The sequence below is a fragment of the Bos javanicus genome, chromosome 10 (assembly GCF_032452875.1).
Source record: "Bos javanicus breed banteng chromosome 10, ARS-OSU_banteng_1.0, whole genome shotgun sequence".
NCBI lineage: Eukaryota > Metazoa > Chordata > Mammalia > Artiodactyla > Bovidae > Bos > Bos javanicus.
In genome coordinates this window covers 30,473,268-30,761,625 of record NC_083877.1, presented here as the reverse complement: position 1 = coordinate 30,761,625, position 288,358 = coordinate 30,473,268, and the positions used below count along the sequence as shown (strand labels likewise).

Sequence of the window (288,358 nt, the reverse complement as noted above, 5' to 3'; positions counted from 1 at the left end):
TCCAGTACACTTGCCTGGAAAATCCCATGGACAGAGGAGCCTGGAAGGCTGCAGTCCATGGGGTCGCTGCGGGTCGGACACGACTGAGCGACTTCACTTTCACTTTTCACTTTAATGCATGGGAGAAGGAAATAGCAACCCACTCCAGTGTTCTTGCCTGGAGAATCCCAGAGACGGGGGAGCCTGGTGGGCTGCTATCTCTGGGGTCTCACAGAGTCGGACACAACTGAAGTGACTTAGCAAAAAAGACAGCATATTAAAAAGCAGAGATATTACTTTGCCATCAAAGGTCCGTCTAGTCAAGGCTATGGTTTTTCCAGTGGTCACGTATGGATATGAGAGTTGGACTATAAAAAAAGCTGAGCACCGAAGAATTGATGCTTTTGACCTGTGGTGTTGGAGAAGACTCTTGAGAGTCCCCTGAACTACAAGGAGATCCAATCAGTCCATCCTAAGGGAGATCAGTCCTGGGTGTTCATTGGAAGCACTGATGTTGAAGTTGAAACTCCAATACTTTGGCCACCTCATGTGAAGAGCTGACCCATTCGAAAAGACCCTGATCCTGGGAAAGATTGAGGGCAGGAGGAGAAGGGGATGACAGAGGATGAGATGGTTGGATGGCATCACCGACTCAATGAACATGGGTTTGGGTGGACTCTGGGAGTTGGTGATGGACAGGGAGGCCTGGCGTGCTGCAGTTCATGGGGTCACAAAGAGTCGGACATGACTGAGTGACTGAACTGAACTGAACTGAACTGAACAATAAGAATCTGAAATCACAAAAATATTTATTTAAAAATTGAACATTCACATGCCATTCAACCAAGCCATTCCACTTCTAGGTATTTACCCAAGAGAAGAAAAAAAGCATATGTCTACACAGAGGCTTATACACAAATTTTCATCACAAATATATTTGTAACCCCTGAAAACTGAAAACAACCCAATATTCATCAACGGGTGAAGAAAGAAACAAATCCTGATGTAGCCATACAATAGAATACTTCTCAGTAATAAAATGAAATGAATTATTCATACTTGCAACAACATGGATTAATCTTAATATCATTATGTTTCGTGAAAGAAGCCAAAAGACACATTGTTGGATGAGTCAATCTACGTAAAATTCCAGATCTTTCAGACTAATCTATAATGACAAAAGGTAGGTTAATTAATGGTTGTCTGGGCCTGTGGTTGGGGAAAAAGATCAACTGCAAATGGCATGAGGAAATTTTGAAAGGCGACGGAGATGTTTTTGTCTTGATGGTGATGATAGTTTCATAAGTGTATAAATAAGTCAAAACTGATCAAGTTGTATACATTACATGTGTCATTTTGTTGTACTTCAGGTACACCTCAATAAATGGGTAGAAATAAATAACCAAAAGAGATATAAAAATAAAGAAAATAGTTCAATTTAAAATAGCCTTTAAAATATGAGATACAGAAAGGAAAAATTTGAAATATATTTAAGACTTTTATACTGAAAACTATAGAACATTATTAAGAGATATTAAAGATGTCTTCAGTTCAGTTCAGTCGCTCAGTCGTGTCCGACTCTTTGCGACCCCATGAATCACAGCACGCCAGGCCTCCCTGTCCACCACCAACTCCCAGAGTTCACTCAGACTCACGTCCATCAAGTCAGTGATGCCATCCAGCCATCTCATCCTCTGTCGTCCCCTTCTCCTCCTTCCCCCAATCCCTCCCAGCATCAGAGTCTTTTCCAATGAGTCAACTCTTCTCATGAGGTGGCCAAAGTACTGGAGTTTCAGCTTTAGCATCATTCCTTCCAAAGAAATCCCAGGGCTGATCTCCTTCAGAATGGACTGGTTGGATCTCCTTGCAGTCCAAGGGACTCTCAAGAGTCTTCTCCAACACCACAGTTCAAAAGCATCAATTCTTCGGCACTCAGCCTTCTTCACAGTCCAACTCTCACATCCATACATGACCACAGGAAAAACCATAGCCTTGACTAGACGAACCTTTGATGGCAAAGTAATGTCTCTGCTTTTTAATATGCTGTCTAGGTTGGTCATAACTTTCCTTCCAAGGAGTAAGCATCTTTTAATTTCAGATACATACTATACAGCACAATGAATTGAAATAATCAATATTATAAAATGTCAGTTTTCCCCAAATTAATCTATAGATTCAATGCAATTCCATTCAAATCCAATAGACTTTCTTTTCAGAAATTGATAAATTAACTCTAAAAAGTATTTGGAAGTATAAAGGACCAAGAATATCCACAAAAAAAAAAATGTTAAAAACAAAAAATTGTGAGATTTACATTACCTGATTTTAAGATTTATACCAAAAGCTACAATAATCAAGATATTGGTATAAAAATTAATATGCTAAGCTATGCTAAGTCACTTCAGTTGTGTCCAACTCTGTGTGACCCCATTGACGGCAGCCACCAGGCTCCCCCGTCCCTGGGATTCTCCAGGCAAGAACACTGGAGTGGGTTGCCATTTCCTTCTCCAATGCATGAAAGTGTATATATATATATAAATGGAACAAAAGTCAAGAAGTAGACCAATATATTGTAGTTTGTTGATATTTGATAAGAGTGACAAGGCAACTCAATGTAGAAAATTGATTTCCAAAGTGCTAGGACAATATTCACTAGTTAAAAAAAGACCACAACTCTGGACCTTTACCTCTCCATATAAATATTGATCCAAAATGAATCATAGACCCAAATTTAAAAGTGAAAATTATAAAACTTCTAGAAGAAAATTTTAGTCATCTTAGATCAAGCTGATACCTAAATGACTCAAAAATTATAGGCTATTAAAATTGGTAAATTATATTTTGTTAAAATTAAAAATTTCTCCTTCAAAAGACAGTGTTTAGAAATATAAAGGCAAGGTCATACCTTACTATAGAACTACAAATTTAGTATCTCAAAACCTGGGGTCCCAAAAGTCATTTTGAACCATGACTAATGAGAATTACTGCCTTAAATTCTAAAAAAAAAAAAAAAAGCTTGAGAATTTTATTATACCATATTCATGGCCTCCACCATGAACCAAAGAAGAACCATATGGGGAAATGAAAGACATATATTATATTTTCTCCATATCCTCACCAACATGTGTAATTTATGTTTTGTTTTGTTTTGTTTTGATAACAGCTATTCTGACAGGTGTGATGTGATGTCTCATTGTAGTTTTGATTTGCATTTCCCTCATCAGCAATGTTGAGCACCTTTTAATGTGCCTATTAGTCATCTGCACTTCCTCTTTGGCAAAATATCTATTCAGGTCTTCTTCCCAGTTTTTAATTGGGTTGTTTGGTTTTTTTGATGTTAAGTTGTATGAGCTATTAATATATTTTGGATAAAAACCCTTTGCTGATCATACAATTGGCAAATATCTTCTCCCATTCCATAGGCAGTGTTTTTTGTTTTGTTGAGGATTCTTTTTCTGTGCAAAAACTTTGAAGTTTAATCAGGTCCCATTTGTTTCTTTCCAGCTTTATTTCCTTTGCTTAAATGTTGTTGTTATATATATGTATATTTGTTGTTGTTGTTGTTGTTGTAGGAGAAGGCAATGGCACCCCACTCTAGTACTTTTGCCTGGAAAACCCCATGGACAGAGGAGCCTGATAGGCTGCAGTCCATGGGGTCGCTAAGAGTCTGACACGACTGAACGACTTCACTTTCAGTTTTCACTTTTCACTTTCATGCATTGGAGAAGGAGATGGCAACCCGCTCCAGTGTTTTTGCCTGGAGAATCCCAGGGACAAGGGAGCCTGGTGAGCTGCTGTCTATGTGGTCGCACACAGTCGGACACGACTGAAGTGACTTAGCGGTAGCAGCAGCAGTTGTTGTTGTTGTTCAATCACTTAGTCATGTCAGACTCATGGACTGCAGCACACCAGGCTTCCCTGTCCTTCACCATCTCCCAGAACTTGTTCAAACTCATATCCACTGAGTCAGTGATGCCATCCAACCATCTCGTCCACTGTCATCCCCTTCTCCTCCTGTTTTCAATCTTTCCAAGAAGCAGGGTCTTTTCTAATGAGTCAGTTCTTTGCATCAAGTGGCCAAAGTATTGGAGCTTCAGCTTCAGCATCAGTTCTTCCAATGAATATTCAGGATTGACTTCCTTTAGGATTGACTGGTTTGATCTCCTTTCAGTCCAAGGGACTCTCAAGAGTCACCTCTGACACCACAGTTCGAAAGCATTAGTTCTTCAGCACTCAGCTTTCTTTATGGTCCAACTCCCACATCCATACATGACTACTGGAAAAACCATAGCTTTGACTATACAGAACTTTGTTGGCAAAGTAATATCTCTGCTTTTTAATATGCTGTCTAGGTTTGTCACAGCTTTTCTTTCAAGGAGCAAGCATTTTTTTATTTCATGGCTGCAGTCACCAAATGCAGTGATTTTGGAGCCCAAGAAAAGAAAGTCTCTCACTATTTCCATTGTTTCCCCATCTGTTTGCCATGAAGTGATGGGACTGGATGCCATGATCTTTGTTTTTAGAATGCTGAGTTTTAAGCCAGTTTTTTCACTCTCCTCTTTAACTTTCATCAAGAGGCTCTTTAGTTCCTCTTTGCTTTCTGCCATAAGGGTGGTGTCATCTACATGTCTGTGGTTTTTGATATATATATATCATGTCAAAAGATGTTCTATGTTTATCTCTAAACGGTTTGTTTTCTGATCTTACATTTAGGCCTTTAATTCACTTTGAGTTTATTTTTGCATATGGAGTTAGAGAATGTTCTATTTTCATTCTTTTACATATAGCTGTACAGTTTCCCCAGAGCAACTTATTTCTCCATTTTACTTTCTTACCTCCTTTGTTGTAGACTCACTACAGTGTTGTAGACTCACTGACCGTAAGTGTATGGGTTTATTTCTGGGCTCTCTAATCTGTTCCATTGATCTATGGATCAGTTTTTGTGCAGTACCATACTGTTTTGATTACTGAAGCTTTGCAGTATAGTCTGAAGTCAGAGAGAATGATTCTTCCAGCTCTGTTCTTCTTTATCAAGATTGTTTTGTCCATCAGCATCTTCTGTATTTCCATAAAAATTTAAGGATTACCTGTTCTAGTTCTGTGAAAAATACCATTGGTATTTTGATAGGAATTGCACTAAATCTGTAGATTGCCTTGGGTGAAAGAAAATGAAAGTCTTAGTCATTCAGCTGTGTCCAACTCTTTGCAACCAGGGACTGTAGCCTCCCAGGCTCTTCTGTCCATGGAATTCTCCAGGCAAGAATACTGGAGTGGGTAGCAGTTCCCTTCTCCAGGGGTTCTTCCAAACCCAGGGCTGGTCAAACTCAGATCTCCTGAATTGCAGACAGTTTCTTTACTGTCTGAGTGACTGGGGAAGTCCAAAAAGTGAAAGCATCAGTAACGATATTAATTCTTCTAATCCAAGAACACTATATTTGTTTTCACTGATTTGTGTTGTTTTCAATTGCTTTCATCAGGGTCTTACAGTTTTCCAAATACAGGTCTTTCACCTCCTTAGACCCTCATACACTGTTGGTAGGAATACAAATTGCTGCAGCTACCAATCTGCTAGAAAAACAGTTTGGAGATTTCTCAATAAACTAAAAATAGAGCTACCATGTTATTGTTATTTAGTCACTACATTATGTCTGACTCTTTTGCAACCCCGTGGACTATAGCCTACCAAGCTCCTTTGTCCATGGGATTTCCCAGGCAAGAATACTGGAGTGTGTTGCCATTTCCTTCTCTGGGGGATCTTCCTGACCCAGGGATCGAACCTGTATCTCCTGCACTGCAGATGGATTCTTTATTCCTGAACCACCTGGGAAGCCTAATATGACCCAGTAATTCCACTCCTGCATATATATCCAAAAAAAAGCAAAAATACTAATTTGAAAAGATACATGTAACATAATGTTCAAAGAAGCATTATTTATAATTTCCAAAATATAGAAGCAACCTAAGTGTCCATTAGCAAATGAATGGATAAAGATGTACTATACATGTGTATATATACATATGTGTGTATGTGTGTGTGTTGTGTGTGTGTTAGTTGCTTAGTCGTGTCCGACTCTTTGCAACCCCATAGACCGCAGCCTACCAGGCCCCTCCGTCCATGGAATTCTCCAGGCAAGAACACTGGAGTAGGTTGCCATTTCCCTCCCCAAAAGAAACTACAGAAAGAAAATGAAGTCACTCAGTTGTGTCCAACTCTTTACGACCACATGGACTGTAGCCTATCATATATATATGCATGTGTGTTAAGTAGCTTTAGTCACATCTGACTCTTGGCAACCCTACTGACTGTATTCTGCCAGGCTCCTCTGTCCATGGGGATTCTTCAGGCAAGAATATTGGAGTGGGTTGCCATGCCCTCCTCCAGGAGATCTTCCCAACCCAGGGATAAAACCTGCCTCTCTTATACCTTCTGCATTGGCAGGCAGGTTCCTTACCACTAGTGCCACCAGGAAAGCCCAATACACACACACACACACACACACACACACACTGTGGAACACCACTCAGCCATTAAAAAGAACAAACATTTGCAGTAACATAGATGGACTTGGCGGGCATTAGGCTAAGTAAAATAAGTCAGTCAGAAAAAGACATATTGTATGATAACACTTTTATGCAAAATCTAAAAAATATAAAAAACTAGTAAATTTAACAGAAAAGAAATAGACTCACAAGAACAAACTAGTCATTACCAGTGTGGAGAGGGAAGAAGGAGGGGCAACATAGGGGTAGGGAACTAAGAAGTAAAACTATTATGTATAAAATAAACTACAAGGACATATTATACAGCACAAGGAATACAGCTAATATTTTATAACTGTAAGGAGTATAACCTTTAAAAAACTGTGAATCACTATGTTGTACACCTGAACCTTATACACATTGTACATCAAATAAACTTTAATTTTTAAAAGACATATTTTCCAAAGGAAATAAGGACATTAAACCTAGAGAAGGAAAGATTAAGGGATCAATTAATATTGGCCTGCAAGTACATGAATGATGTCTATGCAGTGATCTGGACACAGATGTAGTAAATTAAAAGAATGGGAAAATAAGTATGAAAATTTTAGGCTAAGAAAAGAAAATCTAATTTTTAATAGCCAGCTTCCAAATGAGGTTGTGAAATCTGAAATGCTCATTGTATAAATTATCACTCAGTAGGTAAAATAATCATAACCACAAGAAGATAATCTGGAGAATTTAAATTTTTCTTCAAGGGGACTAGACTCAAGGGGGCCATTGGAAGGTCACATAGCGACATCAAAGTCCATTTGCCACGAAGTGCCCATTCTTAAATTGGGTACCCAGAAAATCTCCACACAAACAATCTATGTCTTTCCATCCTTATGCTAAGTTATAAAATGCTAGTGTGATATTGAAAAACTACAATGCTAGAGTTTCCTCTTTGTTGGTCTACTTATAAACAAAGAGTAGTGAGTAAGACGGGAGATGAGGAAAAGTTGTTAAACTGGTTGAATTTATGTGTATCAGAAACAAGATTCCTCCAGGCAATAACAGTATATTTCATGTTTATCTGCTGTATCTGAATAATAGACTCTTTGTGACCCCATGGACTGTATAGTCCCTGGAATTCTCCAGGCCAGAATACTGGAGTGGGTAGCCTTTCCCTTCTCCAGGGGATCTTCCCAACCCAGGGATCGAACCCAGGTCTCCCGCATTGCAGGTGACTTCTTTACTAGCTGAGCCACAAGAGAAGCCCAGGAATACTGGAGTGGGTAGCCTATCCCTTCTCCAGGGGATCTTCTTGATCCAGGAATCGAACCGGGGTCTCCTGCATTGTAGGCAGATTCTTTACCAACTGAGCTATGAGGGAAGACCCTAATAATTTTCAGAGGGAGGGTAAAATCTAGTTAACAATCAACCCTAGAAACCAGTGAGATAGCATGAGTGAAATAGATGAGGGTTTGCACTTATTATATGTCCTAATTTCCCCCAGCTGAATGTTGAAAATCAGTATGTGTGCATCTGAAGGACTATCACAAAGCAGGCACTTTGAAAATAACTCTTTTGTTATTACAGAAGTAATGCATGCTCATTTTAGAAAATATAGTTAATCTACACACATGCACAAAGAAAATAAAAACTGTCATAGTTTCACCACTCAGCAATCATTACAATTAATACCTGGGTATCAACCATCTCTGTGCTGACCCATCCATAACACCAGAATGGAAGCAGGCAGCAAACAGTGCTTGCAATCTTGAGAAGTACATTCTTTCGGTAATATATGGATGCCTCTGCTGTTCCAGCTATTATGCAGGATGAGATTCAGTAAGCCTTAATTTAACACGTGGTTTAATTAAGGAATATAAGAGAAATATAGAAATATGAGTAGATTCCTGGCCCCAAAGAGTTCACTTACACCGAATACGTATGTTCAGAGTTTGGTAACCTGATTTATCTAATTACAACCAGCACAATTTAACGGTGTCTTTTTCCTCTTGATCACCTTGTATTCAAAACATAGGGATACCATTTTTAATGGCAGTGTCTTGCTTGTTCTTTATCCCCAATTCTCTCCTTTGGAAACTACAATTTCCCACTTAGTTGCAAAATGCACATTATCAGCAGAGATCAAAGGGTCAAAAGTTACAATCCTTACAGAAACTCAAGTTCGTTTCTACTTTTTCATGACTCTTTGTCCCTAAACTGTAGCAATAACTGTCTCATATTAAAAAAAAAAATACTATACAAACAGAAACTATTATCGTTGCTCATTCTTGCTGTCCTTTTTCCACAACCACAGGAAGCCAAATTACTAATTCTTTATTGGATTTGTCATTGGAAATGTTGCCAACATGGAATTAGAATGAGAAAACAATCGAGCTTCCAAATCCTTGAATTAGCTCTAATAATTAAGGCATCTTGTGGAGGGCTTCAATGACAGGATAAACTCATCTGTCCCTAGTGCAGGATCCATATCAATTATCCTGGGCATGGGGAGGCTGGTACACAACAAAAGGAATCAAAATACAGAGGCTGACAGTCTAGACAAAGCCTGACTCTGGTCAAAGGCAGCCTCTCCAAGTGTTATCTTTAAGCCAAGTGGTTTTAAATAAGTTTAAATACCAATAGGGGGTTAATTTGAGCCCAATTTGATTTTATTTCTGAATTAATGCTTTTAAAATCTGCTTTTATAATTTCTGCTTATCAAGGATTGCCCTTCTGGTATAAAAACTGAGCCAAGACTCAGTTATCAAATAGTATGAAGGGTTCTGTTAATTAGATAGTGTATCTGTGATGAGTTGTTGACACTGAGATGATGCGTGTTAAATAATTTTAAAATATTCTGCGGGGCACTAACTTGGTGGTTAAAGCATGGTTCTTCCATTTTTCAGACCCTGATTTGAGTCAAACTAGAAGTTCTTAGTAAAAATTAATGTGATGGTTGTAACACATTTCTTAAATGTAAAATAATTCATATCTCAAAATTATACATATGAAAGGATAAATCTTCTGGCACTCTTTATTAGGCTGCTCTAGACCATCCTAATTCAGCCTCTTTCACATGCTGGTTGGTCTTTAACTGCTCAGTACAGACTGCCAGGAAATTCATCATTACTGTTATTAAACACAATTCTCAGGATTTGCTCTTTTCATAGTGTTTCTTTTAAAAGCTTTTTTGGTGATTTTTCCTCTGGCTTCTCTTTCTACCTCCAAATCAGGCAACCCAGGAGAAATCTCAGAAACCGAAATATTTTTTCCCAGGTAGGTAAATTAAAGCTCAAGCTGTTAAGGTTTTTTTTTTTTTTTTTTTCTGTCTGTCAATTTCCTTTTTCTGGTTATTGTCTGTGACAGCAGAGGCCATGAACAATCCACAGGGAATGGCATGGAGCCTTAAAACAAGCTGGTAACTTTGTATTTTCCAGAGGGAAAATATTGGACACTAGTCTTTAACATCAGGAATGCTGTTAATTAATGAACCGATAATGGTAAAAAGCACAAATCACTGTTATCTATAGAGTTTCATTTTAAGTTCCACTTAAAATACTGAATTTTATTTACAACTTTGTTTCTTTTTATTATTGCTATTTTCTTTCCTCATTAATTCTCTAAGACACATGGTATACTAGAACATCTGTGTCTCATGGAATCTGGAGTCCTAAATCTTCCTTATCTTTAATTTAATTAATAGCAAGAATGTATTCAATCATTGTGTATGTGGCTCAGAAAAAGAGATGGCTCTCCTAAGGTACTGAAGCTCTCTGCAAGCAACTAACTTCACAGGAATGCTGAGTTCACACCCCAGGATTACCAATGACTCTGTGGCCTTGGGCAAGTTTACTCCTTCAGTTCAGTTCAGTCACTCAGTCATGTTCGATTCTTTGCGACCCCATGGACTGCAGCACCCAGGCTTCCCTGTCTATCACCAACTCCTGGAGCTTACTCAAACTTATGTCCATCAAGTTGGTGATGCCATCCAACCGTCTCATCCTCTGCTGTCCCCTTCTCGTCCTGCCTTCAATCTTCCCCAGCATCAGGATCTTTTCCACTGAGTCAGTTCTTCACATCAGGTGGCCAAAGTATTGGAGATTCAGCTTCAGCATCCGTCCTTCCAATGAATATTCAGGACTGATTTCCTTTAGGATGGATTGGTTGGATCTCTTTGCTGTCCAAAGGAATCTCAAGAGTCTTCTCCAGCACCACAGTTCAAAAGCATCAATTCTTCAGTGCTCAGCTTTCTTTATAGTCCAACTCTCACATCTGTACACAATTACTGGAAAAATCATAGCTTTGACTAGATGGACCTTTGTTGGTAAAGTAATGTCTCTGCTTTTTAATATGCTGTCTAGATTGGTCATAGCTTTTCTTCCAAGGAGCAAGCATCTTTTAATTTCATGGCTGTAGTCACCATCTGCACTGATTTTGGAGCCCCCCAAAATAAAGAGTCTCACTGTTTCCATTGTTTCCCCACCTATTTGCCATGAAGTTATGGCACCAGATGCCATGATCTTCGTTTTCTGAATGTTGAGTTTTAAGCCAGGTTTTTCACTCTCTTCTTTCACTTTCATCAAGAGGCTCTTTAGTTCTTCTTTGCATTCTGCCATAAGGGTGGTGTCCTCTGCATATCTGAGGTTATTGATATTTCTCCTAGCAATCTTTATTCCAGCTTGTGTTCTTCCAGCCCAGCATTTTACATGATGTAATCTGCATATGAGTTAAATAAGCAGGGTGAAAACATACAGCCTTGACGTGCTTCTTTCCCGATTTGGAACCAGTCTATTGTTCCAGGTCCAGTTCTAACTGTTGCTTCTTGACTTGCATACAGATTTCTCTTTACATACATACAACAGCATACAGTTGACTGCCTAGGCCTTGGTTTTTACATTTGTAAAATAAAGAGAATATCCACAAATACCCCTTCCAATTCTAATATTCTGATTCTTTCCATCAGAGGAGATTACTGTTGAGAAAGAATAAAAATGCAGCTCACATTAAAAAAAAAAAAAACAAAACTTGGCAAGCAGTCTTATTCAGCTACTCCAGAGCAGGTTTTAGAGAAAATTATCACAAAAGAAAGGAGAACGCTGGGCATCAAGTGTAAAAGGGAAAAACACTAGACAAAGGTGGGGGACTTGCTTCTAGTCACAACTGTACCGTTAACAACCAAGTAACGATGAACAAATTATGAAATTGAAACTTCAGAGGCCTCAAAATTGAAGCTCAAAATTGGGCTCAAAATTGAAGAGGTTTTATTTTATTATCTCTACTACCTTTCAGTACAAAAATTCTGTGATTCTGTACAAGGGCCCAAAAGTCATGGGGAAGAGTACTTGAAAATGTTCTAACAGTTACTGACAATGAATTCTCTTTTGATCCTGGTTGAAGTATGTTTTTCAAAAGCGTGCTGATCTAGATTGTCAACTCAGAAGGCAAACATTAGCTTGAGGACCCTAAGCAAAAGCTAAGGGTAACTTTCTGAAGCTATAACAATTCAGTTATCATAATGGTAATCTTCGTGCTAACTCTAGGAGCTAAGGATTACAAACAAAGGTGTTCTATGTATTTCTTTTATTCCTCTTTTTTATTTCTTCTGCCCACTTCTTTACCTAGAATATAGCTGAAGTAACAAGTAAAAATCAAGAAATGACTTAAAATGTAAGTCCTAGTGGTACATCTCAGGATATTTAGAACATGTGATGTGCTCGCTCTTTCTGCAAACCTTTCTAGACCCACTAGGGACTCTCCACAACACTGTATTTGGCAAGGCAGCTATCATACCTGCAAGTTTGCAATACACATCCCAGCCTTTCAGCAGGAGAAACAATCATCATTAATATTTTTCAAGTTCTAGTCTAGTTTAGAAATCTGAAAGAACCAAGTATCAAAGGGAAAAATGCCAAAATAAAGGTAGAATGAAGGATAATTTCCAGATTTTAATAATTTACTGAGTGAAAAATATGTAAGGTAATGGGATTTTTTTCCTCCCGAAACATAAAGTACTGGACATTGCTCAAGGTGAGATTATGAAGGCAGATGGTGTCATCATCCATTCCAGATAGTCGGTTCTGTTTTATTTTCTGATTGCCTCCTTGAAACCAAGCCCAATGCTTTCTCTTTTCCTTCAGGACATTGATGCTTCCCCTTAGGGTCTGGAACCTCCACTTTTCATAAGCCCTACTTAGGATAAGTAGCATCTTCCAAGAGCCCATGCTTTGCACTACAGTAAAGAAGAAAGATTCTGGTCCCAGTTTCTAATGAGCTTCATATGCCTCCTGAGCCAAATCCCTTTAACCAATTCTTACTCTCATGCCTAGGGAAAGAAAATATTTGAAGGAGTACATGGTTAACAGTTCAGATGCCACTGAAATATCCAATAGATTTATTAACAAAGAGTTTACTGATGTTCTAAGTAAGAGTGGTTTAATACTGAAATTATTATTATTAATATGAGGACCTCATCTCAGGGTTGACTCAGGCAATACAATATTCTGTTATGACTCCTAAATTCAGGTCAATAAGCATTTGTTGAGCATTAAGCATGCCCAAATTAGTTTAATAAATCCCCTGAGAGATTAAGATTAAAGTACAATTCTATTCTGAGGAAACTTGTAGTCTCAGAGGAAAGGTAAGAAATGAACATAAAAGTCCATGGGATAACTTCAAAAATAAACAAATGGACACCAAAAACATGAAAAGATGCTCAATATCATTAGCCATTTGGGAAATGCAAATCAGAACACTAAAGATGTTTGATCTAGGACTTAAGGACAGAATAGAGGAAGAATTGGAGAAGGCAATGGCACCCCACTCCAGTACTCTTGCCTGGAAAATCCCATGGACAGAGGAGCCTGGTAGGCTGCAGTCCATGGGGTTGCTAAGAGTCAGACACGACTGAGCGACTTCACTTTCACTTTTCACTTTCATGCATTGGAGAAGGAAATGGCAACCCACTCCAGTGTTCTTGCCTGGAGAATCCCAGGGACAGGGGAGCCTGGTGGGCTGTCATCTCTGGGGTCGCACAGAGTCGGACATGACTGAAACGACTTAGCAGCATCAGAGGAAGAATAGCAGTAGAAGCAGAGAGAACACTTTCAGTGGGGCAAGAAAAGCAGGAAAATGTAGGTCATGTGCAGAAAGTATCTGACAGCCCTGTTAAGCAGTCATAGGATAAGTAAAAGAGAGTAGTAAAAGAAAATATTGGGGCCCATGTAGTTTGGAAAATCAGGTGCTGTTCTTTCCTCCTACCAGGCACATTTCCTCTTGGCAAGGAGCTATGTGACAGGACATTCTCTGAAGAAGGTCTGAAACATAGATCTTTGAAACAATTCTCATTGTAAATATCTATATTGGAAGTTCCTTCTATGCTCTTCCTCCCCATATTTCTTTTTTATCTTGAATAGACTTAGGATAGACAAAGCATTTAATCATGAAAAGTTCTTGATGCAGTGAAGAAACAATAGTCTGTCTTCCCACATGGTCCTTTGCTAGGTATTGAATTCTTTAACATTGACAAGCAGTGACAGCCTTAATGTTGTACCTTTGTTAGTTACAAAACTCCAAACAGTCACAAGTTACCAGAGTGATTATTTTTCTTTCCATGATGTCAGAATATAGAAAGACCAAGCTATTGTAATTGGAAGCCATCTTCAGCCCTCCTACCTCATGAAAAGATCCCATAAGATACAAGGATGATCTTGAGGGCTGCCTCCTTTCCCCTCAGTTAAATTTAATATTCCTGAATCGTGTCCTCAGACGTGAACAGCATGCAATTTGATAGCATTACCCACAAAAGTGAGTGGCATAAGATGGTGGAGTAGAAGGACATGCTCTCATCTTCTCTTGTGAGAATTACAAAACTACAACTTGCTGCTGAACAACTGTCGACCGGAGAATGTTGGATCACACCAAAAAAAGATACCCCATGTCCAAGGGCAAAGGAGAAGCCCCAGCAAGATGGTAGGGGGGCAAAATCATGTTTATTTATTTATTTTAATTTTATTTTTAAATTTTACAATATTGCATTGGTTTTGCCAAATATTGAAATGAATCCACCACAAGTATACATGTGTTCCCCATCCTGAACCCTCCTCCCTCCTCCCTCCCCATACCATCCCTCTGGGTCATCCCAGTGCACCAGCCCCAAGCATCCAGTATCATGCATTGAATCTGGACGGGCGACTCATTTCATACATAATATTATACATGTTTCAATGTCATTCTCCCAGATCTTCCCACCCTCTCCCTCTCCCACAGAGTCCGTAAGACTGTTCTATACATCAGTGTCTCTTTTGCTGTCTCATATACAAGGTTATTGTTACCATCTTTCTAAATTCCATATATATGCGTTAGTATACTGTATTGGTGTTTTTCCTTCTGGCTTACTTCACTCTGTATAATAGGCTCCAGTTTCATCCACCTCATTAGAACTGATTCAAATGTATTCTTTTTAATGGCTGAGTAATACTCCATTGTGTATATGTACCACAGCTTTCTTATCCATTCATTTGCTGATGGACATCTAGGTTGCTTCCATGTCCTGGCTATTATAAACAGTGCTGCGATGAACATTGGGGTACACGTGTCTCTTTCAATTCTGGTTTCCTCAGTGTGTATGCCCAGCAGTGGGATTGCTGGATCATAAGGCAGTTCTATTTCCAGTTTTTTAAGGAATCTCCACACTGTTCTCCATAGTGGCTGTACAATAAAAATTTGCATAGAAACGAATGAAAATGAAAACACAACAACCCAAAACCTGTGGGACACGGTAAAAGCAGTCCTAAGGGGAAAGTTCATAGCAATACAGGCACACCTCAAGGAACAAGAAAAAAGTCAAATAAATAACCTAACTCTACACCTAAAGCAACTAGAAAAGGAAGAAATGAAGAACCCCAGGGTTAGTAGAAGGAAAGAAATCTTAAAAACCCTTTGGAAGGAAATAGCTATTATCTTCATTACATCTACCATAGTTTGATTTCAGGTCAAACAACAGGGAGGTAACATAGTGCCAACCACAACAGAAAATTGGATTAAAGATTTCCTGAGCATGACCCTGCCCATCAGAACAAGACTCAGTTTCTCCCTCAGTCAGTCTCTCCTTTCAGGAAGCTTCCATAAGCCTCTTATCCTTATCCAGCAGAGGGCAGACAGAATGAAAACCACAATCAGAAAACTAACCAAACTGATCACTTGTCTAACTCAATGAAACTAGGAGCCATGCCCTGTAGGCCACCCAAGATGGATGGGTCATGGAGGAGAGTTCAGACAAAATGTTGTCCACTGGAGAAGGGAATGGCAACCCACTTCAATATTCTTGCCTTGAGAACCCCATGAACAGCATGAAAAGGCAAAAAGATAGGACACTGAAAGATCCCCAGGTCAGTAGGTACCCAATATGCTACAGGAGATCAGAGGAAAAATAACTCCAGAAAGAATGAAGAGATGGAGTCAAATAAAATGCAATGCCCAGTTGTGGATGTGATTGGTGATGGAAGCAAACTCCAATGCTGTAAAGAGCAAAATTGCATAGGAACCTTGAATGTTAGGTCCACAAGTCAAGGCCAATTAAAAGTGGTCCCACAGGAGAGGGCAAGAGTGAACATTGATATTTTAGGAAACAGAGAACTAAAATAGCCTGGAATGAGTGAATTTAATTGAGATGACCATTATATCTACTACAGTGGGCAAGAATCCCTTAGAAGAAATGGAGTAGCCATCAGAGTAAACAAGAGTCCAAAATGTAGTACTTGCATGAGATCTCAAAAATGACAGAATGATCTCTGTCTGTTTCCAAGGCAAACCATTCAATATCACAGTAATCCAAGGCTATGCCCTGACCAGTAACACTGAAGAAGCTGAAGTTGAATGGTTCTATGAAGATCTACAAGACCTTCTAGAACTAACATCCAAAAAAGATGTCCTTCTTATTATAGGGGACTGGAATGCAAAAGTAGGAAGTCAAGAAACACCTGGAGTAACAGGCAAATTTGACCATGGAATACAAAACGAAGCAGGTCAAAGGCTAACACGGTTTCACCAAGAAAATGCACTGGTCATAACAAACACCCTTTTCCAAGAACACAAGAGAAGACTCTATACATGGACATCACCAGATGGTCAACAACAAAATCAGATTGATTACATTCTTTGCAGCCAAAGACAGAGAAGTTCTACACAGTTAGCAAAACAAGACCAGGAGCTGACTGTGGCTCAGATCATGAACTCCTTATTGCCAAATTCAGACTTAAATGGAAGAAAGTAGGGAAAACCACTAGACCATTTGGGTATGACCAAAATCGAATCCCTTATGATTATACAGTGGAAGTGAGAAATAGATTCAAGGGATTAGATCTGATAGAGTGCCTGAAGAACTATGGATGGAGGTTCACAACATTGTACAGGAGACAGGGATCAAGACATTCCCAAGAAAAAGAAATGAAAAAAGGCAAAATAGTTGTCTGAGGAGGCCTTACAAATAGCTGTGAAAAGAAGATACTGCTGCTGCTGCTACTGCTAAGTCACTTCAGTCGTGTCCGACTCTGTGCGACCCCATAGATGGCAGCCCACCAGGCTCTGCCATCCCTGGGATTTTCCAGGCAAGAACACTGGAGTGGGTTGCCATTTCCTTCTCCAATGCATGAAAGTGAAAAGTGAAAGTGAAGTCGCTCAGTTGTGTCCAACTCTTTGCGACCCCATGGACTGCAGCTTACCAGGTTCCTCTGTCCATGGGATTTTCCAGGCAAGAGTACTGGAGTGGGTTGCTATTGAAGAGTACATCATGAGACACGCTGGGCTGGAAGAATCACAAGCTGGAATCAAGATTGCCGGGAGAAATATCAATAACTTCAGATATGCAGATGACACCACCCGTATGGCAGAAAGTGAAGAGGAACTAAAAAGCCTCTTGATAAAAGTGAAAGTGGAGAGTGAAAAAGTTGGCTTAAAGCTCAACATTCAGAAAACTAAGATCATGGCATCTGGTCCCATCACTTCATGGCAAACAGATGGGGAAACAGTGGAAACAGTGGCTGACTTTATTTTTTGGGGTCCAAAATCACTGCAGATGGTGACTGCAGTCATGAAATTAAAAGACGCTTACTCCTTGGAAGGAAAGTTATGACCAACCTAGATAGCATATTCAAAAGCAGAGACATTACTTTGCCAACAAAGGTCCGTCTAGTCAAGGCTATGGTTTTTCCAGTGGTCATGTATGGATGTGAGAGTTGGACTGTGAAGAAGGCTGAGTGCCGAAGAATTGATGTTTTTGAACTGTGGTGTTGGAGAAGACTCTTGCGAGTCCCTTGGACTGCAAGGAGATCCAACCAGTCCATTCCAAAGGAGATCAGCCCCGGGATTTCTTTGGAAGGAATGATGCTAAAGCTGAAACTCCAGTACTTTGGCCACCTCATGCGAAGAGTTGACTCATTGGAAAAGACTCTGATGTTGGGAGGGATTGGGGGCAGGAGGAGAAGGTGACAACAGAGGATGAGATGGCTGGATGGCATCACTGACTCGATGGACATGAGTCTGTGTGAACTCTGGGAGTCAGTGATGGACAAGGAGGCCTGACATGCTGCGATTTATAGGGTCGCAAAGAGTCAGACATGACTGAGTGACTGAACTGAACTGAACTGAAATGATGGGCTTTTCAACTCTCTCCACAGGGAAAAAGAAACAGCATGAAACTTGTTATAATATTACCAGTTAGAAAGGTTAGGCTTAGAAATGTCCATAAATTCTCAGTATTAAGGAGCCAAATAAAGAGGAGACATCCTGACATCCAACCAAGTAATTTAAGTAGCATTCAGTCAGTCAGTTCAGTTGCTCAGTCGAGGAAAGTCCATATGGCACTAATTTTCTTCAACTCAATAACAAATACTTCCTTCATCATTTTAGCCTAAGAGTCTGGATTCTAGGCATATGTATACATTCCTCAGGAAGAAGACATTTTAAACTATTATCAATTATTTTCACATATTGAAAAAGAGATTTTGTATGAGTTGAAAGGAGCATAAGAACCCTGTTAATCAGGTTAGCTCTATCCTTTTAAGTCTCTGCTCCTAACCCAGCAAAGTTTTCTAAGCCCCACATAAAAGCAACACCACCAAAGATACTCTAGGTTTTCAGACCTGTATACTGAACCATTCACCTCAACAGCTAGTATATTTTCCTGTCCTCTGTCTTCTTTATTGTGTCTCAATGGTTGATGTCTCTGTCTTATCTTTCCTGTTGATGTTTTAATTATTTTCCAGCTTCCTCACCACCAAGAACGATGCCATTATTGCTCTTATTTTTCCTGCTATTGATCCTGATATTTCAAGAGTAAATTTCCAGAAAATATCCCCTAGGACATTAAAAAGTGAAGGAGATTATGAACAGTGAAGCACTCTGCTAGCCAGCTTCTCACCTGGGCAAAGGCCACCCCGCAAACAAGATCCAGATATAGGCACTTGAGTCGAGAGAGAAATAGTGCTCAGGAGGAAGACCTTGAAAACAACTTCATCTACTGTGCAATTTTGCATAGTTTTGTGGGGCTGTTATTAAGTTATCTACACAAGCAGATATTTAGACTCAATTAAACTTGGTCCCATTCCTCTCCATTGTCCTGGACTCAACAGTGGTATTTGTGGGAAATAATGAGAATAGAAAATTATCTTTCCCCTAATCTCTTCAATGGCAACCCACTCCAGTACTCTTGCCTGGAAAATCCCATGGACAGAGGAGCCTGGTAGGCTGTAGTCCATGGGGTCGCTGAGAGTCGGACACAACTGAGCGACTTCACTTTCACTTTTCACTTTCATGCATTGGAGAAGGAAATGGCAACCCACTCCAGTGTTCTTGCCTGGAGAATCCCAGGGACAGGGGAGCCTGGCAGGCTGCCGTCTATGGGGTCGCACAGAGTCAGACACGACTGAAGCAACTTAGCAGCAGCAGCAGCAATCTATTCCAACAGTTGTTAAATGTAAAATAGTTATATGCAAGACACTTTGTAAAGTGCTATTGTGTGTGCTCAGTTGCTCAGTTACGTCTGACTCTTTGCAACCCCATGGACAGTAGCATCCCACGCTCCTCTGTTCATGGGGTTCTCTAAGTAAGAATACTGGAGAGGTTTGCCATTTCCTTCTCCAGGGGATCTTCAGGACACAAGGATCAAACCTGCATCTCTTGAGTCTTCTACATTGGCAGGCAGATTCTTTACCACTAGTGCCACCTGGGAAGACCTAAACTGCTATTAGTGACCCCAAAATTAATAAACCATGTCCCTTCTGCTGTGTTGCAAGAAGGGAGGCTGTAATTTATATAAGTATAATGCAAAGAAGAAAAATAATTCTATGATAGAATCACAAAGAGATAGGAGGGAACGATTATATAAGATTGAAACAATCAGGAAGGTGCCTATGGAGAAAGAAGTTAAAACAGTTGACCCGTGATCCATTTCTTTCTCGATTACCATAGGGATATTTCTAGAAAAGGAAGACAGTGACTGAATCTAATGTTCTTTCAAATATAATTACTGGAATTCTGGGGAAATAGACTGATAATGTAGGATGTCCCTGGTTTAGGACTGTTTAGGAGGAACAAGCCTATAATCTATGGATTTATGATACATGGTCCCCTATAGAATGTGATTAAGCTATACAGCTCCCTGGACCCTGGAGCACGAGGTGGAGATGTTTCCTAACTTAAATGCTTTGAACTATGTGAGGTGACCTGCAGTCCTCATTAGAGACCTTGCCTATTATTCTGGGCTGGAGAGCACATCTACCAAAAAGGAGACATGGGGAATCTTATGGGATGTCCCAGGCTCCTCTCTGCTCTGCCTTTGGCTTTTGAGTGCTTACATTCTTGAAAATGGCTCAAAAGCTTGATAATGTATAAGAGGTATGATTTTTCATAAGAGCTATGAGTTTGGTCTGACATTCTGATCCTTGGTGTTAACTCAGTCTTCAAGGAAGAGGCAGAATCTGAAATGAGTTTAGAGAGATATTTAGGATTTTAAAAGGCAGAAATGAAGCAACTGATATTCCAAGCAGAGGGGAAAAAGCAGGTATTGTGAAAATAAAGCAGAATAACATAGGATCTATTCAGGTCACAATACACGTCCTAGTTTGGCTAGAATATATTCTATATCTAAGGGAACAGTCATGAATATAAAGCTTGAAAAATAAGTGGAGGTTTTTGAACTCTAGGTTGAGGACCTTATACTGAATTCTGTAGGATAAGAGGACCCATTAAAGTTTTTTTTTCTAATAGATATTATCACAGAAGAGCTTCAGTAGATTTTTTTCAGCAAAGTGCAGGTTGCTCTAGAACGTGAAGAAATTATCCAGAGATAAGCATGAAATGGCTTAGCTCAAAACTTCTCAAGTGAGGTCCATGAACTCAGTGGATCTTTCGGCACAATGTGAAGATCTTTTTGAGGATTTTGTTGTTATTATTTGCTTACTTGTTTTATCATTTAAAATATTGTATATTCACGAATTTTTTTTTGATTCATAAAATACTGCATGCCATGAAATAGCCTTTTCTTTTTTTATTGAAGTACAGTTGATTTACAGTACTTTGCCAATCTATGCTATACAGCAAAATGACTCAGTTTGACACATATACCCATTCTTTTCTAAACTATTCTTTTCCATTGTGGTTTATTCCAGGCAATTGGATATAGTTTCCTTGTGCCATACAGTTGGACCCTGTTGTTGTTTATCCATTCTAAATTTAATAGTTTGCATCTACCAACCCCAGATTCCCAGTCCATCCCTCTTCCTCCCCTTCTCCCCCTTGGGAACCACAAGTCTGATTGCTCTGTCTATGTGTCTGTTTCTGTTTTGTAGGTAGATTCATTTGTGTCATATTTTATATTCCATATATAAGTGATATCATATGGCATTTGCCTTTCTCATTCTGACTCACTTCATTTAGTATGATAATCTCTAGTTGCATCCCTGTTTCTGCAAATGGTGTTATTTGTTCTTTTTATGGCTAAATAGTATTCCATTGTACATATGTACCACATCTTCTTTATCCATTCATCTGTCAATGGACATTTAGGCTGTTTCCATGTTTTGACTATTTGACTACTATGAACATAGGAGTGCCTGTCTTTTTGAATTATAGTTTTGTCCAGGCACATGCCTAGCAGTGGGATCATATCATAATTTTACTTTTAGTTCTCTGAGGAACCTCCATACTTTTTTTGTAGTGGCTGTATCAATTGATATACCAACAGTGTAGGAGGATTCTCACTTCTCCATTAACAGTAATTTAAAAAGACAATTTAGGTTCAGCTAGATGACCATATTATAATTAAATATACCACAAGTTTCAGTGCTTATGCCTTCTTTCTGTTCATCATCATGTTAGCACTAATTAGAATTTAAATTGCTATGGACTAATAAGAAATAAAAAGTGAACTTCAAATGTAAATTTGTATTCATGCCAAAGGAAAGGCAAATTTTTTTAAACATTTGAATTAAAAAAAATGTTATGAGAGAACTGTTACCACAAAGTATCTAATAGTACATGTTGAACTCCAAAGAATTTGGATAAACATTTTTCTTTACCTTTCTAGACAACTCTCTCTACCCCTCTCTATTCTATTCTGTGCCCATAACCTTCATCAAGGGGTTCCCTTGCTTTCTGGTTTCTGATTGGGTTCAGTAAATGGGAGTTAGTAGCAGGAGGCTGAAGAATGAGAAGAGTAAGGTCAAGGTGTTCATTTCATTTGTTTTTTTAACTACAGAATATTTGCTTTACAATGTTGTTTGGTGTCTGCTGTACAGCAACACGAATTGGTCATATGACCAATATATATCAGTCATACGACTAATAAATGTATATGTGTATGTATATATATATATATATCCCCTCCCTCTTCAGTCTCCTTCCAACTCCCCCATCCCATCCCTCTAGGCTGTTACAGAGCACCAGGCTGGGTTCCTTGTACTATACAGCAGCTTCCCAGTAGCTATCTGTTTTTACACATGGTAGTGTATATGTGTTAATGCTACTTTCTCACTTTATCCCACCCTCTCCTTCTCCCATTGTGTACACAAGTCCATTCTCCACATCTGTGCCACCATTCCTTCCCCACAAATAGGTTCATCAGTACCATTTTTCTAGATTCCATATACATGCATTAATATATATTTGTTTTGTTAATATATATTTGTTTTTCTCTATCTGACTTACTTCACTCTGTATAACAGGCTCTAGGTTCATCTACCTCAGTTCAATTGATTCACATTTGTTCCTTTTTATGACTGAGTAATATTCCATTGTATACATATACCACAATTTTCAAGATATTTATGTTGATGGCTTCCTTCCCACTGGATTCCTGCAAATGGAATATATTCCTCTAATAAAGAGCACAGCTTCTCTACATTGTTCTATAACTGCAGCCACTCTCTCCAGGCTCTGATGATCACATCTTCATTTGCCTTTATAGTCTCACAGCATAATGGCTCTTCACTAGTAAAATATTCAACACTCTTCAGTTACTTCTGAGCCTGTCTACACCATTGTATATATTTCCTTTATTAAATTCTCTTCAACTACACCTAAAATAAATGCTTTTCATTTTCCACCATGATCCAACTGATACAATGAATCTCAATGGTCATTACTCTGTTCATATTACAAACATCAATTTGAATTCATCGAAACAACATCATCTGCCATATTAAAATAAATATATTACTCTGAATTTTATTGCTTTTATAGCTTTACTTAATTTATAAATTTACTTTTGTTATAGTTGTGTCTAAGCTCTAATAATAAGCATATATCTAGTTTTATGCTTGTATTTTAGGTAAATTAATAAATAACAATGTCAATCAACATTAAATGGGCCCTTGGATTTTTTTCTCCTTCAAAAGAAGATCATATATCATTCAAATATGAGATTCACTAGCTTAGCTTATTGTTTCTACCACAGCTTTCAAAATATCTCTAAAAAGCATCATAAAAGCTGTCAGAATGTGAAATGGCAAAGGTACATACAGAGAGCAAATGTATATACAGAAGGTCAAGAACTGCATAAAGTCCATTATGACACCAGAAGCCATAGCTGAGAACAACTGCACATTCTCTTACCACCACAGGGCTCTGAGAAGGCCTACATGAATTGCTTTCCCGTGAATTCAAATCTTTAAACTCCAGATTGGAGAAATGTATTTGAAATTTTCTTAGTCAAGCTAGTAAATGCGAGACTTGACACAACCCTCTACTACAAACATATAGTAACTTTGAAAAGGGGGAAAAAGGCATTAAAAAAAATAATCATCACTGTAAACCAAAATTCATAGAGATAAGCAGGGCTGAAGCTCCTGACTCACTGGGTATCAGGTCCACAAGAGATAGGGAGGAAGTAGTTCAGCTTCAGAAGCATGCTAAGTCGCTTCAGTCATGTCCGACTCTGTGTGACCCCATAGACGGCAGCCCACCAGGCTCCCCCGTCCCTGGGATTCTCCAGGCAAGAACACTGGAGTGGGTTGCCATTTCCTTCTCCAATGCAGGAAAGTGAAAAGTGAAAGTGAAGTCACTCAGTCGTGTCCGACTCTTAGTGACCCCATGGACTGCAGCTCACCAGCTCCTCCATCTGTGGGATTTTCCAGGCAAGAGTACTGGAGTGGGGTGCCATTGCCTTGGGCACTCCAGAAGAACAAGAGTCAGCTTTACAGCTTGTAGCCAGAGGTTAGAGAACGTATGGTGACTCCTGCCTGGGACAAAAGAAGGCCTCAGGTCTAAGGAATAGGGAATATAGACACCATCCTTCTAAGAAGAACTGAAACTTGCCTGCTGGCTTAGTGGATTAATCTTCAATATCTCAAATATCACAATAAGGTAGGAACTGTGAACCATCATTTTATAATCTACTTCTGGAATAAAGGCTAGGGAAGACAGTAAGCTGGCATGTGGTATATCAGTTAGGGCTAAGTTATGTTGTAGTAACAAATTAACCCAAATTTTTACCAGACTTAGATGACATGGAAAAAGTTTTATCCTATGTTCACATCACAGTCCAATTCAGGTCAGATGATTCTCCTCAAGAGCTGTCCTCCAGCAGTGACATGGAAATCTGGGATGATTGAATCTAGCATATCTGCCAATTCAGTGTTCTTCATACCCATCAATAAGATAGAAAACATGGCTATTCCACATATGCCCTTAACTGTTTTTGGACTAGAAATGATACATGTTACTTCCACTCACAGCCTATTTGTCAGAACTAATAACATATCCCCAAAGTAAATATTAAAAATGCTTTAAAATGTAGGATATTACATGAATATTTGCTAAGATGGATCCAAATGGATGAGACCTCAAATTTTCTAGAAAAGAAAGGGAGTAAGCCAAGAGAGAGAACAAACAACTTATTTAAAATAACTTTGCAAAGCAGTGTTTCCAAACTTACGAAGAAATTTACCAATAAGAAAAAAAATAAAGCAATTAGAACATGAAGTTGTTTCATAGGAAAGCAATTTCATAGAAAAGGCTGATGGACTTCAGAATAAATATAAATTGAATGCTTATAGAGATATGAGTTAATAACTTCTATTTAGAAATTACAAAAAAAGAAAGAAATTATTTATATCAAAAATGACCAATTAGAAATATTAGAAATATAGCCATTAAAATTAAAAATGCAATGGTTGTATTAAACTGAATTATATATAATTGAAGAGAGAATTAGTGACAGTAGGAAAAGAAGCAAGGAAACCACCCAGTATCCTAGAGACAGGAAGCTTTTTTAAATAGGAAGAGCAATTTTAAGAATGTAAGACAAATTGAGAAACTCTCAAATTTATCTAACAAGTCTCAGACAAATAAACTAGACACTATGAAAAAGAAGCAATATTTGAATAAATATTTGAAAGGAATTTTCCAGAATTGAAGAAAAACATGAAATAGGGCATGTAGCCAAAATAATAAGCCCACACCAAAAGCTATATTGAACTGTAAAATATCAAAAAATTTTAAAGCTATCTGAAAATCTACAAAGGAATGAAAATAGATTGATATGTTACCTAAGGCAATAGAAATCAGAAAACAATGGAACAACACCTTCAAAATGTTGAGGAAAAAAGACGTCAATTTAGACTTTTATATCTGTTCAAACTGTTACTTCAGAATGAGGGCAAAGTAAACACATCATCAGACCTACCGAGACTTAGAGTTTACCACACACAGATCCTCACCATAAACATCAATAAGGCCTGCATTTCAGCATAAACGAAAGACAACCCATAGGAATTCATGTGCCACAAAATGTGTGAGGAAAAAAATCAATAAAATTACAGTAAAGAAAAGTAACTATTGGCCATAGAAAAGTAACAATAACTAGTAATTTATGTTTGAAAGGTAAAAGTAAACATTTTAAATGCCATAACAAAAGGCAGAGAATGTCTAACAGTAATTAAAGAATGACTGAACTGAACTGAACTGAAGACCCTTATCATGGTTGCCTTCTGTTGCTCAGGATTTCAGTGTTAGAAAATACCAGGAACGTAAAAGGATTTAGGACTTATATATTCATGCCCATCTCCAAGTAGGTAGCTGTGGTTGTCCTTGATAAAATATGATGTTTTGTGTGGCTTGGTATATTCCCTCCATCCTATTTAAGTGTTGAAAGACAATACAGTCATAGGTTTCCCAATATTAGAGTCTTTTAAAATGTTATATAACAATCAAGATGAGTGATTGTATTTAAACTATAGATAGAAACTATGAATATTTTTGAGTTTGCAGGGAGGTGTTATATTTCTGACTTTTGATAGGGAAAAGTACATAGTATCTTTGCCCACTTCTCTCCATGCACCACAAGATTGCACACACACAGAGATTTATAATGGAATTTAACCTATGTTGCTAGATTTCTGTAACTTAAAAACACACACACATAAAATTGCATAAGGTTCTCCAATTGCTTCAGAATGGAATCTTACTTGAAATTTAACTTGCCATCCACGGGTGATAAAGATAAAAAGAATCTGACAGGTTTTTGCAACTAACTCCCTACTCTGAGTTAGCTTGCAAATGAAAAAAAAAAAAAATGTGTGGTCAGGAAAAATGGTAGATGCCATTCAATAGTCACCATTTTGAGCCTTAGTTACCATAATCGGTTGATTATGGTTGAATTTAATGATGGCTCATATCCAACTTTAAATATTTGGGTCTTTTTCTCTGGCTCAACTGGCTTTGGTAAAAAAGGAATGAAAATGTCAGGTTTTATGATTACATAATAGACATAAGCAGAATTTTATTGTAGAACAAGTTGTCATTATATAAAATTTTATAATAAGACCATTCTTTTATAAAGAAGTTCATTCAATGGAATAAGATTTGTTACACATTAAGTAATTTGATATAGTGACTATTTTTACTCTTGTTTTCTATCATCTCTTAAGCCCAAGTCATATGAAATGAATGGTCAGTTTCTTATGGCTCTTTGATCTGTGTCACAAAAAAATGCAAAAAGTAATAAATTATTGACTACATCAAAGGAATAGAGAATTCATGCAGTGACAATATAAAACATATGGGAATTGTGGTTCAAAGAAGACCATGACTTATGAAAGTTTGGAATTTCAGTACTGATATCTTGAAATAGGAAACAAAAAAATCTAATTTTAGCAGCTCTCTTTAGTAACATAGATTGGAACTAGATTTTCAAGAACCTGTATAATTAATCATTGTTCTCAGAGACATAGATGTGGCTTCCAGTAGTTCTCACTATTAAGTTCAACACCTTTTGAGAACCAAAATTCCTAACCATGTAGGAAGTGGGAAAATATCAGATTTCATTTACCATCAATCAACTCAAATCATTTTGACAAAATTGAGCTGCTTTTAGCCTTCTGCCTGCTACTTCTACACTTCTGAGGCTCAGTAATTGAAATATGAATGAGACTACCAGTATTCATCCCTAATCAATTAGCTACTAAATTGTTACTTGTTACTACAAGGTACAGAGGTGAGGAATATAATGCAAGTGAGGCTGAAACTAGGAGAGAGATCTGAGTACCAGTAGTTCAGCAAAGTTGTAACCAAGTATTATCACACCCACAAGTTTGCAGGAAGGAAAAATCAGACATTCAAATGTTGCACCAAATTAAAAGTGAGTGAGTGAAAGTTGCTCAGTAATGCCAGACTCTTTGCGACCCCATGGACTGTATAGAATTCTCCAGGCCAGAATACTTGCATGGGTAGACTTTCCCTTCTCCAGAGGATCTTCCCAACCCAGGGACTGAGCCCAGATTTCCCGCATATTCCATATTCTTTATCTTTCTGATAATATATAAAGAGATTGCAGGCTAGAAATAGACAAGAAATATAATAGAAAGTAAAATCTTTGCATATACATAAAATTTATACATATAAAATTAAATAGAAAACAAAACAGTTTGCAGTTAAATGCTAGATAGTAATAACATATATGACTGAGCCTACATACTTAAAAAAAAAAAGTCAAAGGTTCATTCACTTGGTTCATTTGAAGTTTATGTTTAAATATGCTATTTGGCTATTGTTTCTTGGGAGACAGTCATCAAGTATAGATCAGAATTACAATCAACAGACCCTTTAGCTCTTCTCTTTCCAGAGTCTAATTTATCACAGCAGCTACTATAGATTCATCTAGCATGTGATATTTTACATTTTACTGATTTTATTATATCCAATTACATGTCATTTTAAAGATAGTCTAAAAAACTGAACATTTGGTTCTAAATAAAGAATCAGCTTTCACTGCAAAATGTAACAACAATGGAGAGGCATGTTGATAATACTCAACAGTTTCACCTCTGAGACATGATTTTCTGTTGGTACATGATCAAAAGCAAAATAAGCTTACTGATATTAATACAGCCCATTTTTTAAACTCTGCCTTAAGCTATTTCAACCTCAAGCTTCCCACTTTCAAAGATGTTGGGTCTTAAGGGACATGTTGTATTTTAAACTACTATGTCAAATTGATTAATTTAAAAATATATCTATGATGCACATCTCAAGTAAAATCCATAAGAAAAAAAATGGACAGTTTTTGTTCAAATATAGATAAATAGCTCCACTAGAATAATATTTTGACTTAAATTCAAAAGCATCCCAAAGACTAGGTTTCCATGAGATTTTTCTAACTTTCAAAAGTTCATAAACAGGAATAATAAAAGACTTTCTCCTCCTTCTCTGTCAACTCTAAATAGTATTTTTATCTTTAGCCCTGAAGAATTGATTGATTTGAAATTGTACTATTGTCTTCTAATTCAAGAATAGATTCAAAATAGTAGTTTCCATATTATTTAATGTTAGGCAATACCTCTGCATTTTACTGACAAGACAGAGAGTTGTGCCCTTAGGCCCTTTAATTGCCTGTGAGTTAATAAGTACTCATAAGTAGATTTGAGAAGGAAGCACAGAATTCCTGCTGATTATCATGTGATTGCTAGCTAACCCTGGTAAAACATAAAACAAGTAATTAGAAGTCCCATCTCTCCATTGGCTCCATCATTCCAGATTTCTTCACTCAAAATCTCCTTTCTGTATCTATAATAGTGACAACTTTAACTCAGAAGTGACAAGTTTAACTGATCTTCTGTAGAGAAGATTTATACAAGACAAGTATTTGGAGAGAGAAAGGATTTTCAGCAGATAGAACTCTTTGGCAGTAACTCCGAAAATAAATTATCTATGTGATTGTGTTTAGATGCTTTAGGAATCCTTTCTGAAATATTTTGAATTATTGTCCTGATCTTTTTGAAAAACCATTTAATAATTCAATCAATAAATATCAATGTCATTAACTATATTTACCAGTAATAGAGCATCTTGTTTATTCCCCTGATTCTATAAGTTAACTACAAACTATCATTTAATGATAATTCCCTGTTTTTAAATGGTGCCAGAACTGTAATCTAAATAATCTTCTAAGTTCAAAGGAATGCCAGTAATTGTAGCCAGCATCATCTTCCCTATAAGGCCTGTAGAAAAGCACTCTTTCAACATAACCATAAAGATCACCTCCACCACCATCATCATCAATATAAGAGAAAGACTGGTTATGGGAAATGAGGCATGGCTTTTCTGGAAAGCGCAAGGGTTATAAATTTGAAAATCAAGGCTATTGCTTTCCCACAGAAGAATAAAGATGGCATACTTGTTGCCAAAATAGAGAGGGGAAGGTTCCAGGAGAATTGCTCTCAATGACTATCTAAACCTTATTTTAAAACTTCCAGGCTACTAGGCCAGCAGAATGTGTGATACTAAATATGGATAAAGGGCAAGAAGAAGATGGCATGTAAGAGAGGTCAGTGAAACAGTCTGCATTCCACTGTTAAATGTGTACTCAATTTCCTATGAAACACTGAGTAGGATGGCTGGCTTAAGCTGACTTGCTGATATCAACCCATCCACAATAAGGCTATCTAGACTGAAGCAACCTTGCAGCAGCAGCAGCAGCATTAACTAAGAGGATCCCAGCAGTAAGAGGCTATAAAAAGTGCGGCCTGTGAAAAGGGTTGACCAAGGAGGAAAAGATTAAAGCCATTCCAGGAGATACAGAGGGGCATTCCCAGGACCCTCCAATAAACCAAAGGAGAATGATGGCCAATCAGCATTAGATGGAGATTAACTTGTTAAAAAGAAACATGCACAAAGAAGCCATGTCCATCAAAATAGAAGTACAGAGAAAAGGGAAGGGAAATGAGTCATGTCTTGGTCATTTGGGGCTGCTCTAACAGAATACCATAGACTGGGTGGCTTAAACAACAAAAAATTATTTCTCATTGTTCTGATGGATGTGAAACACAACTTCAAGGTTGTTGGGTTCTGGTGAGGCCCTTTTTCCTGATTTACAGTTAGCTACCTTCTCATTGTATCCTTGTATGGAGCAGGTCTCTTTTCATAAGGGCACTAATCCCATTGTGAAGATTCAATCCTCATGACTTCATTTAAACCTGATTACCTTTCAAAGGCTCTACCTGCAAATACCGTAACAGTGGGGTTTGGGTTCCAACATATGAATTCTGGTGAAGCACAAACATGCAATCCATAGCAAGTCATCAATCTAACTGAAGATGGAGGGAAATGGGAAAACTTTTTTTTTTGAAATGGTTTTTCAAAACCATTTGAATTGAATGTGAGATTGAAATTGCAAAACACGATTGAGTTTTAAAAAACTAGGGAAACTGTCCTGATAACATAAAAGACTGTTAAGTCATAGAATTGGAAGTAGTACCTCAGCAAAAAAATAAAGAACTCAGCATAGTACAGAGTTATCAGAGAAATAAATCTAATTCACATTTATCCCAACAAGTTGACGCTTCTCACAAAACTCAATACATATTTTAAATTTTATCGTCTTAAAACAAATTTAAGAATAAATTTCTGAAAATCATACTAAATTAATATATTGATACTATTTTATAAATTTCTTATTAGGGCTTATGCTGCTGCTAAGTTGCTTCAGTCGTGTCCAACTCTGTGTGACCCCAGAGACGGCAGCCCACCAGGCTTCCCCATCCCTGGGATTCTCCAGACAAGAACACTGGAGTGGGTTGCCATTTCCTTTTCCAATGCAGGAAAGTGAAAAGTGAAAGTGAAGTCGCTCAGTCGTGTCAGACTCTAGCAACCCCATGGACTGCAGCTTACCAGGCTCCTCTGTCCATGGGATTTTCTAGGCAAAAGTACTGGAGTGGGGTGCCATTGCCTTCTCCAATTAGGGCTTAAACATATAGTTAAATATTTTACATAGCTATATACAGAGTGTAATTTAAATTTTGAATATTTTTTTATTTCATGTATCATATGCTAGCATAGTATAATCATCCATTTTAAGAGACATTTGATTCCACTGAACTGTTATTTTATAATTTGTAACTATTGTGCCTTTTTCATATTTGCTTCTAATTTTAGCTATTATAGAAAACATAGAAATTACTCTTCATTCATGTAGTTTTCAATATTTTATTGAATTATTTCTTAGGATCATTGGTCACAAAACTTCTCACAGCTTTTGATGTAATAAAATGTCCAAACTTGTTTCCAAAGTTTACACTACAGCCAGCAATAAACATAAATATTTGCTTCTCCACAATCTCATTAGTATAATATAATTTTTAAAGTTTTACTTAGTTTAATGATAAAATGGGCCTTTATTATTGTTTTAATCTGCATTTTCTGTATTCCTCCGAAAAAGAAGGTGAATATTTTCTCTGTTTCCTTATTTTACTTTCTCCTGAATAAGTTGCCTCAATAACTTTTGGTCATTTATCTACCTGGGATCTTGATGTCATTCTATGTATTTAAAAAGAGCTTTTTATAGGTTGAAAATATCAACTCTGTTCCACTTTAATTGCCAGCATCCACTGGATCATCATCAAGAGAGTTCCAGAAAAACATCTATTTCTGCTTTATTGACTATGCCAAAGCCTTGGACTGTGTGGATCATAATAAACTGTGGAAAATCCAGAAAGAGATGGGAATACCAGACCACCTGACCCGCCTCTTGAGAAATTTGTATGCAGGTCAGGAAGCAACAGTTAGAACTGGACATGGAATAACAGACTGGTTCCAAATAGGAAAAGGAGTATGTGAAGGCTGTATATTGTCACCCTGCTTATTTAACTTATATGCAGAGTACATCATGAGAAACACTGGACTGGAAGAAGCACAAGCTGGAATCAAGATTTCCGGGAGAAATATCAATAACCTGAGATATGCAGATGACACCACCCTTATGGCAGAAAGTGAAGAGGAACTCAAAAGCCTCTTGATGAAGGTGAAAGAGGAGAGTGAAAAAGTTGGCTTAAAACTCAACATTCAGAAAATGAAGATCATGGCATCTGGTCCCATCACTTCATGGGAAATAGATGGAGAAACAGTGTCAGACTTTATTTTTGGGGTCCAAAATCACTGCAGATGGTGACTGCAGCCATGAAATTAAAAGACGCTTACTCCTTGGAAGAAAAGTTATGACCAACCTAGATAGCATATTGAAAAGCAGAGACACTACTTTGCCAACAAAGGTCCGTCTAGTCAAGGCTATAGGAGAAGGCAATGGCACCCCACTCCAGTACTCTTGCCTGGAAAATCCCATGGACGGAAGAGCCTGGTAGGCTGCAGTCCATGGGGTGGCACAGAGTCGGACATGACTGAAGTGACTTAGCAGCAGCAGCAGCAGTCAAGGCTATGGTTTTTCCAGTAGTCATGTATGGATGTGAGAGTTGGACTGTGAAGAAAGCTGAGCGCCAAAGAATTGATGCTTTTGAACTATGGTGTTGAAGAAGACTCTTGAGCGTCCCTTGGACTGCAAGGAGATCCAACCAGTCCATTCTGAAGGAGATCAGCCCTGGGATTTCTTTGAAAGGAATGATGCTAAAGCTGAAACTCTAGTACTTTGGCCACCTCATGTGAAGAGTTGCCTCATTGGAAAAGACTCTGATGCTGGGAGGGATTGGGGACAGGAGGAGAAGGGGACAACAGAGGATGAGATGGCTGGATGGCATCACTGACTCAATGGACGTGAGTCTGAGTGAACTCCGGGAGTTGGTGATGGACAGGGAGGCCTGGTGTGCTGAGATTCATAGGGTCGCAAAGAGTCGAACACGACTGAGTGACTGAAATGAACTGTACTTAACTGAAACTTCTCTAGTAGTAACCCTCCCATATGGCACAAGTGTACATTTGAGCATGGCCACAAGCATCCCCTAACTCTAAAGAGAGTACCCTTGTATTTAATTATTTTTTCCTTCTAAATTATTCAAGACTTCATGCCATTTGGGAGGAAAGATTGTCATTAAGTATATGATCCTGACTCAAGTAATTTACATTCTATAAATTGGGGCTATTCCTGTGCCATTCCTGAGGGACAGGATTCTCTGAGACTGAGAGGCTTATTCTGAACAGCCAGGGACAATGTGCTCCATATGTGGGCAAAGAAATTCTCTAATGTTCCTTGTTCCTTGACAATTGTTGGAAAAGATCCATTTACATTTATTCTATACATCCTCATCCCACACTCCCAACCTAGGGCAGGAAGTTTTGGGCTATTATGCAGTTCAGCAGAAAGGAAGACCCTACACAGCCTCAGAAGGGCCTGCCTGGGAGATAATAGAACAGAGAAGAGAGGGTATCCTAGAGCAAATAACAGTAAAAACAGTGCCTCTTCAGATGTCTCTTGTCCACATATATCTAGAGCCCAGGTTCTGATTCTCTAAGGGCAAGGTCTTCTAGCAATGTGAGTAAAGAGAGGGTAATGTGCATTTCTGTGAAACCTTAGAATGAGAGTTTCTGCTTGTATTACTGCAGTAAAGGTCCCTCAGAGTCCTTCTTGTAAAATCAAGGAAGTTGTTCTGGGATCTGTAGCTATACTCCTTGAGCCTGCCTCCCATGCAGAAACAACACTGCTTCAGTAAGAAGTCAATGAATATTTTCCATAAGCTTTCTCCTTTGCCAAGAGCGTTAAGACTGAAGGCAAAAAAGGAAACTTATAGGAGCAAATGGGGAGGTGAGCAGTAAATACATGATAAGGCTATGCGGTTTGTAGGTGAAGACAAATTGTTTTGAAGACTATAAAGACTTTCTTGGTCCACATGCAATATCCATGAACACCTGCAACAACAGCTTACATTGTTTTAGTCATGAATCACTTATTCCTTCCCCTCTTTCTAGTTTTCTTAAATTTACAAAAGATTATCTTACATTATACCTTTCTGCCAAACATTGCCCTACATTATATTAATAAAAGACTTGGTGTGATATAAAAGTAATGAATCCAAGGAAAGGGCCAGAACCTTAAATAAAAATTTGAGCATCTCCAATGCCTAACAAGTATTAAATTGCTTATATTTCTATAAGCAAAGAGTCATAGAATTACATGTTTCATATAAGTCATCTGCTAAAGGAATTGTTTCATTGGCACATTGTCAAGTATTAAAGAGACATTATTATTACTCTTTTACCACTCTTGGTAAAGAAAAACAAAGTTCAATTCTTAGATAAGAAAGACAACTGCCCATAACAGATGACTACATATCTAAGGTTAAGAGTCCTGAATTCACAAATATGTCTCTTGGCTACTCTTTCTGAAATTAGAGATAGATTTTAAGGCAATTATCCCATTAAACCTAAAATATCCCACCAACAGGACAACATAAAAAATACTGTCAAACATTTACATTTGGGTACAAATTTCTTTATAATATTCCTTCTCTGAGAGCTACTTAGAGAAAATTATTTTGAAAGGAGAAAAAAAGAAGAAGTTGACCCAGATAAGAGAAGGCTCTAAGTTCAGGGCAATAGAAAGATTATTTTCTGTCCCCGAGGCCATAAATGCAGGATGAAATCCATCATGAAATCTTTACCTATTAAGCTATTTATGAAAACAACAAGGTCTGAATTAATTCAGTCATGAAAATGTCCACTAAAACTGTTTCCCCATAGAACTGCTTTAGTTTGAATTTACTTATATAAGTGTAAATCAAGAGGAACACTGCTCAGATTTTATGTTATGACAGTTAAACTAATTTCTTCACTTTAGTCCTTGGGCAGATACAGCCAGATATCTACCCAATATCTTTCCTCACTTCTGCTTTGTCTAATAAAACCCTGGCTTTTGGAGATGAAACAAATCATCTAGCTAAAATCATTTGCTATCCCAGACTGTGGATTTTTGAACTGTGGTGTTGGAGAAGACTCTTGAGAGTCCCTTGGACTGCAAGGAGATCAAACCAGTCAATCCTTAAGGAAATCAGTCCTGAATGTTCATTGAAAGGACTGATGCTGAAGCTGAAACTCCAATACTTTGACCATCTGATGCAAAGAACTGACTCATTAGAAAAGACCCTCTTGCTGGGAAAGATTGAAGGCAGGAGGAGAGGGGGTGACAGAGGATAAGATGGGAGGTTGGCATCACCAACCTGATAGACATGAGTTTGAGAAAGCTCCAGGAGTTGGTGATGGACAGGGAAGCCTGGCGTGCTGTAGTCCATAGGGTCACAAAGGTTGGACACAAATGAGCAACTGAACTGAACTGATCCCAGACTGCATGGTATCCTAATGATGTGGCACCTCCTACTCTAAGAAACGTAAGCAGACATCTGCTAGGATTGACGGGAAAGCAGTTGCTTCTCGGTGCTGTCACTATCCATTCCCAACTCCCCGTTCCCTCTGTCTTTCCATTTTGCCTGATGAAATATTAGCTTAAGACATGGCAGCAGGTATCTTTCTTGCAATCGTGGGATGCCAAGCTTGAGAGCAAGAGCCCACAAGTTATGTTTGGCAGGACAGAAAGATGGAAAGAATTGAAGTTCCTAGTAGCATTATTGAGCTACCACACCTACCTTGTTCTACCTACTCCAAAACTTGTTGCTGCAGAAGACAAAACCAGGTCTGTTAGGGCCACTGTGGGAGTTTTCTGATATTCGTAACCAAATACATCCCTGAAGACCCCTTTGACCCTGTTCTGGCCACAGACAAAGATCAGAACAGATATTAGTACACCCTTTATTAAAACTTGCTTAACGTCTTATCCTCTGGATTTCTGAGCATACATACATAGAGAAATAAACTCCACTGTGATAAACATACCACCTGTTCAAAGCTGTGTTATCTCTCTGACATGTCACTAAACCATAGATTTATTACCCGCATTTAACAATATGCATTGAATGTCTAGTTACTAGCAATACAATAGTGAGAAAAATACATAAAACTATTATTAGAGCATATATCTAGTTTCCATTAAAAATGTTTGCTAAAAAATGCTCATATATTAGAACAGTATTAATTGAATATTTCACTATTAAACTTGTTAGTCTAGTCTCATATAGAACTTAAATCATCCTTTCATATAGGCTTAACAATATAGTTTTCTATTTTTATTTATTATTAATTGAAGGATAATTCCTTTACAGAATTGTTTCAGTCAGTTTAGTCGCTCAGGTGTCTGACTCTTTGCGACCCCATGGACTGAAACACCCAGGCTTCCCTATCTATCACCAACTCCCAGAGTCTACTCAGACTCATGTCCATCGAGTCGGTAATGCCATCCAACCATCTCATCTTCTGTCATCCCCTTCTCCTCTCACCTTCAATCTTTCCCAGCATCACGGTCTTTTCAAATGAGTCAGTTCTTCGCAGCAGGTGGCTAAAGTATTGGAGTTTCAGCTTCAGCATCAGTCCTTCCAATGAATATTCAGGACTGATTTCCTTTAGGATGGACTGGTTGGATCTCCTTGCAGTCGAAGGGAATCTCAAGAGTCCTCTCCAACACCACAATTCAAAAGCATCAATTCTTCGGTGCTTATCTTTCTTTATAGTCCAACTTTCACATTCATATATGACTACCGGAAAAATTATAGCTTGACTAGATCGACCTTTGTTGGTAAAATAATATCTCTGCTTTTTAATATGCTGTCTAGGTTGGCCATAGCTTTTCTTCCAAGGAGCAAGCATATTTTAATTTCATGGCTGCAGTAACCATCTGCAGTGATTTTGGAGTCCCCCCCCCAATAAAGTCTGCCACTGTTTCCATTGTTTCCCCATCTTTTGCCATGAAGTGATGAGACTAGATGCCATGATCTTATTTTTCTGAATGTTTTGTTTTAAGCCAACTTTTTCACTCTCCTCTTTCACTTTCATCAAAAGGCTCTTTAGTTCTTCTTCACTTTCTGCCATAAGGGTGGTGTCATCTGCATATCTGAGGTTATTGATATTTCTCCCAGCAATCTTGATTCCAGCTTGTGCTTCCTCCAGCCCAGGATTTCTTATGATGTACACTGCATATAAGTTAAATAGCAGGGAGAAAATATGTAGCCTTGATGTACTCTTTTCCCTATTTGGAACCAGTCTGTTGTTCTACGTTCAGTTCTCTTGCTTCTTGACCTGCATACAGATTTATCAGGAGGCAGGTCAGGTGGTCTGGCATTCCCATCTCTTTCAGAATTTTCCACAGTTTGTTGTGGTCCACACAGTCAAAGGCTTTGGCATAGTCAATAAAGCAAAAGTAGATGTTTTTCTGGAGCTCTTGCTTTTTTGATGATCTAACGGATGTTGGCAATTTGATCTCTGGTTCCTCTGCCTTTCCTAAATCCAGCTTGAACATCTGAAAGTTCACAGTTCACATACTGTTGAAGTCTGGCTTGGAGAATTTTTAGCATTGCTTTGCTAGCATGTGAGATGAGTGCAATTGTGCATAGTTTGAACAGTCTTTGGCATTGCCTTTCTTTGGAACTAGAATGAAACTGACCTTTTCCAGTCCTGTGGACACTGCTGAGTTTTCCAGATTTGCTGGCATATTGAGTGCAGCATTTTCATAGGATCATCTTTTAGGATTTGAAATAGCTCAACTGGAATTCTATCACCTACACTTGACTTCACATTCCAGGATGTCTGGCTCTAGGTGAGTGATCATACCATCATGGTCATCTGGGTCATGAAGATCTTTTTTGTATAGTTCTTCTGTGTATTCTTGCCACCTCTTCTGAACATCTTCTGTTTCTGTTAGGTCCATACTTTTTCTGTCCTTTATTGTGCTCATCTTTGCATGAAATGTTCCCTTGGTATGTCTAATATTCTTGACGAGATCTCTAGTCTTTCCCAATATTTTTTTCCTCTATTTCTTTGCATTGATCAGTGAAGAAGTTTTCTTATCTCTCCTTGTTATTCTTTGGAACTCTTCATTCAAATGGGTATCTTTCCTTTTCTCCTTTGCTTTTCACTTCTCTTCTTTTCTCAGCTATTTGTAAGGCCTTGTCATTCAACCATTTTGCCCTTTTGCATTTCTTTTTCTTGGGGATGGTCTTGATTCCTACCTCCTGTACAATGTCACGAACCTCCATCCATAGTTCTTCAGGCACTCTATCAGATCTAATCCCTTGAATCTATTTGTCACTTCCACTGTATAATTGTAAGGCATTTGATTTAGGTCATTACCTCCACCATAGTTTGGCCTCAGGTCAAGCAACAAAATTCTTTGGTTTCTGACAGACACAAATAAGAATTATCCATAGGTATACATATATCCCCTCCCTCCCATCTCTCTCCCCATCCTACTCCTCTAGGTTGTTACAGAACCCCAGTTTGAATTCCCTGAGTCATACAGCAAATTCCCATCGGCTATCTATTTTTAAAGTAGAAAGTACTACTAATGCTGTACTGAAATTTAAAAGTAGGGTATCCATGAAGGCATGCTACAAATTAAAAACTTAAAAAAATAATCTTGTCTGAGAAAAGAACTTTAAACACCTAGGGTTTTACTTTTTCCCTTTCTTTGGTCTTTTCCCCTTTCATTGGTCTTAATTCTTGTATTAGTCTGAATAAGGTAGTAGGGTGGGTGGAAAACAACCTTTGTTGTTGCTCAATAAAGTATGTTTGTGTGTTAGATACTCTGAGGAATGTTTGGAAAAGCAATAGACTTGCAAAAGATTTAACCAGCTAGGCTCCCCAACTTGATGACAGCTAAAATTATCTACTCCAAACTGCCAGTCACACACTTCTTGAGACCAGACATTAGACTTTTCTTAGGTGGGGTTTCAGAAATATCTGATGTTTAGGGACTAGCATTCTTTGTGCATTTATATAGGGAGTGGTTTTTATTTTGCCATTTCCCCAGTGGACAGAGCATTCTTCGGCTGGTCCTGAGTGTTCCCCTGGCTCCATAATGCATGAGTCTCTTATGGATACAGCTGATTTGGGAAGAAGCACAATGTATAATAACCCAGTGTAAATTATAAGGAACTGGAGTGGAACCCAGGCATATTGTAAGTCATTCATGAATACAACTCAGAATGCTTAAGGCTGGATGCACTATATTTCCACCAGCCCAGCTCCCTGCTATGATTTAGATCTAACAGAATAAACATGTTGTTTGTCTTTCTACTGGCAATATGCTTATAATGAATTGTATGGCTTCCATGAGTGTACTAAGGATTGAATGAATTAATTTTCCTGTTTGGTGACACCAGCTTGTCCTATTCCAATGCAAAGTGTCAGTGATGTCAGAACTGTGCTTGATCATAAAATATGAATATGTGTACTCAGGTTTGAATATAGACCCATGAATTCTTTTTTATTAGATATTAAAAATGGGTGTGTATACACACACACGTCCTTATATACAAATATATTACTCATTCTTAGAATGGTCCATTCAAATCCAGTACATTAATACAGTCTATATATCCCTTTAATATCAATAACATATATTGATTTCAAAGGAAATTAACTTAAGGTAAACTATATATTCATTCTCTGAAACTTCTTGTCTGAAAGTCTAGAAACAAAAATGTTACCTGCATGACTTGATCAGGGAAAACACCTGAATAGCCATGCCTGTCCTGTGTTTTGATGTAGCATGAATCCAAATATATTCTTTAGACTATAATGATCTAGTTTTGACAAAAATTATTTTAAAATTTTAATTTTTCAATTTCCCAATGATATTATAAAAACATAATACTATGTTTAAAGGATTTTGCCATAAATCTAAAGGCAGGAGAGATATTAAAGATGTATGTGCCACGTTTTCCCAGTTTCCACACACATACACCTGAAGATCCACTCTGACTGGTAAGGCTATCTTTAAAAATTGCAGAGTTATATTTCAACAACAACAAAAAAAACTAAATTTAGTCAATCAAAAACTTACAGACATAAAATAAGGATCAGGGAAAAATTTAAGAATAATTTTAAACATCAAGATACAAAATAAAAGTTAAAGAAAATGAACATATTTCTCTAGTTAATTTAATTTTAATAGATTCATTGATGAATGGTCTTTTTTTCTGGCTTTAAAGAAGAAAAATATTAAATTTTGCTTTTATGACATTCAATATTGTGTCAAAATATACATGGCTGTATTTATTATCTTCCCTTCAAACACACACACATACACACACACATACCCACTGTCAAAATAAACCTGAGGAATACAGGTGCATGCATGAATGGTGTTCTGTTACACATTGTAACCACTTTAATATTGGTTCAGTTCAGTTCAGTGGCTCAGTCGCGTCCAATTCTTTTCGACCCCATGGACTGCAGCATGCCAGGTCTCCCTATTCATCACCAACACTCATAGTTTACTCAAACTCATGTCCATTGAGTCAGTGATGCCATCCAACCATTTCATCCTCTGTTGTCCCCTTCTCCTCCCGCCTTCAATCTTTCCAGGCATCAGAGTCTTTTCAAATGAGTCAACTGCTTGCAGCAGGTGGCCACAGTATTGGAGTTTCAGCTTCAGCATCAGTCCTTTAGATGAATATTCAGGACTGATTTCCTATAGGATGGACTGGTTGGATCTCCTTGCATTGCAAGGGACTCTCAAGAGTCTTATCCAATATCACAGTTCAAAGGCATCAGTTCTTCGGCTCTCAGCTTTCTTTGTAGTCCAACTCTCACATCCATACATGACTACATGGAAAACCATAGCTTTCACTAGACGGACCTTTGTTGGCAAAGTAATGTCTCTGCTTTTTAATATGCTGTCTAGTTTGGTCGTAACTTCTCTTCCAAGGAGTAAGCATCTTTTAATTTCATGGCTGCAGTCATCGTCTGCAGTGATTTTGGAGCCAAAGAAAACAAACTCTCTCACTGTTTGGCAATTTTATCTCTGGTTCCCCTGCCTTTTCTAAACTCAGCTTGAACATCTGGAAGTTCACGGTTCATATACTGTTGAAGCCTGGCTTGGAGAATTTTGAGCAATACTTTACTAGCATGTGACATGAGTGCAATTGTGCAGTAGTTTGAGCATTCTTTGGCATTGCCTTTCTTTGGTATTGAAATGAAAACTGACCTTTTCAAATCCTGTGGCCACTGCTGAGTTTTCCAAATTTGCTTGTATATTGAGTGCAGCACTTTCACAGCATCATCTTTTAAGATTTGAAATAGCTCAGCTGGAATGTCATCACTTCCACTAGCTTTGTTCGTAGTGATGCTTCCTAATGCCCACTTGACTTCACATTCTAGGATGTCTGGCTCTAGGTGAGTGACCACACCATCGTGGTTATCTGGGTCATGAAGATCTTTTTGGTATAACTCTTCTGTGTATCCTTGCCACCTCTTCCGAATATCTTCTGCTTCTGTTGGTCCATACCAACAGAATGGTCCATACCATTTCTGTCCTTTATCGTGCCCATCTTGGCATGAAATGTTCCCTTCGTATTCCAATTCTATCATTTTCCTCTATTTCTTTCCACCTATCATTGAGGAAGGCTTTCTTATCTCTCCTTGCTATTCTTTGGAACTCTGCATTCAAATGGGTATATAGTTTCTTCTCTCCTTTGTCTTTTGCTTTTCTTTTAACAGCTATTTGTAAGGCCTCCTCAGACAACCATTTCCCTTTTTGCATTTCTTTTCCTTTGGGATGGTCTTGATCCCTGACTCCTGTACAGTGTCACAAACCTCCGTCCATGGTTCTTCAGGCACTCTATCAGATCCAATCCCTTGAATCTATTTCTCACTTCCACTGTATAATCTTTAGGGATTTGATTTTGGTCATACCTGAATGGTCTAGTGGTTTTCCCTACTTTCTTCAATTTATGTCTGAATTTGGCAATAAGGATTTCATGGTCTGTGCCACAGTCAGCTCCTGGTCTTGTTTTACTGACTGTATAGAACTTCTCCATCTTTGGCTGCAAAGAATACAATCAATCTGATTTTGGTGTTGACCATCTGGTGATGTCCATGTGTCGTCTTCTCTTGTGTTGTTGGAAGAGGGTGTTTGTTATGACTGGTGTGTTCTCTTGGCATATATACTTATCCTAATATACATAAATACATATATATATATTTTATATATAACCTAATATAGCTTAGCCAGTCACAAAGGATGCATAAAAATGGGAAAGAGGTGGAACTCCTTTCTGTTTTTTCTAACAAATAAACAGAATCAGAGCATGAGCAATTAATAATTCTTAACCCAGAAGAAGAGGTCAAAGAGTGGGATGCTCTCCTGGGAGGTAAAATGTCAAATCTTAATCAAAGAACATAAATGCCACCATGTTCTCTAGGGAATATATGTTATCATTGCTATTGTCGAGTCTATTTGTATTATTGCAACTATTCCCATCACTTATTGACACGAGGTTTTTTAGCAAATTCTCTTGTAAGTGTTAAGTAGGTAGAATAGGGAAAAGGAGTCCAAAATGGCGGTGGCTAACAGACAAGAAAGGTCAAAGGAAGGTCAGAGGACCAGAGTGAAGACTTCAGGCAGAACAAACAGCACTCCTGGCTAAGCCCAATTTGCATAGGGCAGGTCCAGGTGGAGGAAAAACATAAAAGGAGGAGCCAAAGCGCTTTCTCACGGACTCTATCTCCTGTGTGCATGCGCGCTCTCTCTCTCTCTTTGTCTCTCTCTCTCTTTCTCTCTCTCTCTTTCTCCCTCCCCACGGACTCCTCCACTCTCTTCTCTTCGAGTCTTGGATTCTCCTGCTATCTTCTAAATAAAATGGAGCTGTAATACTGATTTACCTAAGAGCTGTAACACAGTTTGTCCAAGACCCGAGAGCTGTGAGGCGCCGAGGGCTTTAATGTCCGTTGCTCCAAATCTTTGTTTTGACGAGACAAAGAACCTAGGAACATGCACTCGCGTGACATAAGTATATGTTCAGATTAAATAAGTGTCTAGGATTATGAGTGGGGCTTGAAATAGTTTGAGCAAACCAAACTTTTACATATATGTTCTTGGTTCTGATAACAGATTAATCTTGTGAGATTTCAGAGTTTCTAGGTTCTCTTTGTTTCTCTTAACTTAATGTGAATATGTCTGAATAACAGGTCTGATACAACTCACCATAACACTCAGAATTGACATTTGCAAATAAAAATTACTTTTCAAGTCAAATTCAATGAAAAGATAATGATAAGAATTTGACAAATATTGCTGGTAAATTTTAGAAAATAGTAGCTTTTTATATTTGCAAATCATTTAAAGATTAACAACTTCATGATTAAGTTCTTAAGTCAGAAACTATCTCCAGTCCTTATAAAAGTTTGTTTATTAATTTACAATAGAAATGTCTTTGAAAGTTAATCAGAGGTAGTCAAAACCAAGACTTTACAATTGATTTAAAATCTACCACTGTGCATGGACTTTAAACTTTTATAGAGTTATTTTCTTCAATTTTTCTACTATATCTGTTAAAATTTCATCCCATGAAAATCCTCTAAAATGTGAGTGCCATTATTCTGCTGGGAGTGTGGCAACTCAAGTAGCAGTTTTGATATTCAAACTGCTGTTGGTGTTTTATCTTCTTTGTATTGCTTACCCCAAACAGGCCTGACAGCCACTTGCCTGGAGCTAGGTCAGGGCAGAGAAGCCTTCTGAGCAGGCTTGCAGAGGATGGTGCAAGCCCAATTGCAACCTTTCCTCTTAGCAATAAGTGAGCTTCCTCTGTGCCACTTCCACACTTTTAAATATTTGAGTCAGTAGGATCCCACAGGAGCCCAGAAATGTCTGACTCTTGCTTATTCTTTCCTCTCACATCTTTTCCTCCTCAGAACTAAGGGTGGGAGGTTGAGGGGGTGGGGGTTAGGTTTTGATACTGAGAAAGGCAAGTAAGGATTTTAAAACTTGGCATTTTTCAATGAACAATCAGATACTTTTTTCAGAAAGTTTCCTCTTAGCACTGTTCGTGATAATGTCAATGCTAAAAATAAAAATAAAAACCATTAATTGGTCGGTGCTACAGTCAGGAACTTCTAGACTTTCAAATTTAATTAATTTAAAAATTAATTAACAATAGAAAAAACTGGGAAACTGATATAGAGTGAAAACTTTTCATTTTCCTATGAAAGGTAATTTGAATAATTACTATCTTTTATCACCATTGTATTAAGAAAAGACAATTTGATATCAGTATAGTAGAAAGAATCCCTGAATAAGATGTGTTTTCCTGTTAAGTCAAATACATGTGACTAAATAAAATGCTTGATACTTTTTGTTTTTGTTTTTAATTTTGCCAGTCTAATAATATCATCACCCACTGACACCAACTGATACACAGCCAAGATATAAGCATATGCACAATGAGCAAAGAATGTAGTTAAGTTTTCTGTTAATCTTTTTGTATTATATTTTGTATCAGTGCTTTAGGACCTAGAAAGAATGTGACTAGATGGTTGCTTCTCAGAAACAGAATTTCAGTGATCTTCCAGATCTAACTGCCTTGAGCAGTAAGACCCAATTTCTAAATACCACACAACTTCCCTCAATGAAAGCTGTCAGCCTCCAGCTGTATATAGCAATATGGTCACCTTTCAAATTTATAGCCAACATTTGAGTTTTTAATAATTATCAGACACATTTACATGTTACCTCAGTTATGCTTATAGTTCAGTTAATCCTTTGTTGAACTTAGTAATACCATTATACAGATAAGGAAAACAAAACCAATACACAACTGCCCCAAATTCATACTGCTAGGAAGTATCAGAGTCGCCACTTGCTAAGATCTCCAAATTAAATGTTTTTTTTTATGCTTCACTGTGTAATTAGAGAGTATTTATTCTGTGGATCTATGGGGCCAGCCCTCTGATTAGTACTATAGAATTTGCCAGCTAGGTTGAGAATCTTAGGGCTGTCATGAGAAGAAAAAAGGGGTCCCTTGAGTTTCAGTTGCCCTCTTCTATTTACTATGAGAAGAGAGAACGAAAAATCTCTTTTAGTAAGAGTAACCCAACGTTGAACATTCATAAAACTAAGACCATGGCATCTGGTCCCATCACTTCGTGGCAAATAGATGGGGAAACAGTGGAAACAGTGGCTGACTGTATTTTTTGGGGCTCCAAAATCACTGCAGATGGTGACTGCAGCCATGAAATTAAAAGACGCTTACTCCTTGGAAGGAAAGTTATGACCAAACTAGACAGCATATTAAAAAGGAGAGACATTACTTTGCCAACAAAGTCCCATCTAGTCAAGGCTATGGTTTTTCCAATAGTCATGTATGGATGTGAGAGTTGGACTATAAAGAAAGCTGAATGCAGAAGAATTGATGCTTTTGAACTGTGGTATTGGAGAATCCCTTGGACTGCAAGGAGATCCAACCAGTCCATCCTAAAGGAGATCAGTCCTTGGTGTTCATTGGAAGGACTGATGTGGCAGCTGAAACTCCAGTACTTTGGCCACCTGATGCGAAGAGCTGACTCATTTGAAAAGACCCTGATGCTGGGAAAGATTGAGGGCCGGTGGAGCAGGGGACAACAGAGGATGAGATGGTTGGATGGCATCACTGACTCAATGGACATAAGTTTTGGTAAACCCCGGGAGTTGGTTATGGACAGGGAGGCCTGGCGTGCTGCAGTCCATGGGGTCACAAAGAGTTGGACACGACTGAGCGACTGAACTGAACTGAACTGAATCCAATGTGGTACATACCTAGGAATACAGGGCAAATCAGACAGATGCTCCCTCCAGACCCCTGTATATTGGTTCTGTACCTCTTGAATCCAGGCCTTAATGATGGCTCCCTCTTCCCAGTTTTGCATCATTTCCTGGTTAATTCTTTCAGTACTACCATGTGGTACCTACTGTATTATTAAATGAAATTATTATTTATTTTATGCTACTATATACATATTCATATGCTTAGATGATGTGCCTTAACTCTCCTCATCCTAGTACCAGACCTGTGTTCAAATCTCATTTCCTCTTGAGGACAGCATTATATTTTGAATGGTGCAGTCCTTTCAAGTAGAGACCTAGAAATTATTTATTGTTTCCATTTTAGTTTAAGTACCAAGAGTAGAAAAATGGTAAAATAAACATTTATCTCTAGTTGTATTATCTTACCTCTTGTTTTCATACTTTTTATTCTCTTTTATGTTACTCTCTTCTATACCTACACCCACCCCCAGCCCCAAAGAAACTAGCCCCTTAATACTTCCAACTAGATAAAACTGTGTAATCCTTTCCAGAAAATTTGTCTTCCTTCTGTGTCCATATCTCAGCTATATGTCACCTGGCACAGAAGTTGAGCTGATAAGTCAATTAGCACTAAAGTATGATGACCAGAAGAAGTAATTCATTACTCTGTTCATGGAATTATTAGATTATAACTGGGCATATTTGGAAACATAAAGTTTTAACCTATTCACTCAACTTTTATCCAAGCCCATGCACCGACCAGTAATGCTAAAGAAGCTGAAGCTGAATGGTTTTATGAAGACCTACAACATCTTCTAGAACTAACACCCAAAAAAGATGTCCTTTTCATTACAGGGGACTGGACTGCAAAGTAGGAAGTAAAGTGATACCTGGAGTAACAGGCAAATTTGGCCTTGGAGAAAAAACAAAGCAGGTCAAAGACTAACAGAGTTTTGCCAAGACAACACACTGGTCATAGCAAACATCCTCTTCCAACAACACAAGAGAAGACTCTACACATGGACATCACCAAATGGTCAACACCGAAATCAGATTGTTTATATTCTTTGCAGCCAAAGATGGAGAAGCCCTACACAGTCAGAAAAAAAAGACCAGGAGCTGACTGTGGCACAGACCATGAACTCTTTATTGCCAAATTCAGACTTAAACTGAATAAAGTGGGGAAAACCACTAGACCATTCAGGTATGACCTAAATCAAATCCCTTACAATTATACAGTGGAAGTGAGAAATAGCTTCAAGGGATTAGATCTGATAGATGGAGTGCCTGAAATTATGGATGGAGGCTCCTGACATGGTACAAGAGGCAGTGATTAAGACCATCACCAAGACAAAGAAATGCAAAAGGGCAAAATAGTTATCCTAGGAGGCATTACAAATAGCTGACAAAAGAAAAGACCCAAAAGGCAAAGGAGAAAAGGAAAGATATACTCGTTTGAATGCAGAGTTCCAAAGAATAACAAGGAGAGAAAAGGAAGCCTTCTTTAGTGATCCATGCAAAGAAATAGAGAAAAACAATAGAAAGGGGAAAGACTAGAGAGAAATCTCTTCAATAAAAATAGAGATACCAAGGGAACATTTCATGCAAAGATGGGCACAATAAAGGACAGAAATGGTATGAACCTAACAGAAGCAGAAGATATTAAGAAGAGGTGGTAACAATACACAGAACTATAGAAAAAAGATCTTCATGACCTAGATGACCATGATGATGTGATCACTCACCTAGAGTCAGACATCCTGGAATGCAAACTCAAGTGGGCCTTAGGAAGCATCACTATGAACAAAGCTAGTGGAGGTGATAGAACTCCAGTTGAGCTATTTCAAATCCTAAAAGATGATGCTATGAAAGTGCTGCACTCAATATGCCAGCAAATTTGAAAAACTCAGCAGTGGCCACAGGACTGGAAAAGATCAGTTTCATTCCAATCTCAAAGAAAGGCAATGCCAAAGACTGTTCAAACAACTGCACAACTGCATTCATCTCACATGCTAGTTAAGTAATCCTCAAAAGTCTTCAAGCCAGGCTTCAACAGTACGTAAAAGCATAAACTTCCAGATGTTCAAGTTTGACTTAGAAAAGGCAGAAGAACCAGAGGTCAAACTACCAATGCCCATTGGATCATCGAAAAAGCAAGAGAGTTCCAGAAAAACATCTACACTTCCTTTATTGACTATGCCAAAGCCTTTGACTGTGTGGAATACAACAAACTCTGAAAATTCTTAAAGAGATGGCAATACCAGACCTCCTGACCTGCCTCCTAAGAAATGTGTATGTAGGTCAAGAAACAAGAACACGGAACAACAGACCAGTTCCAAATCAGGAAAAGAGTATGTCAAGGCTGTATATTGTCACCCTGCTTATTTAACTTATATGCAGAGTAAATCATGCAAAATGCTGAGCTAGATGAAGCACAGGCTGGAATCAAGATTGCTGGGAGAAATGTCAATAACCTCAGTTATGCAGATGACACCACCCTTATGGCAGAAAGTGAAGAAGAACTAAAGAGCCTCTTGATGAACGTGAAAGAGGAGAGTGAAAAAGCTGGCTTAAAACTCAACATTCAGAAAACTAAGATCATGGCATCCGGTCCCATCACTTCATGGCAAATAGATGGGGAAAAGATGGAAACAGTGACAGACTTTATTTGGGGGGGCGGGGGTGGGGGGTGGGGGGTGGGAGGGCCGGGATCCAAAGTCACTGCAGATGGTAACTGCAGCCATGAAATTAAAAGCCGCTTGCTCCTTGGAAGAAAAGTTACGACCAACCTAGACAGCATATTAAAAAGCTGAGCCATTATTTTGCCAACAAAGATCCATCTAGTCAAAGTGATGGTTTTTCCAGTAGTCATGTATGGATGTGAGAGTTGGACTATAAGGAAAGCTGAGCATTGAAGAATTGATGCTTTTGAATTGTGGTATTAGAGAATACTCTTGAGATTCCCTTGGACTACAAAGAGATCCAACCAGTCCATCCTAAAGGACATCAGTCCTGAATATTCTTTGGAAGGACTGATGTTGAAGCTGAAACTCCAATACTCTGGCACCTGCTGCAAAGAACTGACTCATTTGAAAAGACCCTGATGCTGGGGAAGATTGAGGGCAGGAGGAGAAGAGGACGACACAGAATGAGATCGTTGGATGACATCACTGACTCTTTGAACATGAGTTTGAGTAAGCTGCAGGAGTTCAGATCGACAGGGAAGCCTGCCCTGCTGCAGTCCATGAGGTTGCATATAGTTGGACCCTACTGAGTGACTGAACTGAACTAAACTCAACTTTGAATTAATTTTTGAGTACACATTACAGTTCTGGCCTATTTCACCATTGTAAAGCTTTTTAATTCATTATACTCCACAATCCTTGTGTTTTGATATATATTGTTTAACAAACAGTTTAAGTAATATTTGGTTTCCTATTTTCTTACACATACACATCTTTTAAGCAAAGATTCTGGTCATGATGAAGTAACAAGGATATAACCTTACTGAACTGATATAATCCTAGCCAACAGCCAAGAAACTCACCTTTTTAAATAGTCTGTGTAGTCTTATCATTGTAGAGGGATAATTTTCTTTGATATATTAGAATACTGACTATAAAACACATGATTCTCCAATATTATCATCACATCACTAATGGTCCAGCAATATCAGCTTTAAAATCACTGGTAGAACACTCACTGTACACAGACTTGGTGCGAAGTTCTCAAAATATGAAACTAAATAATCCAAAGGCTCTGCCTTGATATTCCCAGGGTCTACTTTCTAATGTGGATACCCTTGGCTTTTGCATCCATATTTGCCTGGGTTGCTCATTTCCCTCACTTTTACTCTGTTCATTTCTTAACCAGCTAGAGCTCCCCTCAGGACAGCGCACTTAACACTTTATAATTTTTTATCCTAAGCACTGTGCATTCAGGTACTTTTTGCATAGGAGATAGTATGGTAGCTGCTCCCAGGGAGAAACTAAATAAGTAGGTAGCAGAAAGTGAGGTTAAAATCACTCACCTGAAGTGGACACTTCTCTGGATTTGAATCCCTGCTCTTCTACTTTTGAGCTAACTGACTTATGGCAAGTCTCTAACCTTTAAGCCTCACTTTTCTTATCTGAAAACAAAAATAGAGTAATTACTTCTTATTTTTTATGAGGATTAAATGATATAATGTATGTAAAGCATTTTTCACAATATTAGCACATAGGAAGTGCTTAAAATTTTCATTTATTATTATTATTACTACTGTTACTAAAGGGGAAGAGAAGAGAAATAGAAATATTAGGTTACTGAGACTTTTTAAAAAGGGATGTATTCTTATGGATCTTTAGCCAGAGAAGTATCAAGCGTGAGGAAATCATTGTTTTGAGAGTTAAAACAAAGGACCGCTAAAGGAAGATGGAAAAGAGGAGGAAAGACAAAAAGAGCAAGGAATGTGAAGTAACGGGGCAGAATAGCTTAAATAATGGACCATGGAATTTGATGTTTCTCTTTTCTAAGTAATTTTGGGTGTCTTTGTCTATAAGTTTAACAATAATAATATGCTTAAATTGGAATAAAATAAAATAATATGCTTAAAATGGAATAAAAATAGATATTGCTTGTTTTAGACAAAGGAAAGTGCTCAGAATTTATAGATTAGGTAGAGAGATTTTCCTTGTACTTGTTCAAATGAAAATAAGATTAATAATGAATCTAAATCAGGCCAAGCCTTCCAATTTTTGACTCCTGGAACTTATATCAATAATCTCTTCCAGCACTAGATTTGCAAGAAATCAAAATTTATTCTGTAATCTTGGAATTTGAAAACTGTATTAATTTCCTATTTTGCTACAATAAATTAATGCAAACCTAATTACTTCAAACAATATGATTTCATTATGTTTCAGCTTTGGAGGTTAGAGGTCTAAAAAGGGTCTCACTGTGTTAAAATCAAGGTATGGGCAGGGCCCAGAGACCTTTGCCTGTCTTAGCTCCTAGACTCTGTATGCATTCCTTGGATGATTGTCCCCTTTCATCTTCAAAACTAGTAATGGCAGTCAAGTCTTTCTCACAGTGATTCCTCTGACACTCTTCTGCCTCTCTCTTCAGTATCTCTGTATTTTCTTGTAATTAGATTACATTGGACCCACTGGTTAATCAAGGATAACCATTCCCTAGATTAAGGTAATCTGATAAGCAACCATAATCCCATCTGCAACCTTAATTCCTTTTTGCCATGTAAGGTAACATAGTCAAAGGTTTCAGGGATTGGATATGGTAATTTTTGAAGTGTCCTATTCTGGAGAAGGAAATGGCAACCCACTCCAGTATTCTTGCCTGAAGAATCCCATGGACAGAGGAACCTTGTGGACTATAGTCCACGGGGTCGCAAGAGTCAGACATGACTGAGTAACTTTCACTTCACTACTATTCTGCCAGTAAAAAAAAGGCTGGGTGGTGAAGAATTGATGCTTTTGAACTGTGATGTTAGAGAAGACTCTTGATAGTCCCTTGGAACTGCAGTCAATCCTAAAGGAATCAGTACTGAATATTCATTTTAAGGACTAATGCTGAAGCTGAAGCTCCAGTACTTTGGCCACCTGATGTGAAGAACTGACTCATTGGAAAAGACTCTGATGCTGGGGAAGATTGAAGGCAGGAGGAGAAGGGGGCGACAGAGGATGAAATGATTCAGTGGCATCATTGATTCAATGGACAAGAGTTTGAGCAAGCTCCAGGAGATGGTGAAGAACAGGGAAGTCTGGTGTGCTGCAGTCCATGAGGTCGCAAAGAGTCAGACATGACTGAACAACTAAACAACAGCAAATTCTGCTGACCATTAAGTGTGTACTGACTGCATTCTGCTTTAGCTTTTCATTCTTACAGAAATTAAATAGAATAGATCTGAATTTTAATATAAATTAAATATTATATATATATAAATTAATATATATGGGTAATTAATGCCATTCCTTTTCCTTTTTGTCATTCAGTCGTGTCTGACTCTTTGTGACCCCATGGACTGTAGCCCACCAGGCTCCTCCATCCATGGAATTTTCTAGGCAAGAGTACTGGAGTGGGTTGCCATTTTCTTCTCCAGGGGATCTTCCCGACCCAGGGATCAAACCCTGGTCTCCCGCATGGCGAGCAGACGCTCTACCGTCTAAGCCACCAGGGAAGCCCCATTAATACTCATTAATGCCATTAATGGAGGTTATTTCTGAAGTCCAGTTAGAAACAAATTCTTCTCATTTACTTAACAATTTGGGAAAACTGATTAACCTTTTTGTACAAACAACTCATTTCAAATGAGAATCATAATATCCACCTCATATTGTTGCTGTGAGAATTAAATGAGTTAATTAAAGAATTTAGGATAACAGAATCATCAGTCCATAAATTTAGTTGCTGCTATCATTATTAGCCAGTTTTATGATCTATAGACTCTCTTAAACATATATGTAGTTTTATACATTCATCAGTCATTATCAGTTGATCCATGATTTAGTTTGACCATTGATCCACCAGAATTTATTAAACATCTTTTGCAAAATGAACTGCATACTACACATAAAATAACAAAAATATCTCACTATTATATAGCATTTACATTTTCACCTTTTTATCTTATCTGATTCTACTTAGGTTCCTACCCTTAGGAAGTTCTAGCTGCCTTGAGAAAACAAGAGATTACATACAAATTTAGCCAAACATCCCAGACATAGCACTGAAGTTTTGCAACACTATGAATAGGCATTTGCACAGGCAGAGAGTTATTAAGAGTAAGTCTATGGATTAATGAGCACCACACTGGGGAATGATAGTGAACACCATCTCAGTCAAGGTTGGGCTCTTCTCTCATATACGGCTGTGAAGACTATACTCATTAGGTTAATGAGGTCCTAAAATTTCAAAAGAAAAAAAATATCAAAAAAGTAGGCAAAAAGGAAAACAACCTGTGGTGTGATGGCTGTAATACCCCCATGGGTTCCTCCACTAAACAGTTAAATCTACGCCACACATTTCCAGGTTCATGCTTCTTCCAAACAAGGAGAGGTAGAAAACCCAACAAAAATAATTTACATAAGATTTCTTAGGTGGTTACCTGAGAAAATTGTACAGGGCAAGCATTGGGTTTCTTTCCCCAGAGTTGGTATTCTGATATACCCTTTTGCTGTTTTGTATATTGATCTCTGATTCTGACAGTCACTTCATCCTTTAGAGGATAGAGTAGGGGGAGTTTGAGTAGCATTCCTCAAGATAAAGAGAAGACTAATAAAAAGATGGGTGGAATGGGAAATCCCCCAAAGAAACAGTAGATGAGGGCAGAAGATAAGAATTTCAGCCTGACTGTTTCATTCCTTCCACTCATCTCTTGAGTCTGGCTGCCCAGCTGAGCTTTGCTCCCAGGTGGATTTCTGGGAAGAGAAAGCCACCATTTGCTCACTTTACCCTGGGGCCACCCAGCTGCCAAGTGTCAGCTGAACAGAGGTGCATCAGAGGCCTGCAGTCAAAAGGCAGCAGGATGGCCAATTGCCATGAATTTCTGCAGGAAGTCTGGCAACTTGGCATCCTGCTGCTCTCCCCCTCCCCCAGGTTAATTGCTGAGAACCTCCAACATGAAAGCTGCTTACCCTACCAACTTCAGCTGCTGCCCTCCTTTCCCTATGCCACTTCAATTCCTACCTCCTTACACTCTGAAAGTAAAATGAAGTCACTCATACACCTGGCTCTACTTGTGAACCCACCTAAGCTCTAATATAACTGTTTCTTTTCCCTCTTACACACCCCCATGGGTAAAGGCAGCATTGCCACATCCCCCTTGGACCTGATTGCTAGGCAACACTCAGCCATGTGAATTTGTCACTTCTGTTTGGCGCAAATTTCAATTTCACCTCCAACTGTAACACTGCTCGATATATTTTAGATGCCACTGTGGTTGGACGGCATCCCAGGAAAGATGTGAAGTGCTACTGCCAGGAATGAATGATTGGCATTGGGTAAAGCAATTCTCTGAACTCAGCCTTGGCATACCATTAATTGTTAAGTCTGTTCAGCTACCACCAACCTCTTGTCAGAATCGTGTCTATTGTAAGCCTTTGCGACAAGAGTCCAAATGGTAGAGCTCTCTCCCTCTGTAAGATCTAAAGAACTATGTCGATAATGAAGCAGTGGATTTCTCAGCTCACAACATATTACTTCTTCCTACTTTCATCTATTGGCTACACTTTCATGTGCAAAGAAAAAATAGTTCCACGTTTGAATATTACTGAGCTAAGAGCTGCCAATTCAGGTTCTAGCCCTGAATAAAAGATTTACCTTCCCTCCTCTCTTTATCACAGTCTGCCTACCTTCATTCATGGTAACAATTAAATGCTGCTACAAGGAAACAAGTTATTAATGGGAAAAGATAAAATTAATGCTAAACATACTCTGGTGACAATAAATATATAATATTTGATATGTAAAATTTACATACTGACATTAAATCAGAAAACATGCAGCATGAAAACAATTATAATTTTTGAATAAACACATACCATCACTGGCAAGATATAATGCTGTAATTCCCAAAGACTCCATCCAATGCAGTGTGCCCAGTGTGTTTATATATATATGTGTGTGTATATATACTGAATACGTATATGTGTATATATATATATATATATATATATATATATATATATACTGAATATTATTTGCCCTTAATGACACATTCAATTGCCTAGCCACCTACATCCTTAAATACTATGCCATTGCTCTATTGACTCTTAGATGCTACAGTGTGGAAAGCTTTCATTTCTGTGCACTGTGCTAAATAAAGGTAAAAATAGTCAATCTGTTTTGATTCCCCTTCCACTGCCTCCAGCCACCAAATTTTCAATTGATTTTTTTCCCCCTCAAATCAAAACATCCTCAGAAAGGTTGGAAATATTTCCTTAGAATGAATCTAATTAAATAGAAGGAGTCAGTCAGTTATGAGTAAGAATGGTATTTCAGACTTTAAGTGTGGGCCCTGATTCATCAGAAACAAAAGGAGTTTTTGTAACAGTGTGAATGAACCTTGAAGTGTGCATGTTCTTTTAAGAAAGGCCAAGGGTGCAGTTCTATTTTCTTAGCTCTGCTTTCATATTTATGTGTCTCATTTCCAGCTCATTGCTGATGCCTCAGTTGCGCTATCCATCACCACTTTTATCCTCCTTGTTCCTCAAAAAGAACATAAAATCCTTTTTTATGTGGTGGTAATATTATTGCAAATAAAAGCAAATACCAAAATCTTTATTAGTCTGCCAAAATAATAAACTATTTAATAAAAGCATGCTGTAAAAATAAGGTCATTTGCATCACTCAAGTTACTTGCAGGAAATACAGAGAATTATTGGTCAAAAAAATACAAACTGACAGCAATTACTTCTGTTGTTCATCTAACCACACTATGCAATAGGGTTAAATTTTTGTTGATATTTTGCACATTTTCTGGGTTTAAAAGCTTTTACTATTACTTAAAACTGGTTGCACATTGGAAAATTAAAAAAAAAATCTAACTCTCACAAAATATTGATTTCCTCTTTGCAAAAAAGATTTTTGGTAAGGGAAAAGGACTAAGTAGACTGGTCTCTTTTTGACAGCTTTTTCACAAACGTGGAAGTTGACCTACTGATAATCTTCATATTCTAAGAGTTATTGCCTAAATATTTACCATTTTAATATCCAATATTGATTTTATTTGCTTTGGACTTGCGTCCACTGTTCAGCTGTATAATTTTTACCTCTTTGTATTCAGCTTTTGTCATTTCTGCATGCACACCAATATAAGATATTTTATTTGGGAAGGTTTAACAGTGAAAGTTAACAATAAATATACTATTTCTAAATAAATTCTAATGTTTGATCTTTTAGCCTATTGTATACATAAACCTATCAATTCTTACTCCCTTGCGATTTCCAACCTCCGCTGGCACATTTGTAAATATATTATTGATATGTATCTAACATAGTAAAATCAGTAGCATGGTAAGAATTAAAATGTAATTTGTATAGCCCTTCCACTGCCAAGAATAACTTGTATACCAATTCTTCTACATAAAAAGCAAACATGACAATTAAAAAAATATTATAAATCTTTTCAAAATTACATATTACTTATTTACATTACGTGTTCCATGATGACATTTAAGGTCAAGAAAAGCTCTACAAACTACAGTTATTACTATTTTATCTTTATACAGCCTTTTGTCTATGGTTGTTTTCTTTGGGTCACAAATTAACCATTGTTAGTTTTATTGACATCAGGTTAATGTAAGAAAATGAGGTACAATTTCTATACAATGTAAAGTTTCTGAAGGATAGATAATTCAACTAAGAAAATCTGGATTTTGAAATAACACTTTTAGAAGCAAAGAAAACCAATTAAATTCATGTACTGTGTGTTATGGCCTGAATTGTGTCCCAATTAAATTCAAATGTTGATGCCCTACTCTCCCAACCCTTATGCCTAAGAATGTGACTGTATAGGAAATAGGGCCTTTAGATCAGATCAGATCAGTCGCTCAGTCGTGTCTGACTCTTTGCGATCCCATGAATCACAGCACGCCAGGCCTCCCTGTCCATCACCAACTCCCGGAGTTCACTCAGACTCATGTTCGTCGAGTCAGTGATGCCATCCAGTCATCTCATCCTCTGCCGTCCCCTTCTCCTCTTGCCCCCAATCCCTCCCAGCATCAGAGTCTTTTCCAGTGAGTCAACTCTTCACATGAGGTGGTCAAAATACTGGAGTTTCAGCTTCAGCATCATTCCTTCCAAAGAAATCCCAGGGCTGATCTCCTTCAGAATGGACTGGCTGGATCTCCCTGCAGTCCAAGGGACTCTCAAGAGTCTTCTCCAACACCACAGTTCAAAAGCATCAATTCTTCGGCACTCAGCCTTCTTCACAGTCCAACTCTCACATCCGTTAATGACCACTGGAAAAACCACAGCCTTGACTAGACGAACCTTTGTTGGCAAAGTAATGTCTCTGCTTTTGAATATGCTATGTAGGTTGGTCATAACTTTCCTTCCAAGGAGTAAGCGTCTTTTAATTTCATGGCTGCAGTCACCATCTGCAGTGACTTTGGACCCCCAAAAATAAAGTCTGACACTGTTTCCACTGTTTCCCAATCTATTTCCCATGAAGTGATGGGACCAGATGTCATAATCTTCGTTTTCTGAATGTTGAGCTTTAAGCCAACTTTTTCACTCTCCACTTTCACTTTCATCAAGAGGCTTTTTAGTGCTTCTTCACTTTCTGCCATAAGGTTGGTGTCATCTGTATATCTGAGGTTATTGATATTTCTTCCGACAATCTTGATTCCAGCTTGTGTTTCTTCCAGTCCAGGGTTTCTCATGATGTACTCTGCATAGAAGTTAAATAAGCAGGGTAAAAATATACAGTCTTCCTATTTGGAACCAGTCTGTTGTTCCATGTCCAGTTCTAACTGTTGCTTCCTGACCTGCATACAGATATCTCAACAGGCAGATCAGGTGGTCTGGTATTCCCATCTCTTTCAGAATTTCCCACAGTTTATTTTGATCCACACAGTCAAAGGCTTTGGCATAGTCAACAAGCAGAAAGATGTTTTTCTGGAATTCTCTTGCTTTTTCAGTGATCCAGCGGATGTTGGCAACTTGATCTCTGGTTCCTCTGCTTTTTCTAAAACCAGCTTGAACATCTGGAAGTTCACAGTTCACATATTGCTGAAGCCTGGCTTGGAGAATTTTGAGCATTACTTTACTAGCCTGTGAGATGAGTGCAACTGTGCAGTAGTTTGAGAATTCTTTGGCATTGCCTTTCTTTGGGATTGGAATGAAAACTGACCTTTTCCAGTCCTGCGGCCACTGCTGAGTTTTCCAAATTTGCTGGCATATTGAGTGCAGCACTTTCACAGTATCATCTTTCAGGATTTGAAATAGCTCAACTGGAATTCCATCACCTCCACTAGCTTTGTTCATAGTGCTGCTTTCTAAGGCCCACTTGACTTCACATTCCAGGATGTCTGGCTCTTGGTCAGTGATCACACCATCATGATTATCTGGGTCGTGAAGATCTTTTTTGTACAGTTCTTCTGTGTATTCTTGCCATCTTTACTTAATATCTTCTGCTTCTGTTAGGTCCATACCATTTCTGTCCTTTATCGAGCCCATCTTTGCATGAAATGTTCCTTTGGTATCTCTGATTTTCTTGAAGAGATCTCTAGTCTTTCCCATTCTGTTGTTTTCCTCTATTTCTTTGCATTGATTGCTGAAGAAGGCTTTCTTATCTCTTTTTGCTATTCTTTGGAACTCTGCATTCAGATGTTTATATCTTTCATTTTCTCCTTTGCTTTTCACTTCTCTTCTTTCACAGCTATTTGTAAGGCCTCCCCAGACAGCCATTTTGCTTTTTTGCATTTCTTTTCCATGGGGATGGTCTTGATCCCTGTCTCCTGTACAATGTCACGAACCTCATTCCATAGTTCATCAGGCACTCTATCTATCAGATCTAGGCCCTTAAATCTATTTCTCACTTCCACTGTATAATCAGAAGGGATTTGATTTAGATCATACCTGAATGGTCCAGTGGTTTTCCCTACTTTCTTCAATTTCAGTCTGAATTTGGCAATAAGGAGTTCATAGTCTGAGCCACAGTCAGCTCCTGGTCTTGTTTTTGCTGACTGTATAGAGCTTCTCCATCTTTGGCTGCAAAGAATATAATCAATCTGATTTTGGTTTTGACCATTTGGTGATGTCCATGTATAGAGTTTTCTCTTGTGTTGTTGGAAGAGGGTGTTTGTTATGACCAGTGCATTTTCTTGGCAAAACTCTATTAGTCTTTGCCCTGCTTCATTCCGTATTCCAAGGCCAAATTTGCCTGTTACTCCAGGTGTTTCTTGACTTCCTACTTTTGATTTCCAGTCCCCTATAATGAAAAGGACATCTTTTTTTGGGTGTTAGTTCTAAAAGGTCTTATACGTCTTCATAGAACCGTTCAACTTCACCTTCTTCAGCGTTACTGGTTGGGGCATAGGCTTGGATTGCTGTGATATTGAATGGTTTGTCTTGGAAATGAACAGAGATCATTCTGTCATTTTTGAGATTGCATCCAAGTACTGCATTTCGGACTCTTTTGTTGACCATGATGGCTACTCCATTTCTTCTGAGGGATTCCTGCCCACAGTAGTAGATACAATGGTCATCTGAGTTAAATTCACCCATTCCAGTCCATTTCAGTTCGCTGATTCCTAAAATGTCAACATTCACTCTTGCCATCTCTTGTTTGACCACTTCCAATTTGCCTTGATTCATGGACCTGACATTCCAGGTTCATATGCAATATTGCCCTTTACAGCATCGGACCTTGCTTCTATCACCAGTCACATCCACAGCTGGGTATTGTTTTTGCTTTTGGCTCCATCCCTTCATTCTTTCTGGAGTTATTTCTCCACTGATCTCCAGTAGCATATTGGGCACCTACTTACCTGGGGAGTTTCTCTTTCAGTATCCTATCATTTTGCCTTTTCATACTGTTCATGGGGTTCCTAAGGCAAGAATACTGAAGTGGTTTGCCATTCTCTTCTCCAGTGGACCACATTCTGTCAGATCTCTCCACCATGACCTGCCCATCTTGGGTTGCCCCACGGGCATGGCTTAGTTTCATTGAGTTAGACAAGGCTGTGGTCCTAGTGTGATTAGATTGACTAGTGTTCTGTGAGTATGGTTTCAGTGTGTCTGCCCTCTGATGCCCTCTTGCAACACCTACCGTCTTACTTGGGTTTCTCTTACCTTGGGCATGGGGTAGATATCTCACGGTGAGGAGATACCCCTCGTCCAAGGTAAGGAGCATTGGCTGTGCTTTGCTGGAGCAGCCGTGAAGAGATAGGGCCTTTAAAGAAGTGGTAAAAATTAAATGAGATCATATGGGTGGATCCTAATCCAATCTGTCTGGTGTCCCAAGAAAAAGAAATTTGGATGTATGAACAGATACTAAGAGTATGAACGCACAGAGGGAAAATTGTAAGAAAAGGTAGCAAGAAGGCGCCATTTTCAAACTAAAGAGAGGCCTCAGAAGAAACCAACTCTGTCAGTGCCTAGATCCTGGACTTCCAGTTTCCATCAATCCAGTTCAGCCCAGTTCAGTTCAGTCACTCAGTCGTGTCTGACTCTTTGCGACCCCATGAATTGCAGCACGCCAGGCCTCCCTGTCCATCACCAACTCCCGGAGTTCACCCAAACCCATGTCCATCGAGTCGGTGATGCCATCCAGCCATCTCATCCTCTGTCGTCCCCTTCTCCTCCTGACCCCAATCCCTCCCAGCATCACAGTCTTTTCCAATGAGTCAGCTCTTCGCATGAGGTGGCCAAAGTACTAGAGTTTCAGCTTTAGCATCATTCCTTCCAAAGAACACCCAGGACTGATATCTTTTAGAATGGACTGCTTGGATCTCCTTGCAGTCCAAGGGACTCTCAAGAGTCTTCTCCAACACCACAGTTCAAAAGCATCAATTCTTTGGCGCTCAGCTTTCTTCACGGTCCAACTCTCACTTCCATACATGACTACTGGAAAAACCATAGCCTTGACTAGACGAACCTTTGTAATGTCTCTGCTTTTGAATATGTTATCTAGGTTGGTCATAACTTTCCTTCCAAGGAGTATGCGTCTTTTAATTTCATGGCTGCAGTCACCATCTGTAGTGATTTTGGAGCCCAGAAAAATAAAGTCTGACACTGTTTCCATTGTTTCCCTATCTATTTCCCATGAAGTGATGGGCCCAGATGCCATGATCTTCGTTTTCTGAATGTTAGCTTTAAGCCAACTTTTTCACTCTCCACTTTCACTTTCATCAAGAGGCTTTTTAGTTCCTCTTCACTTTCTGCCATAAGGGTGGTGTCATCTGTATATCTGAGGTTATTGATATTTCTCCCAGCAATCTTGATTCTGGGTTGTGCTTCTTCCAGCCCAGTGTTTCTCATGATGTACTCTGCATATAAGTTAAATAAGCAGGGTGACAATATACAGCCTTGACGTACTCCTTTTCCTGTTTGGAACCAGTCTGTTGTTCCATGTCCAGTTCTAACTGTTGCATCCTGTCCTGCATATAGGTTTCTCAAGAGGCAGGTGAGGTGGTCTGGTATTCCCATCTCTTGAAGAATTTTCCACAGTTTATTGTGATCTACACAGTCAAAGGCTTTGGCATAATCAATAAAGCAGAAATAGATGTTTTTCTGGAATTCTCTTGCTTTTTCGATGATCCAGTGGATGTTGGCAATTTGATCTCTGGTTCCTCTGCCTTTTCTAAAACCAGCTTGCACATCTGGAAGTTCACGGTTCATGTATTGCTGAAGCCTGGCTTGGAGAATTTTGAGCATTACTTTACTAGCGTGTGAGACGAGTGCAATTGTGCAGTAGTTTGAGAATTCTTTGGCATTACCTTTCTTTGGAATTGGAATGAAAACTGACCTTTTCCAGTCCTATGGCCACTGCTGAGTTTTCCAAATTTGCTGGCATATTGAGTGCAGCACTTTCACAGCATCATCTTTCAGGATTTGAAATAGCTCAACTGGAATTCCATCACCTCCACTAGCTTTGTTTGTAGTGCTGCTTTCTAAGGCCCACTTGACTTCACATTCCAGGATGTCTGGCTCTAGGTGAGTGGTCACACCATCGTGATTATCTTGGTTATGAAGATCTTTTTGTACAGTTCTTCTGTGTATTCTTGCCACCTCTTCTTAATATCTTCTGCTTTTATTAGGTCCATACCATTTCTGTCCTTTATCGAGCCCATCTTTGCATGATAGTGAGAAAATAAATGTCTGTTGTTTAAGCCACTCAGTGTGTGGAAATTTCTTATAGCAGCCCTAGACAATTAATACACTATCCTATATAAATAGAAAGTTTTAATGAAAGTCTATTTGCAACACCAAATCAAATACAATATTAGTTTTTGCCAACTCTTCCACCCAAATACATTAAAGATATATGATGCAACTAATTCTTTTCAATTCAGGCAAAAATCCAAACTGACACCCTAAGCTCTGTGTTGTCACAAAAACACCTGAAAATCTTGCTTCATATTTGAAATTTTTTCTGTCTCAAGAGTTCTTAACCTAGAGTTCATAAACCAAAGCCTCTTGATATTTCTTATATACCAGCTGTTGTGGGCTTTGCATACATTCATTGCCATAGGAAGAAATGTATCATCTCCAAAATAAGAACCATTTAAATCTTGGGGTATTGTTTCTATTTGACTAATCAGTAGGTAATAGAGATGTTCTCTGATGGGAAAAAACCCAATATGTGTGTTGTGTGCTTAGCTGTGTCCGACTCTTTAGACCCCATAGACCGTAGCCTGCCAGGCTCCTCTGTCCATGGGATTCTCCAGGCAAGAATACTTAAGTGGGTTGCCATTTCCTTCTCCAGGGGATCTTCCTGACCCAGGAATTGAACACGGGTCTCCTGCACTGCAGGCAGACTGTTTATCGACTGAGCTACAAAAACCTAATACTGTATATTTTAATTAACAGGGTTCGATGGATAATCATGTACCATCAAGTGAATGATCTGGCTGGTCCACAGTGAGATGCTTAATTTAGTGAATAAATCATGTACAAATTTTGTCAGAGGACCAGAAAAAGCATTTTTTTTCTGGTAACCAAACGTTTTCTAAGATAGCTCACTGGTTTGTAGCTTTCAGGCTCATAAGTATCACTTAAACTCAGATGGTAAAGAAGTCACCTGCAATGCAGGAGACCTGGGTTCGATTCCTGGGTTGGGAAGATCCCTTGGAGAAGGAACAGCTACCTAATCCAGTATCTTTGCCCTGAGAATTCTATAGACAGAGGAGCCTACAGGGCTACAATCCATGGGGTCGCAAAGAGTCGTACATGACTAAGTGACAACACACACACACACAAAAAACCATAGAAGAACATCTGCAAATTTTGTGGATTCTATTTTATGCCAAGAAGAGCACTGAGATTAAATTTCTGATCTGGGCCAAATACTGTGTCTTAGCCAGTGACACTGTAACTTATATTTTAACAAAAATCTGTTTTTAAAGGCATAGTAGTAATATTTATTGAGTGCTTACTTTGTGTCAGCCACAACTCTAAATATTTTAAATATATTGTATAGGTTAGCAGCAGAAAAACAAATCATGAGATGAGTTGTTATTTCTGTAAATGGGAAAACTGAGACACATAGAGTAAGATTAACAAACTTGCCCAAGGTTATAACTACTTCTTTAAATTATCCAGATTAAGTATCTTCATATATAAGGAAACTCCTTAAAATATCATGCGATTATTGCCCATGAAGTTACTCTAGAACATTATGCAGTTTATAGACTTGCAACTTCAATGTGTTCTTTGTATCAAAGTTATTTTCAGACAAACTTTAATTTCCTTGCTATAGTATTCGTACTTAGAATGGTTTCTAAACAATAAACCCACTAGTCTCTCATTTTTCCACCAGCAATGATAATCCTGATTTTATTTCGTGAATACCTTTCTTTCTTGTAAAGGTCACAAAGTTCAGGACAGGGTTACATAGTGAAAGAAAAAAAAAAAAGAGCTGTTTCTGTCACTGAAGAGACAGGAGATAGATGGCAGGCTTCAGCACAGGCTCAATTTCTGTTGTTAGAAAACTCATTAATTGTTCGCTTTCATTTTAAAGTCTTCTCTGAATGTGTTTTTTAAAACTTTTTTTCACATCTTTGTTTTCAATGGCCCCTTACAGGCTTACAGATGGAAATCTGTTTCCCTTATCCTTATAGGTAACTTATGTTGTTTTTCTTTGAAGCAGAGGAGGGGGTAGTGAATAAAAACAGCTCTGTCCTTTAAGATCTTTTTCACACATCCCTCAACTTTTGGAGCTTTCTCTAAACCTTAGCTATGTAATAGTGTGTGTGGGAAAAGATTCTTTTTAATTTTTTTTCCTGGAGTTTTAAAGAATTCATCTTAAATGATGGAAAAGTTGTAGAATTTGAAGACTCAGTGAAAAGTTAAGTTTGGTCCCAAACCCAATGGCAAAGATTGTTTTTTTAGATTGGTTTCAAGTTACCCCAATCTTGTTACTGTTGTGGTACTAGATTATTTCCTTGTAATAGTATCAGGTTATATAATTGTCCTGGTCCATTCAACTTAATGAAATAAAGTGACACTGATGGTGAGAGTTTTACACACCATACCATGTATAGAAGAATGGTTTTCAGTAGACTCTGGACTTTTAGCATCTCTTAACCCATGATACTATTCAGTTCAGTTCAGTTCAGTCGCTCAGTCATGTCTGACTCTTTGCGACCCCATGGACTGCAACACACCAGGCCTCCCTGTCCATCACCAGCTCTTGGAGTTTACTCAAACTCAAGTCCATTGAGTCGGTGATGCCATCCAACCATCTCATCCTCTGTTATCCCCTTCTCCCTCCTGCCTTCAATCTTTCCCAGCATCAGGGTATTTTCAGATGAGTCAGTTCTTCGCAGCAGGTGGCCAAAGTATTGGAGTTTCAGCTTCAGCATCAGTCCTTCCAATGAATATTCAGGACTGACTTCCTCTAGGATGTGCTGGTTGGATCTCCTTGCAGTCCAAGGGACTCTTAAGAGTCTTCTCCAACACCACAGTTCAAAAGCATCGATTCTTAGGCACTCAGCTTTCTTTATAGTCCAACTCTCAAATCTATACGTGACTATTGGATACTATGATACTATTAGTGGTTCCTTATATTTCTCTGTATTACAAACAAATAAATAAATATACCATGATAATATTATAAATAAGAAGTTGTATCTTAATGAAATGATAAACTAAATAGCTGTAGTTATTGAATTAAGTGAAACCTATAGAAAATGATTGATTTGATTTTTAAAACTATGGACAATACTAAGAGCAGATACTGAGAAAAGTAACTGTACAGTCGACAAAGTCATTAAATTTAGAAGTTAATTAATACATTGGTAGATATCCATGAAGTAATTAAAGAACAGACAGATATTGTACTTGTAGCTTTATTTCAGTGCAGGACAGCACTTATTTTAATATTAATAAATCTGGAGAATTATAGACATATATACACACATGAGAGAGGGGAAAAATCTAAAAGCATTGTTCTTATGACTCTAAATTTAGGGTTATCTGTAAAGCTTTTTAATTAAAAAGTTATTGAAGAAGAAACATCTGAAATAGAACAGGGGGGAGGTTCTTCAAGTGACTTAGCAGTTTGCAGTAGCATCAACTGTTGCAGTGAAAACAAAGATTTCTAATCTTAGAACTTGGCAGGTAAGTGAGTAACAGATTTTTCAATATAATGTTTTGATTTTTAAGAAATAAATGAATTTGTCACTTCTTACTTTTGCCTGTTTCACATTCAGTCACATATTTTGTTACCAACTTGGGAGGTTGATTACAAATATTTTTAGTTAAAAGAATTCTTGGTTTTCTATTAACTGAACTATTTCCTAAACCTTGCACCTCTTTGGGAATCTGTAAGTTAGCTCAAGTCTGAAAAAGTGAGTGTATCTTTGAATATGCTGATATTAAGATATATGTAGGTTTGTGCATGTCTGTGTTTGAAATGGAAGAGAAGACATAATTGAGAAGTCAAAGCTCTTAGTTTTAGTTTCTTTTTGAACATTATTGGTTTCTGTCACTTTATTAATATCTCTCAACTTTTTTTATTTTATTCATTGCAAATGTTGGGAAGAAGGTGCAGAGTTGTTTGAGATATTTTTACACCCTGCAGCACACCGTCTTAGGTTTCTTTAAGTGCAATGAATGTTGTATTAATGAGGACTGTTGTCAACACTATGCCCATAAAACTGCCAATTAAGAAAAGGTACTCCTAGAGATTTTGTTTTAAAAACAAATTAGCTAGGTAGTTGGGCTATATAAAAATACATCAAAAATAAATTTCTCACTAAGATGCTTTTGAGTTGACTGGGTTCTACCTTTAAATTTTACTCATCCTCATAGTCTCTACGTGAGCCTTGCAAATATTTCCTTATTCACTTATCCACTGCAAGTAACCAAGTGCGCCTCGTAGCAAAGATTATGAATTTCCTGTTCAAATATATGTCCCCTAAGGCTAGGACAGGTAGGGAAAATAATGAGAAAGTCAATTTTTGAAAGTTATTTACAAGGCAGCTATAACATACTTTACAGAAAGAAAACATATGGTCTCCAGAATTTGCCTTGTATTGACAGGTAAATTCTAGCCCAGAACACTAAGGCTATTTCTTACTATGGTGGCAAAATGATAGAAGCCAAAATCTCAAAGAATATGGTACCTTGCCTTGACAAACTAAATTATGAAAAATCCATATTTCCACAATATTACATCTTGCAGAATGAAGTTATACAACAGTAAATGCTTTTAATTGTCTTTCCTCTATGAGTTAGAGTTCTTTACTAATTGTATATTAATATTTAGAACACAGTACAGTATGTTGTATTTTATGACTAAAACTCTTAAATACTTTCAAACATCAGCTTAATTGTCCTTTATTAGCAACAAAAATTTAAACGTCTTTCATGACACATATGGCTAGAACAATCTTAATTGTTTAGAAATGGTATAAAAATAACCACACTTCAGGTTATTCCTATCTAGAATTGGTATGCATTTTGCCTTCATAAACTTGGTAATCTCCTGAAAAATATCTGTTTACACTATTGTAAATTTGTTGGCTTGTTAAAGTAAGTTTCTTTTTTTCTTCTCTATCAAAAGAAAAAAAATTATTTCTTTAAAATTGCCAGTTTTCATTCAGTCATTCAGCCAGTTCAGTTGCTCAGTCATGTGCGAAATCTTTACCATACTTTGGACTGCAGCACGCCAGGTCTCCTTGTCCATCACCAGCTCCCGGAGTTTACTCAAACTCATGACATTTGAGTCGGTGATGCCATCCAACCATCTCATCCTCTGTCATCCCCTTCTCCTCCGCCTTCAAACTTTCCCAGCATTAGGGTTTTTTCAAATGAGTCAGCTCTTCGCATCAGGTGGCCAAAGTATTGGAGTTTCAGCTTCAGCATCAGTCCTTCTACTAAATATTCAGGACTGATTTCTTTTAGGATGGACTGGTTGGATCTCCTGCAGTCCAAGGGACTCTCAAGAGTCTTCTCCAACATCACAGTTCAAAAGCATCAATTCTTCAGTGCTCAGCTTTCTTTATACTCCAACTCTCACATCCATACATGACTGGAAAAGCCAGAGCCTTGACTAGACAGACCTTCGTTCTCAAAGTAATGTCTCTGCTTTTTAATATGCTGTCTGTGTTGGTCATACTTTCCTTACAAGGAGTAAGCATCTTTTAATTCCATGGCTGTGGTCACCATCTGCAGTGATTTTTTTTAATTCCATGGCTGTGGTCACCATCTGAAGTGATTTTGGGGTCCAAAAATATAAAGTCTGACACTGTTTCCACTGTTTCCCCATCTATTTTCCCATGAAGTGATGGGACCAGATGCCATGATCTTCGTTTTCCAAATGTTGAGCTTTAAGCCAACTTTTTCACTCTCCTCTTTCACTTTCATCAAGAGGCTCTTTAGTTCTTCTTCACTTTCTGCCATAAGGGTGGTGTCATCTGCATATCTGAGGTTATTGATATTTCTCCCAGCAATCTTGATTCCAGCAGATGCTTCTTCCAGCCCAGTGTTTCTCATGATGTACTCTGCATAGAACTTAAATAAGCAGGGTAACAATATACAGCCATGACTTACTCCTTTTCTTATTTGGAACCAGTCTGTTGTTCCATGTCCAGTTCTAACTGTTGCTTCCTGACCTGCATACAGATTTCTCAACAGGCAGGTCAGGTGGTCTGGTATTCCCATCTCTTTCAGAATTTTCCACAGTTTATTGTGATCCACACAGTCAAAGGTTTTGGCATAGTCAATAAAGCAGAAATAGATGACTTTTTGGAACTCTCTTGCTTTTTCAATGATCCAGCAGATGTTGACAATTTGATCTCTGGTTCCTCTGCCTTTTCTAAAACCAGCTAGAACATCTGAAAGTTCATGGTTCATGTATTGTTGAAGCCTGGCTTGGAGAATTTTGAGCATTACTTTACTAACATGTGAGATGAGTATAATTGGGCAGTAGTTTGCGCATTCTTTGGCATTGCCTTTCTTTGGGATTGGAATGAAAACTGACCTTTTCCAGTCCTGTGGCCACTGCTGAGCTTTCTAAATTTGCTGGCATACTGAGTGCAGCACTTTCACAGCATCATCTTTTAGGATTTGAAATAGCTCAACTGGAATTCTATCACCTCCACTAGCTTTGTTTGTAGTGATGCTTTCTAAGGCCCACTTGACTTCACATTCCAGGATGTCTGGCTCTAGGTGAGTGATCACACCATAATGATTATCTGGGTTGTGAAGATCTTTTTGTACAGTTCTTCTGTGTATTCTTGCCACCTCTTCTTAATATCTTCTGCTTTTATTAGGTCCATACCATTTCTGTCCTTTATCGAGCCCATCTTTGCATGAAATGTTCCCTTGGTATCTGTAATTTTCTTGAAGAGATCTCTACTCTTTCCCATTCTATTGTTGTCCTCTATTTCTTTGCATTGATCACTGAGGAAGCCTTTCTTGTCTCTCCTTGCTATTCTTTGGAACTCTGCATTCAAATGGATATAATTTTACTTTTATCCTTTGCTTTTCGCTTCTCTACTTTTCACAGCTATTTGTAAGGCCTCCTCAGACAGCCATTTTGCCTTTTTGCATTTCATTTTCTTGGGGATGGTCTTGATCCCTGACTCTTGTACAATTTTACAAACTTCCATCCATAGTTCTTCAGGCACTCTGTCTATCAGATCTAGGCCCTTAAATCTATTTCTCACTTCCACTGTAAGGGATTTCATTTAGCCTGAATGGTCCAGTGGTTTTCCCTACTTTCTTCAATTTAAGCCCAAATTTGGCAATAAGGAGTTCATGATCTGAGCCACAGTCAGATTTCATTAGAAATCATTTTATTCTTTTCTCTGTTATAGTTTCAAACCAAACATAAGAAGCTTAATGTCTCTGTGTTAGTAAAGAATTTTCATATAACAATATATTTTTCTTTCTTTCATGTAGGCTCACTTATCTACCCATTCGCTCATGCCCTTAATCACCCAACAATGGTTAAATGTTTACCATGTTAGGCACTATGACTAAAAAACTAATAATACATAATGTCTTCCTTTGAGAAATGTATACTATTCAAGATTCTATTAGAGAAACAAAAGAATTTAATGAAAGAAACATTTATAGATGTGTGTGCAGAATTAAAGAATCAGCAATGGATGTTGAGGTATTTCAGGGACTGGAAATTGTGGGAAGCCTAAACCATTCCTAAGCCTGAAGAGGGAAGTGGAGGAACGGCATTATCACTACTTAGTGATATCTGGAGTTCAGACTCACTCAGGTGAGGTGAATTATGAGGCAGAATAATTTAGCCACTGCCAGAAACACAGCGTGAAGGCAAAAAAAAAAGGGGGGGGGGCAGGAAAAGAAATATTTCTACTGTATTTCTGCTTCTCTTTCCTTTTTTATTCTTCTGCCTGGATTTCCCATTGGCAAAACCCAATAGAAAGCCAAAGGATAAGAGCCTGAGTGATGCTGTCCAACTGACATCCATATCAGGGCAGAACAGGGGACAGAATGAATTGAGGGTCTGAGAGGCAGCCTTCAAGGTGGCTCCCAACAATCACCACCCCCTGGTATTCTTTCCTTTGTGTATCTTCCCCTTGAATCAAGGCTGGACATTGTTACACATTTCTAATGAATAGAATGTGACAAATGTTGAAAAGTCACTTCCATGATATGATTCCATCCTGGCTTCCATCATGGGCTTCCATATTAGGCATTTTCCCTTGCCCTCTCACTTCCTCATTCTATGGGAAGCCAGCTGCCCTACTGAGAGTCCACATGGGAAAAAAAAAAAAAAAAAGTCTCCAGTCTACCAAGGAATTGAGGCCCTCAGTCCAACAACCCTAAGGAACTGAATTCCGCCCATAGCCATGTGAATGACCTTGGAAGTAGATCTTTACCAAACAAGTCTTTGGATAGGCTTCAGCCCTCTGAGAGAACCTGAGTCAGAGTATCTAAATAATCCATATCTGGATTTCTGATCCACAAAAATTAGGAGCTAATAAAAGATTGTTGTTTTAAGATGCCAGGTTTGGGGAGTAATTTTTTACGTCACAGTAGATAATCAGTACATGGGAAGAGTGGGGAGAGAGCATAACTGCCTTATTTCACCATTTTTGCCTTATAGCATTAATTTTTGCCCCTCAATCACATGGGGAAACTCTTACCCCACATACAAAACTGACATCAGCTGTGCTATAAATATGGAGTGATTTCAGTTTCTTCACGCTCCTTCCTGAAATGTAAATTATAAATGACCTCCCATCAGAACATTTTTATATTCAATAGCAGCAAACAGGGGGAAATGAAAAGAAATTAACATAAAATATAGCCACTGTAATATCTGCTTTGGTAGCTGGGCATGAGATCTAAAATTAAATATATATTACTTTTTTCATATATTAATACTTTTCTGATTGAGGTTCTTTGCCTGGTTGGGTGAACTAAACCTTTATTTTTACAATTTAAAAATTCTTAGTGGTGATGACTTTATTGAGATTCCACAGTTTCCCATAGACTATTCTCATGGAAGAGTAAGAAGTTCCCCAGTGAAATCCTTGAGTTTCACACATGTTCTTCTTGCCTCTATTGTATCATTTTAACCCAATTTTCACATACAATTACTTTAGCAGTAAAGTAAGGTCTTTCTGTTGGTTCTTCAGTGGGAAAAGCCCCAAAATTGTCAAAGGATTGTCTCAGCTCTTAATTAAATGGAACAATGACTATATTTCCTGTCAAAAATTGTTCTACTTTGGAAATTAGGGTTTCTAAATCTTCTGAATACTTAGTTGAAATATGATATATAATACTGACAGAGGTAACTCCCACCTCCATTCTTTGGTTCCTTAATCTCTGAATTCTGGCTATAAAGAAAATGGCACTGTATATTGAACATCTAATGTTAGTTTAAGTCACATACTACATTCTATAGCATAGCAACCTAAACTTACCAGTAGTTTCTAAGTTGATGCTTCAGCTGATTAAAAAAAAATCTATTTTTCAAATATATTCAGAAACTATGGAAATGACCACAGGAAGACATTGTGTTATTGATGCCACTGTCAGATTAAATGAAGTCAAGACTTCATTCATCACTTGGTCTCTATAAGCCCATACTGGCCCATGATAGTGTTTTGTCTCCTACAGCCTGGCATTACCTCAGATTCACTATTAGGACTGAGGATTTCCCTATCCCAGTAAAAATCATTTGGTAAATGACAAGTTCGTCTGGAAAAGACATGGGTGCCATTTGTGGCCATATTTCAGGCTACATTCTTCCTCAAATGGACATGGCTTGTTCCCAAATTAAAGAACTTCAGATGTGTGAATTGGCTAAAGTCTGGGAATTGGGTATGAGACTAATTTTCACTATGACAACTTATACTGGTTTTATTTTATATTAGTCAAGAAACACCTTAGAAGATTGCCCACATATTTAATTGTCAGTGACCTGGTGATCAATTAGTCATTGACACACATCCATGCTGGTCAAAACACTCTGGTTACCACTCTGTAAACTGTGTTTAATAATATATTGTTATTAATAATAAATTATATTATTATTAATAATATAATTATTACTACTAATAAGACATTATTATTAATAAGGATACTAGAATAATGTGCCTGCCTTATTTCTGACAAGTTTGAGCAGCCACTTGGCCCTACTACTCAGGGAGTTCATTTTCATGGCAATATCTCTCATGTCAATCATCAGCTCTTAGGGATGCCAGCACAGAGGTTTTAAAGGTTGCTGCCCTTTCTTTAACCATTGCATTCTATTATGTTTTGAATGAAGTAGGTGACCTCCATGGAGGATAGGAGTTGGGGCTTCCCAGGTGGCTCAATGGTAAAGAAGCTGCCTGACAATTCAGGAGCTGCAGGAGGCACGAGTTTGATCCCTGGGTCAGGACAATCCTATAGAGGAGGAAATGGCAACCCACTCCAGTATTCTTGCTGAGTGGGCTATATATAGTCCATGAGGTTGCAAAGAGCTGGACATGACTGAGAAGGTGTAGACCACATTGAACATTTTAAATCTTTTCTGATATGCTCATTTCTTTAAGCCATTAAGCTTCCTTTTCTACATTATGTCAGTGTAGTTCTGAAATCTTAAACTCATTGACCACAGGCAATTGCTGAGTCCAGACTTTCATTTACCAGCAAACTGTTAGACTTACTCTCAATTTTTTCTGGCTAAAATACCAAAATCTCAAATTCTAATAGAGGCCACATTAAGCATACAGTTAGCACATTTCAATGATTCTTAAATTTTAACATGTACCAGAATCACCTGGATGATTTGTTAAAACAGATTTCCAGATCCCATGCTCAAGAGTTTCTGATTCATTAGGTCTAGGATGGGAGTCTAGGAAATACGCATTCCTATCAAGTTCTCAGGTGACACTAATGCTGGTTGGTCCAATGACCACATTTTGAGAACCACTGCCAATCAAATCTTATAATTCATTCACCTTGACCTAATCTCTTTAGTATTCAATCTAATTCATGTTCACCAGATTCTTGTTTATATAAATTGGCAAGATGATCTCTCAGAGCAGACCTTGCAATTTTCTCTCAAAGTTATGCTGAGATTTAATCTTATTATGGTTCTGGAGGCAATAAGGTAAAATTTGGTTCTAGGGCAGGAGTGTCTTGAGGATAATAGAAACATTTTTGAGAAGCAACTGCCCCAGCTGAAGTTATTAAAAAGTTTTTCTACAGGGAATGACTGGTTTCATCAGACAGTGGGAAAAAGCAGCTCTATTCTCAAGGCAGCATCAAAGGAATTTGAGTTTCTGAGTTCTCAGTCTCATCTATGCCTGTCCAAATGTCCTTATTTCAAACAATAGTTTTCACTTCTTCCTAATAAGTGCCTCTACCTTAGATAAGAAATGTGAATTCTTAACGTGTATCCTAGGTTGGGAAAATCTTGCTTAAAACTTCCATATACACCTTCTGATATTCTCTTCATGCTTTGGTTTGAGAGTTCAAATGCTAAGCTTAATTTTTTTTTTCTTTTTCATAAGCTTTACAACACAGAGATAGTCTCTCCCACAGTCTTTAATCATCATTGTTCCTGTGGTAATCAGATGCCACAACCATGTGACCTTCTAATGCCTTGCCCCAGCTGATCTCTACCCAATATCAATAACAGTAATAATCTGAGTAATTGCATATAACTGCATGTCATGAATTACATTTTCTGACTCACCTTCTTCACTTAATTATCTGCTAAATAAACTTGTTCAAAATGAATCACCTCATTTTTGCATACCAATATGAGGAACAGCGGCTGCGCTTTGCTGGAGCAGCCGTGAAGATATAACCCATGTCCAAGGTAAGAGAAACCCAAGTAAGATAGCAGGTGTTGCGAGAGGGCATCAGAGGGCAGACACACTGAAACCATATCACAGAAAACTAGCCAATCTGATCACATGGACCACAGCCTTGTCTAACTCAATGAAAATTAGCCATGCCCTGTGGGGCCACCCAAAACGGGAGGGTCATGGTGGAGAGGTCTGAAGAATGTGGTCCACTGGAGAAGGAATGGCAAACCACTTCAGTATTCTTGCCTTGGGAACCCCATGAACAGTATGAAAAGGCAAAATGATAGGATACAGAAAGGGGAACTCCCCGGGTCGGTAGGTGCCCAATATGCTACTGGAGACAAGTGGAGAAATAACTCCAGAAAGAATGAAGGGAGGGAGCCAAAGCAAAAACAATACCCAGCTGTGGATGTGACTGGTGATAGAAGCAAGGTCCGATGCTGTAAAGAGCAATATTGCATAGGAACCTGGAATGTCAGGTCCATGAATCAAGGCAAATTGGAAGTGGTCAAACAGGAGATGGCAAGAGTGAATGTTGACATTCTAGGAATCAGCGAACTAAAATGGAGTAGAATGGGTGAATTTAACTCCGATGACCATCATATCTACTACTGCGGGCAGGAATCCCTTAGAAGAAATGGAGTAGCCATCATGGTCAACAAAAGAGTCTGAAATGCAGTACTTGGATGCAATCTCAGAAACGACAAAATGATCTATGTTCGTTTCAAAGGCAAACCATTCAATATCACAGCAATCCAAGCCTATGCCCCAACCAGTAACACTGAAGAAGGTGAAGTTGAATGGTTCTATGAAGACCTACAAGACCTTTTAGAACTAACACCCAGAAAAGATGTCCTTTTCATTATAGGGGACTGGAAATCAAAAGTAGGAAGTCAAGAAACACCGGGAGTAGCAGGTAAATTTGGCCACGGAGTACGGAATGAAGCAAGGCAAAGGCTAATAGAATTTTGCCAAGTGAACACACTGGTCATAGCAAACACTTTCTTCCAACAACACAAAAGAAGACTCTATACATGGACATCACCAGATGGTCAACACTGAAATCAGATGGATTATATTCTTTGCAGCCAAAGATGGAGAAGCTCTATACAGTCAGCAAAAACAAGACCAGTAGCTGACTATGGCTCGGATCATTAACTCCTTATTGCCAATTTCAGACTTAAATTGAAGAAAGTAGGGAAAACCACTAGACCATTCAGGTATGACCTAAATCAAATCCCTTATGATTATACAATGTAAGTGAGAAATAGATCTAAGGGACTATATCTGATAGACAGAGTGCCTGATGAACTATGGACGGAGGTTTGTGACATTGTACAGGAGACAAGGATCAAGACCTTCCCCATGGAAAAGAAATGCAAAAAAGCAAAATGGCTGTCTGGGGAGACCTTACAAATAGCTGTGAAAAGAACAGAAGTGAAAAGCAAAGGAGAATAGGAAAGATATAAGCATCTGAATGCAGAGTTCCAAAGAATAGCAAAGAGAGACAAGAAAGCCTTCCTCAGCGATCAATTCAAAGAAATAGAGGAAAACAACAGAATGGTAGAGATCTCTTCAAGAAAATTAGAGATACCAAAGGAACATTTCATGCAAAGACAGGCTCGGTAAAGGACAGAAATGGTATGGACCTAACAGAAGCAGAAGATATTAAGAAGAGGTGGCAAGAATACACAGAAGAACTGTACAAAAAAGATCTTCACGACCCAGATAATCACGATGGTGTGATCACTCACCTAGAGCCAGACATCCTGGAATGTGAAGTCAAGTGGGCCTTAAAAGAATCACTACGAACAAAGCTAGTGGAGGTGATGGAATTCCAGTGGAGCTATTTCAAATCCTGAAAGATGATGCTGTGAAAGTGCTGCACTCAATATGCCAGCAAATTTGGAAAAAACTCAGCAGTGGCTGCAGGACTGGAAAAGGTCAGTTTTCATTCCAATCCCAAAGAAAGGCAATGCCAAAGAATGCTCAAACTACTGCACAGTTGCACTCATCTCACACGCTAGGAAAGTAATGCTCAAAATTCTCCAAGCCAGGCTTCAGCAATACGTGTCCGTGAACTTCCAGATGTTCAAGCTGGTTTTGGAAAAGGCAGAGGAACCAGAGGTCAAATTGCCAACATCTGCTGGATCATTGAAAAAGCAAGAGAGTTCCAGAAAAACATCCATTTCTGCTTTATTGACTATGCCAAAGCCTTTGACTGTGTGGATCACAATAAACTGCGGAAAATCCTGAAAGAGATGGGAATACCAGACCACCTCACCTGCCTCTTGAGAAACCTATATGCAGGTCAGGAAGCAACAGTTAGAACTGGACATGGAATAACAGACTGGTTCCAAACAGGAAAAAGAGTATGTTAAGGCTGTATATTGTCACCTTGCTTATTTAACTTATATGCAGAGTACATCATGAGAAATGCTGGGCTGGAAGAAGCACAAGCTGGAATCAAGATTGCCAGGAGAAATAGTAGCCTCAGATATGCAGATACCACCCTTATGGCAGAAAGTGAAGAGGAACTAAAAAGCCTCTTGATGAAAGTGAAAGAGGAGAGTGAAAAAGTTGGCTTAAAGCTCAACATTCAGAAAACTAAGATCATGGCATCTGGTCCTGTCACTTCTTGGGAAATAGATGGGAAACAGTGTCAGACTTTATTTTTGGGGCTCCAAAATCACTGCAGATGGTGATTACAGGCATGAAATTAAAAGACGCTTACTCCTTGGAAGGAAAGATACGACCAACCTAGATAACATATTCAAAAGCAGAGATATTACAAAGGTCCATCTAGTCAAGGCTATGGTTTTTCCAGTGGTCTTGTATGGATGTGAGAGTTGGACTGTGAAGAAAGCTGAGCGCAAAAGAATTGATGCTTTTGAACTGTGGTGTTGGAGAAGACTCTTGAGAGTCCCTTGGACTGCAAGGAGATCCAACCAGTCCATTCTGAAGGAGATCAGCCCTGGGATTTCTTTGGAAGGAATGATGCTAAGGCTGAAACTCCAGTACTTTGGCCACCTCATGCGAAGAGTTGACTCATTGGAAAAGACCCTGATGCTGGGAGGGATTGGGGGCAGGAGGAGAAGGGGACGACAGAGGACGAGATGGCTGGATGGCATCACCGACTCAATGAATGTGAGTTTAAGTGAACTCTGGGAGTTGGTGACGGACAGGGAGACATGGCGTGGTGTGATTCATGGGGTTGCAAAGAGTCGGACACGACTGAGCGACTGAACTGAACAACTGAACTGAACTGATGATCTCTTTCACAATTGCTTCCCCAATTACTTTACTTTTTAGTATCAAGAAATGCAGGCTAATCTTAGTATCCAGATTACTTTGGTTTAAAGTCTGTTATTCTTTCATCCATTAAATAACCTTAAGTATTTCCTGTGCACCAGGCAAACAAACAAATGGGAATCAGAAATAGAGCAACAAGGAGGTATTAAGGTTCTTCTGTTTGCCCTTCCAAATCCAACCCTTCATCCTTTTTTGCCTTCTCTGCCAACTCAGCCCCAAGGGGCTCTTCTCTGTTAATTGTATCCACATGCTTCCTTATCTTCTTCCTGTGGAATTCAGTCAGTGAGAGGCACTGGTAGGAGATGGCAAAACAGATAGAGAAGAGATCCGTGATCTCTTTTTCTTGGTGTACTATTATGATAATGACTGTATCCCTCTATCACTACAGCTCCTATCTAGTGACTGATTCCTGTCCCATCACTCCAGTATCTAAAAAGATCCAATGACACCATTTTTTCCCTTGCCTCTTTAGAGTTTGCTGCCCATACCAACTGGCAGGTTTATCTCCTCCCTTAGATAATTCAGTGGACTTCACATTTCAATAACCTCTAAAGTCTCAGTGATTTGTGACAACAAAGGTTTATTTCTCAATCATTCTAAGTATCCATCCTAAAACAGGTAGGGATTTTGTTTCAGAATTTACACTAGTAGAGCAATGATCACTCTGATTACCAGTCTCTTGGTAGAAGAAAAAGAACTATGCAGTGGATCTTAAAAGTTCTTGCCAGAAATGACTTCTGTCTCCTCTGTTCATTTATTTGGCCAAAACAAATCACATGATCTTTGGAAAGAGATCAGTGGTCTCTGGCCAAAGGACTTCATAGGGAAGAAAAATAGAATATTTGGTGAACAATAATAAAAACTATTTACATCTACCAGATGGGATCTTGCCAATGGATGGGAAATTGTCAATTGATGACTGAGAAGTCTTGGTAGGGTCTTAGGAAGCAAAAGTCTTTTCATAAGATACAAAGTTAAAGTTGAGTTTTTAACTTGGTCTAACAGATATAAGCAAAATGTTCCCATCTGTCCACATACTAGTATTCTGTACTAATCACATTAGAACATTTCAACTGATTGGATAACAATTATCGTGCATCTTAAAAGAGAGTAGAATTAAGGACGTATAAATTTCCTTTTGCCTAAGAGAGAAAAAGGAATCCGTGATGATTAAAAAGAAAGAAAATCCTATACACAAATCAGATAGGCTAATTATTTGTTCTTTATTAATTTATATCTGTACCTTTTATTTAAAAAAATAGGAGAGTTTAGAGAAAAATTCTTCATTTTAAAAAATATTTTAAAATATTAAATTAAATTAATATCTACTGTACTTTTTCAAATAATTTCTTATCTATAAAAAGTATTCATTTTTAATTTTTCCAAATCAGAACACATTCTCTCAAAATAATGATTATGTTAAAATTACGCTTGTATATAGATACCTAAAAATTAAATGTGGAAAATTTCAAATTAATGTCAGTAAAGAAATACAGAACATCTTGTTTAATTTCTAAAATTATAATACCAATTGTTTGATTAATAATTTAAAGTGTTCATTGCCTATTATTTATCAAAATCTCTCATTATTTTTATTATATTCATGCTTATATAGTAAATTTTGCTTGGTCAGAACTCCTACTTATATCATTTCTGTCATGTATTTTACTGTAGATAAATTAAATCATGTCAAGTATTTGTTCTCCTTCCTCAGAGCTGAGTAGTTCTCAAATATCATTTATTTCTTTGTGTGTGTGCACATGCTCAGATACAGATATGAGAAATGAAAAACAATATTAGGATCATGTACACACATAATCCAAAATACACATTGCTCAACACAATAAAAAATTAATCTATTGGGTTCTAGAAAAAGAGCAAAGCCAATGTATGTATATAGAAATTTATGAAATGAAAAGCTCAAAGAGAAAATGACCATAATTAAAATGTTGTTCAATCAAATTCTAACATATTACTATAGTTACATTGAAAATTTTCCAAGTTCAAATTCTCTTTTTATAAACTGTTTTTCTCTCAGTTATTCTTGCAAATTGCTCTACTTTAGAGAAATATAGGTTTTCCACTTAAACAAACTCATTTATTTAACTATTCCTCTTGCCACTGAGTCATCGTTCAGAATTTAGTTTGTTGGATTTTTAAATTTATCTAATTACTCAGAAATACACAGCTGGACATAGAAGGTTATTCATAAGCTTTTACCAGAGCCATGAGATATTGCTATGAATGATTACAGGCTATATATGTTCCATGATGAAAGAGAAGTGACAGATGGGCATGATGTTTATGACGCTTCCAATATTTTCAAAGCTGTGGTTGATCAGTTTCAAATGATTGATTTAGGGTCTAAGGCATTTATATGTTTGGATAATAATTTAGAGAAGTGAAAATAGTTGTAACAGTGAGCCTGATGTCATTACTTTTCAAGCTCATTTTACAGCAAAATTCTTGATGAAGAGAATCAGTGGTTGAATACATATTCTCTGCATTTCTTGAGAAGTGTTTTTTTCCAATGAGATTAAAAGGAAGACTTTTTCTTTCTTTTTTAATGGATTATTATTAAGCTCTAGAAATTCAGAATGTGTGAAAGTATAGGCTATTACTTTTGAAAAATTGCAGAGGTGACAGTTTTATGATTCTGAAACTTATAATGGCTTCAAAGTCAGGAAACCTGGGTTCTAGTTCCAGCTCTGTCATTATCACACTGTGTGGGCAAGCACTAATTATCTGATACATCTTTGTTGCTGTTTTTTCTTTAATAAAGTGAAAAGAAAATATTTTCTTCCTATTTCAAAGGTATATTATTAGGATACATGAAATAGGACTTGTTGAAGTATTTGGCATTTGTCAAAAGAAAGATGATCCACAAATCCTCATTATACAACACTATATATGTATTCCAGAAACATTTTCATAAATAAAAATGATGTATAGAATTATAAATAAGGAATCTAAAAAGAAACTTTTTGAATAGGGAATATTAAAAATATCAATTTGTCACTTTAAGTAACTCTAAGTTTCTTCTATGATGTAATTTTATAGATAAAATGTCTGACACTGGAGACTGAAATTAGATGTAGATGTTAGTCTTATTGGGGCTTCTGTCATAGCTTAGTTGGTAAAGAATCTGCCTGCAACGTGGGAGACCCAGGTTCAATCCCTGGGTTGGGAAGATCTCCTGGAGAAGAAAATGGCAACCCCTCCAGTATTCTTGCCTGGAGAATCCTATGGACAGAGGATCTTGGCAGGCCACAGTCCATGGGGTCTCAAGAGGCGGACACAACTCAGCAACTAAACCGCCACCACATTAGTCTTATTTACCTGGTGGCTCCGACGGTAAAGCGTCTGCCTACAGTACGGGAGACCCAGGTTCGATTCCTGGGTCGGGAAGATCCCCTGGAGAAGGAAATGGCAATCCACTCCAGCACTCTTGCCTGGAAAATCCCATGGACGGAGGGGCCTGATAGGCTACAGTCCATGGGGTCGCAAAGAGTCGGACACGACTGAGCAACTTCACTTTCACAATATATTGAATAAGTAGCAATGAATTTCAAAAAGAATTTCACTATCCATTTCTGACCTATTGAGATATCTTGAGAATAGAATCTATAAGACTTGATTGCAGTTTGTGGAAGGATAAGGGAGAAGGAGAAGTTAAGAATTACCATGGAGACCAAATTGTTGGAGGATTATGTCCTCAACTAACAACAAATTGGTAGAAGTGTGAGTTGGTGTAATGGCGTAGGAGTGTGACATGTTAAGACAGTGAACTTAGTTTTGAATGTGCTGTAGATGCAGGTGTCCAGCATCCTTAAACTAGTTGTATCCAGTCTTACTTTAGAGTAACTTCACCTAGCCACATTAGCTAGAATTTGTTCTGGTTCTCTTAAAAAAGACTTCATTCTTTACTATGCAGTTGTTAAAAAGAATGAGATATATCTATATATAATGGTACAAAATAATGCCATAGAAATATTTAGAAAAACAAAGTCACAACAGCGAATATAGTATGCTCCCCTTAGTGAAAAATATAAGTGATATATGTTTATACTCTCATAAACTCATTCTGGAAAGATACAGAACAGTGGGTAAAGTGTTGCCTCACAGGAAGGGATCTGGAGGACTGGAGGTCTGAGGAGGGAGAAAGACTAATTTTATTCCTTACTCTGAAATCTACATTGTCTGATATGTATACAGCCACCCTAGCTTTTTTTTGGAATAGTGTTTGCATAGCCCCTGAAGCTCAGATGTAAAGAATCTGCCTGTAATGCAGGAGACCTGGGTTTGATTCCTGGGTTGGGAAGACCCTCTGGAGAAGGGAATGGCAACCCACTCCAGTATTCTTGCCTGGAGAATCCCATGGACAGTAGAGGCTGGTGAGCTACAGTTCGTGGGGCCACAAAGAATCGGACACGACTGAACAACTAACACTACTGAGGCATAGTAAATATTTACATCTTATTTTACTTTTAACCTGTGGCTTCACATTTGGAGTTTCTTACGAACTTGATATAGTTGGGTCTTGCTTCCTTGTCTAATCTTTCTACTTGCATTTTATTTATTTTTTATTAAATTTATTTGTTTATTGAAGTATAGTTGATTTACAGTGTTGTGTTAGTTTTGGGTATACAGAGAAGTGATTTAGATTCCTTTCCATTATAGGTTATTACAGGATATTAAGTATAGTTCCCTGTGCTATGCAGTAGGTCCTTGTTGTTATCTCTTTTTTTTTTATTTTATTTTTAAACTTTACAATATTGTATTGGTTTTGCCAAATATCGAAATGAATCCGCCACAGGTATACATGTGTTCCCCATCCTGAACCCTCCTCCCTCCTCCCTCCCCATACCATCCCTCTGGGTCATCCCAGTGCACCAGCCCCAAGCATCCAGTATCGTGCATCGAACCTGGACTGGCGACTCATTTCATATATGATATTATACATATTTCAATGCCATTCTCCCAAATCATCCCACCCTCTCCCTCTGCCACAGAGCCAAAAGACTGTTCTATACATCAGTGTCTCTTTTGCTGTCTCGTATACAGGGTTATTGTTACCATCTTTCTAAATTCCATATATATGCATTAGTGTACTGTATTGGTGTTTTTCGTTCTGGCTTACTTCACTCTGTATAATAGGCTCCAGTTTCATCCACCTCATTAGAAATGATTCAAATGTATTCTTTTTAATGGCTGAGTAATACTCCATTGTGTATATGTACCACCACTTTCTTATTCATTCATCTGCTGATGGACATCTAGGTTGCTTCCATGTCCTGGCTATTATAAACAGTGCTGCAATGAACATTGGGGTACACGTGTCTCTTTCAATTCTGGTTTCCTCAGTGTGTATGCCCAGCAGTGGGATTGCTGGATCATATGGCAGTTCTATTTCCAGTTTTTTAAGGAATCTCCACACTGTTCTCCATAGTGGCTGTACTAGTTTGCATTCCCACCAACAGTGTAAGAGGGTTCCCTTTTCTCCACACCCTCTCCAGCATTTATTGCTTGTAGACTTTTGGATCGCAGCCATTCTGACTGGCGTGAAATGGCAGCTCATAGTGGTTTTGATTTGCATTTCTCTGATAATGAGTGATGTTGAGCATCTTTTCATGTGTTTGTTAGCCATCTGTATGTCTTCTTTGGAGAAATGTCTATTTAGTTCTTTGGCCTATTTTTTGATTGGGTCATTTATTTTTCTGGAATTGAGTTGTAGGAGTTGCTTGTATATTTTTGAGATTAGTTGTTTGTCAGTTGCTTCATTTGCTATTATTTTCTCCCATTCTGAAGGCTGTCTTTTCACCTTGCTTATAGTTTCCTTTGTTGTGCAGAAGCTTTTAAGTTTAATTAGGTCCCATTTGTTTATTTTTGCTTTTATTTCCAATATTCTGGGAGGTGGGTCATAGAGGATCCTGCTGTGATGTATGTCAGAGAGTGTTTTGCCTATGTTCTCCTCTAGGAGTTTTATAGTTTCTGGTCTTACGTTGAGATCTTTAATCCATTTTGAGTTTATTTTTGTGTATGGTGTTAGAAAGTGCTCTAGTTTCATTCTTTTACAAGTGGTTGACCAGTTTTCCCAGCACCAGTTGTTAAAGAGATTGTCTTTAATCCATTGTATATTCTTGCCTCCTTTGTCAAAGATAAGGTGTCCATATGTGCGTGGATTTATCTCTGGGCTTTCTATTTTGTTCCATTGATCTACTTGCATTTTAGATGTTTAAACATCAACATTTAATGTGATTATTGATATTATTGGATTTAAGTCTAACATCTTGATATGTGTTTTCTGTATCATTTTTCCCCCTTTTCTCTTTTTTTCTGCCTTCTTTTAGACTAATACAGTATTTTTATATGATTCCACCTTACCTCCTTTTTGGCTTTTTAGCTATAAATCTTTGCTTCATAATCTCTCAGTGTTTCCTTTAGGATTTACATGTGACAGCTACTGTGACTAGTGTGTGTGTGTGTGTGTGTGTGTGTGAAATTGCCTGGTGACCCAGATGGTAAAGAATTTGTCTGCAATGCTGGAAACCCAGTTTAATCGCTGGGTCAGGAAGATCCCCTGGAGAAGAGAATGGCAACCCCCTCCAGTATTCTTGCCTAGAGAATTCCATGGACAGAGGAGCCTGGTGGACTATAGTCCATGGGGTTGCAAAGAGTCAGACACAACTGAGTGACTAACACACGTACACACATGTATGCATATATATATGTGTGTATATATATATGTGTGTATATATATATGTGTGTATATATATATATATATATGTAATCCTAACCTCATAAGGTAAAAGTGAATATCCGTATTTTGCAGATGAAGGAAAAACATATTGTTGAAATTATAAATAAATGTCTCAGAGCAAGAATTAAAACCCAGGTTTGCCTGACTTTAAAACATACATTGTAATATTAGGAAAATAATGTAATAACTTTCAACCTTGATATAATCAGAATCCCATAAAAGAGACATAAACTAAAAACTGAATTGTTATTAAATTTTAAATTATTGAATATATATGTGAATATTATAAAAAGAATAGGGTCTAAACATAATGGATTGGCAGAATTTAGAACTAAATTCAAAATATGGTAATGTTATTGCTCTCTCTTTAAAGCTACTACAGTAGAACACAAGGAAGAAATTAGCTATCTGCAGAAGTAAACCTTACCCTTAAGGCAAAGTTTTAAAATATATTCCGATATTTTTAATGTGTAATGGAAATCTCCTTTCATATATTTATAAATGACTAGTGCCTAACTGAAATCAATATAGTATTTGAAAATAAAACTGCCACTAAAATGGTTTTAGAGGCAATGGCAACCCACTCCAGTACTCTTGCCTGGCAAATCCCATGGACGGAGGAGCCTGGTAGGCTGCAGTCCATGGGGTCGCTAGGAGTCGGATACAACTGAGTGACTTCACTTTCGCTTTTCACTTTCATGCATTGGAGAAGGAAATGGCAACCCACTCCAGTGTTCCTGCCTGGAGAATCCCAGGGACGGGGGAGCCTGGTGGGCCGCCGTCTGTGGGGTCGCACAGAGTCGGACACGACTGAAGCGACTTAGCAGCAGCAGTAGCAGCATATGGTTAAAAATGGAGGCAAGGGATTATAAGGGGGCTGCTGCTGCTGCTGCTGCTAAGTCGCTTCAGTCGTGTCCGACTCTGTGCGACTCCATAGACAGCAGCCCACCAGGCTCCCCGTCCCTGGGGTTCTCCAGGCAGGAACACTGGAGTGGGTTGCCATTTCCTTCTCCAATGCATGAAAGTGAAAAGCGAAAGTGAAGTCACTCAGTCGTGTCCTATTCTTAGCGACATTCCTAAAACATTTTTGATATAGAAATCCTAGAACTCCCGTTTTTTGGGAAAAAGAATAAGAGGAAAAGGAGGCCCCACCAATGGATGAAGATATTCCGGTCTCCTTCAAAGTTTAAATCTTATGGCACTTATATCCATGCGTGCTAAATCATTTCAGTCACGTCCGACTCGCAACCCGTGGACTGAAGCCTGCCAGGCTCATAGATCTATCTATCAATCTATCCATGTATTTTGAGAAAGGGACTTAATGGGATGATACCATTTATCAGATAATAAAAACTGACTCCATCCTTACCAATAACAGTTTTGTTAATTAAGATACCAATTGCATACAGTGAATATTACCAATCTTAAGTATACATTAAAATTTGTATATTAAGTGTACATTAACATTTGAATTCTGGTAATTGCATGTAATTGTATAACCACTTCTACTATCAAGGTGTAGAATACTTTCTTCACCCTAAAAAGTCTCCTTAAGGCCTTTTGTCCTTGATGAGCTTGTCTCATGCCTGACTCCAGGCAATACTGGTACCCTTTCTATTACTGGTAGCTTTGCCTTTTCTGCTAAGTCGTTCAGTCGTGTCCGACTCTGGGCGATCCCATAGACGGCAGCCTACCAGGCTCCCCCGTCCCTGGGATTGTCCAGGCAAGAACACTGGAGTGGGTTGCCATTTCCTTCGCCAACGCATGAAAGTGAAAAGTGAAAGTGAAGTCGCTCAGTCGTGCCCGACTCTTCTCGACCTCATGGACTGCAGCCTACCAGGCTCCTCCATCTATGGGATTTTCCAGGCAAAAGTACTGGAGTGGGGTGCCATGCACAAAATGTAGTCTTTTGTGCTTGGCTTCTTTCACTTTATTATGCTTTTAAAATTCACCCATGTTGCTGTGTATATTGCTGAACAGTATTCTATGGTATGAGTATAAAATTATTTATTCACTCATCAGGTGATGAAAATTTGGGTTGCTTTATGTTATTAGCTATTATAAACAATACTGTTATGAATATTCAAATACACATTTTAGACGGATATATATGTTCATTTCCCTTAAGTACATACAAGGAATAGAATCCCTGGATCATAAGGTAAAATATGTCCAATTTTATAAGGTTCTGCCAAACTGTTTTACAAAGAGGATATATCATTTTTGCATTCCTACTAACAATGCCCTAGAGTTTTAGTTGCTCCATATCCTTGTCAACACTTAGTATTTTTAGTCTTTATTATGTTAGCTATTTTAGTGGTATGTATTGGTATCTCAATGTGGTTGTAATTTGTTAGGCAATGTTTCAATGAAAGAGATGTATTTCCAAATTGCATTTTCCTATTGGCAATAAATCAACTGACTTACATATATTCTGATTTGTTAATAAGAAATCCATGAAGCTGTGTAGCTTCTATTAGTTGCCTAAAATCTGATCTATACTGCATGAATGATAAAGACTCTTTGAATCTATGAAACTAAAGACTAGGTCCTATACTTTTCTGTAATTTCATCAGAGTATTGCCTACCTGTGAGACCTAGCCTGAAGCAGTCAGATATCCTGCCTCCCTTCCTTCCTTCCTTCCAGTCTCCCAGTCATCCATTTTTCCAAATATCTACTCTATTTACAAAGATGTGTGTTAATTTTGGAAAATTAAAATGAAATATATATATAAGATAGTAAAAATAATCCATTCAGTTTTACCACCCAAAGACTACCACCATCAAAATGTTAATGAATTTTTCCAGATTTTTCTTTATGTAAAATAAAAATAGACTATGTTATTGCAATGAACTATTTAACTATTTAAATAAATTCTTAAAACAACTGTGTGGTAGATCATATTTTAACCCCATCTTACAGATAACAAAACTAAAGAAAAGAAGTTTTCAGTACTTTGTCTCAAATTACAAAGCTTAGTAACTGGTAGTATTGACATTCATATTGAGGGAGTTAGTTTGATTCCAGACTGCAAGTACTAGGTTGGTACAAAAGTAATTGTGGTTTTACATTGTTGAACTTTTCCATTTGATATTAGAATACATTCTTAAACAAGTGTGGTTATGTTATAAATCATTTTAATTCACATTTCTAGATTTAAGTCTTTTGGCTAATGATTACTTGCTGTTTATATTTATTTTAGACTATAGAAATGATATTAGAAAAAAGGAATTTCAAGCATTTTTTTTTAAATTCGAGTTCAAAATGGTTCATAACGCAGCAGAGATAACTTGCAACTGCTAGTGAATGTATAGTACAGTGGTGGTTCAAGAAGTTTGGACAAAGAGATGAGAGCCTTGAAGATGAGAAGCGTAGTGGCCAGCCATCAGAAGTTGACAACAACCAACTGAGCATTATCATTGAAGCTGATCCTCTTATAACTACACGAAAAGTTGCTGTAGAACTCAACTTCGGTCGACCATCCTATGGTCATTCAACATTTGAATCAAATCGGAAAGGCAAAAAAGCTCAATAAGTGGGTGTCTCATGTGCTGACCAAAAACCAAAAAAATCATCGATCTGAAGCATCATCTTCTCTTATTCTATGCAAGAACAATGAACCATTTCTTAATCTGATGAAAACCGGATTTTATGACTATCAGTGACAACCAGCTCAGTGGTTGGACCAAGAAAAAGCTCCAAAGCATTTCCCAAAGCCAAACTTGAACCAACAAAAGGTCATGATCATACTGTTTGGTGGTCTGCTGCTGGTCTGCTTCACTACAGCTTTCTGAATCCCAGTGAAACCATTATATCTGAGAAGTATGCTCAGCAAATTGATGAGATGCACTGAGAACAGCAACACCTGCAGCTAGGATTGGTCAACAAAATGTGTCTAATTCTTCTCCATGATAATGTGTGACCACATGTAGCATGACCAATGCTTCAAAAGTTAAACGAATTGGGCTATGAAGTTTTGCCTGATCCACCATATTCACCTGACCCCTTGTCAACCCACTACCATTTCTTCAAGTTTTTGCAGGGAAAACACTTCCACAACCAGCAGGAGGCAGAAAATGCTTGCCAAGAGTTTATCAAATCCCTAGGCACAGATTTTTATGCTACAGGAATAAGCAAGCTTATTTCTCATTGGCAAAATATGTGTTGATTATAACGGTTCCTGTTTTGATTAATAAAGATGTATCTAGTTTTAATGATTTAAAATTCACAGTCCAAAACCGCAATTACTTTTGTTACTTAACCATAATTCTACATTGTCTACCATATTTTTGCCTATGTGTGTGTGTGTGTGTATGTGTGTGTATTCTTTGTATGTCAACTCATGGTTATATTTACACAGTAATTTTATGTAACCAATACCTAAAATTTTATCACATTTTCTGTTATTCAATACTACAGATAACATTGCAAAGAACATTCTCTGTAGTATTACCCATTTATCCCCTTAAGATAATTCGTAGTGATGGGAATGCTTAGTCAGACTCTATGCACATTAAAGATTTATTATGTAGTCCCAAATTGCCTTCCAGAAAAGTTGTACTTACTTCTTCAGCAACTGAGCTTGAGATTTTCCCTTTCCCTATATTCCTGCCAGCATTGGTCTCTATCCTCACCAGTTTTTGCTTTTTCATAGTCTCTGCTAACCTGAAAGTTAACAAATAATATCACATGTTATTTTATTTCATTTGCTTGTTATTGGAGCTACACTGTTCGTCTTTTAAGATATACAATTAATGCATATGTATTCATCAAAAGTAGTGAAATAATAGACTGATATGAAGTGAAAGTAGGAGTCCCACCTCCCGTTTTTCTCATCAGAGGTATCATTTTAACAGTTTAATTTATAACTTTGTAGAGTTTTTAATATTCACTTATATATTTATGTATATATGTTTAATTTTCTTTTGATACAAATGAAAACATCTTCTGCAACTGGCTTTTTACACTTGAAAAGATATCTTAGAGAATTTTTCATTTTCCTTTAACTGTTACACATTATTTCACCATGTGGAGGCACATTAATTTATTAAACCAGCTCTGTTGATGAAATTTAGGTTAATTACATATATATGTATGTCAAAAATTATATAATAAGGATATACTATATACAAGGACTGTTCAATAAGTGAATAACAAATAAAAATATAAATTAATGAACAGAATAAATTAATATATAATATTATATGTAAGAATATAGTAATCTAAAAGTCCCTGTCCTGATGAGATTTCCATTTTTCTTCAGTGGACATTCTCATACATTTTTGCACATGTATGAGTGCAAAATATCTCTGTAGCTGTGTTAACATTTCAAATTTTTATACATAAACATATAACAGACCATCAATAAATACTAATTGAGCAAAAGAATAAATATTTTTCTCTAAAGTTAAATTATAAAATAAAAAATAAGAGATATGTTTTATTTGCTGTGCATAGTAATTACAATTTTAAAAATTAGTTTTCAACATTGAAGAAAGGAATTAACTAAAATGAAGATTTCTGTCATCTCCTGGAAAATTGGAAGGTCTGGTAACACTGGGTTCACATTTGCCCAGATAGCTACCACAAAGTGATGAGTGCCACAGTCTTCACCATTCCAAATTGTCTTATTCCAGGTTACTTCATTCATTTGTGTTACCTGTCTGGCTCCTATGGCTTCCGAATTTGCCGTTCTACCTTAGAACGGCTCAGATGGTAAAGAATCCACCTGCAATGCTGGAGAGCTGGTTTTGATCCCTGGGTCTGGAAGATACCCTGGAGAAGGGAATGGCAACCCATTCCAGTATTCTTGCCTGGAGAATCCCATGGACAGAGGAGCCCGGCGGGCTACAGTCCATGAGGTAGAGTCAGACATAACTAAGTGACTAAGCACAGCACAGCACATTGTGGAGTAAAGAAAAAAGATATCTAAAAGAGACAAAATGACTCTCAGGCATATAATATTTAACCATGACCTAATGCAATATATTAATTCATGTAATACAATCTGTGTCATTCAGAAAAAGGATTGCTCAGTTTGGAAGCACAGAAAAAGGAAATTCAGGAAGTGAATGATTGGCAATGTCCTTCCAGACATATTTGGGAAATACATTAGCCAAAATTTTAAGCTGGCCACTTCAGTGGCAGGTATAATACAGTGGTTAAGAACACAGACTTTAGAGCTCGACTCCCTGGGTTTGAATCTTGGTTTTGTCACTTATTAGCTCTAGAACTTAAGGCAGTGCTATGGACTGAATGTTTGCATCACCCCAAAATTCATACGTTGAAGCTGTAATCCCTTATATTATGGTGCTTGGGGGTGGGACCTTTTGGAGCTGACATTGAACTCTCGTGAATGGAAATGTCTCTCTCCACCATGTGAGGTTACAGACCAGGAACAGATCTATCATAAGAACCTGACCATGTTGGCACTCTGATCTCAGACTTCCCAGCTTCCAGAACTGAAAGAAATAGCTGTTATTTAAGTCAACTACTACTATAGTATTTTGCTAAAGCTGCTCAAACTGACTATAACAGCCAGGTAATTTAACTTCTTTGTGCTCAGTTTTCTCATCTGCAAATGGGAAAAACAATTTATCCTACATCATATGTTTGATGCTATGTTTAAATATCTCTATACCTAAAACACTTAGAAGAGTACCCGGTCCATAGAAGTTATCATTATTAATATAAATGCATCAGATACTCGTGTAGGATGCCCTTCAATTTACCTTCCAAATAATCACTCAATTACTTTTTTCCTAAACCTTCACCAAGGAACCTTCTGATGAGTCCCTGTATGAAGTGACTTCACAGAGATGCATTGACTTGAGATGTAAATCTGCACATACTCTCTGAGGAGTAACTACCTACAGAGTTTTTGATTTGAGCATCTGACTCTTTATCAATCAGTACATCATTTAGATGTGCTGCCAAGGAAGCAGAATTCAGTGACAGCTTGCAACTTCTGATTACCAGCAACAGTGTTTGGCTATGAGAGTTTCCCCTAAGTAAACTGGCAAGGAACTGAGATTTTTTTTAAGCCAATTTTCCATTCACCTATTTTGTTGGCTCTGCAAACTAATCCATAATCATTTATAATAGTTTGAGATTGTAGGAAGTGAGTTCACAATGGCTTTGAATGGTAAATCTTGGGCAAGTCATTTCAATATAGGATAAAAAGTATCAATTTAGACTATACTGATATAAAATCTATTAATTTGTTGACATTGACTGGGTTGCTCCTACCTTTACACTATCCATGTAGAACATTATGCATATAGGGTTCTGGCTAAGCCAACTTTTCTTGAAGTTTTGGCAAATTGTTGTTGTTTTAGTCACTATGTCTTACTCTTTTGAAACCCCATGGACCGTAGCCTACCAGCTCCCTGGATTTTCCAGGGAAGAATACTGGAGTGGGTGGCCATTTCCTTCTCCAGGGGATCTTCCCTATCCAGGGATCGAACCCATGTCTCCTGCATTGGCAGGTGGATGCTTTACCACTGAGCCACCTGGGAAGCCCTTTGGCAATCTGCTTATTGACAAATGGATTGTTATTGCAATGAGAATGTCTTTCCCCTCCCAAGTCAGAGAAAGCATTTTTTACATTGGGCTTTTATCTCCTGCTTTTGGAAATAAAAAGGAGGTCAGATTGCCCTTTTTGCATCTGCTATTTCTCAAGTGCCCTTTATTTAAAATAATCAATATGTCAAAATGGCATATTTTTGATTGACATGCTCTGAACTCCTTTGTCTTTGTAAGGTCCACCTATTCCTCTTATTTCTACCCATCACCCAAGTCTTTTTCTTTTTCTAGAATTTATCCTATGGATTCAACTCGTGGGACTCTTGCCATATGCATTACATAATTTGTTGCTTTAAAATATGCCCTCTTGTATTGTGAATATTTGTTTTATGCATTTGTCATATCTCTCCAACTACATTGCTCGCTCCTTAAATATTTGGCTCATTTAATAAGTGTCCACAATCACACAACTTTAAAACTGCATTTCAGATGCTGAAATTGGTATGCAGACTACCACTGCTCTAGTCACCCATACTGAGAGCAGTAGAGTTAATGAGAACATTATGGTGGTGGTGGGTTAGTCACTAAGTTGTGGCCAACCCTTTGTGACCCCATGGACTGACTGTAGCCTCCCAGGCTCCTCTGTCCATGGGATTTTCCAGGCAAAAATACTGGAGTTTCCATTTTCTTCCCTGGGGGATCATCCTGACCCAGGGATTGAATCAGTCTTCTGCTTGGCAGGTGAATTCTTTCCCACTGGCCACCTGGGAAGCTGAGAACATTACAGTATAATAAAATTGAATGCTTACTATACACTAGGTACAAGTTCCATATATACTTATTTATTTAATTCATAACAATTGGCATCATCCTTCATGGTTCTCTTCCTCTCACATTCCATGTTTAGCTCATGTGACTCTGTTACCTCTACCTTCAAAACAGAGCCAGAACCTTCCCACTTCTCATCCAAGTCAGTACCATCCTGATTCCAGGCCCCATCATTTCTCTCCAGGCTTACTGCAAAATCCTAATAGCTGTATTCTCAATATAGCCCAGTGTCATCCTTTTAATGTTTTAAGTCATACCTCTGTTCAAAATGCTGCAAAGACCACTCACTTCTTTAGTGTGAAAGACAAAGTCCTCAGTGGCCTACAAGAGCTTATGTCACTGGCAAAGCACACGAGATTCCATGAAAAAATAAGATGAAATCTAGGTGTCCAGGTCCAATTTCTTTTGTGTTTAGTTTCACTTACTATAGGGGATTCGTGTAGAGGTTTTGCCCCTAAAACATGGATTAGAGTTCTAGTGCAGAACTGCTACATCTGACACCCCAGCACTTAAGTGCTGAACAATACAATACCCTGAACAACACAATCGTGCCCCTTCCTGTTGACAAAAACCCCATAAGCAGCCCTGCCCATGGCCTGCTGAGGACAGTTTGTTCTTCTAGAACTCACACTTCTCCATTCTTTGACCGAAGGGTAAGGCAACCCACTCCAGTATTCTTGCCTGGGAAATCCCATGGACAGAGAAGCCTGGCAGGCTACAGTACCAGGGGTCACAAAGCGTAGGACATGACTGAGCGACTAAACAACAAAGCTCTGCTCCGCTTCTGAACAGAACCAGGCAGGAGGACCCTTGCTAGAGCCTAACTTGAAAGTGTTGCAGGAAGGGGGACCCCTTTCAGGGCCCGAAACTGGGCTCTTGTCTAACACTCGGAAATGAATTGTTCAAGGAGACACATGTGCTGACAAAGCAAGAGATTTTATTGGGGAAGGGGGCCCGGGCAGAGAGCAGTTAGGGTAAGGGAACCCAGGAGAACTGATTGTTCTGCAGTCTCGGGTTTTATCGTGACGGGGTTAGTTTCTGGGTTGTCTGTAGTCAATCATCTGACTCAGAGTCCTTCCTGGAGGTGCACACCTTGTTCAACCAAGATGGATGCCAGCAAGAAGGATTCTGGGGTGGTCGGACATGTGGTGTCTCCTTTTGACCTTTCCCGAACTCTTCCGGTTGATGGTGGCTTATTAGTTCTGTGATACTTATCAGGATCTCCTGCTGTAAAACAACTCATGCAAATGGTTACTATGGTACCTGGCCAGAGTGGGTGGTTTCAGTCAGTGTGCTTCCACTAACAAAAGTATTGATAATAGGAGTCAGGCTGGGACCTGGTACCCTTTGCTGCAGTGCTTACACCTGAACAAACATCTCTCCAGGAACAAAATACAAAGAAACTTTAAAGGACTAAAAATAAGTGCTTGCATGAGAAGTATACAAGATACAAAAAGACCAAAAAAATTCTAACTACCACTTCTGAAGAACTGGGAGCAAACACAAGGTGTTGGGAGGAAAAGAAAGAGGGTACTGCACATGCCTCCTGCACTTAACATCGCCAGTGTGCATGTATGCACACTGGTGGCCAAGTCATTTGCCATTTCCTACTCCAGGCAATCTTCCTGACTCAGAGATCAAACTCACATCACTTGTGTCTCCTGAAGTGGCAGGTGGATTCTTTACCACTGTGCCACATGGGAAGCCCCAACACTACTAAAGGAGTGGTGTGTGCATGCTAAATCACTTCAGTTGTGTGATGTGCGACTCTGCAATCCTATGGACTGTAGCTCACCTGCCTCCTCTGTCCATGGGATTCTCCAGGCAAGAATACTAGAGTGGGTTGCCAATTCCTCCTCCAGGGTATCTTCTGGACCTAGGGATCAAACCTGTCTCTCTTTATTCTTCTGCATTGGCAGGCAAGTCCTTTACCACTAGTGCCGCCTAGGAAGCCCCCTAAAGGAGTGGGCAAACCACCTAAGCCACCCAAACCACCCCTCCAATACGACTTCTGGACACACTGCTACCCTCACCTTATATAAGGAACCAACTCACTCCCTGCCTCCAGGAGTGAATAAGGCAAACTGTTACTTCTTTTCACTGTCCTCTGTTTGCCTGAATTTCTTGTCTGACCTCTTATCAATTTCTATTGATTAGGCAAGCCAAGAACACCGGCTGGTATCAATAATACGATACTTCTTCCTTCATCACTAGAAACTCCTTTCCCACTTTTCTGGGCTGCTTCAGCAACACTGGCTAGCCTTGTTTTTCCACAGACACATAATGCATCTAAAGTCTTGGCTCTAGTTTTTTTCTTCTGCGTGTGTGTGTGTGTGTGTGTCCATCAGTCGTGTGTGACTGTTCGCAACTCCATGGACTGTAGCCAGCCAGGCTTCTCTATCCATGGAATCCTCCAGGCAAGAATACTGGAGTGGTTACCATTGCCTTCTCCAGGGGATCTTCCCCACCCAAGGATTAAACCTGAGTCTCCTGCATTGCAGCAGAGTCCCTGTGCCACCAGCGAAGTTCTTCTTCTGCCTAGAGTATAACAAGTTACTTACACAGTTGACTTTTCTTCAAGTTGGCAACTTGTCTATCACCTTCTTCCTGATTCCTGTCAAGCTCTATTCTTTTTCACACAGCACTCCTTTTTTTAATATACTATGTAACTTTTTAGCTGCACATTGCCTGCTCTCCCCACCTCCACATACACTCCACAGGAGTAAAGTGGGACTTAAGCGATTTTTGTTTTATTCATGGATGCATCCCAAGTATTAGGGGAAACTGACCAAAATTATCCATGCTGGCCAGGCACCACAGTAACTTAGTTGCTTCCTGGTAAGGAACAAGGAACTAACAAGATGGAAGAATTCCAGAAAGTTCAAAAGGAGACACCATATGTCCTACCGACTTCCCAGAATCCTCTTCGCTGGAATCCATATTGGCTGAACAATGTGCATGCCACCAGGAAGGATCCTGAGTCAAGAGTGATTGGCCAAAATCTAGGAAACTAACTCCATCAACATAAGGCCTGAGATTGCAACCATGGTGGCAGAGCAGTCCTCCTGGGCTCCCTTACCCTTCTACTCTGCGCTCGGGCACCCCTTCCCAATAAACTCTCTTGCTTTGTCCATACCTGTGTCTCCTCAGACAGTTCATTTACAGCATTAGACAAGAGCTCATTCTCAGCTCTGGACAGGGGCCCCCTTCCTGAAACACAAGAGCCTGAAGCAGAGCCAGATACCCGAAAGGCATTCAATGAACACCTGGTGAAAAAGTTTAGAAGCTAGAATTTCCTTCTGCAAGGCTGCTGGTCTTTGGTGGTTGTTGCTGCTGCTAAGTCGCTTCAGTCGTGTCCGACTCTGTGCGACCCCATAGACGGCAGCCCACCAGGCTCCCCTGTCCCTGGGATTCTCCCGGCAAGAACACTGGAGTGGGTTGCCATTTCCTTCTCCAATGCATGAAACTGAAAAGTGAAAGTGAAGTTGCTCAGTCGTGTCCGACTCTTGGCAACCCCATGGACTGCAGCCTACCAGGCTCCTCCATCCATGGGATTTTCTAGGCAAAAGTACTGGAGTGGGGTGCCATCTGGTAATTAAGCCTTAATCGGCTTCCTAGCTTCTTTATTACAGAGTGACCAAACCACAGGGAGCCTAGCGGTCCTGGGAATAGCTCCAGAAGGAAGTTTGAGGTACTGAGGAGATCAAACCTAAAAAACTGAAGGGTTCGGTTCTTTTAGATGGGTGGCTGAGTTAGTAAAGACCAACGTACTCTCCCTTTATATGTCCACAGGTGTTTCGATTGGTAGCGTAAGTGACTTTGAACATTCTCCTACCCAAACAAATCCAGTGCCCCCGAGCCCAGCTCTGCGATGCGGGCCTTGACCTTCCCAGGCAGCTTCAGTGCCCTCACTTAGGTGGTTAGGCCGCGCCTAAACAGCGCTCTTTCCGGGGACGCGACATCCGTGAGTCACGGACTAGGCGCCAAGTGACGCGTGCTTCGCGCCCAGGTATCTCTCTGGCCGCCGCACGGGCGGCAGCGCCGGTTGCCTGACAGGCGGCGGAGCGAACAAGCGCTTGAGGCCCCGGACACGTCACGGCGGGGGCGGGGGCGACGGCGGCGACTTCCCGGCTCCCACCCGCGCTCGCCGCACGCACGCGCACTGCGCCCAGCATGAGGGTCGCAGCTCTGATCAGGTAACGCGGCGTCCACGCTGCCTTCCTCTTCCCTGTCAGCCTCTAGTCCTTTCCGACTGACCGGGCGGGAGCTGCCGCCGCCGCCGCCGCCGCCGATCGGGCGGTGCCGTGCAGGAGCCGCTGGTCGCGGGCTCGGCGGCTTCTCCTGGCCGCAGGAAGAGGCGGGGCCTTCGGGCTACAGCCTGCCGGGTCCTAGGTCCCGGGCTGGCACTCTTCCTGTCTGTCGGTCGCCGCCTCCCTGGTTGTCTGGGCTCCAGACCTGGGTTCAGATTGAATTTACATTTTAAACTGCTGATGCCTGGGACTCACGGCCAGAGCGTTTAGTTCGTCTGACCGGGACCTGGGTCGGATTCTCAAAAGCTGTAATGGGCTGTGGAGTTTGAGAGGCTGTACTTGACGCCACTTAGTGTCCCCTACCCTTTTCTTTTCGTTTTTTTCTCAGGATCCTATCTTTCTGCGGGTCCTCCGGCCCAGCCTGATTCCCTAGGTTGCAACCAGCCCCGCCCCCTCTCACAAAAGACCACCTTTCCCTCTTCTGCATCCCAGTAGTGACAGAACTGCTTCTGACAAGGATGTGCTTTACGTTGGTGTCAAGGATAGAGATGGAATTATCCTGTTTTATTGCTTTGGAGACTCATTGCGTTTATAAAAGTGACTTTATGGTAACATACTCCACATTCCAAAAAGAGTTTGAAATCTATAGTAACCCATCATGTTTAGGGGTCTATGACGACCAAAGGCTGGTCAGTTTAAATGGCTCCATACTCGTTCTGTGAATTGAAATAAAAGGGAACAAAATAACAACATGCAAAAGGAAATTTAAACTGAACGTTTGTTTTAATTGGATCGATGTAGAGTGAGTTGCATGCAACCATGCAACCTGGAAGATTTCATGAAAATCTTTGTTCAGTACCTTAGGAAATTAATACTGGCTGAAAACAGTGTGACCCATTAAGAACTCTGGATATAACACCTTTTACTTCAGTGCCATTGTTAAGATACTAAGACTATAGTGCCAAAATAATTATTTTTATACAGTGAATTTCTTCTGTAAACTGAATGATTAAGCTTTCACCATTATGAATGAAATTCAGTTGATATAGATCAGTAAGAATAAAAAGCAGTCCAGGAAATGAGTAATTCACATCCACATGCAGTTTATCAAAAGTTTAACCATTCAAGTAAGACACTTAACTACAGTCTCAGAAATGTTGGAGGGAAAGAGAGAAGAAAATTGGTATAATTTATTACACCAGTGTATGTATTTTTATAATAAAAAAGCTTATTACTTTTTAAAAGAAGCAATGTTGGAAAATTGTTGCTAAAATGTAAGATCTATATAAGTGTTGGAAGATATGCTTTAAGTTGGAGTACAGAACATAATATGTACATACAAATATCAGTGCGTGCGTGGTTAGTCACTTCAGTCGTGTCCGACTCTCTGAGACCCAATGGACCATGGCCCACCAGGCTCCTCTGTCCATGGGATTCTCCAGGCAAGAATACTGGAGTGGGTTGCCATTTCCTTCTCCAGTGATAAAGTGTGAAGTGAGTGAAGTGAAGTCGCTCAGTCGTGTCTGACTCTTTGCCACCCCATGGACTGTAACCTACCAGGCTCCCCTGTCCATGGGATTCTCCAGGCAAGAGTACTGGAGTGGGTTGCCATTTCTTTCTCCAATATAAATGTGAATGCATACATAATACATATATACAGTTGTATGCACATACACTTGAATGTATTTGGATTTGAATTTAATACTGTGAATCTACTTGTAATAAGTATGTTTAGTGTGTGTATGTGGGTGCACTAAGAGATGAGATATGTGTGTGCATTCTAGAGAATAAGAGAAACCAAGATTCTTACATATCTTTACACTGTGAAGAACATTATTTTCCTAATACACAAAAGTTTGAGTCATTTAATTTTACAGTTGAATGGCATCTCGAGGATTAGTTAGGCCATTCTCTAATTTTATAACAAAGCATATAAACCCAAGCACAATGAGTAACTTAGCTTAGTATTCCAGAATTGGGAACTAAAATTCTGATCTTCTATAGGATGTCTCCCCTAACATATGTTATGTATTTTGTAATGTTCTAAGAAGTGAGTATGGAAAAGGCAATGGCACTCTACTCCAGCACTCTTGCCTGGAAACTCCCATGGACTCAGGAGCCTGGTGGGCCGCAGTCCATGGGGTCGCTAAGAGTCAGACACGACTGAGCAACTTACTTTCACTTTTCACTTTCACGCATTGGAGAAGGAAATGGCAACCCACTCCAGTATTCTTGCCTGGAGAATCCCAGGGATGGGGGAGCCTGGTGGGCTGCCGTCTATGGGGTCGCCCAGAGTCGGACACGACTGAAGCGACTTAGTAGTAGTAGTAAGAAGTGAGTAAGGGACTCAGCCTTTTCCAAACTTAATTTGACCTTAAAAAGCTTATGTTCTTAGAGCATTTGTTGGACACTGTTGTCCCACAGGGGGCTTCCCATGTAGCTCAGCTGGTAAAGAATGCCTGCAATGCAGGAGATCCCCACTGGATTCCTAGTTTGGAAACATCTGCTGGAGAAAGGATCATCTACCCACTCTGGTATTCTTGGGCTTCCCTAGTGGCTCAGATGGTAAAGAATCTGACCGCAATGCAGGAGATCTGGATTTGATCCCTGGGTCGGGAAGATCCCCTGAAGAAGGGATAGGCTACCCACTCCAGTATTCTTGGGCTTCCATGGTGGCTCAGCTGGTAAAGAATCCACCCGCAATGTGGGAGACCTGGGTTTGATCCTTGGGTTGGGAAGATCCCCTGGAGAAGTGAATGGCTACCCACAGGGCACAATTTGGGAAATACTGTTTTAAAATCATATTTTAGATCTTAGCATATTTTAAAATAAAAGGCCAAGTTCTGATTTTGGATATATACCCTTTAATCTTTAATACTCTAAATATTCTAAAGAATTAGATCGTTGCATCCTGCAGAAATCCAACAGTGAGGTTCAATAGGAGAAGTTATACTTATGGGATATACAAGATATACATATGGGAATATCAGAATCTAAGGGATGAGAGTGTGATGTGTAACTTCACTTTGCCCTTTGCAATTTCCCTCCCCTGGAGAAGTTCAGGAATAACTATTGTTACTGATCAGAATATGGTTGTTGTCGTTTAGTTGCTAAGACACGTCTGACTCTTGCAACCCCATGGACTTAACCCACCAGGCCTCTATGTCCATGGGATTTCCCAGGCAAGAATAGTGGAATGGGTTGTCATTTCCTTCTCCAGTGGATCTTCCTGACCCAGAGATCAAACCAAGGCTCCTTCATTAGCAGGGGATTCTTTAACACTGCGCTACCTTGGAAGCCCTCAGAATGTGGTGAAAGTGAAAGTCACTCAGTCATGTCTGATTCTTTGCAACCCCATGGATTATACAGTCCATGGAATTCTCTAGGCCAGAATACTGGAGTGGGTAGCCGTTCCCTTCTGCAGGGAATCTTCCCAACCTAGGAATTGAACCAGGGTCTCCTGCATTGCAGGCCAATTCTTTACTAACTGAGCTATCAGGGAAGCTCTCAAAATGTGGTACAGGCTGACAAATGCTGGGAACTAAAAAGGCAAAAGGGCCAGCTTCTAGGATAATCAGTCTCTTAGTTTCTTTGCTTATGAATAAGTCTAAACATTGTATTTAAAACGACTGCCTGTAATGTGGGAGACCTGGGTTCAATCCCTGGGTTGGGACGATCCCCTGGAGAAGGAAATGGCAACTGACTCCAGTATACTTGCCTGGAAAATCCCATGGACAGAGGAGCTTGGTGGGCTACAGTCCACGGGGTTGCAAAGAGTTGGACACGACTGAGTGACTTAACTTTCTAACTTTCAGACATTGTCTGGGGGTACACTTGCAGATTTTAAGCAAAGATTAGAATGAACGGAAACAGGAATAAAACAAAGGAAGGGAGACAATGATTTTTAAAAAAGAAGAAACATGCATAGAGAGGAACAGTAGAGTATTTTACCAAAATAGTATAATGGTTGCAATTCAACCTTATTAAAGATGAACTAACACTGGTCTTATGATTTGCCTTAGGTAGATTTGCCTTAGGTAGATTTGGTACCAGAATTTAGAAGTCCCTGTCAATTTGTTTATTAGATTTATGACTCAGGCCTTATCCTGCCATCATATGTAGTGATGGTTGAAAGCTGAAGTATTTACAGTACTGATGTTTAACTTTATCAGTGTAATTCAGCATTTTGATTTCAACCTCTACAGAATTTGAACCCACCAAGTATGTCAGACTTTGTCATTTGACTGGATCTCAGATCTTTAATTTGATCCTTTAATTGGTGCTGGTGACCATCATTAGTATTCTCAAAGTGGGAAAGAACAGGTACTTTTTGTACTTTTTCATAGAAAATTTCATCTGAGAAGTGTATATAATGTGTTTAACTGGAATGTAAAATTAAATCATTTTTTTTTTTTGCAAAACACTTTATATATTAAAGCAAAACTGCTATCAAAAACCAAAGAGTTACCATTTTAGCATAATCTTTGTTATGATGGCATATAATTTCATAAGCCCTTGTGAGTAGCAACTTTAGATATTCAGATTCCTTTGATCAGTTGCATATGCTGTGGAAATTACACATTCTAATGCAAAATAAGTCCCTCATATTCTGAAGAGCTGAAAAAAATAATGTGTTCTATTTTGATGTGTAATCAGTCTATGTTTAATAACAGTCAGTAACCTGATATTTATTTGTCTCCTTATCTATTTATTTTTTTAGTGGTGGGAAGGACAGCTGTTATAATATGATGCAGTGCGTTGCTGCTGGGCATCAGATTGTTGCTTTAGCAAATCTAAGACCTGCAGAAAACCAAGGTAAGTGTATGCATATATTGGAAAGTTCTCTAAATGACTGAAACTCCAGCCTCATAATTGCATTCTCTTGTATGTAATATGCAAACAATTAATGGGAACTCATATCTTTAGCGCTGTTTAGATGCTACATTCTGTGCTTAGTGTTTTCAATTATGTAATATTTAATCCTCCTAAGAACTCCTAGAATGTTACTCCTAGGCAAAGATACTGAAGCTTCAAGTTTTTTTTGTCCAAGGTAAAATAGCTAGTACAAACTTGTAGAGCTGACACTTAAATCCTCTTACTTCAGAGTGCACTGTTGTTCCACTACGAAAATTTTCCAAGTGTTGTTGGCAATGCACAGGTAAATAACATACAATTCTTTGGAGCTTGGAAAGTAAGACATATATGAATAAATGATAATACATAACTTTCGTTATTAAAAGCATTCAGTTTAGTCATCTTAGATGTAAACTAAATGTGTGATACTTGAGAAATCCATTGAACAATACATTTCCACTTTTTATTCATCTATGGTAATAAGGACATCTACAAATAATCCACAGACCTTATTTTAGCTACTTTTTTCAGTTTTCCTCCAATGAAATTTCTCCATTTAGATGTTTTTGTTTTTTTTTTTCTCTGTGTCCATGTCGGTATCCAAGTTTCCTCTTTTAATATAGACACCAGACATATCTGGTGAAGGGCTCACTCTAATGACTTCATTTTAACTAATTACATCTTCAATGACTCTATTACCAAACAAGGTAACATTTTGAGGTATTAGATGTTAGGACTTTACCCCAAGAATTTGGGAATGACACAGTTCAACCAACAAAATCTTTTTTTCTTTTTAATTGAGATATAATTGATATATAATACTGTATTCATTTTATTTGTATAACAGTGATTATATATATGTATATAATATATAATCATTTCACTATATAGTGAAATGATTACCACAATAAGTTTACGTTACATCCATCACCACACTTAATTATATATATTTTTTCCCAGACTTTTAAATAAAAGAAAAATATTCATTGATTTGCTTTTCATACTCTTTTATTATACTCATGCAACCATAGATATTAACTGTTAAAATGTAACAGAGGGAGATTAAACTTGTCTAACTCTATTACTGCTTTTCTACTAAGATCTTTTTATCATCCCCTTTACTCAGCTTCTTTTAAGATTCCATGCTTTTGCTGTACTATTATTTTGGGATTAATTAAATGAGTATTATATACTAAAACACTAATAATTCCTGGCGTGAAGTAGGTCCCCAATAAATTTAGTTTAATCTGAGTGAGTGAGTAAAAGTGAGTGTTAGTTGCTTAGTTATGTCTGACTCTTTGCAATCCTTTGGATTGTAGCCCACCAGGCTCCTCTGTCCATGGAATTCTCCAGGCAAGAATACTGGAATGGGTAGCCATTACTTCTCCAGAGGATCTTCCTGATCCAGGGATTGAACCTGGGTTGTGAGCAGATTCTTTACCCTCTGAGCTACCAGGGAAGCCAGTTAAATCTGAATCTTGCACTAGATATTTTTCTTCCTTCCTTCCTTCGTTCCTTCTTCAGTGCTGCCAGCCTATTGAATCTTTATTTTTATATCATTTTAGAGTTATTTTCTATTTTTTTAATGCCCAAATAGATTGTTTGTAAACTTCTTGAGAGGAGAGGTCATATCTTCTATATTCCTTTAATTGTTCCTCAGCACTTGGGGCAATTCTGTGCCCATGATAGGCATTCACTCAAGGTTTATTGATTGGTGGATGAATAATGAACTAACTAGAATTAACCCTGCAAGGCAAGCAGTTATCTGAGTTTTCTTTCCTTCTCTGATTAAGAGCCAAATAATGCTTGAAGTGAAGTGGGAATATAAAGATTAGAAGTATTTTATAGGAGGAAGTAGAACAGGTCCTGTGAAGGTCCTGTGGAGGGTCAGGTGTAAACATACACTTTAGGATTTTGTATGGGTTTCTGAGGTGGGGAGATTTGGGAGAATGGCATTGAAACATGTATAATATCATGTATGAAACGAGTCGCCAGTCCAGGTTCGATGCACGATACTGGATGCTTGGGGCTGGTCCACTGGGATGACCCAGAGGGAGGGTATGGGGAGGGAGGAGGGTTCAGGATGGGGAACACAGGTATACCTGTGGCGGATTCATTTCGATATTTGGCAAAACGAATACAATATTGTAAAGTTTAAAAATAAAGTAAAATTTAAAAAAAATAGTAGCATTTTCAAAGTACTATGTTTAGAAAGTGACCTCCTATTTTGGACTTTAAATAATGAAGAGAAAATTCTTTAAGGGTGAGTGGGAACTATACTACAATTTCTATATTATAAAAGAAGAAGCAGAATTTCCTTGCAGGTTGTATTCCATGGACAGAGGAGCCTGGTGGGCTACAATCCAGGAAAGAATTTTCTTATCCTTTGTGGCCAGTCAGGCAAGTAAGTTTTTTAGGCTTTCTATCTTTAGAGGTGTTGGTATTTAAAAAGAAGATTGTTTATATAATACATACATGATGTAATTTCACTCCGTGGAATTTTTATCTTGTCTTCAACTTTTCTACATGAATAGTTATAGTTCCCTTGTACGGAATCACTGATGTACAGATTTTGACTTATAGTGTGTTTACATTGAAATACATTAGTTGAAAATATCCTGTCAAAAATTCATTTAATACACCCAACCTACTGGTCATGATAACTTAGCCTAGCCTACCTTAACTCTGCTTAGAACACTTACATTAGCCTACAGTAGGGCAAAATCATCTAACACAAAGCTTCTTTTATAATAAAATGTTGAATATCTTATGTAGTTTATTGAATTCTGTGGTGGGTAGAAGTGAAAAACAGAATGGTTCTTAAGTATATCAGTTGTTTGCTGTCTTGATCATGTGGTTGCTTGGGAGCTGTGGCTATCTACTGCTGCTGCCCGGTATCACAGAGAGAATGGACCATGTATCACTAGTCTGGGAAAAGATGACAATTCAAAATTTGAAGTACAATTTTTATTTAATGTGTATTGCTTTTGAACCACTATGAAGTTGAAAAATCCTGCTTTGAATCATCTTTATAATCTTCCTTGTGCTTAAGGTTCACTAGCAGGGTGGGTAAGATGACAGGCAAAGTATATCTTTAAATTATGCCTCTTAGTGGAAGGCTCCTCTGTCCATGGGATTCTCCAGGCAAGAATACTGGAGGTTGCCATTCCCTTCTCCAGAGGATCATCCCAACCCAAGGATCAAACCTGGTTCTCCTGCATTGCAGGCAGATTCTTTACCAGCTGAGCCACTAGGGAAACCCTAGAATATTGTTAGTGAGAAAGAATTTAGTAGTAAATGGAATTGGAATATTACAAACTAAAAGCTTGAGGAAATCAGCTGCACTCTCATGATAATGGAAGCAAATAGATGGCTATGGGTTGGTGGATGGAGAGAGTTTAGCTAATCTTGATTTAAAATCAACAGGATGTTGGTGATTATTGAATGATTCATTGACTGGCTTTTTTTCTCCCCCTAAACATGTAAAAGGAATCTTAACGAGGAATGACTGGTAGAGATGACTCCAGTATAAAGTTGGTTAAACTGAATCATAGCACTGAGTTTTCAATGGGTAGTCTGGAAAAGAGTTTATCCCCATAATGGGGATAAATGTGAACTTGTCATAAAATTCACAAAGCTATCTCTTTAAATTTGTAGTAGGAACTTTTGTGGCATGTTAATTGAGGTGCTTCAGACAACAGTGGAGCCTTTTGGTTTTATTTGATCTCATACTATTATTGTTATCTAGCTTCCATTAATAAAAGTTACGTTGTGGTTGGGACTAAATGGAGCCTTAAAGGAAAATTGTCGTTTAGGTTTTTGAATTCAGTAAAATGTTGTAATTATTTTGCTAACATCAGGAAGTTTCTGGCTGAGAAACTCAAAGTTATTTAAATATATTAATTCGCTTGTATTAATTGTCTTTAAAGCTAGTACATTTAAAGATCTAGTTTAAATTTGAGATGAAGGTAATCTAAGAGGCTTTTAAGTTACTTTGGCTATATCTCTCCTTCCTACTGAAACCAGGACTAGACAGATTTACAATAATAATATGAATACTTGGAAACCAATCTGTTGTATGAGCCAAAATCTGATAGCATACTGTGGCGATTTTGATTATTGAAGGCCCTTACAATATAATTTTTCATGCCTTTTGATAAAATTCTTTCACATTCAGTGGAAAGCTTAGATCTGCTCGGCATATATGCATATATACACATATACGCACAGATACACACATATATGTCAAACATTGTTTTGTAACTTTTTAAAAGCTTAAAAATGTTTTTTAACACCTTCCTTGTCATTATTATTGTACCATAGCATTTCTAGATATTGTGTTTACAACACAAATACCCTACAAAAATGTAAGTGTTATACAGATAAATTTGAGAGATAATTCATACACTCTCGCCTTGTTAGAGCATCTTAAAGCTGCTTAGCCTAGGAAGAATTGCAGTTAAAACACCTATTTAATATGGTTTATCCTCATTTTTTATATAAATTCATTTACCCACGGAATCCTTTATTTTTTCATGCAGTACCTAATAATATCTCATGGGATTTCTATTCTGCAGGACATACTTTAGAAAATACTCTTCTTCAAAATTATATTAATAGCTGCATAGTATTATGTGAATATACTATAATTTTAATCTATTGATATTATAAACAATGCTGTGATGACTATCTTTGCACATAATCTTTATGTATATTCATGATTCTGTTTTCTAAAAAATAGAGTAAAGAAATCAAAAAGCCTATTCCAGTATATTTCTAAGTTCATTTGTATCACTAAAAAGGTTCATGTGATTCATCTGTTTTGAATATTTTTGTTCCTATTGATATTTTTGGAATCAAGTTGTGTTGACTGCTCTCTAGGCAGTGAAACTCAGGTGGACTTTCAAACCCACTGTCTTTCATTCTGTTTGATTATTTCCCTTTATTTGTTGCAGTGGGGTCAGATGAACTGGATAGCTACATGTATCAGACAGTGGGTCATCATGCCATTGATTTGTATGCAGAAGCGATGGCTCTTCCCCTCTACCGCCGTACCATAAGGGGAAAGAGCGTGGATACGGGACCAGTGTACACCAAATGTGAAGGTGATGAGGTTGAAGATCTCTATGAGCTTTTGAAACTTGTTAAGGTATGCAGAGCGACTAATTACATTTACTGAGTTTAGTATGTAATTTAGTAAATTATATTTACTGAATTATTTATTAATAAATATTTTATAACTCCAAGCAGCCCAACTATTCTTTGAAAAGCTATTTTGTCTTTTCAGTTAGAAAACTGTTACTATGCCTTTATATTAAATATTATTTAAAAATAGAATTTTTGGTATAGTCTGGCACCGATAATTGTCAAATGATATTTACCCAAGTTTTCCTTAGGATTTTGGAGTTGATGAACTTTCAATCATGTTTTTAGCAAATATTTTTTTGAATGCCTTGTTATATATAGTTCTAGGCACCGGGGATAGGACAATGAACAGACAGAAAAAGTCTTGTTTTGTTGGAGCTTACTTTTCTGTAGGAGACAGGTCAGTAAGCAAACACATAAATTATATGCGTGGTGGTGAAGAGTTCTGTGTAGAAAGATGAAGCGGAGTCAAGGTGATGAAGAGTGATGGCAGTGAGTGGTCCAGAAAGACCTTTCTGCTTTGGTGAAATTTAAATAGACCTAAAGAGAGACTGAGCCTTACTTTAAGTTTGTGAAAGAGGTTTATAAATTAAATACTTAAGTTTCTGAATATAAGAGTTTGCAGCAATTGTGCATTCATTCTTAATTTCTCAGGATAGAAAATTGAGGAGAGAAAGTATGGGACTTATCTGTCTACTAGGTACTATACTTAGTAAATGTTAATTAATAGATATCCTTTTATATTAAGCAGTCATCTTTTTATTCTTATTATAGTCAACTATTTGAATACAGTTCAGTACTCTTAAATATGAATTTTATCCAGTCAACTACAGGCAATTCATATAAGGTGTAGCTAGTGAAATAGAGAATTTAAACCAAATATTTCCTTGATGTCTTAATATTTTTTTTACAAAGGAAAGAAAATTTCTGTCCCTTCTTGTACCAAGGGACATTGCATTTTATTTTCTCATTCTTTAGAGAAGTTTAGCTTTTCAGAAGTTATGTTATGAACCCCTGTCATGAAAAAATTTGCTAGTCCCAAATAGCTATTTTAGTGCTGTACTTCAGATTTGATGCTGATCAAAGCCTAATATTAATTAAGAATTTTGATTTTAAAAATATATGAAACTCTTCAATTCATTTCACTTTGAAACTGTCTCTTATTTTCTACGTCAATTCAGTTCAGTTTAGTTGCTCAGTGGTGTCTGACTCTTTGAGACCCCAGGGACTGCAACACGCCAGGCTTCCCTGTCCATCACTAACTCCCAGAGCTTGCTTAAACTCATGTCCATCGAGTTGATGATGCTATCCAACCATCTCATCCTCAGTCATCCCCTTCTCCTCCTGCCTTCAATCTTTTCCAGCATCAGAATCTTTTCCAGTGAGTCCATTCTTTGGATCAGGTGGCCAAAATATTGAAGCTTCAGCTTTAGCATTAGTCCTTCCAATGAATATTCAAGACTGATTTCCTTTAGGGTTGATTGGTTTGATTTCCTTGCAGTTCAAGGGACTCTCGAATCTTCTCCAACACAGAAAATTCTTATTTTTATTTACCCTTTAAAAAACAAAACTGATAGGGAAAGAATGGTTCTATAATTTACTATTTAGAAAAAAAAATTGCTGTTTGGATATGGGTAGCATAAAAGGTAAATACTTTTCAAAGGAAATCACAGGGACCTGATTTCTTCCTTTTGGGAATATACATGCTATCATCATGTCTAATTCTTTGTGACCCTATGGACTGTAGCCCACCAGGCTCCTCTGTCTATGCAATTTTCCAGGCAAGAATACTGGAGTGGGTTGCCATTTCCTCTTCCAAGGGATCTTCCCAACTCAGGGATAAAACCCACGTCTCCTGTGTCTCCTATGTTGGCAGGTGGATTTCTTACCACTGAACCAACTGGAAAGTCCTGTCAAACAACAGAGAAGGCATAAAAGAAATTTCACTTCTCTCCATGTGGACAACTAAGACTTTGACAGCGTTCACTTTGAGGTGTGAAATATTGAGTGCAAATTCTTCTTTCTCAAATTCTTCCTCAGGGTGCAAAGAAACTAGATATTAAGTTTGCAGCATAAACCAACATTACAAACTGGTAGGACTCTAAACTACAGGTAATTAGGTTGCTTAAAAACCACTGATAACTGATAACTTTGGAGAAACTGTGATAATAACACCCTTCCGAGAAAGGGAAAGATAATAAATTACTAATCAATTTAATTAAAAATGGGCTGATTAGTAGTAATTAAGAAGAAATTTCCCTTTTGATACATTCTGTCTTTGGAGAAATGGATGCTTTGCCATTATCTTTATAGTAACCGTCAGTTATGACATAAATTAATGCTAATGTTAAATCTTGACAACTTCTGCTTTGGAAGTTCATACATGATAATTATAACTATAGCTGAAAGAGATGTTATCAAGTTGTCTGGGACTAAATAGTTCCTTCTTTTCCTGTGCAAAAATATTAATTTTACTATAGGATATTTTAAGGACATAAATATCAGAAATATACTGCTTTTATGGAAGAGATTGTATAACCAGGCTTTAATAGTTAAATCCATTTATGAAACACTGGTGGAAAGATTCCAATAGAGGTCTTACATATTCTAATGAATAATTGAGTAATTATGGGAAAAAACGAGTTGAGAAGAGCTATAATTCTTCAAGTTCATCTTCACTTGTTCTAAGAAAAAGATGGAATTGCATTTTTTAATCCTTTGAATATTAATGAAGAATTGAAAGCATTTAGATTCATTTTCATTTTAAACATTTATTTATAACAGGTTGTAGTTTTGTGACTTTCACATGAATGTCAGACTTTTGTTTTTGTTAACTCTTTTTACCCCCAGATATTAGAGCTAATATTTGAATAGGAAATGTTTGTTTTTTACAAAGAGTTTAATTGACTAATTGCTTAAAAGAAGTAGGAAAGACTTGGAAGAATTTGCAGAATTAAAGATTCCTAACTATCAACATTTTGAAGAAGTCATGAAAGCTAATAGAAGTGGAATAAGCCTTCATGTCTTATGGATTGTCAGGTGATTATGACAGGTGTGTATATGTATATATCTCAAGCTGTTTGCAAAATATCTGGCTTTCATATAGCTAGTATTTTATTCTTTAAAATTTCTTTAATATTAAAATATCATTTGATTCTCATCTGGGTTAGTTTGGCATATAGATAACTTGTATTATTCTCTAAAAATATAGTAATTTTCAAATTCTGGGGTGTTTTTCTTTTAAGTCACATAAAGCAATGCAATAGTTCCTGTATGATATGTCTAAATACCATAACTCTATAGAGAATATATTTAAGGATCACTTATTCTTTCTTTCTCAACTGGAGCTGCTTCTTACTAGATCTGATATTGTCCCCTTTTTGGTTTATTCCCTGATTTCAATGGAATCCATCAATAAGAAATTTCCTTAGAGTAGTTACTTTCAAGTCCTTACAGTTTGCAAATGTTCTTATTCTACCCTCATATTTGATTAGTATGCTCATTAAATTTAATATTTTAGGATGAAGGTTACTTTTCCTCAGATCATTAAAGGCATTGTTCCATGGTCCTCTAGCATTTTGTGATGAGAAGGTTCATGCTAGTGTGATATTTGTTTCTTTTAGCTGACTCATTTTTCTTCTCTGTTGTCTTTTATGATTGTGTCTTTATGTTTGATGTAATGAAATGTCACAGCAGCACACTGGACGTTGAAAGTGGCTTCCCTGTATCCTTTCTACAGTTTTCTATTGAGGAGCAGCATACCTCTTTCCTTTTATCCTAATGATTGTTTAGGGATGGCATTAATCCATGGGAAAGCCAGTCACAGCATGGCATCTTGGCCCTAGCCATTAGGTCAGGGTTGGTTTTATTAAGTTGCATTGTACCACATAGGATGAAACGTAAGATGATGGACTGTTGGCAAAAGATAAGGTCTTTCTCCTGTGCAGAGCAATATATGGATGTGAGACCTAAAACTGCTACTGCTTTCTTTTTTGGATAGAGAAAGAGGAGAACCTGCTATCTAATCTGACACACAAAAAAATGGCAGAGCCAATAGAATTGCAGTGTGAGGATGGCTCTGCAAAACACCCTTCCATTATTTGATAATTGATTCCCTTTGACCTTCTTTATTCTCTTTTGCTTGTACTCTAATCGATCACACTTTAGACCTCCCAGTTTGAATTTTCATGTCTCTTGTCTCTTCTTACATATCTTCCCTCTCTATATCTTTTTGTTGTACATTCTGTGAGGTTGCCCTTTTAAACACCCTACTTTCTTGTTGAAATTTTATTTTAGCAATCAGGAACTTTACTTGTTTATTGACTGTTCCTTTTTAATAATAACCTCTTTTTACTTCTGTAGATATATTAATAACATCCTTATATCCATCTTAAAATACAGATTAGAGTCTTTAAACATTTCATTCTCTGAAATATTCGTGTATTCTTGGGGGTCTGTTTTCTCATGTTTTTTTCCCTTTCATGTTGAAGGCTTTTCTCAAATGTCTTGGTTACTTGTTCATATCTAAGAATAAGGCAAGAGGAAAGCTGAATAGATGCTTTGTTTTTGAGATTAGAGTTCTTCCAGCTTCACACTTCATCCTTGTTATACCTGGCTGGAGCTCAGGATAGTGTGGCCTTGTTTAGTTCCTTTCTTGGCTTTCTTCTCTCCTATACAAACTGTGGGTTACAACTTCCTCTGTTGATTTATCAGTCATTGTTCCTTCTGCTGCTGCTTTCTGACTCAAGAATCTAATTGAAATCCGTACTCCATTGATGTCTCCCCCCCCAGGTTTTCTTTGTTTTTTAGAGCTTATAACTTTGTTTTCATTTTAATGGAATGTCTCGATCCAGAAATCTGTGTTAATTTCATTCTAATGAAATTCATTTAATATTCTTCCCTAAGTTTAATATTCAGTTTCAATCTTCCTCTTCTAATCTTTGATACTTTTTTTCTTTCATGTTCCTTTTTGCATTAGGCATTTTATATTGGTATTAATTATGTTAAATATGATTTTAAATTACTTAGTGGATAGCTTTAATTTGAATGCAACAATAAATGCATAATTTTCTTTTTTCAATAGAGTATTTACTGTTGATAGACTTGTGAATAACTGATTTTTTAAAACTGGATTTTAATTTAATATTTTTAGAAAACATCGATTACTACTTTACTCTTTATATTGGTTAAAATTCTTTTTGATTACAAGGAGCAGAAAGTCATGTTCAAGCTCATTTAAATGAAAAGAGAATTTACTGATAATGACCTGAAGATAAGTTAGCTTTAAGTAGATTAGAAACAAGATACAAACTATGTGTGATTCATGGGGTCGCAAAGAGTCAGACACGACTGGGCGACTGATCTGATGTAATCAGAACACGCGCGTGTGCACACACACACACAGACACACCTGCTTTTAATCTCTTGCCTTTACCTTCTGTTGATTCTATTCTCAGTGTGGACCCCTGTAGTCAGAAGATGGCTTGTAATTACATCCTTTCTAGCTCATATATGTATATGTGTGTGTGTGTGTGTGTGCGCGCTCGTGTGCCCACACACTCAGTCATGTACAGCTCTGGGGATCTTCCTAACCCAGGGTTTGAACCTGGCATCTCTTGTGTCTTCTGCATTGGCAGATGGGTTCTTTACCACTGTGCTACCTGGGAAGTCCATACTTAGTAGGAAAAGTGGCAATCTCAAATTGCTGGAAGGAAAATAGAGTTATGGTTCATTGTCATTCAGTGGCTTCACCTGTATCATCCATGAACCCGTTGTTGGGAGAAGATGATTTTGTTTGATGCAACAGGTCTAGATCCTGTGCCAGTCCTGGAGCAAGAGACTGAGTCATGATTACTGAAACCACATTTACTGTGGTTCTAGCAGAAGAACAGGACCCAGTGCTGGAAGGGTAGGTCTCCAAATATAAAGCAAGCTGTTGCTGATAGTAGGCTAAACTGTGGTAGGGGGTTAAAGAATAACAATTTTCCTGAAAGTAAATAGGTTCCAACTGCTCACAAGCTTGAGAGCCATTCTTGATGGTTCTTCTTTCAGTATTTTCTTCCCTTTCTCCCCAGCCCTTCTTTTTTGCCTTCCTCCCTCCCTCTTTCTGTTCCTTCTTAGCTTCTTTAAAAAAAAATAGTTGATGATTAGAGCCACAACAGTGAGCTTATACTCTAGGACCTGTATATTTAGTTGCTCATGATAGGCATGATAAACTCAACAAGTTCAATACTTCCTCATTATCTTTTTGTGCAAATTTGCTCCCTTTTCTGTATTTCCCTCTTAGTTGGAAGCATTGTTATTTATCCCATTACTTGAGTGTAACCTGGGGCTTCACTACCAGACTTCCACTTTCAGTTCCCTCCCATCTCAACCACAATCCTTAGATCTTTAGGACCTTTTTATATTACTTCTGTTACCTCTGAAGTTGACCCTTTGACTTCATTTTGACCATAACTAGACTGTACAAGTCTTCTAACTGGTCCACTTGCCTTCAGTATTGCCTTGTGTACCTGCAAACCTTTGTACCACATTATTATCAGCTGATCTGTGAAAATGGGCTTCCCAATTTGTGCAGAGGTAAAGAATCTGCCTGCCAGTGAAGGAGACGTAAGAGATGCGGGTTCAATCCCTGGGGTGGGAAGGAACCCCTTGGAGGAGGAGCCTGATGAGCCCTAGTCTACAGGGTTTCAAAGAGCTGGACATGACTGAGTGACTGAGCATGCATGCATGATCTGTGTTAAGTACTTAAATACCCATGTTTAAGATAAAGCCCAAACAAATTAGCCTGGCAAAAAAGACTCCTTAGGAAAAGGCCTTTGCAGTCCCACCTGTTGCCTGATTCTGTTATTCTCACACAAGCTTCTGGGTCAAGTAATATTGAACAAATTAGGTTTCCAGGAGATTGCTTTTTTGTATCTGAGGATTTTGCCTATGCTTTTCTTTGCCTTTATCTCTTTGTTCTCCTGAACTCCTTCTTGCTTCACATCCTTCTGTGAAATACGCTCTGATTTACATTCCTTTATCTTGGCAGCTTGTCTATACCTCTACTGTACTTCTCAGTTCATTACTCGGATTGTTTATATGATTGCCTCTTGCTATACTATGAGACCCTCAAAGACAATCTAAGTGCTGTCCACTTTTATATCTCTTGTGTCCAGCTATGTTCCTGGCATATTCAGTTCAGTTCAGTTGCTCACTTGTGTCCGACTCTGCGACCCCATGAATCACAGCACGCCAGGCCTCCCTGTCATCACCAACTCCCTGAGTCTAGTCAAACTCATGTCCATCAAGTCGATGATGCCATCCAGCCATTTCATCCTCTGTTGTCCACTTCTCCTCCTGCCCCCAATCCCTTCCACAATCAGGGTATTTTCCAATGAGTCAACTCTTCACATGAGGTGGCCAAAGTAGTGGAGTTTCAGCTTTAGCATCAGTCCTTCCAATGAACACCCAGGACTGATCTCCTTTAGGATGGACTGGTTGGATCTCCTTGCAGTCCAAGGGACTCACAAGAGTCTTCTCCAACACCACAGTTCAAAAGCATCAATTCTTCGGCACTCAGCTTTCTTTACAGTTCAACTCTCACACCCATACGTGACCACTGGAAAAACCATAGTCTTGACTAGACGGACCTTTGTTGGCAAAGTAATATCTCTGCTTTTGAATATGCCATCTAGGTTGGTCATAACTTTCCTTCCAAGGAGTAAGCGTCTTTCAATTTCATGTCTACAGTCACCATCTGCAGTGATTTTGGAGCCCCAAAAAAATAAAGTCTGCCACTGTTTCCACTGTTTACCCATCTATTTCCCATGAAGTGGTGGGACTAGATGCCATGATCTTCGTTTTCTGAATGTTGAGCTTTAAGCCAACTTTTTCACTCTCCACTTTCACTTTCATCAAGAGGCTTTTTAGTTCCTCTTCACTTTCTGCCATAAGGGTGGTGTCATCTGCATATCTGAGGTTCTTGATATTTCTCCTGGCAATCTTGATTCCAGCTTGTGCTTCTTCCAGCCCAGCATTTCTCATGATGTACTCTGCATTTAAGTTAAATAAGCAGGGTGACAATATACAGTCTTCATGTACTCCTTTTCCTATTTGGAACCAGTCTGTTGTTCTATGTCCAGTTCTAACTGTTGCTTCCTGACCTGCATATAGGTTTCTCAAGAGGCAGGTCAAGTGGTTTGTTATTTCCATCTCTTTCAGAATTTTCCACAGTTTATTGTGATCCACACAGTCAAAGGCTTTGGCATAGTCAATAAAGCAGAAATAGATGTTTTTCTGGAACTCTCTTGCTTTTTTGATGATCCAGCGGAAGTTGGCGATTTGATCTCTGGTTCCTCTGCCTTTTTTAAAACCAGCCCGAACATCTGGAAGTTCACGGTTCACGTATTGCTGAAGCCTGGCTTGGGGAATGTTGAGCATTACTTTAGATGCCTTTTAAAGGATTGTTGAACAAATTAGTCTGAAATGTAACAGATTATTCTTTATATAATAATTTATCTAATGCAGGGGAAGTCACAACATTGTTTAAAAATATAATGTAAAACCATTGGCAATTTTATTTTTGTTTTTCATTTAGAAGCTTAAATAGAATGGACATGATAGTGAAACTTTTCAAAATAGGGTATCCTATTGATTTGGCAGAGTCACCATTTACCAAGAATAATTTCCAGCTGCCGAATATTTTATAAAAATGCTAAACGGATTCTTTTTCAAACTGATACATGTATCTTAGAAAACCTCCTTATTATGGTGGAAAATTACTTTGTGAATCTCTTTTCAGTTTGGATCTCAGGGGAAAAAACCCTAGATCATTGGATGGCTTAAGGCAAATCCAAAGAGTTTTGAGTGGGAAGAACATATAAGATGGCCTTAAGATTTGCAGCGAGGACCCATAGTGCTAATTAAACAGGCACATAGCACTGTACACATTGCTCCTGGATCTTAAGTATTGTACAGCTTGCCTCAAGCCCTGTCAGTTCCCAAGATGTGGACATTAAGCCTAGTCCCTTGGCATAAGAAATGCTTTGCTTGTATTGATTCTGGACTCCAAACAGGAAGATTTCGAATTAGCACAGACCAGTGTCATTTTGACTTCCAGGTGTGTCTGTATTGAGGCTGTGCCATCTCTGGCCCTTTTGATCTTAAAGTCAAGCATGCATGTGAAAGTACCCGATGGATGATCTGTCTGGAAATAAAATGTTAGGTTATACTTGTCAGTTATTACAGTGTGTAAACTTATCACAGGTCTACAGTCTTCATCTATAGATTTCCCTTAAAGCCTGAAAAACATGACCTCCTCATCCTAGCAAAGCTGTCATTCTGTCTCCTCACCCTTGAACTTAGTATCAGTGATTGTATGTGTACATTACACATGCACTTACATATTCTTTATCTTTTGCCTGATTCATTGCCTCTATAAATCCGCAAATTGACTTACTTTTATGTCCTTGTATTCCTTTCTTCTGTGAACCATAGATTTCTATCTTACCATTTACTCTATATATTTTAAAGTGTGTTGGGTATGTTTGACTTGTCTCTCAAATTTCTTTCTTTCATGCTTTTCAAACTCTGATGTTTGTGTCCTACTGACTTTTTTACTTTTTTTCTGACTATGCTACTGTTTATTTTTTACGAAATCCTTTGTTAATGTCTACTTCTGAAGTTGTCTAAGATGCTAATTGTATGTTTCTGTTCCACAGCCCATTATTTCATTTCTACACCTGTAGTTTACCACATCTTTGTTATCTTCTCTATTAAATAACCAAGAACACATTACAAAGATTTGTAAGTATAGATTATTTTATTCCTTTATTGTTGTCTTTACATTTTTTGTAACATAAGACTCTATTGGTGGTCTCACAACAAAACGATAGGTCGTGAATTGAACTTTTTATGTTGGCTTTCCCTTTTAAATAGGGAACATCTTCATTCAGCAATTTGTAGTGCCTAAACTGTAAAGTCAGGCTTCCCAGGTGTGCTAGCGGTAAAGAATCCATCTGCCAATGCAGGAGACATGAGTATTGTGGGTTTGATCCCTGCGTAAGGAAGATTCTCTGGAGTAGAGAATGGCACCCCACTTCAGTGTTCTGGTCTGGAAAATCCCATGGGCAGAGGAGCCTGGTGGGCTATAGTCCATGGGACTGCAGAGACCAGACGCAGCTGAGCAAGTGAGTACACACACATGCTACTACAAACCTCAAACTAACCGTAAAATCAATGATGATATCAATAGATATTTAGAGGGTTTTTTTAATTGATAGGAAATGATTTAATAGGGGCTTGTTTTATGACATGTGAGAATCAAAATATGTGTCAATTGACCTTGACTTTTCCTGTTAACTTTAACCTGTACTAATACTATTAATATTTAGAGATGTTTCTTATGTCTTTCATTTTGTCGTTGTTGTTCAGTCACTAAGTCATGTCCGACTGTGACCCCATGGACCGCAGGACGCCAGGTTCCCCCATCCTTCACTATCTCCCAGAGCTTAAATTCAAGTCTATTGAGTCAATGAGGCTATCTAACCATCTCATCCTTTGCCACCCTCTTCTCCTTTTACCTTCACTCGTCAAGTCTTTAATTTTGTAAACATTAATTGAATGCTTATAATATACCACTATCGTAAAGTAAAGAGATGTACAAGATCCTGATAATACACAGAAACAAAAAACTAATATAATGTAGAGTTGCCATTAGAGTGTGCCTTTAATGAGCTGTGGGGATTCAGAAAAGAAAAAAGTCCCCTGTGTTGGGAAGTCACTAGAGGCTTTCCAGGGGAAGTTACACTTGATATCCTTAAAGGTTGTTTCAATTTTGACAAACGCAGGCATGGAATATGCCTAAGAGAATGTTGCAGATTAAGAGCTTAGTTTAGCCACAGTCATGGAAGCAGGAAATCGTAAGATATATTAGGGAAATAGTAGTTCAGTTTGGAGAGGGAAATGGCAACCCACTCCAGTGTTCTTGCCTGGAGAATCCCAGCGATGGGGGAGCCTGGTGGGCTGCCGTCTATGGGGTCGCACAGAGTCGGACATGACTGAAGCGAGTTAGCAGCAGTTCAGTTTGGCTAACGCTCAATTTTAAGGAGTAGTGGGAATAAGTCTGGAAAGGTAGATTAAAGCTACCAAGAAGAGTGACTTACATTTTTGACCAAGTTCAGGCAGTGAAGAGACCCAAGGCAATATTTTCCAAACTGAATTTAATGGTCACATTTTTTTCCTTTAAGTGAAAGAACTGACAATAAAATAGAAAATATAAAAATCCATTGTACATAGTAAGGTTATTTATTATTTTGTGAAACATAAGTGTGTATGTGTGTGTGTGTATACACATGTGTGATGTGCATGCTAAGCTGTTAACATTTTAGATATATATATGTTTCTTACTGTTAAAAAGTTTTTGCGGTTAAACAAGTTTGAAAGCCACCACCTTGAAGGATTTTGCAAAAGAAATGACGTAGAAATGTATGGCTGAAGGAAGCTTCAAGGGCATTAGTTTGAACCACTAATAATGTTAAGAAGTGGGATGCTGTTGTTCAGTTGCTTAGCCACGTCTGACTGTTTGAGATCCCGTGGACTGGAGATGAGGGTTCAAATTGAAAACTCAGATACTTGGTTAGCTGAAAGGTTCTGAGCACATGAGCTGGGGGAATACAAGTGAGAGAGTTGAAGAGAGGACACTGAAGAGGTGGGTTGATAAGGTTTGATGGTAATATTGAAATAAAGAGGAATAAGGAGTCTATGTAAGGCCTTGGTAACTGACAGTTACATGGCTAATCTACTCAGCTTTCCCTGGGCATTGTTGATGATCAAAGTGAATTATGATAGCTGTCTATTACAAATATTGTGATCCTCAATTTGCAGCACCCTAACTTTGTCATCTCTTTAATCTGTATAGGATGGTATAGAAGATACTTCATATCAATCTGGGTTAATTTAATCAAGATTACCTCTTAATACATGTTAGTCTTGTTGGTCCTTTTACATTTTCTTCATAGAGTTGTATGTAGTACACAGCAACTGAAATATTCTATCCTATTCCGTGACTTTAAGTAAATAATAAAGTACCTACAGGGGAGTGCAATGTACAGTACTAATGCTTTTGACATAATACTAATGTATGTAGGTGGGATTCAAATTACCATGGTCTTTCTCCAGTCTTTCACACTCCATAATGTCTCCTGGAAACTCTTGCCAGGTTAGTTTTTTTAGAGCATAGATCCAGGCACATTTTTCTCTTCATCAAAAATCTTTACCACTGACCCCCAAGGTTCTCTGCAGTATTACTTCATCTTTTCTTTCACATTTTCCCAGTATTCCCCCACTTAGAACCTATGTTTGACCTGCACTAGACTGTTGTCAGGACTCTTTCTTCCCCACATAGTCCTTGTCTTTCCTGCCTAGTGCTATGTTTTATTCAGAAATAATTTTTCTTCTCCAATTCATTCTTTTACATGGCATCTCCTTGATACCTTCCTTGATATGCCCCCCTTGAGTATAATATCTTCTTCTCTGAAACTTTCATGTAACATTGTACTTCTCTTATAGTACTTAATCTATCTTAATATCCAGAGCTGCTGGCTTTGTTTTGTTGTGTGTTTTGTTTTCGTAGTGGGTTTTTGTTCAAAAGTTATAATTACTTCAAGGGGCAAGGATTGTATTTTGTTCTTTTTGATTTTTTATGAAACCCCACAACACTCCTTGGACTGTACAGGCATTAAGTTCAACTACTCTCTGGAATTCACTTTTTCTATCTGTAAAACTCCTTCTATCTTTTTTATTTGTTTTGAGAATAAATGAGAAAATATATGAGAGCCTCTTTAGGTTTCTAGAATAAAAGATGTTATATAATTTAGTTTTTTTAAAACCTGCCAATTTCGTGTCAGTCTCAGATTTTATTTCATCTTTATTCCCTAGCTTCCCAAATACTCTAGTAAAACTAAATCAAATCAATTTTTTTATTGCATACAAATTTCCATTAGTATATTAATATTAAGTAGTGGCTTCAAGTTGCCATTGAGATGAGTGTAATTCCTCTTGACTTTATTAGTATGTTAATGCAGAGAAGAAAAAGAGTGGTAATCGTTCAAATTGTGAAAGAGGTTTTAATGGGGGAAAATTTATATTATATATTGGACTGAATTTATTCTTCTACATTTGTTATCTATAATTTTTGGCCCTCCAGAGTTTTTTTTAAGACTCTTTTAGTCCAATAGTACAGTGTTCCAAAAGATGTGTAGAATTAATGTTTCCTGTCCAGTTTCCTACATAGGTAAACAGAGGCATGGATTGTTTCAAAAAAAGATAAAGAAGTAACCCAAAGATGACAAAGGTTCTTATTACTAGATGCTTTTTTTTTCCATTAAAAATTATTTTGGCATGTTCTTTTAGGGTTTAACTCTATGCTTATTTTTTTTAAGTTTTTTTTCATATTTTATTTATTTTTTTAAATATACATTTATTTTAATTGGAGGTTAATTACTTTGCAATATTGTATTGGTTTTGCCATACATCAACATGAATCCGCCATAGGTATACACGTGTTCCCCATCCCGAATCCCCTTCCCTCCTCCCTCCCCGTACCATCCCTCTATGCTTATTTTTAAAATTGAGTCAGTGTATTTTCTATTAACTCATTTGTAAAAAGCCTCAAGCAAAAACTTTAATTGAAAGTTACCTGAACTAAACTTAGAGGATTTTCAACTTTTGAGACAGTATGTGAAGAACTAAGAGATGTTAAAAATGGCTCTAAAACAAGGCAGAGGCATTAAAATGGAACTGTTATGCATACTCCTGTATATAAGAGTAGTTATCTTTCACTGCCAGTAGAATTATGCCACCGTTGCTCAGAGAATCTACAGTGCTGAAGCATGTGATCATTTTGTGTACTTGCACAGAGTAGGTGCTCAATGAGCAGTTGTTTAATTAGACTTACTGAACAAGCCTTGACAAAATTTAGCTAATATTGATCCTTATAGATTTCTATACAAATAGAGACAAATCAGAAGAGGCATTTCCCTTCTGTGCGCAAAATTCTTTGCTACCTATTATAAGATTTGTTCCAGGGCGATTGAAATGGTCAGTGGTCTCTTTTAAAACAAGTTCCCTTGTGGATTCCTTTCTGTGTAGTAATTTTGCAAGGTTACCAGAGAGGAGGAGGAGTCATTGTCACTTGGTACATACCCCATGGCCTTCCCTTTTGAGCCTTTCCACTCCTTTAATAATGTTTATTTGTCTCACAGTCATTTTTGTGACTTCCTTAAACCTCACACAAGTTTTACTGATTTTTACTGATCATATAGTTTGGACTTGATCACAGGAAGCTAATAAGAGTCAGTCTAGTGGAGTTCAGTGCAGGCTAACGTGATATTTTCAGACAGGATTTCTTAACCTAGAGGGGAGAAATATTTTTGAACCCTGAAATTTTTGTAAAGTTCTTTTGTAAATATAAATTTTTGTAACAAGAGGTCTAAATTTTTATTATAGTCCCAAAATGATCTGTTCTTTTTTTAAGGTTTAAGAACTACCATTTGAACCATCAATTTCAGAAAGCCTTGTAGCCTAGGCTACTTGGCTACTTGTAGTCATGATTACTCAAGTTAGGAATCTATTGGCCACTAAGCCTATAATATGCTATGTGCTATGAAGTCAGAAGGGGCTTCTGTGGCTTTCAAAAAGCAGAGGAAAGTAGCATGGAGTTAGTGTACCAGAGAGCAGATGTGAATGTCCAATATCTCTCAAGAAAGATATTAAGATCTCAAAGATAATAAGATCTCAAAGATAATCTGAATTTAATTCGGATGACTATTATATCTACTACCATGGGCAAGAATCCCTTAGAAGAAATGGAGTAGCCCTCAGTTCAGTTCAGTCGCTCAGTCATGTCCGACTCTTTGCAATCCCATGAATCGCAGCACGCCAGGCCTCCCTGTCCATCACAAACTCCCAGAGTTCACTCAGACTCATGTCCATCGAGTCAGTGATGCCATCCAGCCATCTCATCCTCTGTCGTCCCCTTCTCCTCCTGCCCCCAATCCCTCCCAGCATTAGAGTCTTTTGCAATGAGTCAACTCTTCGCATGAGGTGGCCAAAGTACTGGGGTTTCAGCTTTAGCATCCTTCCTTCCAAAGAAATCCCAGGGCTGATCTTCAGAATGGACTGGCTGGATCTCCTTGCAGTCCAAGGGACTCTCAAGAGTCTTCTCCAACACCACAGTTCAAAAGCATCAATTCTTCGGTGCTCAACTGTATTCACAGTCCAACTCTCACATCCATACATGACCACTGGAAAAACCATAGCCTTGACTAGACGGACCTTTGTTGGCAAAGTAATGTCTCTGCTTTTGAATATGCTATCTAGGTTGGTCATAACTTTTCTTCCAAGAAATAAGCATCTTTTAATTTCATGGCTGCAGTCACCATCTGCAGTGATTTTGGAGCCCCCAAAAATAAAGTCTGACACTGTTTCCACTTTTTCCCCATCTATTTCCCGTAAAGTGATGGGACAGATGCCATGATCTTCGTTTTCTGAATGTTGAGTTTTAAGCCAACTTTTTCACTGTCCTCTTTCACCTTCATCAAGAGGCTTTTTAGTTCCTCTTCATTTTCTGCCATAAGGGTGGTGTCATCTGCATATCTGAGGTTATTGATATTTCTCCAGGCAATCTTGATTCCCTAGTAGTCAACAAAAGAGTCCAAAATGCAGTATTTGGTTGCAATCTGAAAATGACAGAATGATCTCTGTTCATTTCCAAGGCAAACCATTCAGTATTATAGTAATCCAAGTCTATGCCCCAACCACTAATGCTGAAGAAGCTGAAGTTGAATGGTTTTATGAAGACCTAAAAGACCTTCTGGAACTAACATCAAAAAAAAAGATGTTCTTTTCATCATAGGGGACTGGAATGCAAAAATAGGAAGTCAAGAGATACCTGGAGTGACAGACAAGTTTGGCCTTGGAGTACAAAGCAAAGCAAGGCAAAAGCTAAAAGAGTTTTGCCAAGAGAACGCACTGATCATAGCAAACACCCTCTTCCAACAACACAAGAGAAGACTCTACACATGGACATCACCAGATGGTCCAAAATGAGATTGCTTATATTCTTTGCAGCCAAAGATGGAGAAGCTCTATACAGTCAGCAAAAAACAAGACTGGGAGGTGAAGCATTACTTCACCAACAAAGGTCCAGCTATGGTTTTTCCAATAGTTACATATGGATGCGAGAGTTGGACAGTAAAGAAAGCTGAGTGCCGAAGAATTCATGCTTTTGAACTGTGGCATTGGGGAAGACTCTTGAGAGTCCCTTGGACATCAAGGCGATCCAACCAGTCTCTAAAGGAAACCAGTCCTGAATATTCATTGAAAGGACTTACGCTTAGCTGAAGCTCCAGTAGTTTGGCCACCTGGTGGGAAAGACTGACTCATTTGAAAAGACCCTGATGCTGGGAAAGACTGAAGGCAGGAGGAGAGGGGGACAACAGAGAATGAGATGGTTGGATGGCAACACTGACTCAATGGACATGAGTTTGAGGAAGCTCTGGTAGTTGGTGATGGACAGGGAAGTGTGGTGTGCTGCGTTCTATGGGGTCACAGAGTCATACATGAGTGAATGACTGAACTGAACTGAAAGATAATAGAGTGAAAAATGCCATCTTGTAATTTCATGTAAGAAATGAAGATGACCAGAAAAGGACCAATAGGCTTGGGTCCTGTGTGTTTTCAGGATGGTTCTTAATAGGCCTTTGGATTTTCCGCTGAAGGAGAAAAGGACAAGGATACAAATGCAGTGTTCCTGATTTCCTCAAGTACAAGTTTCTTCTTCTGAATTTCTGTTGTGTTTAGTTACTGTTTTGGATAGTCATTACATTATGCTTTGTTTGCACCCTTATTTGCTTATAATTATATCTTCTTTGCTAGTTTATAATCTCTTGAAGGCATGACTTTCTGTTTTTCCATTTTGGATACTCTGCAGTGCTCATCATGGTGTCCTGTCCATAAGAAATACACAGAATTTTTCATTATATATTTTTCCTGAGGATGCTGTTGAAGATATTTCCCATATAATATATGCAATTTTATAACAATCCAAGGGTGAAATTTCTCTCACGACTTAGTCTTTATATCAGTTTGCCTCACTCCAACTATTAGTTTTTATTGTATGAACACTAAATCATGCAACTCATTTTAGTTTCCTGTCTATATTGATTATTAGTGCTGAACCATGCTTTTTTTTTTCAGTTATTTTTGTAACTATAATTGCTATTGTTTATGGAGGACTACCTGCCAGGCCCTGCCCTAATCTCTACATATTATATTTTAATTTATTTTTACCTCAGCCCTGTTTATTATCCCTGTTTTGCAGATAAGTCATTGAAATACAGGACAAATAACTTGTCCAAGGTTGTATAGCTAGAAAGTAGAACATGTACTTTTAATCTCTGTGTTCTGTTGTCTCCCAACAATACATATGTGTTAACTCATGCGGATATTACCATATAACAGTACATATGTAACACATATATAGACCAATAAGACATGTATGAATTAACAGTGAGACAGAGGGACAGATGTGATTTGACTAAGGAAAGGAAATTATTAAAACGTGGATTAAAATGATATATCTGTGATCTCATCTCATTTCAAAGTTTTCAGAATAGTTTTAGATTATTGCTACTCAAGTTTGGTCTAGGGGCTGGCACTAGTCCAAGAAGTGTTTTCCATTGGTTTAAGGTCAGCTATTTATAGAAATTGAAAATAAGTATTTAGAAACTTTTATAGTTATTTGAGAGTAATTTTATATTTATTGACCCTAATAATAATAATTTGGCCTTGTATCTTTTAAAACTTTTTTGGTAATTCATTTTAATTGTATTTTGCAAAAGTTGTAGTCTTTGAAAGTTTGCAATTTTTTTTTTTTTTCCCTTAAAGTTATCTTTAACACCGTTGGAGAAGCACTGGTCCTGTTGTTCAGTTGCTCAGTCATTTCCGACTCTTTGCAACCCCATGGACTGCAGCATGCAGGCTTCACTTCCCTGTCTTTCACTATCTTCCGGAGCTTGCTCAGACTCGTGTCCATTGAGTCGATGATGCCATCCAACAGTCTCACCCTCTGTCACCCCCTTCTCCTCCTGTCTTCAATTTTTCCCAGCATTAGGGTCTTTTCCAATGTGTTGTCTCTTCTCATCAGGTGGCCAAAGTATTGGCCAAAGTATTCAACTTCAGCATCAGTCCTTCCAGTGAATATTCAAGATTGATTTCCTTTAGGATGGACTGGTTGGATCTCCTTGCAGTCCAAGGGACTCTCAAGACTCTCTAGCACCACAGTTCAAAAGCATCAAGTTTTTAGGCTATTTGCCTGAAGAAGACAAGACATGATCTAGAGCTTGAAATTACATTCTAAACTAAACTTGACTGCAGATGAATTAGGAATTGGTATATTTGGCTGCTTTGTCAGTTTCTTGATCCTGTGAGAAAAGGCCTTAAATTGAATGGACTTTTTAGGGAAGAAGGACTTTTTTTTTTCCTTATTATTCTCAAGAATGACACATTTTAATTTAGTCCTTGATACAAGACAGTAGCACGAGGAACGTGTCTATCATTTATAGTCACAGCTTCCTTCCTTGACTTATCAAAGTAGCTAATAAGGTACTTTGAATTTTTTGTGTGTTCAAATGGTTTACTGGAATAACAGAAAAGAAAAAAGATAGCTGCAAGACATTGCAGATGATGCTGTGTTGGCATAATAGCGTTTACATTTATGGAAAGCAAAGATAGTTTCACTAAATTAATATTTGCAAAACCAATTCAGTTCCTAATTTTTCTTTTTAAGTGGATTGGGAAACCTTCTATAATATAATGTAAAATAATTACATACTCAGTTACTAATCCTAATAGAGTCTTTCAGTGTTCATACGATTACCATCTCCTCTTTAAAATAATCTCTTTTCGGTGATCCCCTAACGCAGCATTTGATGAGTTCTTTTCATCACTATTTTTTTGGATGTTTAAAAGTTGGCCTCCAGATAGAGAAATGGGCTGATGATATGAACAGGCATTTCATAGAGAAAGAAATTGAAGTAGCCAGTGTCAATCTCAGTAATCCCAAACTACAGCTATCACTTGGGTGTGTGAGTGTTCTAAGTTGCTTCAGTGGTGTCAGACTCTTTGTGACCCTCTGGCTGTAGCCTGCCAGCCTTCTCTTCCATGGGATTATCCCAGCATGAATGTTGAAATGGGTTGCCATGCCCTCCTCTAGGGGATCTTCCCAACCCGGGGATCAATCCCGTGTCTCTTATGTCTCTTGCATTGGCAAGTGGGTTCTTTACCATTGTCTCCACCTGGGAAGCCCATCCATCATTTGGGCAGGATTAAGAAATGATATTGGTTTTGGAGAAGTGAGTACTGTTATGTGCTGCATGTAGTCCTATAAGTTCGTTCAGCCTTTTTGAAGGTAATTTGGCAGAACTCATCAGAAAACAAAAAATACAGCATCTCTTTATCCAGCCCTTCCACTTTTGAGGATATATTAAGTTGACTCAAAGATTTAGAAATGACTGGCAAACTAAATTATGATTTATCCACACAATGGAATAATGTATAGATCAAAAATTAAGTTGCACAAATACATTTATATGTATTATGAAGAGAAGGAAATGGATTACCAAATACTCTTTTTGGTATAATTACATTTTTTAGAAGTATTTGTACAAATACATGCATAGAAAAAGATCTGAAAGATAAATTTTAAGTCTGTGGAAAGTATTAAGAGCATTTATATAATTTTTGCTCATTTGAATTTTTGATTCTTTCCTCTAATGAGTATGTATTGCTTTTGAAGCTTTTTTGTTGAAGATGTAGCCTCTATCTTAAAATGCACAGAATAGTATAGGAGTGAAGGATACCTGATAATCAACAGGATGTCCCCATTCCCCAGGTCCTATTCTGAAGGTTCACCAGGAGCCTGTTTTCTTTTACAGCTGGTTCTTGAAAGCTATGTGTGAGGGTTTTTTTTTTTTTTTTCCTTCTGTGACAAATGCCTATCATTTTCTAAACAAGAAAGCCAATGTCCCGGTTAGGTGTGTGGAGTTCTTTTCATTCATTTGCAGCGCTGTTGTGTTAATACTAAATAGGCAGAGACAGCCTGACTGGTGGTGCAGGATGGTGAGCCAGTCCTGGGGCTTTTTCTGGTTAGCCCAGAATCCTCTGATTGCCACGTTTTCCTAATTTCCCATTTCCAAGGCATTACTTGAATGACCTTTCTTGCTGAATATGATGCTCTGAATCTCCAAGATTTTCACATGCATTTGGAAGTGGGCAGCCAGGCGATTGTTTACAGGACTCCCAATGAACTGTGTGCTCACAGCAAGTTTGATAAACACACATTTCCTCCTTTTATCAGTGAGATTGCAGAATGTGAAGTATGAGTTTCCAGTTTTACTCATTCCCCTCAGCCCTTTTCCTGTTTAAAAACTTAGACATACTAATTGGATACCGATCTGTCCCTGTTTTTTATTTTGCTTACTGGTAGTTGACGGCTTATTCCACTACTTACCTAGGCAAGGCTTGGCAGTCCTTCAAAAATAAACTTTCCATGTATACGAGTTAAAGGAGATTCATCCCAAGGAATGTAATGTGAGCACTAATTAACAGTAATGACTGCTAATCACTTTGCTTTTTATACTCCTTTAGAAGCACTGCTATTATCCAATGTAGTTAAGTAAAATGCTTGTATATGAATCAAGAATGCTGCATCCTTTTAGCAGCTATTGCTCACAATCAAGCTTTGCATAAATTCAAGTTAAACAAAATTGATTTTAATATGCTACATTTCTTTTTATAATAGGAAACTAAAATATCTACTTAAGTATCCTTAATACTAAAGACAATACCTGTTTTCCTTTTTTACAATCATCCTTGTGGTAGTCGGAAAGCAATATCCCAATTTTTCTCACAGTTCACGACATTTCTTAGATTTCTTTGACATTGCATGTGGTATACTCTTCATAGTCACAGCTCCACTTTGATTGTATTGAATGCATTTTATCAGATCAGTGAAAAGCCATGGGCTTGTATTTAATTTTTCTGGTTTTGTACATTTACTTCCTAGAGATCGTACAGTTTCTTAAAATTATATGGCCCATTTGTATAAACTTAGTTCATAGGATTGTACATTCAGTGTTGATTAAAAAAGGTTGTTTTATTATGTTTAGTGTATTATTAGACTATTATAGAAGCTTTCTGTTTATTTACATGCACTCAGCATACCTATAAACTGCCTTGCCTCAGGAGGAGACTAAGCAAAACTCATAAATTAATAATTTAAGGGAGCAATACTCAAGTAGCATTTTGGTTAAGTTAATAAGTTAAAGCTTTAGAGTCAGTACTGGCCACTTTAATAATGCTTTACTTCTGACTTTTATTGGCAGAAAATAACTTGTTAAATTGGAGCTTTTGAAATCAAATTAAATCTAACATACCATCTGAAGCCCCTTCCCCTCTTTTTGATTTATAAGCAGGTTGACATATTATTAAAGAATTTTTAACACTTTCACAGTTCTGCACTTTGATTTCAGAGAAAGTGCTAATCTCTCTGGAATTTTGAGAATGACAAAATGAGCTGTATACAGTTTTTCTAGGGAATTTGGAATTCTTAATTTGAAGCCTTAGTTTTATTTTATTATTATTTTTATTTTTTTGGTTGCACTGTGTGACTTGTTGGATCTTAGTACCCTGACCAGGGATTGAACCTGGGCTCTTGGCTTTGGCAGTGAAAGCAAGGAGTCCTAACCACTGGACTGCCAGAGAATTCCAAGACCTTGGTTTTATGATACTTTTATTAATGCTGATTCATCCAACTTCTGATGTGCTGTTGTGACCTGATATGCATTAATGATTTCTCATTTTACATGTTATCTGTAGTTGCCTGGTCATGATGTTTTAATTCTTACAGCTAATGTTAGTATTTCTACAGAGGTTCAGCAATTCAGGACATTATTTTTAAATTACCAAAATAAAATAATTTGATTTCCCTTTCCCTTTTATACTATTCATATTGTCAAAAATTTTAATTTTTGGTGAATAAACAAGTGGAAAAGTTTAGGTGGTAGTATAATAAGAAGCTTTGTATTTTGTATACTAGTCTTATTGTAATACATTGCAAACATATGTATTTAAAGAGATCTTTGGCCCTGTACTTAATTGAATTTAGTTTCAAAGAATTATAACAGGGATGATGTGACAGGGCAGAAAATACTTGGAAGTTTAAGTGAATGTTGTCCATATGTAATTATAAGATTAGTGAATATTATTGTGTATAATATTTCTTCTATATGCCAGAACTGTTGCATAATAGCAACAAAATTCCCATCTCTGAGTAAAAACTTGTTTTTTCTATTTTTCTTGGAGTTTTTACATATAATAGAATTTCATTTTAAAAAGGTGAGGATTTCAATTTTTATCCTTTTGTTTGTTTGTTTTGTTTTTGCAGTGTGTTTACTTTCATGTGAGAGTGATTGATCTGTACCTATCATTTTTCCCAAAGAGGCGACAAATGAAACTGGCCTTTTAGACAAAAGTATGCAAACAGACTGCATTCTTTCTGTTGATAGAATTATGGAAGGATTGCATGAGGTGCCACATTCATTTTCCTATTGATTGTGAGGAGGACTCTGCAATGGGGTGCTGTTTCCATTGGATAAGGAGGTGCCATGATTAGTTACCTTTCTCATGAAAGCACTACAAAGGGAAATGCAAAATGTGTGCAATGTGGTGTTCTCAATTTGACAGTTGTTTTTGTTAAGTTTCTTGCCCCATTGAAGTCTAGCCTATTTTAGAAAAACATACATTTTGACCTTTTCCATTTTTTAGGCTTAGTAGATTTCCATGCATTTGACCCTTTAAAGAAATTACATATTGTAGACGTTTTTCTCGGATTCCGTTGTAGAGCTTCAAAGTTGATGCAACAGTGCCCTCTGTAGACTTCTAGTGAACAGTAGAGAAATGTAGATGATTTAGAATATTCAGGTAAGAAGCAGGATATTTAAATTTAATTTTTGCTCAGACAAGAGACTCCTTTTTCCTAAGCAGACATTCTTGTTTTTCACTAGTGGCTTTACCTTAACCTAAGGAAACAAAAAACCATTCTGAGTTTTCATTTAGAATTATTGGCTACCTCTTGTTGTTACTCAGTGGTAAATATCAAGTTTTATCAGACATTCATCAGAGTAATCTGAGATAGAAGGAACCTTACAAGCTGTACTATCTCTTCATGAAATATCTTTTTGAAGTTGAGTTCCAATAAGAGTATTTTAGAAAATAATATAGTTTCTTTCTACTCATTTCTTCTATTTAATTAGAGCCTGAGTGGGCTGCCTAGAACTTAACTTATACTAATTCCAGAATTGGGTTACCCAGGCTTTATACATGACATTATTTAAATTCAAGTTAAAGTAGTTACACGATGACTAAATTATTTTTCATTCATTAGCATTAATTTAAATTTTAGATTTTCCTTTCTCTTTTTTGGTTACCTATTTGATCCTATAGGTTGATAGCTAAATTTTTTGTTGTAAAACAACTTTACATGAAGCTGTTAAATGATAGTAAAAGAAGGCATCATATTTAGCTGTGATTAGAAGAGAAAAATTACATGTGCAAAGTTTAGCTTTTGAAAGTGTTTTAATTAAAAAAGCATGGACCCAAATCATAGCTTCTCCTATATTTACTATGTAATATTGAACACATTTCTTAACCTCTGAGCCTGCGTTCTCATCTGCCAAATGGGAGTGAAAATAGTTTATCTTTTGAGGGTTTTGTAAGAGGTGAGAGATAATGTATATTAATTGGACAAGGCATTGTATGTGCTCAGATGGTAGCCATAGTCCAAATATCCCAATGTGAAGGTAAGTGGTATTGTCTTACCTGGAGAAGTTTTAATATAAATCTAGAACACATTTAATGTACTATAGATTTCTTTAAAAATTCTGATCTCATAACTTCTGATGATTTATGTGAATCTGAAAGTTGGCATAGTATTCCTTGGTAATGTGGTCTGACAAAGTGAGATGTGCATTAACTTTCAATTCCCTGCAGACCTCATCCCCAAACTTCTTAAACAGGCCATGTTTATAAACTTTACTTTAGTAGACATTTACCCACAAACCGATATTGACAACATGAGAAAGCTGATGATAAATGAAACTCAAAAAAGGAATCTTTTATTTTTTCCATTCAGTGTATCTGGGAGCACTTAGGATACTTTTCATTACCTGTGCTCTTAGTGGTAGTGTAGAGCCCTTATTCTATTTTGTAATAAATGGCTTTTGCTCTCTTCACCCAACTACAAAAAAAGATGTGTAAAAATAGATGAAAGTGGAGCTTTTCTGGTTAAAATAGACTTGGGGGACTAAAAACTCTCCCCTTCTAAAGAACAAAGTTTAAAAATCACTTGGTACTGTACCATACACACACACACACACATACACACACCCTCCTTTTTTGGGCAAAAGCTTTATTATACTTTGGTTTGAATATAAAGCACTTAATTCTTTACCTGGCACATAAAAGGTGCTCAATTAATGTGTGCTGAATAAAAAAAGAATTTAGTATCAAGTCTTTTTTTTTTATTGATACATAAGATTCAAGATATATATATTAAAATACACAATTTTATGTAGGTACATGATATTACAGTAACTATTTCTCTGTGAACCACTTAAAATAAGCACACCTCCAGAGCAATTCATTAAAGTTAAATGGTAATTCTTTAAAGTCAAATTGTGATAACTACAAATAATAATCATAAATGAATTTTTAAAAATTCAAAACTTGTCTTCAAAATGATTAAAAGTGGTTATATTCCCCAGTGACAGATTTAGCTAAAGATTTGGGCATTTCAAATAACCTGATTATAAGCATAATCTTTCTCAAGGAGCTACTAGAGTGAATTTTCTTAACATTTTGTAAAGTACTGTTTTTCTTGTAAAGTTCTTATTTGTGCTTCACATTGATTTTGAATAACCTTAAATTTAATATTATAATAAAGCATATATTGGTTTTAGTATATAATTTAGGTTAACAGTGATAACTCAAAACCATTTTTTTAAATCATTCTAAAGAAGCAACCAATGTTTAAGCCTATAGATTGAAAATGAGCAAGCTCTTAATAAACCAAATATGGTAGTTCTTTTTAAAAATGGCCAGTTGCAGTAGGAAACATGTTTAAAATTAAATTCTGGTTTACAAGACTGACAAACTGCTGTCTACCAAGAAGGAATGAGTAAGGTATTTTTTCTTTGCAATGAAAGTACCAAATTAAGAATCCGCTTAATTAAAATAATGATAAATGTAGATTACATTACTGAAGACAGTGAAATACAGCTGCTCTGTCTAGTGAGAGCCTGCATAATTTACCCAGACTGTACAAAGGCGCAATGGTGCAGCCACTGCAGACTGTTAGAAGAAATGTCCTGTTTGTTCTACATACATTTCTTTTTTTAATTAAAATGTCAATGATAATTTTATAGCAGTCCTCTTAAAAAAAATCCTTCTTTAAATTTCTTCAAGGTGGTAGAATGTGAGACGAAATCATTGCCATTGCTGAATGAAGATTAAACCTGAGACAAAATAGCATTTTTGTTATTTTTATTAATTCAGTTTTCTTTATTATAAGTTGATATTGAAGTATATGATGGATTTTTTTTTAATATGAGTCTTGTGTGAGAGGAATGTGGCCGAAATCTCTGAATATACATTTTATTTAAAAATCTTTAAGAACCTCAGCAAGATCTGGATGGTACCAAAAGTACTGTTGCTTACAAAAAAAAGATGTATATGTATACTGTGGAATTCTCAAGGTGGGTATATCAAGATTAGCTGGGTGCTATTTCCTCCTCAGCTCCTCACTGGATTGTGATGAAAGATAATATGTTGTGACAGTGTTTGGAGATCAAAAAGAAGTTGACAGCACCTGTTCCACTGTATGGGCTTCCCAGGTGACGCTAGCGATAAAGAACCTGCTTGCCAAAGTAGGAGACATAAGAGACACGGGTTTGATCCCTAGGTCGGGAAGATCCCCTGGAGGAGGGCATGGGAACCCACTCCAATATTCTTGCCTGGAGAATCCCATGGACAGAGGAGCCTGGTGGTCTACAGTCCATGGGTTGGCAAAGAGTCGGGCATGACTGAAACATCTTACCATGCATGTACATTACACTGTATATTTTCCCTTTGCTTTAATGATGACCGGTGATGTCTTCATACTTACATATATTTCAAAAAGCCAAGGTTGTGTGTAACAAGAAATGTTGGGGCATGTTTTGCTTCCAAAGGCTAAGTGATGACCTGTAGTTAGATTTGACTGTGTTCCAGGCTCTGCCACATGCTAGCTGTATGACCTTGGTTTAGTTAATTTTTCTACACTTTGGCTTTCACATTTGTTAAGTGGGGCTAGCAATACTACCATCATAGGATTGTCATGAACATTAGTGGGACATTAAAACGGATCATAGAGGAAACCTCAATAAACGTTAACTATTACATTATTATCATTATTCATCAGTAAGTAAAGTATGTTTTTGTTTTTTTTTTTGCTTTGGAGCAATAGAGCATTGCTCTTAACTAACTTAAGATCATTGTTATCTGTTGATCTTGTTCTTAGAGAAGTTAACCATGCTGTTCTGTATCTTTAGGTATTGTGTGGTAGAAATTCTGCTACTCTTTACTGCTAAGTCGTTTCAGTCGTGTCCGACTCTGTGCGACCCCGTAGACGACAGCCCACCAGGCTCCCCCATCCCTGGGATTCTCCAGGCAAGAACACTGGAGTGGGTTGCAATTTCCTTCTCCAATGCATGAAAGTGAAAAGTGAAAGGGAAGTCGCTCAGTCGTGTCCGACCCTCAGCAACCCCATGGACTGCAGCCCTCCAGGCTCCTCTATCCATAGGATTTTCCAGGCAAGCGTACTGGAGTGGGGTGCCATTGCCTTCTCTGCTGCTACTCTTTATTTTGTCTTTAATTGTCTTTCCTTTTTATGCGTTAGGTATGAATTGCTTTGACCTTGGTGAATATGATGTCAAAATGTATGCATTTCACTGTGTCTGTTTTTCACTTTGCTTTAGCTTGATACCACTGGAATTGATTGAATGTTTTCCAGGGTTCAGTTTTTCTAAAGAGTCTTTCATGTGCCCAGCTAAATAAATAAATTTATATTAAAAAAAAAACAAACTAATTGCCTAGACAGATTTATAAACAGAAAATGGTCACATCACTAGAATTTGAAAACTTTATATGAGAAAACAATATGAGGAGGGTTTCTTCAGATGATTTTATTCTCTTTTTTCTTTGAGCTTCAATAAAATGACTGAAGCAAGAGATACAAAGATAAGAAGTCACATACTATATAACCATTATTCATAACGTTTATACATGTGAATTGTAGAACATTAATACATTTTATTTTTTCTCTTGTTTTTCCAGATTTATTTCTAGTTACTAGACATGTAGATGATTAAGGCCCAGTACCTGTCTTAGGACTTGGCACTTGGAGTTTTAAGGGAAAAAGTTACTGTTCTGTATTCATCAGAATTATTCTTTGTGATGAATTCTTAGCTTTTTAAAAAATATCTCATATTCTTTGTAGCGTACCTTTGTTCCATGAGTTGGCATTCATCTTTCCTTGTCTGCCACTGTCACTTAGTTTCACCTAAGAGTCCTGTGGTCTTTAAGGCTCAGTATTGCTCTAACTAGGCCTGTTTGTGGATTATACTTATGAACCTTGATTTAACTTATAATTTTGATTATAACGTAGTCATTTCTTTTTAACCGATTTAGAGTCTCTAAGTTTCCTGCCTGTCCTGGTGCTCTACAATGGAGAGCAGATAATGACATGTTAACAGCTTCTACCACAGTACTAGTTTTGCCAAAGTCAAGGATGATTTTATACTAAAATTAGATCTGACTTCCTGTTCAGTGTATCCTGGGGTCATTAATTCAACACTATGTACTGTTTTAAATTAGTTACTGTGGAAAGCCAGAAACTACCTCTCCCCTTTATTTATGGAAGCATCATCTCATTAATTTTAGGTACTCTTCAGGGCTCTCAAAGGCTAGATTCTGTCAAAGACTAGGTCATTTAAACCTTAATTTTAGGTTAATTCAAGGGCCTTGTTTTTCAGGTGAAAGTCTTGAGCATTTATACTTATGTAGAAATTTTGTCTTCGGCTTTGAGTAGCTTGATCCTTCCTGCTGTTGAACATATATAGTTTCTTCTCAGATTGTTATTTGTGTATATTTTAGACAAAACAATGATGTATATAGGAAAAACTAATCTAGTTGTGTGAAGAGTTGGCAGAATTATAAGATGTCAAACATGTTGAACTTTCTGCTTTATGGTTAACTGATAATTACTGATTCCCTACTATATATAGATTCGGTGTATATACTGAATTCCCTATTTTATATAATGGATTTAGTGTGACTACTCTTTACTCCATGTTTTAATTGACTTGGAATCAGTAGATCAGTCAAGCAATCTGAAATGAAAATCATTGTGAAGCATTTACAGCCAGGAAAAGTTTAAGAGAAAACATAGTTACAATTTACTGTTACTAATTAACACAGTATCTAAAATATTATTTTATAAAAGATGTAGCTTGAGTATCAATACATGTTTCAGTGTATAATTTTTGTTACTTGGACAGTTTAAAGTCGTATTCTGTTTTGTTTTGTTTTTTTTTTTTGTAAAAAAGCAGTCTTTGTACCTATCGTCTTTGTAGAAAACAAAATGAGGTTCTAGAAATTTGTTTTGCTATGATTTAATAGTAGTTAGATTCTTTCCTTTTATTCAATTCAAGACTTGGAATAAGAATCATCAAACTAAGCGTTATTATAATTTAGTTTTTTAACTTACTTGCTGAAACTATTTTGATTCTTTTGTAGAGTAAAAATCACATTGGCATTGATGATATCCCCTTTGCTTTCTTTGTCTAGTTATTAGATTCTAACAGACCTGACTTTTCTATATTCTTTTGTTTTTTATTATTTTTTTGTTTGTCTGTTTCACCTGTCTTTTACCTCTGGGTAGTCAGAAGAAGAGCTTCTGAGACTAGGTTCTTGGTACTTCCCTATCAGAAAATCATCTTGCTTTTTAATCTAAATTATTACTTAATTTTCTTTGATATTTAAAACGATTATAAAATTTAAAAAAAATATTTAAAATATCTCTGGAGAAGGGAATGGCAATCCACTCCAGTATTCTTGCCTGGAGAATCCCATGGACAGAGGAGCCTGGTGGGCTGCAGTCCGTGGGGTCGCAGAGTCAGATACGACTGAGCGACTAATACACACATACAAAAGTATAGAAAATATCTTACTCAAAATTTAGTCATTCAGAGTCATTAATATTTTGACATATTTTCCACACCCATACATATGATGTGCATATATAGTTATACACACATCCACATTGTGTGGATAACTTTACAACACTTTTTTTTTAACTTAAAATATCAGGAGGATTTTTCATGTCACTTAAACCTCTTTATGAATATAATTTAATGACTACTTAACATTCCATCATGTGGCTGTATAATAATTTCTGTAATGATTCCCTAATTTTGTAAATTAGATTGAATCTAATTTTTACTATAAATAATAGCATTTTGATGTGGGTACATCAATTATTGTCTACATGAAAAAATTAATTCCTTAGGATAGATTTTCAGACATAGAATTAATGGATCAAAGTATGTGTTTATTTCTAAAACCATTGATATAAATTGCCTAGTTGATTTTATAAATAGTATACCTGTTTGTACATGTATTATTTATATTTGGAAATTCTGATTCTTTGTTTAATAAGTATCTGAAACCTCAACTTGGATTCCTGTCTTTATAGTTCCTGGCATTTGGTAAATACAAGCTGGGAGTAGCATCCTGCCCATCTTTTACTGCATTTTTTTTTTTTTTCTTGGAGCAAAACCAGAGAGATATGTGTTAGGGCAGCTCAGTCATGAAATGCAAGACATAGGGTGATTTTTTTTCCCTCTATTATTGTGAGAAGTCAGTCTCAGTGATTTAATGGGGCTATATTCAATAGATGATCAGCTGCAAAGTGAGCTGAATTTTAGTACACTGTTTACTAATAATGTGCCATGTGGATGAATACAGACACAGATATAGACGTATACATTATTTTTAACAGGTACAATGTAACATTAATTATAATACATTTTTTTCCTAGTAAGTTCTGTTCTCCTGGATATCAACTGGTTTATTTGCTATTGGTATCATCAAGTTTGTCAGTATTTTCTCTCATTAAATAAATGATAAAATATTGGATTAATCATAGTAGATTAGTTTTTTAGATGTATATATATACATATATACATTAAAATCAAATGTAATATTTTAGGTAAACCTCACACTGCAAATTATTACTGCAGGTTTAAGCCATTACTTTATGTCTGATAGAAAATATGTTTCTCTTTCTTTTAGAACTTGTGTTATTAATTGTTTGCTATTTTTATTATGTGATTAAGAACAATAAAAATGATAGTGCTACTACTTTAAATTTAGTGTTTTAGTATAGAAATAGTAACAGTAACAATAGTGCATTCATTTGCAAGAATAAAACAAAATAATGTTTATTTTATGGTACTTATTTCTGAATGATTATTTAGACTTTGGAAAAAGAATATTAAATCACCTTTTTAGAGAAGGCAATGGCAACCCGCTCCAGTACTCTTGCCTGGAGAATCCTATGGACGGAGGAGCCTGGTAGGCTGCAGTCCATGGGGTCGCTAAGAGTCAGGCACGACTGAGCGACTTCACTTTCACTTCTCACTTTCATGCATTGGAGAAGGAAATGGCAACCCATTCCAGTGTTCTTGCCTGGAGAATCCCAGGAATGGGGGAGCCTGGTGGGCTGCCGTCTATGGGGTCCCACAGAGTCGGACACGACTGAAGTGACTTAGCAGTAGCAGTATTATAGTTACCTTGTGGTGTTGGTCTCTTTACTTTCTCAGAACTAATTCCTTTCATGTTTACTTGCATTGTTTTTAATATAGTTAGGGAATCCTGGTTTTTGTGACATATTTTGCTTTTTAATGCTAATTTATTGATGGTTTCTTGGTACTGGGATGAAAAGCATTCCCACCACCCTGTCTTGGGGATGTGTAAGAGGGAGTGTGTGGGAAAGTGGTTAAGAAGGGGGCATTGCTGCTCTTCTCCAGCCCGCTGGGTTCTCACTTTCTTTCGTCTATTTTTCAGCCCTGAATACATGTACACCCTATGTATGCTCTTTCACTTCCATTCTTTCCCTATTCTTTTTTCTGTCATTCTCATTCTCCCTTTCCTTTCTCTCTTTCTCTTTCTCTTCTCACATGTGTCTGTGCATGCACATCCATACATATAAGTGAATTTTCAAGTGTTAAAAGCAAAGACTGCAGATTCTAGATCTAATTTAATTATTTGTTTTACTTGCATTTTCCTCGTTTTCTCTTTTATTATTTAAATTGTGGTCATCTCTAATATTAATGTGTTTTCATGGGTACAAGCTGTTCTGTTCTTTTATGTCTCTCAGTGAATAATAAATGGTGGAATGAGAAAAACTTAAACCAGAGCTTCTCAAACTACAGATAAATCATCTGGATGAATTATTAAAGATTCATGTTTTGATTCAGTTGGCCTGGGAAGAGCTTAAGATTTTCTAACAAGTGCCTGGGTGATGCCATTGCTGCTGGTGCGAGGCCACACTTAGAATTGTGAGATTTTAGACTCTGCTTCTCTGCTAACTGAGAGTACCATTCCTTAAGGACAGGAGTATTTGAGTTTAAATGTCTGTTTCTTCAAGCGTTAGCTCTAAAAGCCTAGTATCTGCAAGGTTGGAGAGGTAGTTTCTTTTAAATCATAATTTGCTATGTTTCTCCAATTGTTCTCTAGGCAATTGTAAAGCAGATGATTTAAAATATCCATGAGTCTTAGATCTTCTGTGATGTCCTATATACAGCTTCCCAAATTTAGTTTGCTACTTAGTTAGATTAATGATGATAAGTATCAAGATTTACTTTTAATGATTAGATTTTGTTATATCATTTCCCACTGATAGTTAAAAATTTTTCTGCTGGAAGGTTTGGGAATGAGGGCTATAGGTAGGGAATTGGGAGCAGGCATGGAGGCTCTAGTGTAAATGAAAATTAGGTTGCTGTAGATAAATGCTCTTATTCTTTTCATCCGTATGGTTATCCCTTAGGAGAATCACAGACAACTGGATTGAAATGAATTACCTGTTGAAAGTGAGAAAAATGTTCAGTACATATGCAAGAGTTTTTGTTCTTACTACACTTTTTAATAAGGTGTCTTCTATTTCTATGTCTTTTAAGTAAAGAGATCCACACAGTTTCCTGTACAAAAGCCAGCAGCTTCTAGCAATAAAAACATTTCAGAACTGATGGGCTGATTTTAGAAAGGAGATGATATGGCCAAGTTTTGCAGGTTGGCCTATTGTTTGGAGTCCAGTAGTCAAATGTGACTACCGTCAGAATGCCTGCATATTTGAAGCTGGTAATTGTAGAGTATCTTGGTTTACAACAGTGTTGAGGAAAATGCTCAAATTACCTAATGTAGTTGGTTTCTGAGGTGGCAGAGCCATGTAGTCTATTGTAACTCAAAGAAAGGAGAGAAGCCTTTCCCTTGCTAATAAGCACTACCCTTGAAATTAATTGTATTTTAATTTATGACAAAAAATTTCATCCAGCATGGATTTTGCTTTTTCAACCCTTTGCAAATATTATTTTAGAACTAGATACAACATTTATGTTACATTTTCAACCTTATTTGTCTATGTACTTTCAATGAATATAGATTGCCCTTTCTTTAGTCAGCCTTACATTTAAAAAGCTTATGTTTTGCCATAATACAGTAGAATTATTTGTGGTAATGTTACAAGTCTCTAAACTGCATGAACATTACCCTGCTGTTTTATTGTTTTATAATGTAAAAGTAAATGCAAGCTTTAAGAAATGTGCAGTGCTGTCAGGCTCCTTCAGGATTTAAGAAAATTGCCCCAACTATTGAAGAGCTGAAAATAATCTTTTAGGTCGCAAAGAGCAGTTGTTATAATATTGCTTAGCACTTTGCTTTCTTTTTACTCTAACCATGGTGGTGATTTGAGTCAATGCTGAAGAAACTCGGATTTTATTTGATTTCAGCAAACTGCTATTGCCTTGTAAGAATTACATATAAAACAGCATGGTTAAAAATAGGAAGAAAATAGAGGACTCATTCTTAACTCTGCATAAACCTAAACCATAAATCTGTTTCTTGTAATAGTAAAAATTTTGTGGCCCTACTTCTTGCACCAATTTGTGAATTTGATATAATATGCACAAATAGTATGTGTTAATCACAGAACTGTGAAATTATGTTATTCTGCAAGCTCTTCATAAAAATGAAACAAACTTACAAACAAAATCTTAAAGCTGTACCATACAGAAAAGTTCTCATGAAGCATTTTGGCTTTTTGAAATGTAGGGATGGAGATATTCCTTATGGTTTTAGCCTTTTGTCCTATCTGTTTTAAAATATTTCCATTTAAATGCAGATTTTGATTTTCCATCTGAGACTAGGTAGAAGCTATTCTATTATACTACTAAGAGAATAATCCACTTTAACACAACATTTCATCCCTAAAGGGATGGTCTTTTCTAGTCATAAGGTATTATTTTTTCTCAGAATGATATTAACATTCATGATGCAGTGATTTTATCTTGATTTGAAAGATGTTTTGTTCTGGCAGTAAAAGGGATTAGAAGAATGTCCTTTGTATCCTGTTGCTAAAAAAACAGCTTCACCTTGCTCAAGACTAGGTATTAGTAATTTTCAAAGTATTTTAGGGTGGATATATGATTTATATTTTTATAACAAAATCTTTAAGTCTGGTAGAATGGAAATTACCAGATTCATTTAATTGAATTTTTAAACATTAGGTTGTACAAATATTTATATTTTTTATAGATCAAGGAGCATGTCTGAAAATTTCTGAACATGTTATAACATTTTTATTTTTTGCTTTCATTTTTTTTTTTATGCTCTGTGAAGAAGCCTTTGGAGTACATAAGAAAAGTTTTAGGGCAACTAGTTACAGCATTCAGTGCAATAGATGTGTTGATTTTGCCTCACCTAAATTTATTAAAACTTTAAAATAAAGAAGGATTACATTAATTAATGGAATGTCTCAGACAGAAGAAGAAAGGCTCTGAAGGGCTCTCTGCTATTTGTTGGGCAAAGTCTTGGCGTGCAGTATGTAGCTATCCAAGGCTTAAAGCACATTGGGACCCTGTGTGGGATGCCAGCACCATGCCCCTAGGCGCGCTGTCATTCAGCCTCAGATTAATTAACCAGAGGCTGCAGAGCCTCATGCTTTCAGTCAGCCCATTCTTGAGGCAGAAAATGCAAGGTTTTTAAAACCTTGAACATTCAAAAAAGTTTTTATTTTCTTAACAAAATCAGTGTATAGTGACAGTTTTTCTGGGAATACTTTTACTTATACATTTATAAATATATATGTATATATATGAACATATATATAATTTTTGTCTCTTTGCACCAATGAGTGATTTGAATGAATTATTTTTTTTAATCTATCCAAAGTATGACATTTATGGCCCCCAATGAGAAGATTTTTCTAGTGTCACTGTACATTTTTAAAACTTACTGATTAATGATTTATTAAGTCACATTGGGTAATGAGCTCTTCATTATGATTAAGACTTAAGAGATTTCAATAGAGTCAACCTAAAAAAATACATTTATGTATCTGACTGATCACAAACAATATACATTCACATTTTCATTAAGATCATTTTTTTCTCTTCAGCAAGGACATTTCCATTCATACACGCATAGAAAGTATTTTGAAATGAATGAAGTTTTTTACACTGTAGATTTTGTTTAAACAACACAGTTTAAAAAAAACTAATATCTGTATATTCATCTTTAGAAATGAGCACATTAAATTTGAAATGAGCCTCTTTTCCCTTTTCAGTTTAGCTTGTTTTATAATTATATTAAGCATTTTCAATAGCTTATGGATAAAATATCAATAACATTATTTTATAAATATAGAGCAAGATCTGTATTGATAAGATGTGATTTTATTTGTGTTAAAGTTAGGAAAGGAAAAAGTCATGTTTTCAGTTTTATTTTTTAGCAGCGTGGAATACGACTCCCTCTCCAGGCCTGCAACCTTTCTTCCCTGACACTGTCAATTCTTTAGCGTTCTCACTGGAATTTATTTTGTTGTAGTAAATAAAAGACAAGTAATTATTAAACAGATTTTGCTGTTAATTCAGCATATGATTACCCTTTGCCATAGGTACTTTTAAGGGCTTTTATCCAAAATAAAATTCACTAAAAATGCAATTAAAAAAATCTATTGTTAATGACTGCGTGGGTGACTGGCTCATAATTGGCTCATTACAATAAAAAAGCAACTGTTTAAAAATCTTGACAATGAGATAGAGTACAGAGTGAACACTTGATTGTAAGGCCCTCTGTGAAGGTGAAGCAGAGAAGCATGCAAATCTGCGGGTCCTGCAGAACTTTCTCTTTTACACCAGTACAGTGAGTTCAGGTCATGACCTAGCATGGCTGTCAAGGTAGGAGCCCCTCTTATTTACAGTGCCCCACGATGAAGAGTATAAACTTAGGTAATGCATTCCACTTAAATGCTAGCACTCAGACTCCTCTTTGTTTCCCTTCCCCAGAAATCTTTTCAGTTGACTTAGATTACCAAGTTGTAATCAGGAAATCTTTAGTTCTGTTGAGGCTAAACTAACAAAGACAATATTGTCATACAAGCCATCATTATTACCTGCCCTTTTGTTAATTCAAGAAAGCTTGCAAATAGCTCTTTTTTAAGCTCCAGAATTTTTGTTTAAGCATTCCTAGAGATTTGTTTTTGTTCTCGTATTTTGGTGATTTAATATTTGCATTTGGTTTTTTTAAATTAATTAATTTTAATTCATTTGAGTTTTAGTCCACAAATTGCAAGTAAGATAAACATACAGACTTGGTGATGCAGGAAGCAAAGTAAACTGTACATAATAAGGTTTTTACTTAACAAATCAGTTTTGTTTCTCTTTTTGTGTCTTGGGCTTTGATATACTATGCTTTTAATAATGAAGTTGCAATGTCAAACATCAGCTGTTCTTTGTAGAGTATAAAATTTTAAAATACTGACAAGTATAAATAAGAACGATCATTAAATCTCTGCGTAGAGTTCCCTCTGTAAGGCAAAAATCTTGAGTTCCAACAGTAGTTTAAAGGGCTTCTTTAATGAGCCCTGTATTTCCAAAATGCTCTTCCTGTTGGAGGCTAGAAAAACAGTAAAAGTTTTAAAGACTGCCTACTCCTGCTTTTGTTTAGTCTACAACAGCAATATTAATGTTGCTTTTGTGTTCTGGTGAGTGACTTAGGTGTAATTTTTCATTGTATGTATTAAAAGTTGAATTATTTTGAACTCTGAACTTTAGACCAGCCTATGTGTGAACATTAGTGTATAAGGAAGTCACTTCAGGATCAGAATCACTCAAGACCACTCATATTATTAAATGCCATCAGAGACTGTTGATATTAGAATGTACAATAAATTAGGAAAAAACTCTCAGTGAGATAGTTTTTAAAGAAATAAGACACATTAAGTCGACTTCATTGTAGCGTAAGTAACTAAACTGCTCTGAATATTTCATTATTGTTCTGTTTGTGCTACTTTGCATTTCTCTCATCACCTTATTTTGTAATCTTTGCATTTTTTTTCTCTCAGTAGAATTAAAAGGAACCGCCTGCAAAGGAAACTGCTATTTAAAACATAGTGGAAATCACATTGCTTTCTGGCTGAATTTTTCTTTAAAGATCTACTTGCAACAGTTTACTCGTATAAGCAAAAACTGTGTCATGAGTTTCCTCCACTTAAGGCTGAGTGAAGCAGCTTCAATCCACCTCACAACTTGTAAGCATTTGGCATGTAAACTGATGCCTCTGTGATTTATAAATGTAATTTAGTAAACCATTTAATTAATGCCATGGTGTATCATACAAGTGCCAAAATATTTTATATTATACACGCAGGAGTTAGAGTAGCAAGAAAAACTATTGAGACTAAAACTTCAGTGTTTGTTTGGTTCATGTGGGTAGCTTATTTATAATATGATGGCCATTTATGATCAAGTTTTGTGGCTTTTAGATAGGCCTAACATTTCCGACTTCTTTTGCCTTCATGTATTTTTTATCTCTTAAAGATTGCTTGTGTAAATGGTAGAGTTCTTTGTTCACTGGCACTTCAAGAAAGAGTCTATACTTATATTACTATTTGAACAAAGATATACTCTGCGTATTGTTAGGTTTTCAGGCATTTTATAGGTAAATAGTGATTAAGATTATGATGTCTCCTATGACGTATTCATTTATATTCCTATGTCCAGGGCACATTGATTTTCAATGGTAAAGAAGAGCTACATGTATTCATTTATCAAATACGTTCTGAGCGACTGCTCTGTTCTGGGTACTGGTTACAAATATCAATAAGAGAAAGTTCCAGTTCTCTAAGAGCTCACAGTCTATATTACTGATGACAGTACAGTGTTATATTTTGATGATAGAAGTTTAAAAAAAAAAAAACAAATATTTTGGTAATATAGAAGTAGGAGAGGAGATTAGCTTTACCTGGGGAAGGTGCAGGAGAGGCAGTTCAGAAAATACAGTAATGATTCATGGAGGGAGAATGAAGAACTGTCTTCCCAAGTTGTTCATGGAACATAGAGAAGGTTCTCGATGTGCAACAGAAGATGTGACCAAGCATGGTAAACACATCTCAGAGTGTGATGGTTAGAGGATATGTATAAGTAATTACAGGAGCAGAAGTGAGAAGATAATTTTGGAGCAGGTTATGAAGAGTCTCCTGTGTCTTGCTAAAGAGTTTGGAGACCCTATTCTGTAGGTGATGGAGAGTCATTGAAGGTTTGTAAGGTAAAAAGCATATTGGATAGATTTCTATTTTGTAGCAGTGTAGAGGAGCCTGGTGGGCTGCTGTCTATGGGGTCGCACAGAGTCAGACATGACTGAAGTGACTTAGCAGCAGCAGCAGCAGCAGTGTAGAGAAAGCATAGGGGGAAAAGACATGGAGGCTAGGTCTTTTGATTATATTGAAATCAAGCTATCTCAACATAAAAGGTAATGAAACTAGGGAAAAATTAAAACTGGATAGACTGATGGTAGTGCTAATTAGTGTGTAACTAATAAAGTCACGTGAGTAAATATGCTTACCCAAGGGATGAAGTGTTGCATAGTGGGGAAGAACCTGGGCTCTGGTACCTGGTTTCCCAGCTATCACTTACTAGCTAGATGACTTTAGGCAGGTCACTTTACCTCTTTGTGCCTCAATTTACTTCCCATAAAATGGAGATAAATGCTGCCTAGCTTATAGAGTTGTGGTGAGGATTGAATGAGTTACTGTAGTGTTAAGTATTATTATTAATATTATCCTATTGTATAGAATTGAGAGTCATTTCCCTGCCCCCCATGAAGTGTTTTCATAAGAAAGAAAAAAAATGGCTTTTCAGTAGAAGGAATGAGTTTTGTGAGATGAGAAAGATTGGGATATGTTTATAAGTTAAGAAAAAGAAGTCTATTGGGATGTTACTGAAGGTCAAGCAACTGAGAGAGATACAGGAAGATATAGGAGGGTGATGGTGTGAAGAGCACATGTTTGTTAGGTTAGCTCTGGACAGAAGGATATAGATATGTTTAGAAAGGAGAAATGGAATGATAATTGACTATCTGTTGTTTGCTATTTTTCTCTGTTGTCTTGGAGGTAAGACTGTTTACCTCTAGCGGGTGGAGATGATGGAAGTTATTAATGGATTTGAGAAGAATTTTAAATATTTATAATGCTCCTTTTGGAGAATGGAAAAGGGGACTGAGGTTTGCCAAGACACCCAGAGCCATGTATGGTTAGAAATCAGAAATTTGATAAGGGGACAATTTTTAAAATTCAACTTCACTTAAATTGAGAAGAATTAGGGATATTTAGTAGGTAAGATCACGTTTTAGGAAGCAAATATCTTATTTACTTAAATCTAAGTAAAGCTACTGCTAAGTCACATCAGTCGTGTCCAACTCTGTGCGACCCCAGGGACGGCAGCCCACCAGGCTCCTCTGTCCCTGGGATTCTCCAGGCAAGAATACTGGAGTGAGTTGCTATTTCCTTCTCCAGTGCATGAAAGTGAAAAGTGAAAGTGAAGTCTCTCAGTTGTGTCTGACTCTTCACAACCCCATGGACTGTAGCCTACCAGGCTACTCCGTCCATGAGATTTCCCAGGCAAAAGTACTGGAGTGGGTTGCCATTGCCTTCTCCAAAGTCTAAGTAATAAATATACTTAATTATGGAATATATAAATAAAGCATTCCAGAAACCATGGCAGATAGCAATTGCTAAGTAAAAAGTGAGAATGACCTTTCATGCTTCAGAGGGAAGAATGCAATATTAGTATGAATTTAAATGAATGCAGTTGCTCTCGGCAACAAACAACAGATGATGCAGTCATTTTACGATGGTCACTTAGCTATGTCAGTGATGAAAAAATCACATATCAGAAAACAATTCATAGATTCAAGCAAATAGTCCTCCCACTCTAGTATTAATGATCTTAAATAGAAATAGGTGCCTGGAAGGCCTTATTAAATGAATTAAAAACAAAATGAGGTATCAACATATAAGTTAAATAAATGTCTGCATAACAACATAGTGTTGCAGTTTTTCTGTTTTATGTATAAGTTTCTTCAAGAGTTATTCCAAATAACTATTTTATTTTTTCAAATATTCCTCTTTAAATGCTATCCTATATTTAATTTATAAAGCAGTTTTCCTATTTTTAATAATAGAGAATAATCTTTAAAATATTGTCACTTAGTTTATATTAATTTATATTATAAAGGATGAGTAAATATCCCAATGTCAACTACTTATTGTTCTTTAACTGTTGAGAAATTGACAACTTATAATTTGGGTTCACCAATAAAAAACAAACTGAATGGACAATTATGTGTTGATAGAACAGTGGTTGGAAATAGTAATGTAGAGACTCTAGTGGTATTTTGGTAGCTATTTAATGCTTAATTTTTCTTTTTCTTTTTTAACTTTGAAATGAGGAAGATTTTCAAACATATATAAAAGTAGAGAGAATAATATTGTGAATACCCATATAGCTATCTCCCGAATTCAGTAATTTTCCACTCATGGACTGTTTCATATAAGTATACAGATTCATATGATGTCTTGGTGCCAATATATCAATAATTAGCTGTATCTTAATTATAAATATAAAAAACGGTAAAGTAACATTTAAAATTGTTCAGTTTCATAAGAAGAGTTTGAAGAAATAAGTTTTTTCTCTAAATGAACATTTTAAAGCCATTGTTTTTTTTATCATTTTCCAGTTAGGAAAACTAAAGCATAACTTCAAGTTATCAAATGAGACATTGAAGTAAAGAATATTCGCTGCCTAGGTGTAAGGATTGAACTGACCTTGAAAATGTTACATGCTAAACTTAAATTGGATGAGTTAAGGTCTGGCTTAAGAATGTCTTTGACCCATTGAATAGTCCTTTTTACCTTGATTAAGAAATCACAGAGAACCATTTTAAAATATAGCCACCCCTAAAAATATATGAACAGAATTAAAACCAGCATGGCTTCCTACTTTTTCTCCATAAGATAAATGTGAAAACTTGAGTTTCAGAAGTTTCTTAATGAAGGAAGAAAAGTGTGAACAGAGTTTTATTTTAGGGTTAATTTTTCAGGAATGTATTTATTCTATGTATTAAAAAAACAAGAGAACAAACAACTAGACTGACTTTTCCAGTACTCAAATCAACTCTGGTTCCTAAAAATTTTTCTTTGTGTATAACAGAGACTGAGCCTTTGTCTTTCACCAGGAAGCTGAAAAAAAGTTGTAATGTACAACAAACTTTTCTGTGTTTTTTATCTTTTATGTGAAACATGATGAAAATTTCTAAGAAGTCTATCACTTGCTAGAAATTAACCCATGTTAGCAGTTTAGAGAACTGATTGAGTTTTTGACAAAGCTAAATGCTCATGCTAATACGAAGGCTGCTCTGGCATTAATGAGACTCACTTTGTTCAAAACAAGATAAGGGGGCGTGGTTTTCAACAGAAAGTGATGTAAGTTGTGAGGTCTCAGCAAGTGACTAAGCTTCTAATATTTTTCCATATTTTAAGTTATTATTATGATTATTGTTAATTGTGTATGTATGGTCAGTTGCTCAGTCATGTCCAACTCTTTGCCATTCCAAGGACTGTAGCCTGCCAGGCTCCTCTGCCATGGAATTTTCCAGGCAAGTATACTGGAGTGGGGTGTCATTTCCTGCTCCAACAGATCTTCCCGACACAGGGATAGAACTCACATCTCTTCTGTCTCCTGCTTTGACTAGTGTATTCTTTACCACCAGCACCACCTGGGAAGCCCCTTGTTGTTGACTATCATTATGGAATTAAGGTAAATATCTTTTGGAAAGAGAATGGGCAATGAGACAGGGGAAAAAAACGGAAGAGATAAGTACACAGTCTTTTGAATGGAGAAATGCATATAATACATAATCAAACTAAGCTTGTTTTAGTTAATATTAAAAATTATCATGAAAAGAGAGTACATGTTAAAATGTGGTGGCTTATAGTTTATTCCTAATACAAACAAAATGCTGGACAATTTGAGTAGGCATGGTGCCTTGTCTATATTTGGGTACCCCAGTTATTTGTTGAGTGAATAAGTAAATGCCAGTAAGCAAAGTGGTGGGAGTTTAGCCTTCATGTGAAAAGTATGTAGTGAAATAACCAAGACTGCTTACAGAATGATAGGTTGAGTTATTATTTAAATCACGACAAGGACCCCTAGATCAATATGTACTTGTTCATAAAAATAACCCTTGCACTGTCATTCTCCTTGATCACTGGATTGCATTGCCAGCAAATGCAGTTCTGAGAAAGGGTAGTGAATATCAAATTAAATTGACTTGAATCATATTGAGCTCTTTGTTAGTATGCTGAAAATATTTGCAAAATGGAGAGCATAGCCATCAGTGATCTGTTCATTGACTGTAACAATATGATTTGACTCATGGAGAATATAAGATTCGGGACTGAGAATAGGAAGTTTCTGATCAAGGGAGAGCCCATCACTGTCTTCCTAGTTTGAGATCCATCAGCACATATGGAGCAGTTATGATATTGATTATGTTGTGGCATACACTGATATATTCATTATCCTGGAAAATAGAGGACTTAAAGCGTAGGACTGAAATGTTCCTCATATTCATGATAGGGGTGAACCTAGAAAAATATGACAACTTTAAAATGATTAGCTTCACCTCTTATCAACTTCTTGACCTTTTTGCACAAGGTCAAGAAACCACATTATAGTCTGTGACCTTGTTGACATTCAATAAACCGAATGGTTGCTTTAGCAAGCTGGTTGTTACAGGTATGTTATCGTAAGAATCTTATTCCTGCTTATATTGACACTGCTGCATCTCTTGGCAAGGTATTTCCTGAGTTAAATGGGAAGCTCCCCAGCATGACACCTCCTCCCAGGCACACCTGCCAAATACCCAGTGGCCAGAAAGTAATGGAGCAAGAATCTGCTAGACCCACAAACTTGTGATTTCCATTTGCTTCTGTGACTAGTTATTTTCTTTGATACTTGTGTGCGTGCCTGCTAAGTCACTTCAGTCATGTCTGACTCTTTGTGACCCCAGGGACTGTAGCCGGCCAGGCTCCTCTGTGCATGGCATTCTCCAGGCAAGAATACTAGAGGGGGTTGCCACGTGCTCCTCCAGGGAATCTTCCCCACCCAGGGATCAAACCCACATCTCTTACATATCCTACATTGGCAGGCAGGTTCTTTACCACTAGTGCCACCTGGGAAGTGCCATCTTTAATACCTAAGTTCAGTTATTGATAAAATGATTTTGGCTATGACAACCATGCTGTTGACATTAAGACCCTGGGGTCTCTATCCTTATAGCAGATTCTTCTCTCTTAACTCTTTCCTTTCCTACTTTCTTCCTAAAACACACAGTAGAAAAATTACTATTTCATATCTAAACCTTTTCCCAGATTTCCATGGGCATAGAATAAGGGACAGATATTCCTATATTCTGTGCCATTCATAAAATTTGCAGTAGGTCCAAATTTGGTAGTTGGAACAGAGGGGATACACACATCAGCATATTTGTAACCAAAAAGGTAAGTTAAGTCTCATAATCATCAAAAAAATAACTTGGGTGGGGAAAGAAAGGGAAGGGAGAGAGGAAATGAAGGACGGGGAGAAAAGGAGGAAGGGAGGAAAGGAGAGAGCATCCTGCCTTTCTATTTAATGCAAGCTGTATAAGTCCTGCCCTTAGACTATTTTGTTAGATTCTGGTCATAGTATCTTTAGAGAAAATTTGTCAAGAGCAAAGGGAATTATAAAGGAGTATGAGAATAACAAGCTCATTCTTTAGTGTTCTAGAACTGGCAAGAGACAAATTTAGGAAAACAGAAAAGTATAGAGCTTTCTCAGGGAAGAGCAAACTATTAGAACTTGCTACTCTAATTAAGAGGTACAATATTATGGGAATGGTTAAACAAATTATCCCATTAAAAGAGATATTTTGTGCCATAGTATATCCCAATAAATATTCCAGTAGGATATTTCAGTGCTAAAGCCTTATATATTAACACATAAAGATGCATATATTATAACAAGATAGAAAATTACATTTACTTTGACAACATCTGTATAAAAACAACTATACGAATTGAGACTAAAAGTGAATATAACAAAAATGGAATAATTTCCACTGCATTAATTGCTAGACTTGGCATCACGAAGAAAAAATTACAATGTATGAAGAAGTGTCTGTTGGTTGGAATTACGTAAGAATCATTAAGGATCAGATGTTATTTACTCCCGCAGTAGGATGGCCCATTCCCATTAACAGTGAAGCATGTACTTCCCACTGGCAGTCATTTCTTAACTGTATGTCCTAGGAAGTGGGGAAATGTGGGATGAATTAAGGGGAATGAGTAGAAAAGTTCTAAATAACTTGAGCCGTATGCTCTGATAACCACATGACAGCCTGTGCAAAAATCTGTTTTTTATGGCAAAGCAAATCAAAGTTGCTGAGTCGTGTCCGTCTCTTTGAGACCCCGTAGACTGTAGCCCACCAGGCTCCTCAATCCACGGAATTTTCCAGGCAAGAATATTGAAGTGGGTTGCCATTTCCTCAGACAAGGAATAAAAGGATTCTCTAATTTTCTCCCAAGAGGTGATTTTATTTTTAAAACTGAGAGTAGGGAGGAAGGGTTGAATGAGGGATAGGGTAAAGAGAAACTAGTATTCGTGTAAGCTCATGACTTTGCTGTTAAAAATGAGGGAACTCAAACTGAAAGATTTTTTTTTTTTTTTGTATTTTAAACATTTTATCATTCTAGATATATTTGTGACAAGCCTCTCTGTGACCTTACAAACATCCAAGAGCATGGTCAGAAAGACATATGAGATGGTATTAAGGGCAGGGGCTTTTTAACTTGAGAACTGAAGTGAAAGTCGCTGTCATGTTCAACTCTTTGAGACCCCGTGGACTATGCAGTCCATGGAATTCTCCAGGCCAGAATACTGGAGTGGGTAGCCTTTCCCTTCTCCAAGGGATCTTCCCAACCCAGGGGTCAAACCCAGGTCTCCTGTATTGCAGGTGGATTCTTTTCCAGCTGAGCCACTAGGGAAGCCCTATTTTTTTTTAAGTCCCTCTAAACTCAGGAGAGAGAAGGCACTAACTCTTAAACTATGATCTTCCATGTGTTGGGTTTAAAGAGTCTTGTATCTGCTCAACCTATAGCAAGTAAGGATAGTTTGCAGAATGATGAACTCATGTTGCATAGGCTTCCTTCTAGTATTGAAAAAAGAATACAGCTCTGTACCAGTCAACAATAGGCCATTTTAACAGATGACAAGCTTTTGGTCTGTATTCTTTGGTATTTGGTTTTTCTAAACTATTTTATTATTTTTACACTGTTGGGTAATGTTAGTAGAATAGTAATTTTTTTAAATATCTCATACTTTTGAATAAAAAGCTTTGGAATGACATTGGATAATGTTAACTGAGGTTTGAAGACAGTTTTGTGTCTTGGTTTTATTATTTCTAGCTATGATTTTGAGTCATCTTTTTCTCTGCATCATATTGAGAGTTGATTAAAAATTTCATAGATTGATAGGGTTAGTATTCTTTTTTTCCTTCCCTCCCCACCCTCCCCCCCAAGAATACAGCTGCTACTGCTGCTGCTAAGTCGCTTCAGTCGTGTCCAACTCTGTGCGACCCAATAGATGGAAGCCCACCAGGCTCTCCCGTCCCTGGGATTCTCCAGGCAAGAACACTGGAGTGGGTTGCCATTTCCTTCTCCAAAGAATATAGAGACTGATTAAAAAAGAGGTTTTGAGGTTTTGTTTGTTTTGGTTTTACTATCAATAGTTACCCATGTTATGGAGCTCTGTTTTCTCAACTTCTGACTATGGATATAGTTATGAAAAATTTAGAAGTATTACCCTTCCCAGTACAAGAAAATTTGCTATATGAAAAAGGAACACATTTTAGAGCATAAAGTTGATTATACCTCAATTGGAAAACTTTGTATCTTAGTGTCAGTGAGGGTTTCCAAAACGTGTAAATATTTGTAAATTCACTCCTGAGCATCAGCAAAAATAAAAACTGTATAAAGGAAAAGTCACTAATATATATTTCTTGACTCCATACTATTTTATTGTCTGATTATATCAAATTTCTTTTTGTTCATTTATTTAACAAATATTCATTGAGTACATACTGTATGACAGGACCTATGCTTACTGCTAGGAGTATAATGATGAGCATCTGCTTAGCATCTTATAATTAATGTCTATGTTAATTACTAATTAATTACATAAGTAGTTATTAGCATCTATAGATATTTATCAAATAAACCATCTAAAACATAGAATTGCAGCTATAACAAGTTCTACAAAAGAGAAGTACAAGAGGTGGTGATAAATTTAAACTGGCCAAAGGTTATGAAAGGCTTCCTTGAAGTGAAGTTTGAGTGTAAGAAATTTCTCCATCTGAACAGTATCTGATTAAGTGCTAACAAGGAAGAGCATTTGCGTTCCACATATGGGCATGAGCAAAGGTCCCTAGCGGGTAGGAGAGAAACCTGGTGAATATTATGAGGCTGAGAGAAAGGTATTACAGCTGCAGTGCTGACAGTGAATGTTGAGAGTGATATGTGAAGAGGCTGAAGTGGGTAGATTTGGGTAGCAATTATGTGGGTGGTTTGTAAGTACTGATCAAGTTGTCTATTTTGATACACTGTTCTATATATGCATTCTACTTCAATTAAAAAGTTTGACTAAAATTTAGATTTACTTTAGTGACTATTTTAAGGCTTCAAAGTATATTTTAAGGCTCCAAAGAATATTTTAAGGCAAACAAAAGAGCACCCTAGTAATTCTCTTCTATCCACTCCCATTTACCACTCTCTCTTCGCTAAAGGTAGCCACTACCCTGGCTTCAGTCACCATGGGTTATTTTTGTCTACTGTTAAACATGAAATGGCAACCCACTCCAGTATCCTGCCTGGAAAATCTCATGGACAGAGGAGCCTGGTCGGCTGCAGTCCATGGGGTCGCAAAGAGTCGGGCACGACTGAGTGACTAACTCATAACTCATAAACATGAAATAATTAGAATCACGGTATTTATGAGTTTATATCTGGCTTCTATTGATCCCTTTTATGTCTATGAGATACTTCTGTGTTTGCACAAAGCAGTAACTTGTGCACTTTTATTGCAGCATAGTAACCCAATTTATAAAAATACTATATTTTGTTTATTCATTCTGCTGTGGATGGTCACTTGAGCACTTTCTAGTTTGGGACTATTACAGGAAATGCTGCTATGACTATTTTGTATATATCTTTTGGTGTGCTTGTAGACTCATTTCTATTAGAAGTGTATATTGGAGTCAGATTGCCAGGTTATAGGGTATGCATATGTTCAACTTTTAGTAGATATTACTATAGTTTTCCAGAATGGTTGTGACAATTTATACTCCCACCAGTAATGTATGAGAGGTCCAGTTGCTCTATGTCTTTGTCAGCACATGGCATTACCACTTTAAAAAAGGTTAGTCATTCTGGTAGCATATAATGTTATGCATTATGATTTTAATTTGCATTTCTCTGCTGAGATTGAAACATTTTATATGTTTTTTCTGCCCATTTTGATATTCTTTTTTGGGTAGTGCCCAGTCAAGTCTGTTCACAACTTTTCTATTTGGTTCTCTCTCATATTAATTTAGGAGTTCTTTATGTTTCTGATATAAGTCCTTTGTCAGAGGTTTTATAATACAGATATCTTTTATTCTGTGGTAGAAACATATCTTCTGCTCTGCTGCTTAAAAAATTCAGATTATCAGTTTTTCTTTTATGATTAGATAAGGCATTTCTGTGGGCTTCCGAGGTGGTGCTAGTGGTAAAGAACCTGCCTGCCAGTACAGGAGATGCAAGAGATGCAGGTTTGATCCCTGGGTAGGGAAGTCCCCCTGGAGGAAGAAATGGCAACCCACTCCAGTTTTCTTACCTGGAGAATCCTATAGACGGCAGAGCCTCACAGGCTATGGTCCATAGGGTCGCAAAGAGTTTGACACAACTGAAATGACAGCACACACGCAAGGCATCTCTGTACCTTGTTAATGGAATCTCTACCAACCCAAAAGTCAGAAAAGCATTCTCCTATGCAGTCTTTTAGGAGCTATTGTTAAGTTACACATTTAGATGTACACTTGAACTTGATTTGAGTATGATGTGAACTAGGAGTAAAGATTCATTTTTGTTGTTGTTCCAAATGGATATCCATTTGTCCCAGTATTGTGTTTTGAAAAGACCTCACTATACCACATTGTCATCTTTGACATAAAGTAAGTGACCTTATATATGTGGATCTGTTTCTGAATTCTCTGTTCTCTTGGTTCATTTGTTTCTTTTTATGTCATTAGAACACTTTTAAAATTATTGCAAATTTATACCAGTTCTTATATCTGCTAGTGTAATTTCTCCAACTTTTTTTCTTTTTTAAAATTATTATGACTATTTTTCAGCTATTTTAGATATCAAGTTGCCAATTTCTACAAAAATAATCTGGAATTTTTAAAATTATTTATTTTTGACTGTGCTGGGTCTTCATTGCTACTTGGGCTTGTCTCTAGTTTTGGTAAGTGGGAGCTACTCTGTTGCTGTGCATGGGCTTCTCATTGGGGTGGCTTCTCTTGTTGCAGAGCACAGGCTTTAGGCATGTGGGCTCAGTAGCTGCAGCTCAGGGGCTCTAGAGCGCAGGCTCAGTGGTTGTGACCCGTAGGCTTAGTTGCCCCATGATATGTGGGATCCTCCTGGACCAGGGATTGAACCTGTGTCCACTGGTTCAATCTGCCACTGCATTGGCAGATGGTTTCTTAACCACTAGACCAGCTAGGGAGTCCTCTGCTGGGATTTTGATTGGGATTATACTCAATCTCTGGAGGAGAAAAATGACAACCCACTCCAGTATTCTTACCTGGGGAATTCCACGTACAGAGGAACCTGGTGGACTACAGTCCATGGGGTCACAAAAGAATCAGACACGACTTAGTGAGTAAACAATACTGAATCTATAAATTAATTTGAAGAGAGCTGGCATCAATACTGCACTAATACTACATCAATTAATGTGAATGTAGTATTAATTATAGTATTAATATATTCCTCCATATATTTGAGTCTTTAATTCCTCTTAATGTTTTAAAGTTTTCTGTGTAGAAGTCATTTGCATATCCTTTTAGATTTGTGTTTGAGTATTTTTGATGCTAGTGCCAATGTGTGATTAGTTTGTTAGGGCTGCCACAGCAAAGTACCACGGAGTCAATGGCTTATACAATAGAAATTTGTTTCCTCACACTTTAGAAGGCTAGAAGTCCAAGATCAAGGTGTCAGTATGCTTGGTGTCATTCTGAGACTCTTTCATTAATTTGCAGATGACCTTTTCCCTGTGTCTTCATGTGGTCTTCCCTATGTCTGTGTGTGTATCTGTAAGCTAATATAAGGTATAGAACACCTACTCTTCTTATAAAGACATAGTCATAGTGGAGTAAGGTCCCCCGTGTAACCTGATTTTACCATATTCTTTAAAGGACTCATGTCCAGATACTGTCACATTCTAAGGTACTGGGATTTAGAACTTCAATATATGAATTTTGTGGAGACACAATTCAGCCCATAACACAATGGTGTCATATTATTTGTCGTTGACTTATAGACATAGAATTTTAATTTTTAATATTGACTTTGTATTTATATAGTGATCTTGTTAAACTCACTTATTAATCTAATAATGTTTCTGTTAACTGTTTTGGATTTGTACATAATTACATCACCTGTGAATAATGGCAGTTTTATTCCTGATCTGAGTGAAAGCCTTTAGTATTTCACCATTAAGAAGAAACTTGCTATGGGCTTTTTGTAAACACTTTTATCAAATTATGGTAGCTTTTTGTTGCTGCTGTGTTTGTTTTTTTGCTTTGTTTGTTTGTTTTAATCATGAACTGAGTTTGAAACTCTTAGACTATATGAAATTGTTATAATGGAGACAAGTTGGTTGAATTTACTGGTGGATAATTTTTGATATGAAGAATGATGGAAAAGAGAAATTTCTTGTTCAAAATATGAAGTTTTATTGAAAAAGTTAAAAATTTAGCCATCTAATATTTCTAAAGATTCAGATATTTATAATCATCAGCACTTGAATATTCTAACATGATTTTTTAAAAAAATTCTTGCCAGCTTATGTTGTTATCTGAATACTAACTGTATTTTCAGTTAGTAATTGAAATAACTGCTCTGGTTTCTTTGCTTTGGTATTTTGGAGTTTGGTGCTCCAAAACAGTGAGTGTGTGCAAAAGTTAAATTGTGCATTGCACAAATAGCTTTCATTTTGTAGATATCTGGAAATCATTAAAAAATATGCTATTCAGAAATAGATGGATGACAAAAAATAGTCATGATGATAATGTTAATAATAATAGTAATTATTAGTAATAATAGCTAAAGATAGTAATAGTAATAATAAGTAAAGGTAATATTTTTTGAGCAATTAAAAATTTCTTACTTTTGATCAGACACTGTTCTAAGTTATTTAACTCTCATACAACAATTTCATCCTTCCTTTTTACTATTAAGGAGACTGAGGCACAGAAAGATAAGGAACTTTCTCCAGGCCACAAAGCTAATAAATGATGGAATCATGATTTGAACCCAGGCAATTGGCTCCAAAGCTTTCTTTTGAAGTCTGTGTTATGTTAGGCTGAGATAGAAATCTTTAATTTTTAAAATAGAATCTTAAAATAGATGGGTAGTAATACATTTTAATCTCAGACTCAAAAAATACAGCAGAAGCAACAAAAATGAAATTCAAATATCTCACCTGAAATACAAGAGTTCTCCCCATTATGGCTTCATTAATTGTCCCTGTATGTATACTGAGTACCTAGTTCCTCTCCCACCTGTTACTATTAAACAGTTTGTCTAATTCTGTGCCTAATACTCTGCTTCCTAAACCAAATGACTTCACACATTTTATTTTGACTGTAGGTGAGAGAATGTTGGAAGATCAGCATGACTATACTACTCTTGAATAAAGAACTTAAGTTAGTGGTCTTCCTGAGGTAGGAAGTAGACGCATGTTAAGGATGACACTCAGAATCAGATAAAAGTAATTTGTACATTAGGATCTATTTGTAAAGTTCTGTCTTATATCTAGTAAACCAAAATAGTGAAATTCATTATTCATTTCTTTCTATACCTTTGCCTGATGTTTAAGCATAGTGGTTACAAGCCCAATCTCTGGAGCGTAACTACACTAGTCGTTATATGTTCTTCAACAAGTTCCTTAATCCCTCTGTACTTCAGTTTTCTTATTAGTAAAATAAAAGATAAAGGAACATACCTTATGAAGTTATAATGAAGATTGAATAAGATAATACATGTAAACCCTTAGCAGAGAGCACGCACTTATTTAACACCTCACTGATTGTTAGCAATGCTCTCAGCCTTGAAAATCTCAGTTAGTGGAGGCTAGGAGAGATCATGCTTAACAAGAAAAATGTTTCTGAATCTTAGGAAATCTTATTCCTATAGATTGCTATTATTGATAAAGGGGGAGGGAAATTTAGTGGATTACTATCTAGCATCCACATGACAAACAATTTTCATTTTTTAATTGATAAATAATATCCTCATGTCTGAATGAAAAACGAATAACATAATAGGTAAATTTAATTATCTTCCTTCATTGGCCTTGTGTTTGATGTTGACCATGCAGTTCAAAGGATTAATTAAAAATGCTGCTGAGAAAGTGATTATAGGACCTTGAAAGAACATATTTTAGGACATTAAGTAACAGTTTACTTTGTAGAAAAATTTTCTTTATCTACAAATTCAGTAATTTTACTTTTGACCTCACAAGGTAGTCAGCTCACTTTTGACCTCACAAGGTAGTCAGCTCACTGACTACACAAGGTCGTCAGGTCTTATTTACTCTGTGCCAGGCACTGTATGTAATATCCATTAATCTTTTCTTCCCTAAGGGAATAGCCTTTTATCTCTCTTCACTGTTCCATTCTTTATATATATATATATACACACACACACACTCACACACACATATATGTACCTTTAAATCCCAAAACAAGCTGAGATGGCACAGTGTATTTAAGCAATGCGGATTGCATCAGACATCACATTCTTCCAGATATATTTTCCAAATGGAAAGATGGTTCAACATTTTCTATTATTATTTTAGATGAAATGTTCTGCAATATGTTGTTGACATTGTTCTGAAGTAAATACTGTATGCTCCAGTCTCTCAGGGACCCTCATGGAAATGAGATGCATGTCCCAGGAGGCTATCTCAGAAATGAAAAATTCTAAATAAAATAGAATAAATGAAGAGACACACAAGAATTTGTTATAAGAAAATATTCTTTTGTATAATCCTGGACCTAAAGAACATGAAATGTTGGCACAACAGATTGCTCTCATTATATGACTCTATGTGGTCACATACTCATAATAATTTGTCTTTTTTTTCCTTTTCTAGTCAAATAGACTGAAGGTATTTTGTTTTACAGTGATGGAGCATAGTTATGAACAATATTCCACATTCATTTGATCCACTACAAATCTGTCTTTATAACTGACAGTTCAGGCTGCCTTCTCTTCTGGTTTTGGGGGATATGTTTTTCTTTAAGAGAGACTGAGTGGGAGCCAAAGAAATCTCAGACTTTACTTTAGTGAAGTGCAAATTAACCCAGGAATTGAGGTGCAATTGAAAAAGGGCCAGTGATCCTAGAGTAGTTTTAGACAGATACAGAGATAAATGTTCAGTCTTCTTTTAGCCTTGGGTGTTCTTTAAGTTTAGGTGCCCCTTCTGCATGAAGAACATTCACTTCAGGTCTTACAAAACAATTTTTTAATTTTTGTTCTTGTCCAAAAGTTTATTGATTACATATTTAAACTGTTCACAATTCAAACCTTTTTCCTGTTATCAGGACATTTACTACTTCACAAATACCTCATGATACCCACCCTAATTCCTCTCCTAAGGAGAACCTAGGGTCTCTTTTCTGTTATTCATGGTTACTGAGTTGATTATTATATGTTTAAATTTCCATCTGGTATTTTCTTTAATCCAACACTAGGGCTTATGTATTTTCAGTCGTTTTTGTTGTTGTTCAGTTGCTCAGTCATGTCCAACTCTTTGCGACCACATGGACTGCAGCATGTCAGGCTTCCTTGTCCTTTGCTATCTCCTGGAGTTTGCTCAAACTCATGTCCATTGAGCAAATGATGCCATCCAACCATCTCATCCTCTGTCGCCCCCTTCTCCTCCTTCCCTCAATCCTTCTCAGCATCAGTGTCTTTTCTAGTGAGTTGGCTTTTTGCATTAGGTAGCCATAGTATTGAAACTTCAGCTTCAGCATCAGTCCATCCAGTGAATATTCAGGGTTGATCTCCTTTAGCATTGACTGATTTGATCTCCATGCTGTCCAAGGGACCCTCAAGAATATTCTCCAGCACCTCAGTTCTTTGGCACTCAGCTCTCACACCCATACATGACTACTGGAAAAACCATAGTTTTGACTATATGGACCTTTGTTGGCAAAGTGATGTCTCTACTTTTTAATATACTCTCTAGGTTTGTCGTAGCTTTTCTTCAAAGGAGCAAATTGTCTTGTAATTTTATAGCTGCGTTTTCAGTAGTTTTGTCTATTTACCAAAAATAGTTTATTGCTTTTTGCTGCTTTTTAAAAGTAATCATTGTTAGGTTTTTAATTCAGAAAAGATATTTAAAAACATCTTATAATCCTGTACCTAGATAACTTATGCTAATATTTGAAAAAATAGTTTGTTATTAGACAAATAAAATTGTCATGAAAGTATAGAACTTGTCTTCCATCCCCACAAAGCAAAACATTTAATAGATTTTATATATTGCACCAAGAAAAATTATTTTTATATTTAATGTTTTATTGTGTAAACAGAAAGGATCTTATTCTATGTACACTATGATATGAACGTAAGAAAGATATAGACCCTTATAAAAGTTTGGTGAGTAAGTTTTGGTTGTAATTCTAGTTACTATTTATTAATATGTATCATATTCTTTTTATGATATATTAGTTGGATCTCTTTTAAGCTAGAAAAAATATGTTAGGAACAGAAGGAAACCTCATGAAACTAAAGCAAAGGATTCAAGTACTTTCAAAACTTGTCTATTACTTCTGCTTCTCTTTAAGCATCCACTGTGTTTTCCCTAAAAACACAAGTTTTCTCAGATCCCCAGATTATGTAGTAGACAACATGGATGCTCATAGTTTTCAAGGTTATAACTCTATTTTTAAGAGTCTGTCTTAGCCTGATTTTAAAATCTGTTAGTTTCGATTCAGATTTCTGAGGAGACTATTGCCCAGCTTGGAATATCCACTTTAGACGAATAATGATTGCCTCAGGGACCAAATCATCTTGTGAAAAATAGTTGTGGTTCCCACATGAGTAAAGGGTGGACATTTTCTTCAAAAGAGGTGCTAGACAGACAACAAAGTATGTATCTACTGTAGTCATTGAAATAACAAGGTGCTAGGTGATTTTATAGCTTTCTGTCCACAAAGTTGCAGTATCAGTCTTGTATTTTTAGGAAATTTGGAAAAATTCAAAGTCTCATTATTTCTGAAATAAAATGTCTATAGCCCTCAAGACCAGATTTTTTAATTCCATTTGCCTGATTATAATTTCCTTTCCTCATCATTTTTATCTCTTTCATAGCCCATAGAACTTTATTTTATATAATGTATAGTTTGTTCCTTTTTTGTTCCTTTAAAACTAATATTTAACGACTTTAACTAGTGATTAGTGTTCTGCTAAACTCCAGAACCATTTGGGGAGGAATAGTGGGTACTAGGAAGGGCTCTGGACCCACAAGCAGAGGTCTGGGTGTGAGTTGTGAATTTCTCTCCAACTCATCATATTATTATAATCTAAAAACAGCAACACTATAAACTGTCAATTTCATTACAGGTTAGTTGTGAGAAGGGTCAGACAAGATAATATATATGAAATTGCTTCATAAATTCAGAAATATTCTACCCAAACAGTCATTAGACATTTGATTTCGACAGAGGGAAAGAAACGGAAATCTTGCCCTACCAACTGATCGAGACTGATGAAGACATGTGATTTGTTAGAAGAACAAAAGAGAGTTGAAAAGAACAGCTGGCTACTTTTATGATTTGTATAAATGAGAAATTACATTAGCTATTAAAGATTGCTTACATCTAAAAATAATCCATGCTGATCTGTGGAGCAGAGGGTGAACCATAGAATAAACTTGTCTTTGTAATGACCTGATCATGTAATGGGGTTGACAAAGGAGAGCAAGACCATTTAGTTATTTTGACATAATAACATATCTTGATACACAGATTGTATAGTAATGATTTAAACATTATTAAGACAACACATAGCAATACAAAAAATCTTAATCCCCTTATCCAAGAATTCCTAATGCTAAACTTTTGATGTGTTCCCCATGTGCGGTTCAATCCCCAGTCTCCTCCCTGCCACCCATGGAACTTTTTGGCTCTACTACTTACTAGCTGTGTGACTTTGGACAAGTTATCTAACTCCATGTGCCTTAGTCTTTTCATCTGAAGATATAGTAATACCTACTACAAAGGACTGTTGTGAAAACTAAATTACACTAATAGATGTTAAATGTTTAGAACAGTGTCTGGTTTGGTCAAGGGCATGACAACCCACTCCAGTTTTCTTGGCTGGAGAACCCCATGGACAGAGGAGCCTGGTGGGCTACAGTCTATAGGGTTGAGAAGTCGGACATGACTGAAGTGATTTAGCATGCATGCTGGTATTTGGTAAGTGATAAAAAAAAATTAAATTAATCATCTTACTGATTTTTCACTTAATGATATTTTCATTATATTGCTGCTTCATAGAAACTTCTGTTCTCAGTCGCTCCCAATGGACTGTAGCCCGCTAGGTTCCTCTGTCCATGGGATTTCAGGCAGGAATACTGGAATGGGTTGTCATTTCCTCCTCTAGGAGATCTTCCTAATCTAGGGATCAAACCACATATCCTGTGTCTCCTGCACTGCAGGCAGATTCTTTACCTGCTGAGCCATCAGGGAAGCCACAGAAACTTCTGAAATTTTGTTAAACATAAGAAACATTTACTTAAATTTAGTTTCTGCAAATGATACTTTCTCTTCTTGAACTTTTTATTAGGAAAAGTTTCAAACATACACAAAAGTAGAAGGAATATATAACTAACCCAATTAGCCATCTCCTATTGGGTTTGGCAGCCTCTAAGATGGTCCTCAATAATCTTTGTTTTCTGGTGTGCCTGACCTTTTGTAAACTTCTCCTTTTGCATGCAGCCTGGACCTAATGACTTAACTTTTACCAACAGAATACATCAAAAGTGATAGGATGTTACTCCAAGAGGAGGTTACAAAGAGACTTTGTTATTTGGTGTCCTTCCTTTCCTGCTCTCCTACTCAATCACTCTGAGAGAAAGTCCGCTGCCATGTCTGAGCTGCCCCATGAAGGTTACGTAGTAACCAACTGGGGGAGGCCTCTTGTTAATAGCCAGTGAGAAACTAACACTCTCAGTCCAATAGTCCACAAAGAACTGAATTTTGCCACAATGATATAAATGAGATTGAAAGCAGATCTTGCCCCATTTGAGTCTTCAGTTCAGTTCAATTCAGTCACTCAGTCATGTCTGACTTTGCAACCCTGTGGACTGCAGCACGCCAGGCTCCCCTGTCCATCACCAACTCCTGGAACTTACTCAAACTCATGTCCAGTCATCAGATGACATCATATTCCTGGCTGACAGAATGACTCTGTCAAAATTCAGTTGGCCATAAATCTGAAGGTTTATTTCTAGACTCTAAATTCTGTTTCCTTGACCTATATGCCTATTCTTACTTCAGTACCATTATATTGATTATTTGGTTTTATAGTAAATATAGAATGTTTAATAATCAGGTGCTACTCTCTCTTATGTCCTGTCCATATAGGCTTACTATTGTCAGGAAGGTATAGCTAGCTTGGGCCCTCTCTGGTGTATCTTACCTATATGTGTGTTCTGTTCAGTTCAGTCGCTCAGTCGTGTCCGACTCTTTGTGACCCCATGAACCGCAGCATGCCAGGCCTCCCTGTCCATCACCAACTCCTGGAGTCAACCCAAACTCATGTCCATTGAGTCGGTGATGCCATCCAACCATCTCATCCTCTGTCATCCCCTTCTCCTCTTGCCCTCAATCTTTCCCAGCATCATGGTCTTTTTCCAATGAGTCAGCTCTTCACATCAGGTGGCCAAAGTATTGGAGTTTCAGCTTCAACATCAGTCCTTCCAAAGAAATCGCAGGGCTGATCTCCTTCAGAATGGACTGGTTGGATCTCCTTGCAGTCCAAGGGACTCTCAAGAGTCTTCTCCAACACCACAGTTCAAAAGCATCAATTCTTCGGTGCTCAGCTTTCTTTATAGTCCAACTCTCACATCCATACATGACCACTGGAAAAACCGTAGCTTTGACTAGATGGACCTTTGTTGACAAAGTGATGTCTCTGCTTTCTAATATGCTGTCTAGGTTGGTCATAACTTTCCTTCCAAGGAGTAAGCGTCTTTAAATTTATGGCTGCAATCACCATCAGCAGTGATGTTGGAGCCCAGGAAAATAAAGTCAGCCACTGTTACCTCTGTTTCCCCATCTATTTGCCATGAAGTGATGGGACCGGATCATCGAAAAAGCAAGAGCGTTCCAGAAAAACATCTATTTCTGCTTTATTGACTATACCAAAGCCTTTGACTGTGTGGATCACAATAAACTGTGGAAAATTCTGAAAGAGATGGGAATACCAGACCACCTGACCTGCCTCTTGAGAAATTTGTATGCAGGTCAGGAAGCAACAGTTAGAACTGGACATGGAACAACAGGCTGGTTCCAAATAGGAAAAGGAGTACGTCAAGGCTGTATATTGTCACCCTGCTTATTTAACTTGTATGCAGAGTACATCATGAGAAATGCTGGGCTGGAAGAAGCATAAGCTGGAATCAAGATTGTCGGGAGAAATATCAATAACCTCAGATATGCAGATGACACCACCCTTATGGCAGAAAGTGAAGAGGAACTAAGAAGCCTCTTGATGAAAGTGAGAGAGGAGAGTGAAAAAGTTGGCTTAAAGCTCAACATTCAGAAAACTAAGATCATAGCATCTGGTCCTATCACTTCATGGGAAATAGATGGGAAAACAGTGGAAACAGTGTCAGACTTTATTTTTGGGGGCTCCAAAATCACTGCAGATGGTGACTGTAGCCATGAAATTAAAAGACGCTTACTCCTTGGAAGGAAAGTTATGACCAACCTAGATAGCATATTGAAAAGCAGAGATATTACTTTGCCAAAAAAGGTCTGTCTAGTCAAGGCTGTGGTTTTTCCAGTGGTCATGTATGGATGAGAGAGTTGGACTATGAAGAAAGCTGAGTGCCGAAGAATTGATGCTTTTGAACTGTGGTGTTGGAGAAGACTCTTGAGAGTCCCTTGGACTGCAAGGAGATCCAACCAGTCCATTCTGAAGGAGATCAGCCCTGGGTGTTCTTTGGAAGGAATGATGCTAAAGCTGAAACTCCAGTACTTTGGCCACCTCATGGGAAGAGTTGACTCATTGGAAAAGACACTGATGCTGGGAGGGATTGGGGGCAGGAGGAAAAGTGGATGACAGAGGATGAGATGGCTGGATTTCATCACCGACTCAATGGACATGAGTCTGTGTGAACTCCGGGAGTTGGTGATGGACAGGGAGGCCTGGTGTGCTGCAGTTCATGGGGTTGCAAAGAGTCAGACACGACTGAGTGACTGAACTGAACTGAACTGATGGGACCGGATGCTATGATCTCAGTTTTCTGAATGTTGAGCTTTAAGCCAATTTTTTCACTCTCCTCTTTCACTTTCTTCAAGAGGCCCTTTAGTTCTTCTTCACTTTCTGCCATAATGGTGGTGTCATCTGCATATCTGAGGTTATTGATATTTCTCCCGGCAATCTTGATTCCAACTTGTGATTTTTCCAGCCCAGCATTTCTCATGATGTACTCTGCATATAAGTTAAATAAGCAGGGTGACAATATACAGCCTTGACGTACTCCTTTTCCTATTTGGAACCAGTCTGTTTTTCCATGTCCAGTTCTAACTGTTGCTTCCTGACCTGCATGTAGGTTTCTTAAGAGGCAGGTCAAGTGGTTTGGTATTCCCATCTCTTTCAGAATTTTCCACAGTTTATTGTGATCCACACAGTCACAGGCTTTGGCATAGTCTATAAGGCAGAAGTAGATGTTTTTCTGAAACTTTTGCTTTTTTGATGATCCAGTGGATGTTGGCAATTTGATCTCTGGTTCCTCTGCCTTTTCTAAAACCAGCTTGAACATCTGGAAGTTCATGTTTCACATATTGCTTAAGCCTGACTTGGAGAATTTTGAGCATTACTTTAATAGCACGTGAGATGAGTGCAATTGTGCGATAGTTTGAGCATTCTTTTTTTTAATATAAATTTATTTTAATTGGAGGCTAATTACAATATTGTATTGGTTTTGCCATATATCAACATGAATCCACCACAGGTGTACACATGTTCCCGATCCTGAACACCCCTCCCTCCTCCCTTCCCATACCATCCCTCTGGGTCATCCCAGTGCAACAGCCTCAAACATCCTGTATCATGCATTGAACCTGGACTGGCAATTAGTTTCAAGAACATTCTTTGACATTGCCTTTCTTTGGGATTGGAATGAAAACTGACCTTTTCCAGTCCTGTGGCCACTGCTGAGTTTTCCAAATTTGCTGGGATATTGAGTGCAGCACTTTCACAGTATCATCTTTCAGAATTTTAAATAGCTTAACTGGAATTCATGACCTCCACTAGCTTTGTTCATAGTGATGCTTCCTAAGGCCCACTTGACTTCACATTCCAGGATGTCTGGCTCTAGATGAGTGATCACACCTTTGTGATTATCTGGGTCATGAAGAGCTTTTTTGTACAGTTCTTCTGTGTATTCTTGCCACCTCTTTTTAATATCTTCTGCTTCTGTTAGTTCCATACCATTTCTGTCCTTTATTGATCCCATCTTTGCATGAAATTTCCCTTGTTATCTCTAATGTTCTTGAGGAGATCTCTAGTCTTTCCCCTTCTATGTGTGTAGAATTTACTTATTTGTTCTATGCTGCTTCATTTTCTGGATCTCACTTTTAAATATCTGGATAATCTAAAGGTCCATTGCTTAATCCAACCAGGGTTATAACCTCAGGCTGTGAGTCACTGGTCTTCTCACTTCATTTGTCAAAGAGATCACAGTTACTGAGAATGCTACTGGGTGTGGCATTTTTAGTAACAACTGACATTGAGACATTTGACAATGAGACATTTTTCCATGTCTCATTCCAAATCGAGTCAGCCTCCTCTAGCAATAAAATTGTTGTTTTTCACAGCTTCCCCTGCCTTGATATGAGAGCCGCTCCAGGCAAGAATGCCACAGACTCCCAAAGTTCAGTAGTTTTTCATGTATAACCACTTCTTAATTTAGTATATACCTTTGATCAATTTCTGGAACCCTGAGATAGTTGTTTCTGACAGTTTGTCAAGAAACTGTTTATGGAAAAAATTTGCTGGTAGTAAAATATCCATGCCTTATTTTCTCTTTTTTAATTTTTTTGTTGTTTTTTTTCCTTTTCCAAAATTTTAAACATTAAAAAATACGGTTAAAGTAATATAAAGTAATAAATATGCTGGTACCTAGTAGAGACTTCAACAACAATTAAACCATAATCTGTCTTGTTTCATGTATACACCCACTTACCTCCCTCTGTTATTATTTTAAAGCAAACACCTGATATCATGTATAATTTGCAAATATTTTAACATCTATCTCTAAGAGATAAGATTTTGTTTTTAAGTATAATTATATCCCATAGCCACAGATTAAAATAATTCATAGTAATTTCTTAACTTATTGTACATCCCAGTGTTCAAATTTTCAGTTGTTTCATAATGTCTTACATTGTCTGTTGTGTTTTGTTTAAATCAGGATCCAAGTAAGTTTTACGGATTGTAACTGGCTGGCATATCTTTTAAATCCCTTGTACATAATCTATGTTTTGTCTCTCTTTAAACTTCTTCATTGAATAAACTAGGTCACTTGTCCAGTAGGGTTTACTACAGACTGACAAAAACCCCACAGTGTAGTGCAGTATATTTCTTTGTTCTAATTTCCTACCAATTCATCATTGGATCTAAAGCTTTGCTGTCTAGTTTGATAGCCATGAGATACATGCCATTAAATAAATTAACATTTTAATCAATTAAAGCTAAGTAAAATCTAAAAATTACTACTTCAGTGTCAGTAGCCACATTTCAGATGCTCAGTAGCCACATGTGGGTCATAGTTTCCATATTGGATGGTACAGATAGAACATTTCCATCACTGCTGAAAGCTCAATGAAAATCACTAATCTAGAAGTTTCATTAAATTCAGGTTTGCATTTTTTTAAGACTACTTCACAAATGATTTTATGTTCTTTCAAGAGGAGGCATAACATCTAATTCTCTTTTTTATGATGTTAGCAGCTGCCAATGATTGTTTCATAGATTTATTATTTAAAAGGAGGTTGCAAAATGGTGATATTAATGATTCTAGGGAGGAGGGAGGAGGGTTCAGGATGGGGAACACATGTATACCTGTGGTAGATTCATTTTGATATATGGCAAAACCAATACAATATTGTAAAGTTAAAAAATAAAATTTTTTAAAAAAGAAAAAAAATGATTCTACTGTTTGTGCTTCATTTATTAGTTGGAACAGTCTATTGAAAAAAGACTTCTCTTCACCTTTATTTGGTTACTTAGCAGCTACCTAAGGCTTCCCTGGTGGCTCAGCGGTAAAGTACCCGCCTGCAGTACAGGGCACACAAGAGACTCAGGCTCAATCCCTGGATCAGGAAGATCCCCTAGACTAGGAAATGGCAACCTGGTCCAGTGTTCTTGCCTGGAAAATTCCATGGACAAAGGAGCCTGGTAGGCTACAGTCCATGGGGTTACAAAGAGTTGGACATGACTGTGTGACTGAGCACACATAGTGGCTACCAATGATATATAAGAAAGACAGGACAAATTGTTCATTCTTAACTTACTTGAAAATAATATTTTCTTAAAGATAATACCCAACCTAAATATAAGGTGATTTAATTTCTCTTGTTAAATTATTTTAATGGAATTCTTAGGTTAAATACTAGCATTCTATATGTAAAATATTATAATGCTTGTTTTAAACATTTTATTTAAGAATAAAAACATAAAACTACTATAGGGTTTACAGGCATTCTATGCAAAGTCCCACAGTTGTATTTGATATTTTTGTAATTGGTATTGGATAGAAACTTACATAGCTTTTAGACTCAATCTGTTGTGGTTGTTCACTGTCACCTCATCACCGCAAAGTAATTTTAGCATATTAAATTTTGGGAAACTTGTTTATATCAAATTCAGTTTTGACATGACTTAAATATAAGTCATCCTCAGGTCTGTAATGGAGGTCATCCTTATATATAGGATTTCCTGAAGGAAATGTCTACAGGCAAATGCTGTGTAAATATTTGAGCTTTTCAAGTAAAGAAACCACAAAATTCATACATATTTCACTGCAAAAAGCATCTACCTAATATTAGCATTTCTTTAGCTAATATTGTTATGAAGTTTTCTGATTGACTTGAACTCATCTCAGAAGCAGAATTGGATTGTTACTATAATTTTTTTAATTCAAGATTAATTTTTATTTTATTTTGGTCAAAGTTAATGTGTCATATTTATATCTTACATATTTACCTCAAGTTTATATCAGTAATCACACATCCAAATAAATTTTATTATTAAAGTAATTTTTTAAAGAGTAGCATTTTCACTGTTCAGGAAAATGCATTTAAAAATATAGAAAATGGTATTTAGAACAGTAATAAATACATTATTTAATAAATGACATTATTAAAATTGTCCTTGCAGTTACTTTTTGAGGATGGACCCAGTGTTGTAATTATACTGTCAACTAAAACTTTGGATAATTTTCTTTTCAATTAGAAGTTTTAATACTTATGAATCATTATGCTTTTTATTTAAACAAGCTGTTAAGTAATACTCTTGTGTGGATTTGAAGTTGTGGAGCGTTCAGAAGGACAGTGTTGTGACCGTTAAAGTGAGACATACAGAGGTCAGGGAGCATGCATCAATAAACTCTGTGATATGAGAGGAGACCAAAAAGCCCTGGGGATTGCTGGAAGCTGCTAAACTAAGTCACCTGTTGGTGACTGGTTTGAATTTCATCCTGTAACCTTAAGATAATTTTTCAACTCCTCTTTGGTGAACTTCAAAATGTGCAGACATCTTGGAGAAGTTTTAACCTGGTTATAAGCAATGTTAGTACTTGATGGATGCCCATCATCCAAGTGTTTGGGGTATACAATGCTGCTTGTAGCAGTTAGGAAAGCAGAACCATTTCCTCTGCACTTCAGGTAATCCTTGACAAAAACAGTGATTTCAGAGGGTCTGTATTAAGCTTTTTTAATGTATTGAGAAATACAACTTTATGTTACATTGATCCTCTATCCATATGTGGGTAGTATTGGGCCTCTGATACTTAGCGGCTTATATTTGTATAGAATCAGCTCAGTTCTCATCCTGTCAATGGTCTATTTAACTGGAAAGTTGCATTTGATAAAAAGAATATGAGAATCTTGTTGATGTTGAATATATTATCTGATCATAGTAGAAAAGGAGAATAAAGATGATGGAGTATTAATTGGAAATTTTCCTTGTCAGAGGGTTTGGGACTTTTGCTTTGATTTATAAATGGATTTTTTCATAACGACTGCCTATTATGTCTTTCGAAGATAATTTTCCATTCTTTTCAGATTTAGTTTCTTCTTGCACTTGTTACTGATATATCCGTTTATAAGATAGCCCTCTTCTCTAGTTAAAACAATCTTAATTAGGAATCTGAGAATGCTTTGAAAATCATAATATGCTCTGAAAGTTTAAAGGTTTGACATAATTGTAGGAGCTTTTAAATTCTCTTATTCATAATCAGGCCCTGATGATATGTATTATTTTAATTGGTAATATTGCAAATGACTGTTGGTGCTCATTGTTACAGGTTAAAAATTGATTTTTTTTTTATCACTAAGACACTGGAGAAGCCCCCCTCCTTAATTAATTTAGGATCTTGCTGTAGTTTAATATACCTTAGATTTTTTTTTAAAAAATTGGTGAAATGATATCCTTTTAATGAATTGTGTGAATGAATGATCTGGAATTCATATACACCTTCCCTTAACCATTAAATATTTGGTCTGCTTGGTGTAATTCAAGTTTCCTAGAAGTAGTATTGATAATAATAAGCACTTTTTCAATAAAATCTCTCAGAATCTAGTTTTAAGAATTCCATTTCCCTAATCCACTGCATATTTTTACTATCTTTATGTGGTTTTGTTTATATTTAACTTTGCACACATGTTTGTGTGTGTGTGTGTGTGTGTGTGTATAGATAAAATACCCCTGGTCTTTTCTCCAATTTTTTTTTTTTTAATTTAGAGGTAATTCAAATGTTGAGTATAACATTTCTTCCCAGACAGACATTGTTACAATGGTAAGCAGTTCTGTTTACTTATAGGCTTATCAGTAACCTTTACACATAATGTGATATTGTCTGAATGTCTTATTTTGTTCAGCTTTCCCTGGCACTGATGAAGCCTAAGGCTGCTATTTCTTTCAGTTACTGATAATTTTTTATCTGATTAACTGACACATTTAGTTGAAATCAGACTCAGCCCTTAGGCTGGGCATGGATTTAATTTAAAAAGTATCAAAGGTTTGCTCTGTGTGCTATTTAATCATCATGTTTATCAGGCAAAGAAAAATTACTGGAAGGACCATAGGGAGAGGGTTATCTTAAGGAGCAGTAGCTTGGGAAATTGATAATAGCTACAAGGTAATTTACTGCTAACTTTTACATTCATTAATATAACATTTCCCGCTAATAATTACAGTGCATGTAATATACTAATTAAATTGAAAGCATTATCACTAATTTTCTTTTTGCTGAACCCTAAGATGGCTAGATAAGAAGTGAGAATGTGAAGTTGAAGAAAACCCATGTAGTCACACACTAATTTAAACAATTGGTTAGTTGGCCAGTTAAAACATTTTGGAGATAGACAATGAAACTACTGTGGATGTTCAGAAAACTCATTTTAGGCTGTGACAAGAAAATGAAATTTCTAAATGAATGAAATCATTACGTACTGTAAGTTTATAAAATATTGCACTGGTGTAACCTGTAAAAGTAATACATTACCGGGAACTAATGCATCACTACCGTCCATGTGTATGATGGCGCTACTCTAATGAATGACTATGCTGGATTGATGGAATACACTGATGGTATGGAGCTTTTGCAGTGCCTTTGTTTGTTATATAGCTCTTAACACTTCATAAAATGATTCATTTTTTACTTGGAAAAATATTACGTAATGTATAGCAAAGTACCGTAACTCCATGTTAATATTTAAGAGAAAATCTACACCCACCTAAATATCAAAACAACAAAAAAAGCTAAAATAAGATTTAAAATTTTATGTAATTTAAACAATAAATGTTCTACGTTGATATATAGTTATTGTATAATTGTACATTTTAATCTAGCAGTAAGCCTCCAGGGTTTTTTCCCACTTTCATTAATGATATGCATAGGGTATAATAAAAACGAAAATAGCCTAATCGTTTCAGCTTGTATGAAAAATAAAACCTATAGGTAAGAAGTCTTATCTTTGTAGATATAATATTGTGCTACCTCTAAATATCTTTTGTCACAAATCTCAAATGTATTTGTTTTTATTTGGTTTGGTTTGGTTTTTGAGAGTCTCATGTTGTGATTGTTTTTATAACAGAAAAGTTTAGTAGTTTCCATAGAAGGAAAATGTTATAAAAAAGGAAAAGCTTTGTTAACTCTAAATCTGCATAGTCTTTTGCTACCTGTATTTCCTAGATTATTTTTCTTAACACTTAATGTTAACTATTCTACAGTGAATACTCTGAAGGATAAATGATGCATTAGGATTTCTCTATAATATACATTGTTACTAGTAAGTGGAACTCAATCTAAACTCACTCTCTCTTGTATCTGGTCAATCACAGGACCTTGTTTTAAAGAAGTTTCACCTCTAAGTAATACCATAGGAAAGAACTTGACTTTATAATTACAGAGTTTTAATTTTTATTTTATGTTGGGATATGGTTAATCTACAGTATTGTGTTGGTTTCAAGTTTACAGCAGAGTGATTGTTATACATGTACATATATCCATTCTTTTTCAGATCTTTTCCTATATAGGTTATTACAGAATATAGAATAGAGTTCCCTGTGCTATACAGTAGGTCCTTGTTCATTATCTATATATAGTACTGTGTATATATTAATTTCAAACTCCTAATTTATCCCTCCCTCCACATTCCACCTTTGACAACCGTAAATTTGTTTTCAAATTCTGTGAAGTCTGTCTCTGTTCTGTGAGTAAGTTCATTTGTATCATTTTAGATTCCACATATAAGTGATATCATATGATATTTGTCTTTCTCTGACTTACTTCACTTAGTATACTAATTTCTAGGTCTATCCATGTTGCTGCAGATGCCACTATTTCATTCTTTTTATGGCTGAGTAGTATACCATTATATATATTTACCTCATCTTCTTTATTCATTCATCTGTCAGTGGACATTTAGTCTGCTTCCATGTCTCGGCTATTGAAAATAGTGCTTCAGTGAACAATGAGATGCATTTATCTTTTTGAATTATGATTTTCTCTTTAATAAATGCTCAGGAGTAGGATTCTTGGGTCATATGGTATTGTGTTGGGCAAAAAGTTTGCTAGTGTTTTTCTGTAAGATGTTAGAGCTTGTTAAAGCTAAACAAGCCTTTTGGGCAACACAGTAGTTCTGGTTTTAGTTTTTTAAGGATCCTTCATACTGTTCTCTGTAGTGGTCGTGCTAATTTATATTCCCACCAACAGTGTAGGAGGGTTCCCATTTCTCCACATCACCTCCAGCATTTATCTTTGGTAGACTTCTTGATGATGACCATTCTGACTTGTGTGAGGTGATACCTCATTGTAGTTGTGATTTGCCTTTCCCTAATAATTAGCCATGTGGAGCATCTTTGTATGTTCCTCTTAGCCATTTCTATGACTTCTTTGGAGAAATGGCCGTTTAGATTTCCTGCCCAGTTTTTGATTGTTTTTTTTTTTTTTTTAATTGAGCTGTTTGTATATTTTGGAGATTAATTCCTTGTTGACGATTTCCTTTGCAAATATTTTCTCCCATCCTGTGAGTTGTCTTTTCATTTTGTTTATGATTTCCTTTCCTGTGCAAACGCTTTTAAGTGTAGTTAGGTCTCATTTGTTTATTTTTATTGTCATTACTCTAGGAGGTAGATCCAAAAAGCTACTGGTGTGATTTATTTCAAAAAGTGTTCTGCCGGTTTTCCTCTAAGAGTTTTATAGTATCTGGTCTTACCTTTAGGTCTTTAACCCATTTTGAGCTTAATTTCATTCTTTTCATGTAGCTGTCCAGTTTTCTCAATAACGCTTCATGAATACAATCTTTGCTTCATTATATATTCTTGAATCCTTTGTCATAGATTAATTGACCAAAGGTGTGTGGATTTATTTCTGGACTTTCTAGCCTATTTCATTGATCTATGTTTGTTTTTGTTCCAGTGCAATGCTATTTTGATGACTGTAACTATTAGTGTAGCTTGAAGTCAGGAGGCCTGGTTCTTTCAGGTCCATTTTTCTTTCTAGGATTGCTTTGCCTATTTGGGATCTTTGGGGTTTTGTAAAAATTTTTAAATTTTCAAAAGTTCTTCATTTAGTTCTGTAAAAAGTGCCATTGGTAATTTGATAGAGATTGAATGGAATCTGTATATTGCCTTGGGCAGTATAGTCTTTTTGACAGTATTGACTGTTTCGATGCAAGAACATAGTATATCTTTCCATCTGTGTGTGTCATCTTTGATTTCTTTCCTGAGCATCTTGTGGTATTCAGAGTACAAGTTTTTTGCCTGTTTAGATAAGTTTATTCCTACATGTTTTATTCTTTTTGATGTGATAGTGAATGGGTTTGTTTCCTTTAACTCAGTTTTTCTTCTGTATCTTGAATACTGTGTTCAGTTCAGTCGCTCTAATGTGTCTGAATCTTTGTGACCACACAGACTGCAGCGTGCCAGGCGTCCCTGTCCATCACCAATACCCAAGTTCTGCTCACACTCATGTCCATCAAGTTGGTGATGCCATCCAACCATCTCATCCTCTGTGGTCCCCTTCTCCTGCCTCCAATCTTTCCCAGCATCAGGGTTTTTCCCAATGAATCAGTTCTTCTCATTAGGTGGCCAAAATAGTGGAGGCTCAGCATCAGCATCAGTCCTTCCAATGAATATTTAGGACTGATTTCCTTTACGATTGACTGGTTCGATCTCCTTGCAGTCCAAGGGACTCTCAAGAGTCTTCTCCAACACCACAGTTCAAAAGCATCAGTTCTTCAATGCTCAGCTTTCTTTATAGTCCAACTTTCAATATCTAAACATGACTAATTGAAAAAACATAGCTTTGACTAGATGGACCTTTGTTGGCAAAATAATGTCTCTGCTTTTTAATATGCTGTCTAGGTTGGTCATGCTTTTCTTCCAAGAAGCAAGCGTCTTTTAATTTCATGGCTGCAGTCACCATCTGCAGTGATTTTGGAGCCCCAAAATAAAGTCTCTCACTGTTTCCATTGTTTCCCCATCTATTTGCCATGAAGTGATGGGACCAGATGCCATGATCTTGGTTTTTTGAATGTTGAGTTTTAAGCTAGTTTTTCACTCTCCTCTTTCACCTTCATCAAGATGCTCTTCAGTTCCTCTTTGCTTTCTGTCTTAAGGGTGGTGTCATCTGCATATCTGAGTTTATTGATATTTCTCTCAAAAATCTTGTTTCCAGCTTGTGCTTCATCCAGTCTGGCATTTCTCATGATGTACTCTGCATATAAGTTAAATAAATAAAAGGGTGACAATATATAGCCTTGGTGTACTCGTTTCCCAATTTGGAACCAGTTTGTTATTCTGTGTCCAGTTCTAACTGTTGCTTCTTGACAGGCAAACAAGTTTTGCAGGAGGCAGGTCAGATGGTCTGGTATTCCCATCTCTTTCAGAATTTTCCACAGTTTGTTGTGATCCACACAGTCAAAGGCTTTGGCGTACTCAATGAAGCATAAGTAGGTGTTTTTCTGGAACTCTATAGCTTTTTCTATGATCCAATGCTTGTTGGCAATTTGATCTCTGTTTCCTCTGCCTTTTCTAAATCCAGCTTGATTATCTGGAAGTTCTCAATTCACATACTAGAATTCCAAGTCTGACTTGGAGAATTTGGAGCATTACTTTGCTAGCATGTGAAATGAGTGTAGTTCTGCAGAAGTTTGGACATTCTTTGGCATTGCCTTTCTTTGGGATTGGAATTCCAAATGACCTTTTCCATTCCTATGGCCACTGCTGAGTTTTCCAAATTTGCGGGCATATTGAGTGGAGCACTTTCACAGTATCATCTTTTAGGATTTGAAATAGCTCAGCTGGAATTCCAACACCTCCACTAGCTTTAATGGTATTACCTAATATCTTCTGCTTCTGTTAGGTCTGTATTTTTTCTGTCCTTTATTGTGCCTATCTTTGCATGAAATATTCCCTTAATATCACTAATTCTCTTGAAGAGATCTCTAGTCTTTCTGTTGTTTTCCTCTATTTCTTTGCATTGTTCACTTAGGAAGGCTTTCTTATCTCTCCTTGCTATTCTTTGGAACTCTGCATTCAGATGGGTATATCTTTCCTATTCTCCTTTGCCTTTTATTTCTCTTTACTCAGCTATTTTAAGGCCTCCTCAGACAACCATTTTTGCCTTTCTTCATTTCTTTTTCTTGGGAATGATTTTTATCACAGCCTCCTATACAATGCTATGAACCTTTGTCCATAGTTCTTCAGGCACTCTATCAGATCTAATCCCCTGAATCTATTTGTCACTTCTGCTATATAATCGTAAGGGATTTGCTTTGGGTCATACCCGAATGGTCTAGTGGTTTTCCCCACTTTCTTCAATTTAAGTCTGAATTTGTCAATAAGGAGTTCATGATCTGAGCCACAGTCAGCTCCTGGTCTTGTTTTTGCTGGCTGTATAGAGCTTCTCCATCTTCAGCTGCAAAGAGTATAATCAATCTGATTTCAGTATTGACCATTTGGTTATGTCCATGTGTAGTGTTGACTCATGTTGTTGCAAGAGGGTGTTTGCCTTGACCAGTGTGTTCTCATGGCAAAACTCTGTTAGCCTTTGCCTTGCTTCATTTTGTACTCCAGCACCAAACTTGCCTGTTACTCCAGGTATCTCTTAACTTCCTACTTTTGCATTCTGGTCCCCTATGGTGAAAAGGATACCTTTTTTTGGTGTTGGTTCTAGAAGATCTTTTAGGTCTTCATAGAACCATTCAACTTCAGCTTCTTCAGCATTAGTGTTTGGGGAATAGATGGATTAATGTGATATTGAATGGTTTGCCTTGGATATGAACAGAGCTCATTCTGTCATTTTTGAATTTGGTCTCTTTTGTTGACTATGAGGGCTACTCCATTTCTCCCAAGGGATTCTTGCCCACAGTAGTAGATATAATGGCATCTGAATTAAATTTGCCCATACTGGTCCATTTTAGTTCACTGATTCCTAAAATATCAATGTTCACTCTTGCCACCTCCTGTTTGACCACTTGCAATTTACCTTGATTCATGAACCTGACATTCCAGGTTCCTATGCATTATTGTTGTTTACAGCATCGGACTTTACTTTCACCACCAGACACATCCACAACTGAGTGTGTTTCCGCTTTGGCTCAGCCTCTTCATTCGTTCTGGAGCTGTTGCTCTGTTCTTTTCCAGTAGAATACTGGGCACCCACCAACTTAGGGAGTTCATCTTTCAGTGTCATATCTTTTTGCCTTTTCATGCTGTCATAAGCCTTCAGTTGTCTTAAATCTCAATAACCTCTGTAGCCACTTGCCATGATGTTTTGCTGCTTTGTTTTATAAAAATTTTTATTTTGTTCTTTTCATTTATTGTTTTGTATTATTAATTCTCTATTCATATATCTTTTTCTCCTGCTACAAGAAGCTTCTTGAGGGCAGATACTGTGGCTTACTTTGCTTTTTAATATTCTGTCCTCTCTCTTTCTTGTTCTTGCTGTAATTTATTATTATTCTACTCCACTACTCTTACCCCTCTTCTTGACTATCTTTTTTATCTGGTATGTATTAATTTCAGGTTACTCTGATGTTTTTACTCCAGAAATCAACACTATTAAAATTTTGACATGTTTACAACTGGCAAATAATGAAATGCTTCAAAGAAACATTAAACATTTTTTTCACCAAATGCATCAAAAAAGTTTGCTTTTCTGTAAATAATATCAGAATATCAAAGACTTGATGTAAGAAGTACATAATTCAACTTAATATGTCTTCAATAGCACTGCAGTCTCCTTAATTGTAATTGGACATCATCTTTGTCAATACTTTGTCTGGAAAGACTTTGGTAAGTTTGGAATACTGGTTTTGATTAAGTTTCCAGATTTATGATTTCTGAGGGCCTTCAAACAGAAGGTTCAGAGAAACTAAATAAACATGATGTCTATAGCTTCTGAATCTACTGCTGATCTTTGGATTTATTTCCAAATCTGTCCTATAACTGATACCCTGAAAATAGAAAATCACACCAGCAGTCTCTTGGATGTATGTATGGAAAGAACACTTATAAAAGACCATCTCTATGTTTTAACTCTCACTCTCATCCTATCTTCATTCTATGCAATATTTAATGTTTGACAGCTGGTACCAGGATAATAAGAAGGGGGGAAAGTGGAAGCAGTGACAGATTTTACTCTCTTGTGCTTCAAAATCACTGCAGATGGTGACTACAACCATGAAATTAAAAGAGGCCTGCTGCTTGGAAGGAAAACTATGAAAAACCTGGACAGCATATTCAAAAGCAGAGATATCACTTTCCTGACAAAGGTCTGTATAGTCAAAGTTATGATTTTTCCAGTAGTCATGTAAGGATATGAGAGTTGAACCATAAAGAAGCCTGAGCACTGAAGAACTGATGCTTTTAAATTGTGCTGAAGAAGAGTCTTTGAGAGTCTCTTGGACTGCAAGGAGATCAAACCAGTCAATCCTGAATATTCATTGGAAGGACTGATGCTGAAGCTGAAGCTCCTTTGGCCATCTCCTTTTCTGAAGAGCCGACTCATTAGAAAAGACCCTTATTCTGGGAAAAATTGATGGCAGCAGAAGAGAAGGGGGCAGCAGAGGATGAGATGGTTGGATTGTGAGTAAAGTCCAGGAGATGGTGAAGGACAGGGAAGCCTGGTGTGCTGAAGTTCATGGGGTCACAAAGTCAGACACAACTTACCTACTGAACAACCATCACCACCACCTCCAGGATAAGTCCTATGTTGCAGTACTTTATTATCCAGTTACGGAGATGAAACTGGAAGGAGAGAGAAAATCAAGAATGGTGGTAGGTATTTAATTTTCTTTTTTTCAGTTTTCCCAGTGTGAGTAGGTAGTATGAGGGGCAGTATTCTAATTCCTGTCTTCATAGGACTGGGCCTTTTATGTCTCAACTCTTGATGTCAAAGATCTTCTGAATGAACTTTTCATGCATGTGTTACTTCCCAGTGCAGTTATGGGGGTAATATTCTTTAATCAGAGAATTCTACCTTATTTGAATGCAAAGTAGGAAGTCAAGAAACACCTGGAGTAACAGGCAAATATGGCATTGGAACACAGAAAGAAGCAGGGCAAGGCTAATAGAGTTTTGCCAAGAGAACGCACTGGTCATAGCAAACACCCTCTTCCAACAACACAAGAAAAGACTCTACATGTGAACATCACCAGATGGTCAACACTGAAATCATTGATTATATTCTTTGCAACCGAAGATGGAGAAGCTCTGTACAGTCAGTAAAAACAAGACTGGGAGCTGACTGTGGCTCAGATCATTAACTGCTTATTGCCAAATTCAGACTTAAATTGAAAAAAGTGGGGAAAACCACTAGACCATTCAGGTATGACCTAAATCAAATCACTTATAATTATACACTGGAAGTGAGAAATGGATTTAAGGGACTAGATCTGATAGACAGAGTGCCTGATGATCTATGAATGGAGGTTCATGACATTGTACAGGAGACAAGAGTCAAGACCATCCCCCCAAAAAAAGAAATACAAAAAAGCAAAATGGCTGTCTAAGGAGGCCTTACGAATAGCTGTGAAAAGAAAGGAAGCAAAAAGGAAAGATATACCTATTTGAATGCAGAGTTCCAAAGAAAACAAGGAGAGATAAGAAAGCCTCCCTCAGTGATCGGTGAAAAGAAATAGAGGAAAACAGCAGAATGGGAAAGACTAGAGATCTCTTCAAGAAAATGAGATATACCAAGTGAACATTTCATACAAAGATGGGCTCAATAAAGGACAGAAATGGTATGGACCTAACAGAAGCAGAAGATATTCAGAAGAGGTGGAAAGAATACACAGAAGAACTGTACAAAAAAGAACTTCATGACCCAGATGATCATGATTGTGTGAACACTCACCTAGAGCCAGACATCCTGGAATGTGAAGTCAAGTGGGCCTTAGGAAGGATCACAACAAACAAAGCTGGTGGAGGTGATGGAATTCCAGTTGAGCTATTTCAAATCCTGAAAGATAATGATATGAAAGTGCTGCACTCCATATTCTAGCAAATCTGGAAAACTCAGCAGTGGCCATAGGACTGGAAAAGGTCAGTTTTCATTGAAATCCCTAAGAAAAGCAATGCCAAAGAATGCTCAAACTACCACACAATTGAACTCATCTCACATGCTAATAAAGTAATGCTCAAAATTCTCCAAGCCAGGCTTCAACAATACATGAACCATGAACTTCCAGATATTCAAGCTGAATTTAGAAAAGGCAGAGGAATGAGAGATCAAATTGCCAACATCTGTTGGATCATAGAAAAAGCAAGAGAGTTCCAGAAAAACATCTACTTCTGCTTTATTGACCATGCCAAAGCCTTTGACTGTGTGGATCACAACAAATTGTAGAAAATTCTTGAAGAGATGGGAATACCAGACCACCTGACCTGCCTCTTGAGAAACCTGTATGCAGGCCAGGAACCAACAGTTAGAACTGGACATGGAGCAACATACTGATTCCAAATAGGAAAAATAGTACATCAAAGCTGTATATTGTCACTGTGCTTATTTAACTTATATGCAGAGTACATCATGAGAAACACTGGGCTAGATGAACCACAAGCTGGAATCAAGATTGCCGGGAGAAATATCAGTAACCTCAGATATGCAGATGACACCACACTTATGGCAGAAAGCAAAGAAGAAGTAAAGAGCCTCTTAAAAAAAAAAAAAAAAAGAGCCTCTTGATGAAAGTGAAAGAGGAGAGTGAAAAAGTTGTCTTAAAGATCAACATTCAGAAAACTAAGATCATGGTATCCAGTCCCATCAGTTCAGTTCAGTACAGTTCACTCATTCATGTTCAACTCTTTGCTACCTCATGAACAGCAGCATGCCAGGCCTCCCTGGCATGCTGACTGATGCATGTGTATCATGCAAGTGCACTGATTTTGCCACTTCGTGGCAAATAGATAGGGAAACAGTGGAAACAGTGGCAGAGTGGCAGACTTTATTGTTTTGGGCTTCATAATCACTGCAGATGGTGACAGTAGCCATGAAATTAAAAGACGCTTACTCCTTGGAAGGAAAGTTAGACAGCATATTAGACCTAGACAACCTAGACAGCATATTACAAAGCAGAGATTACTTTGCCAACAAATGTCCGTCTAGTCAAGGCTATGGTTTTTCCAGTAGTCATGTATGGATGTGAGAGTTGGACTATAAAGAAAGCTGAGCACCGAAGAATTGATGCTTTTGAACTGTGGTGTTGGAGAAGACTCTTGAGAGTCCCTGGACTGCAAGGTGATCCAACCAGTTCATCCTAAAGGAGATCAGTTCTGAGTGTTCATTGGAAGGACTGGTGCTGAAGCTGAAACTCCAATACTTTGACCACCTGATGCGAAGAGCTGACTCATTGGAAAAGACCCTGATGCTGGGAAAGATTGAGGGCAGGAGGAGAAGGGACGACAGAGGATGAGATGGTTGGATGGCATCACTAACTCAATGGACATGAGTTTGGGTAAACTCCAGGAGTTGGCTATGGACAGGGAGGCCTGGCATGCTGCAGTCTGTGGGGTCACAAAGAGTCAGACATGACTGAGCGACTGAACTGAACTCAACCTTATTGATGACTAATACTAAACATTAGAAAATCTTTATTTATTTAACACTTTACATTTGCATAGTATTGCAGTATGGTTTGAGAGAAACAGTTTGGCTGGTGGTCAGCATTCTTTTTCCTCAGGGATGCTAAATGAATAACTAAAATATTATCTACCAGGAAAAATTGGCAAATAAATCTGTGTTTTAACTTAATTATCCTAACCATGTGCATGCAGACTATTAGCAGGTTAACTTTTTAAAAAATCTGAAAACTACAGTCTCTGCTTTGAAACTTTAATGTTATGTCTGTTGGTGCTTTCTTTATTTTGAGTTTATCAGGGGCAAAGAAGAGTTAAGGATGTAACTGGTCCTCCATATTTGCTTTTCCTTTGTGTAATTCCATATGTTTATGTGGCAACATTCTGCTAGAGTCTTAAACCTAGTGACTGTATAGTTGTAACAGCACTTCAGGCAATAATATGTAGATCAAGGCTAATTGGAATTTTTCTCTTGAATTTTTCTCTCTCTTAAAGAGAGGGGAAAAAATTAAATTGGTTTGGAAATCAGTTTCCTGCCAAATTTGCTAAGGGCAAAAAGATTCAGAGGATTTCACTGTTGTGCTGTTAATTTTACTAATTTTTTGAATAGACAGTGTATTCACCTGGTTCAAAATTCAAAATGTTCAAGGGACCTCTGATTTGTAGACAATTGGACAAAAAGTTGTAAGCACCTGGAGACCCACTACTTTAGACTGGCATCTGAAGGAGTTGTGAGAATGGTCTTGTAAGACTGAGCCCTTAACCTGTGCGGTGCTGTTTCCAGGCAGGTAGTGTCAGAGTTGAGTTAAGTTGTAGGACATTAAGCAGATGTTGCAGAATTACTTGATGTGGAACAACCTTTTCCTGACATTTGTAGTCAAAAGTGTTGTGAGTGTGGTAGTAGTGTAGAGTAAAGGAGAAACCCAAACTATGGATAATAACTGCTTTCTGCAATTTCTGGTCCCTGAGTTCTCTCTCAGTGTTCTGTAGGCTTCTGAGTTCTGTAACCTATGTAATTAATTCTCAGCCCTATCACTTCATGGCAAATGGATGGGGGGAAAGTAGAAACAGGGACAGATTTTCTTTTCTTAGTCTCCAAAATCACTGTGGACAGTGACTGCAGCCGCGAAATTAAAAGACACTTGCTCCTTGGAAGGAAATCTATGGCAAAGCTAGACAGAGTATTAAAAAGAAGAGACATCACTTTGCTGTCAAAGGTCTGTATAGTCAAGCTGTGATTTTTTCCGTAGTCATGTATGGATATGAGAGTTGGACCATAAAAAAGGCTGAGCACTGAAGAATTCATGCTTTTGAATTGTGGTTCTGGAGAAGATTCTTTGAGAGTTCCTTGGATGGCAAGGAGATCCAACCAGTCAATCCTAAAAGAAACCATTCCTAAATGTTCATTATAAAGACTGATGCTGAAGCTGGAGCGCCAATACTTTGGCCACCTGATGCGAAGAACTGACTCACTGGAAAAGACCCTGATGCTGAGAAAGATTGAGGGCAGGAGAAGGGAAGCAACAGAGGATGAGATTGTTGCATAGCATCACTGACTCAATGGACATGAATTTAGCAAAGTCTGGGAGATAGTGAAGGACAGGGAAGCCTGGTGTGCTGCAGTCCTTGGGGTCACAAAGGTTCAGACATGACTTTGCGACTAAATGACAACTTTTCTTTAAATTCTTAGAGTGGTTTCTTTCTTTTTTTTTTTCCTCTAGTTGTACTTTGACTGGTACAGTCATCAAAGTGATAATATTATAAAGTGTAACTTTAATGTTGCTAAATAAATTGCTCATCCCTTCACTTTTATCATTGTAGTATCTATAGTAATGACTGAATTCTTCTTATGTGCTTTTTTGCTAAGTTAATGTAAAACACGGTACTGGGTGCCTGTGAATGTCAACAGAATCAGAGTTTTTTGTTACTTTATATATATATATATATATATAAGCATATTTGTAAAATGTATTTTATATATGTATCAAATAGTATTTGTAATGTGACTCAAGAAGTGTATAAAGTAAGAGTTAGAAAGGGTTGAAAGGCAGTAGAAATCACCTCTGATCAGAAGGATCAGACGAAGTCATGGGTTGTGAAGAATGAGTAGGATTGCATTTAATCGAGATTGTGGTCAGAGGATTGGTAGACAATGACAAATGGAAAGAAGAGTAAGATAGGAAATTAGTACATTCAGTCTAAATAGAAGATAGTTACATAAAGGATTTATGAAAATAAGCCTGGATGAGAGAGAGAAATGAATTTGGCCAGTAGGGAAATGTGAAGGGATTGCTTTTGGGAACATAAATCTGCTAGTTGATCAGCTAGAGGGAGAAGAAATTACAGGTGGAGAGAGCAAGGACCATTCCATTGATATTATTCTAAGGAGAGCTGAGAAGATCTAAACTAGCAGTACTGTAGTGAAATGCCTAAGTTAGAAATATTTTTAAAGTTTTTCTTCTGAGAGTACAATTTGAGATAAAAGTAAGAAATTTTCTCATTTTCTTCTACTTTTTGGAAGACAACTGTGCTTTTAGCTTATGAAGCTACATACATTTTCTTATGGTCCTTCTTGACCTAGATAATGTTTCTATATGTTAGTAGAAGTAAGACTGAACTCAAACATGTTATTTTTTTTCATGGTGGTGCACCACTATATTTTATGATCATGTAATACTAAACATTATGCATTCCCCCTTAAATCCTACATTCTCTCCTAGCAGTTGTACCATCTCTCTACCAGAGATCTTTGTGGAATATTTATTGATATTTATTTTCTTCCTCATTGCACATTCTCATATGCTGCTTCATTTTTTTTCTCATCAACAACAGAACGTTTAAACTTGTCTTCTTAAAGTCAACAACAACTAAATCCTTGTTTTATTCATTTTCACTTCAGTCTTTTCTTTCTTTGACTGCTTTCAGTTCAGTTCAATTCGGACTCTCAGTCATATCTGACTTTTTTTTTTCAAATCCAAAGGAAGTGAAATCGTTATCTCTGAAATATATCTGTACTCTCATGTTCATTGCAGTTTTATTTAGAATAACTAAGGTATGGAAACAACCTAAGTATTGTTGGTTGTTCAGTCACTCAGTCATGTCTGACTTTTTGCAACCCCATGGACTGCAGCACACCAGGTTTCCCTGTCCTTCACCATCTCCCAGAGTTTGCTGAAACTCATGTCCATTGAGTCAGTGATGCTATCCAACCATCTCCTCCTCTGTCATCTCCCTCTTCTCCTGACTTCAGTCTTTGCCAGCATCAGGGTTTTTTCCACTGAGTCAGTTTTTCGCATCAGGAGGCCAAAGGATTGGAGTTTTAGATTCAGCATCAGTCCTTCCAGTGAATATTCAGGACTGATTTCCTTTAGGATTGACTGGTTTGATCTCCTTGTTGTCCAAGAGACTCTCAAGAGTCTTCTCTGATACCACAGTTAAAAAGTATCAATTCTTTGGCACTCAGCTTTCTTTATGGTCCAGCTCTCACATCCATACATGATTACTAGAAAAACCATAGCTTTGACTATATGGGCCTTTGTTGGCAAAGTAATGACTCTGCTTGTTAATACGCCATCTAGGTTTGTCATAGCTTTTCTTCCAAGGAGCAAGCATCTTTTAATTTCATGGCCTTAGTCACCATCTGCAGTCATTTTGGAGCCCAATAAAAGTCTGTCACTGTTTCCATTGTTTCCCCATCTATTTGCCATGAAGTGATGGGCCCAGATGTCATGATCTTCGTTTTTTGAAAGTTGAGTTTTAAGACAGCTTTTTCTCTCTCCTGTTTCACTTTCATCATGAGGCTCTTTAGTTCTTCTTTGCTTTCTGTCATGAGGGTGGTGTCATCTGCATATCTGAGGTTATTGATATTTCTCCCAGCCATGTTGATTCCAGCTTGTGCTTCATCTAGTCCATCATTTCACATGATGTACTCTGCATAAAAGTTAAATAAGCAAGGTGACAATATATAGCCTTGACATACTCCTTTCCCAGTTTGATCTCTTTAGGAGCTAGTAAACTTTTCTTCTTTGACCGTGGCTTCTGTGATTTCCTTCTGTCTTAGTTTTCCATCTGTTTTTCTGTCCTTAGTTGTCTTTCAAGATCCTTCTTTCTCTACCCACTTTATAAGTGTTATGGTTCCTTATGGCTTCATTTTTCACCCTCTTTTAGTCTACACTTCCATTTGACTTCATCTCATCATCTCTTCTTCTGGCTTCAGTTACCACTGATGTACACATTTGTATCACCCAATTATATATTCTTTGAGCTCCATACTCGAATGTCTGCTGAGCAAGTCTCATTGATTGACCAAAGGCACATAAAGCTTAATGTCCAAAATAGTACACATTATATTCCTCCTCAAATGTGTGTATTTCTTATAAAAGTAATGCCATTGCTATCCATCAAGTGACCAAGCCAAAATATTGAGAGCTTTCTGGATTTCTTTCTCAGCCACATGCTATCAAAATCTGTTAATCTTTTCTTATATCACAAATAAGCCTTTTCATTATCATCATCATAAACACTGCCTTACTTTAGACTTCCATCATTTCTTATGTAGATTTCTTTAGGGTTCCCTCAGTAGATATTTTGCTTCTGTACACTTTTCCAATCAATATTCCTACCTAGTCATTTAAAAATGTAAAGCCAGTTGTGCAAGAGTGTTAGGTATTTAGCATTTGGCACTCAATTAGCAAGATTAATATTGTTAAAATGACCATACTACTCAAAGCAATTTATAGATTCACTGCAGCCCTATCAAAATTCCAGTGGTTTTTTTTGTAGAAGTAGGAAAAAAAAATCCTACAATTTGTATGGAACCACAAAAATTTCCCAAATAGCCAGAGCAATCTTGAGAAAGAACAAAGTTGGAGGCAAACTATATTGCAAAATAGTAGTAATTAAAACAATATGGTGTTGGCATAAAACAGACACATAGATTAATAGAACAGAATAGAAAACTCAGAAATAAACTTGTGCATATGTCATCAATTAATTTTTGACAAAAGAGCCAAGAATGTACAATGGGCAAAGAATAATCTCTTCAATAAATGGCAATAAGAAAACTAGTTAGCCACATGCAACAGGATGAAACTGGACCCCTGTGTTACACCATACATAAAAATCAACTCAAAATGTATTAAAGACTTGAATGTAAGATCTAAAACTGGTTAAATTCCTAGACAAAAACATAGGCAATAAACTCCTAGACACTCATCTTAGCAATGATTTTTTTTGGACTTGACACGCAAAGCAAAGACAACAAAAGCACAACTAAACACATAGGTCTCCATAAACTAAAAAGGTGTGTTCAACCTCAGAAATCATCAACAAAGTAAAAAGGCATTTTATGAAATGGGAAAAAATATATGCAAACTGTATGTATTATAATGGGTTAATATCTGAAGTATACAAGGAACTCAAACAACTCAAAACCTCACCCCCCAAAAAAATTAAAACTAAAAAAGAAAAGGAAAAACAACAACAACAAAAAAACCCAAAAAAACAGTAACCAATTTAAAAAATAGGCAAAAGACCTGAAGAGACATTTTCCAAGAAGACATGAATGGCCAGCAATATATGAAAAGGTGCTCAAAATTACTAATTATCAGGGAAATACAAACCAAAATCACTATGAAATATCAATTCACACCTGTTAGGATTATTTATTATCAAAAAGATAAGAAATGCAGGGAAGGATACGGAGAATATGGAAACTTGTACAGTGTTGATGGTCTTGTACGTTGAACAGCCACTATGAAAAGCAATATGGAAGTATCTCAAAAAATTAAATATAGAACTGTCATATGATCCAGCAATTCTGCTTCCAGGTATAAATCTAAAGGAAGTGAAATCGCTATCTCTGAAAGATATCTGTATTCTCAAGTTCATTGTAGGTTTATTCAGAATAACTAAGATACGGAAACAACCTAAGTATTGTTGATTGTTGTTCAGTCAACTCAGTCGTGTCCTTCTCTGCAACCCCATGGATTGCAGTACGCTAGGCTTCCCTCTCCTTCACCAACTCCTCCTCTGTCGTCCCCTTCTCCTCCTGCTTTCAGTCTTTCCCAGCACCGACTTTTCCACTGAGTCGGTTTTTTGCATCAGGTGGCCGAAGTAGTGGAGCTTCAGCTTCAGCATCAGTCCTTCCAGTGAATTCAGGGTTGGTTTCCTTTAGGATTGACTGGTTTTATTTCCTTGCAGTCCAAGGGACTCTCAAGGGTCTTCTCCAACAACATACTTCAAAAGCATCTATTCTTCAGTGCTTAGCCTTCTTTATGGTCCAACTCTCACATACATCTGTAGGTGACTACTGGAGAAACCATAGCTTTGACTATATGGACCTTTGTCAGCAAAGTAATGTCTCTGCTTTTTAATATGCTGTCTAGGTCGTATGGATCTTTATGTTGAACATTTTAAACATCATACAATTTTGCCTGTTAATTATTCCTCAATGAAGCTGGAGTAATTAAAAAACATAAAATATAATAATCCCCATTTATATAAGTTGCATTTTAAATATTATCTCTAATCAAAGAAAGTTTTCTTAGGAGCTTAGAAAATGAGTTTAGAAAGCAGCTTTTAAACAGATTAAACACTTGCTACCAAACTGATTTGTTTAGAAATGAATAATTCTTGATTGTTTCTTTATTCTTCCCACAAAGAGTAACAGCTTAATCCTTTATTCATGTTGTTGTTATTAAAGAGTTTCACAGAAGTCCTCAAAATGTCACCTTCTTATCAGGATGAATATTCTTGGAAACCCAAGGAGGGAAAAGTTGTTCCAGAGTTCAGTTTTATTTCAGGTTGAATTTGGCCTAAGTTGACTAGCAATGTATGAATTTGTACATTGAGGTTGGAAGACACTCCAGGTAGCAAATGACAGATTTATTCCAAACTAGGAGTGTCATACTGTTACAACTAAGATGCAAACTCAAAAGTAAAAGAAATCACTTTAGTTTTAAAATGGAAATAAATGACAAATGATTACTATAATCTACAGTTTCTTTGTTAAATGATTTCCTTAACAACTTTTTCCCTGTTTAATTGAGAAAGCTCACAAAGGGAGATAATAATGTTACAAATTAGTGACCTAGTACTCCATCATGAGCTTACTGTTTAATGGCAGAACTCCAGATGGTGATCATTTCCCATTTTGGAAATGGTTTATATTGTTGATACTAAGAAAAACAATAATAAGTCGAACAAAAATTTTAGTCAGATGCCTGAATATATCTCTTGGCAATTCTCAGTGTCACTTTCAGAATTATTTCATGTGAAAGAGTATTCATTTCTGTGGCTATTTTTCTTAACCTGGACTTGTGTAATTCTACTGAAGTGAAGAATTAAAAGTTTAAGGAAAAATCATCTAGTGCTTTACTGGCCACATAAATTTTTTGTTTCATTATCCAGTCCCCAGAATATCATTGGCATTCACAAATGTTTCTTATTTAATAATGTCACATTGCCAGAAGTCCAAATATCACCACTCAGAGCTATAATGCAAGGGTGCTTCTTTAATGAATGGTTCATATTAAAAATGTTAGAATGCCTTTCAGATGAAAAACATTTTAAATTCAGCAGATCATTTTTTTCTCAACAGGCAGGAACTCATTAACAGAATAATACTGGTAACTGAAGCATTTTTCAAAGAAAATAATATCCCCGATAAATGCAAGCTGCATATCTTCTTGTCTTTGGAATAAATAGACCTAGTTTTCATTTGTAAAAAGGGACAGCTTGTTTTCATCACATTGCACATTTTAAACATCTTACAATTTTATTTGTCAATTATATCTCAATAAAGCTGGAGCTGTTTAAACATAAAAAATAATAATCCTCATTTATAGAAGTTGCATTTTAAAAGTTGGTTGAAAAATTTATGTTGTTGGCTTTGTGAATCAACTTCTCAGTATGAAGATAAGTGAATATTGAGTGAATAAATCTAATTTGGGTCTAAATTTCTACCTTTAAACCCTCCTTCTAAACTTGTAATTTTCACTGCTACCATATGACCAAGGGTATGCTGTCTTCATCCCAGTCTCTGAATTGGGTACCTTTTAACTGTTGCATGGTAGAGCTTTGCATATAAATGAGGACACACTAGGTACATTTCATAGTAAAAGTCCATTTCTGTCCTTGTGTGTCTGTGTTCCTGATGCCTTAGGGTGTTGATTTTAAAAGACATAGATAAGGCTTAGTAGTTAATAAGACTTTGGGACTAGGTTATACATGGACAAGTCTAATAATTTGATACAGCCCCAACCTGATACAAAACCTTGGACCAGGCCTGAACTGGGCCCATAGAAGCTACATGGAGTCCTCAGGGCAGCTCTTCATCCAGCAGAGGACTCTTACTTTCCAGAGAACCAGGCCCAAGCCAAAAGCAGTAAGCATCCCAGGAGCCACAGAAGAAAGGTGCCAGGTTGGCACAGGACCTACTTCTGTGGCCCTAACAGATTGACATGTTCTTTTTTTTTTTTTTTTGTATAATTATTGATTACTGTTTGCTATAGAAGATTTGACCACACAATCAGATATCAAATGGAGATAAATAGGTGTATGTCAATTTGTTAGCTGATATATTATATACATTTCTTTTTAGAACCAGGTTTGTTTGTTTGAAGAAAAAAATTTGGTGGATTTTGTACACAAATCCTATTTGAAGGAGGAAAACAGTAGAAGCTGTTATCTATTTTCTTATGATCAGAAAGGGCAAAGAATCAACATTTCTGACTGTTTCATGTTTGGAATATAATTTTTTTTGGAGGATAATTGCTTTACAATATTATGTTGGTTTCTGCCATGCATCAACTCGAATCAGCCACAGGTATACATATGTCCCCTCCCTCCTGAATCCCCCTCCAATCTCCCACCCCTCTAAGGTTGTCACAGAGCACTGGGTTGAGCTTCCTGAGTCACACAGAAAATCCCCACTTGCTATCTATTTAAAATATAGTTTTGTATATGTTTCCATACTTTTGTATCAATTTGTCCCACCCTCTCCTTCCCTCACTGTGTCCACAGGTCTGTTCACTATATCTGCATCTCGATTGTTTTCCTGAAAATAGGTTCATCAGTACTTATTTCTAGATTCCATATGCATGCATTAATGTACAATATTTGTCTTTCTCTTTCTAACTTACTTCACTCTGTATAATAGGCTCTAGATTCATCCACCTCATTAGGACTGATTCAAATGCATTCTTTTTTATAGCTAAGTAATATTCCACTGTATATATGTACCAAAATTTCTGTATCCATTCATCTGTTGATGGGCATCTAGGTTGCTTCCATGTCCTAGCTATTGTAAAAAGTGCTGCAACAAACATTGAGATACATGCATCTCTTTCAATTACCTTTTTTTTTTTTAAGTATTTTCTAATCTCATCCCCCTAGAAAGATTCTTTTCTTTGTGTTCCATTATACTCTGTATGGACTTACGTCACTTATTTTACTTAATCTCTCAGTGTGTCCATTCTCCTGCATCCCTCACCACCAGATTTTAATTTCTTAAGGTTAACATCTGTGCTTTTTTCAAATGTGTTTCAGCCTTCCTGGTATAGGACCTGTCACACAATAGGCCTTTATAAATTGCTGCATAATAAACACATGAATAATTTTGTGTGCCAGCTTACCAGCTCATAGGATGAGTACATATATGCATATATGGGTTTTAATAAATTTTCCCCTAATTGAAAAGGTAAATACATTGTAAAAATGTTTGAGGATATATAAAGTTAGAAATAAAATAGCAAAAATGAACTACTATTCAGAATTAAGCATTATTACGATTTGGTCTATTTCTGGTCTCCAGAATTTAAAATATTCTGAGAAGCACATTTGACCCTCTGTAATCAGACATTGGATTCTTAAACAAGAGTGTTGATGTATTGATATATTTGTCCTTTCTGAACATACAAGTTAGGTGTACAAATAGTAATAAGGAAGCTATGTTTTGAACCAGTTTATGTGTATGTGTCTGTTTTTGCAAGTGACCTCTCTGTTGTACCCTTCCCTGTTGGCTCAGAGAGTAAAGAGTCTGCCTTTAATGTGGGAGACTTGGGTTTGATCCCTGGGTCAGGAATATACCCTGGAGAAGCAATGGCAACCCGCTCCAGTATTCTTGCCTGAAGAATCACATGGACAGAGGAGCTTGGTAGGCTATAGTCCATGGGGTCACAAAGAGTCTGGACATGACTGAGCAACTAACATTTTTACTCTCTCTATTGTTGCAATTGGTGAGGTAGGTCAGGTAGCTGCCTAGACTAGCTCCCCAGCAGTCTTGCAGTTGTGCTTCATATTGACCAAATTGTGGAAAACAGTGATCTAAGCAACAAATAAGCTTGTGATGTCTGTTTGGCTAATCTGGTCGTTGTATTTATAACTATTACATGACATGTACATTGTTTTATTAAGGTATTCTCTCTTTAGAGAGAATGTGTGTATGTTATATCTAAATGCTGTACCATTTTATATAAGAGACTTGAATGTTCTAGGATTTTGATATCCACATTGGAGTCCTGGAATCAATCCTCCTCACATACCAAGGAACAAGAGAGTTTAGAGAAAGATGGAGGTGCTATCAGCACGTAGGAGAACTTGAGGCCACGGAAACAAACAAGAACCTCAAGAAGCAGAGAACGGAGTGAGAAGAGGACTCAGTATATGACCCTGAGGGTGCAATGACTTGTAGGAAGCACACACACATTGTTAATTTACCAACTTTTCCCCCAAATGATATGAGTCACAGATTAGGACCTGAGCTTAGCTCTGTATTTTCTACAGAGTAGATTGACTATCTGCTAGATTTTTACCTTTTAAAGATCTGTCTTGCCTTTCTTCAAAATTAGTAGTATGTTCTGAATGATAAGGATTCAACAAAAGTCTTACTTAATCTTTGGATTATTCAGGACTCATTAGGTTTGAAAAGTTTGTAACTGGACTGTAGAGTTGGTTGTCAAGGGATGTGTATTAGTCAGGATTCTCCAGAGAAACAGGACCAATAGAATCTATAAAGATATATGGAAAGAGATTTGTTTTGAGGGATTAGTTCATCTGATTATGGAAGCTGAGAAGTCCCATGCTGTGCCACTGGCAGGCTGGGGGACTAAAAAACTAGTGATATAGTTCAAATCCAAACCCAAAAGCCTGAGAACAAGGGACTAGTGTTGTAAATCTCAGCCTGAGTCCAAAAGCCCTAGAAACGGGAACACTGATGTCTGCGGACAGGTGGAGATCCCAGCTCAAGCAAATAAATATGCCCTTCCTCTACTTTTTTGTTCTATTCAGGCCCTCAAGAGATTGGACGATGCTCACCTGCATTGGCTAGGGCTATCTTCCTTACCCAGTCTACCATTTCAAATCATAATCTCTTCCAGAAACATCCTCACAGAAATGATGCTTTATCAGCAATCTAGGTACTCCTTAGCCTAGTCAAATTGACACATAAAACTATTACAAGTCGGGGAACCTTTGTTAAAAAGTAATAATGAGCAAGAGATTAAAGCCCAGGAATGAAGGGCTTTGTTTGTCAAGTTAGGCCTTTGTCTAGTTGTAGTAGTAAACAGTAGTGGTGGTAGTTAGTAGTAGTAATAGTAGAAGTAGTAACTGAAATAGTTATAGAATAATATTAGTAATAATAAAGAAGATTTATAATGACAGAAGAAATTATTTACTAAGCGCTTACTAGATGCTTGTCACTGTTATTTTTCTGTATTATTTTACTCAGTGTTCATAATAACCCTAGAAAACAGACCTATAATTATCTTCACTACATAGATAAGGAAACTGAGACACAGAGAAATTATATAACTTGTTCAAAATCACAGAGCTAAATAGGTAATAGGACTGAATTTCTAATGGGTAGTAGTAATGATGATTGTTGAAAAAAATGTAACTAATAATCTTTATTTAGGTAGGCTTAGTATTGAAGAATAGCCAAATTTAGCTGGGTATATAATTCTAGAACTGATTAGTTCAATATTATGAAATAGAAAATGAGAGATAGAAATAGAAGAGAATTCCTGAGACTTCATGTAGACTAAAAGGAATTAAATAATAATTATTTGGGGGTTATGGTGAATAATAAATGAGAATTATAGAACATTAACCCATTTTAAATAGATAACAAATGTCAATTATTAGTTTTAAGTGGCTTGACTTAGTGTGCAAAGAAAAACTTCAATGACTGGTATTTGTTTTCATGATCTATTGAGAGTCACACGGACACACACATATATATAATATTCAAGACCTTATACTTTCTTTTGACAGAACTTCAGATAAACTATATGGTATATATTTTATATCTGGTAAACTTTATTTTACCAGATAAAATATATGGTATAAAAATATAACTGAAATTTTGATCTTGTTGATAACATCACTCACTACTCTGTGATCTATGCCATATTTGCATGTAATGAAAAACACTACACTTTGCCTTTTTTCTACTAATACAATGACTTTTATAAAAATAAAGTCGCTAGAAAGGTTAGAGAAAGGTTATAAGCAAATGTTCTCACAAAGTTGCTGAAATAAGAAAACAAAGGAAATAGCTCTTTTCCTGGAGAATCTATTTATTATAAGGAAATTTGGGAAGATATTTCCCTATCATTTTAGAGTAGAACTTTTAAATTTGCTTTAATCTTCAAAGACATGAGAGATTCCTCTTGTTCATTTTTGTTTATTATAGCATCATTTTAGGACTTTCAAGGTTATTTTAGAATATCTCAAAGTATTACATTTATTTTTATGCGAAATGCTGTTGTTGTACTTTGTAGGTTTACAAGTTTGGAAAGACCAGAGTGTTAATAAAGAAATCATCTCTCTGAAGTAGTTTCTTCTGTACTCCATACATCTAGGATGACTTTTCTTTTATGCCTATTCAGAGAATTTCTATTCAGTTTGTTATTCGTAATCACCCCCAAGTCACTTTTTCCGTATCTGTTTTCCAGATAACTGTTCCCTAATTTATACCTGTATTGTGTATAATTCTTCCCTTAGTGTATTATTTTATACTTCTTTTCATTAAATCTTATCCTGGGCCTGTCCTTCCAAATCCCTGTGTTGTCCATATCCATCTAGGTACTTAATTGATTTTCTTTTCCTTTTAATCCATTCTAGCTTTCATCTGCAAACTTGATCATATTTGAAATTACATTTTTAATGGGTATGCTAGATAGATAGGTTAGCACTCATCCCTGGGGGATACTGCTGAATATACTGTTGGGTGTTCTGACTTGTAACTCTGTTGACAAGAATTCATTGTGTCCTTCTCATCTGAGATGTCTTTATCCTCTATCATCAATACTTCCTGGATCTTCCTCTGCCAGTCATTTTTTTTTTAAGATACAAATTAAAATCATTGTATTCCTTTATCTACTTATACCATTGCTTATAATTATACAGTGGAATCCCTTACAGTTATACAGTGGAAGTGACATATAGATTCAAGGGATTAAATCTGATAGACAGAGTACCTGATGAACTATGGACAGAGGGTCATGACATTGTACAGGAGGCATTGATAAAGACCATCCCTGAGAAAAAGAAATGCAAAGAGGCAAATTGTTTGCTGAGGAGGTCTTACAAATAGCTGTGAAAAGAAGAGAAGTGAAACGCAAAGGAGAAAAGGAAAGATATACCCATTTGAATGCAGATTTCCAAAGAATAGCAAGGAGAGATAAGAGAGCCTTCCTCAGAGATCAATGCAAAGAAATACAGGAAAACAATAGAAAGGGAAAGACTAGAGATCTCTTCAAGAAAACTAGAGATACCAAAGGAACATTTCATGTAAAGATGGGTACAATAAAGGACCAAAATGGCATGGAACTACCAGAAGCAGAAGATATTAAGAAGAGGTGGCAAGAATACACAGAAGAGCTATACAAAAAAAATCTTCACAACCCAGATAATCACGATGGTGTGATCACTCACCTAGAACGAGACATCCTGGAATGTGAAGTCAAGTGATCCTTAGAAAGCATCACTATGAACAAAGCTAGTGGAGGTGATGCAATTCCAGCTGAGCTATTTCAAATCCTGAAAGATGATGCTGTGAAAGCACTGCATTCACTATGCCAGCAGATTGGGAAAACTCAGCAGTGGCCACAGGACTGGAAAAGGTCAGTTTTCATTCCAATACCAAAGAAAGGCAATGCCAAAGAATGCTCAAACTACCTCACAGTTGCACTCTTCTCACATCCTGGCAAAGTAATACTCAAAATTCTCCAAGGCAGGCTTCAACAGTATGTGAACTGTGAACTTCCAGATGGTGAAGCTGGATTTAGAAAAGGCAGAGGAACCAGAGATCAAATTGCCAACATCCATTGGATCATCAAAAAAGCAAGAGAGTTCCAGAAAAACATCTACTTCTGCTTTATTGACTATGCCAAGGCCTTTGACTGTGTGGACGACAACAAACTCTGGAAAATTCTTCAAGAGTTGGGAATACCAGACCACTTGACCTGCCTCCTGAGAAACTTGTATGTAGGTCAAGAAGCAGCAGTTAGAACTGGACATGGAACAATGGACTGGTTCCAAATCAGGAAAGGAGTATGTCAAGGCTGTATATTGTCACCCTGATTGTTTAACTTATACGCAGAATACGTCATGAGAAATGCTGGACTGGATGAAACACAAGCTGGAAACAAGATTTTGGGGAGAAATATCAATAACCTCAGATATGCAGATGACACTACCCTTATGGCAGAAAGCAAAGAAGAACTGAAAACCTCTTGATGAAAATGAAAGAGGAGAGTGAAAAAGCTGGCTTAAAACTCAACTTTCAGAAAACTAAGATCATGGTATTCTGTCCCATCACTTCATGGCAAATAGATGGAGAAACAATGGTAACAGTGAGAGACTTTATTTTGGGGATTCCAAAATCACTGCAGATGGTGACTGCAGCCATGAAATTAAAAGACACTTGCTCCTTGGAAGAAAAGCTATGACCAACCTAGACACCATATTAAAAAGCAGGGACATTACTTTGCCAACAATAGTCTATCTAGTCAAAGCTATGGTTTTTCAAGTAGTCATGTATGGATGTGAGAGTTGGACTATAAAGAAAGCTGAACACCAAAGAATTGGTGCGCTTGAACTGTGGTGTTGGAGAAGACTCTTGAGAGTTGCATAGACAACAAGGAAATCCAACCAGTCCATCCTAAAGGAAATCAGTCCTGAATATTCATTGGAAGGACTGATGCTGAAGCTGAAACTCCACTAGTTTGGCTACCTGCTGCAAATAGCTGACTCATTTGAAAAGACCCTGATGCTGGGAAAGATTGAAGACAGGAGGAGAAGGGGACGACAGAGGATGAGACAGTTGGATGGTATCACTGACTTGATGCACGTGAGTTTGAGTAAACTCTGGAAGTTGGTGATAGACAGGGAGGCCTGGCATGCTGCAGTCGTGGGATCTCAAAGAGTCAGACACGACTGAGCGACTGAACTGAACCATTGGTTCAATTTTTTTAAAGTTACTCAATCTGGGAAAACTTCCTTAAATAGAAAAAATTTCCTTAAATAGAAATTTCTTAGAAATTTCTGTCAAATATCAGTGAATCTTTAAAGGGATATCAAGTCAGAAAACGTTTTGGAAGTGCTGCCTTTATCTTCTCCTTGGAAAATGGTCTCTAGTAATTGGGGTTTTTGGTAAAAAGAATAATTATTTCTCCCCAGAACTGACAGGGTGAGTTAAACATGTATTTTTTAATATACTTTTTTTCCCTGAACGTGGATTGTATTTTCAGTAAATTATTCTATTTCAAGGTGGTTTTCTAAATGAAACAATTCATTTATAATTTTCAGAACATGATACAGAGCCACATGTTTATTTATATTTTTACACATGTTTTGCTTTATTTTCAGGAAAAAGAAGAAGTAGAGGGAATATCAGTAGGTGCTATACTCTCTGACTATCAGCGTGTTCGAGTAGAAAATGTGTAAGAGAACATTAATTTGTTTTATATTTTTTAAATGTAGTAATTAAGAATGTGAATTAATGAAAAATAAATAATTATACCCAAATGATAAATAGATATAGCATTCTACATGTTGCATGGACAGAGGAGCCTGGTGGGCTATAGACCATGGGATCTCAGAGTCAGACACGACTTAGAGACTGAACCACCATCACCACCACATGTCCCATGAAACTAAATGTATTGCCCTAAGTAACAAAAGTTGTATTTTTACTTTTTTTCTATCTTTATATCTATGCATGAGAAAACTTATCAAATTACCATAAGGGATAAATTATAATAAAAATTGAAGCAAAAGTTTTTTTGAAGTATTATTCTCAAATTTCCCTTATTTGAAATAGTATAACTTTTTAATATTTTTTAACTCATTATCATTTGTAATAAAAATCAGGAGCAAATACAAGTAGTGTAGTAATATTTTAAAGGAAAAAATATATTAAGAAATATCTTCTTTGGTCCTTCAAACTCAGTGCTTAGAAAAGAATATTCATGAGATTGAAATACTTCTATAAAAACCCATTCAACTTTAAAGGAATCATTAGATTGTTACTCCTCCCATCTCCCTCACCTCCCATGTGAGATAGTAATGTGTATTTTGAAAACATTTCCTTGTGTTCTGTCTGCCTGCATTTGAGAACAGCTGATTTATAGATGGAGATGGATTGCATATCCCTTAGCCAAATGTTAAAAATAATGTTATTCTCATCCAGTTTTAAGTCATATTCTCTGAGAATATTTTGTGTGAAAATCTTTGCTTTTGAATAAATTCAAACGTATGTGATTTAATGGATAGCCAAACTGTAGGTAGAGCTGATGTCTATTTATAAAAGCTTTGCTAAGTCACTTCAGTCGTGTCTGACTCTGTGCGACCCCATAGACGGCAGCCCACCAGGCTTCCCCATCCCTGGGATTCTCCAGGCAAGAACACTGGAGTGTGTTGCCATTTCCTTCTCCAATGCATGAAAGTGAAAAGAGAAAGTGAAGTCGCTCAGTCGTGTCTGACTCTTAGCGACCCCAAGGACTGCAGCCTACCAGGCTCCTCCGTCCATAGGATTTTCCAGGCAATGTGTTCCTGTTGGGAAGCCACTTTATATCTACATGAGAGAGGGGCCCATTGGATACTCAAAAGTGGAGGCAAACTGTTTCTCAAAATGCAATCTCAGGTACACTTCAACAAATAGTTTAACCATATTATATACCATAAAGCACATCTGTTCATTCCCGGGTTTCAGCACCAAAAAAAAAAAAAAGCACATCTGCAGTATTTTTTTTAATCTTCCCTGGTGGCTCAATGGTAAAGCGTCTGCCTACAATTCGGGAGACCCAGGTTTGATCCCTGGGTTGGGAAGATCCTCTGGAGAAGGAAATGGCAACCCACTCCAGTACTCTTGCCTGGAAAATCCCATGGACAGAGGAGCGTGGTAGGCTACAGTCCATGGGGTCGCAAAGAGTCAGACACGAGTGAGTGACTTAACTTTCTTTATTGGGAGCCATTGGTCTACAAACTCAGTTTTGAATTAGCCACTCTCCAATTTGTAATTTCTTCATTATATTTTCGAGGTATAAAGAGTTTAATAGATGTCACAAGCTCAAATACAGTAGTGATTTACAGAGGAATCTTATTCCAACCATGATATTTTATGCTGTTAAAGAATTTAAATAAGTATAAGATATACATTGCTGTTTAGTCACTACTGAAGTGAAGTGAAGTCGCTCAGTTGTGTCCAACTCTTTGCGACCCCATGGACTGTAGCCTACTAGGCTCCTCATGTCCAACTGTTTTGCATCCCCATGGGCTGTAGCTCACCAGTCTCCTCTGTCCATGGGATTCTCCAGACAAGAATACTAGAGTGGGTTGCCATTACCTTCTCCAGGGCATCTTCTCCACCCAGGAATCAAACCTGAATCTCCTGCATTGGCAGGCACATTCTTTACCACTGCACCACCAGGGAAGATCCCCAAAGAAATATGACTTAAGTCTAAAAATACTCAAAAGATCAGGGATACCAAAGAAACAACCAAGAATTTTCCAGTAAGGCCAGGAAGGAATAAAATTTTCTTCAAAAAAACAACCGAAAAATCTTTACCTCAAAAATGTGGAGAGAAAAATTTGGTTAGTAGACATTAAATATTGGTGATAGGACAGCAAAAACTGTAATGCTTGTATTACGTGGGTAGTTACAGTTTTATTATTTTATGTTTATTAACTGCCTCAGCATTGTCTCAACATTGATTTAGATGCTCAGGACATTTTACAAAGGAAAATTATACAAAACAGTCTCAACATTAAGGAAGATCTTGATTTCTTTGAAAGTCAAGGTATATGTGCAAGAAAAAAAAAAGTGGTATTAATATTGCTTAAGACCATGAATGAGTAAATGACCAAATATGTGGTACATTTAATAAGTATTGGAATTTTCTGCAAGACAGAGTGTTCCATGTATGCTGGAGTCGTCATCCAGGAAACTTAACTGACACTAGGGATGGTGGAGCCTAGAGCTATATTTTTTACTTGAAATTTGAGCTCAGCCACTTACAGTGTGACTTGAGTGAATCATTTGTCTCTACTGTTTATTGAATACCTATTTTATCCAGGATTGTACAACATTTTTATCTATATTACTTTTAATTGATTATCAGTTAATCTATATTAATTTTAATTAATTAATCCTCCCTGAGGAAGTTATATCTAACTAAAGGCATGATGCAAGTGAGGAAGGTAGGGAGCATGGCAAGTATGTTAGACAAGAGTGAGCAGGCCGGGGCAGGGGGTGGGGTGGCGGGGGGCGGGGGCAGGTTGGAGTGTAGTGGGAGGTGAGGTATGAGAGGCAACCAGGGTGGGACCCCTTCAGGGCTTATTTACTAGGAGTGACAAGGGGAGGGTTTAGAGCAGAGGAATCCCATGATCCATTTATGTTTTAAAAGGATCACACCAACTATTATATAAAGGGCAAGAATGGAAACTTCTCTGGCAGTCCAGTGGTTAAGACTCTGTTGTAAAGTAATTAGCCTCCAATTAAATAAATTTATATTAAAAAAAAATAAAATAAAATTATCTGCCAAGTAGAGTAAAAAAAAAAAAAAAGAAAAGACTGTGCTTCCACTGCAGGTGTGTAGGTTCAGTCCCTGGTCGGGGAACTAGGATCCTGTATGCCGAAAGATAGTGGTGGCTCCAACCAGCATGTTACAGTGGTACTGGTGAGGAGTGATTGCATTCTGCATTGTAGTAGATTAGATGTAGAATGTGAAGAAAAGAGGAATAAAGGCTGACTTCACTTTCTAATATTGTAATCTTCTCAAGAACTTTGGAAAGAAATATTTTTGTCCCTATATATGAACTAGGAAACTAAAGCTTAGTGTCTGGACTCCAAAATCTGAATTCTTCCAGCACCGTAATGTAAAATTTGTAGTACAATACTTGCAGCATATTAAGTGCTCAGTGTTTGCACTTTTTGTTATTACTTTTTCATTCAGACATGAATTCTTTTTTTTTTTTTTTGCCGTCATTATAGTTATGCTTATTCTTGATTCTTTTTGCTTGTTTTTATTAAAGTATCTTTTCACCTTTTTTCTCTTTTATTTTCAAGTATAGATTTGGAGAAGGAAATGGCAACCCACTCCAGTGTTCTTGCCTGGAGAATCCCAGGGACGGGGGAGCCTGGTGGGCTGCCGTCTCTGGGGTCGCACAGAGTCGGGCATTACTGAAGTGACTTAGCAGCAGCATAGTTGATTTACAATATTATGTTAGTTTCAGGTATATAGCAAAGTATAACAAAGTGTATAGCAAAGTGTGTATAGCAAAGTTTCAGTATATAGCAAAGTCATATATTTTTTCCAGATTATTTTCCATTATAGGTGATTATAAAATATTGAATATAGTTCCAGTTCCCTGTACTACACAGTTAAACCCTTGTTGTTTGTCTATTTTATATATATAATAGATAATTTTTATCTGTTAACTCTCATACTTCTAATTTTTTCTCTACCCCCTCAGAGTCAAATTCTTTAAAAAAAGTTTCAAAGTTAAATAAGAGTAGTTCATTTAACCATAGATATTATAAATTTAATCAGTATATGATTATTTTGTTAAGATATGATTATTTCCTATTTATTAGGATATAAATTTATCCTAATTAATATGATTATTTTATTAGGATAAATTTATTTGCCTATTTTGCTTAAGCTTTGCAATTTTGACTCCTAAGGAAGTTCTAAAAACAAAAATAATCATCCATTAGCATTTGGAAGCTTTTTTGCATAGATTTCTAAACTTAGAGTCTTACTAAAATTAATATTTCTAATCTGCCTGGAGATTTCATTTTTATCTGTTTAGGCATAGCTTGTGGAAATTAAACATGTTTATGTTGTATACATAAACTTCATTATGCAAAACATGCTTTTTAAAGTATTTTATATGCTAAAATCCTTGAGAGAAGCAGTATGTTTAAAATCAAAGTAATTGCTATGGATCTAAGTATAGAACATTAAGATGTTATATGATTTTTTTTTAATTATTTTATAGGTGTAAAAGGCTTAATCTCCAGCCTTTAGCTTACCTTTGGCAGAGAAACCAGGAAGATTTGCTCCAAGAGATGATATCATCTAACATTCAAGCAATCATCATCAAAGTAGCAGCTCTAGGTATGTAGCCAGACTTTCAAGGGAGCTGTCTGTTACCACTCAGATAATCTGAGTTCACTAAAAAACAGTTAAAACTGAAAAGGAAGATTGACTTAGAATATAAAAACGTGGAGTTATAAGCTAAAGGAATTGAGTAAGGGTAAGTTTTAGAATGGGCTTTTGATTATTTACCAAAGTGATTAATAGTGAGTCTTTTTTCTTTTTTGGCTTTCTTTTTTGTCCCTAAATATATAACTGCCTCTAAACTGGCATTATATTGTAGTCCTTCAGTTTAAGTTCCTTTTATAAGATATGGAATTCAGATTCATAGGGAACAAAAAGTATAGATTGATTATTTTTTTAAGCTTTTTAAAATCTGTATTTGGCACAACACATGATATTTTTATCTTTTTTTAAAAATACACCTTGAATAATGCTAAGTATCAATAGAATGATTGACTCTCTGGTATCAGAAATATGCTGGGTAGTGGATTTTTGTTGAGGACAATGAGAAATTCACGTTTGAGACAGTGTCATTTGATCGGTTAGCATAGACACAACAGGCAGGTGGTAATCTGATTCAAATATGGATATTACATGTGAACACATTTAATTTGTTGTTGTGAATTTTTATAATTATATTCATTTTCAAGAAACCATGGGGTTTGAGCCCAATTCATTTATTTCATGAGCCTATTAACAGTAAATGCCCTGGAGCCTCAGGGTCCTCAAAGCCTAAATCATGTACCTCATTTGATAGTGTACACCTTGCTGATCTCTGAAATAACAAGGTCTCAAGCTGTGGAAGATGTTACAAATAAATTCACATTTTAAACAGCATTAAAAGGAAGATTCCATAGTATTCCTTCTTGGTAAACACCAAGCTACTCTCTTCTTGTAGAAATCAAGGTGTTATCTTTGGTGGAAAGCCTTATTTAGAGAACATGCAGTTAATCTCCTTAGCTGTTAAAAAGAAAAAAATGAGGTGGTTTTGTGTTCTTATTTTTGAGAAAATGTTGCTCAGCAACTCTTATGATTGAAATTCTCACTACAGATATATTTGTCTTGAGTTTCCCTATGAATGTCCACAGAGTATGCTCTCACTTTCTTTGTTGCTCACTTGCAGATTTTCTAAGATTGCATAGCTCCATATTGAAGTTCATGTGACATTTCACTGAACAGTACATATTCTACCCCTAATACTGCTAGAAAATAGATTATAACCCGGAGAGAACCTGACCTGTTAGAAAAACAGAGCTATAGAATATGACCTTACTGTGACTGATATTACTTTTCATTTGTGTGTATGTATGTGTGTGCACCTCTTTGAAAGGTTGGAGATGGTGATTAACGGTATTAAACTTTTGGGTAAAGTATCAAACCAAGTTGATTTGTCCTTGACATTCCAATGACAAAAGTATAGATCTGATTTTAACATTTATAGCACATAGTTTCTATTGATTGCCTATAGGTGTACAGAGACAGAAATTATTCTCAAGAACACTATTAAAGAAAGATTTGCTGAGTGGCACATTCCTTCTAAAGATACAGATATAAATGATACAGTGTAGGTTTTCAGGCTTACCCCCCACCCCCAACACACACACACTTTAATTTTCAGAAAAAATTTAAGCAAAAAAAAAAAGGACGATAGAACTTTTCCATGTGGAGAAGGTATCAGCAAAGTTTTGTGGCCATAAAATTATGGAATGGTCTTATATAAGGCTTGGCTCTATATGGATGTATAGAAACATATTTCTATAATTGTGTTACATAACCTCAGTGTCTTACAGGTGTGGGTGAACTCATGAAATTTTCATATTAATGACTTAGTATTTATTGACATTTCTGGTTTTTAGACTTATTTAAACACTATTTCCATATTGGATTTCAGAACAGTCCTGCCATTTAGAAATATTTATTTTTAATTGTATAAGTATTACATGAAAACATTCTTTTTTTTTTTTAATTTAAATCAAGAAATTTTTATTTAGTTTTCCAAGGTTCTTGCCTTTTATTTGAATACAGAATGCTAATGGAATAAACAGCATCCAAGAGAAATTGTATAGACTCAAAAGTTCACAAAAAGTTGCCGAGGACAAAAATTAATCTAAACTGAAAATACCAAGTTCTTCCTAGCCAAAGAATCTGGAGATAATTGGAATGCTTTTTTTTTTTTTCAGTTTTTCATTTTAAATTTTATTTATTTATTTTTTTTAACTTTACAAAATTGTATTAGTTTTGCCACGTATCTAAATGAATCCGCCACAGGTATACATGTGTTCCCCAGCCTGAACCCTCCTCCCTCCTCCCTCCCCATACCATCCCCCTGGCAATATATGGTAAATTTTCACGATACAGAAAAATTTGTTGTATTTTCTATCAACTCTTCTCTTGCCAATCATTCCCTTTCCCAGAGATACCAATGGAGTGATGCTGATCATCTTTTTTTGGTATGTGTATATATAATATTGGGACATCGCTAGTAGCTCAAATGGTAAGGAATGTGCCTACAATGTGGGAGACCCAGTTCGATCGCTGGGACAGGGAAATCCCCTGGAGAAGGAATGGCAACCCACTCCACTACTCTTGCTTGGAGAATTCTATGGACAGAGGAGCCTGGCAGGCTATAGTCTATAGGGTCGCAAAGAGTCAGACACAACTGAGCAACTAACATACACACACATATATGAAGCATATTCTGTATGATTCAACCATAGAAAATTAAAGGATAGAAAAAAATGAATCCACAGTGTTAAGAATCTGGAAAACTGTTATCTCCAGGAGGGCAAGTATTGACTAGGGAGATACTGGCAATGATCTAAATCTGGATTTTGGTTTTGATTACATAAATATGTCTAATTTTTAAAAATTCATTAAGTTGAACACAGATCCATTAGCATAAATGATGATATGTGAGTAGGTCATGAAAACCTTGCTCTTGGGAAGTGAAGAAACTATTCATGGGGAAGTAACAGATCTTCCAACTTAGTTACCTTGCATAGGGCCACATAGTTAAAAAAAAAAAAAAAAAAAAACTTCCAAGCCATCCAAAAGAAAGGAGGCAAAAAGGAGGGAGATGAAAAGATAGGAGAAAAGATATATATGTGTTCTCCGAATATACACAAAATTAACAGAGATGTATCTGGAGAACCCCCACCCCACATTTTGAAATTAACCAACATACTTCTATTAACCTACTAATCAAAGAAGAAAGTATTTGAGAGTTGTGAGATGCAAGTAAGCTCATATTATATAATTCCATTTATGTGACATTTTAAAAATAGAAAATTATAGACACATGGTAAGTAACTGGATGCCAGATGCTGGGAGTTGGAGAAAGGACTGACTGCAGAGTGGGAAAATGACAGCATCCAACTTTTCTCATTAACTTTTGCAGAGTGGTGGAAATATTCTGTGTAATTATGTTGATGCTTGCATGCCTGTATATATTTACTGAAATTTAAAATTGGCGTATTTTATTTAAAGCCAATTTTAAAAATGAAAACAAACATGGCAGTGAATAAAATTTCCCAAAGCCAAGAACTGGGATATTAGCTGGCAAGTAGACTATATTGGACCTTTACCAAAAGCCCCAAGAGGCTGCAAATGAGTGTTAACTGGGATGATACCTGTTTAACCCTAAGCCGGATTTAACCTAGGCAACATTGGGAAGTATGGTTAAAGTTTGGAGCAGCCAATTCCCCCTCCTTTGGCCCACTTCAGTATAATCTGACCATTGTATACATTTCACTGCTATAAATACACAGAAATGGACAAGAAATATCTCACAGGTGTGCTACATTTGTTAACATCTGTAGAGCAGCGATATAATTGAAGACTGAAATGGGAAATTGATGCACTAGTTAATTAAAATGGCCGGAAAGGAAAAAAGGATTTAATGATTAGCTTAATTATTTTATGCTAACATTGACTATGGTAGCAAGCCATGCCAAGATTCTACTGGGAATGCTTCTGGGATTGGAAGGTAAGAATGAGGTGATGGGGGATGATTTAAGTATACAACTATCTATTTTTCCCATTTTACAAGTTTCTTTTGTTTTGTTTTGCCTGATCTCTTGGTCCCAGGCCTGAGCTTAAAGTTACATGCACCAAAAGAAAATGTTATCAGTGCAGAAAGCACAATATTAATACTACTAAATTTGACAGTGTCTGTCCTTAAAGACTCTTGGGAATATGTCACAGCTTCATCCATGGAGGTAAATTAAGCCCTATGTCTAAACACAGGGCCATGTGTGCTGTGATTCTTTATCTGTCAAAATCTGTAATATCAACCTTGGAGTGAGTCCAAGGAGAAGCGTTAACAAGGCTGCTGTTCTTACTGTCCTCATGGTTTTATAATACATCTACTGAGCCAGAAAGGCCAATCATAGGGGAAAGGGTATGGGTCAAAACAGGTTGTAAATGGAAATGAAGGGTATCAGAGGAGATGGGAAAGCACTTATAAGTAGATTACAATTCTAGCAGAGTACAGTTATGTGACCTCCATGCTACCCCTCTGAGCTAGAGAATACCACACTTAAGGCATTCCTCTCAGATCTAATACTGACTACTTACGTTGAGAGGAAACTCTGGACCTCTTTTCTACAGAGAATGGAAGTTGCTGATATATGAGCTCTACCTGAAGATTTTACCTGGGCAATCTGAAGCAACAGAATGACGAAGTTCCAGTTGATGGTTCAGTATAGGGGTAGTTTATTTACTATAGTTACCACTCAGTTATTGATTTATTGTCTATAGTTACCATTCTGATCATTTTTCTGATGATAATTACTAATGAATTATGTCAGTGAAAAATTCCAAACAGTAGAGCTTTTTCATTCTCTGTGGGCATAAAACAGAATGGTATGTTGCTAAGACACCTACCTAGGTGTAATGGAAAGCAGATTTTTACCGCCTGTCATAGCTTGATCTTAGAGAAGGAAACATCAACCCACTCCAGTATTCTTGCCTGGAGAATTCCATAGACAGAGATGCCTGGCAGGCCACAGTCCATAGGAGTCACAAAGAGTCAGACATGACTGAGAGACTAATACTATAGCCTGATCTAGTCCTTCAAATACAGAATATGTGAATGTAATGGACTTCATTTAAATCACTGCAGAATCACTACAGTGTCAACCCCAAAATCACTGCAGATGATGACTGCAGCCATGAAATTTAAAGATGCTTGCTCCTTGGAAGAAAAGCTATGACAAATCTAAACAGCATATTGAAAAGCAGAGACATTACTTTGCCAACAAAGGTCCATCTAGCCAAAGCTATGGTTTTTCCAGTATTCATATATGGCTGGGAGAGTTGGACCATAAAGAAAGCTGAGATCCAAAGAATCGATGCTTTTGAACTATGGCATTGGAAAAGACTCTTGAGAGTCCTTGGACTGCAAGGAGATCCAACCAGTCCAAAGGAAATCAGTCCTGAATATTCATTGGAGACACTGATGCTGAAGCTAAAGCTCCAATACTTTGGCCATCTGATGGGAAGCACTGACTCATTGGAAAAGACCCTGAAGCTGGGAAAGATCGAAGGCAGGAGGAGAAGGGGATGATAGAGGATGTGATGGTTGGATGGCATCACTGACTCAATGGACATGAGTTTGAGCAATCTCCAGGAGTTGGTGATGGACAGGAAAGTCTGGCGTCCTGCAGTCCATGGGGTCACAAAGATTAGACACGACTCAGTGAGTGAACTGGACTGAATGGACTTCATTCAAGGAAATTGGAACACCTTTCTTGAGGGAGATGGACTTATTAGAGATACAATGAATTGATATTACTGATAACAGTTATGTGAAGTACATTTATGGAAAATCTGTGACGGCCAGGCAGAGCTGTGTTTGGCATAATATGCTAATTGAAATCTCATGAGATTTATATTTTGTGTACAAACCATTTTTCTAAACTATACAAATGTCACTAATGTACCGTAGTAATAACACGCATTGTGACTTGATTACTATTTCCTCTACTGTGCTAGATGTTCTGTGTGGATTTTTGATCCTGACATTTCAGTTCTATATCAGACCAAAATACATAATATTCCTGAAAGCTCATCATGATGAAAAGAACTTGCTAGTCCAAATATAGACACTAGAGGGAGCTCTTTTCCAGGAGACTCACTACATCTGGAAATGGCCCTGGAGGGACAACAGAGCTCTAAATAACTGGACCAATAGAGTATTTACTTTCATGGAACATTGTGTCAGTCAACAGTATTGGAAGAGGGCCTAAATACTTACCCAGGAGAGACTATGGAATATTCTAATCATTATGGAAGTTGCTGTGTTTAAAGATAACAATCAGGAGTATCAGAAACCAAGCTAAAGATGCCAGTTTAGCACACTACCGTTAGCATAGATTATGGTAGGACATTACTGAACATGTGACCTTCATGCTTGTTTTCTAATGGCCCAAATACCACAGATATAAATGAGATTTGTCTTTTCATGGTACATTGGTGGAAATTGGACAGATAAAGGAATACCACTATGTTGACCTGAAGAGAGCATGTTGCACAATGACATCTGGAAACCAATGGCTGGTAAAACCTATACTGTGACGTCTGGGATAGAGGTAAATCCTCAAACCAGATGGAATCCACAGTTTAATTATACAGTAATATCTCTGGTCACACCACCCTGGTCACAATAAAAGTGAATGTATGCAAAAGAAAGTTGATTTTGATGGGCAAGATATGAAGAATGGTGCTGTAGTCCTAATTGACTCTTTATGCCCTCCTGTGCCAGAGCATGATCAGTATGACAGTGAAGGACATGGAGAGTTGTTCTGATGCTCCTTGACCTCTGCTTGAATTGCTGTGTTGTTTGTTTACTTCTGTTCTTTAAATTATCAGTAGAGATAGGTGCTGAATAAGGTCTCAGATTTGTTTGAATCTGACTTGACAATCCAATCTTTTGGTTTAACTCAATTTCTCATTTATTTTGTACCATATTATGTAAGTAGGGTTGTAGAGAAAATGCATTTATGCTTCTGCACAATTAGGGCTTTCTGAGCAAATTTTGCAGCAACTTGGGACCTCAGTTAAAAGCAAGCATTAGAATTTAATGTATGATGGAATAGACAGAGAGGACTCCAGAGAGACTTACTTCTCTGGAGGTCTGTGTTTACATTTCAAGGGTGGAGGGATGAGACCTGGACCTTGGAGACATCTCCTGGGTTGTAAAACTGGAGACACTAGTTTTATTCCTCCCCAGAGAGAGATTTTTTATATTACAAAATGAAGACACAAGTCTTTGCTTTTACTTTTCCAAAGAATCTCTCAGAAGGAGAGGGGAAACAACTGTCCCCTTTTTCCTAAGTAAATATGCAGCTTTATACCTTACCTACAGAGGATGCAACTACTTGAAAGATTGCATCTCATTCTCATCATCTTGCTTCTGGGTAAAGAGCTGGCACCAAGAAGAACCAGAATGATATTATCTACTTACTGTGTGTATGAATATTATCTGTTCTGCTCCAAGAAATTCATGTTGACTTTCAGCATGTTAATAAATACAAATATTAAAATTTTAGCAATCTGTGAAACAACAGTTTCAGAATCACAGTGCTAATACCCCCACCATCACTGTAATTGTTGAGAACAGTTAAAAATAATTTTTTACATGTGCTCTCCTGAATTTCACTTCTCATCTCTTAAAAGTTCTATATCTGTTTTATACTGTACACTATTTATAACAGTTTTATGGAAATATAATTAGTATGCCATGCAGTTCACCCATTTAAAGTGTACAGTTATTAGTATATTCACAGTGTATTCCCATCTTTATGTCTTTATATATTTGCTATTCTGCACATTTCCTATGAATGGAGTCCTACAATATGTTGTCTTGTTCATATGACTGGCTTCTTTCATCTGAAATAGTGTTTTCAAGGTTTGTGTATATTATAGCCTGAATCAGTATTTGATGTTTTTTTATTGCCATATAACGCTCCATAATGAATTGTCCCTTTCTTTATTGCTTTATTCAGTTTGTTCATACTCTGTTTAGGAATTTTGCATGCATGTTGAAAAGAAAGATACAATCTTCTTTCCTAGTAATGACATATACGGGTAATAAGGTTACCCTGGCCTCATAAAACTTACAAGTGTTTCCTCTTTTTCTGTTGTCTGAGAGAGTCTCAGTAAGATTGGTGAGTCAATAAGTAATTTCTTAATTTTTCTTCTTACCCATTTTCATTTTATCCATTTGATGTGAACTATTTTTCATGATTTTTAAAAAAAATTTCTATCTTTTGCTCTGTGGGATATTTTAATGTTTCACATTGTTCTAAGAGGGATTCATTAGCTTTAATTATAATTAGCTTTAATCTTTTCAAAATCATTTTTCAGCTCATAATTTTTAAATTAATACATAAAATATAATAAAATCTTTTCAGTCCTTCCTAATCAATATAAGGAATTTAAGGGACTAGCCCATAGACAGGCCAGAAACAGTCCTATTTGGGATCCTTATATCCCAATGATACAAAGGATTGACCTTTGATTCAAAATGGCTTGCTGTATTTTTTTCAGTAATATGTTTAACATGATGGACCTTATATGTTCTATTTTATAAGCTGAAAATAAAGATGAATAGAGAAAGAGTTTTATTAGAATATAGCCATGCTTATTTGTTTACATATTGCCTGTGGATACTTTCTTATTACAATGTAAGAGTTGAGTAATTGCAAAAGAAACCATATGGCCCACAAAACCCAAAATGTTTACTGTTTCGGTTGTAGAAAATGTTTACCAATTCCAGTTTAGAGAGACCTGATGGGATTTCACTCTAGTCAGACAATTTTATTGGTAACTACATCACTTTCACTTTTCACTTTCATGCATTGGCGAAGGAAATGGCAACCCACTCCAGTGTTCTTGCCTGGAGAATCCCAGGGACAGAGAGGAGCCTGGTGGGCTGCCATCTATGGGGTCGCACAGAGTTGGACATGACTGAAGCGACTTAGCAGCAGCAGCAGCAGGTATCTTTGAGGGGATTTGAAACTCAGAATCCTGCCTAGAAAGCATTCTCCTGAGAGAATGCTACTGATTCTTTGTGTTGACAAGTTATCTTCATTCAATTCTTATTTCTTTTAATTTCAAGGAATTTGAATCCTTTGCCTGTATGTGTTTGGTATGTGCCTGTATGTTACTTTTTCCAATAACATTTCTCCCCCAGTTTCTACTCCCGAAGTTTGAACACACATTATTGTTACTATATATATATATAGTTATTATACACACACACACACACATACACGCACAGGGGCTTTCCTGGTGGCTCAGACAGTAAAGAATCTGCCTGCAATGCATATATATGTTGTTGTCGTTGTCCAGTCGAAAAGCTGTCTGACTCTTTATGACCCCATCAACTACAGCACGCCAGGCTTCCCTGTCCTTCACTATCTCCCAGAGGAGTTTGCTCAAACTCATGTCCGTTGAGTCAGTGATGCCATCTAAGTATCTCATCCTCTGTCACCCCCCTTCTCCTCTTGCCCTCAGTGTTTTCTAGAATCAACATTTGCATTTCATGATCTGATTTATAGAACTTCTTTGACACAAGTATATATCTGACTGGGTTTTGGTTCTTAACACCAGTTATTTTATGTTACAACTTCCCTTCTCTTAACTGTTTTTTTTTTTTTCTTTTTCTTAATTTGTTCTGGTGAAATACGTCTTCAATATCTATTCAGGAATTATAGGTATTTCAAAAAATTTTTTTCTTGAGCTCAGGTTGTCTTTCTTTTGCTTTAACATGTGAAAGTCAACACATGTTCATGGATAATTTGAATTTTCTCCTTTGTAAGTAACTTGCTTGCTTGTTTGTTTTTCATATATTTCCTCTACTGTTTTATTTTCTTGTTATGCAAAAAGAGAGACTTAGATATTGTATAATTGTGCTGCAACATAAATCCAATCCACCTCTCTTTCTCCACCTCTAAAAATCACTGGAAGTTTTCCATGCAGCAGATGGAATATAGGCAAGACAATTAAGCCTGTGGTTTTCAGTGGAGCTAGATGTATTTTTCTTTTTTGACAGGTTCAGAAAAGTCAGTGTCTAAATTGTGGTTAAATCTTGGGACTTTTTGACTTCCTGTATTATACTTTTAATCTCACATTTTTATCTGCTTTGTTAAAGATATTTCAGGTATTTCAGATGAGATATAGTTATGATTTGGGATACTAGAATAGCATCAATTAGAATAGTATCAACTAGAATAACAATTTCAAAATAACAATGTTTTTAAGTGACTGAAATGGTTTAATTTGAAAGATAATAGATGATTTCATAATTGACTTACACCAGTGTTTCTGGGAGAAAATGTTTGTATTAAGCAATTAAAAACATAATTATAATGATTATTGCACAAAGCTCATCTTTATAAGGTCTTAAAGAGCAAATGCTATACTACAAATAGTTTTAGGTAGTGATTAGATTGAAAATGACTGATTTTATTTCATTTTATTTTTGGGGTACTGGATAAAGAAAGATTTTATAAGAATAAATTTGTCACCTGCCTTAGGCAGGAGTAATTAGATGTAAGCAAATTTAATGGAGTCTGTGTGCTCTGGGGCCATTCAGCTGTGCTTCAATAATTGCAACTTTTTTTTTTCAACATATTTTTTTTAACGTATCAGTGGCAAAAATGTTAAAGTATAGGGTGTCCATTTATCTTTTAGGTAAATAACTTTATGTACTTTATAAGCAAAGAAGCAATGAATGTATTAACAAATAGTAGACTACAGTCAGAAATGAATGTTGCTGATGGTATACAGTTATTCTATTTCCCTAATTCATTAGCATTACATGACTTAAGACTACTTCCATCCTTTGTTGTCCTTCATTCTGTTTACTGTCACTAAAAAAATTCAAGGTTTACTTAAACAATATATATTTGAACAAGTAAATATTGTATTTTGATACTTCCCTTTTTAATTCAGTCTTTACAAATTAAAAAGGTTTAATGATTTTCCAAGACACAGATCCACAATAAAAATTATTTTTTCCTCTTTTTTCCCCCCAAAGTGTAGGTTTATCTCTTCTGTACAAAATCTCCTGGAATCTAGCTCCTGCTAATCACTATTATGATTTTGCCACTCCTCACTCATAAAAACTACACACCAATACTCAGTTAAAATAGCATTACTAAAATATTATTCGTATCAGGGATAGGTTTTTTCTCATTACAGAAATCCTTACAATATTGAATTCTGTTGATACTTAAAATGTGATTTAACTTACAGTTTTTCAAAGACATCTTTTGTATAAAGAATCAGAGTATGAGAATGTAAAAATGTATGTCTGTAAGTGAAGATAAAACAAATGACTTAATTAATTCATGTTTAATTAAACAAACCTCATAAGAAGTTGATAATACGTTAGTATCAACATGTAGGAAGGCCCATGTTGATGTATCACATCATTCTTTCTCTATCCTGCTCTTTCATTCTCTTAAACAATTATTTGAATGAGCACTTGCATGGTATGCTGATTAAATCTGTGACACTAAGGTTCTTGGGATCACTAATACTTTGAATGATAGAATCAGAATACTGACTCGCATTATTGGCTGGAACTAGAGACTAAAGCTGACCAGGTGAAATGTAATAGAGGTAAATATACAGAGTTCTGGTTTTTAATCCCTAAAACCAACTTCAAAACATAGAATGGGTGCGATATTGCTTAACACTAGGACCTGAGAGAAAAATCTTTGAGGTTTTGATTTTACACTTACATGTGTACATTGTAGGTACAAACTCAGTGCTGAAGCAGCTAAGGGAATATGAGGGGTTGCATTAACAAACAGGATGAATATCAGGATCTTCAGACTAGGCGAAATGTATTCCTTGGTGGCGGGGAACCCTGAAAATAAAACCAATGATGGATTAGCAGCAAATATCTCCAGAAAGTGTTAAATATGAAAAATTTAAAAATTTTGTTTTATGTTTCTTGTATTTCCTTTAAGGAATGGAAATTGCTTTTTTAAACTGGGGGAAAGATTAGAGTAAGATGGGACACAGAAACACCTATAATTCAGTGAGTGGTGAGTGACCAGAACACTGAAGGGACAAGAAATGGTGCCACTGGAGGACCATTTAGTTCAGTTCAGTTCAGTTACTCAGTCGTGTCCAACTCTTTGTGACCCCATGGTCTGCAGCACGCCAGCCTTCCCCATCCATCACCAACTCCTGGAGCTTACTCAAACTCAAGTCCATTGAGTCAGTGATGCCATCCAACCATCTCATCCTCTGTCATTCCCTTCTCCTCCGGCCTTCAATCTTTTCCAGCATCAGGGTCTTTTCAAATGAGTCAGTTCTTCCCATCAGGTGGCCAAAGTGTTGGAGTTTGAGCTTCAGTATCAGTCCTTGCAATGAATATTCAGGACTGATTTCCTTTAGGATGGACTGATTGGATCTCCTTGTAGTCCAAGGGACTCTCCAGAGTCTTCTCCAACACCACAGTTCAAAAGCATCAATTCTTCGGTGCTCAGCTTTCTTTATAGTCCAACTCTCGCATCCATATATAACTACTGGAAAAACCATAGCTTTGACTACATGGACCTTTGTTGGTAATGTCCCTGCTTTTTAACATGCTATCTAGATTGGTCATAGCTTTTCTTCCAAGGAGCAAGTGTCTTTTAATTTCATGGCTGCAGTCACCATCTGCAGTGATTTTGGAGCCCCCAAAAATAAACTCTCACTGTTTCCATTGTATCCCCATCTATTTGTGATGAAGTGATGGGACCGGATACCATGATCTTAGTTTTCTGAATGTTGAATTTTAAGCCAACTTCTTCACTCTCCTCTTTCACTTTCATTAAGAGGCTCTTTAGTTCCTCTTCGGTTTCTGCCATAAGGGTGGTGTCATCTGCATATCTGAGGTTATTGTTATTTCTCCCGGCAATCTTGATTCCAGCTTGTACTTCATGCAGCCTGGCATTTCACATGATGTACTCTGCATATAGGTTAAATAAGCAGGGTGTCAATATACAGCCTTAACGTACTCCTTTCCCAATTTGGAACCAGTCTGCTCCATGTACAGTTCTAACTGTTGCTTCTTGACCTGCATACAGATTTCTCAGGAGGCAGCTAAGATGATCTGTTATTCTCATCTCTTGAAGAATTTTCCACAGTTTGTTGTGATCCACACAGTCAAAGGCTTTGGCATCGTCAATAAAGCAGAAGTAGTACTCTTGCCTGGAAAATCCCGTGGACAGAGGAGCCTGGTAGGCTGCAGTCCATGGGGTTGCTAAGAGTCGGATATGACTGAGCAACTTCACTTTCACTTTCATGCAGTGGAGAAGGAAATGGCAACCTACTCCAGTGTTCTTGCCTGGAGAATCCCAGGGACAGGGGAGCCTGGTGGGCTGCCATCTATGGAGTCACACAGAGTTGGACACGACTGAATTGACTTAGCAGCAGCAGCAGGTGTTTTTCTGGGACTCTTTTGCTTTTGTGAGGACTATTTAAAGGAGCCATATATTTAGGCTGAAGTGAAGGCAGCAGGTTACTGGGCCAAGGAGAATGGCAATTTTTATAGCAGTCCATAATATTTGAGGGCTTCCCTGGTGGCTTAGATGGTAAAGCATCTGTCTGCAATGCTGGAGACCCGGGTTTGATCCCTGGGTCGGGAAGATCCCCTGGAGAAGGAAATGGCAACCCACTCCTTTACTCTTGCCTGGAAAATCCCATGAACAGAGGAGCCTGGTAGGCTACAGTCCATGGGGTCACAAAGAGTTGGACACAACTGAACGACTTTACTTATAGTATTTGAAAGTCTACTGATACTTTCTGTGGCTTCAGAGAACAATTCTAAGAGAAAGTGGAAGCCGTATAGTGAAGCAAATCTTGGTTTGGTATCAGAACTTTTTGACATTTGGAGCTGTCAAGTAGTGGCATTAGGAGGTTGCCATAGGCCCTTGTGTGACTTTCTTCAACTTCTACTTCATGCCCTTGCTCTTCCTTATGTAAACCTGTCCCGTCATGCTGAAACAGAAGTAATCTGAGGTTGTAGAACTGAGCTGACTAAGGTTGCTTCTGGGAGGAAATTCCATCCTTCCCCAAAGACTATATTCATGAAGGGTAGAGGTTTGCCCCCATTAGGTAACTTTAGAACAATATGCCACTTGCTCTGAGGGCAGTTCTATAGAGAGAATTTTGGAAATGGATTGATTAAAGGCGAATATGTATTCTACTGGAAAAAGCATATGTACTGTGCAAAGGTGGCCACTGTGAAGGTGACAGCCCTCATTTAAATACATAAAAATCAGTCTAATTATGACTTCTTAGTTTTCATTAAAATCTGAAGCTTACATGGAACATGATGAGAAATTTAAACTAGTTATGGTTTTCAGATTCCACTTGTTAGGTAAAAATTTTGTTACATGCTTATTTTACCCTTGCCCGTTGGTCTCTTACTATATGTTTGTTTGTTTTTCTTGATTTGGAAGCACATGATTTGGAAAGACATTTCCCTATGGGCTTCCATGGTAGCTCAACCGGTAAAGAATCTGCCTGTGGTGCAGGAGACCCTAGTTTGATTCCTGAGTCTGGAAGATCCCCTGGAGAAGGGATAGTCTATCCACTCCAATATTCTTGGGCTTCCCTGGTGTCTCAGATGGTAAAGAATCCAACTGCTATACAGGAGACCTGGGTTCGATCCCTAGGTCATGAAGATCCCCTGGAGGAGGGCATGGCAAGGCACTCCAGTAGTCTTGCCTAGAAAATCCCATGGACAGAGAAGCCTGGTGGGCTACAGTCCATAAGATCACGGAGTTGGACACGACTAAGCAACTATGCATGTAGGGTACCTACTGTTACTCCACATCTTGTCTATAGTGAAATTATTATTTGTTTTTTAAACCAAAGGTGATCTATATGTGTCTGGAAGAGGTAACACAGTGTTAGGGAAGAAAAGAGAAATTGTCCCTGAAACTTTGTTTTCATTACTTAGCAAGTTTTACAATTAATGACTGAAGTTTCTCTTGTGGCCTCTCTTCCCAAAGACTGTGCTTATTTATTTTTCCCAGTAGTCTCATGTGACCTTGTTAAAAGCTTCATGTAATTCCCAAATAAATTACATTTACTGGTTTACTTCTATCTAGTATTTTATTGACATTTCCAGATAAGTTTAATAGGATGGAGAGAAACAGTGTTCTCTTTATAGACTCAGTGGGTGATTTGACCTTAGCAGGTTAACCTTATCCTGGTTGAAGGAAGCTATTCTTAATTAGACTCTATCAGCTTCTCCATTATCACCAGGAGAGACACTGGTCTGTACGTCTATAAATTGTAATTTGATTGTTTTTATTTCTTACAGAAAAACTGCCATATTAGAAAAATGGCAGTATTTGAAAACAGTTGTGATTTTCTGAATACATTGCATATTCTCATCTGTAGTGGAGCCATTTCACACTTTATTTCCTTCAGAAACTCTCAGTTGAATACCATCTGGCCATGGTGATTTATTACTGTGGAATTTCTCAAGTTGCTCTATTATTTCCTCCTAGGAGATTGCTCTCTGCTACTACCCCCACTGATTTTCTCAGAAAGTGCCCTTGGAATAGTCGTTTCCCCACTATGCTGTGCAGCAAAGGTCAATGTCAAATAAAACGGAATTAAATTTCTCTGCTGCTTCTTATCCTCTTACTTGTCCTTATTGCAAGTCCTCACTGATGGGGAGAAACTCAGTAGTTAGTCCAGCCACTCATGTCGGCTACTTCATGTTGTCATTTTTTTGTCCTTTTAACTTTCAAATTCTTTTTTTCCCCAACAATATATTTTTGGTATTTAACTCAGAACAAAAAACACAAATGTGAAAAAAATGTTCTAAATACTTTCAATGTATTCATAAGTGACTCTGTGAAATTATTTCCAGGTTTTTTTAAACTATCCATAGATTTCCCTTTGACCTTTCAAATAATGGGCACACTATATATCTCTTATTGTTACTGTCCCTTTATGTCTTCCAAGCAGCCTGGATTATTTTTAACTCCCTTACTTTCCTCTCAGAAAGCTGCTAACCATTTCTTCTCTTCAAGTTTTGAACGTATTTATTTTAAAGTTTCACTCATTAGGTTAACATTAAGAGATGCCCATACTAATTAGAAAATAAGCTATAATTGTGCAAATGTCCCAATTGCTGAATTTTACTCCTACACATACTCACCTACAGTAATTTCCTATACGATGCATTAATCTGCTTTTTCTTTTATAACTGCCCAAATAAGCCAAGATAAGGCATATTAATTATTGCTTCTACACATTGCACTCTTCTGTCATTTATCTGGATAATAATGGACATAATTAAAATCATTCACAAGCAATAGTCTTCCTAGAAAATAATGCTGAACGGTGAAGGTTAAAAGCAGATTCCATTATTCTTTCATATTCTGTGGTTAGCATAACATTTTTTACACCTGAACTTTGTTCAAATAATTATTTGTTTAAAAAAGGTTACTTAATGTGCATTCAAGCTTAGTTAATTGCTACTAGAAATATATTTTTACCTTTATACAAAGTACTTTAGCATAGAATTTCTAGCTCAAGTATTGAAACATAGAAGTCGAAACGTTTAAAATCTCCCAAATGTGCTATCAGTCATGTAAACTCTGGGAATTGGTGATGGACAGGGAGGCCTGGTGTGCTGCGGTCCTTGGGGTTGCAAAGAGTCAGACACGACTGAACCACTGAACTGAACTGAACTGCGTGGTCTAGTGGTTTTCCCTACTTTCTTCAATTTAAGTATGAATTTGGCAATAAGGAGTTCATGATCTGAGCCATAGTCAGCTCCCGGTCTTGTTTTTCCTGACTGTATATAGCTTCTTCATCTTTGGCTGTAAGAATATAATCAGTGTGAAATTGGTGTGGACAATCTGGTGATGTCCATGTGTAGAGTCGTCTCTAGCGTGTTGTTAGAAGAGGGTATTTGCTATGACCAGTGCATTCTCTTGGCAAAATTCTGTTAGTCTTTGCCCTGCTTCATTTTGTACTCCAAGGCAAACTTGCTTGTTACTTCAGATATCTCTTGACTTCCTACTTTTGCATTCCAGTCCCCTATGGTGAAAAGAATGTCTTTTTTGGATGTTAGTTCTAGAAGGTCTTGTACATCATTATAAAACCATTCAACTTCAGCTTCTTCAGCATTAGTGTTGGGGCATAGACTTGGATCACTGTGATATTGAATGGTTTGCCTTGGAAACGAACAGAGATCATTCTGTCACTTTAGAGATTGTACCCAAGTACTGCATTTTGGACTCTTTTGTTGACTGTGAGGGCTACTCCATTTCTTCTAAGGGATTCTTGCCCACAGTAGTAGATATAATGGTCATCTGAATTAAATTTGGCCATTCCAGTCCATTTTAGTTCACTAATTCCTGTAACATTGATGTTCACTCTTTTCATCTCCTGTTTGACCACTTATAATTTACCTTGACTCATGGACATAACTCTAGGTTCCTATGCAATATTGTTCTTTACAGCATCAGACTTTACTTTCATCACCAGTCACATCCACAACTGTGAGCTGTTTTCGCTTTGACTTCGTCTCTTCATTCTTTCTGGAGTTATTTTTCCACTCTTCTCGAGCAGCATATTGGGCACCTACCGACCTGCGGAGTTCATCTTTCAGTGTCATATCTATTTGCCTTTATACAGTTCTTGGGTTCTGAAGGCAAGAATACTGAAGTGGTTTGCCATTCCCTTCTCCAGTGGATCACATTTTATTAGAACTCTCCACCATGACCTATCTGTCTTGGGTGGCTCTGCGCAGCATGGCTCATAGTTTCATTGAGTTAGACAAGGCTGTGATCCATGTGATCTGTTTGATTAGTTTTTTGTGATTGTGGTTTTCATTCAGTCTGGCCTCTGATGGATAAGGATAGGAGGCTTGTGGAAGCTTCCTGATGGGAGAGGTTGACTGTGGGGGAATCTGGGTCTTATTTTGATGGGTGGGGCCAGCAAATCTTTAATCCAGTTCTCTATTGATGGGCGGGCAGTGTTCCCTCCCTGTTGTTTGTCCTAACTATGGTAGGGGTGGGTAATGGTGGCAATGGTAATGGTGACCTCTTTCAAAAGAACTTATGCCTACACTATTGTATTCAGTGCTCCTGACCCCATATCAGGCCACTGTTGACCCATGCCTCTGTCTGAGACTCCTGGACTCTCACAGGCAAGTCTGGCTCAGTATTTTGTGGGGACACTGTACCTTTTTCCTGTATCCTGGTGTGCACAAGGTTTTGTTTGTGCCCTCCAAGAATCTGTTTCCCCAGTCCTATGGAAGTTCTGTAATCAAATTCCACTGGCCTCCAAAGTCAAATTCCCTGGGGGTTCTCAGTCCCTTTGCCAGATCCCCAGGTTGGGAAATCTGTTGTGGGTCCTAGAACTTTCTTAACAGTGTGAGAGTTTCTTTGGTATAATTGTTCTGCAGTGTGTAGGTCATCTGCTTGGCGGCTCTATGGTGGGGTAATACCAACCTCGTCCAAGAAAGAGGGCTTATGCCACACACCACATGTCCCAGGTCTGCTGCACTCAGAGCCCCTGTCCCTGTGGCAGGCCACTGCTGACCCGTGCATCTGCAGTAGTCACTCAAACACTCAAAGTCAGGTCTGGCTCAGTCTCTGTGGAATATCTGGGTCCTGGTGCACATAAGCTTTTGTTTGACCCACCTGAGCATCTCTGGTGGGTTGTGCTGGGGCCTCTCCTTTGTCCTTGGATGTGGGTTTTTTTTTTTTTTTTTTTTTGGTGGGATCCAACATTTTCCTGTCAATGGTTGTTCAGCAGCAGGTTGCAGTTTCGGAGTTCTCTCAGGAGAAGATGAATGCACGTCCTTCTACTCTGCCATCTTGTGTGTATCTTGCAAATGTGTTGTAAATACCATTTTAAATTGAAAGAAAAGAAAATCAAGGCTCAAATATTAGATTTTGAGTATATGCAATAGAATGTTTCCTTAAGGTTCAAATACAAACACTACTAGTCCTCATCTCTGAATAGAGTGCTTTTTGCTCAGTCTGTAAAGGGAAGTAGCAGATTACAACAGCAGAACAGTGCTGGCTTAGGCAGCATATATATAACAGTAGAGGAAATAAATGCTGATTTTGTTCATTTTATGGCTGAAAAGCCCATCTTTTCTTCACCAGGTAGGGCAGGCTGGTCTAAAAATGTTACTCATATGACTGTTTGGTTCTAGTATGGATATAGGCTTTGAATTTTTGAATACATTAAGATTCTCTTCATCCCAAGCTTCTCTGTACGTATACATATATGTGTGTGTGTATAGCCTTCCAAAAAGTATGTACTGTATTATAATTCTTGAACCTTTCTGCCTTCAACTCTACAATTCCCTTTATTCTTCAAAATATACAAAACACAATATTCACAAATATATAAAATCTTATTTTAATGCATATTATTATAAAACTTGTCCCTCTATAGTAACCTTTATGACTATGTTAGTCAGTTTACACTAGAACTTTCATGTTAATATATAACAATTAACTGAAAATTCCTCCTGGAAAGATAAATCTTTGAGCCTTCTTCTGTTTTTCTATTTAGTAGTAAGACTATTTAATAACTGTATTGCATAAGCAGATATTTGTGTATAGGAATATTTCAATATCATTCTATATCTGCAATGGTTGGAAAGTGAAACTTTTCCATCTCAGATGTGAGCCCAATGTTTATGTATTAAAACTGCTTGGAACAAGAATATGTTATAACGTTTGTTGGGCTTTGGCCTCTGACAAATTCTCTTTCAGAAAAGTACTATTGTATTGGTTGATATCTCAAACATATGTAGGTAAATATTTAGAAATGTTTATGGATCAGAGACTGTAAATTTACATAAAAACCAGGTGAGATTTGCGTCTCACAGTGTACGATCTAAGGTATGGACAATAATCAGGGTTCTCTGGAGTCACCTGTACTCTCTTTGTAGCAAGTTATTCTTTCACTGGAAATGTCTTAGGACAGATTTTCTTCTGAATTTGATTCCAACTTCACTCAAGCAAACAAATTTAGTTCAAATTTTGGGCAATTTCAGTGCTGATACTTTCCTCTTCCTTTATTCAGTGATCTTTTAAGTGGAGTTTGTAATGGAGAGGACATGTATTAGTCAGGATTCTCCAGAGAAAACCAACATGATATAAAAAGAGGTGTATTATGAGGTGCTGGCTCACATAATTATGGAGGCTGTGAAGTCCCACAGTCTACTGTCTGTAAATTGGAAATCCAGGAAAGCCAGTAGTATAACTCAGTTCAGGTTCAAAGGCTTCAGAACCGGAGGATCCACTAATGTACAGTCCAGTCTGAAAGCAGAAGAGGAGATGAATGTCCCAGTTCAAGCAGTGAGGCAATAAAAAAAAAAAGGGGGGGGGTCAATTCCTCTTTCCTCTGCCCCTTACTCTATTTAGGGCTTCAACAGATTGAGTATTGCTCACCCATGTTGGAGAGGGCAATTTACTGAGACCACTGATTCAAATGCCAGTGTCATCCACAGACACACTCAGAAAAAATGTTTCATCTGGGCATCCCATGGTCAACTCAGGTTAACATGTAAAATTAACCATCACAGAAGAAAAGGAAGAAAAGGAAAGAATTGAATGCCAGTGCTCATATAACCATCTTGCCCAAAAGTACAAATAAAGGATTTTAAAATGAAGATGATCAGATAAAATCTGTATTTTGAACAGTTCTCTGATTGCTGTGGCTATCAAAGTTTGATATTCCTCCAAGCTCTTACGTATATTTTATTTTCTCCTTTACAAATTCTCCTTGAGTGATTTCATCTCATGTCATCTGTTTCTGTATTAGTATCCTCAGCCCAGACTTCTGTGCTAGGCTCTCACCCCATTTTCCTAATTGACAAATACCTCTTCTTGGTTGATTCCCTGAAACCTCAAACTCATGTCTAAAATTGAATTTGCCCTTTATTTTACTTCCCAAACTGTCTTGTGTTCTGTTTTATATCTGAAGTAAATCATGTTTGTTGACACCATGTTTTACTTTGACAAGTAAGAAACCTGTGAATTATCTTTGCCTTTTCTTGTGTGTGTGTGTGTGTGTGTGTGTGTGTGTGTGTGTGTGTTTGAGTAAAATGCAATTGTTTAAATTTTTAATTAGAGGCTAATTACTTTACAATATTGTAGTGGTTTGGGCTATACATTGACATGAATCAGCCATGGGTGTACATGTGTTCCCCATGCTGAACCCCCCTCCTACCTCCCTCCCCATCCCATCCCTCAGGGTCACCCCAGTGCACCAGATCTGAGCATTCTGTCTCATGCATCAAACCTGGACTGGTGATCTGTTTCACATATGATAATATATATGTTTCAATGCTATTGTCTCAAATCATACCACCCTCGCCTTCTCCCACAAAATCCAAAAGACTGTTCTATACATGCGTGTCTCTTTTGCTGTCTCGCATATATGGTCATTGTTACCATCTTTCTAAATTCCATATATATGCGTTAGTATACTGTATTGGTGTTTTTCTTTCTGACTTCACTCTGTATAATAGGCTCCAGTTTCATCCACCTCATTAGAACTGATTCAAATGTATTCTTTTTAACAGCTGAGTAATATTTCATTGTGTATATGTACCACAGCTTTCTTATCCATTCATCTGCCAATGGATCTCTAGGTTGTTTCCATGTCCTGGCTATTGTAAACAGTGCTGCAATGAACATTGGAATATACGTGTCTCTTTCAGTTCTGATTTCCTCAGTGTGTATGCCCAGCAGTGGGATTGCTGGGTCGTATGGCATCTCTATTTTCAGTTTTTTAAGGAATCTCCACACTCTTCTCCATAGTGGCTGTACTAGTTTGCATTCCCACCAACAGTGTAAGAGGGTTGCCTTTTCTCCACACCCTCTTCAACATTTATTGTTTGTAGACTTTTTGATAGCAAGCATTCTGACCTGCATGAGATGGTACGTCATTGTGGTTTTGATTTGCGATTCTCTGATAAGGAGTGATGTTGAGCATCTTTTCATGTGCTTATTAGCCATCTGTATGTCTTCTTTGGAGAAATGTCTGTTTAGTTCTTTGACCCATTTTTTGATTGGGTCGCTTATTTTTCTGGAAATGAGCTACAGGAGTTGCTTGTATATTTTGGAGATTAATTCTTTGTCAGTTGCTTCATTTGCTATTATTTCCTCCCATTCTGAAGGCTGTCTTTTCACCTTGCTTATAGTTTCCTTCATTGTGCAAAAGCTTTTGAACTTAATTAGGTCCCATTTGTTTATTTTTGCTTTTGTTTCCATTACTCTGGGAGGTGGATCATAGAGGATCCTGCTGTGATTCATGTCAGAGAGTGTTTTGCCTATGTTTTCCTCTAGGAGTTTTATAGTTTCTGGTCTGACATCTATGTCTTTAATCCATTTTGAGTTTATTTTTGTGTATGATGTTAGAAAGTGTTCTAGTTTCATTCTTTTACAAGAGGTAGACCAGTTTACCCAGCACCACTTGTTAAAGAGATTGTCTTTTCTCCATTGGATATTCTTGCCTCCTTTGTCCAAGATAAGGTGTACATAGGTACGTGGATTTATCTCTGGGCTTTCTGTTTTGTTCCATGGATCTATGTTTCTGTCTTTGTGCCAGTACCATACTGTCTTGATGATTGTAGCTTTGTAGTAGAGGCTCAAGTCAGGCAGGTTAACTCCTCCAGTTCCCTTCTTCTTTCTCAAGATTGCTTTGGCTATTCGAGGTTTTTTTCTTTTTCCATACAAATTGTGAAATTATTTATTCTAGTTGTGTGAAAAATACCGTTGGTAGCTTGATAGGGATTGCATTGAAACTATAGATTGCTTTGAGTAGTATACTCATTTTCACTATATTGATTCTTCCAATCCATGAACATGGTATATTTCTCCATCTATTTGTGTCATCTTTGATTTCTTTCATCAGTGTTTTGCAGTTTTCTATATGTAGGTCTTTTGTTTCTTTAGGTACATTTATTCCTAAGTATTTTATTCTTTTTGTTGCAGTGGTGAATGGAATTGTTTCCTTAATTTCTATTTGTTTTCTCATTGTTAGTGTATAGGAATGTAAGGGATTTCTGTGCATTAATTTTATATCCTGCAACTTTACTATATTCATTGATTAGCTCTAGTAATTTTCTGGTGGAGTCTTTAGGGTTTTCTATGTAGAGGATCATATCATCTGCAAACAGTGAGAGTTTTACTTCTTTTCCAATCTGGATTCATTTCTTTTTCTGCTGTGGCCAAAACTTTCAAAACTATGTTGAATAGTAGTGGTGAGAGTGGGCATCCTTGTCTTGTTCCTGACTTTAGGGGAAATGCTTTCAATTTTTCACCACTGAGGATAATGTTTGCTGTGGGTTTGTCATATATAGCCTTTATTATGTTGAGACATGTTCCTTCTATGCCTGTTTTCTGGACGATTTTTATCATAAATGAATGTTGAATATTGTCAAAGGCTTTCTCTGCATCTATTGAGATAATGATTTGGTTTTTATACTTGAGTTTGTTAATGTGATGTATAACTTTGTTGATTTGTGCATATTAAAGATTTGTGCATATTTATCCCTGGGATAAAGCCCACTTGGTCATGATATATGATTTTTTTAATATGTTGTTCGATTCTGTTTGCTAGAATTTTAAGGATTTTCGCATCTAAGTTCATTAGTGATGTTGGCCTGTAGTTTTCTTCTCTTGTGGCATCTTTGTCTGGTTTTGGTATTAGGGTGAAGGTGGCCTCATGGAATGAGTTTGAAAGTTTACCTTCCTCTGCAATTTTCTGGAAGAGTTTGAGGAGGATAGGTGTTAGCTCTTGTCTAAATATTTGGTAGAATTGAGCTGTGAAGCTGTCTGGTCCTGGGGTTTTGTTTGCTGGAAGATTTCTGGTTACAGTTTTGATTTCCGTGCTTGTGATGAGTCTGTTAAGATTTTCTGTTTCTTCCTGGTTCAGTTTTGGAAAGTTATACTTCTCTAGGAATTTGTCCATTTCTTCCAAATTGTCCATTTTATTGGCATATAGTTGCTGATAGTAGTCTCTTATGACCCTTTGTATTTCTGTGTTGTCTGTTGTGATTTCTCCATTTTCATTTCTAGTTTTGTTGGTTTGATTCTTCTCCCTTTGTTTCTTGATGAGTCTGGCTAGTGGTTTGTCTATTTTATTTATCTTCTCAAAGAACCAGCTTTTAGCTTTGTTGATTTTTGCTATGGTCTCTTTTTTTTCTTTTGCATTTATTTCTGCCCTAATTTTTATGATTTCTTTCTTTCTACTAACCATGGGGTTCTTCATTTCTTCCTTTTCTACTTGCTTTAGGTGTAGATTTAGGTTATTTGACTTTTTTCTTGTTCCTTGAGGTAAGCCTGTATTACTATGAACCTTCCTCTTAGCACTGCCTTTACAGTGTCCCATAGGTTTGGGGTTGTTGTATTTTCACTTTAATTCCTTTATGTATATTTTGATTTCTTTTTTTATTTCTTCTGTGATTTGTTGGTTATTCAGAAGCATGTCGTTTAGCCTCCATATGTTTGTATTTTTAATAGTTTTTTTTTCCTGTAGTTCACATCTAATCTTACTGCATTGTGATCAGAAAAGATGCTTGGAATGATTTTAATTTTTTTAAATTTACCAAGGCTAGATTTATGGCCCAGGATGTCATCTCTCCTGGAGAAGCTCTTGTGTACACTTGAGAATAAGGTGAAATTAATTGTTTTAGGGTGAAATGTCCTATAGATATCAGTTAGGTCTAACTGGTCCATTGTATCATTTAAAGTTTGTGTTTCCTTGCTAATTTTCTGTTTAGTTGATGTATCCAAAGGTGTGAGGGGGTATTAAAGTCTCCCACTATTATTGTGTTACTGTTAATTTCCCCTTTCATACTTGCTAGCATTTGCCTTACATATTGCAGTGCTCCTATGTTGGGTGCATATATATTTATAATTGTTATATCTTCTTCTTAGATTGATCCTTTGATCGTTATGTAGTGTCCTTCTTTGTCTCTTTTCACGGCCTTTATTTCAAAGTCTATTTTATCTGATATGACTATTGCTACTCCTGCTTTCTTTTGGTCTCAATTTGCGTGAAATATCTTTTTCCAGCCCTTCACTTTCAGTCTGTATGTGTTCCTAGGTTTGAGGTAGGTCTCTTGTATACAGCATATATAGTGGTCTTGTTTTTGTATTCATTCAGCCAGTCTTTTTCTTTTGGTTGTAGCATTCAACCCATTTACATTTAATGTAATTACTGATAAGTATGATCCCATTGCCATTTTCTTTGTTGTTTTGGGTTCAAGTTTATGCACCTTTTCTGTGTTTCCTGTTTAGAGAAGATCATTTAGCATTTGTTGAAGAGCTGGTTTGGTGGTGCTGAATTCTCTCAGCTTTTGCTTGTCTGTAAAGCTTTTGATTTCTCCTTCATATTTGAATAAGATTCTTGCTGGATACAGTAATCTGGGTTGTAGGTTTTTCTCTTTCATCACTTTAAGTATGTCCTGCCATTCCCATCTGGTCTGAAGAGTTTCTATTGAAAGATCAAATGTTAGCCTGATGGGAATCCCCTTGTGTGTTATTTGTTGTTTTTCCCTTGATGCTTTTAATATATGTTCTTTGTGTTTGATCTTTGTTAATTTGATTAATATGTGTCTTGGGGTGTTTCATCTTGGATTTATCCTGTTTGGGACTCTCTGGGTTTCTTTGACTTGGGTGACTATTTCCTTCCCCATTTTAGGGAAGTTTTCAACTATTATCTCCTCAAGTATTTTCACATGGCCTTTCTTTTTGTCTTCTTCTTCTGGGACTCCTATGATACAAATGTTGGGGCATTTGACATAGTCCCAGAGATCTCTAGGTTATCCTCATTTCTTTCAATTCTTTTTTTCTCTCTGCTTCATTTATTTCTACCATTCTATCTTCTACATCACTTATCCTGTCTTTTGCCTCAGTTCCCTCCAGAGTGCTTTTGATCTCAGTTATTGCATTATTCATTATTGATTGACTCTTTTTTATTTCTTCTAGGTTCTTGTTAAACTTTTCTTGCATTTTCTCAATCCTTGTCTCCAGACAATTTATCTGTAACTCCATTTTGTTTTCAAAATTTTGGATCATTTTTACTATCTTTATTCTGAATTCTTTTTCAGGTATACTCCCTGTCTCCTACTCTTTTGTTTGGTTTGGTGGGCATTTATCATGTTCCTTTACCTGCTGAGTATTTCTCTGCCTTTTCATCTTGTTTAGGTTGCTGTGTTTGGGGTGGCCTTTCTGTATGCTGGCAGTTTGTGGTTCCTTTTTATTGTGGAGGTTCCTCCCTGTGGTTGGGGTTGGACGAGTGGCTTGTCAAGGTTTCCTGGTTAGTGAAGCTCGCGTTGGTGTTCTGGTGGGTGGAGCTAGATCTCTTCTCTCTGGAGTACAATGAAGTGTCCAATAGTGAGTTTTGAGGTGTCTCTGGGTTTGGTGTAACTTTTTGCCACCTGTATTTTTGTGCTCAGGGTTATGTTCCCGCTTTGTTGGAGAATTAGCTTAGTATGTCTTGCTCTGAAACTTGTTGGCTCTTGGATGGAGCTCGGTTTCAGTGTAGGTATGGAGGCTTTTGGATGAGCTCTTATTGATATATGTTCCCTGAAGTAAAGAGTTCTCTGGTGCTCTCAGGTTTTGGACTTAAGCCTCCTGCCTCTAGTTTTCAGTCTTATTCTTACAGTAGTCTCAAGACTTCTCCATCCATACAGGTCCGATGATAAAACATCTAGGTTAAAGGAGAAAAGATTCTCCACAATGAGGAACACCCAGAAAGGTTCACTGAGTTACATGAAAAAGAGAAGAGGGAGGAGGGAGATAGAGGTGACCAGGAGGAGAAGGGGGGGGGATCAAAAAGGGAAAGAGCAATCTAGCCAGTAATCAAATCCCTATGTGCTCTCCACAGCCTGGAACGCCAGAGAGGTTCACAGAGTTACATAGAGAAGAGAAGAGGGAGGAAGGAGATAGAGGTGACCAGAAGGAGAGGTGGGGGCGGGGCGTGGATCAAGAGAAGAGTGACAGATCTAGCCAGTAATCAGTTCCCTAAGTGTTCTCCACAGCCCGAAATACCCAGAGAGATTCACAGGGTTGGGTAGAAAAGAGAAGAGGGAGGGAGGAGGTAGAGATGACCTAGGGGAAAAAAGGAGAGTAATAAGGGGGAGAGGGCAATCAAGCAGTAATCATACTCCTAAGTAAAAATGGGTACGAGGATTGGATTCTTAAAGGTACAAAATTGATAACAAATACCAAAAAGCAAAGATTAAAAATCTAGAGCAGAGGTTAGACTCTCAAAAATACAATATTAAAAAAAAAAATCACAAAAGTTATAAAAACTATATATGAAGTTTGCTTTAAAAATAGGGTCCTTTTTTTGGCAAGGTGATAGTAGGTTATAAAAATGAAAATGAAAGGAGTAATATAGGACTTTAAAATTTTTTTAAATTAAATATTAAAAAAAATTTAATGATAATAGTAAAATATGTGTAGGAATTTCTCTGGAGCTGTTGTGGGCAGTGTAGGTTCAGCTCAGTTTCAGATAGTTCCTTGTTCCAGCTTACAGTCAGTCAGTTCAGTCGCTCATTTGTGTCCAACTCTTTGCAACCCCATGAATCGCAGCACGCCAGGCCTCCCTGTCCATCACCAACTCCTGGAGTTTACTCAGACTCATGTCCATCGAGTTGGTGATGCCATCCAGCCATCTCATCCTCTGTCATCCCCTTCTCCTCCTGCCCCCAATCCTTCCCAGCATCAGGGTCTTTTCCACTGAGTCAACTCTTCACATGAGGTGGCCAAAGTACTGGAGTTTCAGCTTTAGCATCAGTCCTTCCAATGAACACCCAGAACTGATCTCCTTTAGAATTGACTGGTTGGATCTCTTTGCAGTCCAAATGTAGTCGATGCTAATTACAAGGTTTAACCTGTTGTACCTGTCACTTCCAAAGCGGTTCCCTCTGTTTATTTTGGTTTCTTTTGTTCCCAAGTCTCTTCAGTGTCTAATTCCTGCCCTGACACAAGGGGGTGAAGGTGGTCATTTATTTAGGTTCACTTGTTCAGTCGTGCTGTGAGGAGGGAGGAACAATGCCAACAAATATCACTGGCATGTGTGGGGAGTGCTGCAGTGTCTCAGCCACACTGGGTTTGCCCCCATTCACAGCATGTGTGCTTTCTCAGTCTACACTGCTCAGGCTCCAGGCTGCTCTGCAGGGGAACTGTCTAAAGCCGGCCCGGGGTTGCATGCACTTCCCAGGTCTAAGCCACTCAGGTTCAGCTTCTCGGGTACTCCACAAAGGCACAGACTCGGTTGGGCCTGTGTTTTGTGCCCTTCCCAGGTCCGAGCAGTTCAGGTGACCAGGGGTTTGGTGGGCACACACTCCCCAGGTGTGGTGCGTCTTATCACCTCCCCCGTCCCAGCCGCTCAGTTTCCTTGGTGCACAGTGGGAGTGCCGTCTCAGGTGTGCCGTGTGTCTCTTCTTGGGAGCTGATCTCCCAGTGGATGTCAACCGTCCAGGATCCCAGGAAGACTTGTTAACAACTAGAAGCCTGCTCACAGTTTGGTACAGGATGCCATTTCTGGGGCCAAGATTGCCCTTTTCTGGCTCTGGCTGCCACCTGCCTGTCTCCTTGTCTCTGGCAGGGGATGGGCTGGTCCTCAACCTGTCTCCTCTGGTAATTGGCTCAGTCCTTTGTTCTGTGAGCGGGCCCTGCAGTGCCTTAGGTTAGGGCTTTCCGCCGGAAATGTCTCTCTCTCTGAGTTTGGGTTGCTATCTCACATTAGCACCCTCAGATTGCCCTTAGGGCATTCAGGCCCAGTCCTTACCCTAAGCAATGCAGCTGGTGCCTCCCTGTTCAGCCCCTGCTTGCTGGTGTCAGACACAGCATCTGGGCTACTTCTCTGCTGGGAGTTGACGTTAGGCATGTAATCTGTGGGTTTTATTTATTTATTTTTCCTCCTGGTTATGTTGCCCTCTGAGATTCCAAAACTCCCCACAGATCCGCCAGTGAGAGGGTTTCCTGGTGTTTGGAAACTTACCCTCTTTTACAACTCCTGCCTGGGACGGGTTCATCCATAACTCTTTTGTCTCTCTTTTTATCTTTTATATTTGTCCTACCTCCTTTTGAGGACAATGGGCTGCCTTTCTGGGTGCCTGGTGTCCTCTGCCAGCATTTAGAAGTTGTTTTGTGGTATTTGCTCAACGTTCAAGTGTTCTTTCAATAAATTTATGGGGGAGAAAGTGATCTCTCTGTCCTATTCCTCTGTCATCTTAGGACCACCCCTATCTGTGCCTTTTCTTTTTCCTGTATTATTCACCATACCCAATTCATCAGCAAGTAATATGTATCCTGCCTACTATATGTTGCTCTCAAATCTGTTCTCTTCCTTCCATACCTATTGCTTTTGTCTGTTAGGTCCTGCCTCACTAATTATTGCAGCAGTTCCTTTATTTGCCTTCTTACTGTCAGTCTTGTTTCCTGTCAATGAATTTGACTGAAGCTAGAGTAATCTTTGTAAAGGTTAAATTGGATCATGCCATCCTTGGCTTAGAATTCTTCTGTCTTCTCTCTGACCTTACAGTCAAGTATAAACTCTTTAAAATTAAACACAAAGATCCATAGGATTTGACTTTTGTCTGCTTTTTTAACTTCAACTTTCACCTCTTTAAACAATCTCTACTCATTGTCAGGCTTCTTTCACTTTCCACTTTTTATTATGTCAAAAATTAATATGAAAAATTAGGAAGATATTTATGTTAAATATCTTAAATAGTTTTAATAAGTATCTCAAATCCTCCCTTTAAAAATTTCTTTAATTTGCACATCTTTCACTTTTTATTCATTTTTTACATATTAAAACTTTATAGTATTTTAAAAATAGACAAAGGACCATTTAGGCTATCATCAGCAAATATTGATTATCATTAACTGCATAATTATATTTAACATGATTTTTTGATCATTCATTTCATGGGTTCTGTGGATCTCAAAAGTGAATCCATAAAGTATCTGAATCTCCTTTATGTTGCTGCTGCTGCTACTGCTAAGTCACTTCAGTCATGTCCGACTCGGTGTGATCCCATAGACAACAGCCCCACCAGGCTTCCCCGTCCCTGGGATTCTCCAGGCAAGAACACTATGTTCTATAAGTAACTTTATGTTATGTTATGTTATATAAGTCTCCTTATATTGAAGTAAGCTACCAGTTCATAGATTTCAGAAAGAAGTTACATGTTGAGATGAATCCTAACATACCCTCTGAGATAGCTAAGCTTTTAGTAGTCTAATTGTAGAAGTGGAAAATTGGAAATTGAAATAAGATCCTTCTCCAAATAGTCAACTTTCAAAACATCTGAGCTAATTTTTGCTTTAGAGATCATATAATCAGTCTTATTTGTTCTTTTTGACATTAATATAGTGATTCCATTAATTAAATTCTCAATTGTAAGATAATGGTGTGTTCGATTGAAATCTGGGAACAAAAAAATTGGTGGTGATTGTGGTTTAGTCACTAAGTTGTGTCTGACTTTTGAGATCTCATGAGCTGTAGCCCACTAGGTTCCTCTGTCCATGAGATTTTCTAGGCAAGAATACTGGAGTGGTCTGCCATTTCCCTCCAGGGGATCTTCCAGACCTTGGGACCAAATTCGTCCTCTCCTGCATTGCAGGCAGATTCTTTACCACGGAGACACTAGGGAAGCCCTAACAAAAACATTAGAACTTTTTAGATGAAATCCACTTATTCTGATAGCCAGAGAGTCTGGTAAAAATAGGAAGAGATTAATAGGGGTGTGTGTGTGTGTGTGTGTGTGTGTGTGTGTGTGTGTTTAACTTTTGAAGATACACGGGATGTTCCATTTCTGCCTGCAATGAAATTTATCAAGAATTATAGTCAGACTAAAAATTGCTCTCAGAGTGATTATACCTTTTCTAATATCACCTACTGATTTTACAGTAAATGTCTAGGCTACAAAAGTTGAAATGAGAACACAATTCATTTTTCTTGACTCTGTTAAAAATAGCATTATCAAACATTTTGTAATGTTTCTCTCATATATTGGGCTGTCGCAAAGAAATAAACCTCCACTTGCTCTCATGACAGTAGACAATAAATTGACTGATATAATTCAGTTGAGAAGTTGAAAAATGCATTGAAAATAATGGGGCATAACATTGTAGGGTTAACATTTATTCATAGATGATGCAATTAAATAAAACAGGCATTAACTTCAAGGTCAGTCAGTAAAGTAATAAAATTGAATATTTTAATTGAATTGTAATTGCTTCCCATTGATACATGCAAGTAAAGTAAAATAGATGTCAACTCTGCAAATTATGGCTCTTCCTCCTAATTAATTTCTTAATTCTGCATGGAGTTATCCAGTGCCTAGATCTTGTTGTGGGTTTATTCATCCACCCAGCTTCCATCAAGGAATGTCTATAATACATGATTAAATGCTTAGGTGTCAGGATTTATGGTAAATTTTTCTCTACTTTGGAGAAAATTTTGTTAATAACTTTAACTTATTTATGTATTTATTAATTTATTAATATTGGGCTTCCCTGATAGCTCAGTTGGTAAAGAATCCACCTGCAATGCAGGAGACCCCAGTTCGATTCCTGGGTTGGGAAGATCCCATGGAGAAGGGAAAGGCTACTCACTCCAGTATTCTGGCCTAGAAAATTCCATGGACTGTATAGTCCATGGGATCACAAAGAGTTGGACATGACTGAGTGAATTTCATTTTCACTTTCATTATTAATATTAATATTTTTGATGTTTGCATTTATATAAATGTTATTAAATATTACTGTCTCAATGATTATAAAGGTTTTCATAAGGGAACTAGAAACACTGAAACACATTCCACAACTGACGGATTCAGGAGGTAAATTGAACAGACTTTTAGGGTTTTGGTGAAGCACAGTTTATGTCCTTTCATGACCCAGCCTTTGCTAGAGAAGAGACACCTAAATTGAATGAATCTGAAAAAGAAACATTTTTTTCAAAAACTAGGATAAATTGAAGCTTTTAGATAAAGTTGAATTGCATTGAAAAAGCCGGTGAACCATTGTGGCTTTTTCATAGGCTTTTCACAGTCCCTCAAAGGTTCTAATGTTGTATAAAATAAAATGCGAATGATGACATTACAAAGATTAGGATAGAGATTTCAAATTATACTGAAATTGTATTGGGTCTAGATACTAGCATTTATTCAAAGTAAGAGAAGATTATGACTTTGGACTGGCTACACTTACCAGTTAAATGCTTACTGCTTAAAAATTGAAAATAGAATGAATATATAAGATGGATCTTAAAATTACTGAGGTATTGTTATATATTCATATATTCTAAAATGGTTCTATATAGTGAGTCATTTGAGAGCAAATATATTGGTGTATTACCATCTTTCTTTAGCTGAGCTTAGAAATATAAATGAATTCTTGTTGATAAAACAAGTAAATTAAACTAAGAAGTTATTTATTTTGTTAAGCTTTGTGTTAGATATTAACTCAAACATTGACTTTATTATTTAAAATATTTCTCTCTAAAGTACTTAAAGCATAAATCCAGCGATAAATATATTTTAGTGATACTAATATGACCCTGTCCTTCCATTCTCACTTATGAATGATCTTAAATGTCAGAATTCTCTGTGCATATCATCTAGTTAAAAAATACCAAAACCAAAATACATGAGATAAAGATTAACATATTTGAGCTTCATATTTATAGATAAGCTAACAGGTTTGTTTTTTATGTTGAAGTGATCTGTCTCTCCAGATCCTTCTTTTAAAATTATCTTAATAACTGTCTTCTTCCATTTAGAGAAATTAAATATCATAAAGATTGTACATACAATGCTAAGATGTTTCTAAATGAAGAAAATGTGTTAAAAAATTAAATATTCATTTATTATATTTATAAAAATAAGTTACAAAGAGTTTTCATTTGCATATAGTTTAGTATTTATGGAAACATCAGTGTTTTAGGCAGTAAAAAATTTCTTGAGAAAAGTTCCATATCTGAGTATATTCCAGGGTAGTATGAATAATCTTCCTACCACATCCCTAACTATCATCATCCCCTGTGTGATGGTATACCAATTTAGAAGAGATCTCAGAGATCAGGGTGGCTTTAGGCCATTGATTTCTCAAGGTCAGGAGCTTGAATTGCTAGGGATCTATTGCTAGGGATGAATTGCTAGGGATCTCTGGATCTAGTCCAGGAAAATATTTTATAAAAACAATTTGAAGTGCATGTCTTATGGATAGTGATCATGAGATCCCCAGTAATTTGTCACTTTATAATGAACAGAAAAATGAAAGGAAAGACAGATTGCACTTGGGCTGAGTAACCAGCATCAGAAGAAAAGGACTTGAGTAGACGTTACCAACCACAGTAACAAATGTGTATTATATACAGTGTTAAAGTAGATTAATTGAGATAAATATGTACACTATTGTGTGAAATCTAGACAAGCTGTTTCATTATTAAAACTTAGATTTTTTTGGAAATGAAATTTAGCCTATTTAAATAGTATCATCTCATGAGATATAATAAAAATTGCTAAATCATTTGGTAAGCCAAGGATGCCTACCAAAGTCTCCAGACATAATCTCTGGTAAATTTACAATGTGTGAAAATTGTTTCTCAGGTCCCATGTTTCCTTGGGATTACATGTCCATTGGAATAATCTATTGATGTGTGTATGTGAAGTGTCATTACTGATTGGTCTGCCCTGTGTGAAATACCTAAATCATCAGACTGTGGCTGGAAATAATGCCTACCATCCTCACCAAACATGGTGTAGACCCTATTACCAAAATATAAAGACTTATACATGCAGCTTATTTCATTATTAGCTCTGAGAAAAAATGTACTGCTTTTATTTTAGCTATTTTTCCTAGTGAAATGATATGTGTTTCAGAAAAATATTTGAGAATCTTCCTTAAAGCTTTAAAGCTTGTTTTTTTTTTAATTGGAAGCTAATTACTTTACAATATTGTGGTGGTTTTTGCCATATATTCATATGAATCAGCCATGGGTGTACATGTGTTCCCCATTCTGACCCTCCCTCCCACCTCCCTCTCCATCCCATCCCTCAGGGTCATCCCAGTGCATCAGCCATGAGCACCCTGCCTCATGCATTGAACCTGGACTGGCAATCTATTTCACATATGATAATATACATGTTTCAGTGCTATTCTTTCAAATCGTCCCACCCTTGCCTTCTCCCACAAAGTCCAACAGTCTGTTGTTTACATCTGTGTCTCTTTTGCTATCTCTCATATAGGGTCATCATTACCATCTTTCTAAACTCCATATATATGTGTTAATATACTGTATTGGTGTTTTTCTTTGTGATTTATTTCACTCTGTGTAATAGGCTCCAGTTTCATCCACCTCATTAGAACTGATTCAAATGCCTTCTTTTAATAGCTGAGTAATACTCCATTGTGTATATGTACCACAGCTTTCTTATCCATTCATCTGCCGATGGACGTCTAGGTTGCTTCCATGTCCTGGCTATTATAAACAGTGCTGCGATGAACATTGGGGTACACGTGTCTCTTTCAATTCTGATTTTCTCAGTGTGTTGTATGCCCAGCAGTAGGATTGCTGGATCATAAGGCAGTTCTATTTCCAGTTTTCTAAGGAATCTCCACACTCTTCTCCATAGTGGCTATACTAGTTTGCATTACCACCAACAGTGTAAGAGGGTTCCCTTTTCTCCATACCCTCTCCAGCATTTATTGTTTGTAGACTTTTTGATAGTAGGCATTCTGATCTGCATGAGATGGTACCTCATTGTGGTTTTGATTTGTGTTTCTCTGATAATGAGTGATGTTGAGCATCTTTTCATGTGTTTATTAGCCAACCTGTGGATGGTATTGGATGAGTGGCTTGTCAAGGTTTCCTGGTTAGGGACGCTCACGTCGGTGTTCTGGTAGGTGCAGCTGGATTTCTTCTCTCTGGAGTGCAATGAAGTGTCCAGTAGTGAGTTTTAAGGTGTCTATGGGTTTGGTGTGACTTTTGGCCGCCTGTATTTTTGTGCTCAGGGTTATGTTCCTGCTTTGTTGGAGAATTAGCTTAGTATGTCTTGCTCTGAAACTTGTTGGCTCTTGGGTGGAGCTTGGTTTCAGTGTAGGTATGGAGGCTTTCGGTTGAGCTTTTGTCGATTGATAGTCCCTGAATTCAGGCATTTTCTGGTATTCTCAAGTTTCAGATTTAGGCCTCCTGCCTCTGGCTTTCAGTCTTATTCTTACAGTAGTCTCAAGACTTCTCCATCCATACAGGTCCGATGATAAAACATCTAGGTTAAAGGAGAAAAGATTCTCCACGATGAGGGACACCCAGAGAGGTTCACAGAGTTAAATGAAGAAGAGAAGAGGCAGGAAGGAGTTAGAGGTGACCAGGAGGAGAACATGGGGAATCAAAAGGGGAGAGACCAGTCTAGCCAGTAATCAATTTCCTATTTGTGTACACAGTCTGGAACACTCCGAGAGGTTCACGGAGTTCCATAGAGAAGAGAAGAGGGAGGAAAGGACATAGAGGTGACCAGGAGGAGAGGAGGGGCAGTCAAAAGGAGAGGGACCAATCTAACCTCTGATCAGTTCCCTAAGTTTTCTCCACAGCCTGGAACACCCAAAGAGATTCTCAGAGTTAAGTAGAGAAGAGAAGGGGGAAGGAGGAGATAGAGGGGCCCTTGGGGAGGAAAAAGGAGTGTCAAAGGGAAGAGAGCAATCAAGCCAGTAATCACACTCCTAAGTTAAAATGGGTACTGATTTTGGTTTCTTAAAGTACAGAATTGATAACAAATACCAAAAAGCAAAGGTTAAAAATCTAGAGTAGATGTTAGACTCTCAAAAATACAATGCTAAAAAAGCAAAACAAAATCATGAAAGTTATATAAAACAATATGAAATTTGCTTTAAAAATAGGGTCTTTTTTTCCCAAGGTAATATTAGGTTTAAAAATGAAAATTAAAGGAGTAATAAAGAACTTAAAAATTTTTTAAAAAATTGTTTAATTTAAAAATGATAATGGTAAAATATGTCTAGGAATTTCTCTGGAGCTGTTGTGGGCAGTGTGTGGTCAGTTCAGTTTCACATAGTTCCTTGTTCCAGCTTATACTTCTTCTCAAGGTCTATAGGTCCCTTCCAATGTAGCCAGTGCTAACTACAGGGTTTTAATCTGTTGCACCTGTCACTTCCAAAGCTGTTCCCACTTTGTTTACTTTGGCTTCTTCTGTTTGCAAGTCTCTTCAGTATCTACCTTCCACCCTGACACAAGGGGGCAAAGGTGGTCATTTATTTAGGCTCACTTGTTCAGTTGTGCTGCGGGGAGGGAGGAACACTGGAAACAAATATCACTGGCATGTATGGGGAGCGCTCACAGTGCCTGGGCCACACTGGGTTTGCCTCCCACTCACGGCGTGTGTGCCTTTCCAGTCTACACTGCTCAGGCTCCAGGTTGCTCTGCCAGGGAACTGTCTGAAGCAGGCCCTGGGTTGCATGCACTTCCCAGATCTCCGCCACTCAGATTCAGATTCTCAGGTACTCCACAAAGGCACAGACTCAGTTGGGCCTGCATTTTGTGCCCTTCTCAAGTACAAGAAGGTCAGGCGATCAGAAGCTTGGCGAGCGTACTCTTCCCAGCTGGGCGGTGAGTTTTATCACTTCCCCGGTCCCAGCTGCTCAGTGTCCTGGGTGCGCAGTGGGAACACTGTCTCAGGTGTGCTGTTGTCTCTTCTGAGGCGCTGATCTCTGGCTGTGACCCTCCTGATGGATATCAACCGTCCAGGATCCCAGGAAGACTTGGTTAGCAACTGGGAGCCTGCTCACAGTTTGCTAGGGGATGCTGTCTCTGGGGCTGAGTTTGCCCCTTTCCTTCAGGCTCTGACTGTCACCCACCTGCCTCCCTGTCTCATCAGCGGGGGATGGGCTGGTCCACAGCTGGCTAACTCTCCTCTGGTATTCGCTCAGTCCTTTGTTCTGTGAGCAGTCTGGCAATGCTTTAGGTTAGAGCTTTTTGCAGGAAAGTTCTCTCTCTCTCTCTCTCTCTCTCTCTCTCCTTTTTTTTTCCCTCCCTGGCTATCCCACAGTTTGGGTTACTATCTCAGGTTAGCTCCCTCAGATTGCCCTCAGGGCATTCAGGCCTGGTCCTAACCCTGAGCAGTGCAGCCAGCGCCTCCCTGTTAAGCCCCAGCTTTCTGGTGGCGGATGCAAGTGTCTAGGCTACTTCTCTGCTGGGAGTTGCAGTTAGGCACTTAATCTGTGGGTTTTATTTATTTACTTTTTCCTCCCAGTTATGTTGCCCTCTGAGATTCCAAAACTCCCCACAGACCCGCTGATGAGAGGGTTTCCTAGTGTTTGGAAACTTCTCCTCTTTTAAGACTTCGTCCCCAGGATGGATCTCTGTCCCTAACTCTTTTGTCTCTCGTTTTATCTTTTATATTTTGTTCTACCTCCTTTTGAAGACAATGGGCTGCCTTTCTGGGTGCCTGGTGTCCTCCGCGAGTGTTCAGAAGTTGTTTTGTGGTATTTGCTCAGCGTCCAAATGATCTTTCAATGAATTTGTAGGGGAGAAAGTGGTCTCCCCATCTTATTCCTCCACCATCTTAGGACCGCCCCCAAAAGCTTTAAAGTTTTATTTATTCTAATTGTTTCAGCTCCATAGGATTTTCAGTGCTTATCCTAGGAATAAATAAATTGAAAATATTTCTTTGAATACACAAAAATCTTGAAATAATCGACTAATTTTTACCATGGTATGCTTCTATGATGAATATGGGTTCATCGGGAAAAAATGTTCTCAATGTGACTTATGTTTACATATTTTACTGACTCTCTTATCTAAAGGCAAGCCAAATCACTTTACTGGTATGTCATGGAATACAGCCATCTTTGAAATGAGGTATAACAGATATTTCTCTAATAGTTCAGACCTGGGGCCTGATAACTTTGCAGTGAATTTAAAGACTGCAAGGAAAATGGGAAGACTCTGGATTTGATCTTTCAGTGCCAACCTATATAAAGCCATGTGCTCTTAAAATACTTTTCATGCATTTTAGATAGGTATTTATTTACTCCCAGATCCTTATTAAGAACACAAAACATAAATTCATAGATTCAGTCATGAGAGACTGAAAGCATTATAAACATCACTGTGAATTAGGAATGAATAGAATACAAAATAGTTCAGAACTGAAGCTGTGGGGCTGTACTACCAAGGGTCAGGAAATAGGCAAAAGTAATTGGACGATCATAGCCCTCTATGAGGGAGAACCTGAAAAAGATAAAAATAAAGCATCCATTAAAGAAAAAGCAATCAGTTAGAAAACTAAATCACTCAAAACAGTATGATGTGAAAAGAAACAATTAGAAATTTCGGCAGTGAAATATGGTCATTTAAAAAACAAAATATTGCAGTGGGCAGAATAAACTCTAGATGAACCAAGTCAAAGAGAGAATGAGTGAAGCAGAAAAAAATAATTCACCCAGAAGGCAATTCCTAGGTCAGAAAGATCCCCTGGAAAAGGGAATGGATAGGCACTCCAGTATTCTGCCTAGAAAGTTCCATGGACAGAGGAGCCTGGAGGGCTGCAGTCTATGGAGGTCTCAAAGACCTGGACCTGACTGAGTGACTAACACTTTTCTATGGTTTTGAATGTGTGTTAAAAATTACCAGTGATTACTGAAAGAGTAGAAATCCAGTATACAGCTTTCTAATCAGCCAAGAAAACAGGCAAAACACTGTTTTGATCTTTTTTTTGTTTATTTTTTGGTATGAGGCAGAAAATGGCAAAGGAAAAATGATATATAAAGTTTAATATAACAAGAAGTCCACAATAAGGTGACAGAAACAGGTCCAGAAAAAAAAATGTAGAATATAAAAAATATAAAATATTTAAGCTCAATTCTGTGAACTTGTATTTATAAGATAGAATAAAATTTTTCAAACCCTGGTTATGTGTAAATCAGAAAAATATTAACAAAAGAAAGCTGAAATTATAATGTTGATAAATAGAATGTATGATAAAAGTCATATGTGGAGATGAAAAGCTCACTACTTCTCGATAAAGGAATAATATTCTCAAAAGTTTTAGAAATTATGAATTTGTGTGTAACAACTTACTTCTCAAGCGTATAAAACAAAATTGACAGAATTATAACAAACTATTAAAACCAAAATCGTACTGAGAGTTTATACCACCCCTTTATTTGAAATAATAGTTCATGTAAATAAAATATTAGTAAGGTCATAGAAGATTTGAACAGCAGAATTAACAATTAAGGTCATGATTTTGTGTGTTTAAGTATAAAATCTTATTTTGCAAAACTAAGATCATGGCATCCAGTCCCATCACTTCATGGCAAATAGATGGGGAAACAATGGAAACAGTGAGAGACTTTATTTTGGGGGGCTCCAAAATCTCTGCAGATGGTGACTGCAGCCATGAAATTAGAAGATGCTTGCTCCTTGGAAGAAAAGCTATGACCAACCTAGACAGCATATTAAAAAGCAGAGACTTTGCCAACAAAGGTCCATCTAGTCAAAACTATGGTTTTTTTCAGTAGTCATATATGGATGTAAGAGTTGGACTATAAAGAAAGCTGAGTGCTGAAGAATTGATGCTTTTAAACTGTGGTGTTGGAGAAGACTGTTCAGAGTCCGTTGGACAGCAAGGAGATCCAACCAGTCCATCCTAAAGGAAATCAGTCTTGAATATTTATTGGAAGGACTGATGCTGAAGCTGAAAAACTGACTCATTGGCAAAGACTGATTCTGGGAAAAGACTGAAGGCAGGAGGAGAAGGGGATGACAGAGGTTGAGATGGTTGGATGGCATCACCGACTCAATGAACATGAGTTTGAGCAAGCTCTGAGAGTTAGTGATGGACAGGGAAGCCTGCATGCTGCAGTCCACAGGGTCACAAAGAGTTGGGCACGACTCAGTGACTGAACTGAACTTGCTTTCAACAGATCCACTTTCCAAGCACAGATGGGGCATTTATAATATGTAATTATCTATAAGTCATGAAGAAACTTTACCAAATTTTGAAGAATTGTAGTATAAAGATATAGTCTTGACCATATGCAGTCAAATTAGGAAAAAAAAGTAGTAGAAGTAAACAAACATGTTTGACACAAGAGTAATCTTAAATAACAATAAAAATGACAAAATATTGACAACTGAATGACAACAAATGTGCCATTTTCAAATCTTTTGGGATGCAGCTAAATTGGTATTTAAAATCTTTCTATTAAAAAAATAAGAAATATGTAAATATAAATGAATCAAGTGTTCAAATCAAGAATCCAGAATAAATAAACTACTGAATAAATATAAATAGAAGCAAGGAAGTAATAAAAGTAAGAGTAAAGTTTATGAAATTAAAAGTCAGAGAAAATATTAAAAACAGCAAAAAACTGGCACCTTGATGAAACTCCTCAAGTTGCCAAATATGTGACAAAATCTATCTAACGTAAAAGACTGGTCACCAATAAAGTCTTCTACCTTATGTGAATTCATGAAATAAATAGCCTTTGTTTAGAGATGTTTCAGTATTATTAAGAAAAGATGATGAGTAGTCTATTAGAAAAATGGTCGAAGAATATGAAGAGTCATTTCACAGTAAAAAATAAAAATTATAAATCTGGCTGCAAATTTCTGAAAAACATGTTCCACTGCAATCATACAAGAGTTGCTATTCAGTCACCAGTTAGTGTCTAACTCTTTGCAACCGCACTGACTGTAGCATGCCAGGCTTCCCTGTCCCTCATTATCTCCTGGAGTTTGCCCAAATCGTGTCCATTGCATCAGTGATGCCATCCAATGAACTCATCCTGTTACCCTTTTTACCTCCTGCCTTCAGTTTTCCCCAGCATCAGGGTCTTTTCCAATAAGTCACCTGTTCACATCAGGTGGCCAAAGTATTGGAGATTCAGCTTCAACATCAGTACTTCCAATAAGTATTCAGGGTTGATTTCCTTTAGGATTGACTGGTTTCATCTCCTTGCTGTCCAGGGGACTCTCTGGAGTCTTCTCCAGCACTGCAGTATGAAAGCCTCAATTCTTAGGCACTCTGCCTTTTTTATGGTCCAACTCTCACATCTGTACATGACTACGAAAGACCATAGCCTTGACTATATGGACCTTTGTCAGAAAAGTGATATCTTTGCTTTTTAACACACTGTCTAGGTTTGTCATAGGTTTCCTGCCAAGAACCAATCGTCTTCTGTTTTCATGGCTGCAGTCACCAGCCACAGTGATTTTAGAGCCCAAGAAGAAGAAATCTACCACTGCTTCCAGCTTTTCTTCTTCTATTTGCTGTGAAGTATGGGTATCCAAAATCACTGCAGATGCTAATTGCAGCCATGAAATTAAAAGACCCTCACTCCTTGGAAGGAAAGTTATGACCAACCTAGACAGCATATTAAAAAGCAGAGATATTACTTTGCCAAAAAAGGTCTGTCTAGTCAAGGCTATGGTTTTCCAGTAGTCATGTATGGATGTGAGAGTTGGACTCTAAAGAAAGCTGAGTGCCAAAGAATTGATGCTTTTGAACTGTGATGTTGGAGAAGACTCTTGAGAGTCCCTTGGACAACAAGGAGATCCAACCAGTCCATTCTAAAGGAGATCGGTCCTGTGTGTTCATTGGAAGGACTGATGTTGAAGCTGAAACTCCGATACTTTGGCCACCTTATGCGAAGAGCTGACTCATTTGAAAAAACCCTGATGCTCGGAAAGATTGAGGGCAGGAGGAGAAGGGGATGACAGAGGATGAGATGGTTGGATGGCATCACTGACTCAATGGACATGGGTTTGGGTAGACTCGGCAGTTGGTGATGGACAGGGAGACCTGGCGTGCTATGGTTCATGGGGTCAGAAAGTATCGGACACGGCTGAGTGACTGAACTGAACTGATAGAGATGTTGTGTTTGGCAGAGGTAGGGAAAGGTTTCCATAAACAATACTTTACCCATAAATAAGAGATAGAATTATAACACTCTAGCTATGATAACTGAAAGTAAATTCTACATAAGTTGAATATCTCAATGTGAATACAAAGTTTTAAAACTTCAAAAGGAAAATATAAAAGACACATTATTTCCTTGGGGAAGGAAAGAATTTATTACAAAGAAAGGAAAAACATTTTTAAGTAACAATTCTTTTGACTACTATAAGGTTAAATTTTTTATGTTTATCAAAAGACCTTCCCCCAATAAAAAAGTGTAATAACAAGCCACTGGTTAGCAAAATGTTTACTGTGCCCATAATGATGAAGAATCAGCATTCAGAATATATCAAGAACAATTAATCATCAAATAAAAGGGAAAACAGCATTTAAAAAACCAAATGATTTTAATAAGCAGTTCACAGAAGTGAAAACCTGAATGAATGGGCAATGAAATATGGAAAAGTGCTTATTTTTAATAGTAATCATAAGGTTAAAACTAATACAAGTATCCAAAACATTTTTTATATGTCTGTGTATATCAGATTGGCAAAGATGAAAAATCTGATATTAAACTGTTTTCATATTATAGGAACTAGGGGTTTATTTCCTTGATGGTGAAAGTACAAAGTAACAATACTTCTTTGGAGAGCAATTTGGCAATATATAGTAGACTTGAAGATTACATATATAGGTATAAATATATATATATATGTAAAATAGCAATTATATTATAGTTTTTCTACACTATCATGGTAATTTTACATATATGCATATTTAATGCAGCACAGAAAGTTCTTCCTAGTAGAAAAACAGACATTAGAAATAAGTCATTGCCCAGCTGTCCACCTACTGGAAAATGGACATGTAAATTCCATAATGAAATAGAACAGTAAAGATGGATGGACCAGAGCCACAGTAATCAATATAAATAAATCTTTCATTAACAAAGGGAACTGGAAAAAAACAAAAGTTATCATTCATGTTAAAATTTGATATACATGAACAACATCAAATATTGTTTTGGATATGTACACTTGTAATAAAATTATAAAAGCATAGTTGGGAAATACTTGATAAGAGTGGTTATTCATGTTGAAAGACTAGGGAAAATAGATTAATTAGGGGTAGATATACTGTGAAATTCTATTATGTTGGTGATGTTTATTTCTTGAAGTTGTGGAGGAAATATGGCAAGATATTTATGTTTATTAAATCTGAGTGATGATTACATATGTGTTTGTTTCAAAATATTTCATTTACTTATTCATTTTAAACTTTGAAAAGTGTTCTACATGAATAGAGACTAGAATAAGTCAGTGATTACTTCATCAATGTGTTTACCCAGCCAACTGAAATTTTGCTTTTAGTGAATACACCACGATAAGGGTGCCATGAAGGGAGTTGACTTAATCTACCTAGTGCTACTAGTTTGAGTTGTTTGCTTTGGCTTTACTATATGAGAATCCTCAATCTTTATCTGACTTCCCTTTTATTATTCTGTATGTGATTATAACAAATATCATGTTACCAAAACAGGCATCCAACTACAAGCAGAAAATTGTTACTCAGTTCGTATATTCAATAAGCTAAATGGTTTAAACCAATAAAAATGTAAAAATAGCATATTTAAATAAGCTTAAGCTACTGCAAATACTATGGATGTAAATATCTAAAGTGAGTTCATTCATTTCATAGCTGAATTGTGGCATGTGATTTTTTCCCCCTGGAAGATGAATTTTGGAATGTGGGACGAGTTCCTGTTGTCCACAGTAGTCTACCTATACCCCATCACTCACATAAACTCTGCTGTTACCAGTTGGAACACTTTCATCAGAGATTATGCACATGCTACTGGTACTGTAATGATTTTTCAGAGTCTTTTTTTCTTAGAAAACACTGTCACACAAGTGGTCATTAAAATAAGCTGTCATTTAATTTGGTAATATTTCTGTTCATGTGTTATTAAGTGAATTAATTATATAGGCTTACAGCCTACCACTCTCTTGTTTTCTACTTTTATTCTCCAAATAAGTTTGAAATTTATACAAAATAGGTGTGTCAGAAAAATTCTCACTGTTGTCTCCATGAGTAAAAACAAATTATAATAATTAAAATGCCTTGGATTTCAATTTCATATCTTCTAAATGATAGTTTTTTTCCTACCCTAATTACAGTTCCTCAAAAATGAAAAAGGGATTGAAACAATGCATCTGGTAGTTGATGAGCAATTAAAAAATGAACTGGAATGAAACTTACTTTTCAGGAGCAAGAAAAGCAGTTACCCAAGGGGAATAGAAAAATAAATACTAGCAAAGTAAATTTTGCTTTAGAATCAGAGCACTTTAAAATATATATACACTAGTTTCCTAGGCAAAGAGGAACCAAGGGAATGGAAATGTGTTTTTAAACCTCCAGTTTAATAGTTATGTAAAAAAAATATTTGACCTTTCTTGGCAGGTTTAGATCCAGATAAGCATCTTGGAAAAACCTTGGATCAAATGGAGCCCTATCTCTTAGAGGTAAGAATTTAGAGTATTTCTCAAAATACAGGCATCTAAAGGAGGAAAATAAACAATGCCATGATATGCTGATTATACAATCAATTTTTAGAAATTCTCAGATACATTGATGATACAGCTTTGTGATAAAATTAAACCTCAGATGGGTATGAAAGTGTTTAAAATTAATTACAAAAGTTATGACTACTCTGTTGCGCTCGCTAAAAGAATAATTAAGTAAGCTATATTAAAAAGGAAATTGTTTGTCAAAAAGTTTACTTTTATTTTCCCTGGTAACTCAGACAGTGAAGAATCTGCCTGCAATGCAAGAGACCTGGATTTAATCCCTGGGCTAGAAAGATTCCCTGGAGAAGGGAATGGCAGCCCACTCCATTAGTCTTGCCTGGAAAATTCCATGGACAGAGGAGCCTGGCAGGCTGCAGTCAATTGCAGCCTGAAAAGAGTTGGACACGACTGAGCGACTGACACTTTCACTTTCAAAGTACAGTCCCTGATGGTCTCCATGATAAGGTGCATTTCCATCAGAAATACAAGAGAAAATTTCCTTTATAGATTATCTAATCTAACCTCTTTTCTTTTACCAATTAGGAAATTACCTTGCCGAGTAGTAAACAAATTATCCCGAGGCTTCAGGTTACAACTGTTTATCATTGTCAAAGTCTAAATGTGTTTTAAATATTAAAGAAAGATCTTGTTATTTTTACTCTATTAACTGTATTATATTTTATTAGAATTAGGGGTCAAATGTTAGGATTAGTATGGCAATTCTGAATTAACGAGAATAGTGTAACTTGGATTTTTGAAATTTTACAGTTACAAAAAATGAAAAAGAAAATCACCCTACTTCTGTGAAAGAAGGAAACTCCTCTATTAAGTTACCATTTTTCCCTCCCATGTTCTTCATCAAATTGTCTCTGGACACTGTTAATGCCAGTGCTGTAATATGAACTGTTAGCAGTTACACCTGTCAGTAACTGTATGTGTTTCACATTTTTCTTTCAGATATTTGATTATTTTATGGCTTATCAATATGTACCAAATGCTTAGAAATCCCTAAAATGTTCATTTCTTGTTTTACTAAGCGTTATGCTTGTACTTAGTCACTCAGTTGTGTATGATTCTTTGCAACCCCATGGCCTGTAGCCCACCAGGCTCCTCTGTCCATGGAATTTTCCAGGCAAGAATACTGGAGTGGGTTTCCATGCCCTCCTTCAAGGAATCTTCCCACCCAGGAATCAAACCCAGGTCTTCCGCATTGCAGGCAAATTCTTGACTGTCTGAGTCACCAGGAAAGCCCAAGAATACTAGGGTAGGTAGCCTATCCCTTCTCCAGGGGATCTTCCTGACCCAGTAATTGAACCAGGCTCTCCTGCATTACAGGTAGAGTCTTTACCCAGCTGAGCTACCATGGAAGCCCACCAGGGAAGCCCCTTATTAAGCATTATTAAGCATCTAACATGTGCTAGGAAAATCAGTTCAGTTCAGTTCAGTCACTCAGTCGTGTCTGACTCTTTGTGATCCCATGGACTGCAGCACGCCAGGCCTCCCTGTCCATCAACAACTCCCGGAGTTTACCCAAACCTATGTCCATTGAGTCGGTGATGCCATCCAACCATCTCATCCTCTGTCATCTTCTTCTCCTCCCGCCTTCAATCTTTCCCAGCATCAAGGTCTTTTCCAATGAGTGACATAAATAGTAAAAGATTTGGAAATGAGCTAGGAAAAGATTTGAAAATGAGCTAGGAAAATAGCAAAAGATTGAAATGATTATATAATTGTGACAAATTATTTTGATTTCTAGATACTTTGATATCATTTATGATGGACATGGCTGCTTTCCATGCCCCTCTGATAGGACTCTTTTCACAGTAATTTGTTCTATGCCCAGCATATCTATGTTCACATCTATTCACTACCATTGGGCTAAATTTTGCTTCTACAAAAGCAGTGTAAATAATGTAATTAAACTTATGAGGGTGAAAGAAAGGGAACTTCAGAGATAGGAGACTGGAGTTTTGGCAAAAGATGCTTCTAAAACTTGAAGTTATGAGGTCAGGTTTCAAGCATCTGTAGATTATTTTTAGAAAGGCAAGTAAAGCTTTAGGATTACCATGATGTTGATTGTGAATTAACCTGTGTGTTACCATAAGATGTTTAAACACAGAAATTACTTTATTCTACTTTAGCTAATTCCTCACAAGACCTGTCAGTCTTACATTTCACAAAAAAATTATCTAGCCATTCTCCATAATGACCATTTTATTTCCTCTCTGCTCCTCAAGTTTCAAATCCCTTCATATTTTACTGTCAATGTACAAATGGTAGCAAAGTGCTGAATGAATAAAAGCACCATTGAAATAAATTAAAAATACAGGGACACAAAATCATAATACATTTGCAAGGACATAGACAAAAGATATACATGGAATACTTTTAAATATTTGTCTGTGATAAGGAAAAGGGGATAAGGAATAGAGATAAATAGGAATTTTTATTTTTTATTTATTGAAGTACAGTTGACGTGCAGTATTATATGTTCAGTTCAGTTCAGTCAGTTCAGTCACTCAGTCGTGTCCAACTCTTTGCGACCCCATGAATCGCAGCACTCCAGGCCTCCCTGTCCATCACCAACTCCCAGAGTTCACTCAGACTCACATCTGTCGAGTCAGTAATGCCATCCAGCCATCTTATCCTCTGTCGTCCCCTTCTCCTCCTGCCCCCAATCCCTCCCAGCATCAGAGTCTTTTCTAATGAGTCAACTCTTCGCATGAGGTGGCCAAAGTACTGGAGTTTCAGCTTTAGCATCATTCCCTCCAAAGAAATCCCAGGGCTGATCTCCTTCAGAATGGACTGGTTGGATCTCCTTGCAGTCCAAGGGACTCTCAAGAGTCTTCTCCAACATCACAGTTCAAAAGCATCAATTCTTCGGTGCTCAGCTTTCTTCATAGTCCAACTCTCACATCCATACATGACCACTGGAAAAATCATAGCCTTGACTAGACAGACCTTTGTAGGCAAAGTAATGTCTCTGCTTTTTGATATGCTATCTAGGTTGGTCATAACTTTTCTTCCAAGGAGCAAGCATCTTTTAATTTCATGGCTGCAGTCACCATCTGCAGTATTATATGTTACAGATGTACAATATAGTGATTCACAGTTTTTAAAAGTTATACTCCATTTACAGTTATTCTAAATAATATTGACTATATTTATTGTACTTTATAATATATCCCATAGCTTATTTTATATGATAGTTTGTAGCTCTTAATTCTCTACCGCTATGTTGCCTATCCCCCCATCCCTTTTCTCATTAATAAATAAATGGAAAATTTAAAATAACAATATAAGGGACTTCTCTGGGGTTCAGTGGCTAAGACTGCACACCCAGTGCAGGGGGCCCAGGTTCAGTCCCTGGCCAGGTAATTAGATGCTGCAACTTAAGTTCCTGCATGCCATACCGAAGATCAAAGTTCTGTGTGCTGCAACCAAGACCTGGCACTGCCAAGGAAACAAATAAATAAAATAAATATTTTTAATAAGACATAAGAATACCTATTACTGCAAATTTGCAATATGAGAAAGTATAAGGTAGCAAAAAAAAAAGCATAGTTCTTCTGCCCCATGATGCATGTTGCTAATGTGTTGGTGTATTCCCTGATTTTTATTTCCCGAGCTTTTGTTGTACACTCAAGTTCATATCATTAAATATTTGTACGTATTGTATTTGCACAGTTTGGTTCAACTATACATATAGTTTGCCTACTTTTTTTCTCATAATATTATGATGTGTTTACTTTCCCACAGAACTAAATCTATTTGAAAATACATTAATTAATGGCTGTGTAGATTCCATCGTATTCATATTCTACATATGAATATATTCTTGTTGGGAATATTTGTCTCTGTGGTTGGTACAAAAGTAATTGTGGTTTTGCATTGTTGAACTTTTCCATTTGATTGGAATACTTCTTAACTGTGATTATATTATACGTCATTTTCATGCAAGTCTTACTTTATGTTCTTTTGCTAATGACTTATTACTTGATGTTTATTTTATATTTACTTTAGACTATAAATTTGATGTTAGACAAAAAGCAAATACAAGCAATTTTTTTATTCACGTTCAAAATGGATCATAAAGCAGGGAGGCAACTCTGAATATCAATGCATTTGGCCCAGGAACTGCTAATGAACATACAGAGTAATGGTGGTTCAAAAAGTTTTGCAAAGGAGATGAGAGCCTCGAAGATGAGGAGCATAGTGGCTGGCCATCAGAAGTTGACAACTACCAATTGAAAGGAGTCATCAAAGCTGATCCTCTTACAACTACAGGATAAACTGTTGAAGAACTCAGCATCAACCATTCTAAGGTCATTTGGTATTTGAAGCAAACTGGAAAAGTGAAAAAGCTCAGGAAGTGGGTGCCTCATGAGCTGAACACAAATCAAAAAATTGTTGTTTTGAAGAGTCATCTTTCTTCTCTTATACCATGCAACAACAATGAACCATTTCTCAATTGGATTGTGATGTGCGACAAAGAGTAGATTTTATACAACAAATGACAATGACCACCTCAGTGCTTGGACCAAGAAGCAGCTCCAAAGCACTTCCCAAAGCCAAACTTGCGCCAAAACAAGGTCATGGTCACTGTTTGGTGATCTGCTGCCCATCTGATCCACTACAGCTTTCTGATTCCTGGCAAAACCATTAGAGAAGTATGCTCAACAGATCCAGTGAGATGCACCGAAAACGGCAATGCCTGCAGCTAGCATTGGTCAACCGAATGGGCCCAATTCTTCTCCACAACAACGCCTGACCACGTGTCACACAACCAGTGCTTCAAAAGTTGAACAAATTGGGCTAAGAAGTTTTGCCTCATCCACCATATTCACCTGACCTCTCACCAACCAGCTACCACTTCTTTAAGCACCTCCACCACTTTTTGTAGGGAAAATGCTTCCACAACCAGCAGGAGGCAGAAGATGCTTTCCAAGAGTTTATCAAATCCCAAAGCATGGCTGTTTATGCTACAGGAATAAACAAACTTATGCCTCATTACCAAAAATGTGTTGATTGTACTCGTTTCTATTTTAATTAATAAAGATGTGTTTAAGTCTAGTTATAATGATTTAAAATTCATGGTCTGAAACCACCATTACTTTTTCAACAACCTAATAAGTTATTAAAAAGTTATTTCTTTTTAAATTATTATAAACACTATTCTGATTATTATCTTTCCTGGTAAATCTTCATGTATATTTCTGACTATTACTTTCTTTAGATAAATTCCTAGGAATTATAATTTCTGGATCAAAAAATAAAACTTCAAGGCTTATACATTTATTACTCTAAATTAACTATGGAATCATTTCAGCCATTGCTCCTTAAATTTCTGCAAGTTCCTAAAATTATTATATGATACATAAACAATGGATTAAAAAATTATTTTATCTTTTGTGCTTCTTCTCCCCAGGATTATTTTCTCATTGTTCAGAAAAGGAGATGAATTTTAATATAAAATTACATCAAATTTTAAAAGCTTTGGACTGTTCTTTAAATGTTTTTGAAGAGTATTCCTATTTTTGTGATATTTTACAATGTTTGTTGAACTCAGTCTTTGAAATGATTCTTCATACTTTGCTATGTAAACAACCCTCTGAGTCTTTCTTGCCTCTTACTTATTTCATCATCTCACTTTCATGTCTTATGGTTGATTTTTACCTCTATGTCTTTGTATTACTTAATGATTTCCCTCAAATTTAGCACTATTTATTGATTTCTCACTCTAGATTATGCAGATTTAGCTATCTTTACTCCCTTTGTCTCCACCAAATATGTGTACCCTTTTCCTCATTCCATCTTCCCACATAATACTGCAATTCTGGTTGTATGAATAGTCAGTGTTTAAATTACAATAACTATAAAAACTCAAAACACAGCCTCATTAGGTAGTAAACTCTGGTAGTAAACCTTTCCTGTGTTGTTGTTCAGTCTCCCAGTCATGTCCAATTCTTTGTGACCCCATGGACTGCAACACGCCAGGCCTCCCTGTCCCTCACCATCTCCGGGAGTTTGCCCAGGTTCATGTCCATTGCATTGGTGATGCCATCCAGCCATCTCATCCTCTGATACCCTGTTCTCCTTCTGCCCTCAGTTTTTCCCAGCATCAGAGATTTTTCCAGTGAGTCGACTGTTTGCGTCAGGTGACCAAAATTCTGGAACTTCAGCTTTAGAATCAGTCCTTCCAATGAGTATTCAGGGTTGATTTCTTTTAAGATTGACTGCTTTGATCTTCCTGTCCAAGGGACTCTCAGAAGTCTTCTCCAGCACCACAGTTTGAAGGCATCAATTCTTTGGTGTTCTGTCTTCTTTACAGTCCAGTTCTTACAACCATACATGACCACTGGAGAGACCAAAGCCTTGACTATACGGACCATTGTCAGCAGAGTAATGTCTCTGCTCTTCAACACACTGTCTGTGTGTGTCATAGCTTTCCTGCCAAGAACCAATTGTCTTCTGTTTTCATGGCTACAGTCACCATGCACAATGATTTTAGAGCCCAAGAAGAGGAAATCTATCACTGCTTCCACCTTTACCCTTCTATTTGCCATCAAGTGCTGGGGCTGGATGCCATGATCTTGGTTTTTTTAATATTTAGTTTTAAGCCAGCTTTTTCACTCTCCTCCTTCACCTTCATCAAGAGGTTCTTTAGTCCCTCTTCACTCTCTGCCATTAGAGTGTTACTGAGGTTGTTAATGTTTCTCCTACCTCTCTTGATTCCAGTTTGTAACTTATCTAGTCCAGCATTTCTCATAATGTGCTCAGTGTATAGATTAAACAAACAGGGTGACAGCAGACAGCCCTGCCATACTCCTTTCTCAATCCTGAACCAATCAGCTGGTCAATACAAGGTTCTTAACTGTTGCTTCTTGATCCTCATATGTTTTCATGTGAATTATAATTGTCTTGCTTTATTCATTTATTCCAAATTCTATGTACTAATCACTAATTCAGTGCTTTACTCATTGACAATTTCTTAGTCTCTTAGCCAGATATTCAGACATACTAAATAGTTTTTCAGTTTCCTCTCCCTGAAGTCTTTTCCAGGGCCTTAGACCTGATGTACATAATCTGGGTCAGTTTCATTCTATGCCTATTACAAGGCTGTCATCCATCATCTTCTCATAATCCAAGAGACCCCTTTACCTTTCTTCTTTGTTAGATCCCTTGTTTCCTGGATCCAGTGTCTTTCTTTTATCTTTGTTTCCATCTCATTTTTGTGAAGCACATTCTTTTTAAGGAAGAGTCCACAGGACTCTTTGAGAGTGTATGCATATCTGTAAATGTCTTCATTCTTTCCTTTCATTTGATTGGTTCTTTAGCAAGTCATAAATTCTGTTTTAGGAATATTTTCCCTTCCAGATCTTGATAATATTGCTTCATTTCCTTGCAGCTTGATATGCTGTTGAGAAGCCCAAAGTTATTCTGACTCCTGACTATTTCTATGCAACCTTATTTATTTCTCTCTCCATCTCCTCTGTGTAAGAGTATGTAAGATACTTCTTTTGCCCCCAAAATTATGAAGTCTTATGTGCTGTGTCTTAGGCATGAATGTTTTTATCCATTGTGCTGAGACAGGTAGAGTTTTCAGCTTGAAAATTTCAGTTCTGGGCAGTTTTCTTGAATTATTTCACTGGTGTTTACCTACTCTTTCTTTTTATTTCTTTTTGTGGTTCAGTCACTCAGTCATGTCCAACTCTTTACGACCACATGGACTGCAGCATGCCCAGGCTTCCCTGTCCTTCACCATCTCCTGGAGTTTGCTCAAATTCATGTCCATTGAACCCGTGATGCCATCCAACCATCTAGCCCTCAGTTGTCCCCTTCTCCTCCTGTCTTCTATTTTTCCCAGCATCAGGCTCTTTCCCAATGAGTCAACTCTTCACATCAGGTGGCCAAAGTATTGGAGCTTCAGCATCAGTCCTTCCAATGAATATTCAGGGTTGATTTCCTTTAGGATTGACTGGTTTGATCTCCTTGCAGTTCAAGGGACTCTCAAGAGTCTTCTCCAACACCACAGTTCAAAAGCATCAATTCTTTGGCACTCAGCCTTCTTCATGGTCCAACTCTCACATCTGTACATGACTACTGGAAAAACCATAGCTTTGACTATACAGACCTCTGTGGACAAAGTAATGTCTCTGCTTTTTAATACTGTCTAGCTTTGTCATCCGGAGAAGGCAATGGCACCCCAGTCCAGTACTCTCGCCTTGAAAATCCCATGGATGGAGAAGCCTGGTGGGCTGCAGTCCATGGGGTCGCTAAGAGTCGGATACAACTGAGCGACTTCACTTTGACTTTTCACTTTCATGCATTGGAGAAGGAAATGGCAACCCACTCCAGTGTTCTTGCCTGGAGATTCCCAGGGACCGGGGGAGCCTGCTGGGCTGCCTTCTATGGGGTCGCACAGAGTCGGACACGACTGAAGTGACTTAGCAGTAGCAGTAGCTTTGTCATCACTTTTCTTCCAAGGAGCAAACATCTTTTAATTTCATGGCTGCGGTCACCATCTGCAGTGATTTTGGAGCTCAAGAAAATAAAGTCTGCCACTGTTTCCATTGTTTCCCCACCTAGTTGCCATGAAGTGATGGGACCGGATGTCATGATCTTAGTTTTCTGAATGTTGAATTTTAAGCCAGGTTTTTCACTCTCTTCTTTCGCCTTCATCAAGAGGCTCTTTAGTTCTTCTTCACAGTCTGCAAAGAGGGTAGTATCATCTGTATATCTGAGGTTATTGATATAACCTGTTGACTCCTCGCAGTCTTGATTCCAGCTTGTGCTTCATCTAGCCCAGCATTTCGCATGATGTATTCTGCATGTAAGTTAAATAAGCAGGGTGACAATATACACCCTTGACGTACTCCTTTCCCAATTTTGAACCAGTCCTAATTTTGCTTCTTTGGATTCTTATTATTTAGATGTTCTTTGAACTTCTAACTTTTCTCTTAATTTTCACCTACATCACTTTACTCTTTCTGTAAGAATTTCACAATTTTACAGTTAAACTTTTAGTTAAATTTTTTCATATCTTATTTTTAATTTCTAAAAGCACATTTTTGTTCTCTGAATGTTTTTTTTAATCTGTAATGCTTTATCCTTAAATAATTTTTCTTCTCTCCTTCATAATCAGTCTTTTCCTTTGTTTATTTTGATCTCTATCTTTCATCTTATAGATGTTTCTGCTAATCTTTGGTGTTCTACTCATGTTTAAGAGTGGAGACCTAAAAGTTTTATTGCAAGCACTAAGTGTGTGGATGGAGCTGTGTGACCTTGAGTTTCACTGGAAGGGAGTATATATGGGTCATTTAATCTGAGCTGGTTATATTCCAAATGATTCTCCAGCCTCTTCTTAACGTGAAGACGTGCTACAGGTTTTTGCTGTTGTTGGAGTTGACAAGGAAAATGGCTAGCGGTCTTAGAATCTTGTGTGCATACATTAACTGAATCCCTCTATTTTTTTATAGTACCTCTGTCCTCAGCTGTGTCTTGTTTCTCCCAGGTTAGTTCATTTGTTTTCCCTTTGCAGAGGATAAACCTTCAGTGTTCTGACAGGGTCAAGTAGAGGTGGTTGTCAGCCTATAGGGAAAGGATCTAGGGAATCTGCTGCTGCTGCTGCTAAGTCACTTCAGTCATGTCCGACTCTGTGCGACCCCATAGACGGCAGCCCACCAGGCTCCCCCGTGCCTGGGATTCTCCAGGCAAGAACACTGGAGTGGATTGCCATTTTCTTCTCCAATGCATGAAAGTGAAAAGTGAAAGTGAAGTCGCTCAGTCATGTCCGACCCTCAGCAACCCCATGGAGCACAGCCTACCAGGCTCCTCCGTCCATGGGATTTTCCAGGCAAGAGTGCTGGAGTGGGGTGCCATTGCCTTCTCCAGGGAATCTGACTGCTTGTTAAAAAGACTGCTAATATATCCCTCTTATTTTGGTGTCCTTTTCACGTTTTCCCTTTACTTTCAGAAGTAACTGGTGCCATCAATCCCTTACTTTATTGCTTTAGAGTAAAGAGTTAATTTCCTGTATAAATTGGTTCAGTCCTTTGCATGCTCCCCTGTTGGCTTAGTTCTTGATTCTGTTGCTTGCTCTCTGATTTTCCCCATCTTTTTTTAATTTATGCCTTTTTATGAAATACCTTCCATGGAAGTTTTAGAAGGGGGTGGGAGTAGGTGCATGGATTCAATTCACTATCTTTACCAGCAGTGGTTACTCTTTAATCAAGAGATTTATTAAGATCTTCCAAGTAAAAGTTGTTTGCTAAATGGAAGATGAAATCATATTATATAAAAATGGTGAGTATGTAGATCTGGTTGCTTTTTCCAGAGCTATTCTATTCACATAGAATTGGGAAATCTGACTTCTAGTCTTGAGTCAAAGGTAAGCAGATATGTATTGACTAAGGAGTATATGCTTAGCTGGCTGCTGTAAAAGCTAAAGCAGGATACTTGTAATGCTAACTTCAAGCTTAAAGCTCTATTTCAAGTTCTCTTTTATATGAGTTAACTTGTCTTCCTTATGAGTTTGACAAAAGAACAATTTACAGTCCAAGCTACCTATCACTTAACAATGCAAAAGACAAAGAATTTCACTAAAGTGATTTGATGTTGTGGGTGAGAGATGGAACTTTAAGCCTTATTCCCTACACTGCTGAACTTATGGAAAGGAAAACCTATAACTGACCTTGAAAGTTAAGAGGAAGGTAGAATATCCTTGAGAGGAATTTTTTAAATTTTAAATATAACAGAGTTGGAAGGATATGTGGAGCTTTATGGCTGAGATATTCAGTGACTCTTATAATTTACAAGAAGTATTAAAATGTTGTTCAGTCACTAAGTCATGTCCAACTCTTTGTGACCCCATGAACTGCAGCATTCCAGGCTTACCTGTCCTTACTGTCGCCTAGAGTTTGCTCAAATTCATGTTCATTGCGTCAGTGAGGCCATAGTCTAGGTATAAGAGGGAGAGAACATATGTATACCTATGACTGATTCATGTTGATGTATGGCAGAAACTAACACAATATTTTAAAGCAATTATCCTCCAACTAAAAATATAATGAAAGTTGTTAAATTAAAAAATGTACTCTAAGATAGTATATAATATGTACCAAAGAATTTCAAAGAAAACATTGTATGTTGTTGAGAGAATTCTGAATAAATTGAGAGGTAAATTGACAGCCATACTGGACTTTAAGAATGGGGATAGAACTTTTGACTGGCTGGCTTGTTTGGAATATATCTTAAGTACTTGGAGAGGAAACAGAAAAAATTTAGAAGCCATATTGTGAGAAATTTTGAATACTGAATTGAGGATTTAATTATCTAAGCAACGAGCAACCGAAGGTTTTAGAGGAAGGGAGGAAAATTCTGAAAGGTGTACTTTAAGGAATTTGACTCAGCAGTAGAGCCCATTAATATTTGCAGTTAAAGAGAAGAAATGAAGGTCCTCTGTAGTTAGTGGCTGTTCCAATATATTATCATGAACATGTTCCTCACTTTTCATTGAGTGTGTACTGTAAAATAAGTAAAAAAAGGTATTTTTGCATTAAATTTAGAGTCTTATGAAGAGGGATCCTAATAATTTTGATCAGATAAAGCCCAGTTGGTATTTACTATAAATGCAATTGGAAGCTAAAAATGGAAGATGACCACCTGACCTGGAATAGTTGAAAGCAATGTCATGGGAGTCTTAGAACTTAAATTGGTCTTAAGGATGGATGAAACTTATACTTTGTTGTTCAGTCTCCCAGTCATCTCGAACTCTTTGTACCCCATGGACTGCAGCACACCAGGTCTCCCTGTCCTTCAGTATCTCATGGAGCTTTCTCAAACTCATGTTCATTGAGCCAATGATGCCATCCAAATATTTCATCCTCTGTTGCCCCCTTCTCCTGCCCTCAATCTTTCCCAGCATCAGGGTCTTTGCCACTGAGTCAGCTTTTTGCATCAGGTGGCACCAAAGTATTGGAGCTTCAGCTTCAGCATCAGTCCTTCCAGTGAATATTGGAAGGGTTGATTTCCTTAAGGATTGACTGGTTTGATCTCCTTGCAGTCCATGGGACTCTCAAGAGTCTTCTCTAACACAGTTCAAAAGCATCAGTTCTTTGGCACTCAGCCTTCTTTATCATCCAACTCTTACATCCATAAATGATGACTTGAAAAACCATAACTTTGACTATATGGACTTTTGTGGGCCAAGTGATGTCTCTTTTTAATACACTGTCTAGGTTTGTCATCGCTTTTCTTTCAAGAAACAAATGTCTTTTAATTTCATGGCTGTAGTCACCATCTGCAGTGATTTTGGAGCCCAAGAAAATAAAGTCTGCCACTGTTTCCATTGTTTCCCCATCTAGTTGCCATGAAGTGATGGAACTGGATGCCATGATCTTAGTTTTTTGAATGTTGAATTTTAAGCCAGCGTTTTCACTCTTCTCTTTCGTTTTCACCAAGAGGCTTTTTAGCCATGATGAAAACCATGATAGATCACAAACCATGATAGTGTGATCACTCACCTAGAGTCAGACATCCTGGAGAATTTTTAAAGAGATCGGAGTACTATTTTCCAGTTTCTTGTGAACCACACAGTCAAAGACTTTGGCATAGTCAATGAAGCAAAAATAGATATTTCTATGGAATTCTCTTGCTTTTTCTATGATCCAGTGGATGTTGGCAATTTCATCTCTGGTTCCTCTGCTTTTGCAAAATCCAGCTTGTACATCTGGAAGTTCTCAGTTCATGTACTGTTGAAGCCTGGCTTGGATAATTTTGAGCATTAACTTGTTACCATGTGAAATGAGTGCAATTGTGCTGTAGTTTGAACATTCTTTGGCATCGCCCTTCTTTGTAATTGGAATGATAACTGACCTTTTCCAGTCAGTGGCCACTGCTGAGTTTTCCAGATTTTCTGGTATATTGAGTGCAGCACTTTGATAGCATCGTCTTTTAGGATTTGAAATAGATCAACTGGAATTCTATCACCTCCACTAGCTTTGTTTGTAGTAATGCTTCCTAAGGCCCACTTGACTATCATGGTTTTCTGGATCATTAAGGCCTTTTTTGTATTGATGGTGGCGACAAAGTGAATCAATCTGTAGACTGCTTGGCAAGAACACATGCAAGGACAATAAGGAATGTTATTTAAATGAAACTAACAGCTCATGTTGGTAGATTAATAAGAAACAGGTGAGATGGGAATTTAGGCCCAGTCATTAAGGGCCTTGAGAGATGGACCAAGAGATTTGGGGTGAGAAATAAGATATGGAAGGCTCATCAACAGGGATATTTATTATTAAAACATATCTCAGGAAATTTAGCGTGGTGGCAGTATTCCTGGACTGGGAGAGAAGAAATTGGAAATCAGAAAGAGTCTAAGATGCTCTTATTGAAACAGGTCTGAGGACTTAAAGCATGAAACCTCTGACAGTAGGGATAGAGACACAGAACAAACAAAGATTCTGATGGAAGAATGAAAAAGAAATCAGCATCAAATGGCTAGAAGCTGGAAAAGGAAGAATCAAAGATTAATCCACACACAAATAATTGGGGAAATAAGAAGCACACATGTTTGCAGAGAACAGGATTGAAAAGGAACATGATAAGCTTGGTCTTAAATATAGAGTTTTAAATTATAAACCAGAAGCATGTGTTTTTAAAACTATGAGGTTGGCACACAATTGGGGTGTTCAGGCTAAAGACTAAGGTTTATTATTTATGAATTAGGATACAACTTTAAATTATGAGTTTGTTTAGTTTTAAGCTACATATCCTTTGCAAATCAGTTTAGTTTTTGTCTCTGGAAAAGGAAAAAGAAATAAAGTTAGTAACCATTTCATCAAGTATCTACTGTGTGCTGTGTAATATATTAGACCTTTTTTTCACATGGTTTTGTTACTGAAAACAGCACTCCTGTGAGGTAGGTACTGTTGTCTTCTCCATTGTACAGATCAGTAAACTAAGGCTCTGAGAGTTTGCATGACCTTAGACTGCATAGCTACAAAGTGACAGAGCTATGATTTGAATGAAGGATGATGTGAACCGAGAACGATTTGCCTCCAGAGCTACTGCTTTTGACCAATATATTACACAATCCTGCTTTCACTGTGCCTCACTACAATATGTGCTTTACCTACTTTTATAGTTAAGCTGTGTATTACAGCTCTGACCTAAGTATTTTTTATGCATTATGTTATTTAATTATGTAACAAGCCTATGAGGTTGCTACTATTAATTTTTATATTTTAAAAATGAGGGATCACTTAGAAGGTGAGTTACTTTTCCAAAGTCGCAGAGCTGGGAAGTTTCAGAACTGGAATTTATGCTTTAAATCTATCTGATTTCAGAGCCTATGCTCTTTTTTATTCTTAAAAGTCATTTCAAAGATTAAATAAGATAATTTTATCATTTTCTTAACTTCAACGCATAAAGCAAATTTTCTTTAGTTAGTAGTGAGTGTTCATCGGTACCGACAAATCATCAGTTCGTCAGTTCAACACTTTGCAGTAACAGAATAACCTAAAGGTGATTAGCCAAACCCATGGACTGCATAAGCTATCAGGAGGAATAAATGGATAAAGAAGAATAAAGCATAGAATCATGAAGGATATTTATAATTTTGGAGCAGCGGGAAGGAAAGGAGTTGGAAAAGCCTAGCAGTAGCTTAGAAAACATAGTAACGTAGAAGCCTCAGGAAAATAATCACAAAGATTTGAGGCATCAGTTGTATGACATGATACATAAAATTTGGAAAAAAGGTCATTAAACAGTGTCCCAGCCCATTGCTGTTCGTACTGAAATACCAGTAAACAGAACCACCATCCATCCAGTTTTCCAATGCAGAAAGCTGCAAATTTTTCTTAATTAAAAAAAAAACTTTCCTCACTTCTCCATTCACTTATTTAAACCTGCTAAAAACTCTCTCAACCTATCTGCCCTCTCTTCTCCATCCTCAGTGCTCCTTCCCTGTTTCAGGTTATTTCCTCCTGCCAAGATTCCTCCAGCGACCTCTCAGTTCTTTCTGCTTCGTGACTTACTGCCCTCCAGCCCATTCTCCACGTGCAGCCAGAATGATGTTTCTAAAAGACAAATGAGATCCGGTCAATTCTCTGTTTAGAACGTCCCCATGGGTTCTCATTGACCTGAGGATAATAACTCAGTATGGCTTATAAAGCTCCATAACATCTGTCCTCTTTCTAGGTTTTTAGCCTCATCTCTCCACTATTACTCATCTAGTTATGCTTCAGCTATGCAAAAATCAAAAAGATTCTTGGAAGGAAACCTGTGACAAACCTAAACAGAATGTTAAACAGCAGAGATAGCACTTTGCCAACAAAGGTACATATAGTCAAAGCTATGATTTTTCCAGTAGTCGTGTACAGATGTGAGAATTGAACCATAAAGAAGGCTGAGCACTGAAGCTTTTGAATGGTGGTTCTGAAGAAGACTCTTGAGAACCCCTTGGACTGAAAGGAGATCAAACCAGACAATCCTAAAGGAAATCAGCCCTGAATATGCATTGGAAGGTCACTCACTGAAAAAGACTCTGATGCTGGCAAAGATTGAAGGCAAAGGGAGAAGGCAGTTGCAGAGAATGAGATGGTTAGATAGCATCACTGACTCAATGGACATAAGCTTGAGTAAACTCCAAGAGACTGTGGAGGACAGAGGAGCCATGTGTGCTACAGTCCATGGAGTCATGAAGAATCAGACACAACTTAGCAACTTAACTACAAATGCCAAACTTATTTCAGTTTTTAGTACCCGTCATGTATTCTGGGACTTAACACATGCTGTTCCTTTTGGAGCAGTTTTCATCTCTCCTGCCTTTTCCCTCTCTCCCTTCCCATCCCCTTTCCCCTCCCCCTCCCTCTTTCTCTTTCCATGTCTCCCTCCAGACTTTCCTGGTTAACTTATCCTTTAGATTCTTTGAGAAGCCTTTTGAGGTCCTTCCAGTTAGATCCCATGCTTTGTAGTCCCACTGCATTTCATGCGTTCACCAAACCCACCCCTACCCTTTATTGTAACTGCTTGTTTGACTTTCTCCCTGTACCTGCAGACAGTAAGCTGTTTTATGCAAAATTTATGTCTGTTCCTATTGTTACTCCCAGCACTTAAAACAATGCCAAACCTACAGTAGACATTCAATAAATACTTCTTTAATAACTGCTATGAATGAATATATGCAGGGTCAAATTATTTTATATGTTAAATACATCATTTATATAAGAAATTATGGTGTGTTCTATAAACATCATGGTTTTATCTAAGTGGTAGGAGGGATGAAGGAAGTGCAGTTTCATTTGGCCCTTCTTGTATTTTTTCCAGTTTTAAGATTACTAACAGCAAATGAGACAGGTTTAAAAGAAGAAATATTTTGATTTAATAAGAAATTCTCACAACTATGATCATTACAATCTTTTAAAGGGATAAAAAATTAAACAGGGAAATCATGATGCCCTATGACCTTTTCAGTTCAATACTCAGTAGAGTTCAAATGGCGTTATTATGAATATGAATGTTTATGTGAATAAATGTACCAGAAAAAAATAGAATCATATAAGTAATTTCCTTTACATTTACTCTAGGAATTCACTTTTTAAATGCTCAGACTCCAAGGCATTCTTATAAGCCATGAAATGACCCAAGTCAGCCACATCTGTTCAAAATGTGTTTTAGAAAGTTTATCTTAACAATAGTCAGTTGAAAAATTAATGTTCACCTTCCCTAAAAATTTTATCCAAAAGAGAACATAGCATAATTTAGATGTATATGAAGCAAAGAGCATGTTTTTATACAATGAAAATTATATTGTGACACAAGTAAAAACTGATCTTATTGCTTCTGGTTAGAAAACAGCAACATATTTCTTTTCATCTGGTCAAGATCCTTTTGAAATTTTATTTTATTTTATTGATTGTATTAGCTTTATTTTTTTGCATTTATATGAAGGATGAGACTACTTGACTAATGTCAGACAAAATAGCAGGTATATTAAGTTTATAAAATCTGATTTGAATCTTCTGTATAACATTCCCCAAATTGGTAAAAATGGGTAAAAATAGTAACATTCTTGATTCAGTGGGTTAGATGAGAAAAGTATTGACTACCATGTGTAAATTTTATTTAGTTTTAGAGTTCCAAAAACAGAAAATGTTGATCCTATTTTGTCCTATTTCTAAGGGCATATCAAAAGCAATCAGTAACTCTCTCCTCCCTTTTACCTGATAATTCTGTTTGGTGGTGGCTTACTTTATGTGAGTACAAGGCCAGTTAGACTCTTCTCTGGAAGTATGCAGGATAGCTGGACCATGGAGAAGAGAGTCATTTGGTCTTTGAGTACCATGTACTACACACACTACTGGGAGAGAACTATGGGCTTCAGAGGGTTTAAGAAATTTAGAAACTTATAGTCTGAACACTGAAATTCATAGTGATGCAATACAGAAATATGTCACAAGGCAGGACAGGACAACTCCACAGCCAATAAGAGTGATTCTGTAAGTAGACCAGAAGGAAGCTGCATGTTACGGTTTCTGTTTATTACTTTTTATTTCAGTTTTTAAGATTTAGTCTTCAGGGTTTTTTTCAGCCAGTCAAGATTCTTTTGAATCTTTATTTAATTTTCCTATTGTATTAGCTTTATGTCTTGGTATTCTTGTGAAGGGTGGGATCAAATGGCTGAAGTCTTTGGACTCTCAGTTTATAGAGCTTGATTTTTATTGACTAGGCAGTGGTCAACACCATAAGTTTTTGAGAGGATGAATGCCATCTCTTATATTGTTAAGGAAAGTTAGTGTGTTGATCACATGTACCGTAGATGAGAGGGGTGAAAATAAAGAGGGAGACAAGAGATTACTGTAATAGTTCAAGACCAAAATGATCAGGAAGGGTGTTAGAAACGAAGGGAGTGTTTACTTTGTCTCATTCGCTGCCACATGCCTTATGTATAGAATAGGATTTAGCACTTAATAAGTCCTGAGTGAATATTTGTTGATTCAGTAAATAAATTCAAGAAATATTTTATCCATTCAGCCAGTCTTTGTCTTTTGGTTGGGGCATTCAACCCATTTACATTTAAGGTAATTATTGATAAGTATGATCCCGTTGCCATTTACTTTATTGTTTTGGGTTCGAATTTATACACCCTTTTTGTGTTTCCTGTCTAGAGAATATCCTTTAGTATTTGTTGGAGAGCTGGTTTGGTGGTGCTGAATTCTCTCAGCTTTTGCTTGTCTGTAAAGCTTTTAATTTCTCCTTCATATTTGAATGAGATCCTTGCTGGGTACAGTAATCTAGGCTGTAGGTTTTCTTTCATCACTTTAAGTATGTCTTGCCATTCCCTCCTGGCTTGAAGAGTTTCTATTGAAAGATCAGCTGTTATCCTTATGGGAATTCCCTTGTGTGTTATTTGTTGTTTTTCCCTTGCTGCTTTTAATATCTGTTCTTTGTGTTTGATTTTTGTTAATTTGATTAATGTGTGTCTTGGGGTGTTTCGCCTTGGGTTTATCCTGTTTGGGACTCTCTGGGTTTCTTGGACTTGGGTGATTATTTCCTTCCCCATTTTAGGGAAGTTTTCAACTATTATCTCCTCAAGTATTTTCTCATGGTCTTTCTTTTTGTCTTCTTCTTCTGGGACTCCTATGATTCGAATGTTGTAGCGTTTAATATTGTCCTGGAGGTCTCTGAGATTGTCTTCATTTCTTTTAATTCGTTTTTCTTTTTTCCTCTCTGATTCATTTATTTCTACCATTCTATCTTCTAATTCACTAATCCTATCTTCTGCCTCTGTTATTCTACTATTTGTTGCCTGCAGAGTGTTTTTGATCTCATTTATTGCATTATTCATTATATATTGACTCTTTTTTATTTCTTCTAGGTCCTTGTTAAACCTTTCTTGCATCTTCTCAATCCTTGTCTCCAGGCTATTTATCTGTGATTCCATTTTGATTTCAAGATTTTGGATCAATTTCACTGTCATTATTTGGAATTCTTTATCAGGTAGATTCCCTATCTCTTCCTCTTTTGTTTGGTTTGGTGGACATTTATCCTGTTCCTTTACCTGCTGGGTATTCCTCTATCTCTTCGTCTTGTTTAAATTGCTGAGTTTGGGGTGTCCTTTCTGTATTCTGGCAGTTTATGGAGTTCTCTTTATTGTGGCGTCTCCTCACTGTGTGTGGGTTTGTACAGGTGGCTTGTCAAGGTTTCTTGGTTAGGGAAGCTTGTGTCTGTGTTCTGGTGGGTGGAGCTGGATTTCTTCTCTCTGGAGTGCAATGAAGTGTCCAGTAATGAGTTATGAGATGTCTATGGTTTTGGGGTGACTTTGGGCAGCCTGTATCTTGGAGCTCAGGGCTGTGTTCCTGTGTTGCTGGAGAATTTGCTTGGTATGTCTTACCCTGGAACTTGTGTGGTGCTTGATTTCAGTGTAGGTATAATGGGAGAAAATAATAGCAAATGAAGCAACTGACAAACAACTAATCTCAAAAATATACAAGCAACTCCTACAGCTCAATTCCAGAAAAATAAATGACTCAATCAAAAAATGGGCCAAAGAACTAAATAGACATTTCTCCAAAGAAGACATACAGATGGCTAACAAACACATGAAAAGTTGCTCAACATCACTCATTACCAGAGAAATGCAAATCAAAACCACAATGAGGTACCATTTCACGCCAGTCAGAATGTCTGCAATCCAAAAGTCTACAAGTAATAATTGCTGGAGAGGGTGTGGAGAAAAGGGAACCCTCTTACGCTGTTGGTGGAAATGCAAACTAGTACAGCCACTATGGAGAACAGTCTGGAGATTCCTTAAAAAACTGGAAATAGAACTGCCTTATGATCCAGCAATCCTACTCCTGGGCATACACACTGAGGAAACCAGAATTGAAAGAGATACGTGTACCCCAATGTTCATCGCAGCACTGTTTATAATAACCAGGACATGGAAGCAACCTAGATGTACATCAGCAGATGAATGGATAAGAAAGCAGTGGTACATATACACAATGAAGTATTACTCAGCCATCAAAAAGAATACATTTGAATCAGTTCTAATGAGGTGGATGAAACTGGATCCTATTATACAGAGTGAAGTAAGCCAGAAAGAAAAACACCAATACAGTATACTAACGCATATATATGGAATTTAGAAAGATGGTAACAATAACCCTGTATGTGAGACAGCAAAAGAGACACTGATGTATAGAACAGTCTTTTGGACTCTGTGGGAGAGGGAGAGGGTGGGATGATTTGGGAGAATGGCATTGAAATATGTATAATATCATATATGAAATGAGTCACCAGTCCAGGTTCGATGCACGATACTGGATGCTTGGGGCTGGTGCACTGGGACGACCCTGAGGGATGGTATGGGGAGGCAGGAGGGTTCAGGATGGGGAACACATATATACCTGTGGTGGATTCATTTCGATATATGGCAAAACCAATACAATATTATAAAGTTAAAAAATAAAATTAAATTAAAAAAAAAATATATATATATATAAATCACTTGCACATTTTTGTATGAACATAATTTTTCAACTCATTTTGGTAAATAACTAAGAGTGTGATTTCTGGATTGTATATGGTAAGGGCATGTTTAGCTTTGTAAAAAGTTAACATGCTGTCTTTCAAAGTAGCTATACCATTTTATGTTTCCACCAGCAATAAAGTAGAATTCCTGTTGCTTTGGAAAAAAAAAAAGAAATATTTTAAATGTAGGCTGTGTGGCAGAAGGAAAAGAAGTTAAGTTCCACTCAGGTATTTCAAGCTTGATTGAACTATTATAGAAATTGAGCAGGGAGAGAAGATTTTGAGGAAAAATCAAGAACTATGTTTTATTTAAAACAATAATTCAGATCAGTCGCTTAGTCGTGTGGGACTCTTTGTGACCACATGGACTGCAGCACACCAGGCCTCCCTGTCCATCACCAACTCCCGGAGGTTACCCAAACACATGTCCATTGAGTTGGTGATGCCATCCAATCATCTCATCCTCTGTCATCCCCTTCTCCTCCTACCTTCAATCTTTCCCAGCATCAGGGTCTTTTCAAATGAGTCAGTTCTTCACATCAGGTGGCCAAAGTATTGGAGTCTCAGCTTCAACGTCAGTCCTTCCAATGAACACTCAGGACTGATTTCCTTTAGGATGGACTGGTTAGATCTCCTTCCAGTCCAAGGGACTCTCAAGAGTCTTCAACACCAGAGTTGAAAAGCATCAGTTCTTCAGTGCTCAGCTTTCTTTATAGTCCAACTCTCACATCCATACATGACTACTAGGAAAACCATAGCCTTGACTAGATGGACCTTTCTTGGCAAAGTAATGTCTCTACTTTTTAATATGCTGTCTAGGTTGGTCATAGGAGTAAGCGTCTTTTAATTTCATGGCTACACTCACCATCTGCAGTGATTTTGGAGCCCCAAAAAATAAAGTCTGCCATTGTTTCCACTGTTTCCTCATCTATTTGTCATGAACTGATGGGACCAGATGCCATGATCTTGGTTTTCTGAATGTTTTTAAGCCAGATTTTTCACTCTCCTCTTTCACTTTCATCAAGAGGCTCTTTAGTTCTTCTTTACTTTCTGCCTTAAAGTGGTGTCATCGGCATATCTGAGGTTATTGATATTTCTCCCAACATTGATATTTCTCTCTTGATTTCAACTTGTGCTTCATCCAGCCCAGCATTTCTCATGATGTACTCTGCCTATAAGTTAAATAAGCAGGGTGACAATATACAGCCTTGATGTACTCCTTTTCCTATTTGGAACCAGTTCTATGTCCAGTTCTAACTGTTGCTTCCTGACCTGCATACAGGTTTCTCAAGAGGCAGGTCAGGTGGTCTGGTATTCCCATCTCTTTCAGAATTTTCCAGAGTTTGTTTTCGTCCACACAGTCAAAGGCTTTGGCATAGTCAATAAAGCAGAAATAGATGTTTTTCTGGAACTCTCTTGCTTTTTCCATGTTCCAGCAGATGTTGGCAATTTGATCTCTGGTTCCTCTGCCTTTTCTAAAACCAGCTTCAACATCTGGAAGTTCACAGTTCACATACTGTTTAAGCCTGGTTTGGAGAATTTTGAGCATTACTTTACTAGCATGTGAGATGAGTGCGATTGTGCAGTAGTTTGAATATTCTTTGGCATTGCCTTTCTTAGGGATTGGAATGAAAACTGACCTTTTCCAGTCCTGTGAACACTGCTGAGTTTTCCAAATTTGTTGGCATATTGAGTGTAGCACTTTCACAGCATCATCTTTTAGGATTTGGAAAAGCTCCACTGGAATTCCATCACCTCCACTAGCTTTGTTCGTAGTGATGCTTTCTAAGGCCCACTTGACTTCACATTCCAGGATGTTAGCCTGTAGGTGAGTGATCACACCATCATGATCATCTGGGTCATGAAGATCTTTTTTGTACAGTTTTTCTGTGTATTCATACCACCCCTTCTTAATATCTTCTGCTTCTTAGGTCCATACCATTTCTGTCCTTTATTGAGCCCATATTTGCATGAAATGTTCCCTTGGTATCTCTAATTTTCTTGAAGAGATCTCTAGTCTTTCCAATCAATGCTCCCAAGTAAAACACTCAATAAGTATTTGGAGTTGTGGGGGTAGGAGATACATGGGAGAGAGTTTAATGACTAAGGTTTTCACTTTGAGAGCCATTTGCAATAGAGATGATAGAAGGAGTCATGAATAAATATAGAAGGAGTCATGATCCTCAAAGAAGTTATATATAAAGAGCAGAAGGTCCAAGGGTAGGGCCAATTAATAGAGAAAGAATATACTAGGCATTGGATTAAAAGCTTTATATGTATTATATCTTTTAATACAGCATCCCCCTGAGGACAGGCTTTCCCTAAGCAAATGGAAATTCAGAGAACAAGCAAGTCATCCCAGGTCTCATGCCCAATAAGTGTTGGAACTAGAATATGAACCTAAAGATACTTCCCCCTAGTTTTCTAATTCTGCTCAAATTTATCTCTGTTCATAAATTTTGTCTATCTTTTCCAGTAAATCTCTAATGTATAATTATAGTTTATGTTTAAAGTCCTTGTCTGTTGGGTTCAATTTTTGGTTAATGTGTGGGTCTGTTTCTATTTTGTTTGTTTTTCTCCTGATTATAGTCACCTTTTTCACTTTTTATCTCTTAATTTGTTTTATATATTTTATGGTAGATAATGAATAAAAAAGAACAACAGAGACTGAAGTAAATATTTACTCCAGAAAAGTCACACCACTTCCTCTCTGTGACAGCTAGTCTGAGGTGTTTATTCTTTTTAGTCTGTTCTCCAGTTGAGGTGAGTCTGGTTTGATTTTTGTTTCGTTTCAGTTTGCTACTTGTTTGAAATGTTTTGAAAGCAGGATAAAGGTTCTCCCTTTGTCAGGGCATGTGATCTATTCTCCAGTGAGTCTAGAGATCTCTCTCACCCTCTTCCCTCTACCCTGTCCCCGTGTTTTAAAGTCCTTCACCACTGTTTTGTGCCTTTTTAAGGCCTTACTACTCTCAGCCTTTCTCTGCCTTCTCTCTGGCTTTCCAAGTCTTGGCTGAAATCTCTCAATCTTCCTGCCCTGTCACCACCCCTTGGTACCTTGAAAGTTCAATAGGAAAGACTTGATGGGCAGGTGTTCTCAAAGGGATCTCTGTCTCTCCCCTCTCCTGCCCTGGAGAGGGGCAGTTTTCTGAGGGTAGCCACTGTGTGCACTTAGTTAAGACTCTGAAAAAAAATTGGCAGCTATACATACTCCCTGGGTCTCTTCAGGACTCTTAATAATACATCACAGAGGTCCACAAGAGTTTGGCTTTCCACATACGTTGATAGACATCCCACATCCATGAAGCTTTGCTTCTACTCAAGTCTGTTCCCCCATTAAGAAAGTGGCCATGAATCTTCACTCATCTAGAAAAGCTTACCCTGATCTGCTATTGGTTCATCCAGATGCCTTTGCATTCTCAGATCTCTTTATGTAAAACACAAAGGTGTGGTTTTGTAGCTGATCTGGCATATTTTTGGTATTATGGTGACAACAATTGTCTGCTTCCACGTTTTATATACCAACTGAAACTATTTAATAAATGTCTTAATCCTTTATATCATACTTTAGTGGGATAAAAGCAACTTGAAAAACACTTTTTTTATTTTTCAATATAATTTTCTCTCTTATGCATTTAAATTATAGAAAGAATCACGATAATTCAGTAAGGAACTAAACCTTAGGAAAGCCTATCCAGTATTTTCAATTACAATGATATTGACAGAGAAACTATCAAAGTGAACTGCAGAAACTGTATTTGGAATGAGGAGGTGCTGGCCTACAATAATACTAATTCTGAGTTGAAACCCAGACACAGAACTGAGATATGTAAGAATAAAGTTGCTACTTTCTATGAGTAGTGTAGATATGAGCAACACTTGCTTACATGTTTTAGAAAAGCAGATTGAACGTCTCATACCACAAATATGTCTCTAGATTCTCCACTTACCTTAACTGACCCCTTTTTTAAAAAATCAAATCACACATGCATGCTAGGTTGCTTCAGTCATGTTCAATTCTTTACAGGCCCTTGGACTATAACCCTCCAGGCTCCTCCATACATGGAATTCTCCAAGCAAGAATACTGGAGTGGGCTGCCATGCCCTCCTCCAAAGGATTTTCCCGCTCTAGGGATCGGATGCGTTGGCAGGAGGGTGCTTTATCACTAGCACCACCTGGGAAGCCCAGTCACATGCACACGTCACGCTTTTGTCCTACCAGGTTGTTGGTTTCTAACATAGCGCTGTGCCTTAGCTAAAGATTCCGTAAAGAAAGTGGCTGGCTTAGGCTTTGCTTCTTGAGGAGGTTCTCTCAGGACATCAAAGGGCCTAGGAACTGGCTAAACGTAAGCCAAAAAAGATGGAATTTTTCTGAATACTTATGTCTACTAGAGCTTTAAGCTAATAGAGTTTAGAGAGTCTGCAAAAGACATCCTAATAATTCATAGGCTACTTCATGGTTCATCAGCCATAAAATCCACTGCACTCTTGGAATCTGGAACCCATGGATTCTGGAATTCTGAAATCTGTGTAGAATCTTTCTTGACTTGGAATCTGAGTCTATGCTGGTCAGCGAGTGGTAGAGGGGGAAGAGATTGCACATATTATTTATAGAATCAACATCACTGCTTCATCATTCTGTGGTATTGAAATGTAGGCTGCAATATATTTAGTAAGCTTCCAGAGACGAAGGACATTGTTTGTTTACTCCTGGAACTTTTTCATCTAGCAAAGCCTGCCCAATAATCACTATTCAGTAAATGTTTTTGGAAGAACTGACTGGTTGAATATTATGGAAATATTCTATGTGAATTGAAAATATCACTGGATTCATCCAAATTTTAGATTTCCTAGTGCTGGTTGGTTTAATATAGCAGTTTACATTATTTTTACTTAGGGACTAACAGAATTACTTCAGTAGGATAACAGCTATGCCAACATTAATTTAACAAAATAATTCAGTTATGCTTTTGTGGTAGATTATAGAAATTTTGCAAAGCTTCAATTATACATTTTCTAATAAAAAGAAGTCTGTGGTTATTAAGATATATTCCCACATAAAAAAAAAAAAAACACTGACCATAAAGATGAGAGTAGAAGGTTCCCTTGGCAGAAAGTCACTAGAATGAGAAGACCAATGAAGGGAGATGAGCACAGAAGGGGTCGGGCACTAGCTGACAGAACAAGGAAACGCCCTTGAAATCCATATCCCATTATTATTCCTACATTTTTACTACAAAGCAGACATTAATTTAATTTGGTTTACTACTGTAATCTATCCTTGTTATCTGCTCTCATAATGGCCAGCTGCCATAATTCTGCCTTTCCAGTTCCCTACTTCATGACCCACCATGGTGAAAATTTATCTACTAAGTTTTTCCAAGTTCATATACTAAATGCCACCTCATTTTCTTTCCCTCACTTTTCTTGCTGTTTTGCTTTATAGGTTATTCACATTACCACTGATCCTTAGAGGGAATAGAATTTTCATAGATCCATCCTTTCAATCCCTAAGGGCACATAGTCAATAGATGAAATGTAATGGAGTTGGAATGGTAGCACAACTATAAAAATAACCAAATAAATAAATGTGTAATATTTATGCAGGTAAAACTGAAAACTTAGGCCGCAGTCCCAGCACTGGCAGTAACAGAGAACATCAATGGAGTCACCCTTCCTTTGGGCTATGAAGATTTGGGGCTACGAGAGGCTATAAGCAGGAAAAGCTATGAAATTCAGAATGAAGGAGCTAGAATCACAGTGACAAAACCTCCATGAAAGACCAGAATGATTCTGTTGCACAGCTAGTGAGAGTGCTCCCCAGCTCTGATTCCAGCCTTGCTCCAGCCCAATAAGAGAGGATTTTATTCTCAGTATCAGGATCATTTAAATAACAACTTCTATTTCATGCAAAGCATGGGGTCAGGGTGGGGAGTGGTTGTTTCTTTGCTTATTTTTTTTTTAATTTCAGGTTTAATCAGACAACATTATAAACTTTTCTTGGAGTTAGACCCTCCCGGGGCTTGTCTGCAGCATTGGAACTTCATTAGATCTTGATATTCTTAGAACTTTACTACTAATAATAGCCTTAAGCATAATAACCATGTTTATGACTTCCTTTTGTTCATAGGCCCAAGGAAAGGCCTTAGATTACATTCTCTTGTGTTGTCTGAGAAATTTTCTAAACGCACTTTTTCCCCTTCCATATATAGGTCAAAGGGCAGGGAAAGCACAATTTGGCTGCATATATCCTCATTTAGTACATAATGACTTAGTATCTTTCCTCCTTTTGAAGCTAAAGCTAGTGTCAAACTTTATAGTAATCTTTAAGCTTTTTCATTATACATAAAAATATTGGTCCAATATATCTTTTTATAAGGATTTGGGGATTATTTAAAATGCTATTATTTATGATAACATTCTTCAAATGGTTTTTAACAGTTTTTAAACAGAAACATAAGTCATTTTCCTATAGCTCACAATCTGTTTTGGAATTAAAGTTTCTAACATGGATATTTTTTTAGGACAAAATAAGTTAACATTTTTGTTATCTAAATTTTAAGTTTCCTGTTTCTTTCTCTTTTTTTCTATTTTCAGCTTTCTAAGAAATATGGAGTCCATGTTTGTGGAGAAGGTGGAGAATATGAAACGTTCACTTTGGATTGCCCTCTATTTAAGAAGAAAATAATTGTGTAAGATATCATTTCAGCATTTTCTTACCCTTCCTCAAATTTAAGTGATGGAAGCAACTTAACTTTAAGCTGGAGGCAACTTTTGTTGGGAGAAATAGAACATGTCCTCCAAGTTCACAAACACTCAATTTGTTTAATACCAGTGAAGTCGTCTGAATACCTAAATCAATACCTGACAAGACGAGGCCTTCATAGAAGCCTATAAACTTTTTAGACATTGCACTTTCGTTTACTTGCTGATTATGGCCTGCAGTAAAACTGGTACCTACACACTGACACTTTTATCCTTTCATGAAGTGTGAATTGCCTGTATTATTTATCTTTCATTACAGCTACATTTGATAAACTGCCACATCAGTAGCCTGTGGGTTCCGTTAACTCCATCCTCTTTTTCCTTCTTCTTGGCTTTAATAACTTAGAATGGTTATACTAAACAGTTCTCTTCAATTATTCGGGGTTATTTTTACATATAAACTTCTTAAAAATGAATTCTGTTTATGGTGAGTAGTGTGATTTCTTTGCCATAAATTGTTAAACATTTGTGTAGTAAAAGACAGGGACTTTCTTTGATTGGTTACATCATTACCCATACTCTTAATTGATGTCACTCTTCTCTTACGCTAAGAGAGCATTTTATTTGCTTTTCCTAAGCTCTTTAGCTTCTTGAAAAGCTTGTCAGAATTATGCTTGATTTCAGAAACCTCATCTGCTAAAAGATTAGAATCTTGGATGAATGAACCACTTCAGTGTTTTCAACACTGAAAGGTGATTTCTTTGTACATACTAATAATGAGGGAAGGAGTGTTCTAAGAAGTGAAAACAACTTGAGGTGAATTTTCTAAAAAATACCTTTATCTTCAGAAACATAGCCAAGACCTCATCCTTTGCAGTATTTACCCACTCTTGCTTTTCTTGTTTCTTCTAACTTATTTCCCATTAATAATCATCAACATAACAATGCATTTGGCCGATATGTACCTATTACCTATTATGCCTGAAATATTCTACTGAGCACCGTGGACGTTGGACATAGTTCCTGTCTCCAAAATGGTGGAAGCAAGACACATCTGCATAGAATTTGACACAAAATGGTAAAGAATAAGAGTCACAAGAAAAATTTCATAAACAGGAGGTATTTCTCCTGACTTCAGTGTTTACGAAACAATTCATGATTGAATTGTGCATTAGGTATTGCTTCTGTGAAAAAATACTGTTTTGTTACTCAAGAAGAGCATTTGCATGCTAGGGTGAAATTACAGTATAATGGGAAACTTGCAGTATACTTATTAATATGGGACTAACAAAATTAGGAAAAAAATTAAAAGCACAGTAAGAGAAAAAAAGGCCAAAGAAGAATATTCTTCCTATTTATTTGACAACTTGAGGTCCTGGGGCACCTAGAAGTCTTTATGGACAACCTAGAATTATAAGAAATGTACTGCTTTACATTACATAACCAGAAGGTTTGTTTATAATAGTAAACTTTAGACCTGAAAAATGAATCTTTCATCTTATCATTTTGTAGATAAGGAAAACTCAGCCTAACTGAGACAATGGCATGATGGGAGTTTGTCATGATGTTGAAGAGAGGGAAGTCGGGGAAGGTATATTGGAACCCTCTAGTGCCAAAATGAGCTGTTCAGTTGAACTGGGTAATCATTTGTTGAGGAGAATGATGTGGGTAGGACTCTGCTGGCTGCTGCCCTGCTCTGTAAGGGTTCTTTAAGAATGGAGGGGCTAATCAGCAATACTGTAGTGTGCACCCCTTAAGAACAGAGGAGGAAGTGCTGAGGATATTTCTTTCTTATCAACTAATCGCTAATCTAAATCTGATGCTTAAGCAAATTCTTTGCTTTCTTTTCTTCATATTTTCTGCCTCACCTCAGCTTCACAGCTTTATTTGAATTCTTTTCTCTAGATGGCCTTCCCATTTATCCCTACTTTGCTAAATCCTTCCATTTTTAAAGACTTTGGTAGTTATTGTCCCCAGTGCCTATTTTCATAACTTAACTCTCAGAACATACAGTAGGCACTAATAAATGTTGAATATCTTTGAATTAATTTTACTTATGATTTGTATATATACTATTTCACTTTTATGCATTTCTTTCTTAAGTTATACTTACAGGTTATAGTAGTTGAATGGAAAAAGAATATCACCCACTATATGCAAAATCTTTCCTTCACTTTAAAAAAAAGAAAATGTCCTTACCATGCTTATCTGATAAGCACTGAATGTGACGATATGAGTGAACAAGCATTGCACATTCTAAAACCATTATGTAAATTATTTCACTTAGAGATAGTTGTCCTTGTGATAAAATTAAAAGATAAGTTTAGACCAGGCAACTAGTTGTTAACAACTGACTATTAATCATCATGGATCCTGTAAGTTGGACTTCATTTGGGAGACAAATTTATGCTATTTCCTATTCTATTTGATATAGTAGTGAATTTCCACAATTAGCATACGACTACTTGATTATTAGGAGTCCCCTTTTAAATTTCTGATTCAAAATTTTATTGTTAAAAAGGAGATTACATCTAACAGGAGAAAAAAATAAACTTTTTCATTTAAAATTATTTTATTATGATTGGCGATTGTTTTAAAATAAAAAAACAGAGATTAACTCTCTTGTATAATGAAGGAATTGAGACAAATGGGTGGTTCTAGAAGTTTAGGCTTCCCTGGTGGCTCAGCTGGTTAAGAATCCACCTGCAATTTGGGAGACCTGGGTTCGATCCCTAGGTTGGGAAGATCCCCTGGACAAGGGAGAGGCTACCCACTCCAGGATCCCTGACCTGGAGAATTCCATGGTCCGTATAATCCATGGGGTCGCAAAGAGATGGACATGACTGAGTGACTTTCACTTTCTAGAAGTTTATTATGAGATATATTTGAGATATATTCCAATTAACATTTTTTAAATCTTGTAGGAAAGACTAGCATACCAGTCTTTGCCTGGAAGTCATTTAGAAAAAATTTTACTAGACCATTTTACAATATACGTTTCACATCAATTACAATGTGCCTACCCACCTCTAGATACAGATTTTTAGGTCAGAAAATGAGTTTTTTCCTGAGGAGCCTTGATAAAAAGAATTACAGCTTAGTCTTTAAGAGAAGAAGATACTTGCAGGTCCTAAAATAATAAACCTATTTTCCTATTGTTTCTTACTTTGAAATATGTATGTATGTGTATCGAAAGTAAGAATTGAAACACAAGAAATATAGCCAATATTTTGGGGGAAAAAAGTAAAAACTAAAGTACCAGTACTGTATTAATGAAAGTGATAATTTTCTTCTTGCTATTGATGAACACATCTTTAATGTCAGTATTTGATACAACCCCACATTTCCATTTGAACTAACAATATTAATATACTACTGTTATACAGTTGCTATGTATGGGATGGGTGGATGGATAGAAGAAACAGTGGGTAGGAAGGAGGGATGAAAAGAACTAAATTCAATGATTAAAACATTATGTACTCATTTTCCCCACTCACTCCTAGTTTCTACCGATTCAAGTCAAGACATAATTCAGCCCAGAGCATCCTAATATCACATTTAGCAGTGGGGATGAATCAAGAACTTTCCTTATCTACTTTCTCATGTCTCTCCTATATCACTTGGGAAATTAAAATTTATGAACTAATTTCCCTTGTATTTAAATTTATATAATTATTTTTATTACGCTAGAGGTGCTATATGATGTTATTGGTATATATGTGTGATGATGTTCATCCACTCCAGTGTTCTTACCTTGAGAATCCCAGGGATGGGGGAGCCTGGTGGGCTGCTGTCTATGGGGTCGCACAGAGTTGGACACGACTGAAGCGACTTAGCAGCAGCAGCAGCAGCAGCATATATATACAAGTAATATGCATGTATGAAAATGTATATATTCAGGTAAAGATAGGTAATTGAAAAATCTGTGTGGATTTTTGATAGTAAATATGTTTAACAAAGTTAAACTATACAGTAATTTTTTTATTCAACAAATGAGTGAATACCTGGCAATATATTCTTCTCTGAGCCAGAGGTGAAGTATGGAGGAACAGACAGACAAAGATGAACAAAACGTGGTCCCTCATTGAAAATGAAGACAAGCACAGAAACACATAATTCTAATATAGTAGATGTATTATGAAAGGGCTGTTGGGTTGCAAAGATCCCCTGGAGGACGAAATGGCAATCCGTTCCAGTATTCTTGCCTGGAAAATCCCATGGACAGAAGAGCCTGGTGGGCTACAGTCCATGGGGTCACAAAGAGTCAGACACAACAGAGCAACTGAATTTGTGTGTGCACACACACACACACACAAATGCATGACCAGAGCACAGAAAGCAGGAAACTAGCACTGTGTGAGGATGTCAGGCAAGGCTTCACAGAAATGTGAGGATAAGTGTGAGTTTATAAGGGATATCTATGTGTGGTTGTGTTTTCGGGGGGAAGTAGGAACCAAGATCATGGCTGAATCTCAAAAGAAAGTATCAGTTTTTTGAAGTGAGAAGGTGGGGCCTGATCTCATACCTTGAGAGGGAGTCTGCTTCAGATAAGAGAGACTCAGACCTGGCTCAGGTAGCTGCCCTTTTGAAGTTGTAACTGGGGATAAGCCTAATGCAGCAGTGAAAGGGAATGTCAAATCCAGCTGTTTGCTATAGAGAAATCTCCATTCTGTAAGAGGTCGAGGCTGCACTGATTACTTGTATCAGTAGGGACAGAGGAGGAGGGTAGCCAACTGGAAAGCATTTTTGCTGTACTTCAGTTGTTCTTAATTTGGGGGGTTTCTCTGAGGGTACTCCAGCAGATCCTGTTCTGGGTATCAGAAGCCGACAGAAACCAGAGACCCTTGAAAGTTGAGTTTCAACTGACAGTTTATGAAAGAAAAGAAGAGCAATAGTGGCATTATGCTCTTTGAAGCTACAAGCTATTTATTTGATATCTATTATCTATCTTCCAGTTGATTCTGGCTTTGTATAAGAGAATGAAATTATATTAGTCAATTATGGATTTAACAGAATCCATAAAAATCATATTCCTCTTCATTTAGTTCTGTTATATAGTATGATTAGAATGTTATATATTTTCTCTAGAAAACAGTCTTGATTCAAATGTGATAATTATATCAATTAAGTGAGCCATTTGCTGCCAATATTCTGTTTCTAGTGGGGATAACTGGCATGAGAACGGAGGGCCTGAAACCCTTTCTACTGACACATCATTGGTTTAGGTTAGACATATTTTGGTGTATCCATTGTCAAGGATATCAAGACCAAGCTCCTACATCAGGCATAATTCAGGCTCAGGGTCAGTTTCCAAAGCTGGAAGTAGTAACCCCAAGAGATTGAAATCTAACATAAAAATGAGATCATATACAATAGTAAGAATTTGAATCTATTGATGAGCCAAGACACGACAGAATGATCTCTGTTCATTTCCAAGCCACACCATTCAATATCACAGTAATCCAAGTCTATGCCCCGACCAGTAATGCTGAAGAAGCTGAAGTTGAATGAACCTACAAGAACTTCTAGAACTAATACACAAAAAAAAATGTCATTTTCATTATAGGGAAATGAAATGCAAAAGTAGGAAGTCAAGAAATACCTGGAGTACAGGCAAATTTGGCCTTGCAGTACAAAATGAAGCAGGGAAAAGGCTAATAGAGTTTTGCCAAGAGAATGCACTGGTCATAGCAAACACCCTCTACCAACAACACAAGAGAAGACTCTACACATGGACATCACTAGATGGTTAATACCAAAATCAGATTGATTATGTTTTTTGCAGCCAAAGATGGAGACATTCTATACAGTCAGCAAAAACAAGACTGGGAGCTGACTGTGGCACAGACCATGAACTACTTACTGGCAAATTCATACTGAAATTGAAAAAAGTAGGGAAAACCACTAGACCATTCAGATATGACCTAAATTAAATCTCTTACAATTATACAGTGGAAGTGACAAATAGATTCAAGGGATTAGATTTCATAGACAGAGTGCCTGAAGAATTATGGACGGAAGTTACTGACATTGTACAGGAGGCAGGGATCAAGACCATCCCCAAGGAAAAGAAATGCAAAAAGGCAAAATGATTGTTGAGGAGGCCTTACAAATAGCTATGAATAGAAGAGAAGTGAAAGGCAAAGGAGAAAAGAAATACCCATTTGAATGCAGAGTTCCAAAGAATACCAAAGAGAGCTAAGGAAGCCTTCCTCAAGGATTAATGCAAAGAAATAGAGGGAGGGGGAAAAAATGGAAAGCCCTAGAGATCTCTTCAAGAAATTAGAGATACCAAGGAAACATTTCATGCAAAGATGGGCTCAATAAAGGACAGAAATGGTATGCACCTAACCAAAGCAGAAGATATTAAGACAGGTGGCAAGAATACACAGAAGAACTATATTAAAAAGATCGTCACAACCCAATAATCACAATTATGTGATCACCAACATAGCTCCAGACATCCTGGAATGGACCTTAGGAAGCATCACTATGAACAAAGCTAGTGGAGGTGATGGAATTCCAGTGGAGCTATTTCAAATCCTAAAAGATGATGCAGTGAAAGTGTTGCACTCAATATGTCAGCAAATTTGAAAACTCAGCAGTAGCCACAGGACTGGAAAAGTCAGTTTTCATTCCAATCCCTAAGAAAGGCAATGCCAAAGAATGTTCAAACTACCGCACAATCACACTCATCTCACACGCTAGTAAAGTAATGCTCAAAATTCTGCAAGCCAGGCTTCAACAGTCCATGAACCTAGAACTTCCAGATGTTGAAGCTGGTTTTAGAAAAGGCAGAGGAACCAGAGATCAAATTGCCAACACCTGCTGGATCATGGAAAAAGCAAGAGAGTTCCAGAAAAACATCTATTTCTGCTTTATTGACTATGCCAAAGCCTTTGACTGGGTGGATGACAACAAACTCTGGAAAATTCTTTAAGAGATGGGAATACCAGACCACCTGACCCACCTCTTGAGAAATCTGTATGCAGGTCAGGAAGCAACAGTTAGAACTCAACGTGGACCAACCGACTAGTTCCAAAGGTTAAGGCATAGGTCAAGGCTATGTATCGTCACTGTGCTTTTTTAACTTATATGCAGGGTACATCATGAGAAACGTTGCGCTGGAAGAAGCACAAGCTGGAATCAAGATTGCTAGGAGAAATATCAATAACCTCAGATATGCAGATATCACCACATTCATGGCAGAAAGTGAAGAAGAACTAAAGAGCCTCTTGATGAAAGTGAAAGAGAAGACTAAAAAGCTGGCTTAAAGCTCAACATTCAGAAAACTAAGATCATGGCATCTGGTCCCATCACTTCATGGCAAATAGATGGAGAAACAGTAGAAAGAGTCAGAGGCTTTACTTTTGCGGGCTCTAAAATCACTGCAGATGGTGACTGCATCCATGAAATTAAAAGACGCTTGCTCCTTGAAAGAAAAGTTATGACCAACCTAGACAGCATATTAAGAAGCAGAGACATTACTTTGCCAACAAAGGTCCATCTAGTCAAAGCTATGTTTTTTCCAGTAGTCATGTATGGATATGAGAGTTGTACTATCAAGAAAGCTGAGCACCGAAGAATTGATGCTTTTGAACCTTGGTGTTGGAGAACACTCCTGAGGGTCCGTTGGACTGCAAGGAGATCCAACCAGTCCATCCTAAAGGAAATCAATCCTAAATATTCATTGGAAGGAATGATGCTAAAGCTGAAACTCCAACACTTTGACTACCTGATGCGAAGAACTGACTTATTGGAAAAGACCCTGATGTTGAGAAAGATTGAAGGCAGGAGGAGAATGGGACGATAGAGGATGAGGTGGCTGGATGGCATCACCAACTCAATGGATATGAGTTTGAGTAAACTCCCGGAGTTGGTGATGATAGGGAGGCCTGGCATGCTGCAGTCCATGGGGTCACTAAGAGTCGGACACGACTGAGCAACTGAACTGATGAGGCAAGATAGAACCAGGACAGACAAGTATGGAGTAAATAAGCAGGACAACTTAACTAGGGTTAACAAGGCAGAGAGGCAAGTGGTAAAAAGCAAGAGGTCTCCTCTTTGCTTTCTTTTTCTCCTCTTTTTGTTGTTTATACAGGGAGGCATCTTTTGGTTTAGGTAGTCTTTGAAGACAGATTATTACTTTCTTTCATGATCACAACTCTTTAATGATTTTATTTCTACTGTAATGTGTTACTTTTAATATCATAGAAGCCCATTTTAATTTAATTTTAAAGCACTAACAAGATTCATATTTGATACAAAAGGTTCATGAATGGTATCATCAGACTGCTTTTTCTCTATCTCTGATTTTCATGTGAAAAGTAAACAGATTTTGCCCATGAAAATTTAATATACTGGATCCTAGTATTTTGAGATTTCTTCTATTGTCACTAAATAACTTTACAAACACCGATTCAAAATTATTTTATATAAATGGAAAAGATGCAAAGTAAGAATCTATTTTGCTGAACCACAGTGGTTAAAATGCTAACAATGTACTAGTATGAACACTGCAACTAGTTCCTGAGGCTTTAAAAAGAGATGAGCAATTTCTGCTTTTAGAGTTTCAATTAAAATGCAAAAACACTGTTTCTTAATAAACAACAATAAAAATAATTAGTTATTAGAACTTCACACATAATCTTATTTATTTACATGTGCTTTACAGGGTATCTTTGATAAAAGTTGATTTAATTTACGTGTATCCATATGGTGCCAGCAAGCAGTTCATACTATTTTACCTGAATGTGGTAATTGCTATGTCAGACAGTCAATTTTAATAGCAATGATATTACAGTGTGAAGAGTTCATCTAGAGCTTAAAACCATCACCAGTACTGCTTTTGTGAAGGATAATTGAGATTTTGTGTGAAACACTGAATGAATTACCTCTCGAAAATGAAAAGAATAATGAAGATAAAGCCCTATTGTTTAATGGTTAGCCCATACCAACCAAGTTTGTGGAAATGAAATTGAATAGAGGCTTCAAGCTGTAAAACTGTTCAGAGAGCTCTGAGTGAACCTGAAAGTTGAACTGTGTGTCCTCATAAAGATGAAAGCTTCTTTACTTACTCTTGAAAGTTTAGTTCTCTCCATCTTTTACCCAATTAAATATTTAATTATTAAAAGTAGATGTTAATCACTAATTGTGAAGTAAATACATATACAGTAGTATTCCAGTAGAAATAAATGAGGATTTTTGGTCTTTTCTAGTCACTAGTAGGCATTAGTTTGCCACAAAACAGATTTTGCATAGTGTATAAACTAATTATAATTTTTATTTTATTTCAGAGATTCATCAGAAGTAGTCACACATTCAGCTGATGCATTTGCACCTGTGGCTTACCTACGCTTTTTAGAATTGCACTTGGAGGACAAGGCAAGTAATCTAAAATTTGCAGTGATTTAAAGTGAAAATTGGGATATGTACATTGTCTCTATGTATGTAATTCTGTAACAACAAATGAAAGGCAAAAAATGATTTTTTTCAGATCCTCAGTCAATAACTAAGAATTTTTCAACTGTTTATGATTCTGAGAGCTCTATATGATATAAAAGACATTACATTTCTGAAGAGTTTGTAGTTCATCTGAAAAGGGAATCATATATACATTAATCAAGGAGAAGACAGGACAATGTATAACCAAATATTAAATCATCTAGTAAATTAAGAGTTAGGTTGTTGAGCATTTGCTGTAGGGGAAAGGTTTGAGGATAAATTGAATACTCATACAAAATTTGAGGAGAATGAGAAATTAAAGCTGTTCCAAAAACAAGAGAACAGACGTACAAATAAAAGATGGAAAATTAAGCAAAAACTATGATAAAGAGTTTTATTTTAAATATATTGTCAAGATACAGCAGGTTTATTTTTAAATGTTTTGTAAAGTAGTTAAGGTCTAGATTAGACCCTTTGATTAAAAGTTCTGCTCCTTAAGACATAAAGGATTGGGAAAAGGCTTCTGCATCTTTCGTGTTCTATCACCAAGTCTTGATGCACACCCAGAGTTTTATATATATAATAGATAATCTGAAGAATCAAGAAACTCAGTGATCGGCAAAAGAAGGAGAAAAATGGGAACCCCAGAAATCTCTTAATCAGGAGGAGTTTCCAAAAGTAGAGAATGATATTTGCTGTCATTTCTCCAGAAAAATTAGGATAGACAGAGTTGAAAATAGATCATTGAATTGGGCTGAAAGGAGGCTATTTCAGTGACCATTTACCCAGAAGCTGGTAACCCTGGAGACAGTGAAGCTAAACTGTCCAGACTTCTTCCAGATCCAGATCCACGGAAAGAAGCTTCTTATTTCAGGTCTCTGCTACTTTCGCTGCCATGTGCATACACACAAAAATCAAAAGCACCAAATTCTGGTTTAGATACATTGGCGGTGATACCTTCAGCTCTACCTAAATAGCTCATTATTCACACTGTTTGGATATTTTGTTAGTCTTCACTGACCATTTGCCCTCTTTGGGAAAACAATGTTACTTCTGTGAGGTACAATACTCGTTGACACTGAATAAATATGGTGTGTTTCCTTTGTTTTTTTAGGTGTCCCCAGTACCTGACAACTGCAGAACATCTAATGATATACACAACTCTTGAAAAACATTTTTTGTTACTAACCTGCTATTTCTATTTAAATTTAAAAATTACATAGCATTGTCCTAATTATTTTATGCCACTTTTTCTCATTACCCTTTTTTTTAATTCTTAGAAATATTTACTTTATCAGAAATTAATAGAACCATTGACTGGTTAACACATCCTGTGCATCATCTCTGGTAGATTTTTCTTTTCCCTTTTACTTCATCTGCAGTCCTCATTTTCTGCTCTCATCTCAGCCAATGATATGATGCAAAGGCATTTGAAAATGAAGATGAAAAGGCAATCACTATATTTAGTTAATCACATTTACTGGGTGTCATCATTTTTGTTTTGCATATATTCATTGCTTCAACATTACTGGACAATTAGGAAGAATACCATTAGCTCTTATTGGTTATTTTATAACTGATTAAAAACATGCAGTTTTTCAGCATTACCTATGTTGACTTCAGGCTGTTTTTTGAACTCACAGAAAAATTGAGCAGAAGGCATAGAGAATCCCCACACATGCACAGTTCCCCTGAACTATCAACATCCCCCACCACAACAGTACATTTGTTACAATCGAGGGATTTACACTGACACATCATTATCACCCAAGGTCCATAGACAATTCACTCAGTATTGCACGTTCTGTGGATGACACGTATCCATCATTAGACATGCCATACTGAGGATGTCCACTGCCCTAAAAAATCCTCTGTGCCCCACCTTTCATCACTTACTTCCTCCATCTCCTGGCAACCACTGATCTTTTCATCATCTCTCTAGTTTTGCTTCTTCCAGAAGGTCATATAGTTAGAATAATACAGTATGTTGCCATTTTTAGATTGGCTTCTTTCCCTTAGTAATATGCATTTAAGGTTTCTGTGTGTCTTTTCATAAGTTTTTAAGTGCTTAATAGTATTCCATTGTCTGGACATACCATGATTTATTTATCCATTCACCTACTTAAGAACATCTTGGTTGCTTCCAAGTTTTGACAATTGTGAATAAAGCTGCTATAAAACACCCATGTGCAAGTTTTTGTATGGACATAACTTTTCAACTCTTTAGGGTAAATGCCAAGGAATATGATTGCTGGATTATATGATGAAAGTATATTTAATTTCACAAGAAGCCATCCAACTGTCTTCCAAAGTGTCTGTACCATTTTGCATTCTCACCAGCAGTGAATGAGATTCACTATTCTCTATTCCTATTCCCTCTATTTGTTCACTATTTGTATTCCTCTGCCTCCTTGTCAGCTTTTGATATTGTCAGTGTTTTGGACTTCTTTCATTTTAATAGGTGTGTAATAGTGTCTCATTGCTGTTTTAATTTGGATTTCCCTGATAGCATATGATGTGGAACATCTTTTCATATATTTTATTTGCTATCTCTGTATTATATTTGGTGAGATATCTGCTTGGATCTCCTGCCCATTTTTTATATGAACTCTGTTTTCTTATTATTGAGATTTAAGAATTTTCTGTATGTTTTGGAAATAATTCTTTATCAGCTATGTCTTTTGCAAGTACTTTCTTGCGATCTATGGCTTGTCTTCTCATTCTTTGCCAGTAACTTTGCCAAAGCAGAAGTTTTTAATTTTAATGAAGCCCAGGTTATTATTTCTTTCATCAATTATGTCTTTGGTATTATATCTAAAAGTCATCACCAAACCCAAGATCATCTAGATTTTCTCCTATTTTATCTTCTGTGATTTTTATACTTTTGCATTTTACATTTGGGTCTGTTATTCATTTTGATTTTATTTTTGTAAAAGGATATAAGGTTTGGGTCCAGATTCATTTTTTCATGTGTGGATATTTGGTGGTTCTGGCATCATCTATTGAAAAGATTGTATTTTCTCCATTATATTTCTTGCCCCTTTGTCAAAGATCAATTGACTATATTTGTGTAGACATAATTCTTAGCTCTCTATCTGTTTCATTGATTTGTTTGTCTATTCTTTTGCCAATACCACAATGTCTTAATTACTATAGCTTTGCAGTATATCTTAAAGTCAGATAATGTCAGATTCTGATTTTGTTCTTCTTCTTCAATATTGTATTGACTATTCTAGGCCTTTTACCTTTCCCTTTAAGCATTAGAGTCCATTTTTTATATCTACAAAATGACTTGGTAAGATTTTAAATGGAATAACATTGAATCTATTGATCAAGTTGGAAAGAACTGACAACAGTATTGAATCTTACTCTCCATGACCTTGGGGTATCTGTTTACTGTATTCTTCTTTGATTTCTGTCATCAGAGTTTTATGTATATATATATATGTATATATGCTTGAATATCCTTTTTATTTTCATCATTCTAACCTAATATGTTAAATATTGCCTCCTTTCAACTTTTTTTTTTGCAAATGACAGACATCAAGGTAGCATTCTTAGTGTGAATCAGGAAAGAAAGAAGTAAGAGTTCCTTTTCCAGAAATTGTATTATGTATCAATGGCTTGAGTAAAGCACTGACCAAGTCAGCAGCTCTACCCCTGAGCCCACTCAGGTAGTAGAGAAGGGGATTTTATAGAATGAAAACAAAAGTGTCGTTAACAAAGGAAAGATGATTAAATGCTCAGTTCAGTTCAGTTCAGTAGCTCAGTTGTGTCCGACTCTTTGTGACCCCATGAATTGCAGCACGCCAGGCCTCCCTGTCCATCACCAACTCCTGAAGTTCACTCAAACCCATGTCCATTGAGGTGGTGATGCCATCCAGCCATCTCATCCTCTGTCGTCTGCGGGGAGCGAGCTCCGCCTCTGGCAAAGGTCATGAGGAAGGAGGCTTGGCATACGCAAAGGCGGGATCAAGCCTCAGGAGTCTCCCTGGAAATTCTCGAGCAATCTACCCCCAAAACCAGAGTCTGCCTACTTTCTGCTTTGTGCTTTCACCTACACCTCTGACTTTACGGGGGGCTGTCCCCCACTACCTCTCTGAAAAAAGAGTTAGCTTATAGCTCCAGTTAATAATTCCTGGGTGTGACAGTGTTTCAACCTACAAACTCCCTTGGAAGTCCTCTAGCCTGCCTGAATAGGTTTTTCCGGCCACATGTGATTGCTCAGAACCTCCAAACTGTGAGAGGCATGAGATGTTCTAAACTGTCTAAATACAGATTCCTTTGAGCAGTCAAAAGATTGATTAGAAATTGTATTGGTGAAGGGATTTTCACTTGTTGGGCCAATGTTTGCTGCTAAGTCTCCATATCCCTTACCTGCTGTGTCCCTGGCAGTGTATTGATTAATATAATTGGTTTAAATAGTAGCTTTAATGTTTGTAACCTGGGACCCTTGAATTAATTCTTTTTCTTGTTATAGCCCACCACACCTTTGCTCTGTAGGAATGCAACTTTATCTAATGCTTTTTGGAGGCTGGCACCTGACTTTAGAATAATCACCTTTAGAGAAAAAAGGCCTCTGGGCCAGAAGATGATGCAAATCACCTAAACTTTTGCATATGATAAGTTTGCAGGAAGAAAGCCTGGCTTACTGCATGACTCTACCCCTTCCCCCATTATCCTCTATGCATAACTTAAGGTATAAAAACTACTTTGGAAAATAAAGTGTGGGCCTTGTTCACCAAAACTTGGTCTCACCATGTCGTTCTTTCTCTTATCTTCTGGCTGAATTATTCAGCCTCTTTTCTACACTGAATTTCCTCACTGAGCTATCCTTATTTCAGCCTCTTTTCTCCACTGAATTTTCCTACTGAGCTATCCTCATTCTATTACTCTTTATATCCTTAATTAACGTTTAATTAAGCAATTGTTTCCTGATCTTCGCCGATGCCGTCCCCGCTTCGAATTCCCTGGATCAGCCGGGGCTGGTCCCCGGCAGTCGTCCCCTTCTCCTCCTGCCCCCAATCCCTCCCAGCATCAGGGTCTTTTCCAATGAGTCAACTCTTCACATGAGGTGGCCAAAGTATTGGAGTTTCAGCTTCACCATCAGTCCTTTCAATGAACACCCAGGACTGATCTCCTTTAGGATGAACTGGTTGGATCTCCTTGCAGTCCAAGGGACTCTCAAGAGTCTTCTCCAACACCACAGTTCAAAAGCATCAATTTTTGTGCTTGCTCCAGCAGCACACATACTAAAACTGGAAGGATACAGAGAAAATGAGCATGGTCCCTGTGCAAGGGTAAAGGAAAATTCATGAAGTGTTCCATATTTTTGGAATATTACTCATATTTTTGGAATAT

At 37.3% G+C, this 288,358-nt stretch overlaps 1 protein-coding gene, 1 long non-coding RNA gene and 1 other non-coding gene across 4 annotated transcripts; 2 read left to right on the top strand and 1 right to left on the bottom strand.

The window, feature by feature from the left end:
• Positions 1-49,425: 49,425 nt before the first annotated feature.
• Positions 49,426-95,701, bottom strand: LOC133256023 (uncharacterized). The gene is made up of 3 exons (XR_009739082.1): positions 95,545-95,701; positions 87,923-88,022; positions 49,426-49,955 (listed from the first exon to the last, which is right to left on the bottom strand). It is a non-coding gene; the product is annotated as an uncharacterized LOC133256023 (long non-coding RNA).
• Positions 95,702-95,823: 122 nt separating this feature from the next.
• On the top strand, positions 95,824-285,181 carry DPH6 (diphthamine biosynthesis 6). 2 transcript variants are annotated; one of them, XM_061430695.1, is made up of 9 exons: positions 95,824-95,905; positions 100,680-100,774; positions 105,769-105,962; positions 197,052-197,125; positions 201,687-201,805; positions 246,204-246,265; positions 273,446-273,540; positions 282,850-282,937; positions 284,112-285,181. In XM_061430695.1, the coding sequence occupies exons 1-9, from the start codon at positions 95,883-95,885 to the stop codon at positions 284,163-284,165; spliced, it is 804 nt and encodes a 267-aa protein (XP_061286679.1). In that variant the 5' UTR covers positions 95,824-95,882; the 3' UTR covers positions 284,166-285,181. The 2 variants fall into 2 exon arrangements, with proteins under 2 accessions (XP_061286679.1, XP_061286680.1); XM_061430696.1 differs by having other exon boundaries at positions 282,850-282,941.
• A 3,044-nt stretch (positions 285,182-288,225) lies between these two features.
• Positions 288,226-288,331, top strand: LOC133256352 (U6 spliceosomal RNA). The gene has a single exon (XR_009739214.1). It is a non-coding gene; the product is annotated as a U6 spliceosomal RNA (small nuclear RNA).
• Positions 288,332-288,358: the final 27 nt, after the last annotated feature.

Excerpts from the sequence above, each read along its gene's own strand:
- DPH6 (XM_061430695.1), top strand. The coding sequence starts at position 95,883 with ATGAGGGTCGCAGCTCTGATCAG. Across the intron at positions 100,775-105,768 it reads AAGACCTGCAGAAAACCAAG|TGGGGTCAGATGAACTGGAT; the intron begins GTAAGTGTATGC and ends TATTTGTTGCAG. Across the intron at positions 105,963-197,051 it reads AGCTTTTGAAACTTGTTAAG|GAAAAAGAAGAAGTAGAGGG; the intron begins GTATGCAGAGCG and ends CTTTATTTTCAG.